General features: G+C 41.4%; 4 protein-coding genes across 13 annotated transcripts; 1 reads left to right on the plus strand and 3 right to left on the minus strand.

Moving 5' to 3' along the window:
• Window positions 1–9000: 9000 nt before the first annotated feature.
• On the minus strand, window positions 9001–69828 carry kdrl (kinase insert domain receptor like). The gene is made up of 30 exons (XM_033624231.2): window positions 69247–69828; window positions 61634–61724; window positions 59293–59510; window positions 57234–57361; window positions 53781–53940; window positions 53546–53682; window positions 53298–53469; window positions 52422–52545; window positions 52102–52271; window positions 49468–49624; window positions 47488–47602; window positions 44284–44392; window positions 42046–42330; window positions 41679–41825; window positions 40237–40365; window positions 37943–38049; window positions 36975–37104; window positions 35721–35825; window positions 33145–33258; window positions 32597–32685; window positions 32308–32461; window positions 31459–31556; window positions 29791–29913; window positions 29272–29383; window positions 25040–25139; window positions 21993–22098; window positions 19509–19633; window positions 17472–17550; window positions 16115–16218; window positions 9001–11982 (listed from the first exon to the last, which is right to left on the minus strand). Exons 1-30 carry the CDS (start codon window positions 69308–69310, stop codon window positions 11799–11801), a joined length of 3936 nt encoding a protein of 1311 aa, XP_033480122.2. The 5' UTR covers window positions 69311–69828; the 3' UTR covers window positions 9001–11798.
• Window positions 69829–75487: 5659 nt separating this feature from the next.
• On the plus strand, window positions 75488–94460 carry tex11 (testis expressed 11). The gene is made up of 29 exons (XM_033630201.2): window positions 75488–75515; window positions 77054–77166; window positions 77509–77593; window positions 77762–77841; window positions 77929–78009; window positions 78115–78234; window positions 78461–78541; window positions 78698–78783; window positions 78861–78918; window positions 79008–79103; window positions 79214–79295; window positions 80092–80170; window positions 80318–80469; window positions 80627–80712; window positions 80964–81101; window positions 81228–81330; window positions 81459–81583; window positions 83464–83549; window positions 84992–85045; window positions 85152–85192; window positions 85278–85355; window positions 85465–85535; window positions 86931–87044; window positions 87281–87353; window positions 89366–89515; window positions 89635–89743; window positions 89869–89989; window positions 90628–90795; window positions 90995–94460. The coding sequence occupies exons 1-29, from the start codon at window positions 75488–75490 to the stop codon at window positions 91064–91066; spliced, it is 2730 nt and encodes a 909-aa protein (XP_033486092.1). The 3' UTR covers window positions 91067–94460.
• On the minus strand, window positions 92187–196843 carry dlg3 (discs, large homolog 3 (Drosophila)). 7 transcript variants are annotated; one of them, XM_078169400.1, is made up of 24 exons: window positions 196537–196843; window positions 194821–194952; window positions 184530–184615; window positions 175987–176100; window positions 130353–130406; window positions 129804–129854; window positions 128434–128558; window positions 127838–128007; window positions 126822–126958; window positions 125184–125329; window positions 121703–121864; window positions 115124–115280; window positions 114398–114500; window positions 105083–105197; window positions 101396–101572; window positions 101227–101302; window positions 100546–100645; window positions 98976–99017; window positions 98726–98776; window positions 98527–98628; window positions 98263–98435; window positions 96578–96690; window positions 96394–96485; window positions 92187–95409 (listed from the first exon to the last, which is right to left on the minus strand). In XM_078169400.1, exons 1-24 carry the CDS (start codon window positions 196550–196552, stop codon window positions 95303–95305), a joined length of 2601 nt encoding a protein of 866 aa, XP_078025526.1. In that variant the 5' UTR covers window positions 196553–196843; the 3' UTR covers window positions 92187–95302. The 7 variants fall into 7 exon arrangements, with proteins under 7 accessions (XP_078025526.1, XP_078025527.1, XP_078025528.1 ...); XM_078169401.1 differs by having other exon boundaries at window positions 96578–96687; window positions 121703–121847; window positions 125185–125329; window positions 194821–194956; window positions 196537–196813; XM_078169402.1 differs by lacking the exon at window positions 100546–100645 and adding an exon at window positions 99819–99864 and having other exon boundaries at window positions 121703–121847; window positions 125185–125329; window positions 194821–194956; window positions 196537–196811.
• A 2409-nt stretch (window positions 196844–199252) lies between these two features.
• gdpd2 (glycerophosphodiester phosphodiesterase domain containing 2) lies at window positions 199253–216741 on the minus strand. 4 transcript variants are annotated; one of them, XM_078169405.1, is made up of 17 exons: window positions 216594–216709; window positions 214083–214219; window positions 213703–213945; window positions 211522–211625; window positions 211281–211374; window positions 210949–211008; window positions 210050–210148; window positions 209820–209913; window positions 209363–209508; window positions 206605–206687; window positions 204839–205001; window positions 204528–204731; window positions 204290–204438; window positions 201375–201561; window positions 200084–200166; window positions 199955–199983; window positions 199253–199713 (listed from the first exon to the last, which is right to left on the minus strand). In XM_078169405.1, the coding sequence occupies exons 3-17, from the start codon at window positions 213790–213792 to the stop codon at window positions 199652–199654; spliced, it is 1647 nt and encodes a 548-aa protein (XP_078025531.1). In that variant the 5' UTR covers window positions 213793–213945; window positions 214083–214219; window positions 216594–216709; the 3' UTR covers window positions 199253–199651. The 4 variants fall into 4 exon arrangements, with proteins under 4 accessions (XP_078025531.1, XP_033489476.1, XP_033489474.1 ...); XM_033633585.2 differs by lacking the exon at window positions 214083–214219 and having other exon boundaries at window positions 201375–201522; window positions 216594–216741; XM_033633583.2 differs by lacking the exon at window positions 214083–214219 and having other exon boundaries at window positions 216594–216741.
• Between the last annotated feature and the right edge of the window lie 3272 nt (window positions 216742–220013).

The following is a 220013-nucleotide window of genomic DNA, read 5'->3' on the forward strand; positions in this document are numbered from 1 at the left end:
TCGGGTGAAAGTCGGTGGTTGTTGGACCCTACCACCTTACTTGGACTTTTGCAGCCTTAACATTTGTTCTTGTCACACCACGTTTCCCTCGATGCTGCTGGGTGCCATTAAACTATAACAGTGACCAGCCGCACATCATGCTGAAGTGAAAGGATGTCATTTTTTTTTTTGGTCTCTGACACCAGAAGCCACTGATCAAGTAGTGGACTTTGACTACTTCAGAGTGAAACTGCATTGTTAGGTTCTGCACTAAGCTGGTTTAAATCTTATTTATCTGATCGTTTTCAGTTTGTTGACGTTCATAATGAATCATCCTTACGTACCAAAGTTTGTTTTGGAGTTCCGCAAGGTTCTGTACTCGGACCAATCCTATTTACTCTATATATGCTTCCTTTAGGTAACATCATTAGAAATCACTCTATAAATTTCCATTGTTATGCGGATGATACTCAGTTGTATTTATCGATGAAGCCAGAAGAAACTAATCAATTAACTAAACTTCATAACTGCCTTAAAGACATAAAAACTTGGATGAGCACCAATTTCCTGATGTTAAATTCAGACAAAACTGAAGTTATTGTTCTTGGCCCCAAACAACTCAGAGACTCTTTATCTGATGACATAGTTTCTCTAGATGGCATTGCTCTGGCCTCTAGCACTACCGTAAGAAACCTCGGAGTAATATTTGATCAAGATTTGTCTTTTAATTCTCATTTAAAACAAACCTCACGGACTGCATTTTTTCATCTGCGTAATATTGTGAAAATTAGGCCGATCCTGACCCGAAAAGATGCAGAAAAATTGGTCCACTCTTTTGTTACCTCTAGGCTGGATTACTGTAACTCTCTATTATCAGGTAGCTCTAGTAAGTCCTTAAAAACTCTCCAGCTAATTCAGAATGCAGCAGCACGTGTACTAACAGGAACTAAGAAACAAGATCATATTTCTCCTGTTTTAGCTTCTCTGCACTGGCTCCCTGTAAAATCCAGAATTGAATTTAAAATCCTACTGTTAACTTATAAAGCTCTAAATGGTCAAGCTCCATCATATCTTAGTGAGCTCATAGTGCCATATTATCCCACCAGAACACTGCGCTCTGAGAACGCAGGGTTACTCGTGGTCCCTAAAGTCTCCAAAAGTAGATCAGGAGCCAGAGCCTTCAGCTATCAGGCTCCTCTCCTGTGGAATCATCTTCCTGTTACGGTCCGGGAGGCAGACACCGTCTCCACATTTAAGACTAGACTTAAGACTTTCCTCTTTGATAAAGCTTATAGTTAGGGCCGGCTCAGGCTTGCCCTGTACCAGCCCCTAGTTAGGCTGACTTTGGCCTAGTCTGCCGGAGGACCCCCTATAATACACCGGGCACCTTCTCTCCTTCTCTCTCTCTCTCTCTCTCTCTCTCTCTCGTATTCTATTACTGCATCTTGCTAACTCGGCCATTCTGGATGTCACTAACTCGGCTTCTTCTCCGGAGCCTTTGTGCTCCACTGTCTCTCAGATTAACTCATATCACAGCAGTGCCTGGACAGCGTGACGTGTGTGGTTGTGCTGCTGCCGTGGTCCTGCCAGATGCCTCCTGCTGCTGCTGCCATCATTAGTCATTAGTCATACTTCTACTGTTATTATACACATATGAATATTGTCACGCATGTATACTGCCAGATATTAATACATACTTTCAACATATTGTACCACAGTAGCCAGAACTATAACTATAATATTATTACTTTCAATAATGTTGTTGTAACCTACTGTCATTACCTGCATCTCTCTCTCTGTCTCATTGTGTCATGCGGATTACTGTTAATTTATTATGCTGATCTGTTCTGTACGACATCTATTGCACGTCTGTCCGTCCTGGAAGAGGGATCCCTCCTCAGTTGCTCTTCCTGAGGTTTCTACCGTTTTTTTTCCCCGTTAAAGGGTTTTTTTTGGGGGAGTTTTTCCTTATCCGCTGCGAGGGTCATAAGGACAGAGGGATGTTGTATGCTGTAAAGCCCTGTGAGGCAAATTGTGATTTGTGATATTGGGCTTTATAAATAAAATTGATTGAATTGATTGATTGTTGAAACCAAACCTCCAGTGCTGTGTCCAGGTTTTTTAATACATCCATGCTTCTGGTTCCAAAAACCAAGATGGTGACGGCCATAATGCTGAATTTGAGGCTTCAAAACAGGGGTCCATAAACCAATGGGTGACATCTATGCAGTTACACAACATGCATTTTAACCACCTTAATATTTTACTCACTGCTGCTGTAAAAAATAAATGATTTGGTGACCAAATAAAAAACAGCTTACAGATACGCCTTGGTATTGACTTTATGCTACTGTTGTTTAGTCTTTTAGTTAAAATCCTTCAATCACATGTTTCCCAATACACCTTTAGACACTCACACAGCTTCTACACATGACAGTTTATTAACCAGCTGCTGATCTGTTTGTTTTTTCCCCTCCGCTCTTTGAACCACAAAGTGAAGCCCATTATAGAGGAGGCGTCTTTATTTAGCTGTACGTGTTGTTGGACTGGAGCTTGCTTGTTAAAGGTGGACTGATGTTGTGTATCTGAAGGGGGCAGTATCCGGCTCATTGTTGTGCATTTAGGTGAGAGGCCTACCCACCATTCACCTTCTTGGGCAGGGGTCTGGGAATAGCATCGTGCGACCGTTTATATATGGAAAGGGGGGGGGGGGGGGGGGGGGGGCAACCTTTGTACTGTTTGTTTGATGGCCCCAATCAGTGCATGATAGGATTTCAAGCTGCACTGATTCCCTTGGATCACTGATGTTTTTTGGTGTATTCCCAGACGTTCATTCATTAACACCTCTTTTTAAAGGAGCGTTTTGCAGATCTGTTTGCTTTGGGAAGTTTTCAAGGAGGGGAGAGGTCTTTTTAATGCATTCAATTGTTAAACGAAGGAATAAAAACAGGCCGCATAGTGGGTGTGGTGCTTGATACAAACAGAACCTCTCTGATTATTATACCAAATATGTTTGAACTGAATGTCCTGACTGACCCATCAGAATCCAAAGAGGGAATCCCTCCTCTCTGTTTCACCTTTTCTTTCCCAGTTAAAGTTTATTTTTATCCAAACTAAGTGTCTAAGGATTGAGCTGTTCATACTGTAAAGCCCCTCAAGGCAAATGTGTGATTTTTGACTTTGGTCCACATCATTAAAAACTTACTTCAGTAAAGTGTTGTAGGATTTTAGTCAGAGCCAAAACACTTCACAATATTTCTCCCACCTTGATTCATATCCTGCTCTGGTGACAGATTTATGCTCCCACTGGTTTTCTTAGTAATACTTCTGATCACAGGACAATGACGAGAAGGTATCCAGGTCATAGTATTGTCATGATGTTGTTGACTGGTGTCTGTTTCCCAACTGGTGACTTGTTTATCACACTGACACAATTAGAGGATAGGTCCACATTTTTTCAATAATACTCATGCCAATGTGTAGCCTATGTGCTTCAGCAGTCTGAGTTAGATAAGTGAAGTCTATATCTTTTGCAGTTGTGTTCTTTTTAGTGTGACATTCATTCTGTGAGTTACTGTCCACTGCAGCTCAGCAGGGAAAGAAAGATGAGATTGCATGCTATAAAGACTGTGACTTAAGTAGATATCCACGTGATTTGGCAACTCAGACTGTTATAACTTCATATTAACATTTACTAAACTTAAGGGAATACTTCACCTAAAAACTGACCATTAGTAAATTCATTCATCATGCTGTGTTACCTTGAATTCGTCATGTACTTATTGTCTGGGTAAACTTGTCGAAAACCAGCACTTGGTCAGTGAGTTCTGGCATCAGACACCGACAAGATAAGCTGTCCTTTCACGACGGCAGGATTTGCAGCCGGTTGCTGTAACTGTTTCATGGTGCCCAACCGCATCAGGGGGAAATGCGGTGGGTGGATGGGTCCAACAGCCACCAACTTTCACAGGTGAGACTGGTGGTGGCTTCCCATATGATTGTAAAAGCCAAACCCTTTACTTTATTCCTAAACTCAACCACGTGCTTTTGTTGACTAAACGTGACCAAGTGTGTGTGTTGCTGAAGGAAAAAAAAAAAGACAATTTGCGTTGTTGTACCAATGTTTATTTTGAAAGAGACTGTATGCAAACGGCGTCCCAGAACATTAACAACCAACGCACCCATGGTACCTTGCATGTCACATCTCAGCATGGTAACGAGGTCAAAGTGAGAATGTGTTGGACTGGGGACCGTTTGCACTAAAACCTTACTATTTAAAACTGAACTGAAAGTGAAACTTATCAATGCTCCTTTGAAAGCCAGGCTCCAATACTGTTTTTTTTTTAAATAAAAGTTGCATGTGTATGAGAAGCACTGAGCATACGACTGAGACTTGAGACTACTGCGCAAGTTGTGCAAAAGTTTAAACAGATGTTTTGACATAGTTTTGCTGTTGTTAAACATGGTCCTTAGTCAATCAATAAATCACTGTAGCCTTGTTTCCACCAAGCAGTCAGGTTCAGTTTAGTTCATTTTGGTGCGCATTAGAACGGTTATTATGAAAAGTTGTGGATGGTACCAATGGAACTGTTCCATGCCATCCCCATTTCTTATCACCCCACTGTTGGAGTACCTCACACACTGATCCAGTACTTAAAGGTGGAGCTGTGAATACTGCAGTCTGTTGATTGGTCAATAGAGGATAGTCACTCTGCTCAGGGCTGAGTTGTGGCTGGTTTTGAAGGTTACGTAACCACTGTTCATACTGCGGTAAGTTTTACATGCATCAGTAAACTACAACTATAAAATGAGAGGATGTTTTGCTGCCTCTTAATTTTTTCTAGTTAACAGTTAGCAGCTGTAGACCGAGAAAAAAAAGACTTAATTCACTGGGCTGACTGCTGGCAACTTTTAAGGTGAAATGTTTTCTTGCATGTTACTCAGTGCATGAGTTGATGAGATGAATCCATCAACACACCTTATGTTTCAATGTGACAACTTTGACCATTACATTTGTTTTTATTGTCTCTCATGGATGACATACGCTTTAGATATAATTGGATCCTTTTAAAAAATATACTAAATTTGACCTAATATTTTAACTACTTACTTTCTAATCCTCACTTGGAGAAAGAAAACATGGCGGAGCGTCATTCTGACAGCAGTAAATCCCTGCTTTTACCTGACAAGGAGTCAATACATGAACCCACTATTTTTAAATATCCCATTGAGAGAGACTGTCACTGCGGCCTGTTCTTTTTTTTGTTCTGAAAATATTGGCGTGCAACCCTGTTATGTGAACGATAAACCAGGTGCAGACTTCCGCATCATTGGTGAAGAGGCAAGTACAGTGAGAGCTGGACAGAGCTGTGAGTAACAATACTGCCGCCTACATTTAAGTGTACTGTCTGCAGTAGAAAGGGTTACTTAAGGTTCTAAAGGTACAATACCAAAAGCTGCATATGAGAAAAATGACGTTTTCTTCACAAATTTAAGGTGCCATGGCCTGACTGACTGATATCTTTCCCTTCCTTCGTAAATATCCGTCTGTGATAAATATGGTGAGGTTAATTATTTAGCGCACTGCTGCCAGAGCTTTACATCTGTCCCACGGACAATAGGCCTACACAAAAATAGCACATGGAGGAAGATCAGCTCTGCACTCAGGATTTCAGGTAAATATATTTGGATTACTTATACAAAATAATAAGACTAATTTTAATCTTTGGTTTTAATTAATACTTGAATGAGCCCACTGCCGTGCTGGTACAGGCACAGTGTGGCCTCATACTTGTGCCTGTATGGAAAACTACTGTGAAGGTGTAGATACACAAACCTGACAGTCATGAATGCCCCCCCCCCCCCCCCCCCGGCCTCTGACATCCTTCCCCTGTTTGTTTGTTTCTCATATTCTGGAAATAGTCGGAGGCTGCTGTTGATATGTGTTTGGGTGTAATACTGGGTGCTCACCTTACAGTAAACATAGTAAATCCTGTGAGGACAAGCGGAGACAGTCAAGAGCCCAACCTGTCCTGTGGCATGTGGTCCTCTTGGACACACCCAGTGCCGGTAACCAGGGGCACTGTGCTCCCATAGGAAGCCCTGTGTGTGGCGTCCTCCGGTCGTGACCAGGATGATGAAGCGTTCCTTCCTTTCCTGTTCGGAGGGGGGCATTGTCCCAGTGAGCAGACAGGCTGCCGACACCTTGTCCTGGAGGAGGAAGTGAGTCTCTCACAGTCCAAGGAGGACTGGAGTGTCCAATCCAAATGGACCATTTCATTAAGGTTTGAGAATTCAAATGGGAATAATTAAGGAGCGTTTTGATTCTGTGAATCAACTTGGTCAGAGTTAAGAATAGTCTGAAGCCTCCGGTCATACTTGTTCGTGCCAGAGGTTCCCAACATGAGGGCCAGGACCCTCTGAGGGGCGGCAGGATAAGTCTGAGGAGATGATTACAGGAAATAAAGGTGATTTTTTTTTCTTCCATTATAAACTACTTAAAGGGATAGTGCACCCAAAAATGAAAATTCAGCCATTATCTACTCACCCATATGCCGACAGAGGCCCTGGTGAAGTTTTAGAGTGCTCACATCCCTTGCGGAGATCAGCGGGTGGAGCGGCTAGCACACCTAATGGCAGACGGCGCCCCAGACTAACATCCAAGAACACAAAATTGAATCCACAGAGTACCTCCATACTGCTCATCCATAGTGATCCAAGTGTGCTGCAGCCGCGACATATAAAGTTGTTTGGAAAAACGTCATATGAACTCTGTTTTTAGCCTCACTGTAGCCTGTAGCTCTGACTGCTTCTCTGTGCTCTGCGCTCACGTGTGCGCGCCTGCGCGAGACCAGCGAAAGCATGAGCTTTGCTCACCTGTGTTTACATCACGTGACATGTGCACCGCAAGGGGAGACAACGTAACCACAGAACTAAAAGATAATTTGCACTACGGTCTTTTAGCAAAGGACAGCCCAACATGTCTGAAGACTTTGAAATTGAGGAGGAACAGCATTTCTTTGTTGAGCCGTATTTGTTTGAGCCCCAGTATACGGACGGAACTCAGGCTACTGGACGAAGCAGCCGCCGCAGCTCATGAGCCTGACCCTCAGCCAGCCGCAGAATACCGGAGTCGAGCACTGGAAACCTGGTGGTGTAGTTGTTTCAAATGCAAAGCAATGCCAACGGGTGAGGAAAGTCTTTGCTGCTCAGACTGGGAATTGGCGATGCCTGCACTTGAGAATCTGGACATCAGTACTGACGAGACTGCTGCTCTTCAGAGATCACCGATCACCCTGAGCGCGCGCACACGTGAGCGCAGAGCACAGAGAAGCAGTCAGAGCTACAGGCTACAGTGAGGCTAAAAACAGAGTTCAAATGACTTTTTCGAAACAACTTTTTATGCCGCGGCTGCAGCACACTTGGATCACTATGGATGAGCAGTATGGAGGTACTCTGTGGATTCAATTTTGTGTTCTTGGACGTTAGTCTGGGGCGCCGTCAGCCATTAGGTGTGCTAGCCACTCCACCCGCTGATCTCCGCAAGGGATGTGAGGACTCTAAAACTTCACCAGGGCCTCTGTCGGCATATGGGTGAGTAGGTAATGGCTGAATTTTCATTTTTGGGTGCACTATCCCTTTAAGTGCAGAAACCCTGTAAAACAAACATCACCCTTTGGTTGTACAGCTGACAGTGAAACCTGTGATAAGGGGTTGTAAGTAGATGTTGCTCACATTCACACCTACGGGCAATTTAGAGTCACCAATTAACCTGCATGTCTTTGGATTGTGGCAGGAAGCCAGAGTACCAGGAGAAAACCCACGCTGACATGGGGAGACGACAATGCTAAGCACTGCACCATCGTGCTGACTGAAGAATGAAATAATGAAAGAAATAATGTTTTGTCTTTTGAGTGACGCCATAAATCATATTGTTTTTCAGCAAAACTGATGCAGAGCACACAAAAAATAGACACACAGGCACAAGTCCCTTTTACATTGCCTGTTTAAGGCGAGAATATCGCGCTGTTATTCAGCTTCATTATTCTGTATAAAGGGTACAATTGCTGAATGGGGAAGTTATCTTTAAAAGACGGTAATGGAAGTAGCAAAAACTTGGCCAAAATGACGTCTGTGTTTAAAGTGTGAGCCACTGGGACAGGAATGGTTTCACATTTTGTGAGCACGAGAATTAAAAAACAGTAAATAGCAGTTAGTGGCTATCTCAAAGAAGAACAGCGACTGAAAATGTCAATGAGGTTCTGAAGCTCTTTACTCTCTGAGCAGAGGGTGAGATCAAATAACAGGGACAGTAAATGATTGATAACGCCATGTTATTGTTTATAAAGCGCTGCCTGATACGTACATTATATGCCATACTAGATGCTCATGCTGTTATATTAAACATCACTCCTATCTTGTGTCTTTTGATTTCAGAACACCAGTGCTGTGTCAAAGACTTTCTACCCGTCAGTATGTGTTTCCCAAGACCTAAGCTTGAGCCAAACTTTGATGGCACACATTTGTTACAGCTGTATGTGTATTGTAGTGCTGTCCCTTTTCCCTCCATTGTAGATCTGTGCAGGTGTGCTGCATTAGTTAGCGAGGTGCACTGCACCCGGCAAGGAGCTCCTGTGCCAGCAGCAAAGAAGAGAGGCCTCTGGTGTGTGGACTGCTGGTCCTGCTGCCTCTCAGCGTGGGATTTTTGTTGTCTTGTTTGTTTGTTTATGTTAATAAATTCCACGGATTTGAGGGTTAACATAAGATGACTTTTGTGGTTATTTTGGGTCAGTGAAGTTTTTTTTTCACCCCATAGGGCCTTAACAACTGCACTGCACCTCGTTAAGTAATGCGGCACACCTGGGCAGATCTCCAGCACAGAACACACACAGCCGTAACACACTGGACAAATTTAAATTCTGGTACTAAATGGAAAGTCAGGGAAACAACAAAGACCATGAATGAATGAGTTTGATATTAATAAATGTGTTTCCTCAAACAGTTATGAGTCGAGACTGCCAGTAAAGTATAAATATATAGATCTTTATTCATTTATTTTCTTCATATGCTCAGTTAACAGTGTTGGGGAACATTACTTTCATCAAAACTAACTTGTTACAATACATGAACAAAACAGAAAAAGCGAGGAGGTCTTATTACTCAAGGTTATGTGTGAAGAAATGCAATTAGATCCACTGAATGTTACTGTGATAGCAGTGATAAAAATGAAATATAAGACAGAATTACAAGATGTGAACAAACCTACATGACACAGATGATGTTAAGCTGGTGAGAAACACTACAACAAATACTGCCATTGTTAATTTCCTACTACAGTATGTACTAGAGTTAAATAAAAATAAATCAGAAATCTTTTAACATGTGACCCTCAACACTGTTTCATAATAATATACCTTTAGAATACAAACAATATACGTGATATAAAGTATCAGTGCATAATCACTTCCTCTCCACATGAACACAACAACTTGGTCACAATCAAACATCATCTGGGAATACACAATATCCACTTTATACTGCAGTTTACTCACTGACAAGCACAAGCTAGCTGCGTTTCTACAGGGGTGTGTGTGTACACTAAGTGTGGCCCACAGTACTTTCACTACATCTGGTATTACACACAAGGAGATTTTACATGGTTAGAAATAACAACAGTGAGTTTCTGTAGCCTGCCCTGCAAGCTTTACTAACACGTAGCACAAGACAAAGGACGGAGGAGAACATCCACATACATGTTTCCCTCAGCTTTACTATGAGTGAATACAGCAGCACAAACAGCATATACGTCTGGAGTGAAGTGTTGGGATGTTACATGTTGACATGAGGAAGACTGAGCTGGAAATCCTTTGGTTAATCTTTAATTCTGAATCTACATCAACAAACAGAACTGGTTACTACGTGACAGTGTTTACAGTCTAAATAAATACTTTATACTAGGGCTTCTTCTGCTCCTATCTTCCTATAAAAGTCTACTTCTAACTCAATTTGTACATTAAAAAACAAAACAAAATAAGACTCTCTTCACACTTTCCTTTTAGTTTGACCAAACAAAACCATCACAGGAGGAGGAATCTGCTTTTCCAGTAACTCTTCATTTAAATGCTGTAACATTAAATCTGACCCGTCTGGTCTCACTCTCAACTCTACCCTGTTTCCTCCATTAACCTCCATTAACCTGTGATTTTCCATAAACTGAAGAGCTTAAAAAAACATCCACCTCTGCCTGACAGAGTCACTCTGGGTCAACCTGAGTTAGTTGAGCTGATATTTTTATGGATTTAAAGGAGCAATAACAACTCGAATAAGAGACTTTTTTCATGATTAATAATAAATGTGATGTTGTTGTCCATCTGCCTTTTGCTTTGAACAAACTTTACTTGTGGTTACTTTACAAAAACATCTTCTTTTCAAGGTATACTATGCAGGATCCCCCTGTGTCATCACTTATGACCCTCTAGAAGTGTGTGGCAGTGTATTTTTTTGCAGAGACTCTGCCCTCTGCCTGTATTTTTATCAGCCTTAATAACATCACGACAGCTGGCATTGTTTTCACCTCCTGCCTCTGTGTGTGTGTGTGTGTGTGTGAGATAATGGCAAAATGTAGTACTGGTGGTAACTGTCACAGCTGGAACTAGCACAGAAGCCATTTTAAGTATTTTGGCAGGTGTTTATCTGTACGTCTGCAGACAGATTTTGTCACAACTGTTCAGGTTGCAGTCATGAAACTTTACAGGTGTGTAGCCAAGATCAAAAAGAAGGCTGAGTTTGAAGATGGGTGAGCTCAGAGCAAAAGGGCTGGAAGTAGGGAAGGGGCCACTGATCCCATCACAAGATGGCCTTTATTCTTATTTTGCTGTGTTTGGGATATTCCTAGGCATAGCGCATAGGTGAGGTCAGGACTTCTGTAAGCAGCACAAATCCAAGATGAAGCTATGATAATCATGAACACAGGGCCAAATAAACAGCAATAACAGCGAGGCAAAACGCCAAGTGAAATAGTCTCAAAATGAGAGTAAAATTAGGGCTGGCTTTTACGTTCACTTGCGAGCACTGAAGGAGAGGATGGGGATGAAGAGCTACGGGGAGTTGACCTGTTTTCTGTTGGACATGTACTGTAGATGCCAGCAGTTAGCTTAGTTAGCATGTTACAGGTCCTGCAACAGTAGCTTGCAGTGTATGTGCGAGCAGTGTAGAGGAGGGAGGAGGGTCAAGTGTTAATGTTGTGTTTATAAAACAGTAACCGACAATTCCTGCATAGCATACCTTTAAGTTTTTCACAAATTACATTCCAGTTTTCACTTTTTTAATAAAGTTAAATGTATAAAAAAAGTCTCAATAAAACCTTGAAAAGCTTTAATTTTCTTTTCTTTTTCTCTCTGGGCTCTATTCAATATAATCAAAGGTTGTAGTTGAATCCGATTTGTGGTAAAGTGGGAATCATTACGTCTAGTTTTCACAGTAGATGAAAGAAATACCTGAGCCTGTTTCCAGCTGTTTGACATCACAGTGAATGTGGAACGGACCAGCAGCATTAACGTCAGCCTGCGTCTGAAAGCTGGAAAGGAATCAACAGTCGGCAGGATTCCTTTTGTTGCTCAGCAGACACCTGGAAGTTGGAAGCTTCAGTCGAGCAGATTCATGATTTGTTTCAGAGCGTCTTTTCTAAAAACGTTAAGAGGGAATCTCATGTGTGTTCCTCTCAAACGTTGCTACAGTCCAGAGATAAGAGTCAAAACAGTGGAGAACAAAGCAAAGGCCTTGAGGCTGTCAGTCCCTTTCTCCAGGGCCGGAGCAGAAGGTTACACAGGTGGGGTGGAGTAGCGCACCACATAGTTGTAGTCAGGCGGCGGGCTGTGACACTCCAGACTGTCGTCCAGGGCAGAGTCGTCCAGACTGAAGTCCAGAGGGGGGACTGTGGGAGGATACTTCTCCTTCTCTGTGTCAGTCAGCACAGACTCTTTACTCTTGCTCACTGCCTTCATCCTGAAACACACAGAGATACGGCATAAATATAACAGGGAAATAACACCAGGGCTGCTGCTACATGATTCAGTTCAACTCAAAATACATGATTTCAAGCAGGTTTGTAAATATAAAAACACACAAACTGTTACACTACTGCCTCCAATGACCTCACTGACCGTGAACGAACACAACCAATCAGAGCCGAGAAATCTCTACCGCAGCTGTCAATCATGTCAATCACTGACAGATTCTGTTGTTGCATTTGACGTATCTTTTTATATTGTCTGGTTTCAGCTTCAGACACAAGAATTTGTTTTCTTTGCTCTGAGTTACTGTAACTTGAAAATTCTTTGGGCTGGTTGGACAAAGTATGACATTTGAATTTGTCACTTGGGAAATTTATAAAGTTTTTTGTTAATTAATGAAATAATTTGCGGCGTAGTTGGTGATGAAAATAACCATTAGATGGAGCTCCAATATCCCAGAGCTTCTCCTAATTTGTCTGTTTTCTGTCTGTTTGTCTGTTCATCGATGCAGTAATGGAGGTAATGTGGATAATGGATATGACCACATCATCAGCTGTGCACAATTAACACTCCTAATTGCAAAAACACTGACAAACAAACACAAGAGACACAACAAAGCAGGGACATCCTGAGTACTCAATGTATAGGGTGATCACATTGTTTTTTGCTTTTTAAAAGAAATCTACATTAGACAAAATTAACAAAATGAATATGCAGCACAAGCTAGGTAACATTAAATGTGTGTGTGTCATAGCTTATCTCTTCAGTCTGTGCGGATCTTTTCTTATGTAAGCTTTTTTTTTTGCGAATACTCAGTATTGAATATTAATTTAATATAACTGCTCGGATATGGAAATTACTTAAAGGCCCATCTCTGATCCTGACTGAAAAATGGCACAGGACCTAAATTCTCCGCAGGGCTTTTCTCAGTGTGTGCTTCACATAACATTCGAAGTCCCAATGCATATATTTCTTAATATTATTATACAATCTTTCAAATTATTTTTATGGCATAACTTTTTATTTGTGGAAAAACTAGACTGTCAGGGAGGAAATCAGAGCAGTCAGTGGGGATGTGCACTCTAACTCAATGTACAACGGAGGTCTGTTTTGCTGTTCTTCGATTTGTTTAAAAAAATGCCCCTTGTGTGAAGCTATCGAACAAACCTCTCTTTATTCATATATGATGTAATCAATCATCCTGAGCCTTTCTGCTTCATTTGATGCTCAGAATATGAGTAATTGCCTCTTATTGTCTTTGGAGGTTGCTAAGGGTTTCCAGAGCTCCTCTCTGGAGGCCAAAGGGTCACCACCCAGCGGGAGTAAAGTGACGCCGCTGTGCTGGAATGTTGTCCTGATGAATAACTACCTGATAAACCAGCCATCAAAAATACCTAACAATGGTACAGTGTTACCTTGCCAATGCCAAACACAAGGTGGGGGCACAACTGGCGAGTGAGCAACAAGGAAATGAGTCAGGGTGAAATTCCCTTTAACCCTCAGCTGAAACAATCAGTGGATGAATTGTTAAAGTTTTATAGGATAGTTACATGAACATATTTGGAGTTTAGACTGTTTTAGCTTTTTGTATTTTAATGTTTTCTTTAATATTGTTCAGTCAATCAAAATGTATGCTACTGTTTAAAAGAAGTTATGCAGGAAGAGTGGTGAAGGCCAAGAGAGCAACAGGTGGACTTCAGCTTAACAAAAGGAGCACAGCGCTACAGCTAACAGGGGGGCCCTTGTAAACCCTCCTAAGTTCAAAGGTGGCAGTGATTGAATGGTTGTCCAGCAAGGAAGTCCTCCCCTCAAAATGTACATCATTCTCTGCATGCCTCCCTGCGTTTATTCTCGCTGCCATGCTGAGGCCCTGATGACACAAGCAGGATGGTAACGAGTCCTGGTGGCTCCGACTTAAAAGTTTTGTGAAGTAAAAGACACTAGGTATGTTTACATGCACACTAATATTACACTATTATTCCGAATATTCTTAATTAGATACAGGTCACGTAAACAGCATATTCTGTTTAAGACATGGGTTATTTCAGTATTATTTGGGTTTCAATAGCATTCTTTAGACATGTATACAGTGCATTCAAAATATGCATCTTAATTTGTGGTTTGACCACTGTTTGCAACACACGGCATCTTGCTGGTTTGCGGTCAGCTCTGTCAGTTGTCATGGATACGCTGTACACAAATCAACAGTTTGCTGAGGTAGTGATGCATGCTCAAAAAAGATGTCCACATTTCTGGTTGGAAGAAGAAACACACCTACTTTTAAACATGAAGGTGTTTGGTGATGTGCAATATCGTAACGCTGACATTTTCAAAGAGGTGGCTGAAGGAATTAAAGTGGGAAGCTATATTTGCACGGTCGAAATATTCACTGGTAGGAAAATCCTGTTTTGATGCAAAGAAGCAAATGGCACAAGCGGCTCCTGCTGTTCCACTTTTGAATATGATGACGTGATAAATAACATGTTAAAGGTCCAGTGTGTAGGATTTAAGGGCATCTATTGCCAGATGTAATAAAATATTCATAAATATAAAATAGCTCTAAAAAACAACCATATTGATTCACTTCACATTTGCCTATCTACCCCTGTACCATATATACACACATACATACAGACACATGCACACTCTTAACCTCGTAACTACCCCCTCCTACTGCCAGTGACACAAACACCTACACATGCCTACATATACCTCAACTACAGAGTAACCAGCCCTAAACATCTGCCATCATTTGTTTAAAATCCACTGAAACTAAAATTAGAATGAGCTGTTTTAACCTACATGCGGAGCAAGTGCTCTTCCACAGTCCACCATGTTGCTCTACACTAACTCTCTACATGCTTGGCACATGAGGAGTTTAAGTTCTGCAACCGCACTAAATCCTACACACTAGACCTTTTTAATCAGAGTATCCACAGCTGTATGTAAACAGGAATATTAATGGAACATTAACTTTCATCAGCCATGTAAACAGCTCAGTAGGAATATTGTCTTTTTGGAATAAGGGCAAAACCCAGATTGTTTTTCTGCATGTAAACAGTTACTGTAAGTGGGTGTGGGTGTCTGTAGAAAGTTTGGTGAGCTGTTAATTAATTAAAGTGCTTTAGAGAGTGTCAGTAACTCTGCTAAGTGTGTCTCATAAGTTGTTTTTTTTTCCCCGGCAGTTATAAGAGCTTTTATGTTCGTTTTGACTCTTTCCTCTTCAGCTTACCAGAGATTTGGGAAACATATGAAGATTTGCTTTGGGACAATTAACTTTACTGCTGTTCATCCCTTAAATCTTTTAAGTGGAGGCCGCAGAGCTTTGAAGGAGTATTAATAGTTGCTCCTGTGCAGGGAACAGCAGAATAATACCACAAGGTTTAAAGTGTAATTACTGAGTTCAGAGGTTTGACCCTGTAAATTAACCCTGCCACTAAGCTGCTGTAAAGTTTATATGTAAGCCTTAAGACACCTTCAGAGACCCTCATAAGAAAAAGATTTAAGGAAATTTGACTCTGATTTGACTTTATCCCCAAATAACCCATAAAGTGAGAACACATTGTCTCAGTGTTTTTTCCCCCCTTCATGACAGTTTTATATACTTGTCCTGGCAGGATCCACATCTTAAAGTCATCAAATGATCCCCAGGATTTTGGAATATAGACTTTTAGCCAATGTCACTCCTTTGAGATAACAACATTTCATTACACCAAACAGCCATGACTCATAAGTTAAATCAGAGTGGGAGGTATCTCGTTCAGGACTCTTTTAGTGAAAACAAAGGGGTTTTAGTGTGCGCTCTTAAAACAGGCAAACCTCAAGTGACGCATCCACTCTGCTTTTGTGCTCGGTCCTTCAGTTTGTCACCTTCAAGCTTTTTCCCTCCCACTTCTCTTTTGTGCCACCGACCCTCCTGCATGGCTTCTCCAGACAAAAGGGAAAACTAGCTACAGACCTCTTTTAGAGCCAAAAGAAATGTGTGTGTGTGTGTGTGTGTGTGACAGTTACAGCGTCTACATTCCAGCACAGCGGGGAGGTTTCCAAGCAGGTATTTTGCAGTCTTGTGTGTGCTTATTTGTCACTTGTATCCTGAGGGGTGTTGTGTGGTGTTGTTTACGTACGCTAGAGCCATGATGCTCAGAGGTCGGCCTGCCAATGATTCGAGGCGCTTCAGAGTCTCCATGTTGTCAGACGACAAGCCCATCCCACTGTCTGAGTGACTGCCCTGATGATGACAAAGAGACAGACAGACAGAGAGAGAATAATTTAAACTCCTTCATTGTTATCTGAAATGAACAAATAATAAATATCTAAATGTTTATCTCTATAGAACCTTTAAAAACCAGACTTATAAGGTTACTCACAGGTGCACAAAAATACAAAACAATGAAATACAAAAAGACACTTAGGTAGGGCTGCCCCATGAAAGTCAATAATTCTAATCATCATATGGAGACCCCTCAGTCGACTGAGATTCTTCAAGTCAGGCAATCGTGTTTTTTTTGTCAGTCAGTGTATTTCTGGAGCCGTTTCGGTCCTAAGATGTAGCTGTAGATTGAACGCTCCTCACTTTCACGCTGCTCTCTTGTGAGAACAGGTTGACTCTTTACCTGGTCAGGCTCTGAAATACAGCATCTTCCAACATTTACTTAGAAATAGTGAATTTGCAGCCTACAGCAACTTCATACAATATAGTCTCTGGCTTTTGTTTTTTACTTAGTGTTGGCAACAAATGTTGTTGCACAATTCCAATCCTTCAATCATGTACTTAGCACGCATTAACTCGAAGGGCTTAGCTTATATTGTGTGAACGTCACTGTCACCCTGAGCGCGCCGCCGAATCCCGTTCTCTAACTCTATATGGAAAAAATCGAACGGATATTTGAATATTTGCATTAAATAGCCAAATCTGATTTTGAGTCCAGTACAGTAGTAAAATTAAATCAAGTATAATCAGCAACATCAAACAGAGTGAGCGAGACACTAAATTTGACAATTGAAGTAAAAGTATTCAAAAACAACTATATCTGTCTAAAAAGATATCTGTCAGTAATTTAGGTTGGGGTTGATTCTGTTTGAAATATGATCATGATTAATTACCACAACTTCAGTTTTATCAGTATTCAGTTGTAAAAGTCAGAGTCCTTAATGGCAGCAGTGCAGGAATCCAGATTGTTAAGCTTTTCATAACTGAATGAGACGTGTTACTGGCATAAACATATTAGGTCACAGTGTTTAAGTGACAAAAAAATGGCCAAATGGCTGCAGATAAACGAACTAAGACCGGGCCAATTAGAGAACCTTGTGGGACTCCATGTCATGACATGACAGGCAGTGAAGAAATAAAGGTATCACGATCCGTTAGGTACATAGAACTGATTTTAAATAAAAACATTTATGTGACAGAGTGAAGTTTCTGTTTAACTGTCAGAGCACAGATTGTCTGTTTCTGGTTTAGGTCCAGAATGAATAACTCACCTCATGGTTCTCATTAGTCCCGTCCTCCATGGTCACCTCATCGAAGGTTTTCACACTAGCAGGACGGATCTTGATGTTCCTGGCAAGAAAATATTCCAGGGTTAGTCTCCAAAATACCCCTTCAGTTTGAAGAATCCTTTGATTACACTGGACCCGAGAGGCAAAGTTCAGCAACAAAACCACAGGAACATAATCACTTAAATCAACAACATGTCGCATCAGTGACGTTGCACTTTGAAAACACGCCTTGTTTACTTTGCATTTCAACACTCAAGAGGCTAAAACGACTTAAACGACTGCTTAATTTAGCTTAAAGGCTAACTGTCATTACTGCTTTTCAACACCTCCTCAATAAACACACTTGGAGGAGCTGTGAAAACTCAAGAGCTCAACAAATATTATTTTAAGTGCACATAAATCTTGAGGCTGGCTGTATCGTTTTTGGGGAAATTCCTCACAGGAGCCACAATACCGAAAGCTCCCTGGCCATCAAGCTGCTGTGTGTACATTTCTTATCATGTGCTAATCAGGACTTTCATTGTCCTCAGGTCAGACTTAACTGTTCGCCTCATGGAGTTTAGTCTGAGTGCGACAAGAACAATAATTGTTTTAAATATTTTTCAGTGCAAAGTGAGGAAATGATTTCGGGCATTTCCTTTGCAAAACAGACTCGGGTTGCCTTTAACAGTCTGCGGATAGGTATACATGTCTTTATAGTGTGTTGATTTATTTCCTTTAACGAGTTCATAGAAGAATGTAACAGATTTGAGCCAACAAGGCTAACAGTCACAGTCACACAGTTCTGTGAGGCTGCACTTAGGCACAGTGGTGCTTTGAGTTTAATACTAACATCAGCCTGCTGGCATGCTAATGATGACAATGATAACATACAGCTGCATCCAAAATTCCATACTCACATGCTATTTAGTACATTAAAACAGCATGTGAGATTTTTTTAGAGTGTCCAAGACTTATGACACCGACAAAATATAAATTGCAAACTATTTCCGGGTACAAACATTAGACACTAAATATCCCACATTGCAATGTGGTAGTGATAAAAACAGACAATGGTGGAAACTGATCAAGACAACTCTGTAATGTCAACAATGCTTCAATATGAGTGAAAGTATAAGATTTCACTTTTTTATTTGAAGGAATACTTCACCCACACAATGAGCATTTGTAGATCAATTCATCATGTTGTTTCCTTGAATTTGTGATAAAAACTTTGTTATTCTCATATGCCTCCACGGAAAATGGCAACCATATTGATTTATTGATTGAGGATCATGTTAAAGAACCATATCAGAACACCTGTTGACAAACTCTCTCACAACTCATGCAGGATAATCCAAGTCTCATTTATCCAGTCATATTCTCAATACTTCCAAGAGTGTTGCAAGTGTTTTTATATAGTTTTGCTGTTTAAATGTGCCCCCCAAGTGATCAATAAACTATGAATTATGAATGTTTGCTGTTTTCCGTGAAGGCATGTGAGAAAAACAAAGTTATCTTTAGTCATTCAAGCCTACACAGAATGACTAATTGATTTACAGATAGTCATTTTGTGGGTGAAGTATTCTTTTAAATTAGTTCAGCCTATGTTTGGCATAGGTTACCATGGTTACATGTCACCAATCAGCAAGGAGGCTCTCAGGAAGTGACGTGGTAATTATAGCTCAGTGCATTTGAAATGATATATACTACTGTTTATTCATGTAAAGGTATGTTGAATGATTGTACACATTGTGTATATAGGGTATAGTATGTGATGTTGGACAGCAAAGGTTGATGGGAATGTCATTAGTCTGTCAATAAAAGTACTAGACAAATTAAAATTTGGGTCTGATGATGGTGCTAAATGAAAAGTTAAAGGAGCACAAAAGGTACTACAGTTTATCTTGAGAGCATCCAATAGTTTAAATACATCATTGAAGAAAAGATAAAATAGCAATATCTGTCCAAGTACATAAGGGTTTCAGGTGTCTGTTTTATGTAAAGAAGAAGAAGTGCATAAATGATCCATGTTCTCACCAGGTGCTCCCTGAGTCACGGTGGGAGACAGGTCGTGTGGGCGTCTCCTCTGAGGGCACTGTGGTCGACTGGTCTCCCACCTTTGCCAGCAGGGCTGTGTTGATAGGTATGTAGTGCTTCCCCTCCTAAAATCAACCAAACAGAGACACAAAATATAAGAGTGTAGCCTTATGCCTCCATGATGCAAATTATAAAAGAGACAAGAGGCTCATGGGCCAGTTCTGTGTGCAGGCCATACAAACACACGCTTCCATGGGTCGTGGCGAGCAGCCAAAGAAACTGAGGTCATGCCTAATAAATCCAGTACAATGTTCACGAGGCTGGTGGAGGCAGCAGAGTCTGTGACCAGCCTTCCTGCACTGTAACAATAGCTTTATTAATAAGAGTCGAACCCCTCCACTGTTTTCTCTGTGTCCAGTTTGAACTTTTTCTCATGCAGATAGTTTTCACAGACTCATTTGTAATATTACATGCTGTAGTTTTCATGTGATGTCATGTGTGGCCTTGTCTTTATCTCTTATTACTCCACTGTACAAGTTACAGTCCTGTGTAGTCTTTGCAGAAGAAGTGAAATATAATTCCTTCTCTTTGTGTGCCAATCTGTCTGTAGTGATGTACATTCTGGACGAGATGCCTGCTCTCCTTAGTTAGTGGAAGCAGAAACACGACTGTGGGCATCTTATAGATCCTGATGACTGAAAATAATCCCCCTCTTGTTGGGGCTCTCGCCAGTTTCCTGTCATCAGTGATAGTTATTACTAAGCGCTCCACTTTCTTCAGTTTCCATCCATCTTTTTTTTTTTTTTTTTAAAAACAACACTTTATTATTTTTTCACCACTTCTGTTTTTAAAATTTCAGTGAGTCATGGAGTTACAGTCTATTTCTGCTTTAGGGAGGTGATGGTGAGAGCTTCAAGTACATTGTTCATTTTCAATTTGAATTGAGACGAGGACTAGAGGTCTATAAGGACCCATCTGATCTGAAACAGACCTGTAGGAAACCTAACCAAACCTAATTTGTTTTCTCTTGAAAAGCATGGGTGTAATCAATCCAATTAATGGTGGCTAAACTCATCTAGCTGCTTCAGGCCACATGCACACCTATACAATTTCATTTTAAATCAGAGTTTTAAAACAAAATCGATCTCTGTACACACAAGTGTTTTAGCACCATTTCAGAATTATTTTCTGTCAATATTAACAAGCCTGACATCACATATCATTTAACCACTGGCATGCAAGTGTAACAGGAAGCAGCTCTTCTACTCTGCAGTTGGCTACAGAAAATACAACAGAGATTGCAAATAATAAGATCAGAGATTTCTTTGCTTGGACTGATGACGAGATGGAACTGTTAATGAAACTAACACGAGTATGGCAGTCAAGGCGGCAGAAAACAGATCATTCATTGAAAAGGAAGCCATGGCGATGGGAAATGAGCACCCACACAAGAGGGTATGTAGACCTAGCCATAATGTTTTGGCTTGACATGTTGTGACTAATAAGGCTCAATCAGGAAGCGGAAGTTGGCGTCTGCATCATCGTTTTCTAGACTTAAACACAACCCCATACTCTTCAAACTAAAATGTGGTCAGCAGCATTTCAAAAATAGCGTAAAATAGCAGTAGTTATGTGTTTTAAAACAAAAACCTATCAGTGTGGATGCAGCCTCAGTCTCTGGGTCCTCGTATTGTACATGCTGGCTAAATAAAACAGAGCCATCTTTAATGTTATTAGTAACACCTGTGCTTTTCCTACTAGGACAAAATGTCTGCAGTACAAAAGGCCTGTTGGTAAAGGTGTCATTTCCTTTCAGTGTAATATGTTTGCATAATAATCAAATGCAGATTCTTCCTGTGGAGCATATTTATTGAACTGATTAGAACAAACAGCTGTTAAACTTTCATACAGTCTCATAAAATTTACAAACTTCCAACAGGTTCTGACAATATACAGCATTTAAACCAGACAAAGTTATCCTGCGTCACACTAATAATGCCATTGTTTTCCATGTGTTTTGAAGTGTGGTTCCTCTTACAAGACTGATGTTGCCATTTCAAAGGGATCCAAGTATTTGTGTTGAGTGTTACTTCCCCTCTCAGTTACTCTAAGCACCCCCCTGGGTGAGATGCCGCTCTGAATCTTCTTTGGGCTGCAGGACTCTGATCAGCAACGCTGCTTCCTGAATATTTGCCGTGTTTGTGACTCATTTGGGTGACTAATAGTGTAAGTGTTTTGTGAAGCCACAGTATGGTCAGAATTCCCAAAGTATGTGGGGACTTGAACTTCAACTAAAAATTTAGTTCCTGTATTTGTCTTGCCGAGAAAACACATTCATAAATCTTTTAGTTTGGTATCATCATCAACGTTTAGTTTGAGTTCCCCACAGCTGCTGTTCATTAACTGCTCACTTCTGTTGAAACAAAACTATGACACATCATACGTAGTGTTCAATCAGTGCACACTCTTTCTTGTCTATCGTACCTGTTGCACACTGGCCTGAAGCAGATCACCCAGCCTTTCCACCAGCTCAGTGAAGGTCGGACGCTCCTGTGGCTCTCCCTGCCAGCAGTCCAACATGGTCTGATATCTAAAAGTGAAGAGAACAACACTTAACACAAACTGCAAGAAAGATACATGCAAGCCTTCAGTGCACTGGATGCCAAGAATCAACAGACATTATATTCGGGTTGATGTACTGTGACAAAGCACCTCTCAGAAGAAAACTTCTCTTTGGATATTCGACCATTCTCTGTTTTCTATTCACAGGTGATCCGGAGCCTCTGGGGCTGTATCTAATTCTCTTTTGGGTGCGAGAGTACAAAGCCTCGCTCAGGTCTCTGACAAGCTGTCAAAATCTCTACACACGTGGGAAGACTCTGAGCCTTAATGTGAGTTTCCATTGCAGTGTGCTGTCTCGGTTTGTGGAGGAATTTAGGAACAGAGCTCCACGGCTGCTGTTTAAATTACGTTCACAGCACGTTACTGATTGGGATTGATGGGTATGATGGATCCCTCCCCAGTTTCTGTTGCAGCAACCAATGCTTTCCCTACACATATCTTTGCAGGAGCAGTGTGTAGGAGTTAGGGGGAATTAGTGGCATCTAGCGGTGAGGATTGCAGATTGCAACCAGCTAAAATTGCTCCCGGTAAGAATTCCTTTGGACTTCTCTGTTGCGGAGGTGTTAATAACCGAATACCTAACTATCCATAAAGGTCTCTTCCTCTCCAAAACAAACAGACCAGGTGATTGAAACTAGTAAAACACCGAGTAAGGAAGTTTCACATAAAAGGAAGGTATTTCTAAGGACAGGCTGCTAACTACGCTGGCCCAAGCTAAAACGTGAATGGTCATATCTAGAGCCAGAGTTTGGTTTGTCCATTCTAAGCTGTAGAAACATGGTAGTGCAACATGGCGGACTCTGTGGAGGAGGACCTGCTCCCTATGTAGATACAAAGGCCTCATATTAAGGTAATGAAAACACAAGGATTACTATCTTCAGTTGATAATACACCAAAGAATACACACTTATATTATATTTTATTTCTGACAGTGTATTTCCCTAAACCCTACACATGACCCTTCAAGTGTTATGTAAATAAATCCATTAGTTAGTAATCAATCTGAAGTTTGAGGACTTGTAAAAGCAGATGGTCTGCTGCTTCCTTACTGACCCCCCCTCCTCTCCATCTGTGTTTGTGTGCAGGGCATCTAAACCTCTCTGCTCCTGGCTGAAAGAAACCTAGCGGCTGCTGTGATTCCCACGTTAATGAGCGTGGAGTATACTCGTCCAGGTGGGAGCCCTCCTTATGGTGACAGGATGTGGGGAGCATGATCACAGTCTTTAAGCATATCATTGAGGGGGGGTGGGGGGGTGTAAGTAGACACATTGTATGACTGCACAATTTAGACCACATTTCCTGCCTAGTACGCAATGAGAATAAATAGCCTTCCCCCGCATGTTTGGGGTCTTGAGGGAGTGTGGTGTTACTGAGGTGGTGGCGGCGGCGGCGGCGGGGGTGGAGATTATGTGGAACTTGTCCAGTTGGGCAAGTGTGTAAGGATGGGAAGTGAGCATCCTATTTATTGTCCTCCCACTGAGGAGCATGTTTTCTGAGCAGCATCCGCTAAATTCCTCTGCAATGCATCAGCACGTAGGATCTTATTAACAGGCGGAAGACAACATTCCTGATGAATCAGAGCTGCAGTGGTACAAATTATTTGCTCAACACTGCCTGCAACCTCATGTGCTTTTCATCATTCAGATATTATGAGTTTGAGGTGAGGGTCAAGGTGTCAAAACCTGGGCTTAGAGACACACGTGATCAACTGCAGACCTCTCCAGGGGAGTTCACCCCACTGACTCTGAGTGTATTGCTGTGCATCCCATTCACACTGATATCAGCAGCTTTATCTTTGCTTTAAATTAGTGGCAGGCCTCACATAAGCACGCAAAATATATAATCTGGCAGTTCCATTTTTCCGAGATGGAACATATGAGAGATTCTTGGCACCAGTGGGTCTAGATCTACAGATCTTCTGTTCTGACTGCACGCTGCAGTCTGGATTAGATTTTGTCTATCCCCTCCAATCACTGTGTCCTTTGCGAAGCTGATAAATTCATTCAGTTAGCTTTACTTGGCACGAGCTGCTTTAAAACTCTGGACCTTTTGATATCACATCATTATTAAGTAGAAGTGCAGCATTATGCTTTCAAAACAAATAAGATTTGTGGACTATATGAGTCATTTTAAATTAAAAGCAGACATGAGGTATGCACACATGTCGAAGTGAGCTGCAGAGCTCAGGCTGGGTCTGGATCGGCTGTACATCACACAAAAGAGTCAAAGTATTCTTATTACAACAAAAGTTTGTTTAGCTGCGTCACTGACTGACAGCACTGACACCAAAGAAGAGGACTCTCTGTTCTCCCACAGATATTTATGTCCAGCACCATCCACCAGCCCCTGCTCAAAATGAGCACCAGGTCTCTGGCCTTCCTCACTCAGGGGAACTTGGACTCCACATCATGCTCAGTTACATCTGTGCCACTGTCACTCAGAAAATGCTTCAGAGCTTCAGTAGCTAATGTGTCCTCCTGCAGCATTCAGAGCAGTATTACCCAGGATTCTTATCAGGCACCTCTGACCTGCTGGTGCAACTCTAAAGAGGAAGAAACATACAATGCCTCCTCTTTGCTATATATCGATATGAGTGGCTTTTACTTGCAGCCTTTATTTTCTTGGCCTCTGTGAGGAGCTCGTACAGCTGGGAACACGTAGCCGGCTGGCTGGGGTACACAAGACTACCCGGTTATATAGAGATGTCATAAAGATTTAAATAGTTCAAACAATAAAATGTTTGCAATCCTACATTTTCCAAAACGCAGCTTTTAAGGATAGGACGGAAAAATTAAGTTAATGCTCCCAAACAAAGTTCACTACAAAGTTCTCTGGAGGGGGACAGCATGCAGGTACGTATTTACTTTCATCTGCTGTTTACTGAAGAAATAGTTAAAAGGGATTCTCACATTTCAGAGGAAGAGTATTCTGGCGCTCTCATCCTGGTCCCCTCTTTAAGCCTGCAGCAAAATTCTTCGTCAATTTGGACGCCAGGATACGGGGAGGCACCTGGGAGAGGAAACAGGGGGAAAGGTTCATTACAAAGTTATTTGTTGGGCATAAAAAACACCATACACAGTATATTTGTATGACTTTACATGAGATGGGATGAGATGATGTGTGTTGCCTTTTTACATGATACTGACATTGTAAAATACAAATGTAAGATATTTATAAGAAAGTGTTAGCAGTCTGTGTTCGGCCACATAATAACGACAGCGTTAATATTTGGATAACAGCTGAGGTATTTTAAAGGCTCCAAAGTAAATCCTGAGGGTGCCATTATTCACAAAAATGTTCTCAATAATGTACGTTTTAAACTACTGACACATATTGCATGGAAAGGTTTCTGCAGAATGAAGCACAGTAAAAGAAGGAAGAAGCTTGTGAGAGGTAAAGTAATACATCACATTGATAATTTTGTAATGAAAATAAAATCAGTTGTTCGTATTTTAGTGCACCCTGTTTATATCAGAGAGGGTAGGCTAATAAGGCCCTGACACACAGAGCCAACGGTCGGCCGCCGACTAGAGACACCTTGCTGCATTATAAAATACAGTTCAACAGCACCACAAGCTACAGCCTCCAAAATGACCATAAAGTTGAATAAACACCTCCCTGAACATTATAGCTATCATGAAGTTCTGATTTATTGCAGGTTGCATTAGACAGCGTTAGTTTTAGTGAGGTGTACCTAATGAACTGACACATGAGTGTAGTTTATAGTGCACTGGAATACTTAGTGTGTCTGGATAAATGACTGAATGTAATATCAACACCAGTCTTGGGCCATGAGTAGAAAAGAAACAACTTCAAAAAACAGTTTTAAAGAATTATTATGCACAATGTGCAGAAATTACAAAGACAACACCTGCCCAGTCTCTGGTGCATTCCTGATCTCCTACTGGGAACATTAAACTCCCTTTACTGGTGAGTGAAACCACTGCTGCTTTCCAACACCTTGGAGAATTGTGTAACAGAAAAAAAAAAAAGAAATACATTGGATTTTTGATTAGATCTGGTTGGATGATGTAAGTGAGGACCACTCATGGTATACAGTGAATGTGTAATGTTGTTAAATTTGCTGAGTCATGAAACTGTCAAATATATCACCCGCCAACCATAACTATCTTATTTACATTTGAACTGTCATGTTGGTAATAAAATTTGAATTTAGAGAGCCAAAGGCTTCTTAATGCTTGGCCCCCTGTGAAAACATACAGTAATACGCTGAACCGGCTTCTATACAATATCGGATTTTGTTAGTTTTGGAATATAACGCCTCATTTTATATTATCAATACAATTTCCTAGGTCATAAAAAATATTTTTGCTTGCTTGAATCCCCAGACAAAATTAAAACACCATCTTTGTGGCAACACACATTTATAGGAAAACCACAGATTGAGCTTGGCAAAGTGTTCGAACAACTAAAGAAATAAAGCTTACTGCATAAGTCAAAGAGACAATCTTGGATTTGCAGAGAAAACATTTCAAATCCCAAGTCTTACTGTTCACATGGTCATATTTCTAGCTGCAGCCGAAGTGGACTCCATGTTCCACGATGTGACGGTTGGTGTGTAAACATGCTGTTCACATCATGTACGAACCTAAAAAAGGAATATTTTCCTCTACATTTTGGCCTCTGGACCACTTTAGGTCACAAAAATGGAGATTTTTTTTAAAGTGCCTGCGAAGGTGTAGAGCTCCTATATTCTTACATACTAACTGCAATAAACGGCGATGAAATCTCCAGTAGGTGTTTTCAAATAGGTAACGTTAGCTTGTACACTTTACTACCTGTGTGATGAGGGGAGACAGCTGAAGACACCAAATGTTGGCAAGCATTTGGAGTCGTGTTTTGGCTCTGGTGTGGACAGAGATATTTTGTAAAACAAAGGTTGTGTGGACAGAATCATGTTTTAAAAAAGAGGGCGAAAATATCGTTTTTTCAAAAGTATCTGTACACGTACAGACAGACTGTTAATGAGAATTTTACCTGCTTAAACCGTACCGTATTGTATCCTATTGTGTGTTATAATATCTTATTGTGATATAGAATATCTGCATAGTCCAAAGATCTTACCTATGTTTTATGACGTGACAGAATTTTCTCTAATAGCTTTCTCTATTTAAAAGTACTCTCTTGATACAGAGTATTTACAGTATGACTAACACCACACAGGCCTGGTTCACTTTTTGGCGTCAACACTATCCAAACAAGCTCTGGAAATTCAAACCCACAAAACGGAACTGACACACTTTTGGTCCGCAGAGCGATCTGAAAAACATACTTGGGTTACCCTAAAACTTTTGACCTCCAAACACGATCGGGTTGCAGAGCTCCACTTGTTTGCCATTTTTCTTGGTCATTTTGTATCCTTGTTTCCTGATTTATTTTTCAGAGGCCCCCACTAACACTACCCAGATGTGTAAGTGTTTCTTTAACGGAAAATGTGGTGAGAATGTGTCAAGAGTGAAGAAGAGGGAGAAAGAGACTAAAAGAAAGAGGGAAAGACAAAAGGGAGAGTGTAATAATGACGTCAGTGCTCTTTACATTTAAAAGAATATGCAATTTGATACACTTTTCTTTACACTGCAGCGGGCAACGACATCGCATGGCAGTGATTCAAAAGTACAGAATGGCAATACATCCAACTTTGGTTACACTTACTCTTATGTTTCCACTGACTCCCATGGTGACATTTAAACATACAATATTTCATGTTGAGTCCTGCTATAGAAACATGTGGTGAGCTCTGTGCCACGGTGCACAGGCAGTCATGGACTGACACACAATGCAGTCTTAAAGGCTGCAGTGGTTTCACAGCAGGGGCACACTTTTACACTGACCAGGCTGCTTGGTTACAGTGAGTTTGTGTTGCCAGCTGGGGAGAAACGGGTAATTTAAATAGGAGGTGTTCTCTCGTTTTAATGTCCCATGCCTGTTGTAAAAATCACAGCCTAACTTCACTAATGTTTGAGTGGCATGAAAATGGTTTTCTCAAGCTGAAAATGTGAGCTCAGGCCCTTTGTCCTAAAGGCACAATACACAGAAGAAGAAGACAGTTATTGCCCAGTGCATCTGGTGAGGCTGCATAGCCAGGGGCACCGAGTGAGTCCACCAAGCTGGAGCTCTCTTCTCACTTAACATCTCTGACACAAGAGCGCTATGTTCACAGTGCAAATAGACTTTAACTTTCATGATGAGGTAAATGTTGATTGCGCAATGTAACAGCTAAAAAATGATGACACCATCAGTTTCAAGACTGGTTTCCTAGAAGCCTCGCTTTCACCACGCAATTCTGTTGGGCAAAACAAAAAGAGCCCTGCTGCTTTCACTTTACCTGGAAATAACGGTATCCTTTAATTATAGACAGGGGCATTTTTTTATTTGTTAGTATGTCGGATGTAATATTGAGAACAATTCACGAGACAGGTTTCAACTTTGATGAAAATAAATCATGGTGAGCACCAGAACTTGATACTTTAACATGTAAGTGTTAGTATTGTATTTAGTTTATTTTTAGATTTTTAGATGCTTTTACAAATTGTTTATTTTATGTGCCATGTTTTTGCGCCCTCTAATACACTGTTGTCCATGTAGAAACACAGATGGCGCAGTCAAAGTTAGAGTGACGTTATTGCAACATGCAAATGCTCCCAAGTGCTTATTTTTTAGGGCATGGCGGCTGCGCCCTGAGAACTTTTGGAACCCAGCAATGCACACTGCATGTCATGTGACGAGGGACAACCAATCACAGCTGGCAGATATCTTTTCTTTCTTCCATAAATATCAGTGTTTTACTGATAAAGGGAAGAAGTTGATCATTTGAGTGCAGGGCTACCCAGAGCTTTACATCTGTAAGACGGACAACACGCACAAAAACAACACAAGATCCAAACTCGGGATTTCCCGTAAGTAAGCTGTGATATGGTGCTGGATATGGTCGCATAGCAACCTCAGATGCAACCTGGCTCCATGCCCTTGAAAGTTATCACAGAGAAGGCAGAAAAGCAGCACTCAGCTACCGCCGTGGCATGTGTCGCAGCCCTAGGTTTTCATGTGTGATTGTTGCAATAGCATTAGGGTTCTTTGTTCCCCTGTATGTTAGACAGTGCATGTGAGCCATGACACTTACCCAGAGAGAAGATCTCCCACATGAGAACACCAAAGGACCAAACATCACTCTGAGTCGTGTAGATCTTGTCAAAAATGGCCTCAGGTGCCATCCACTTCAGTGGCAGTCTGGCCTGTGCAGATATTAAGATAAAAGAAATCATTTACTCCCTTATCTCAGTGGTGTGGACATCTCACTAATTACACTGTCACATCTGTGAAGAGCAAGTTGGACACTGCCGTGTAGGTGATTCTTTTGATTTAACTATGACTTATTTAGTCTCTAAGCACGTCCCCTGTACTTAGTATTCAAAGAAAAACACTGATTTTAATTTCTTTTTTTTTTAGATTTCCAAGAACTGCTGCACTGACTCAGCTCTCCTTTTTTCTGCCAAGTCAGTGATAGCTTATAGTTTCGCATGTTATCTACTAATGAAAAAGCTGTGAGCAACTTTTCTGTAAACCAGTACCAGACAGACAAACCAGACAAACCAACACCAGACAGCTGGAAAAAGACACAACTAGATTTGAATGAACTTACATCTCCTTTGCGCACATAATCCGGGTCTTTGTAGATGTCTCTGGCAAGTCCGAAATCACAGATCTTCACCACGTTATTCTCAGAAAGCAGGATGTTCCGTGCAGCCAAGTCACGGTGGATGCACTGATGAAAAAAAGGAAGAAACAAAGTCTTATTCAATGCGACATTTACATACATAAGTTTAAAGTTTTCTGTGTGTAATTGACCTTACAGTGGTGCGCTGCATGCTTTAAGGCATGGAGGAGGAACACATGGTCAAGTCATCAGTGATATTACAATGGGAGATGATGTGTTCCATATCCAGGCTACGAAATGGTCTGTAACGGATTATTTACAACAATGGCTTCATTCTTTAATCAGTCCCGTCCGGTCTCCCCAAAATTATGAATGACTTTAAAATGGCCGAGTTCTAGACTGTTATTCTTTGGAAACACTGGGGTAATGGGGGAGAGACCATACAACGATTAAGTGCTTTACACTTAAATAAAATAAAAAATTCACATTGTTTAAGTCGTCGTCTGCTGTATATTTATTTATTTATCAACAAAAACACTTTCAGCATGAACTGCATGCACAACAACTTTAAAAGATTTGGCTACTCTATACTACACTCTAGACCACTGCTTCCTATCTGGTGGGTCGCGGTCCTGAAGTGGGTCGCAGGTCCAATCTGAATGGGCCGCAAGTGACTCGCAAACGTGCCAAGTTTATAAAAAAACACACTGTATTTGTAAGTACAGTAAATTTCCAGCACAGAGCTTTTATTTTGAAGTGTTGTTTCCTGCTGTAAAGTGAGTGACTAGCCGACAGCTTCTTGACAGAGACAGCAAACTAGCTCAACGACATGGCCAGATGTAAGTATGACGCTGAATGTATTAAACTGTGGGACCTCAAACTAATGACTAAGGAGAAATCTGGACCCTGAGGCTGGACCAGTTGGGAACCATTGCTCTGGACAACACTATACTGAGTAACGTGCCTGTTCGGAACAGGCTAATTTCTTGGCCTCGTGTTGCTGCTTACAGCTTTCTCAAGAATATTTCATCCAAACAACATCACACTTGGCACTGCGCTTCATTGGGTCTCGAGCAATACACCTGCCATGACAAAGATGTGTCCCCTAACAATGCCGGAGTATACGCCAGCTAGTTATTTGGGACTGGTCTTTTTCCTGTAACAAAAGCATTCATTCTGAAAGTTACATCGCTGATGCTTCAAATATTTGAGTTAGCTGCAATGCAACATTTACAGTCTTTCTCTCATCATCTGTTCATATACTGTAGTGAGTGACTGAGAGCGAGCTATGCCCAGCTTGCCATTTGGCGGTATAACAGTTATTTGGAGTCCCCTCTCATTACACTTTACAGTGTGTACATAACGCACTACTCATAAATATGTCCTGTGATCTCAAGAGCTTGCACTTGACGGTGTACTTCTTTGAGTCCTCAGCAATGTAACCGCAAAATGTGAAGTCGATAAACGGTTGTCGAGATTACTGAAGGAAATACATCTTCATACCGACAGACAGAGACTCCTTTCATTTTAGTTACATAACATAATTTTTTAAATAAAAACACAACTACTACAACATAGATTTAAAAAAAATGTATACACAGCTGTTTAGAATAAAATAGGTGTCTGGAGTGATTTGTGTGAAGAAGAAAATACCTTGCGTGAAGCCAAGAACTCCATGCCTTTTGCGACTTGGAAACTGTAGCAAATTAAATCTTCCAACGTCAGGACCCTCTTATATAAATCCTCAGATTCTGCAAAAGAAAAGAGCACAGAGTTTTCCCACTGCGATAGATTTAGATGTATATGGCCTTTAAATTTAGAGGAATCATCCTTCTCATCTGAGCGTGATTTTAAATGCAGTCTGTGTGATCGGGAGCTCTGTCAGATAAATCAAATAAGATGAAACAGCGATGATTCTCAAGGGGAAACTGCAAATGTAAAGTCCAGGACTTAAACATATCGTCTTCACAATGCATCCTGTCATGTACGTGTCTCCTCCTACACGCTGTTCTTTAAAACATCCTTTACAGATGAGAGATGAAAACAAATTACAATTCCTCCTCTTTTTCAAATGTCAGGTGAAACGTGTGGTTATGGGCCCAGCGTGCTGTGAGAGGAACTCACGAGGAGTCCTTCCACTGGCCCCACCTGAGTAAACAGCTAATCAAACCAGAAATAACACATCAGGAACAACATGGCGGACTTGCAGTGTCTGAGCTGGAGCCACAGAGTAGAGCAACACTCAGGTCAGGACAGGAAATAAACAGACGCCTCCCCAGACTCAGTGGGGTGACAGTGGCTCCTGCTGCAGTGATTGTACTGCTGAACAGGAGGAGGAAACGTCCCATCAGACTCGGCTAGAAAACAATCTGAGGGGAGCTTTCATTCCTGGGCAGGAGGGATGGAGCAGAGGTGAGGGGAGGGGAGAGACAGCAGGAGGGACAATTGGAGGGGGGGAGGGGTGCGGGGGTTGAAGGGAAGCAAGACGTGCTTTTCCTTTACCTTCTTCCTCTTCCTCTGAGTCGCAGTAGCTCTTATCTTCGATGAAGCCAGAGCTGGCCGAGCTTCCGGTGCTAGCCACGCTCTCCAGGCGGCGCTTCATCAGCTCGCTCAGCTCGCAGCGCGATCCTGATGACACCACCTTACCGTCCTGGCTCTGACCAGCACACACATATATCATGTTAAAGTGAGAGGAGGTTCAACGCTGCTGCTGACATGCACGGAGCTCGTGGCCAGAATGATGAGAAAGCAAGAGTGCCTGAAAGTCTAAATCATGCAGCTTGTGACTCACCTTGTAGACGAGAAAGTCATCTCTCTTGCCTCTCAAATAGTTGGACAAGTTGCCGTATTTGCAGAATTCCACTATCATCATCAATGGGCCTGTTAAGACAGAATATTTCTGTTTGTTCAAATGTTTTTACTGCGAAGCAGAATTTTCAAAGACAAGAAAACATGGTGTTACCATGCTTCTTCTCCATATAAATAAACATTATGTAAAAGACATCGCAAGAACACACTTTAAAATAAACACTGCGTGAAACCAAATGAACTTTGAGTCATTTTTAAGGTACGTCTTTGCCATATTTCTTTTCTGTAATGTGACAAAGCCCAACCATGTTTCTTTTCCTAAACCTAATCTACCTAACTTTATACTAACTCTTTAACTTTACATTAAGTATGTAACGTGATGACGCCATTTGTGGGACACTCATTCATTAGATATCATATGAACAGTTGTGTAAGCACACTGCAGTCTAGGAGTAATTTTATGTATTTCTCTTAAACACATATCAGAACAGTGGAATAATATTAAATAACATGGTCATTAATAAAGCTTACCTCCAGGCTTTGTGCAGGCTCCCAGCAGGTTGACAACGTTCAGGTGATGGCCGATGTGGATCAGGATCTTTAACTCTGACATCAGAGCTTTACGCTCATTTGATGTAGCGCCTCCTGTAATAATGTAAACACACAGAGAACTTGTTTAGCGTTGGTTGGTGTATCATTTAACACGCTGATATAAACTTGCAAAATACAATTAGATTTTCATTGAGTTTAAATATCCTCTTTGAACGACTGAGTTTTCACTGTTAAGAAGTTAGGATGGAAGATGAAAGAAAAAAATGAGCCCACCTCACAAAAAGATTCAGTTAAGATCGTGCACGATGGAATGATATTGGAGATAATGGAAATGAAGAAGATAATGGAGTGAAAAAGAAAGCAAGCCTACTCAGCTCTGTTCTTATGTTGAAAGATATTTTCATTCACAGGGAGGCACAAACTTTAAATAACACTCAAACACGCATCACAGAAAGTTTTATAAAATCCAGACGTGTTTGATTCCCAGTGAAATCTAACTTTAAAACTGACATTTGCACTGAAACCCCCAGTTATTTAACCATTATTTGTTTGTACTTTAAGAGATTCTGGTGCATAATTAACAGCTCGTTTGCATTTCCTTCCCACTTTTGTCTGACTTTTCCATTATGGCATATTCTGAGATATTGTTTAATGTAAACTGTGTCATCTTACAGCTGAAACGCAGCTTTAAGATGCATAGGGATTTACTGTATTAAACTATTGTTGTAAAAATAAGTAAAAACAAGGAAGCTAGTTTAAAATTTAAGTTACTATGTCTAGAATATCATATGTCTCATACAGAATGACAAAAATATACAAAATTATTACACCAAAATGTGTAGAGCTGCAACAATAGGTCAATTAATTAACTTCAGTTATTCGCTAGAAAATTAAGGTGCTATTATTTTGATTATCAATGAATTGTTCAATTAATTTTTCAAGCAAAAATGGCAAAAGTATGATATTTCTAGGTTCTTAAATGCTTTCTTTCCCCTTACATTATGGTAAAATGATTTTTTGGGGGTTTAGGAGTGTTGGTTGGACAAAACAAAACATTTGATGAAGTCACTTTAGGCTCGAGGATATTGTAAGAGGCTTTTCTCACTGTTCTCTAATGTCTTATAGTCCAAATGATTAATTAATTAATTGACTGAGAAACTAATCTACAGCAGCCCTAAAAATCTGAACATCCAGATAATACTGTTTTCTATTTTTCTTTGCATTTCAAGAATAAATTCCGTCTTAGCAGTTTGCCAGTATAGTGACAAAGTCGAAATAAGAACCTGAACCCTTGTAGCTGGATTACTGCGGAATTTAATTTTGAGAGTTCATTAAACATGACTAAAAAATAATAATATTGCTTTAGGCCCAGCGATATGAAGCGGCCTCTGATGGAGGACATCCTCAAAGATAAATGCCAAATAAATTAAAACGAGTGGTGCTCATATTACATATATGATTTTGATTTGGTAAAGCTTTAACCTTGAATTATGAAAATCGAGATTTAGAGGGCTGTTTTATGTTGCTTCGACCAACCGGATATTTATGAGCTAGAAGCTAAAGCAGCCAGGGAGTCTCCCGCTAAACCACGGTCAATTTGAGGAGACCTGCTGCTTTCCATTAAGTTTGACCTACGGCTAACAACAGCCAGAGTCTGTTCCTCTCACAGTGTGTGATTTATGCTGAGACATGATTAATGATATGACAGTGACCAATACATCTAACCAGCGGGCCCATTTTTCATGATGCATCATCATCATATCACCAGTCACTGATTGCTCTGCAGCTTGCTCATCTGGTAGCATAAAAAAGGTAGGTTTTTGGAGAATTAGGTTTTATTCACATACTGCATTAAGCTGGGGTGAATGAAATAAGTAAGCATCTGTCATCGACTGTTTTCAGCTTGTTGGTTTTCCTGTTTTCATGTTTGCTCAAACATTTATGGTTCATTGTGAATATTTGGAACGACATCGGAATGAGACTGTAAATGATTCCTCTTTAAAATCAAGACCGGAGATGGAGGATAGTTTCCAAATGTTGGAATTTCTAAAATGTGGCAAAAATAAACACGTTTAACGGCTTATTTTGCATCTTAAACTTTTGAACTCTTCTTCACCTGCAAATTTGGGACATTCTGATCCGAGCTGTCACATCTGCATGCGCTCAATCTCTTCATCAAGGACAGGGTTAGAGGTCTAAGCCTTTACCTCTAACTGCACTTTGCAGGAACAGACATTGTATGCTTTACTTTGAACCGATGCGCCATACAAACACTAACTACAGGCACATGTGGTGCTGTAGCTCATGAGTCTGTAATGTGCACAAGAAATAAATCCTCTGCAGAAATGACAGAAAGCTGTTATTCATCTGCTACTTATACAACAATAGATACTGTGACGTTAAAGCTGGCTCGTCTGTCATGAGCGCTGGTACCTCCAGGATGAAGAAAGAGGGGCCACAGGGGCAAACTACGATTATGTAGAAAGGAACAAGTGGTTTTCTCATTACAAATGGTTATTACTTTCCATCAGTGAATGGAGTTTTTGACATCCTACCTTTTAACATTTTGACGGCAACAGTCTTGCAGGTTGAGAGCTTGTCGATCCCAAAGGCAGAAGCCTCCACCACTTTTCCAAAAGCTCCGTGGCCAAGAGTTTTGCCTGGCAAAGGGAGAAGGTATTTGATAAGTGGGATGACATTAGAGTTTCCCGTCCCTCGGGCAGAACAATCAGACTGGATTATTCCCTGTCAGTCAGGCTATGGGGCTGTAATTAAAACAATATGCTGTCAGGCAGTTTCTCCAGAGAATTTATGGCTCACTTAAGACTGGATGACAGCGCAGGTCACTGATAAGTAATGACCCTACACAACAGCTGCAGAGAGGGGTCACACCTATTCCATGTACCTTAATGTGGCTGTGTGTATATTCTCACCATGAACCACTTTTAAAATGAACTTCTAACCTTTTGTTAAAGAAATCATGCAGCTTGACTTTGTGTCTGAGTGCTGATATTCAGTCTCACTGCTCTCGATAGTAGCAGAGATATCAGACACATTGATGTGAATGACAGTAAAATAAAAAATACTAAATGACTCCATTCATGACAAAAAGAAAGAAAAAAGAAAATATGAAAAATGGTGACCTGTAAAAACAAGCAGCAACCTCCAGGTCTGAAAAATAAAGTCAATGTGGAAGTGCCAAAAACTGCAGTTCCTCCAATGACCATTTGAGGCTGGCTCTGGAAGCAAGTCCCCATAGACCCCCATGTTAAAGTGCCCAACTTTACAGCAGAAATAAACATGTTTACAGCCTGGTACGAAAGACAGTTTTGTCTCTATAGCTAATTTCACCCTTCATGACAGCTGTACAGTGGGTACATTTTTATATAACTCACCCGTTTAAATTTTATTAAGGCTTATAGTTATGCAGAATTAAGGGTGGGGCTGCTTTGAGTGACAGGATGTGTGAGCTGTCATTACTAAGACTCAGATCCACCACTCACTCCTCCACAGCTCCACCCTCTCATCCACATATGCTCACTTCCTCTCCGCAAAAATCCAAGATGGCAAGGGCCAAAATGACGAACCTGAGGCTTCAAAACGGGAATTCACAAACTAATGGGTGATGTCATGGTAGCTATGTCTTTTATTTTGTACAGTCTATGTGTAAAACTGGCAACTGTGTTTAACTACATACTGAAAGTAATGAATTTAGCTTCTCGGTTAACCTATTTAAAATTTAGAGGAGGTAAAGAAACCACATGAATGCAATATCATTTGAAACTTTTCACCTCACAATGCATGCTCACCTAGTCGCAGGCGGTCACGGGGAAACTCCCATTTGTTGCTGTCGTACTGAAGAAGATCATTCTGCTCCTCCAGGGGACACTCATCAGGGTCAATGATGATCGACGGACCCATCTTATAGTGTGCTGGTTGCTGAGGGTGTTAGAAGACAAATGTGAATTTCATGATTATCCTCAAAAAGTTTTCGACAATTAGGGCAGTGCCTGTTTTGAATTTCAGCCTGCAACTTTTTTTGAGAACCACTCAACCAAAAAACTTTACACTCAACTTCCTTGGGAGTACACACGTCATTTGCTAACAGCTAGCTACTTGGGACTAGGCTATATCCGGGAACAAAAGCATTCATTATGAAAGCTATATTGCTCATTCTTCAAATGTTTGAGTTCCCTAAAATATCTTTCTATCTTGTCTCTCTTTATTCATCCGTTCCTGAATGTGCAAGTGGCGGAGACCGAGCTGTACCCAGCATGCCTTTGGTGGTATAACAGATCTATGGGACATATTTATTATCCATAGATCTCATGAGCTCGAATTTGACACTGCACTTCCTTGGGTCCTCAGCAATACACCTACTACGTGTCAAGTTGATTGAATGAACAGTTATCAAGAAAAAAGGACAGACAGATGGTGACTCTTAGTCACACAAATGTTACATTAGTGACTATTTTTTTAAATGAGTACATTATGTTCTCCTTTGACTGTACATATAAACATGAGCTTACCACTTCCCCATTTTCAGGATATGTTGAAATCATAAACACTGGCTAAATTTGTCCTTTCTCTTAACTGGATTTCGTAACAAGCGTGAGTCAGCCACTTCTATAATGTCATAGGAGCTAAATTAGTAGAAACAGGAACCGTAAAAAAAAAAAATAATAAAAAAAAATGCCATGACACACGAACTTTCCACATCTTGGCAAATGCTAATCTCATGTGATTTCAGAGATGAAGAAGCAAGGTAATGTCTTACCTTTCTTAGCTTGCGGATGAAGAGGATAAGCATGAGCCAGAGGAACGTGGCTGCAGCTCCCGTACACACCAGAATGATTACCTCAACATTTGGCTTCCCTTCATCCCCTGGAAAGAGAAGACCCGTCATCAACTACCAGACCTCTTTGGCAAATAATCACTGTGTACTTTTCATGATCTCTTAAATTGTCATATAATATTGACAGGGATTTGTGGTGAATTGTGATCAGAAGAAAACAGTCTGTTACAAATTTCCGAATAGAGGGTCTGAGTTTTGACTGGAGATGATTGGAAACTTCTATTTCACGTCATTCCTCTGTTTATTTGTTTCTTCCTAAATTTTCTCTGAGAGAATGTATACAAAAAGGAAGTGGAAACACACTTTGGTATTTATTTCGGGTTTGTTTGGGACATGCATACCACACTTTTTCCTATAATATTTTCTTCCAAACGCTGTTTTTCTAACCATCCATGTCACCACTCTAAAACCTCATATCCCTTAAATCTGCACAGAGTTTTTGTCCCGCTCTTATTTCATGCGATCTTTGACTAAACAGCCGAAGCAGAACATGAACACTGCTTGTTGCTGGAACGTCTTTGTGGTGCAGTTGGAATGGATAACAATAACTGTAGAATATGAACTGAAATTCTTCCTCCTCATCTGGGATCAGGTTTGGATATTTCTGGGTAAACTAAAAACTATGTCTGATTTCCCTGAACAATTTCTGCCAGTTTAGGATATTTAATCACGTAGTATGTAAATACAATTTAGCTGCTTAGATTCATTAATTTATTTTTCCTCTTTGTTATCCATGGAACTACTACAACAGGGGTCAGATTAGGAATATAATCTCTTCTCATGTCACTCAAAATGTTGTATTTACTATGTATTTACCTTGCAGATCGATACAGGCATGCATGCAGATACAAATATATATATGGATACATATAATGACATTGAATACGACTAAAGCGGCGCTCAGACTCTACAGGAGTATAACTGATTTGAAAATCACGTTGCATCCTGCATGTAAGGAGAAACTTCACAGACGTTCTTCTCTCTATTGAGATTATCGTGCCAGAGGGAGCATGAATGCACCACCTCACGTGATCTCATGGGGAGGCAGATGTAAACAAAATTGAGAGACTGGCAACTTGCTGTAATGTTAACAATGCTTCAGTGAGAAAAACAAAAGTAGAGGGCTAAAGAAGTCTGGATATGAAAATGGAAAAAACACATATTGTCTACTCCTCAGTGAGAACTGGAGTTGAGTTTTGTTATCGGTCAACAGTAGTATGCTCGCTAACTTTAGACTCAAGGCCTAGGATGTTTACTGGCTAGGCAACACCGTCAGCTGCTTAGATAATCTAAAACCAGATTTCTCCTCCAATTGTCAGGAGGGGTGATTTGAGGATAAATTGGCCAAAAACTCATGTAGTCTGGACCTGGCTTATTATCAATTAAATTGAATTACTTGTTGCTGTACAACAAACAGTACCCTCTGTCCTTGGATTCTCACACTGGATAAGGAGAAACTTCAAAAAGAAACCTCCTTTAACAGGGAATAAATGTGATGTTTTTTCCTCTTTGCTCTTGTAGCTGAGTGTACTCCATGTTTAGGCAGGTGAGATGGGGGAAGGACATGTTGTTTGTTGAATATGTATAAAAATATATATATTAATCTAAGTACACGCTTGTTAAGATATCCCAAATAAAATTATTTAAGACGAACTTCAAAAAAAATTCCAGTTCAGCTCAACGTGGACACAACTGGGTGCATGATATCTCTCCTGCACTGCCATCCCCACCTTCACATCTCAACAAGCAAGTCAGTTTACATGTAAAGGTACACATGCAAACACACGTTAAGAGACATGTCTTCCATCCCAGCTTTCTACTACTGTTTGTTTCCAGCCCCTTGACTGCTGCAGCAGTCATTAGTGGACCTCTTAACACTTCCCAGAGGTCATGTCCTCAAGGTAAGGACCCTCAGCCAAAGCCTTGATCATAAAACCCTAGAAGGAATTCACTTGGCATTCCTGGCTGCCACGAATTTTTTGTCAGGGGAAACTTTGCACACTAAAATCAAAGCAGAGCTGTTCGTGGTGGTGACAAGAAAACATGAGGCAGAGACGGCTTCTGATGACTCCACTGCTTAGGCAGGTGGTGATTAGCTTATTTGATCTGATCTGTAGCCAGATAGACAGCAGTGCAAAGACTTGACACTGTAGAACCAGTATTGTTTATGCAGCAGGTTAGAGTGTTGTTGATGGTTAGGTGTCTGAAAGACTTACCGAGCACAGTAACAACAGCACTTGTTTTCACAGTACCCTCGACGTTACTGGCTACACACTCATACAGGCCCTCGTCATCTTTCTTCACCCTCTCGATCATCAGAACGCCGTCCTCTTCCAAAGTGATACCTGCAACACCCAAACTCACAGTCAGCCTGATAAAGTTAAAAAAAACATCTGTGGCATTTAACACTTGTTTTTAGCTTATTTTGTGCAGGTGCAGGCTGGCAGTAGTGCAAAAGAAAATGAAATGTTGTTTTCTTGAGGCACATGAGCTGGTAAAATAGAGAATAATTTAATTTCTACAATGATTCAAACACTGATAGCCAGAAATTATACTTTCTGTGGGAGCTCAGGATATCAAAATTACATGAAAAGATTTAGCGCAATTTTTTTCTCACAGTATTTGGAGTAGTGGCATTATTGTGTGCAAGTAAAAGCAAATATGATTACCTGAATACAACTGAATGCAACTTCAGCTTAATCAGCAGTAGGGCTGCAACTAACGATTATTTTTTCATCATCGATTGATTTGTCAATTATTTTCATTTCATTTCATTTCATTATTTTCAATTTTATCAGTTGTTTGGTCTATAAAATATCAGAAAATAGTAAAAATATCGACCAGTGTTTCCAGAAGCTCAAGATGATGTCCTCAAATGTCTTGTTTTCTCCACAACCCAAAGATATTCAGTTTACTGTCACAGAAGAGTCAGAAAAATCACTCAACTCACTGGCCTGGCTGTAGGCCTATTGGAAAACTGTCAGCGGCTCTCAAAGATTATGACGGCTCCAGCTGCTGATTATGAAGTCCTACTAACAATAACGACAAACTACTAATAATAAATTGTATTCATTCTTCTCCAGCCCTTTATCCAGTTTGTGCATTGCTGTGCCAGGATTGTACTGGTGCCACTGATCATTGAAATTGAATCGGAATACTTGTTACACCCCGGTCCTGTGATTAAGGTTATATTTTCTGGTTTCCAGTTTGTCAGTGTTAATTTCCTGTTTCATTTTGGCACTCACCTTTGTGTCTTGTTTCATATACGTCACTCCCTGCCCTCGTGTTTCCCACCGTTGTGATTACCTACCCCACCCTTAATAGTTTTACCTGTCCTTAATTACCCTTCCTCCCTTGTGTGTTTAGTCTGTCTGATTTTCTCTGTCTGAGACAGTTTGTCGTTATTGTTTCAATAAGTGTTCCAGCTTTAGTTTCCTGAGTTTCTCCTGGTTATATTTGACCTTATTTCTGTTTTTAGGACTGTCATCCTGCCAGGCATTTTTGGATATGTTTGTCTGATTTTTTGGACTGTCACCTGTGTACCTAACTTTGTTTTTGTCCAATAAAGACTTTAACCTTTACTCTTTGTCTGTAAGTCAGCATTTAAAGTCCTTTTTTGATTTTGCACTGCACAATAATAATAATATTTTAAAGTTACCTGGGCCTTCTTCCACTGGTATGCCATTTTTGTACCACATGATGTATGGACGAGGAACTCCCAGAGCAAAGCAAGCCAGCGTCAGGGTGCTGCTACTGTTCACATCTTGATTAGTCAGATTCTGACGCAGCCAGGGGCGTTTTCTCACTGCATAAAACAAAACAAAACAAGGTTGAATAAGTTACTGTTGCTCTGTTACTGTTTTGTTAACACAGCGACTCATCAAGTATTGCAAGATTTTGTTCTTTGTTCCTGTGTGCTAACTTACAGTAACATGCCGGATTATCACATGCCCACAGAATGATGGAACAGTCAGGTAATGTACCTAGATTAGTCATTCAGCTTTTCATATCCTCCTTTAACTCACCGTCCACAATAACTGCAGCGGCCTTGAGTTCAACTCTCTTGTGGAGTTTGTGTGCTTGGCACTTGTAACCTGCAGTGCTGTTTCGGGACACATTGTGCAGATGGAGAGAAAGAGAAATGGAGTAGCGGCTGATTTGGAGGTTCGAGACGTTGGAAGTGATTGTTTGATTCCTGGAATCCAGCCACAGCAGATCAGTGTAGAGGTAGCGAGCTGCCCGGCAGGTCAGAGTGACGTCATCCCCCTCGATGGCTGACGGGGGTTCAATGGTCATTTCTTCAGGGCGATCTAGTGTGACAAGGTAGACAAACAAGATAAATCGACATTCCAATGATGTTGAATCATCCTCAGCTTCAAATATATTCATTGATGGTGATAATGGGGTCAACTGTGGTATGAATAAGATCATTTTACAGGTGTCCATGTTGTTGTTATACAAACATGAACAGATAGGTATCCTGCTGGCTAGATCTGATACTGGACAACAGTTTTGGACACAAAGCTGCTCGTTGAAACGCCAGGAATGTCAAATTTGCAGTTATTTCCTGTTTCATCACTGTTAATTGAAAGCACGTTGGCGGTGGACAGCATGGCTGATGGTGCCGCCGCACTCATCCAGTTGGAGAGAAGCTGAGTCCGGGCCCCAGGGGAACCAGACTGTGCTTGTTTATTCATTGCTGGAAAGCATTCGGTGTTCCGTAAGAGGAGACAGCTGTTATTACAATTGTGTCCTCTTTTTTTTTTAGCAGCATTCCATCTTTCTCCATCTCACTCACCTCTGGAAGAGAGCAGGAGTGCTCCTGGGAATTCTGCCACACCATGAGATACATTTTTGGTACTTGGCATCCCCTCAATTATGGGTTCACCTACATCCATCCCTCGCCAAAAGCAATCCTTCAACCCTTGGGAGATGTGATTCACTTGGCTCTTAAGGAAACGTGATTCACTTTGTTGCAAACTGAACTGTGCTTGTGTGCAGTGACACATCATCCCTGCTATCATTACATAACTGTCTCATTGGACATTAATTTGGGAACATTTGGAAATGCTCAGATGCACATAAAAAAGTAAATTCTCAGAAGGCCTACAGAGAAAGAGGAATGACCTGCTGGCACCGGAGCAGGAATGCAGTTATTCATAGCTGTTTTTAAACGCGTGCCGTTATAGCACTCCATATGGCTCAGACATGTTTGCCTCTCTTCCGCCCTCGAGCCGCTCAGCTACAGAGGAAGATGGTTTCAATTAATGCCCCCCTCTGGTTACTTTATTGCACAATACAATCTGCACATTCCTTCCCTGTTCTTGCAATTCATTACACCGTGTACTGTACGTGTAGATCATTTGAAAGAATCCAGCGCATGGTATAGTGCGCTTTGCAATTCTTGCAGTAAAACTCAGCATATTTCAGCGTGCACTTTCACCTGAGCATTTAAGGGACAGTTTGATTTTTTTAAGTGAGGCTGTTTATTTATAGTCAGTGTTACCTACAGTAAGTGGCAGTCAGCACGCCCCCAGTTTGGAATAGCAGACAGAGTACTGCCACGGACACTAAGCAATGTACTGCTGTAGACGGGGGCAGCAGGAAAACAATTTTTAGCCACAGAATAAAAGGTCCATCTAAAAGTCCATATGAATTTAAGTGTACATTATATTTAAAATATTTTCACCATGCCATCAGAGAGCCATCCCAATGACAATCTGCTTTCTTTGGAGCCACCAGACTCCTTTGACAAAATTTTAATTGTAATTGTAAATTGTAAATGTAATTTTACCTCACAGAACACAGGAGTTGCTGGTCTACTGCTGCCTCGATTGGTTAGTTTGTCTGTGTTATTTTGGGACTGTGGTGATTACGAGTCACACAATAATACAAACGGACAAACTGATCTAACCCGCAGGAGACCAGCAGCTCTCGTGTCCTACATGGTAAAACTTCTGTTTTTGTCAAAGGAGTCTGGTGGCCTTGAAGAGAGCACAGACAATGGCTTCAGTTCCTCGTCAGGATGGGCTGTCTGGGGGCAAGGTAAAGCGTAAAAAATATTCTAAATATAGCGTACACTTCAACTCATATTGTTGTTTTTTCGATGGCTAACATAAGTTTTGCTGCTGTCCCTGTCTACAGCAGTGCATTGCTTAGCTTCTGTGCTTGTACTCCTGTGTGGTTCTCTTAAATTGGAGCATGCCGACCGACATCTACTATATGTTGATGTTTCAGCTGTCTTATTCTGGTGACCCACTTACCATCAACGTAGAAAGGGATTGTCAGTGTGCTGGTGCCATCTTCATTCTGGGCCACACAGGAGTAGTTTCCTGACATGCTGGCCTCTCCGATCACCAGTGTGCTCACAGTCTAATTGGGATAAATAGGGCAACTATTACTAATTGTTCAAAGCAGAATAAAAAATGTTGACAAAAATCAAATGCTTAATATCACAGTGCAGAATTCCACTGAGACTTTTCCTTAGGATTTCAATCACCATCAGAGCTGTGAGTCATCGTGAACCAGTAGGTGAGAGGTCCAGAGCCTGGTCTGTTTTAGACTATCAAGTGTGTCACACTAATGGAAGGATACATCTGGAGTTTAAAACCCACTGAGTCTCCCTCAGACCTGCGCTATAGATCTACTGCGGGGCTCCATGTCCATTTCCTGCAACGCACTTCTAATGCCACACTCAATTTTGTCATCGCACCAGAGCAACGTTGTAATGGCTTAAATAGACAAAATAATAAGTGAAACTTGGGCGAGGGCCAGACTGTGAGGGGCTCTGTTCAATGTTCATAGTGACATCTGTTTTCTTGGGGGCAGTCAGCGACATCAAAGTGAGTGAATGATGTGGGTGTATTGTCTGGGTGAATGCTGGCCTATACTTCCTGGGCTTGTAGGAGCTATTGTGCCGACACACAGCTGTAGCCATGAAACAATTTCCCTGTGCTTACAATGCTCACCATACAAACACTCAGGCAGTAAAAGAATAAGTGTTTAAAAGTTATATCATATTGTCCAATTCATGCTGCTCTGACACTTGTCAAAACACTGATGGAGTGGCCTTATGGTATTATGTTACGGCTATTACTCACCATGATGTAACCCGAGCTGGAACGCAGTCATTTAAACAATTGTGCACAGTTCCTAAGAGGTGACCTGACCAGACGCACTGTGACCTCTCTGCCCATGTCTTCCCCCTGTGTTTTCCTTATATTATGACCCGGGCCAGTCTCCCTCTCTACTGGGCCTTCTGGGGAGCTGCTCAAAGGCCCAGCCCCAACTACGTTCTTATTCACGGGCCAGCACGATTTATGTGGGGTGACAGAGAGGAATTCACTTCCAACAAATCCCTCTTCTTTTAAACTGCTGCTTGTTATCATTGACCCTTAGTCCTAACCCTCATAAAGCACCGGCGTTTGGCCACGAGTACTTGTAAATAAGTGGTGCCTCCCTATTTATGTCAGAGACATATTAGAGCTGATGCCCTGTAAAAATGTACAATTACTTTTTGAGCGAATAATTGATATGATTGTGAGATTCATTCTGTGCTTCATCGGAGGAGTCAATAAATCATCTCGGTATGCATCAGAAACACAAGTGAAAAAACTAGAACAAGCAAAACTGTTTGGATTGAAAACGATCACTGACTCCATTTGAAAACCTTTATGCCAATGAATCTGTGCCCTAATTTGACCCGGGCTGCTGTAATGGGTTTCTTTAACCTAATCCCATCAACAGACTCTTGCAGCGGAGGCCTGCTCTTAATTATGTTTAGGGTGAACAGTTTTAGTAACAGGCTCCCACAGGACATTAGCAGAAGTGTCTACAGTTTCCCAATTTGTGGCATGTTTTCGGTTTGCATGGCAATGTGTGTTTGATGTTTCCTGAGAAAAGCTGATGGGCTGGTAGATCCCACGAGGGGTGGGAATCTCTAGGCACCTCATGATCTGGTTATGACTCAGAGACCTATGATCTTGATGCATCAAGATTTTTTATATGTATACATGAATATATTTTCTCTCTGTGTGTCTATGTGGTACTTTAAAAGCATAAATCCATAATTAAAATAAAGAGATGAATTTACTTCCATTATCTTTTATAATACAACAGGAGTAACAAAGGGAAGAGAAGCCTTATCAGCCAAGCTTAGAACGTAAACACAAAGCACATGTTTTCCACCTGTCACATTTCACCATCAAATTGGTTCAGCTGTAAGGAACATACAGCATGGTCTAAATTTCTGGTTAGTGACTCTTCTGCATCGAGACAATCTTTTAAGAGAGAATTGCGATGCATCTAAAAATCAATTTCCCCACCCCTCGATCCAACATTGATACCTTAACCTTTTGAGGTGTAAGGAAACTAAATGTGCTTAAATTCCAGACTATTTCTATTTGCGTAAATGAGCTGTTCTCATGATCACATCCTGCTTCTATAATTACCTCATGTACAATTAGAGCAGTATATAGCTAACAAAGCACAATTTTCTTTCCAGCTGTTTTTCAGTGTGTAGTGTGGCTTATTTTCACAGATAATGGTGTAGGGAAGAATCTATAAAAGTCAGTTCTCAGCTCTTGGCACACGCATGGCTTAAGCCATATAGCTTTTGTACTGTTTAAAAGGCTTAATTCCAAGAGCCTCAACAGCCGAAAAGATTAACTGATGTCAGAATAATAGATGTTTCTTTGGCAAGGCCTGGGATGAAGCCGCAGCTGGTTCATTTACAGGCCTTCTTCATCTGAAAAAACAGTGAAATGGAGGGTGTATTTCACTCCAGTACGGGGAAATGAACTGTGTCTGTCAGTTATGGGTGCACCATTTCAAAGTGCGGGAACAATCTGGCAGAGATCTTGCTCCTTATAGAAAAGCGTTTGTAGCACAGAAATACCAATGCAGTTATCCAAGTATGTTAGATTTATGACACAAATATACAGTATTTATCAATATACCATCTTCCCTTTTAGATGCAGCCCCTCATGTGCGTGAAATAAGTGATTTCCCATATTTTTCTGGTCATTTTTTCCGAGAATAAATCAAGCCTTTTAAAGAGCAGCAATGAAAAACAAGACTGATTTCTTCAAAAGGGACTGCTGAGGTCCTTTTCATGGGTTTTGGTCACAGTTACATAAGTCAAGGCTAATGCAGACAAAATGAATCATTTTCAGTGAAGAGAAGTACAGCATCTCTGCCAATAGCAGGAAAATTTGGAGGATTTATGGATCTCAGATGTTTCATCCAACTTTCAAGCCCCCGGTCAGAGGAGATTTCTACGAGAATCTGACCTATCCATTGGCCATTCTCTAGAGACAAGACACCTTCTTGAGCTATCCTTTGTATAAAACCTACTGTTGAGTTTGTCACTGCTATTTGTCAACCACATTTCATGGTACAGAAAGTATGTTACAAGTACATCTGTTGTTTAAAAAACATGTGGAAACACAGAGAGTGAAACCGCATACCTTGTTTTTCCCTTTAACCAGTTCAGGCTTGACGTTTATGCTCTTAATCCAGTTGTGGGAGTAATTTCCCCTGTCACCAGTGCTGACCAGGATTGGTTTGGTGTGAGCAATGCAACTGCAGGACAGAAAAAAATGTGATAAGACAATCTACTCATGCACAGACAGATGCAAACAATATAACAAAAGGAAAAAAAAAAGATTTTCATGTTGTTTAATTGGGAGCCTTGGTGTAACATTAAAACACATCCTGACTAGATCACACTATCTTCTTGCAAAAGCCCTCATTCTAAAAGGCTGATTTTAAAAGACCACTGAGACTGATCTGGGTAAAGTCCATGTCTAGACCAGCTTGTCTGGGTTTTAAAACCGAGAGAAAGCATTGATTTGACCCCCACCCCCAAACCCTTCACCGCCCGTGGCGGGGAACAATCAGCCTGATGAGAGGAGAGGCAGAGGAGGAAACAGCAACAGCGACAGGAAGGGCTGTGCTATGCGTCACCTCGTACAGGAAACCTCCCACCCCCCCGACACACATTCTGGCCAGAGGAGATAAGGTTGCTCCTAAGACCTTGGTGGTCAACAAGGGACAACTGATAACTTCTCAACCTGGTTATAAAGACACCCCCATATTTCTCCCCCACTTCACTATCAGCTTCATTCCACATCCAACATAGTAAGCTGCCTTCACCTCTAAATCCTCCCCACACTGCGTGTTCCCCCTCCTCTCCAAACTCCCAAAGATTTAGATGAGATATGATCTTGAAGGGCTTCATGGTGGATTTACAGTGACAGGTACTTTACAGGGTCAGGGCTGTATAAAACAAACATTTTGCACAATTGGCCTCCCACCAGGCTATAGCTGTTCCTTTGTCTCATTAGCTGCCTGCCACTGTTCCCAGTGCCAGCCCTGATTATCTTTAGGCCTGCAGAAAGAGTAGCTTTGACCCAACGAACCCTCTGCTATTATTTATCATAAACCTGGCAAATACAAGTGGGTTTTTAAGGTTATTAATCAATGAAATAACGGAGGCACTGGTGGATCAACACCATCAAAAAATATAACACAATTATGTCTCTTTCTTGTGCGGCAGTCCACAGTGTTGTTTTTGTGAATGGTGTTGAGGCCTGATAACCCAAGGGTAATGGCCCATTGTTTTCCTGATCTTACGACTCGCAGGTCTCCTGCTGTCATTGACGAGCCAGGATCTCAGGGAATGTTCATCTTGTTTGTGGGTTCACTACCAGGCCGGTATTCATGCACAGTCCCTCAGTACTGTTTGGCTGTGTAACAGCTCTGGGAAACTGAGATTAATTTATCTCCCCCATGTTTCCCGTTCATCCTACAGAACCACTGACCACAAACAAGAGGGCAGTTCTCGAGGGCTCTGTTTCTTTGATTAATGTGTCATTTTCTGGGCCACAGTCAATTCAGTCCATGTAGATCTGTTTTAAAGTGGGATCCCCGGGCTGGGCTGGTGGCTATGGACCCCACACCCTATCTACTGTTAAGTCTGTGAAGCTGTTTGTCTGTGCGTTTGTGAATACAACTCCAGTACCATGGTGGTCCTTAAGTTTTTGTCGTCCAACATTGTGGTGCAATTTGTACAAATGATGTGCAACCAAAAACCTAACCTAACCTAAACAGTTACTTTGTATTTGGAGGTTTAATGTTTTCTGGACAAAGAGAAACTTTAGTTGTTAGGAGCAACCTGAATCTTCTGTAAACTGGCTGCTAAATCTGGACATACAGAACACAGCAGGTAAAAGAGTGAAACACAACACTCAATCCAGGACCAATACACGGCAGAACGCTGATGCTGAATCAGGTTATGTTGGGTAATCATGACTGATGAAATATGTGCTTAAAATCAGGAAAACATCCCCTTTGATACGGCTCCAGTTCTTCAAGACTGGAGGAAGTTTACAGCAAATCTAGTTTAAATATTTCAACACTTGGAACATAGCAAAATGGTGACTCACTTTGTAAGTGTAGGGTCTGAGTGACACGGCTGCCAGAGCCAGGTGATGTTTGGCGAGGGCACCCCGTAAGCAGTGCAGGTTAGCTGATGCTGTTTACCAGCCATGTAGGGCTGCACGTCCACAATAGCGAGCTCTGCCTCTGAAATAGTCGGCTTCACTGTGAGAGAGAAGTGCACATAAACACACGTAAGTACATGGGCACACAAAAATACAGATAGACAGAGATAAAGAGAGAGTGACAACAGGTTAGATCAACCCTCGGTCAGTCCAGCCCACTGTGGAATCTCTTAATGTCTTTATAATGAGGGATGACAGTCATGATGGATAGCCATGAAAAAAAGGTGCCATTGACACCAGTTGTCCTTTAGATGTTGTTTAAAGACTGGCAGGATGATTAGCTAGCCTGGGGGTGTAGGTCAAGGAACGACCCCACTGTGGCCCATGCTCAGGTCAGTGATTCAACTCTCAACAACAGACAGAGATTCCTGAGGCACCTCAGGAGACAGTTCACTTCACTTAGCCATTCTCTACATTTTGAACAGCTGAAACAGTCAGACTAGGGCCACTCATATTCCCCAAGACACTTTAAGAACTTTCATCTTCCATATTGTTGGACCTCCCCTAATCAATATTCATTAAAACACAGAGGAATCACCTACCTCCATCACATCTAAAACATAATTTAATTACCAAAGATTTATAACACTTCATGAATTTCATTGTCGAGTCCAACTCGGACCAAAGATTCTCGACGAGAAGAATTGAAACTTGAAACTACTTGCAATGTGCCAGTCTACAATGTTCTAAAAACCTGCCAGTTTACACCAATGCAACTGGATGATGGTGTATTGTCTCCATAGCAACGACTCTCTACTGTTCTAACTTGAAGCTTTTCAGGTTTACTTTGTCGCTGAATGCAATTTGCGACTTCTTAAAATATGAAAACAAGAATGAGGATAGTGATAGTGAGATACTGGCTACAGCTGCATTTCTAGTTGCAATGAAATGGTGAAAGCATAAACAAAACGACCTGGGCCACAGGAGGGCTGTGTTCATAATAAAAATGACACAATATTTTAATATCCTGCACGACTAACACATATGTGAAATGCACACGTATAGCCAGCAGCGACCCACCATCAAAACCATCACACCATGAAGACAGAGACCAAAATACATGTCAACAGCCGTGGAGATGTAAACGAGACGGGCTCGGGCTGTTGGTGGACAGCATGTTTGCTTGCTTCGGCAATATGTAATGACTTTGTTGCAAGCTGATTGGCTGTTGAAATAGGTGACGTGCCTTACATTCTAAAACTAGCCACTGGCGGCTTAACAAGCTGAAATGGAGGCGACACCATCTGCCGCCCTGAGTCAAGCTGAGACGGGCCAGTTCACACTGCTGCCAATTTTTTTCTGCAATGCTCTAAGTCAGTTTCATCTCATCGCAAATGTTTGGTCTAAACTGGGCTTAATGCATCTCTAAACATAGACTTGTATGTAAATTGTATATTTCTAACATTTTTTTTTAGTTGCAGCTTAACCTTATATTAACCTTAATATAATGCAATCTTCATTTTGTATCTTTTTATCTTTTATACTACGACTTTTGATATTTAATAGGTATCTTCATAAGCCATTGTTGGCTTCTAACCTCTCCTGCACAATGTTCAAACCTTTCATTGAATTATTAATGTCTTTTTACATTTGTGTGTATGTGCAAATAAACTAAAACTAAAGCTACACATAGTAACATAGCTTGGCAAACCACTAAACCTGCACACTCTCTCTCTCTCTTGCTCTCTCACACACACACATTCATAATCTGAAGCACTCTGACAGCTCTAAACAACTGATGAACAAAGTCTGAAATAGTTCCATAATTGATGCCAGAAATCTCTCTTCCCTTTATTTGTCTCTGTGTGTTTTATTTTTTGTCATTCCAATAAATTAAAGTTTTGTGAAGCAGGACAGTCAAGGCCCATAAATAAAGCTTATACAAGCCAGAGGGGGGTTATTTTTTACACTTTTTGGCACGCTATAGGGATTCCTCGATAATGGTTAAGGAATGCAATGAAAATAGCTCTGGCCCCCCCATGACAAGCTTGAAGTAACTGACACACTTTTCTCTGTTCTCTATCACAAGCAGACTTCATCCAAGTCTCCACTGAACATGCTTAAACATTTATAACCTCCACTGCTCACAGTTATCAGTCATTTTCACAAAGTCATCAGAACAATGAATTGTATGCTCACTCTTTGTTTTTCTCAAGCTGTACACATATTGTACGGACTGTGTTGTTTATATGAGCTGTACTGTATATACACATGGTGAGGATGCAAATAAATGCTGGCGACTAGGGGGGGGTCTGAAGCGGCTGGAGTCTGCGTGCAGAATAGAGCCCAGGCCATTTACACACTGCGCCAAGCCCCTTCAAAAGAGCCCCAATAATCAACAACAGCTGCCCCTGCTACGTCAATCCAGCCCTGGAATCAACAAGCCCCCAAATTCCTCTCATACTAGAGCTGCTACCTGCCGTCCAGTGAACTGCAGCTACAATGCTGAGGCAGCCAAGGCACTGCTTCATTTCCTCAGGATCAGCAGTCATTATCAGGTTTATGGCAACAGCTTACCATCGACTGCCAGCGTGTAGCTCAGATTCTTGTACAAGCCCCTCTCTTGGTTGCCCAGGCTTATGGTGAAGACCCCAGCGTGCTTCTGCTGCACATCAGTGATGATCAAGTTATAATGAGATATCTTGTAACAGGTGGAACTCTTGTTGATAAGGACCCCATCCTTATACCTGAAAATTGGAGGCATGGAAAAGTTTTTTTTAATCAATGAAAAAAATAATAACAACCAATGAAAATAAGTGAATGGAAAACTGATGTTCAAAGTTATAATGCAGAACAATAATCAGCAGTTTTTATTGTGACTGTAATCCATTACTTACCATTCTACCGAGTCTGGTGATGGCAGCGCGTCGACCTTAGGCTCAAACACAAGCTTCTTTCTGCCTTCTTTGACAGTCACTGTACTAAGTCGCTCAAGCTTATAGGAGACATTGAGGAACGGATCTGAAACAAAAGATTAATGACAGACATTGGAATCCATCCATAAGTTAAGTTATCATCATATAGTTGTAGCATCTCCACAGTGACACAATTATTTTTATTTCTGTAATAATTCAGATGTATTTTTAGACTTTGTAACAAACTTTAGAGCTAATGGAAGACAAGTTTTGAATTAGTCACGTGCAGCCTGTTGTGCAGCAGCTGTGTGTGAGTTCACACCTAACAAGTTATAATGTAAATTATTGTGATTTATGCATTACTGAAATCAAAACGGCAACATAACTCGAACAAGTAATAGTTAAACATGCTCCTAGTGCTGGTGTAAATTGCAAAATGTCACAGAATTATACTCATTTATGGTATAACAGCAGTTTTTCTGCCACACATAATCATTGTGTTCATTAATTCTTATTATTTTGCAACACGGTAATCCAGTAAAGACCTAATTTATCGATGTGATATCTGAATATGGATCAAGCTTATTACAATGTGCTATGATGCCAAGTAGCTCATGAATTTGCTTTCCCGGGTTAGTGAAGGAATGGCCCGCTGTACTTTTCTTTACTCTGTCTTTGATGTGCTTACCCTGATATTCTTACCATAACCCTAACCATTCTTACTACGCTTGCCTAAACCTAACCAATCTAACCAACAAAAGCAACGAGTAGGGCTGGTCATTCATTCGCTGTCCTAGGGAAACACATACAGCTGGTGCAACCCAGTGCAGATTTTTAGTCCATCCAGAGCATACTTACGATAGACAAAGACTCTTTTTGAGACATCTTCGTAGTTTGTGGGCTCAAGTTCAGCTCTGCAGCGGTACACCCCTTTATCCTCCATAGTAATGTTTGGCAAAATCAAAGTCTTGCTCATCCATAAATCCTTAGCAGGGTGGACTTCGGCCTTGTTCGTATAATGACGATTTTCCTGAAGACAAAGGAAGTACCATAAACTCCACTGCTATAACCTATGACACTTGCTTTTACACACAGTTACAACTTACTCTCTTCTTTGGAAAATCCCATGTGAAGTTGATTCTTCCATTATAGGAGGTCACACCAGAACAGTTGAGTATGAGGGTGTCTCCAACCAACACTTTGGCACGCTCTGGGGTGATTTTCACATTTTCAAGACGATGAGCTTTAAAATGGAGGCAAAGATAAGAAGACTGTTTAAATGGTCAAGAAACAGAGAAATCAACACAAATCTAAGTCTGGCCTCAAAGACAACAGACTCACCCAGTTTTCTCGGGATGTACATTGACAGGAATGCACTACCGTTGACAACGGTGTTACAGGTGATGATACTATACTCAGTGCTGGAATCATAGGGCATCTTGAATCCAACCTTCGGATCCCATTCTATTTTCTTCATGTCCTTCTCTGAAAAAGGTCGAAGCTGTGATCAAAAGAGTAGAGCAGAGAAGGTTTGTCAGTACCATATACATATATTAGGGCGTCACACGTGACAGGTTGGTCAGTGGTGCTTCACTTCAAACTATGATGCTCTCAGTGGAGCAAAGGAGGAAGACAGATGATGTAGTATCAGAGCAATAAAGTCTACATGGGGAGGAGGTTGGGACAAACACAGGACTTTCATTCAGGACACCGCTGTTTGTGTCCTGTGTGAAACCAAAAGTCAGTGTTTATTTTTTAAGATTTTTTTTGGGCTTTTGCCTTTAATGAACAGGACAGATTGAAATGGGGTGAGAGAGAGAGCGGGGGGTGACACGCAGCAAATGGTTGCAAGCTGGAGTTGAACCTGTGACCGCTGCAGTGAGGCATCGCCTCTGTACATGGGGCGCTGGCACAATCCACTACGCTACTGACGCCCCACCAAAAGTCAGTGTTGACTCATTTTTAAATTACATTCGTAACGTAATGCACTTATGTATCAAACGTACTTATGCATACAGACACTGTATGCTTGTAACTACTAGAAACTCACACATGCAAAACTGACACTAGAGGGGAATCTAGAGCATCATGGTTTGTAGAAAAAGGCCACTGACCAGTTGCTTTACTTGATGAGTTGGGAGTGAGAGAATGTGTTGAGTACGTACATAGATACATAGACATTTGGTGATGTTCATTACAGATCACTGAGCCAGACAGACTGAAGAGTAATGCACTCAACTTCATTTAACATGTAACTCATGCTTTACTGGGCTCAGCTGGGGGACAGACATCTGTTAAAGCGAAGGTCTAATTAGTTTTTATTGTTTTGTGGAGTGTAACCTCTGCAATCATTTATGCAACGGAGCACAAAACATTGTTGACTCGGAAAAGGATGTACGTGCCTGCTGCTGTCTGTTCTCATGCCAGGAGTTGGGCTGGGAGAGGAGGCAAGGGAAGGGAAGGAAGGAAAGGGAGCAGGAAGGAGGAGTGCCATAGATTTACCAACAGCAGGAAGGTCACACAACCACTATCTGTGCCATCTGAGCATCTGAGTCACATGTGTTTGTCTATGGTAGACACTACGTCACATGGTCCTATGTCATTGATTCATTAACAAGAAGCATATACCTTTGTGGTTGGCGTGGTAACTTAATCAAGATGGCTTTCACAGTGTCTTCATTGACCTCAATCAGGTTCTTAGTTTTACATAAAGATGAAGAACACTGTGCAAACCACGTCACTGAGGGAGCTCTTCTCCACTGACATCTTTAGCTGCATTCTGGTATCACTCCTCATGATAAGTTACCTGTTGTTTCCTGTGACTGGACACAGTGTGTACTGTTTCTCTACTACATTTCCTGATGTTTGTAAGAGAAGGGGGGCTAAATTTAGTCTGAGAGTCTATTCCGAGAAAAACACTCTTGGACTACCTTCCTGCTCTTACAGGAAGCAGACAGAATGACTCCCAGCGCCGCCCCTGAGCTTCCCTCGGACAAGCCACTGTCCCTGGTCTGTTTCTGTGCGCTCGAGTGATTTAACACACAAAAGGGTGTGAGAACCAGTGAGACGCCTTAAACACAGAGTGGGAATGTTTTGTTTTTTTCCAAAGACGACAAGTAAGGATACCTCAATGTGGTATTGATAGCCATCTTGCTTTCTCAGATGATGAACTGTGGGATTTTCTTCAAAGTCCATGAACTATATATAGTACAATAAAACAACTTGGGCGGCATGGTGGTGTGGTGGCCTCACAGCAAGAGAGTTCCTGGTTCGATCCCAGGTGGGAGCCCTTCCGTGCGGAGTTTGCATGTTCTTCCCGTGTCAGCCTGGGTTTTCTCCAGGTACTGCGGCTTCCTCCCACAGTCCAAAGACATGCAGGTTAATTGGTGACTCTAAATTGTCCGTAGGTGTGAATGTGAGTGTGAATGGTTGTCTGTCTCTATGTGTCAGCTCTGTGATAGTCTGGTGACTTGTCCAGAGTGTACCCCGCCTCTCGCCCAGTGTCAGCTGGGTCAGGCTCCAGCCCCCCCACGACCCTCAAGAGGATATGCGGTTACGAAAATGGATGGATGGATAAAACAACTTAACCTACAAGTGGAGGTCATGAGCAGAAGGTGTGAATTGATTGGCTGTGTTCGAAATAAACACAGAGAACCTGATTCGCTGGTGTCAGGACAACAACCTACTCCTGAACATCAGCAAAACTAGGGAGATGAAAGTGGACCTGGGAAGAAGCAGAAAAGGAGCGACGCCCCCTTAAGTATAAGGCTGGACAGCTTTAAGTACACTGGTGTCCACATCACTGGGAGCCTGATCTGGGCGCTGCATACTGACTCAGTGGTGAGGAAGGCAAGGCAGAGACTGTTTCACCTCAGACACCTGAGGAAATTCTGGGTATCACCTCAAATACGGAGGAATTTCTACTCCTGCACCACTGAGAGCATCACAGCCTGGTACAGAAACAGCATCGAACAGGGCCACGAGGCCCCGCAAAGAGTGGTTTGTTCAGCTTAACACACGATAGGTGCTTCTCTACCCTGAAAAAAGGATGTTTAAACCAGGCCAGCACAGAAAGGCTCAGGAGGAGCTTCTACCCTAAGATGATACCCCAATGTTATAATCTTATGTTCACTACTGCAGTCCTTTGTTTTAAATGCACAAATTAATGGAAATAACAGCGTTACGTTTCACTGAAATTATGTTTTATATAATTTCATGTGACAAATAAATAAATTGACTGACTGATTGACGTACTACTCATACTAAGTGTGACGTTAAATTGAGTTTGTAGTGCATTAAAACTGTGTATTATGTGGATGTTGTGTACATGAGAAAGGCCCAGATGCTTTCTAAATAAGGAGCTTACTGGACATACTCAACTGCCACACTTCAGACTGCACAAGAGATTTTGTGCCAGGCTACAAGCTGTTAATGTCACTTTATGAAGTTTTAATATTTTTTCAGTTAAAAACTATTTGGATTCACAAAATGTGGCCAGTTTATCTAAATAACGCTTGTTTGAAAATTTGCTATATAAAAATGATGACATAATTTTTGCCGGCGTCTAGAACAAACAAACATCTTCCCTAACGTGTTGATTATGATCTGTAGGCTGGGGCATCTCTGTGCCACCATAATGCTTCATTTCAAGTGGTATGTTGTGACATTTGATTGATTGTACAGCCCCACTTAATCATTCAATTAGTAGGCAGTATGGTGTACATACAGATCATGTGGTAGGCAGAACATTAGTATGTGATTCTGAACACAGCCATTATCTTTGTGAGGCCTCACCGATGTGAGTGTTACAGCAAAATCAGGAGAGGTTGTCCGGCAGGGGACCACGAGGCTGGTATAATACTCGTACGTGAACAAGATGCCAGGTGATTTAAGATGGGGCTCCACAAATGGTTGCTTGGGATCTGAGGGACAAAAACAATAACGACAAAATTAGTGAAATCTCAAATACAGGTCAGTTAAAGAATTGCATTTCAAAGCAGATGTGGTTCCTTAACATGTTGTCTTTTGGAATGTCAATGTTTTGTAGCAAATTTACATTAAAAAAACAAACAAAAATGTTATGCGAGAGCTGAGTTTAGCAGTGCAATTGAATCAGGGCAATGTCAGGGTGTCCATCACAGAGATCACATCTTGGATCAGTTCATTTCAACTGGATAAAGCAGGACAACACCGATAGAGCAATCAGGCTAGTGTGGTGTCCCTACTGGGCAGTCAGGCATTACACAACCGCTGTGGGAACTTCACGGCTACATAAAAAGTCTGCGATTGGTGTGAGGTCAAGCAGCAGTGGTGTGATAAAGGAACTCTTATTTGAAAAAATAAGCATGGAAAATGATGTAATAAACAGCTGAGGGGCTTTGAATGAAAGCATTAGACTAAACACACAGCAGGCTGCCTGATAGCCGAGCGAACTGGGAATCACATTCACAAAGCAACGGGAGGGGAACAAAGTGCACCCAGCATTTAGTTTAGTCTGCACTGTCTGCAACTATTTCACATCCCTTAGACCACAGTAACAAAGTGCAGCCCGTGGGCCAATGGCAGCCCTAGGAAACATTGTGTGCGGCCCCCAAGTTCTTGGGTGAGGAGCGCAAATGTAATGTAGACCACTTTCAAGAAGACTTACCCAACCAACAGTCTTGTGAAAAGTAGTGAAGGTGTAACACGGGCAAGCTATGTGGTGGCTCACAATTTTTTTAAGCATGGTAAGCAGTTCAGTGATTTCACTGAGTTCACTGCTTGATGATATTTCCCATCATGTCCTGAACCTGTGCAGCCCTTGATAAGATTATGGCTTTCGAAACTGGGACTCAGTCATCAATACTTTGAGCACCCCTGCCTTAGACTTTACCTGTATTTCATGTCTTTACACCAAGTGTTTTAATGTTTAAAAAGCATACAAGTCTTGGGAAAATGAGGCTGACCTAACACTTACAGTTCACTCTCCTCATGCTGCACAACACAATCTCCATTTCAGTGATACTGTAACTGTAACTGGTGCCATGTGATGCTTTAGGGTAGACTTAAGAAAACAGTAGTAGTAGCAGCAGCAGGAAATCACAGTCAATGACCACAGCTTCCCGTGCAATCACGCTCACCCTTCCACCTCCGGAAGAAACCACAGCTCCAAAGAAACAACTTCCTCTCTCTGTATCTCTCTGAGAAGGAAAGCCGTGTCACTTGAATCTGAGTGCATGTAGATTAAAGTCCACTTCCTGCATGTAAGGAATGACTGTAGTCATACATAAAGAATTCAGTTTCTTTATTTCCTTCCTTCCCTCTTTCTTTCTTTTTTTTGAGACCTTCTTCCTTTTTTTTCAACTTTTCTCTTTCGCTATTTCTCCTGTTCTCGCTGACTAATTCAGTACAGTAAGTGGATATTTTCCAGCTCTCGTATCTTGCGGGAAATATCAGATTGCTCATTAACCATTTCATTCAGTGCGACTGTTTGTGGGCTCAGTTCCACACCAGAATCTTCCACTGGCGTCAGCAGATGACAATCACCCTGTGAAAACCTCTATTTTATCAGGAGTCTGTGCTTTCACAAAAATAAGCAGTTAAATCCTGGATGGAAGAAAAACAACTCAATTCAAAAAGAAATAACTCTTATCAGCCTTTTAGTTCATGGACAATTCTTTGTGTTTCTAAACAACATTACAGTCAGTGTTTCTCATGCTGCAAAGTTACTCACATTCTGGACTGGAGGGGAAAATGTCATAAATCTACCAGAGACCGCACAGGTTTCTGCTCTCTTATTCTCACTGGTTCACTGACTGTGTTTGATAAAAAGGACCTTTAATCTGAACTGATTGTAGCGCTCTACAGGTCTCACCTTTGACAAAGACGTAGGTCGAGGCCATGTGCTGTGAGCCATTTCTGGAGCAGTTACAGCTGTACTTTCCAGTGTCATTGGCTCTCAGGTTTGTGACCGTCAGTCTGCTGCAGTGTGATTGTGAGTGACGTCTGGATTCACACGGCTCCACCTTCACCTCGTCTGAATCGATCGATCGACTGGGATCAGCAAGTGTCCACTGCAGCAGGCCATGACCCCTGGCAGGAGATAGAAATGGACAACATTTGATGAACACAAAGAATATATTGCTTAGTCGACTTACAGTTTGAGGCTACTTTGTGTAGTATTTTGTAAACAATATGTAATATTAAATAAGCTTTTCTGATTTGACACATCATTATTATTGATCTGTTCTCCTTTAAGGAATACTCCAACCCCCAAATGAGCATTTGTATATCAATAACTCTCCTCATGTTACGTTTAAGTTGGGAAGAAAACTTCATTTTTCTTTCACGCCTTCATGTTGACTGAAAAATCTATAAACGGACAAAATTCTTGATAAGCTGAAGTCATTGGGGGCCACGTTTTACAGCAGCAAAACTGTATCAAAGCATCTGTTTCCAAACTCTTACACAACTTGTGCAGTATCATCCAAGTCTCATTTATCCAGTTGTATGCTCAGTACTTCCTTAACATGTACATTTTCACTAAACCTTTACTATTTAAAACGCAGATGTGTTTTAAATGGTAAGATTTTAGTAAAATTGCATGTGTTTGGGAAGTACTGAGCATACAACTGGATAAATGAGACTTAGATTTTACTGTATGAGTTGTGTGAGAGGTTGTAAATGAATATTTTGATATTGTTTTGGTGTTTAACGTAATCATCTGTGACTTTCATCAAAATTTTTCTCGGTTTTTGGGTTCCTTATTCACTGGAGGCATGTGAGAAAAACTATGTTGTCTTCGCAAATTCAACGTAACATAGGCGTGGAGGATTCCGAGTAAAACTTCTATTTAGAGTCTTTTTAGAGGAAATGTGTCACATGTGGCAATTCACAAGCTTTTTAGTTAAAGATGGCAGCGGTTGCTTCTCCCTTTGGGGCTTTTTGACTTGATGGTCATTTAAAGTTTATTTTAAGTTAATCTTGAGCCATTCAGTAACTTGAACTTTCACATGGGAACATGTTTCTCTCAAATGATGTGCTCAGCTAACACATTCTTTCCACATAGCATCCATTTTAAAACTCTCATTAAAGAGATCCCAGAGGAACATCAAACATGTCTTGCATACCACTGCCCTTGCCTGCAGAATTTTGGCTCAAGCAACCTCCAGCTCTCATCCAGTGACAGAAAACAAGACAGCACTGTATGGGCCAGACGTCTTAGCATATGGCCTTGTAGGGAAGCGTTACATTAGATAGACGTGAGTTCTTGAACATTCCTTGCAGGCTTTCAAAATGATGCAAGGCTCTCTAAATTCTTAACAAATGTGAAAGCAACACACTTGGGTCCCACCATCCCTGAAGGAAATGTGACGGACTGATAAATGTGGACCACCAGTGGGATTGTCCTGAGGCCCAGGCACGTCCCGTTTATTTCAACCTGACCTTTCCGTCATGTAATTAGACCAGGGTCTCAACTTTGAGGCTGCAGTGACAGTTCAGACCAAGAGCAAGAAAACTGGGGCCATAACCTTGTATAATTATCTAAAAATTGATGTTAAGGAATTCCTGCATGACATGATATTTACTTAATATATTCATCAATGCCTTAATTTGAAAATGTTAATAAAGCAAAAGTATTTCTTTGCTAAATGTAAATCAAGTGTCAAAGTACTTGATACAGAAAAATGCAGCTTGTGAGTGTTATACTATCATATATTATGCTATTGGATTTTTCTTACTGATACATAAACATGCATGGAACATTTTAAAGGGACAGTGAACCCCCTAATCAAAAATATATGTTTGTTTGTGGCAGGTGAAGTTTGGCAGAAAGAAAACAGTTCCTACACGAAACTGCTCACAACAAGGTCTGTGGATTATCTTGAGTAACTGTGTCATGATTTCTAGAAAAATACATTGCTGTTAAGTTAGAAAAAAAATTCTCTTTGATCAGCACAAGCCAGCTAGCTCCATTATATTCCAGAGACTAGAACAATCTAGATGTATAAATAGCATTAAAGGTAAGAGGAAAGATATGTATATGTAGTTTGATTTTGGGGGTGAACTGTCCCTTTAATGTAGCTGGTTGAAGTGGAGCCAGTTTTAATATCTTGTAGGTTATACTGCTACAGATTAAATTTAACACTGATCTAATGTTATTTAAACTTTGTTTTGGTTCACATGACATTTAAACAAATAGGTGTGTTGCATACTTGCATATGAGGGTTAATGAATCGTTCTTATGAAGAAGGTGTGGATTTTCAGCAGGCAGAATCCTGGGCGAGTGATCTCTCCCCACATGTCCTGTTGAACACACACAGAAACAGACACAGAAACATGAAGCACTGTGTGAGAAAGGCCAACAAACCTGCTAATTAACAGCATGTCATTCACTGTCATACTAAACAAAATGGAAAACATTCTAGGAAATTCCCATGAATCATTTCAGCACCGTGCATGTGGGTTCGTTTTTTGCTGATATGTTCTTTCCCTTTCATGCAAGTGATGGTCTGCTGTGAGAGCCCTGGGGGTGTTTCCGGTGCTTTGAGGGCAGGTTGTTGAATGAAAAGTGGTCAGGGATGAGCAGAAAGAAAGAGAGAAGGAGGAATAGAAGGAGGAAGAGAATGATATGGAGGGGAGCTGAGTCACGGCAAACCAAGGCGGACCATGATGAATGTCTCTGCGTGTGATTCCTCTAAATTAAATGCTCAGTGTCTTTTAGTGGGTGCTCCCTTCCTCTCTTTTAGGAACATTTTTTCAGTCGCGATTGACCTTGCACCTTAAGTGCTATTATTATATTATCACGGGGGGAAAATTCGAGGTTGAGATGTTTAATTCAAAGGTGGCTTCTAGCCAGCTGTATCTGTTGAGAGGCATGTATAACAGTGATCAACATAGGAAACACTGTGATTCTCACTGCTGTCCAGGAGGTGTCACAGTCCCATATGTGATTTCCTCCTTTTCACTGAGCTCCCCAAACAGCCTGTCATCATGGTCAGAAAACAAGTTTATTAAGTCGAGTCTCCAAATGTGACAGTCTTCAGGGAAACCATTATTCGCTGCACAGAATTGAGGAAGACAATGGAGTTGCACAACAGCCGGGCTGACATGTTGACACATGATGGATGCACGTGTATAAGCGCATGGAAAACCACACACATACACAAGTACACCTGCGTTTACGAATGCAAACACACACATACACGTTACTAGTATTTCTGTGTATCATTCAGAACAGCTGTTGTGCTAACAATGAGCTGACAGTGCCAGTGTTGGCAGTTGCACTCAATATTAACTTCCTCACAATATATTAGAACATCATTGTTTTATTTTCCAAGGTTATGCAGAGGGGAAGGGGTGTGGCTCATTCTCTTTCTTGCTGTGAAACCATGAGCTTTCAGCTGTGTATTAGATCAATAAAAATCATGGTTCCTGACCTCAATAAACAACCCCAGAGTCTACAATTCACAAGTTTATAACCAGCTTTTGTAAACTTCTCCTGAGATGTCACGGAAATTTTCTTGAGAATTTTCTAGCCCTACATTTGCAAACTGGCAGCAAGTCATGTAACTGAACTGCTGGACATTTGCAAATAATGAATCAAACTGAATTTGCCCCCCGGGGCCCATAAAATACAAATGGCAAAATAAAAAGCACAATACATCATGTGCTGTCTGCAGCACTAATTTCTGCATGTTCAACATGTCGGCTCTTTGACTTATGCTGTAATACAAAAGCAACACATGCAGGAAAGCTGGCATCTGCTCCCACACATAACAACAACAAACAAAAAAACATCTTCTTGGAAAACATCTTTTTGACCTTGAATCGCACTGGCAGGCAGCTCGTCTCTTAAAACTGGCCAATTTTTCCCCTATTCTTTTCAGTAACACACTACAGATGGATGCATCAGCAGGGGCCTCTAGCAACCCACTGAAAGAGAGAAAAAAAATATCCCGCGGTCGTCTCTCTACACCCACACCTTCAAAACTCCCACCTGCCCCAGTGTCTGCCCAACGCTGACCTCAGCAAGCGTCCCGACACCCCTAACCCCCCGTAACAGCTGTGTGCTGCATTCCTCCAGCAGAGTGCCTGAAAACTGCCAGAAATTGTGCTTATTGTGTTGGTTCAAAGAGCCCTGAAGCTGGTTCTCATTAGGAGCCATTAAGAAGAGGACAGCCATGGAACAAACACAGTGAGGGAGCGAGAGCGAAACGCTGAGTGACTTCTGGTTCAGTTTCAACTGATGATTGAGCCAGTCACACAGCATCAAACTTTTTATTGACACAGGGCCGCGTTAACTAAGACTACCCAGGATTACATTTGTACGTCCTTGTCCTGACTTGGCATAGATGGGGGGAAGTGCCACAGGACACAGTGTTTGGAAAACATTTGTGGTAGGTTCACGATCAGTCAGGAAATAAAAGACAAAAAATTCAAACAGTGTTGGATTCCAGGATCGACTCTACGCTACTCTGAAATGTTTGCAGCCCAGAAAATGACATTTAAATATTTAGTCTGAAAGAAAAGCCAAACATTGACAAAAACTGAAAGAGTTTTTCAATTAATCTAAACCAGAGGTTCAGCAGTGCAACTGAAACTGCTGACCCGTGACTAACCTAATTGCTTACCTTTCATTAAATATCTTTTGAGGATATGGGGTCAGTACAAATTAGTTTTTTTATTCATAATTTGAAAAATAGCATGAATTTGCTGTATTATAATGCAATGTGGTTGCAAGATATTTATTTTGAGCACAACTATGGTGAAATGAACTGAGAGTGAGGTGCTCTTGTTAGCTATTTTATTATTATACATCTTATTGGTATTAATTAAGCGGAATTCAGTACCACAAACAGAGTTGCCATCATATCACTCATTTAAGTTTAATGCCAAGAAATGGCTTGTTGACACCCAAAGTAACATGTGATAGTGGATTTTGTCTGTAACCGTATTATATGTGATGTGTTTTTGCTATAATGCAACATGTTTTGACCTGTTTTACATGCTGTGTTTTATTGTTTTTAATTCTTCTAGGACGCCTTTTTACAGCTGGCGAAGGGACTGCCGATGAAAACCAGCCTTTCAGCTAATCCGGGTGCATTTACATTTGTTAAAATGTTGATTAATGCACACTGTCCCTTTTCTTAAATGAATAAATAAAATAAAGTAGTAAAATAAAGTACCTGATTCCAATAACTGCATAAGAGATACTTCTTTGCAGAACTGAAGGTTGAGCATACATCTGAGTAATACGTGAACAACAATAAAGAAACTGGGGGGAAATGTCAGAGGAAAGGACATTTATGAGCTGGCATAACCACTGGCAAGATGTCAGCATCCTTACTGTTCATGTCTGATGTTGCGTAATAAAAACCACTGTTACAGTACGAGATGACTGTACCATCACAGAGTCAGACAGGAAACCCTAAGTCACAACCCTTCAAGTGCGGGGAATAATGTGCGGAATTCCCTTTTCTTTTGCAGAGAGTAGCCTTCATCTTCCCGTATTTCCTGTGCTTCACGAAACAACGCTACTGTCTTGAGATTTGATCTTTTTTGGTGTGTTCAAGGCAAAAGTAACAATATGATATAATGATGATTCCCTTGTTTAACCTTGCCAGTGGATTCCTTTTACTACTGTGACAACAAAAGCCATAGAAAGGGTGGAGAGTGAATTACACTTTAACAAAAGAGTGCAGGGTCACTCTGGGTGAGTCATCTTGGCTGTAATGTGTCCATGGCGACAGGAGCGAAACGGCGGCGAAAAGTCGCCAATCTGCGGCATGAGTTTCCTGTCCTTTAGTGCAAAGGGATAGCACGCAATGTATTACGCCTGGAGATCTCATAATTACACTTTTTGGAAACCAATGCAACAACCTACACATAAACGTAGTATAAAATTACATCTCAAGGATTCAAGTTATTATTTCAATGTGTCACTTGACTTAAAACTAGAAGAGCTGACAAACCCTAGCCAAGGTGTGATTAAAAAAATATCACTAGGTGTGGCAGCCTTTCCTGAGTTAGTTTAACAAATCCCCTGTGCCAGTACACTGAATAAAGCCTTTGTATACCCCCACCCCCCTCACCCCCCCACCCTTTATTATTATTATTGTATATTTTCTATTGTTATTATATATATTTATTTTATTTCATATTGTTCATTTTTTGCAATTTTTTTGTGTTGTTGTAATTGCTATTATTATTGATATTGCTATTAGTATCACTGACTTTTATTACTTACTTTAAAGATCAAGTGTGTGGGATTTACTGGCATCTAGCAGTGAGGTTGCAGAACTGAAACTTCTCCTGTGAGCCAAGTGCGTAGGAGAACTACAGGGGCTGACACAAAAATGCAAAATGCGAATGTCCCTATCTAGAGCCAGTGTCTTATTTGTCCATTCTGGGCTACTGTATCCACGACATGGTAAATGGACTTGCATTTGTATGGTGCCTTTCGTCTCCTGACCACAGCCACCAGGAGTAGTTTGGGGTTAAGTATCTTGCTCATGGACTTCGACATACAATGGAGGAGCCAGGGATTGAACAAATTAGTGAACAATCCACTCTACCTCCTGAGACATGGCGGCAACAGCCACAAACTGGCAGACTCAGTGGAAGAGGACTCTGTATGTGGATCTAAACCGCTCATTCTAGTGTGACCAAAAACAAGTCTTATATTCAGGCAATGATTAACTAATGAGAACATAGTTATGGATATTATATACAACTTCTGCCAATAGATGCCCCCAAATCCTACATACACATCTTTAATTGTTTGTATTTCCTTGATTCTCTGCATACTCATCATGTGCCTTGGTCTATCTGTTTGGTTTACACACCGTTCCTAGATTATTTTAACAAATTCCCCTGTGCCAGTCTGACTGAATACAACCTCTATACATCCAGCCTCTTCCCTCCCATTCCCCTTATCCTCTCCCTTTATTCTTATTATTATTACTGTCGATTTTGTATTATTAATATTTTTGTTTTCTTATTTTGTTATTGTTAATTTATTTTTTCAAAAATTTAATGTGTTGTTGCTGTTATTACCACTGATTTTTCTATTAGTATTATTGAATTTTAATACTTATTTTTCTTTATATCTCTGCATACTCATGTGCCTTGGTCTATTTGTTCAGTTTACATGCAAAATCATATTATAAACTGTTGAAATAGAGTTATGGGGATATGCTACTACTCTATCACCTGTTAAGAAAGTGGATGGTGTCTTGCACCAGTGATGGTAAACTGCCTTTAGGTTGAAATTTCAAGACAAACAAAGGAACTAAATTCACAAGAGGCTCAGCATACCAGTTGTGAAATTACAACACAAAGTTGAAACCTTGACAAGACTTAAGATCACCTGCCAAAATACAGAGTAGCTACCACTGCTCTGGCTGCGCTACATGGTCTGTATCCAGAAATATTCTCCCTCTCACACACATACACTCAGTCCTTCTGAAACCCATCCACTTTGCCAACTGCAAGGTTAAGACAACAGTTAGGGAGAGCGCCTTTTTTAAAAGCCGTATATTACCCAATGGAGATCTGGAGGCAAAAATGCCCCAGACTCCTCTTAAAAAAGGCAAAATAAAGGAACATCTGGCCATGATGGGTGGCCACTCTAGGTTATATAAAGTTGAGTAGAGCCAACAAACAGGAATCGCCCTGCATGAGAGTCCAAAATGGTAAACCCGGAGGATTCCTCTTCCATAACGTGTGATTAAGACTAGTAGGAAGACAGAAGCTCCTTGAAATTGAAATCTCATGAAGGATTCAAAGAAAATATACTGCTGGCTCAGGATGGATATGCCTCGTATGGGCCAGATGCTGCAATCATCCTATAAGAACAGCTCCACAAAGCAATTTGTTAAATTATATCCCTGTGTAAGGAAATGGCTTTTTCTGCTCTGCTGGTAAATCTCCCAATCCAGGTGAGTGTGTGCATGTGTGTGCGTGTGTGGATGTTTTTCTTGTGCTGCCTGCATGGACCCAGACACACTGCCAGTGAGCAATGAGCCCCCACTGCACTTGGTTGACCTCTCATCATTCCCATTTTCCACTTCATCTCAAGTGTCTAAGCAGGAAAGAATAAATGACTCCAAAACAAAATAGACACAACATCAACTCACTCTGCTCCAAAACTCTGTCCTTATTAAAACTCTGTCCATGAAGGGTTGAAAAAAAAGGAATTTATGACCAAAAAAATAACAAGGCAGAGTCCAGGTTCAAATTCAATCATCCCTTCAATCACTGTTTCAATCATCACTTTGCTGCACTTGTTTTTCCAGAATTTGGCTCGTGCCCTAAAACACCACTGACTGCAACTTTAAATCGACACATTGAACTTTTTACGTGGAGGAATTCACGGTCAATGCGAGCGTCTTGGTGCAGAGAGCTGCAGAAAGGGTTTCTCTTTCAGCCTGAGCCGTTATGCTTCATTTAAATTGGTGTCAAAGGGTCATGAAGCAACACACTTGACCTGTGTCCACTTTTCAATAGCTACAAGTGAAATATTGACAAAATCACAACTAGGTCAGACTATCTTTTAGATATAGTATTTACCAGTTTCCTCTTAATCCTTGATATAACTGCAGTAAAGGTGAAGTGAAAATGACAAAACCATCTCAATTTTGGTGGTCAAGCATGAGTTCATTGCTTCTGTACAGCTCTGTGCTTTATTTGCTGAGGTACATCTGTTACACACCTCAGCATGAGCAGAAAGAAGCTGATGCACCATCAGTAACTAATGGCTCTACCAGTCAGCAAGTCCTCTGCAGAAACAATACCCTCCTTTCCTCCCTGCCATTGTCTTGTGGACGTAGTTTGACATTGCTCAATACGAGCGCAAGAAGCTCCAGGAAGAAATCTTTGCTCAGGTAGCGTGTCACATTTCCGTGACCTTTACTAGCCAGAACAATTCCAGGCTGCCTCTTGTCCCTACGTCCGCTTCCTCCTTGTGTCTTTCCCACGCTTTGTGTGTGGACAGTGAAGGAAATCTATACTTAAAAACATCGTAGACAAAGCTTCATGGGGCTAAAAGTGTGTACGAATGTGTGTGTGTGTGTGACAGGGAGGAGGGGGTGAACGTGAACGGTATTTCCTTTGTTTGGATAGGCTGTTTATTTGGAAATGATGAGGAAGGCTTAGAGTGTATCTCTGTGGCACACTGGACCTGGCACAAGGTGGAGGGACATCCACCTTTTATCTATCCATCTTGTTTTTGTGGAGTGACACTCAGACAATGAAGCTGATAGCACTGCCAGAAGAAACATACATTCTCCTCCCCGAGATGTTTAATCCTGTTCACTCACTGATAAGAACTGCTGGGATAAACATTTTCGTAAAATATAACAAAAGGTTTGGTTTGCAAAATCTTCAGAATGTCTATTGAAAGAAATTAAATTCAAAATGTCTTAGATAAAATCAGTCTGATATTGAAATATAAAGCCTCCACATCTGTTACAATCACCCCTCAGAATCAACACATTGTATTAACTTGTTAAAATAATCACCAGTTACAACGGGGTAAGGCTACCTCTACTGGCTTAAGTGAGAACTGCACGTCTAATGACAGCCTTCATCTTTTGACATAATTTTTACAGATCAGTTAAATATAGTAAGAATAAGACAAATATATTGAGATTAACAAAAAGAAGCCACTGTATGCTTCTCTAACAATTGATTGCGTGAATTGTCTGCAAAAACAACAAAAATTCAGCCATCCATTGAAACGAAACAAACAAATTGTGCCATGTTAAAACTCTTTCATGCATAACGCGTAAATAACTGATCTGTATCAGCATGAGTGCATTCTTACCATTTGTGAGTGATGAACAGCACAAGAAGACAACGACCAATTTGAAGCAGTCGGATGAGACCATCCTGCCAGCTCTTCTCCGAAATCCAAACCGTGCGTTAGAAATAAAGTAATAAGAGTCCTTGGCAGAGAGGCTTATTATTCCGAGTGACTGACAAAAGTTTCTTCTGAGAGCGAGTAAATCAAAAAATCTTGTTTTTTTTTTTGTTTTGTTTTTTTTAAATAAACGTGTTGTAAATCCACACAAAGCTCAGGTGTACATGCAAAAAGCGGCAGTGATTGTGCCGTATCCCATGACGCGTTCCGCAGGGGAGCTCTCCTGCGCAGCTGGGGGAGTCCAACAACCGATCCGGCACTGAGAGGACGGATGTGCCGCTGTATCCTCGGGACAGGTGCCCTCGAACAAAAAAAAAAGTCAGATTAATTAAATTCAGTGGTGAGTGGAAAATAAAAAGTTGGATGAGTTGGGGTATCAGCCTCTGACTCTGCTGTCTGGTAAAGCGCTCAAAAGCCAATTCAATCAGCTCCTGCCTCTCATGCGCGCCTTGAACAATTTCCCCTCCCTCTCGCCTCTGTGCAACAAGCCAGTTCGTGCATGAGGAACGCTTTATGGAGACACAGAGGAAGGACGCAACGTCACAGGGTGGGAGTTTTGTGTGAATGCAGACTCCCTTCTGAAAAGGAGACCACTTCCAGAGAAATAATGATGGTACTAATGTGCAACTCATTTTGCGTCAGGGCAACATGATGGGTAACTAGACATGTTACAGGGATGTAACAAGAAAACATGCAATACCAACCATATTAATTATGCTAATTTCTAGTGGAAAACTCAACTTAGAGGCAACTGAAATGAACCTTAATGGGGTCTATCACAGCCTTCTTTTAATCATGATTAATGTCATTATCACCTTACTGATGTGTGGTCAGGATACATCTTTACATGACAGCTTGAATCTTGAATCTACTGGCCTTTGACAGCTTTCTGTGTCTTTTTAATGCTTGTCTAGTGTACAAAATGATTAATAATCTGTCTGCTCCTCAATTAAAAGAGTTCATACAACCGCACTCAGACAATGAGAGGACATCTAGGTCGACTAACAGAGGCGACTGTGTAGTACAACACAGATTTACTGTGTTTGGTAGATCAGTCTTTTCTGTTAGAGCTACAGACTATTGGAACTCAGTACCAAGTGAGATAAGACGGTGCAACAGCTTTGTTGCTTTTAAATTTAAGATGAAATCATGGCTAAAATCAACCCAATCATGCACCCATCACACTTGATCTAACACTGTGAAATCTTGTTATATCTTAATGTTATAGTTTCATTGTAGTTGTGTTGTCTTGCTGTTGTTATTGCTGAAGCTGTTGTGTCATGAATATGCTCTATTTTGTAATTGTGTTTTTTATACAAAAGTGTCTTTTAGCAGAGAAATTATCGTCTATTTCCTGCCCAGGGACTACAGATGAAAATTAGCTTATAGTTAACTGGTGCAGCTAAGTAGCTGTGCACTGCCCCTGTTCAATAAATAAATAAATCATTATCCTTTTTAATCTTACCTTTGTGTATAAAGCTGCCGTTGATAAAAGCAACCCACTGTGTAACTGAGGTTAAAGGTAACAGTAGTAATCTTGTCTCAAGAGGAAACAGAATAAAATGTAAACAGGCTTTGTGATAACAGATCGAATCTATCCGTTTGAGTGTTTAGAATAAATATTTGCTGGATTTATTTTTAACCGCAGAAACAGGACACACTGCTTTTTATATCAATGTAAATAATCCTCTTTTGTCGAGCAGAACCCTGCAGTGTGTGGATGTGCTGCAGACTGTTTTCTTTTATCACCGCAACAATCACTCTGCTTCTGTAGGTCACAGTAGCAGGCATTGTAAATAAGAACATCCTGCCCTCACCTTTCCAACCACGTCAGGACTGGACGGCCACCATTTCGGGGACTGGATCTCGGGCAGTGGCGTGGGTGAGGCACAGCACAAGTTGTGAAATATGATGAGCACCAGCCTTTCATATCTGTGGCAGGAAAAGATTGAAATGGCACATGAGAACATGGGAAACAATTCATAAAATCCCAGTTGTGGGAGTCCCTCTGCTTTGTGGGATCTGGAGACCAAGTAGTCGCAGGTCAAGAATTCAACTTGTTTTTTCATTAAATCACTTAAGGAAATCAAAAATTTCCATATTTGGGTGGCTGCAACAGGCGTACACAAAAAGTTAGAAATGTTCTACATGGTTAATTCCATAAACGGAGACATTATATACTTTTGTGTTGGATTACACTCACTATTACAATCTGATGGTGAAGCAACAGTAAATTCAGATATGAGAATTAAATCCACGTGGCATAACTTTCAAAAGACTGTAAAATAATAAGAGTGTAAAAAAATGACTATAAGACCTGGGCGTTCAAGTGTGAATGGTGACAAATTGGAAAAGATGATTTGCTGTAGACTTATACATTTGAAGAGAAAGACAGTAGCACACTAAATACACAAGGAAGAGGTGAGGTTTGCAAGAGACTGCCTTGTCCACTATAAGAATTTCCTTAGTGTGTGTTCACGTGTAAATCTTCAGTGAAGGAAACATTCCCACTGGGCCAAGTGAGCAGCAGATAAGTCTCTGGATGAACAATTACTGGAAGTCGCTGGCTGATAGGGGTGGGTTTAAAGTGTTTTATTTTAGAATCTGGTGTTCAAAACACTCTATAGGGGACTAAATGGTTCTACACACACACAGCATGCACTCTTCCTTTTGCCCCAAAAGCAAAGTCCTCTTGGGTAAATGAACCAGTAGAAATAAAGTCTTTCTTCAGCAGAGGGGTGGTGGGGGTCTGACTGCCTGCCCTGCTGATCAAATAACTGTAGTCAGTCTTGAGTGGAAACAATGCCACAGTCTCCAGACCCCACACACACTGCAGCTTTGGAAGCAAGGAATATAATTAACGAAATCATTTCTTGCATGACAACAATATTATAAATGGTCAATTTTCGAGCCAGGGTCATGGGCAAAAGCAATCACCCATCATATTTGACATGCAAGTGGCTGGCCAAGATCTGGTGCTCTCTGCAAATGATTATACAGCTATCTTATTTAAAAAATTCTTATTTAACATTTTGTGTGCAATATCCCCATCGCTGGATCAAGTACAAAAATACAACATATATCAACTCAAATTCAATCAAATGTAATAAAATGTACATAAGTAACATTAGTCGTCACCATATAGGTTCCTGTTTAAGAACAACAAAGCTCTCTTTTTGCCTTAATGCTTAATGTGCATGCCTGCTCTGATTACTCGGCCGTTTTAAAAGTGTAAAGGTCTCAAGTTTAGTCATGTTGACCAAAATATCTGGTTACTGTTGTTAAATGGGCCTGTTATGGTTGAATAAAAATAGAATATTGGTTTCCAAAAGTAGTGGAGTGCATGTAGTTCATGTTGTAAATGTAGACCTGCAATGCAGTGAGATGCACTTACAATGTATGCTGCATATATTCTTCTCCCAGAAATGCTGTATGTCTTAAGTTATTGTTTGTTTGGCACAGCATTAAAATGTTAAAGGTGAAATTAGCTCCACATTTTCAAGAGGAAACTTTATTATCTTGAAGACAATTAAATATCTCTGTGTTGATGTGTCATCGTCAGATAATATTTTGGCTCTTTTCATTTGTTCTAACTGAATAAAGCAAATGTGGACGCCAACATATTTTCATGGACAAAACTTTTCCATTACTTTTGAAGGACCCATACGGTGAGGCCGTGGTGGCTCAGTCCACAGGGACTTTGCTTGGGAACTGGTGGGTCACAGGCTCAAGTCCTCGTACGGCGCAAGTATGTAGCATGGACTGGTAGCTGAAGAGGTGCCAGTTTGCCTCATGGACACTGCCAAAGTGCCCTTGAGCAAGGCACTGAATCCCAAACTGCTCAAGGTGCCTGTCCAAAGCAGCCCCCGGCTCCAACATCTAGTGCATGTATAGGTCCTATTTGTGCATGTGTGTGTATTTTGGGCTTGTGTGTATTTGACAAGAGTCAAGAAGAGTAAAGAAAACTGAATTTCCCCATGGGGACCCTTCCCGTCGGGTAAATGACGGCGGCCTCGTAGGGACAAAAAGCCTTGCGCACAAGTTTTTCAGGAGTAGGTCTATCTAGCGATGAGGTGTATGTTTATTTAGAAATCTAAGCCATGTTACGATATTGTAATGAATCCCTCACGAGCAGGAGACCAGAGGAGCGTTCGGGAAAAAGGCCCGTTTATTTGAGCACTCCAGAAACTCCGGTAACACTCCACTCCGTCCCAAACTCTGACTCTTCTAGCGTAACACACACACACCATACACACATACTCGTTTACCATACCGAGTGGGGACCCCCCTCCCCTCTCTGCTCAATCTCCAGCCCGCACACTGACTGACAGCGTAGCCGGTAAACAGAGCTCAGCTGTTTATTTAGCCTAGCGATATCTCCGGACTATAGTAGCTGCAATGGACGACTTTGAACGTGATTTTGAAGAGTTTCTTGTAGCGGACACAGACCCAGAGCCATACCTGTTTGAGCCGGAGCACACAGATGAGGAACTCCATGTGTTTGATGCTGAGCGGGCGAGAAGAGAGGCTGAATGCACAGAATGGGATTCGGTGCTACTGCTACCATCGTTGGGGAGATATATCATCAGGAGGAAAAGCGCTGCAGAGAGTGCATCACAAGGAGTGAAGTTGCGTCTTCTTTTCCTCGCAGATGACGGTTCGGGTTCATTCTCTCCTGTTGCACGGTAAGTGTGGTCCATTCGCAAACTTTATAACTAAAAAAACTTTTCACTACTCTATCAACAAACTACTAACACTCTCTGCTGTTTCCTCCTCCTTCTTCCTTCCTTCCGCTGTCTTCGTTGGTTCATTTATACATGCGAAATGTGTTCTCTGGCTGGCTGGATTGTCCGCTCGGTCTGCCGTACATACATGGCGGCGCAAGATGGCGACCTCTCTAAAGCAAGGCCCTTGATATATATATATGTATAAAAGCATAACTATAAGGCTACAAAAACCAAACGAATTTTATTTTATAGCAATTATACACTTGTATAAACATATTAATGGGTAGAAGATTCAGATTCAGATTCAGATTGACAATAAACCATGCCAAATATTACACACTGGCCCTTTAAGTATTGTATGAAAGTTATCAGTCTGGCACTGGCTTTCTTTTTTTTTTAAAGATATTTTTTGGGCATTTTTGTCTTTAATGGATAGGACAGACAAGTGTGAGAGGGGGAGAGAGAGAGGGAGTGACATGCAGCAAAGGACCACAGGCTGGAGTTGAACCCGGGCCTTGTACATGGGGCGCCTGCTCTACCACTAAGCCACTGACACCCCGGCACTGGCTTTCAGGTATGAGGGAAAACAGAAGTGGTTACACTATCAGTGCATTCTTATTAAATTTGATTATAAACTCATTTCTGGATGCAAGTCTGAAAAACAGTGCTGCAACATAAGAATGTTGGCATATGCTTTTTAAGCCTTGGAACTGGACAAGGATGGTTATCTACAGATGAATACTGTAACAACTAATTTGATTACACTTTTTTTTTCAAAACTTAAAATGATTTTTACTAATTCAATGACTATTCCAGGCTTGGAAAATGAGATTGCAAAATTCAATGACTTTCCCAGGTTTTCCATGACTGTGGGGACCCTGTACAGCTGATTATGGTGGCACAGTTCCATTTACAGTTTATGGGTTCGCAACCATAATGTGGTGCAACTATGCTTACAAAGTCAAGGTGTTATGTGAAATAGGGCTATTTCTACAAAATGCCAATAGAAAACAAACAAACAAACAAACAAACAAACAATATACCATTGAGTTGTGCCTGACCACTTCCCTCTAACATAACCATCATGGTTGGGTGCCAGCGTTACATGTTAATATTACTAAATATTAGCCAACAGCTAACAGCTTTTTATATTGCCTATATCATAAACCAGTAACTGTAACGTACTTAAAACTGAGTATTAGCTAGCCTTAAATATTAAGGGCAATATAAACCAGTGTCAGCATAAAAGAAAGCTATGGAGGCATAAGAGTCTCACAATAAGATTTAGTTACTTTCAGGCTCTTCTTCTTTTTAACAAACCTAGCTTGCATTCGTGACAACTATCAAACAAGATGGCGCTGTGGTGAGGAGCTAACGTTCGCCTAAAATAAGTTATTTTTAGTGGTGAAACCTTAAAAATGGAGCTGTTTGTTTCAACTGTGAAAAGTAAGTAACTACCGCTACAGTTGGTCAAACAACAATTTGCTACACCAAGTATTGTTTAAGACAGTTTTAGCTAAATTACATTAACAGACTTCCAGGCTATCTGGGTCAGTAACCGTTAGCTAGTTAACCGGAAGAGTTCAACTGCCGTTAGCTTAGGCTAACTAGCTATGTTAGCTTATTTATGCTAACATCTGCATTGACTTCTTCTGATTGACGCCCTCTACTTAACTACCTTAGTCATGACCAAAATTAATAGAAGTAGATCTTATACTGGAATATAACAATATATAATATAAGGTATATTATTATGGCAAGCTAACATGCTTTTTTGACACAATTTTACTCCTGGATATTCAGAATAATTCTTAATTGACCCAGTTATGACGCAGTTATATGGCTGAACCTTAGTTAGCATTATGCTATAACATTACTTGGGATATAAATTAGTTAGTCAATGGGAATTCTAATAAACATTTGCTGAACAAAATGTTATTCATTAAGTAAAAATACCACATTTACTGGTTAAGGTTTTAACCTTTAAAGAGTTGTACACTTTTTTATATTTCATGTCCTTGAATACTTGGGGATTTGGATTTTTGTTATGCATTTGTGACTGATTTTAGACTGAATGACAAAGGAGTGTAAACTTAATTTGGTTCATGGGTTACATACAACCCAATTTGATCTTAAGTGGGCTGGGCCAGTAAAACCATAATTGCATAATAAGCAAGAAATAAGATCACCAAACTCTGTATTTTCCCCTTCTTTTTGTGTAAAGAAGTATGAAAACAGTCTGAAAACATTCATAACTAAGTAAGACTCCTTTTACAAAACAGATGAAGTACAGCCTAAGATGTCTAAATACAAAAAGGTGCAATTTTAGTCAACCTAGTACTTACTGTCATTACATGTTCATCTTCCCCATACATTTCCTCTCCTGTGTGGTAATGCTGGCATCACCACAACACCAGATGAAAGTGAAAGTTATTAAGGGAAGCAGGTTAAGTTATCCCCTGCCTTACAAATCATTTACAAGTTAAACATATTGGCAGTGCCTTATCAATACGGTTCAATCTGCATTGTTTTGCAATAGAAGTCTGACACAGATTCATTTGTACTGAAGCTGCAGATTGACATTTTTTGCATTATTTTCAATATCTTGAAATATGACCACAATAAGTATTGAATGCTCCCTCAGAAGATTTTCCACCCTGACCAGAAACATTTTACAGTACAGTACTTAATATTTAACCTGCACCTCTAACCTGGCACCTCTTAATCTTTACAAGTGCATCAATATTAGGTGTGCAAAGTCATCCAGGGGGCCAGTACGTGACTATAGACCATATGTTTGACACCCCTAGACTAAATAATCAAACAATCAATGGTCAACATTAACAGATGACTATAATATGTAATTTTAAAACATTTGTTAGCCCAACAATAAGCTACAACAAAATATCTTTTGACTTATTTAGGACAAAGGTTGAGTTTTGCGTCCTGTCAGCATGTAATGCTTTGTTCTTCTTTATACACAGGTCTCACAGAGAACCTGATGCAGAAACAGTCAACAGGTTATGATGAGGTGATAGAAAAACTATTCTCTGAAGTCTCTGGCCCAGAGGATTGCCCCAAAATACCAGACCCACAGGTAGATACAAGTGTGAGAGAGTTTTACTATAGTGTGAGTGTAATACGAAATAAAAAACAAAGCATACAAGTCATAAATGTAACATTTCATAGTGGTATTACACCTATAATGCAGGACTTACCATACAAATAAGCTTATTTCTACTTGGCAGTTTTTTTTCACTTGAAAAGTAATTTAATGGTTTAAAATCATCAGTCTTGTTCTACTACTACAGTAACCAAGTCATAGATACGATTATCTGGTGCAAGTCAAGGCTTGTTTGTTTTCCTAATATCATATTATGACCTTTATATGGCTGTAAGTTGGCAGAATTATTAAGTTGTATGCTTACTCATATTACAGCTTGAGGAGTGTGCCATCCAGCTGTGGAACTGGGCAGTTACCAAGAATGTGGGCACCACTATCAGTAAAAATCAGAAGGCCAAAGGTACACTTCTAGTTGCAGTATTTATTTACAAGATAATTCTAATGATCATCATGACACTTGAAAATATACAGACATGTCATCTGAAATGTTGGCACAGTGTAAGGGTTGCAAGCAGGGGTAGTCACGGTCGTGTCACGTCATATTCAAAAGTTCTCACCGTCCTCACAGTGCGTCATGTCGCATGCACTCTGCTGTACCGCTGTGAGCCTGAGAATCCAACAGAGGGCGTCATCCGCAAGCAGATCCTGGTAAGCAATACTGTAGGCACCCTCTGTGAGTGCTCATCGTTTCAGGAGGACAAGGTCTGTTTGTTTGTCAGTGTCTAATCTTTACAGATGGCCAGCAAAACAGGAAGAACCTGGCTGGAATGCAAAAATCCCCAGATGGCAGATAACTTCTTAAGGCTTGCTGTCAAGGTGAAAAAAAGGAACACTCAGACTGAGAGAGTTCCAATCTATTTAAGTTAAGAGCAAACAGAAATATGTTGTCTTTACAAATGATTCAACATTCAACATCCCTAGAGTCTGGAAACCCTCTATGGCCAACTGACGTCCAGAGGTGATGGAACCGCTGACATCACTTCATCAAAGGGGGATGTAGAGAAGGATTTGCTTCGAATTCTCTCATGCCAGGCAGAATCGGTGAGCTGTGGCGCATGTGATGTTCAACACCTTCAATGTGAATATTTGTTCTTGTGATATTTGGCAGCTGAGGAAGTGCTATTCTGACAGACTTGCAGTGTGAAGTGTGAGACAGCTAAAATGTGAACTGAGACACAATGAGAGGGGGAAATCTTATTCTGTGCTAGTAGAGAATGTTATATTGTTTGGTGACATTTAACAGGAGGTTAAAATCTCTTCTTTGCAGGCCATAAGTCAAGGGAATAACCATGAGGCTGTGGTCTATATGCAGCGCTGTAAAGACATGCTGCTGCGGCTACCAAAAGATGTAAAGAAGACCTCTGTTATCACTATAACAGCATATTGTTTCACATTTACAGTACATATTTCTGAAAGTGTAGAGGATGTTAACTCTGAACACATATATATATATATATATATATATATATATATATATATATATATATACATATATTTAATGCAGACTGCATACATCTCCCTCATGTGCTACAACTTTGGAGTGGACACTTACAATCTGGGAAGGTTGGAGGACAGTGCATTTTGGCTCAGGTAAATATTTTTAATTTCTGCAGAAATGCTCTAGGAAACAGTGCAGTTTGAAAGACATTTTTGTTCTTTTTTTTCAGCCAAAGCTATGACATCGGGAAAATGAATGTGAAATATGCCCCTGAATCTGAACTCCAGGTAAGACAATCCAATAAAAAACTTAGTACAAGTAACTGATACATGTTAAAATAGTATTTAACTGTATTTGTTTCACTTGTCTTTAACAGGCCAAGGTTTTGAGGCTCCTTGCCACTGTCTATTTAGAGTGGGACTGTCAGAGGTTTCAGGAGAAGGCGCTTAATGCTGTCAGCTTAGCCAATAAGGTGGGATATGCGAAATCATTTTCAAATTGTATTTTACATTATGCATTTTGAAGCATGCACCTACAAAATAGAAGATGCTCTGTTCCCAATTGCACTGTGCATTTTGACAGGAATGTGTGAGCGCCTCTGGGCTGTACTTAAAGATCAGAATACTCCTGAGATGTGGGGCCTCAGTCGATCATATCAGAGCAGGTTAGTTATTACCTGAACCACGCTGAATTATTTATACAGAGCTTCATTAACATAGGCAGCAGTGGGTGAAAGTTTAGACAGAAGCAGATTTAGGAAGGAAATATTGCTAGTGTGATTCTCTGAAGCAAAATTCTCTGACTCAAAAATGGCTACTGATGAGTTTAATTGCGCCAGAAATGTTCGAAGTATGTACTCCCTAGGCTTTTACCAGTCAGGTTAAGGTGTTCTAGTGGAGATGCTAGAAGATCGTGCTTGTACTGGAACCTTCCTAAGGGGCCATGTTTTGGGGCCAGCATATTTTTAGAATTATTTGCAATGGTAGCACCATGTATTTTCATGCAGTACTAAAAATGGCAGTGGTGTGACAAGGTGTTGAGCTTTTTTTTCTTGAGCACAGAGAGTTGAAAAATGTTCAACTTTGGGTAAAATGCTGCACACGTTAGTTTTTACCCAGCCGCCCAATCACAGATGAGGAGAAACAAATACCAGGAAGACAAACGTCACATCTTACATGTACAATACAACAGGGAAGAACAAATATATTAATATACTGCATATTTTAATATATGTTTTCTCTCATGAACCCTCCTCAAGAACAAGTACTCTACCTTGCGCCAACATTTTTACTACGGCAGGTATTTCATATCATAACAACCTGACGCAACCAAAGCATCTCAATTGAAAAAACATTGCGCCTCTAAAAGCACTCTCAAGCGCTCCGCCATGGCCCCTTAGTGTTCCTGTGTCTTTGGGTGTCTTGCATATTTAAAAGCACATCATAAAAATATGTTTTCAGGACTTAATGAGATGCTGGAATCTAAGGTGTCTCTTGAAGTGTGTCTGAGCACAGTGAAACTACTCATGTCTGAAGACAGGTAAAAACTAGTACTGTCACTTGGCTCCTTGTAGAAACACACACATAGCCTAACATGAACATGTGCACAACATGTACACATTGTCTTTTAAGGAATGCCCAGAGGCATGCTCGTCAACTCTGAATGATATCTGTTTTGATTTTCCAGAGAAGTGCTGGCATTTGAGTATTTGAAACGTGTGTGTCAGCACTTTGAGTCGTCGCCTGACTTGGGAACTGCTCTCGTCTTGCACATTGAGCTACTGCTGCAGAGAGGCAAGGAGCTGCTGGGCAAACAGAAGATAGAGGATATCATCACTGGTATTAAGTTTTGCATTCCAGTCCTAGAATAAGTCGAAAATTAATAAAAATATAACCATATATGCATAATGATATAACAACTTGGTTAATTTTATATTAAAGCAGGCACTGTAGATGTACCTCTGTATTAGTATTGCCATTTTTCACACCCACACAGGCCACTACACAGGAAAACAGCTGACACCACAGGCCCTCACAAGTCTACATGTCATGCTGTGGGACAAAGCGTCCCAACACTTTGAGGTATGTTAAACATAGCCTTGTTTTTCCTTAAGTCACAAGATATTTTTACAGTGTACATACACAGATGTATACTTATCAGCAGGGTGGCTTAGTTATCAGCACTGTTGCCTCGTAGGAAGAAAGCTAGTGGGCTGCTGTCAGCCCACACACTGCCCACTGCTCCTAAATAGTTAAGATAGGTCCAGTGCAGAGGTTTAATTTCCACACGGGGATAAATAAAGGATAACATGATGTTCTGTGTTTCTTCCCAGGCCAAGAACTATTCTGAGGCTCTTCAGTGGTATAACTACTCACTGAGTTTCTTCAAGGCAGGTCAAATGGAGCCCAACTCAGCCAAACTGCAGAGGAACAGAGCTTCCTGTTTCCTGCAACTGAAGCAACTGGAAAAGGTAGGAGAGCAGCAATCCATTTATTGTCCAGTGGTTGCAGTGGATGGTATGTCTCAGAACTCACCATATTTTCTACAGTTTATATGTGATGTATGTTTGCATGTTAACACTTGTTTTTTTTATCAGGCGAAAGAAGCAATTAAAGAAGCAGAGAGATGTGATCCTGACAACATTTTCACTCAGTTCAGTGTTTACAAGATTGCAGTGCAGGAGAACAATGTGGAGAAAGGTATCTACAAAATGTTAGCTGTGTGCTACATGTAGAATAAAAGCAGTTATGGTATCAATGTCGCAGTTTCATTGCAGCCACATTTTCAGCATATTCTCTGTGGTGATGAGGCTGTTGATTTATACCAGCTGCAGAGGCAGTGAATGCGATGGGACTTCTGTCCAAGAGTCCTGCTGCTAGTGAGGACGGACTGCTGGTATCTGAGAATGCTGCTTCCAGTCTCCTCAGTCTGGCTGCACAGATTGCTTTGGAGGTAGGACTCATTGCAGGACTCATTACTCAGCTCTGTACAGCCATCATAAAATATTGTGGATTTAATGAGAAAGGAATTTGTTTGGTCTGGTGGAATAATTGTCACATTCCACATTTTATGGTGTTGTTATGATGTTAAAGGCTTCAAAAACCTGGCATCAGTCCTCAACAGTGCAGCTTGGAGTTGTGGGCTGGTGAGGGATCATGTCTATGTCTCTGCATGTTAAACCCTCTAGGAACAGCACCTCAAATTGGTTAAACATAGACTGTATCAAAGATGCGGACATAGCCACAGTGACATCACCCATTGGTTTGTGGACTACTGTTTTGAAGCCTTGAGTCTGCCACTTCGACTATCACCATCTTGGTTTTTGGGAGCCAGAAATGACTGCATTTGGATAAGAGACTGATGCTTTGGAGGAGCAAGGGGTGAATCTGACTGAGAAGCTAGGACAGTATCAGCAGACAGGCTGTCACTCAGAGAGGCCTTGCCCTTAAATTTGTGTAACTTTAAGCTTTAATAAAATGTAAATGTTGTCATGGACTGTGTCATGACAGTCATGATTGTAAACATGTTTATTTCTGCTGTAAAGTTGGACATTTTAACATGGGGGTGTGTGGGTATTGATTGTCCTTTGGAGCCAGCCTCAAGTGGCCGTTCAAAGAACTACAGTTTTTGGCACTTGTTGGCTTCATTTTTCAGCCCCAGAGGTCGCCACTTGTTACCCTGGTTTGTAATGTGAAATTGCTGTATTCAGTGTTTTTGGTGGTTTACATCAACGGGTTTGTTTGTTTTGAAGAGGAAAAGACCTCTGCAGCTAATTCGGCTCCTGCTAAAAACCCTCTGAACATCTGGATCTTAAATTATGTGGGGAAAAAAAACAAAAAAATGTGAGCACAGATTAGCAGGTGGTGGACGAGCTGCCCACACCGACATGCTAGAGAAACACCAACTTGTAATGTGAAACTATTTTATGAAGAGTTTTTAACAGTTCAAATCACCGGTTCACTTTTGCTCAGAGAAGAGGCGACCTCAATGGTAGCTTGGCTCCCGGTAAATTCAAGCTGCAGAAAAAGACATAGCTGGTTGCTAGATGCCACCAAATCTCCATATAGCTTACACACTTTACCTTTAAGGCTTAAAATTACACATATTTAAAGGGGGCAACTCGAGTGACAAGTTGTCTGCAAGACGTCACTACAGTCTGTGAGACGGATCCACCCCTGACTCCACAGCTCCACCCTCTCATCTAAATATGGTCACTTCTTGTCACTTCTGACTCCAAATTAACAAGAAGGCAAAGCCAACATCAAGGCTTAAAAGTGGGAGTCCACAAACCATTGGGTGAAGTTAAGGTAGCTACTTCCATTATTTTATACAGTGTATGTTTGCAACCAGTGGAGTCGCCCCCTGCTGTCCATTAGCAATAATGCAGGTTTAAGGCACTTCTTCATTGGCTTCACTTTTCAGACCCAGAGGCAACTCCCACTTTTTTATACAGTCTATGTATAGAACATTCCTGTCTACCACCTCCTACAAATATATATAAGCACAGAGAAAATGTTGATGTTCAGCTTTTAGAGTTCATGCTTTTGTAAGAATAGATAAAATGACACTTAATTGTGATATTTTTAAGATATTAAAAAAAAAGAAAAAAAAAACTGCAACAGCTCGGTGGACATTCCCGTCCGGAAGCTACTATCAGGAAACAAACTGGAAAGCGATGAGCCAGTAGCAAGTTGGAAGGGTAAAGTCTAGAAAATGAATTTTATAAATAGAAAATGTGAGGCAACTCTATTTTTATATCACTGTATGATTGTGATGAGTATGAATGGTGGGTGGTGGTATTAATGAGGAGGATGTTTGTTCCCCTGTGACAGAATGAACAACAGGAAACTGCGATGAAGGCTCTGGAGAGGTTGTGTGACAACTCCAAAGATGAAGCTCAAGTGCTGACTGCTCTCAGGTCTGTGACTGCAGTGTACAAATTAAGTGTTTTAATACAGTGGAAACGGCTTATAGTGATCACGTCTGTCTGAGTCAAATTGGATCTTTATTTCTCATGCAGCTTTCTTTTGAATTGACATTTGTATATTTATTAATATATGGCAATGAAACAGACAGCTTTCTCATTTACTGATTTTTTTTCTATTTCAAAATAAAATTCAGCTGTGACATTATGAGGGCTTTACATGATTGGACATTATCAATCTGCCTGACAAGGGCTGCTTCAACCTCAGGTGCATTCAATCCCCGTCTCCATCACTAGTAGCCATGACTGTACCAATAAATTTAACTGCAATATCTTGTTGGCTTGTTTTTGGCAGCTTATCATAAGCTTGATGGAGACTATGTTTTTCATTGAGAGAAAATGACTTTCTTTAACTGTCATGATTTCATTGTGCATGTAGCACTGTCTGGTAACCAGTTGGAAGCAGATGGGTTACTACTTGACTACTATGAGCAAGTTATTTTAACAGCACTTGCATAGGAATGATTTTGTCCCAATTTTGTACATCAATTTAAGCGGTTGATCACCGTAACCATAATCACTATGAGCAGCTTCCACTGCACCAAAATATGTAATTTGCCTGTATGAAAATTACATATATTCTGATATCTCTTCACCTTTACATTTGCACTGATGATGATTTTATAAGGATGATTTTATACCTAATATTTATAATTATGATTTTTGTTGCCTAGTCATTTGATTAACTTTTATTGCATATTACGGAATTGTTGGATTTTATGATCTCTGGATATATTGCTGCTTGGTTTTTTCCCCCACTGTATCTTGTAAGGTGTCCTTGAGTGCTCTGAAAGGGGCCTATAAATAAAATGCATTAATATTATTAAGATTATAAAGGAGCAGGAAGCCAGACCCTCGCACACATATTTCAGAAAGCCCTATAGACATGGCTGTGAAAGACACATATGGACATTTTAATAATCAATGTGTTCCACCAAGGCAGCTTTTTCATTTATACATGTAGGTTGCTTTCCTTCTCCTTTTTTGCAGACATTTTTGCCTTACTTTTTGTTTTACGTGCTGCTGCCTTGAACTAAAACAACACTTTTTTTGGTGAAGTTTTCTTCCAGAACAGAAATACCAAATTTAAGATGCCAAATTTCTGTATTTCGCTCACTTTGAAGCACTTGGCGTTCATGTGTTGAGACTGAGTGAACAGAGCATGATGGTGAAGTTTCACACATAAAGTGACAACATTTAGGAGAGATGGCTCATGTGCTGGGAGATTGCAGTGAGTGTGTTAGTCTTCCATACACCTCTATGATCCACTGACCTATATTCCCTTGCTTCTCCACTGAAAGTGTGTCTCTGTATAATACAGTTAGTAGGTGAAAGAAAGGAGGTCAACACCAGTTTCTCCATTCATCTTTTTATAGGTGTTTGGTTCGACTTGTGCTCTCCACAATAGAAAAATCAAGTGATGAGACAAGGTGAGGGGGAAGGGAAACCACCTATTAAAATGTGATTATATAGTGTTATTGATGCTGCTGTTTATTTAATCAAAACAGATTTACTACTTTATATTTCTGCATGTAGGGATGTGAATCTGGATGTCCTGCTGCCATATCTAAAAATGGGTGAGTACATATGCAACAAGGGTTGAATTGCATTTTAACAAGAAATGCGTCATAACTCACAAATGTTTTGTTTGTATCTCTGCAGCTCTGCAGAAACTTTCACACCAAGCTCACATGACTGTGGAGCAACGCACAGAGGAAGCTAACTGGTTCAGGAAGATTGGTACTAAGACTCTCTCTCTCTTCAATCTGACATGGTATGCTATCGCTTAAAATCTTGCAGCACCTTCATTTTTTCCGTGTGTGTGTGCTTGTGTGTGTCCTTGTTACAGCGTGGAACTCGGCTCTGCAGTGCGAGAGCCGCCCTGACAGAATGAGGGATTTCTTTGTGCTCTCTTACCAGGCAAGTGCTCTTATTAGCTTTGTCAGGTGGATTAATCAATATCTACAGTGCGCGGGTGGAGATCAATAACACCTGAACAGGGATTTAACATTGCTTTAGACAGATAAAGATATCAGTTTAAGATAAAGAATCACAGTGACCCACGATGATCCCATCCTGTTGGTTCAGTGACAATTTGTGTATCAATTACTCACCTCGTGTTACGCTGTGAGAACATTTTGATTTAAAACACTTTCGAGCAGCGCGCCCTGAGCATGCTTGAGCATGTGTGTGCATATGACTTCCACCCAGGCACGCTACTCAGTCATGCATGAGACTGTTTTTACTGACATGTTATAAATTGTAATGTTTAGTGAAAACATGTGTGTTTGGGAAATTTCTAATAAAGGACTGAATAAAAGAGACTTTGGGAACTGATCAGTCGGTCAGCTATTTGTCACATGAAATTATGCCAGGTAAAACCCCAGTGAAATATGATCCCATCAGCTCCTTTAACTAGTGTGCTGTTGCATCTTCTTACATTGTTGGCTGCTACTTTACATTTGCCAATGTTTTAGATGGTTCTGGTGATCCATGGTTTCTGGTTGTTGAATGATTTAACTGTCCACACATCTTGACCTCAACAAGGTAGCCACATGGTTGCTCCTGAACATTGGCAGCGCCACTCTGCAGCCACCTCTAAACAGCATATAACACATCCACAACAGGAACGGGACAGCGCCTGACATTTCCACCATCACATCAGTCCTTATTCACTGTGAAGCACACGCCTCCTCTCCTTTTCTCACCGGAGTCCTCTGCTCTGTCAAACTGGCATATAGAAAAAGAGCCTCCTGGCGCTGTCCATGATTTAGCCAGTTTTCAAGGGGAATCAAAGAATGTTACAGCTCCTGATATCCTGTTGGAAACTGATGCAGCAGAGGTCCAGTTCATTGACTATTGAGACATGCTAGAAATTTTTGTTGTTTTTTTTTTTCCCCCACAAATTTAATATAACATGCAGTAAGTAATTGATACACAAGTGCTTATTTTGCAGGTGAAGTATTCCTGTAACTCTCGCTAATGATTTTCTGTCCTTACCTTTACCAGAATACCTCTAACTGCTCATTTTAACCTTTATATCTCAGTGAAATGTTGACTGTGTGCACATACATGATTTACGTGCATGCAGTCATGTCTGAAAACACCTCTTTACAATTAGAGGCTTCAGCCATTGGATGATGAGTAGATGTTTCAGAGAAAGAGGGATACTAGATCAGCAGAGAATGTTTTTCCACTTCTTTCGTACAACACATTTTCCACTGTAGCAGTGTCTTTCTCTTGTTCTGAACTAGCTGGCTTACTTTTTGTTCATTGCAATCAAAATGGAGATTTGACATCTGCATGACCCCGCAGCTCTCCCAGTTGTGCCCTCCTGATCGCACACTGCTCATGGGTCAGAAGACGTGTCTGCTAATGGCTGCTGCTGCATCTCTGGAGCTCTGCAGGAAGTCTCTTCACTCTGTCCAGGTGTGCCACCCACTCCCTCTGCCCATCTCCTACATTTAGCACGCTCTCCATCCACATGGATGGAAATTTACCAAGACCAGTGGAGAAGAGAGGTGACTAACCACATTATTGGTGCTGGCGTAGGCGTTTCATTTTAATCTCTCTCTCTCTCTCTCTCTGCCTTTGAAGAGGAAGTGAACACTAGATGGCAACGATGAATCCAGAATGCTTGTTTTGTGTTTCTGTTTGGTTCACAGACTGAGGAGCTCACTCAGGCTCTGGAGCACATTCAGATCTGCTGCGAGGTGTGGAAAACCCTGAAAGCATCAGGTACCTTAACTAGCTTCACTAGCCGAATAATAACAGGCATGTTCACTTACCTGCACGTCATTCATGAATGGAAATGGAGCTAAATGAGGTAGGGATGAACTATTCAACAATTTGATTGAAGGAGCCTGAATTGACCACCAGTCTCACAGTTGCAAATGAAAATGTGGTTATGAAACATGATCATTTGAGGGTGCTGAGTGTCTGATTTTACATAGAACTGCTTGTTTTCTTCCAATAAATCATGATGTATATGTGGTGCATTTCATCAAAGCTCTCACATAACAACATAGCGCTGTCAAAATCAGCAGGAAGAGGTGTGTAGAAACAGCTTCTTGTGGCTGTCTCTCTTTCTCTTAGAGGAAATCAAAACGTCTGTTTATAACCACAGATAGCAAGCAGGAACCAAACTACGTGATGTGTTCTCTGTCTGTCTTTCTATCTATAATCTCCACTACTTTCAGTACTGTGGACAGCGCCGTTGCCGCACTTACACATCCAACCCCAAACACACACACACACACCAAACAGTGCTGGATTGTATATGTCCTATTATAAAATAAGTTAATATGCCATGTGAAGAAGACAAATTGTTTAACTGGGTGTTTTAGGGTTTTTTTAACGTGGAAAAATGGAAACTAATGTTGCAATGAGAACATGGATCAATGACCAAAAAAAGGAAACAATAACATAGTTTGACTATCAGTCAACAATAGGCAAGACTTGATGAATCAGATCTAACTATTTAAATTCTGATACTAGTCTTAAAACAGACTCCAAGTGTTTTTCAGTGTTGTGGACAAATTTCCAAGTCTTAAAAAATCAAGAGAGTTTTACATCACTTGGTGAACTCTTCCGTGATCTCAATGGTTTGGTTAAAGGTGGTCATACAGCTCAGTCCGATCTGTTTTAAGTCAAGTCTTTTTCTCGTCTTGATGTTCCAACAAAATCAAACGTTTAATATTATCATAAGTATCTAGTCTTGCCTCATGCAAGTAGTGAAGAATAAGAGCATTCTCTCCAGCACCAGACAAGAGGCTGTTTGCTGTGTACACAGCACAGAAAACATGGATGAGACACTGGGGTGGCAAGAATGTGAACAAGTCCCAATTCTCTTGTACTGTGGTAAAGGAGGAGAAACTAGTGGAGCTGTGGAAGTGAGCAGGAGTTAGTGTTTAATTTGGCATGTATCTGATCTGTTATTTTGCTCATAAATCTTATTTTTGAGAAGCTTCACCTCTCATTCCTACCGTCTCCTCCTACTGAAATAGCACAGCTAACCAATGGTGGCTGGTAGAGAGTTGACAAAATCCACAATGTAAAGTTTGTGCGCAAATACAGTTTACCTTAAGGATAATATCGATGCCGAATAGACAAGAATATGGTCAGCATATGATGCCTTTTGTCTTTTACTTGCAGAGTTATGTGTTTTTGCGAACATGTTATCGTTAATATGTCATATTTCTTGAGGGGAGTTTGGTGTAGTATTTTCCACCAGGAGCAGGACGGCAAATAATCTTAGAAGTAAGCTAGTTGTAGCAAATAGTGACCCTGCAAGATCCCCAGTCTTTACAAAATCTAAGAGTCTTTGACTTAAAATTTACAGTGTCTTTAGATGTGAGAGGGTGTCAGACTGAAGTCTTTTAAAAATCTTGTCAAAGTCTTCTAGTGTAGTGGTTCCCAACAAGTCCAGCCACAGGATCCAGATTTCTCTGTAGTCATTGGTTTAAGGTCCACACAGTTGAATACAGCACGTCTCTGTCAAGTATCTGTCCATTATTCACTCATTCTTCAGCAGGAAACAGCACTTCAAAGTAAAAGTTTGGTGTGTGAAATTCATCATACTTCAAAATGTGTTTTTTACAAACCTGACACGTATGCATGTCACTTGCAGTCCATTCATAATGGACCTGCGATCCACTTTTTGGACCACGACCCGCCACATGAGAACCACTGTTCAAGTGTTTGGTAGGCAATAGTCAGGGACACCCCTAATTCTCATCGTGTACTTGCAGGAGGCTTCCCAACGGACCCAACAGACACGCTGCTGCTGTTGTATGAGTTTGAAGCTCGAGCGAAGCTGAATGACCCAAAGGTTGAGACGGTTCTGGAGTCTGTCTTGGAGCTTGAAAATGTTGAAACCAAGGTGCTAGAAACCATTGCAGGTAAAAAGAAAAACATTTGGTGTATTGTTTCTCTCGTCTCTGCTGACATGCCTAAAGAAACAGACACGTTCTAGTATTTGCAGTATGATGCTGGTGTCTTTTTTCTTTTCTATTTGTAGCCTTAGCCATGGAGCCTCCAGCCCACTTCCCTCTGCTGTGTAAAAAGGCCTTGAGGGTTGCTCTCTCCCTGCACAGGAAACAACCACAGGCCGACCTGGCCCGCTGCAGGCATGCCCGTCACTACTCTGCATGAAAACACCCTTGACATTTCATTAACGATCCGTCCTCGCAGAGCGCTTATTGGGGATGAAAGGGTTTGTGATTGTGTGCCTGTTTTTGTGTCGCCGTCTCAGCAAGTGTGTTCACAGCCTGATCAAGCTGTCCCTCCCAAGCGGTGTGTCAGAGGTGGAGGCCCATGTGCTGGAGGAGGTGTGGGACTACTACGAGGAGGCCCTGTCCATCATCGCAGCCGCAGTGAGTCAGCACCAATCACACATCGCCATCCCTTGGCACCCACCTCCTGTTCCCTCCAACAGAACAGCTCCCTGCTATATAATTAACCCCCTCTCTTCCACTCCATGCCTGCCTGCTGTTCTAGAAGCCTCTTTTTTTTCTTCTTTTTTTTTATCAATGGGCTTTCAGCCGCACTTCAATTAGCAGATGCTTCCATTCACCACCCCCTTCCTGCCAATTTGAATGTTAATGTGCAGTACAAGCCATCATACTGCCGGTGAGCTGCAGCTCTGAAAGAGGCATCAAATTATTGAGACATTACACTGCTTTAGAGGCAGCGCATATTTCCCCTCTCATACTGAGTTATTACTCGAAAGCTGTAGAAATCTTTGGATCAAAGTGAAAGCCCAAGATTAAAGTGGTGTGAAAAACCAATGAAACTTTAGAAATGATAGACCTCGGAGTTTGTTTACGGTCTGTTTAAGGCTCCAAAGCATTAGTAAAGGTTAACATACAGTAGAACAGGATTGGATAAAAGTTACTCACAGGCTTCACCCACTAAACTAAACAGATTTCCTCCCATACACTTGGCTCAAGTGAGTCACCCAGGTGGCCTTCGTTAAATGGCCTTTTGAACATCTTCCTGTTCTCCTCCGCAGCCGGACGACTTCCCAGAGATGGAGACCCTGTGGCTGCTGACTCGGGCTTGGAACACGGGGATACTGCTGTACAGCCTGGCGCAGTACCCCGAGGCTGAGAAGTGGTGTGGCCTCGCCATGAGCTTCATCCGCCACCTTGGATCACTGCAGGAGAGCTACGAGACACAGGTACAGGACTGGTGGAGGGGAAGAAGCAGAATGGGGTGGTTGTAGCAGTGGAGCATGACAGAGAATGATTCACCCTGCTGGTTAGGCAAATGTGACAACGGCTTTGGCCCCAGAAACACACAGGTCTTATGCAGAGTTAATGAATATAACCATCACTGTAGAGCTCTGAGAGTTATACAGTTGCTTCTTGTGCCCACAGATGTCTGGTCTGTACAGTGAGATCCTGGACAGGCTGGACAAAGCCAAGAAGAACCTCATCATGGAGGAGTAACTGAACAGGGACATGTCAGCCCGTTTACCAGAGGTGTGAACTTGAGTCACAAAGTTGATGACTTCAGACTCGACAAAATCACAAGACTTGCAACTTGACCTAGACTTTAACACCAATGACTCACTTGGACTTGAGCCTTTTGACTTGAAAACAATTGATACCTTCCTCCAAGCCCAAAGATTAATAATTGTGTCACTTGTCAATTTATTTCCCTTCATTTTAACTTATTCCCAGCAAGTCGACACCAGATCCACTTGGTCTGGACCAATCTGACAGCATCCAGTCAAGCTGCAGGAGAGAACCACATGAACTAATGTGACATTACTGAGTGCCAGCTGGAAAAAAATTATCCCAAAGATAATTTTGTTTGTGTACTAGAACGCAGTGGTCTGTTAAAAGTGAAAGTCGCAACTTACAGCTTTGTTTGACACTTGAAGTTGGACAACGAGCCGTAAGATGACTAATATTAAGAGTTAGCCAGCTAATGCTAAAATAATATTAACTAAGCACAGCTAAGTAACTTTTAAACAGTTATTTAAAAAAATAAATACAAATAATAAGAAAAATATATGGACAAAAAATATTATTTTGAAGTTAAAATGGCATTACATTTGGCGAGGAGCGCTTTATGATTTGACTCAAAACTCAAAGTTAGGGACTTCAGACTTGTTTTTTTAAACATTTTTTTAAAACCGGTTTTGCAAAACATGGAAAAAAAAAAAAAAAAGACGACTTGGGACTTGAGTGTTAAGACCTGAGACTTAATTGTGACTTTCAAAACTATGATTTGGTCCCACCTCTGCTGTTTGCCGCCTGTTCTGCAGTTGAACATGTTTGACTTTGTTCCAACAGTTTGTTGCGGCTAAATGTTATAAATGCTGTGGTTCAACATTCATCAGATATTACAGTTCGATAAATGATGCTGTAAATCTGTTAACTGTGGAGCATCCTGGGAGGAGAGTGTGTCAGACACATACATTCATTCCTATTTTGATTTTGGTGTCTCCTGTCAATAAAGCTAACATGCTAACAATCTAGGGGAAAAAAAGTCTAATTGTATTAATTAAATACCTTTCAACGCCACTGATTTTTGAAGTGCAAAAACAAGCAGGTCAAATCATAACTGAGTCACATATTTTATTTTCAAACAAATAAACTCTTGTCAAGTCCCAAAATAAAACCCAAAACAAAAGTTGCAGGACTGTGTTCCCTCATGACTAGGACAGGGAAGACCATGAGGCCAAGTGTCCTGATAGGCTGTACCACCTGCAGTGACAGGAAGGAAACTACTGTACAATCAAAGGGTTCATGTTTGCAAGCACTTACTGCACAGATGTGCTATAACATAAACATCATCACCCAAAAGTACAAACAAGAACCCTGACCCCCCCAACCCCAAAAAATAAAAGCATATATGTCATCATTTCTCTCATCAGAACAAAGACCCTCATCAATTATACACACACAGAGGCATTCAGGTTCCATCTTGTTATATACCACAACCTCAATGGAAAGAGTAAAATGAAATCAAGTTCTTTGGGCTTTGACATGGCTGACTGAGGTATGAATACCACACACATTGTTAACAGTCAGCTGTATTTCAACTAAACACCAGAGAGGACCAATTCTAAACTTCTAATGATGTATTGATCAATGCTCCTGGTTTCTGTGATACCGTGTAGGTTTCTGCCTGCATCTCTTTAATTATTTTACAATATATTTTTTAAAATCTATACACCCAGACACGTTCCACAAGAAATCACATGTAGACAGGCCCTACGTGAGGGAACCGAATTCCCAAACTGACTAGTTAAGTTTTCCAATAGGCATTTGAAGAGAAATAACCAACAATACAGCACATTTGTATGGAAATTATATCTCAAGAGTAGCTCAAACTTTACTTACCTGACATTTGTGGTCTATAAAACATGTTTGTCCCAGTTTGATTCACACATGCATGAAGCACAGGTGAGGGGGATCTGCTGGGGGCTTATTTACATTGTACAGCTACCACACCCTTTGAAACAGTCTGCAAGCAGTTTATAAATGGCTCTGTTCCCTTCGGTTATTCCCTGAACTCTGGTTTTGACACAGGTAATGACAGCTGGTTTAGCAGTGGTGCCTGGCAGGTGGGCACACCTGTTCAGAAAATGCCTGCAGGTACAGGTGCTCTGTGGGTGGGAGAGAGCAGAGGGGGGAGGGGGGGACCCAGAGGTCTAGGTTACCACTTCCTGTCGGGTCTGGCTCTCTTGAGAGGAAAACAAAAAAAAACAAAACAACTCCTTTGCACTCTTCAAAAAGCTGAGGAGGGAAAAGCGTTTTCACAGCATCAGGCGCCACGGACAGTATTCCTTCTTCGGACGTGCTCTCTCGCATGCACACATTAACATACAGTGCCAAGATCTGCATGGGAGGGCGGAGCAGGTCATTTCAATCCTGGTGATGCCGACTCAAAGGTTACCGTGCCGACAGCCTTGAAGACACACAATACAGCCTGATTACACTGTTAGGTTGAAAACGCTTTTAACGAAGCACTTTTAGTACTTGCTCGTTCACATTTGACAGCTACGAACTCTCGGTGTCATCGCCCAAACGTGGCCTTTCGGTCGAAGGGGAAATGGTATCTGTACGTTAAAGATTCCTGAGCTGGTCTAGCTCACCCCAGACACACTAAGAGCTCAACACAGTGGTTCAGCACCTGCCAACAACAGATTAGGAATTCATTATAGATACACAAAGCATGTAGGTTTTAATCAAACCCAACTTTAGTGTTATTTTTGGTAGGGGGACAGGGGGACAATCCAAAACAGGTTATATTGACTTTTAATTGTTAGGACATCCAATACAATTATTGTCTTGTTCTACCCGTTTTAAGGCCGCCGTCATGGCGGCAGATAGGACAGTACCATGTGACCATTCAATCAGAAGAGAATCCTCTTGGAAGGCAGAGAGTGTAATAGGGTGGTCTGCTGCTCAACATGAGTTAGGAGGCTCTGGCTGTCCAAATTGTAATCCAATGGCCAAATTATTTAATTATGCAGGAAGGAAGGTTGAAATACGGGGGGAAGGGAGAAAAGGCGCCCACAGAGGTGAGACTTTAGTTTTATCTATTGCACTCGAGTCAGGCCTCCTGGCAGCTGGAGGACACAAAAAAACGTGAGAAAAAGATGAGAGCGTTCCCTCTCTTTTCCTCGTTAAATTGTGTGCAGCCTCCCTCACAGACAACAGGTAGTCACAAAACAGAATTTGTATTTGATGTAAGGCAGTTTGGTGTTTTGCAGAGAGCCCAGTTACACTTCTCTACCCCCGTCCTTTACACAGAGCAGCTAAAAACCACAAGCAAAAAATCCCACAAAGAAAGAAAACAAAAAAGAAAGAAAAAACAAAAATGAAATCTAACAGCCCTCCAAATTGACAATTCTAGTGAAGTGTAAAATGTGTAGTTTTTAATATGTAGTAAAATCTCAGTGGGATTTTATCATTTATCTTGTGATTTCATAATATAAATGTAGAGATTCACAACGCACTTCTTCCTCTTGATCTGCCTCCCGAGATGTCTTTATCAGCTGCAGCACAGACAACTGGCAGACGACCAAACAGCAAGCTGGTTTGTGATAAATAGATCACCAGTTTGTAGGCTCCACTAATTTCCTCAGTCATTATAAACAAGAGAGATGACTCCTTGAACAGTACCATCAGCAGGGCTCGATTTTATCCAGTCTTTTTAGAAAAAGAAAAAAAAAAAACAACCCTTAATTGGTCTTCACTTCTCATCTTGCGCGTCTTTTTAAATGTGATTTGATGAACATTTACAAAGTGTTCCAACTTGGTATGATTTGTCTCTGTTTCCCTGCAACTTCTTTTTGAATCCCAACTCCTCTATCTCTCCAGATTTCTGTAAAACATTCTGATCTTCAGTCAGTCCCAGTTCACAAAAGGATTTATTCCTCTTCCCTTTTGTTTTTCATTTGACAAATTCCTTTGGAATGGCATTTCCAGTCTTGAATGGATTTGTTGAGAAACTCATGCAGGGGTGTGCACAGTCACAGTAATGGTGATAAGACTTCTTTTTCATTTAGAGAGTAACATAATGATGACACTAAAACTTGATATGAAACATATCTGCAAAAAGGAGGTGAGGAGGGGGGAGGGGGGGGGGGGCTATTTGGACTTGGGTGGGGTCTCTGGGAGGCAGGAGGGGAGCTCTGCACCGACGCAGAGGGGACGGCAGGGAGCTCAGAGCTTCTCTGAGGAGGGGATCCAGATGTAGGGACCAGACTGCTCCTCGATGATTAGCTTGATTTTGTTGTAGATCTCCTCTAGTGAGTCACCCTGTACAATAGCTGGAGACACAGACACAGAGGCAGATATACGTTGGCTGCATCAGACGTAGAGAGGAAACAATGGGTTGACTCACCAGATAATTAACACACAACAATTCTGATCATCTAAATAAAGCAAAAGTGACAAACATTTGCTTCTCAGATGTGAGAATTTGCTGATTTTCTGTGTTTTTGTGTTACAAATTTAATATACGAGTGCAGCGCCTGTTCAAAATGTGCTCATCCACACAACTTCACACTTGACAGTACGCTTCCTTGAGTCCTGAGCAATACACCTGCCATGACATAGTCCCTTGTAATACTTAAACATATGCCTCATGTGGGGTACAGAAGCTCACATGAACATTTTCCATTTTCCCTCAGTTTAAGTAAAGCCTTCATCCTTTCCTCATCTGCTCTTGAATGTACTGTCAGGAGCGACGGCGAGTGAGCAGTATCCAGCCCGCTGTTTGCATGTATCCTCAGTTGTAGCTGACAACTACAGAATTATCTTAATCAGATCTAACAACCAAAATATTTTCACATGGAGGTCCCTGAGCCAGATCTTATCACATGGGGGTCTGTGTCCACCCTCTGGACTTGCACATTGAGCCCTCGCTGACTTCAGTCGTACGTACTGTGACGAGTTCACTGTCATCTCGTAAAATCTGCGAGGGCAGAGACCGCAAGCTGCTGATAGACAGGCCTCAAGTCTGTTTGACTCATTGCCATGGAAACGTTCTAGGGACGATTACAATCATTTGCATGCTGATCGCTACTGTCATATTCTGTCAGCTCATCTGTCCCTGCACATAACAAGATATGAATCCTGTCTAGAGTTGTTTTGTGAATATATCTAAAGGTTTTTCTTCAGTTTTCTTTTATTAACCAATTAATCGAGAAAATAATTGACAGATCAAATATAAATCTTGATAAATCATCAGCTACAGCTCAAATCAGAACTACATATATTGATCAGTAAAGTTAAAGGGCAGTGAGACCAACCTGTGAAATACTCTCCAAAGTCTTGCTCCAGCTTAACTGCCTTGTCAAAGACTTTATTGGCCTGCTCGTACGTCTGCCTCTTATTCATTTCCCTGAAAAACACAGGAAGTTACCGTTAGTATCACAGAAACACTTAAATTCACTTACACATCAACTACAGTATCTATAAAAAGCTCAAACTTACATTAGGGCTTCAATGGATTTTGGTTTAATAAAGATGGCGATCGGATAAAGTTGTGCTTGCTGCAGTCGTTTTATGGCATTGCCGGACACGTCCAGGATGCAGTGCTTCCCCTGCTGGGACACAAAGAGACATATGTTTGGTTAAGAGCATGTATCATGTAAGTAGGTCACATATTCATGAAGGATTGATTGTGGTTTTTAGCCTGGCAAATAGGCAAATCTGCAAACTCATGTTTTATTTGCTCTGGCAGCGTCTACATCCTCTTCCGGTTTGCACAGATTACCAGGTGACCCGGCCCTGCTTAGGCCAATCACAACCATTTATCTAAAATGAGTTGGGTTTCAGAGGATGGCTAACAACTTGCTCAGCCTTCGAGCTTTGCACAAAATACGTGATGATGTGATTTTTGGCTTGTGCACCCTTGTGTGAAGAACACTGCAGTGAGCATAAACCTGACTTAAGAAAACGAGTGCTGTCAATGCATTTTTGACAACAATCAAGATGTCTTCAGCTGATGTGGAACTATCTCTTGAAGCACTATTTCATAGCAAACACTTGTTCACAGATATATTGATGCTACACCATCACGGCTCATCTCTGCATGCTGGGGTCTGTTTACATTAGTTCATCACTCAGCACTACATCGAGCGTTTTATTGCTGAGACGTTCCGAACTTTGCATTTGTAGTTTGGTCTGATTACGTCAGGCTATGTGGGTCTTGTAATGTTACAAAAATGAAGACTGCATATTAACATTTGCAAGTTGGTGGTGGAACATTTACCACAAATGTGGTTTTCTGATTTAGCAGGACACCTGTCGAGGTGGGGGAAAAATTGATTCTTAGATATGTTGTGATTTTGTCTTGAAAGACTATGTCTCAAAGCAGAAAAGTAAATAAATGGAAATTTGAAACTCAATTCTGGGGCTTTTTTTTTTTGCCTTTAACTGACAGGACAGTTTATTGGCGTGAAAGGGGAAGAGAGAGAGAGAGAGAGAGAGAGAGAGAGAGAGAGAGAGAGAGAGAGAGAGAGAGAGAGAGGAAATGGTGTGCAGCAAAGGGCTGTGGGTTGGAATTGAACCACTGCAGCAAGGACACAGCCTTTTCTACATGGGGTGCCCGTGCTACCAGATGAGCTAATAGATGCCACAGCCACAAACTAATTTGATAATCGATTTTATAATATAATAATAAGCGGTTTAAATATCTTGTAAAAAAAAAAAAAAGAAAGTCAAAATTCTCTGATTCCAGCTACTTCAATGTGAATATTTTCTGGTTTAATAAACTGAATATCTTTGGGTTGTGGATAAAACAAGATATTTGAGGACATCATCTTGGGCTTTGGGAAACACTGACGTTTTTCATCATTTTCTGACATTTTATAGACCAAACAACTAATTGATTAATCAACAAAATAATCAACAGTGATAATAATCGTTAGTTGCTGCCATATTATAAGTACGCAATGTTTTAGATGTAGCAAGTAGCCACACAATGAGAAAACATATAATGTATAGCAATCACAAATTTATGCATTGCATTGTAGCCCTCTCAGTCTGAATCAAATCACGAGGTGCTTAGAGATTCTCAGTCCTAGAAACCAAACATGCCTCTGGTTAAATCCCATAAACACCAAACCCAATCTGGTAACCACATCATACAGAGAAACACCAGCTTTGATGCTTACCCTCTCAGCCACAGTTCTGACAGACAAGATGCTCGTCCCATAGAGGTTCTCATTGAACTGGCCAGCCTCAATGAATTTATTATCCTGAATGTCTTTCTCCATTTGCTCTCGCGAGCCCACAAAGTGGTAGTCTTGGCCGTCCATCTCGTTCTCTCGCCTTGGACGAGTCGTATCTGCAGAGGGGGAACGGAACCAGTTCAGTTTTATCGCTGGTGTTATTTTTAGTTGTGCTGTGTCTGGATGCGTTTGCTGCTGTAAACTCACGGGGTACACAGGAGCCAAACTTGTGGGGGAACTCAGAGATGAGGTCATCATTTACTCTGTCCTTCATTGGACCCAGTATGATCACAGGCCTTGTGTAGTGAACTGAAGTGGAGATGAAGAGGACAGGTGAGGACAAATGTAGATACAGCTTAGTTAATGCTGTGAGTTCTGATAAATTGTGTTGCGGTGATTCACTCACTTTCCTGTCGAATGACTGGCTCATAGGAAAGAATCGTGTCCTCCTGGCCCTCTGCAATGACACAGAACAAAATCATCAGACAGTCTGCATCTGATTTCAAGACATATAATAAAGTTGTCATGGCTTATGAAACACTGAGAGGAATATTAATTTACAGATGTCATTTCACAGGTAAATTTCAGGACATCGACCATATTATTCATCTATGTGGGCAGTGTAAAAGAAACCATGAGAAATTAAGGTGACTCACTCGAACTGCTTTCACTGTCACTTGTGTTGGATGTCAGGCATTCTGCAAAAGCACAAGAGAGCAAGTTGCAGATCATTTAAAAAAACAGCCACAGTTAAATTCATATATATTCTTTTATGGGTGAAAATTATTTTCACCTGTCTCAAACAGCCATAGGGGGGGAAAAAGCACCCTGTTTCTCAACATCTAGGCCATTTAAAAAAATGGGATAAAGAAAGCAGAAGTCTTGCTTGGCACGGAAGCCATGCTCTCACAATATTAGGGAAGTGGTTTTTAGGTGCAAGCAATAGGAAATTAAGTGTTTCCTGTGACAGTATCCCAAATGACCCGCAATTCCCTGGCCAATGTTTCCTATTGCTAGATCTGTGCCTGTGGCGGCGGATCTCATATCAAGGAAAAGACAAAGAAAACATACAGGCGTTAGGCCGTCCACAGGAGGGAGGCAGGAGCTGGCTGACTCGGGGGAACTGGAGGGAAAAAGTGTTTGCAACCAGGCATAGCGACACTCTGCTCTGGTGACAGATATATTCCAGCTCTGTGTGACCTTATCTGACAAAACTGTGCTAAACATTTATCGTAAAGACCCCATGAGATGTTCAGAATAAGTGTAACGCTCACTCACCCTCCCTTGGGAATGCATATTTTATATGTGAATCTGAGGAGGTGTGTGTGTGTGTGTGTGTGTGTGTGTGTGTGTGTGTGTGTGTGTGTGTCACATACTGTAGGCCTGTGTGTGACTCTAAATGTGTGTGGTTTAGCATTCCCAGCTGGGTCTGCAGTGACAAAGCATTTTTCTCTGAGCTCAGGGGACAGCTGCTTGACACAGTACAACCACACACTTACTCAAACTCTTTGATCCATAAAAGTCATCGCTTAACCCTGGGAAGTCCTAGGTGTCCCGACAGGTGAGAGCAGAAACCAAGAGAAGAGAGCAGACAGGAAGAAGAAGAGGTTAGTGAGAGTCGGGGCAGAGAGGGAGAGGAGTGCTGCATCGTGCTCGCCAGGCCCACTGACACATGGCGCCGTGCTGTACTCATTAAGCCTGAGCCCCACTTTGTTCATAGTAAGCCACGGCCTTTCAATTACACAAGCCCAATCCCATTAAAATGGGATTTTGACCTGTTAAGTGTTAAAGCTTCAGTCCAGTTAATGAGATTCTTCTTGTTGTGGGTCAGTGACTGACTGGAATTGATCAGGACTTATACAAGGAGTAGCATCACGGTGTTAGAAGTGCCCGTGTGTGTTAATGCAGCCGAGCACATACACACACACACACGCAGCTGGCGGCACGCACTCCTCTGGAGCCCGTAGACAGATGCACAGACACACCAGAGAGAACCCCACATCTCCAGCCTGATGCCGGCTCTGCGTGTGGGGCGTCTCTCCGGGACAGTGAGAAAGGGATGAGAGTAGTGCCGTCACACAAACCATCCCTGGAGGTGAGCGGAAAGATGAAAGTTTGAGAGACAGAACTGAAGCATGAAGGGGGGAGAGGACGAAAAAACACCACCACCACCACCACCACCACCACCACCACCCCCGCCGCCTCGATCACACAGCTGGTACTCACGTTCAGACTCCACCAACTCCTGCACAATATTCTCCTTGCTCTTGTAAAACGGGAACTTGCGTGAGAGGTTGAAGCTTTTTTTGCGCTTTACTTTGACTGGCTGCTTGTCGATGTGTGGGTGAGAAGGGTGGGGAGGAAGGGAGGGGGGGCAACGAGAGGGTGAAAACAAAAACAGAATGGGTTTCAATGAGGGTACTCAACACCCATGCAAAAAAAAAACAAATGAAATGCAAACAATACACATCAAATAATGGAAATGAGAAGCAGGTAATGGGTGGAGATGAATGGCATATCAATGTGAAGGAAACAGGCTCCTGTTTACCAACTTAAACATGTACCATTTGCATTATAGATGATACAGACAAAACATTACAGCTGATTTATACTTGTGCAAATTACATCTGACAGATCAGCCTCTGACAAACGTTTTTACAAGTGCACATTTCTTAATATCACTGCAGTGCACGAGCTGTGGAGGTTACGGGGACCTCTCATCTCCAGGGAGCTTCTGTGTAATCTATACAGTAATACGAGCGCTTTTTGTGCTCGCTTCAGTGAGCAGGTGCTGGTCTCTTTCCCACACTCAGGGGGAAGTAGGCCATCTCCCTGGGAGCCCAGCAGCAGCTCTGAAGACAGCCTCTCTGGCACCAGGGCAGGGAGCAGCTGGCCCTCTACACTTACCCTGTTGGAGTCAATCATGCCTGTCCTGGCGTGGAACTTGACTGTTTTTAACCTGGCCCGCTCTTTCTTCTCCACTCTGAGGGGTGGGAAAAAAGAGGACTAAGTTTAAGCTGGGCACGAATGCTTGACGTCACATTAGCTTTGTCTGGCATCGGCGGAGTGAGCGTACCTTTTCTTGCTGGGAATGACCCCGATCTGCTCGCTCTCTCCATGTGGTGTGACCAGCCTCGCCTGCCACCACTCGTCGTCAGAAGCATTTATGACATGGAGGATGTCCCCATAAGAGAAGCTCAGTCCTTGGCTGGGCAGGCAGCTGTCCCTCGTTCGATCGTAGTCAAACAAAGCTCTGCGAAAACAAAAGGCTTTGGTTACACACCTTACTTCCTTTTATCTTGAATATGTGTGCAGAGATTACACACACAGCAAGATCAAATTACTCTGTCCGCACTTGGCACAAAATGGCAGCTATGAATTTCCTGCATTACATTATTGGCTACTTTTTCCTATTATTTCACAGTCCTCATGTGGGCAGTGACTTGACATACTGACAACATGTTAATACGTCTAATGTCTAAGTTGCATTGTGATTCATTATGATTCAGAGCCATCTCACTGCAGTTGTACCTTGTATGATTTCATGTGACAAATAAATTGACTGATATTAAATGTTTCAATTTTTGTGCCCTCAGTTCCGGATGTGAGTGGGTCTGTTTGCTCAAAAGATGCTTTGTCTCATAATGGTGCTTCACAGTGCCGCTCTTAATAACTGCCATAGTCTCTGAAACATATGATGAGATGTACTGGTTTTGAAGGGCCTGGCAGCCCATGGGAAGAGTGACCATGTCAGAGTCTGTCCATTCTTGATTAAAAGCTGTTTTCACTGTCTACTTTCTGTGTTCTCTTTATACAACACACCGTGTGAAATTACTTTTCTTTGACTCACTTGTTTCTCTGACTGTTGTCTCTCGTCTTGTCTCTCTTGTGTGTGTGTATCTCACCCACTCAGTCATAATGCTTATCAGAATGCACAGATCTGATAGGCTGAGCAGGATAATGTGAGATCATTTAATGCATGTAATTAGTCTATGTGTGTCCTGGTTGCTTGATCACCTCACTGTCACCTCATTAGCCCTTTCAACACTAAGGGGACTTTCACACCTGCCCTGTTTGGTTTGGTTCAATCGAACTCAAGTTGATTTGCTCCCTAAGTGTGGTTTGTTTGGGACCCTAATCCGAACCAACTGCAGTCACATGACACACTGTTTGGGTTAAACATGAGCATGTTACAGTCCTGGAGGATTATTAATGTGCACCTCCTCCTGTACTGCCTTCAACACATTGTTTTCTAGTTGGAGCTGCGCCTCGTTTTCAAACTGTATGGTTTGACTAAAGTGAACAATGACAGCAATATAGTCCACGATGACCAGCACTAAAATCAACCTGTTTAGTTGTCCCTCCATTGTGACATTAGAAAGTGTCACATTTATCTTGCAAGTGTACTCTTCTTCAACGTTTTGTTTATTTCCTGGATTTTTCCTGCATGGAAATTCTGACCAATCAAGAGCAGCTTTCTCACACCAGGCATTTGATCTGGTCTGCTTGTAAATGCTGCCGTGAGTACACGAACCAAGTCTCGGCAACTATGCAACTTTGTAACACCATTAATCCCTGATTTTGACCCCAGTGTGTGATTTTAGATAGCATGCTGGTGTTTCGGAAGCAAAGAGGCATGACGGATGTGATATGTAACACAACCCCATCTGCCTCTAGTGTGACATATAACATGTACTGTGTGTCAGGCAGCACTTTCTAAACATTAACAAAAGCATAACACAGCAATATCAATCATTTACCCTCCCTGTTAAAAGACAATAAGGAATCTCGTCCTCTGCTCAGAGGGTAAGGAGCTCCACGACCGTATTGGTTTGCTTGCGGACATTTTTGGTTGCCGTTCTTTTTCTGCGTTTTAAATCTTCTGGCAGTGGGTCGCACACAAACCATGTCTTTAAAACATCACACCTGTCCTGTTTAGCTGGCTGTCCGTTTTATACAGTCAATTTTGAGCAGTTACTACCTTCACTGCCAGCCACACATTCTGTGATCCGTGACCTTTTATACAGAACGATGAGGCAGAATATCGGCGCAACATTGCTGCTTTGAACAGGCAGCGTTAAAGGGGATACAGAAATGCTCTGTCAAATTTTTTATTATATTTATTGGGTATAGGTCTGGGTCGAAAAAGGACGATGTGTGGATCCAGACCCTGGGAATGGAGAGGGATGGCAGGGTAACGAGGGGGATGCATTCTGCTCATTTTGCTCAGGGACATGGCGCCCTGCCTAAAATTGCTGTTGTATGTAACCATATGAAAATAAGGTGGAAAGCAATGCCACATCCTCTTCTGAAGGACCTGTATATTACAGCCTTCCATTCATAAGTTTCCACTTGGCATTTTAAACCGCTGTTGCCACATAGTTTCCACTACAGACAAATACTGTTTATTGTCTGTCTGAGGGTGTCACTTTCTTGTCCAACAGGTAGACCCACAGTAATTTCTGAAATACCTGCTTTACAGGTTTTAACTTCCCTTGACCTACAAGCCTATATCTACAGGTCATATCTACAGGTCATGTACACCATGGTCCAGTGGACAGATACGATGAGGCCAAAAATACATTTTCACTCCCCGGATAAGATTTTGGCTGAGGTATTCCTGCTGAGTGAAACTGCAGCAATAAGTAAACAGTGCTGCAGAAACTGTCATGATGCAATCTAGTGGGAGCTTATCTGCCTGTGTGCTTAACGAGGAAACAAGTGCAGCATTAAAACAAGGAAACTGGTGCACTTATAATACAGGTGATAATCAAATTCCTAGCCTTATAGCGCCTTGACACACTTACAGAGAGTTTGGGAGAGAGTGTGAGTACATGTGACACTGTTTTTTTTTTTTTGAAAACACCTTAGAGGTTTAACGCCTCCACATTCCTGAGGCTGGGCTGGGAGGACATGGCGGCTCCTGCATCAGCCGGCTAGCTAGACAGCTTTTCCTACATAACTGTGGGCTTAGTCACCCGCACAGGAGCAGGCTAGGCTCTACATGCCTCATAGGAGCCTGTCTATAAGAGAGGCATGAGTCAGACTGGTTAACACTCCTCTCTGTATAGCGGGCGTCCAATGAGATAACACCTGTATACTTTTGATATATCCGAGTAAGGTCCATTGCTGTTGAACTTAAGCTAAATCAATCTAGTAATGTAGCTATTAGGCTTAGGTTAAGTGAAGCGCATTAGTGCTTTAGCAGAAATATGGCGAAGCACTTGGACTATGGAGTTACATCACACAGTCCTTTCACCTTGAACCCATGTGAATCCTTTGTGACTCGCCTGCTTTTATGTGAGCAGAAGGATGCCACCTGTTTTAATTCCTAAATGAGCCTCCATCCAGTTTGGCGACTGGCCCAAAGTGTCATAACGCAGGTCACTTCGACAAGCCCCACTGTCAATTGACATTACACAAAGCAGAGTCAATGTCATACGTGGTAGCACAACAACAACAGCGAATGTCTGTCCATCAACTTTATGATGATGATGAACTGTATCAGCCCAATGCCCTAAATTAAATGTTACCCTGTGTGAAGCATCATGTTTTATCCTACGATCTATGAGATACACGTCACGCTGCTGTGCTCTGACATCGTGGCTGCTCGTTGACGACACGTGCTTCCAGGCTTAATTTTCCCCCACAGGCAGGTAGAGGTTTATTATGCAAGAGAGGCTATTTTGACAACATATCTTAGAATCTGATGTTGTGAGTGTAAGCATTACTGTGTGTGTGTGTGTGTGTGTTCCAGCTTTACCTGACATAGAGGGAGCGTTTCTCACTGGTGCGAAGGGAGCCTGATCCAGAGCTCATGCTGCTATTCATCATCTGCTCCCTCAGGTCGTGGATCTTGGACTCGAAGCGACTATACTCTGCGGGGAGCAAACACAACAAACTGTGTCAAAAATAGGTCCTGGAGCATATGTTACCACTTTGGGCTTTAAAGTTTGTACACCCAAAGTTAAGGTGATGTTATTTAATAGTAGTGTTGGGTACCAAACTTGGTACTTTTAAGGGTCCAGATGGAATTAGGTCGGTACTACTGAGTACAGGTTCAGTTAAATCAATCAGAGCCAAATTTCGGTACCTCAGAGTGCACCTGGGTGAGAGCGCCAGGTTCAGAAAGGAGGCTGAAGCACCACAAAGTGCCCTGAAGCTGAGAGGCTGGCCACGGACCTCTGCTGGCTTCCCAGCGAGCTGAAACTAACACTGAAGTACTGTTTTGATCTATGTGGTCTGTCTTATTTTCTATTTTATTTTAGAAATAGCCTAGCATCACTGCTGCTCCTGACTGTGTTTAAATATCGTACTCATTCCGCATATTTGTAAGTCAAGTCTAAACAGAGCGAGAAACAGGAAAAGAAAAATTGCTTGTTGAGTGATGCTTGTTTTAATATTACAATTTCTTTATTAGCCTACACAAATAGTTAAGTACAGAAAAAAGGTACGGCTGGGTATCTGCCAAATTTGAGGTACTGCTATTGGTTAAAACATGAAGAGTAGCCCATCCTATCTAACAGGGGCCAAAAGTCTGTTAGACCCTGCTCTCTTGTTCCACTGGAGATCTGCTGGAGATCTGTGTGCCTCAGTTGACGCTGCAGTGAGCCGGAGTGAACAGAGGAAAGGGTTCAGCGAATCCTTAGGCTTAGATTAATGACCCCAGGAACAGATGGTTTATCACAGATCTGCCTTACACATCCAGTAATGTCTCATGTCAGGTAATTAATTACACAGATTAATTAAGTTCAACATGGGCTCTTTAGTGTGGTTAAAAAAAGGGAAGGCCTCCAACAATTTCAAATGCATGACCATTTGTCATAGGTGTGTAAATCCAGTTGCTGCTCAGGAGCACAGGGATGATATATGAATCCACCTGGACGTCCTCATTAAGAATGCTCTCATTAGCCCGCTGTGCGCAGCGAGCTCTGTGCCCAGGCTGCTGGAACAAGCTAGGCCACCGCACCACACAGCACACGGCTAGATAAACAGAGCGGCAGATGCAGCTAGAAAAACAAGTAGGCTAGGTAGCTCATGTGATCACACAAAGGAGGCGTTGGGACCACATAAAGAAGCAGCGTGAGCAACCAAATTTGACATATGGCATGTTTTTACAATTTGAAAGGAAAGTAACCACAGTAGAATTAAGTGTTAATGTTTCAATATTGTACTCAGGATTTCAGCTTCACATCATTAATGGCATGTGATAACAAATGCTTTTGCTCTAGTGACATATCTATGTCTTAATCATAATTAGCGAGAGAATATTGTCCACCTTTATTCCCCTTATCTCTTTTACTGCTTGCCCTTAGAGGTTGACTCCTACCTTACGGTTTAATCATCCAGAGCTGGCAACACTTCCTGTAATGTGAACGACAAGAGATCAAAGTCCAGACTCTATTGAGCAAACCTACAACAAGTAGCCTTGAAAAACAAACACCCATGCCTACAAAGATGATTTAGCCGAAGTTAGTCCGAGCTCCCGGAAAATTCTGGGCAGGTGCAAAAACAAGCCTCAGGTCGCTGAACTCAAACCCCCCGCCGAAACCTAAAGGGGATTCAAAGCAAACACACATCCTGCCCGAGGCCTCGTGCCAGCTCTCCACCCTGCTCTCTGCTCAAAGGGTTAAAAATACAACAGGGTGACGCTGCAAGGTGAGGTAACCAGACACCGCCTGACTGCCTGTAACCAAGAGCAACGTCCCAGCACTCCTAGAACGGGGACAGCACATGCGGAAACAGCCATTCAGACGAGTCCACTTGGCTCTCAGAGACAGGAGACATAAAAGAATGGCGGCCTGGGAGAGGAGGGGTTTGAGGGACAAGACAAAGAGTAGCTGAGGAGAGGGAGCAGTCTTAATGCCCTGCTTCACAATAACACCGACCCGAAGGGCCAGCTGAGAGCTGCGTCAGTAAGATAGTACTATGAGTAGCACAGGTGGAAGAGCTAAACGCTTTGCTTGTTCACATTCCTGACGTCCAAGTGACTCATCTGAACACTGTGGACATTCAGGAGGAGCAGGAGGAGCACTGATCTGCAACCAGCATTAAGCCTGTGTTGGGAGTTAGGGTGGGAATCATAAGCTAAACCATAAATTGCTGCCGCGCCTCGTTGTTAATGACGTCATCAGAATACAGGCAATTCTGCAACACAATCATCCTCTTACAGCACAGTACAGTGCATTACAGTATCTGTGTAACAGGGCAGGGAAACACGCTGTCATCTCTCATCAATCTGCCGCATGTACTTCCTTTAAGAGCTTTCAGTTGCCAGTAAACTGGATATGAAACAGTAAAGGAAGTGTACACCTGTTACACAGAAAAGGAAGGATACAGAAAGCACTGTGGTACTGGAGAGAGAGTATCACAACAGTGCCACAAGACAACTATACATTACACTGAAACCTGAGTACTGTATCGACTGTTAGTCCGACCTCAAATATCAAGCACATGGACGAACAGCGATGGGAATAAATCTCTCAAGTGTGCCAGCATTGTGAGGAAAGTAGATATAAACTAACATAAATCCAAGTCACAGCTGTAACAGCAGCATTCAGCCCTCAGATCGCTCACAAGTAAGGACACAAACGTAAGCAGTTTCTTTAACCAACTGCTGGCCACATGAATGATTAGACTGATTAATGATTAAAAGCCCAGTAGAAACGGGTGTCCTCGTGACATAGGGATTTAAGTGCTGACCATGAACTGAATTATCCTCAGGCTTCATCCGGCCTGGGACCTTTAATGCATGTCATTCCTCCTTTCGTTCTTGCTTCATTTCCTTTCAGCTAAAATGCAGTAAACATGTTTCCTTCATGGAAATTTTGAAGTTGACATGGGTCCATTTTTGCAGTAGAAGGGTAACGCCATCAATCCAAATTGCTGCTCACTCTGCCGGCCATTATTTAACACACAGCCGAACAAAACTGAAAAGATAAAATATAACTTGCCATTTGTATAGGATAGAACAACCATCTTTATTCATTACCGACAGTTATGGCTGTAGCCTACAGCAGCACATGCTTATATAACATAGAAACAGGCTAAATTATCTGATGACACTTAAGGCACAGACACGCCAAACTGACACCGAAGAACAACGTGGAGACTGTCACCTCACTTCACCTGTGTCTTTGATCTCACTCCCTCTTGACTTTAGTCATTTGATCGCTGTCCTCACTTCTGTTTCTCTTCTCGTGCATGGAGCAGAACTACCAGTCAGAGTGATTTCATTCACGGACGGGCTCTGGCGTCTCCGACAATTATTCAACAGGCTGAATCAGCTGACTGGTGCCAACAAGACGTTCATGAATGGCCAACGTCAGCTTGGTGTTTCAGGGCCCTTACAGCAAGTGTTACTGGTTCTAGATCAATATATCGATTCAGTGATCACCAATCCAATATCATTGATGCAAAGTAAAAATATCGATACATATTGTCATCTTAAGATTTATCTTTTTGACTCGTCTTTGTCACCATTTCCATCTAAGCACACCTCTTTCCGAAACATTCACACAGTGCTAGTGGCCTTGCAGATAATGGGAAGCAGCCAAGAAAAAGACGAGGATATTTAATCTATCACAGGCCCCTGAATTAAACTGAATCATATCATGTAAGTCTTTGGGATATCAGCAAATATCATACTGTTATCAAAAGAACTGATCTACTGTATCATGATGAAACTTGTCATTTTCACCCCCAATAATCACATTCACCTGGTTAAAACTGAGTCATAATAGAAAAATAAGACCTCCTTGCCTACTCCAACTCTATACAGTCATCAATCCAAAATCACTTATTCATTAACATCACTACTCACAAGAGCGCCACTGAAATGCTGGGAAACGGGAGTCCACAATTATTAACTTTAAAACTCTGTCCCTTAAAGCACAATACACAAGAGCTAGCCTATATTTTTAGGAGTGACCCACAGGAAGAAAAGACAGCTAATAGAAACTGGGACTATTCTGTATCTCTCACTCCCACTGCGTGTCCTCATTAGTTGTACAGCTTTTTATTTTGGGGGGACGGTCGCTTCTCTTTTGATCCAGTTATGCAACACAGCAGGCATGTACTTGTAATGTGAGAGTGTGTTATGTTCTCGAGTCAGTGCAGACACACCCCCCCTCCCCAATAATATACTACAGGAGGGACATTAAGACCACGGCTTAACTATTTCTGCAAACCTCTGTTATGCACACTGGTGGGCTGAGGGGCCATTGAGTTTAACATTTCCTCTACAGCCCTCCTCCCATTTCCTACATGCAAAGCTTTTTGTGTAATTACACTCCTTGATGGTGGGGCAAGGCAGCGCGTGGCTATACACCCCTTACTTCCATTCCTCCCAGCTGAATGTGAGTTAAAGACTTGGTGATGCTCCAGTAAGTCACTGAGAGTCACAAGAGAGGGGGGAGGGCTCCTGCTGCAGCTCCGTTGTGGCTTTTTGTAGTCTTCAGTGCTGGCCTTCCATCAGAGATCTGTGGACGCCCGGGCCCCGGCCCCCGAGAATACTCTCCAGGCAGTTTGCCCTGCATAAACCAGCATTCACCCTCCACTTCCTCCCCCTGACTGACTGTCCTTGTACATCTCACTGGGGGTTCCTCCTTCTCCATACTCAAACTCAACGACATGTCACACACCACTTTAGGATGCCAGCAGAATTAGTGGCGACAGATCTCAGGTCTCCAGTGGGGATGCAGGAAGTCAATCATTTGCCAGCACTCGGCTCGTGCGTTTTGAGTAGTTAAGCATTGTACACAAACAGATAAGTGTCCTCCACTGGGTTACAAAGGGGGCGCAGAGCTGAAAGCAGGATTTGGTATGGAAGACAAAGGTTCCCTTCAATGAACCACATCGTTATTCAAGATGCTGCCTGATTGGTCTGGCATGCGAGACAACATGAACTCACATGGACAAGAATGAAGCATTATAATCGGTATTTGGTAGCAGATGAAAAAACTACACTGCCATTCTGTCAGTTTTTATCTCAGCCTGTGTCTGTCTTTAGTCTACCCCCGTGCCCATTCACTGATCCCGTTCCATCTTAATTTCAATGATCTTGGAGAGTTATTGGACATTTGAGGCTTGGCTTTTATTCAAAGAGAAAGGAATATGGAGTGAAAGCATGCTACAACTCATGCCCCTTCACATTCCTGTCATAGTCCAACCTGAGAACTCAGCCTGCATCTAAAGCTCACAATATCCTTCCCATTGTTGTTACAGCATTACTGCAGCATGCTCAAGTACACATGCAAAGAATTACCAAAACACCGGGAAGAATGCGGCTGCCAAAGTAGCCTGCGATGCACGGCCAACCTACAATTTACTATTACAAAGAAAGCGCGGTGCCATTTTGTGAACTGGAGTCTGTGTAAATTAGAAAATAGCTCACAGGGCAGCCAACACATAAATTCTGCTCAAGTCAGCATGAACATGGACTTGTGGTCAGAGAGTCCAAAGAGTGGTGTGGCTCACAGATGTGATGTAAAGGTAAAGATGTGAGTTCACAGGTGAGGTCAGTGTCTGAAACCACCACCACTGAGCTGACAAACACCTGTCTGACCACACCTCTGTGTCCCCACCTAAGGGTTTGGGTTACATAAGAACAGTAAAGCAACTGTTTGAAGTACCTGAATGGATCCTGCTGCATATCAGTTACAGCATAAATCTACTTCAACTTGCTTTAAGCAGGAACTCTGAATAAGAAATGACAAACAAGAAGTCATTAAACCAAATAAACGCGGTTTCCAGGTAATGGAGTGGTTAAGTACAGTAGGGGTGAGGCTATCACATGTCTCCCACGGTGACTTATTAATGTCAAGCCTGATTAGAAGACTCTTCAACTCTTTCTGTGTAGTGTCTCAACCATTAAGGGGAGCATACAGTCTGTATGTAGTGTAAGGTTAACGTGACTACAGGAGTAAAACAACAGGTTACAGCTAGGAAGAGCAACACACACCACCTCGGTACAGTTACAGTAGCAGTCAAAATAAACATGTTACCTCGCTCCGCTTGTTCCTGTTTCAATGTGTCAATATATTCCGCGACGGTCCTTCCTCTTCCCACCTCAACCAAACCAAACTGTGGCTATTATTTCGCCGGTTTCTTCATCCACTCACTAGGGAGTTCATGCGGCTTCTGCTCTGCTGCTGCTGCTGTTGTAGTCGAGCCCATCCCCCATCCACACAGGCTGGTAGACAGATAAAAGTTGGAAGTTTTTCCGTTTTCCACCTTCTGTCTAAAGTCTCCTTTTCTAAACTTTCCTCTGGTGTCTCAGCTCGCACTTTCCGCTCAGTGTCCTATTTCCTTCGCTGTCCGGGGTTTGTGCGCACGAACAGCGGGGCTCGGGGGTTTGAACAGGGAAGGACAACAGCGGCTCAGTTTGCCCGCCTTGTAGTTGGCTCACTTCAGCCTGCTGCTAACACAAGTGCCGCCCCTAAACCTGAATACTTCCTGCAGCCTTTCAGGAAGAGCGCTGGCCTCATTAGCAGACTGAGATATCACGCATCCACCGCCAAACGAGGTGGACCTGATGTTTCTTTGCAACCTTAAAGGAGCATTCCTGCGATTTAGTGCTGCATGTTCTTGAAGTCAGGGGGATTTTTACAAGTGGGTTGAAAAATGGCTTAAATAAAAGCAACAGAAGCGGAGATATCCTAACTGTTTCCCTAGTATGTTCCAACTAGGTTTCAAAATCATTGCATCCTACATTTCCCACAATGCAACTTACTACCTTTCACTACCTGGTGAATGCCCACAGCTTTTAAAGGGGAAGTGCGCATATTTGCTTTATGGCCCGAGAGTTGTGGTGCTTTCAATTTGCCCCGGGAAGTTGGAATTGTCGAATTCCTAGCTGGGAATTTTGGCTGAAACGCCCCCAGAAGTTGTATTTCCTGTTAAGAACATCAGAGAAACTTCACAAACCCTAACCTCAAAATCCAATATGGCTGCTCCGCACATCACCAGTAGTGAAAGATGCTGTAATGTACTGTTTATTAGCACGTCTTTCTTAATAGTGTCTCATTAAAACAGTTGTACACAACATAGTCCAACGTCTGAGGACATATGCAGTGTCTGTATGCGCAAAAATGCAGTGTAATATGTTGTTATCAACTGGTATTGCTAACAATGAACTGGTACTGCTAACCACATCTTGGTTTTCCAACTTGTTCTACTGGAGCAAGATCAACTCAGGTGTGACATAATTTCCAGCTCCAACCTCCAACTTCCAAGGTAGATGGAGCGCAGCATCATCAGTCCAAGCCTCCAAGAACAGTGCCAGACGGAACTGAATTTTACACAGTGGCAAAAAGCAAAATTACACTGTCTGGGGCCCAAAAATACATTTCCCCTTAGACTTATATTGTGAAAGAGATGTCGGTAAATCAGTGGATATATTTTTTGAGTGCATAACTCCCACAAAGTGACGTGTTTTACCACCAGTATTTGATCCATTTGGTCAAGTAACATTTCAAAAGTCTAGAAGAGCTGCAAGATTTAATAATTTTATCACCATTCAAGTTAGCGGAGCGCTAAAGCAGAAGTTAGCTGTTCGTCTGGCAGAAGTAAGCCACCAGTGCGCCTACTCTGTGGGCCTCATAATGTGGAAGATCTGGGTAATTTCAAACTGCAGAAAAAGAGCATTTCTGGCTTCATGAGCAGCTTTCATTGGAATGAAGGGGGGCCTGCCTCCGACACTGTATCCAGGTCTCTTAATACATCCATGCATCACTCCTGACTTCAAAATCCAATATGGCTGCTCCACACAACAAAAGTAATGAATGCTGCAGTTATATACTGTTAATTAGCACTTCTGTCTTATTTGTGTCTCATTAAAAAATACTGCGTTTTTATCAATTGGTATTGCTAGCAATGGCTAACCTGGCTAAAACTGGTATTATTAACATCTTGGTTTTCCATATCGTTGTATTGGAACATGGTCAACTCAGGTGTGACATCACTACCAGCTCTGACCTCTTACTTCCGAAGTAAATGGAACACAGCTTTAGATGAGATACCACTCTCTATGATGAATAAAGCTACCATCAGCAGACGGTTAGCTTTGCTTAGCACAACGACTGGGAACAGAGGGGAACAGCTGTACTGGCTCCGGTCAATGGGGAAAAACAAGCCAAATGGCACCTTGGAATGTAACACATGGTGTCTTGTGTGTTAAATCTGTACAAAAAATGAAGTGTAAAAACCAACATGTGTGATTTTGCAGGGGGTTATGTGCCAGACTAATTCCTGGAGTGTGGTCATCAATGTGAGTTTGCCAGGCAACCAGTGGAGACGCCAAAGTGACTCAATGTTTTTACACTGTGGTTTTTGTCTGAATTAAACAAACAATAAACAACCTTTGAATAAAGCCAGGCCTTCTGTTTCCTGTCTTTGTACTAAGCTAAGCTAACCTGCTGTTGGCGTTGCCTTTGTGTTTACTGTACAGACATAAGAGTGCCACTGATGTACTCAAAACCTGTATTTTCTCCAAATATCAAACTATTCCTTTAAAGTTGTTGCCTCTAGTTTATTGTGTAGGTGTTCTGTTATATATTTATAGACAAGTGAGATAATCTTGATGACATTAACAAGATAATTTCCTCAGACTTCAGAGAGCTACCTCCAGAGATACAAAATACATTCTAGAAACTTTTTTGAACTGATTATGATGTGTAAAATCAGTGCAGTGTCCCTTTAATTGTAAATTTAATAGAAAATTTGCATTCCTAAAATACAATGTCAACTAATAATATTTTAGCTGATATTGTGCTCATATTCTAATAAAATTGTGTTTAATCAAATTTCCACAAACTTAAAATAAATTAAGCATGACTCAAGCGTATCAGTACAGGTTGGAATTTGGAGGCAACATTGCGCAGACATTGATTCATGGGGGTCAGCAGGGGCTGGACAATAAACAATCAATACTTATCAGCCTTATCTGGCTCAAAATACTTTTGGTTGTTTGATCATAAATCTTTCCAACACAGCCCATCAATACTGTGAGCAAAAGAAGCCCTGGTTTGGCACAATATCGTGAAGTATTCATGTGTGATGTGAGACAGTATGGCCTCACCTTCAGGCCTGTACTGAGCTATGATGGTAACAGTCTGACCAGCTCTCTTCAGTGCTGCAGCCGCCTGCTCATGTGTGGCGTTTCTTAGGTTCACTCCATTCACCTGCAACAACCCAGGCAAACAAAAGAAATCTTTTAGCAAGAAAACCCAGAACAGATCCTACAGGTGTGCCGCTCGTCTAATTGTGAGGATGTGTAGAGGAAACAAGTCTAGCTGGATGGATCAGAGCTTAGATAAAATAAGATCTGCTCCCATCATGTAAAGGCTTGACCTTGAGTATGTTTCAAAATTATATGACTTTTACTGATTATAAATGACCTTGGCAATCACAAAAGGCATTACAATAAAGATGTTATTCACCATTAGATTGAATATTTTCAGGCTAAAGCAGCGCTGAAATAACACGGGTGTATATCAAGAGCAACACTGGATTCTGAAAAGGTTAAGAGTTATGAAATATAAGTCAAGGGGTTTAAATATGTAATTTATTGAATACTTTATTGATTCTCAAAATTCTCGTCTGGCAAAGCACAGCCAAGCTCCCTCGAAGTTACTGTGGATTTTATGTCTTGCTCAAGGACATTTCAGCAGGGCAGATGTTTGCAGGCTGTCTAAACACTGGGCCAACTCAATTCTATCATCATTATTCTGACAACGGGAGTTGGCTCAAACTTTTTGTTGATGTGGGCGAACAGAAACCATGAGATACTGCTTGAGATACTGACCGATAGAATCCGGTCGCCCCTCCTCAGCTCGCCACTCAGGTCAGCTGGCCCTCCCGCCAGGATAAAGGAGACGAAGATGCCTTCTCCATCTTCTCCGCCGACGATGTTGAAGCCCAGGCCTGTGGAGCCCTTGTGCAGCAACACCTTCCTCGGCTCCCTGCCAAACAGAGTAACAGGGTCAGGGTGAAGGGCAGGACAGATAGCATAGAGGAGATGGGCTTAGAGAGAGATATGACCATAACTAAAATAGAAACAGCATAAACAGAGGGGTACACAGAGGCTGTTTCAAACAACAGCCATCTTCTAGTGCATGATCCCAAAATGTTGAGTGCTGCAAGCCATAGGCCTGCAGATCTTTCTGTAGATCCACTCTGTATATACAGTTTTTGAAAGTTAGTGCCATGAATGATTTATCCACAGGACCGCTCACCAGTAGAACACAATGATTAACCATGTAGTAATCATGTACTAATCACACTGCTGATGATGTGGATTACACTGATAACACTGCAAACAGTTTTGCAATAGTATCTATTGCAATAAAACAAGCAGCAACACGTTTGACTCTGAATGCATATTATCTCCTGGCTATAAGACTTTCTGCTTTGCATGGCAATCTCATGGAAATGTACACACGTGTACACATTTAAACACCCACTCACTTTAACGTACGCAGACACAACGAGCCACCTCCTGCTCGACAGGCCCCGCTCTGCTTTAGCTTTAGCCACTATGACTCATCCTCCAGCAGGCTATTCAGACTGCCTCAGTTTTAAGATGCGATAGAGGCCAAACCGCTGCTATGGTCCAGCAAAAGCCCTCTGAGAACACACTTCACACAAGTGCAAACACACACACTCTAGGAAGCCCAGCGTTGGCCTCACACACACACACACGCATATTTTATACACAAATGCACACACAGACATACACGCATGCACGTACACACACACACACACACAGACGCACAGAGTTTCCTCTCTTAACAGAAAACACTGCATGGTTCCCATTAGTGGTCTTCTCTTGCAGTACTCAGCCTGCGGTCTACAGGAACAATTCCTACTCAATCCCTAATGGCTGCGCTCTAACTTGCTGTTAAGGCCATTTTCCCATCGATGGCAGCCGAGGCAGCATTCCAGACTTTCAGAATCATACCCATGACTGGAAAAAGCGTTGATTACTCCACTAAAAGAAATTAGGAGCATCGGAAAGTCCTAGACTATAAAACAGTGCCTACAGACAGACTTAACCAGACTGTTAAAGTGTAGTTGTTTGAAATGAACTGAACTCAGATGCAGATGATATTTTGTAAGGCCACTGAATAAGATCAATAGCAACATAGTGAGTCTGGGTCTGCAGGATTCCTTACAAGCAGTGTCTCTACAAGGCAGAATCAGGGACAGATTTAATTTACGTGTGCTGACAAAGCTTAAAACATTCTTGCTTTTTAGATCTTTTTAGTACCAGAGATAAAAAGTAAAATAAAAAACGAAATGTAACAAATGCCTTTGAATGTGCTAAAACAACTGACTTTCCTTCAAACAAGTCAAGCTTAAAATAACCTCACTTTCCATCTTGAGCTTTTCATCCCAGCTCGATGAGGCACACAGATCTCCATGGTTACCTTAGGATCCGGAAACGGTGCTTGCTTCTGAAAGAGCATTTCCTAACCGTGCGTTCAGGCAGGCTCCTCACCAGTGACATGGAGGATGAGATGTTGACTGTGAACATGGTGGCTACAGCACATCGGCCTCACTCCTCGACCCCTCTTCCTGTCTGGCCCTCCGCTGAGAGAGGGGCTGCACTTGTAGAAGCTCCTGCGTGTTCCCTATCTCATCCTTGTGTGCTGTGATGGGAAGCAGCTCCTCTTTGTGCTGTCACAAACGCTCTCTCCCCATCATCACCAGCAAGGCAAGACTTAACACTTAACCCTAGCGCTCCCACGCAAATCATCTTCGAGCAGTTCTGCAAGAGGAGGCCAAAGTCCCCCCTCACTGACATCTGGACTGACCAGGACTGCATTACATCACTAGCATCAGGGCTCGGCGGATGTGTCGAATTGGAGGTTATCCAAGTTTGATATCCTTTCACACCCTGCTGTCCCCGCGTCTCTACTCTGATGCTGCTTTGGGTCCAGCCCCCATCTCCAATGCAGCACACCAGCATTCCTGTCTGTCAGCCCAGGCCCTCTGGAGAATAGGCAGACAGATTCCCAGAAGCTCCTTGCTAATTTGTCAGAGTGTAAACAAACTGAGGAGCTCATGAACTGACTTTCATGACTTTCGGGCCTTTCATTCGCCCCCGTATTCTGTGACCTGGCTGCACGCTGGAAGCTAGACTTCCTCACAGGAAAATAATGTGCAGACTACTGTGGAACATTTGGACAACAAGGCCAGCGTCTCTTTATTATGTTACAGTCACTGGAGTATGCATGTGTGTGTCCGCATGTACTGTTTGCCCGTAGGATGTGCACCGGCTGGACATTGTCACAGAAAATGGGAGTGAATTCCTACAGTTTTACATACAGGGATCATGTCCTCCCCTCCTATCACAAGACCTGCCTACCCTCCCTTCCCCCCTTTGCCTTTTCATCCATGCCAGGAATGTAAACAGTTACAGAGCGGTAAAAACCCTTTCTCTCTGCCCAGCCATTTCTCCTGCGACTTCTTTTCTCTAAATCAGAACCCCCCCGCCTCACCCTGCCACCGCTGTATTCTCCCTGTCTGCTTCAGTGTTTTGGCTGAGGCAGTCGCAGCTCAGTCCTAAAGCTGTGAATGGATATCTGGGCTGCAGGGTTCAGCGGGTCATGCTGCCCTGGACTCAGCCCAGTAATTGGCTCTGCTTGGCTGATTAATGGTGGACGCTGCAGATGGACGCCATTTTCCACAGACAGACACTACCTCTTGCAGCACTTTTATCTCCCCCCCCGTTCCCCCGCATGGATCAGCTTATGTATAGAGGCGTGTACTGATAAAATTAAAATGCTGCTTTGTCTCTGTCTTCCTTTTCACTGCTTAAATTTCACCCTCACATTTTCTGCCTCTTCTTCATGGCCTGCTATTTTCTTCTCATTTGACATAGGGAAAAATTTATTCACTGCTAAGGTGATAGACAGTTTAAGATATTCCATGCCTCTGACTGTGACTAAGAATAAAATTGGAGCGATGAATGATTAACACCTAAGACAAGTGCTCAGCTGAATCTGCTGTCTTTCATTTCAAACTCCCCTTTGTGATTCTGCAGCTCTAAAAAGCACTTCATAAAAGTAAAAGCATTCCTCGTTATTGATGACTGAATTCTTGCGCTGACCAGTCAAAGGTTTTGTTTGTGTGTGTGCATGAGACACATAAGGTTACTGATTAGCTCACCTGCTGCAGTCCACAGGCTTCTGTATTTACATAAGCTGTGCCTGAACAAAGCAGCCTCACTGGAAGCATTGTCGTGTATATCTAACAACTGCAGCCCTGATAGGACCAGCAGACGGGAGCTGCTTGTTTAGTGATTCTGCACACTGTCACTACTGTACACAAGTATGTTTACACCAAACATGCATATTTAAACACAAAGGTTTTTATCTCTGATCGAGCCCAACGTGGACAGAGACAAGGATGCATGCCACTGACATATCTCCAGAAGAAGGGGGTAATATCAGATGACATATCTCCAGAAGAAGGGGGTAATATCAGATGGAGAAGGGGGAGGATGTGTCTGCGATGACACCACTGAGGGGGATGTGCAGATGGGCAGAGGGCCGATACAAGCTCTGACTCATTCCTCACAACCAGCCTGCTCCACTTCTGCGGAAGCCTGCGCTTACTACAGCATCCATCTAAAATAACCACTCCCGGATCAAGCCAATGGGGAAGCTGCTGGTGCTGGAGGGAGGTGTCTGCTATGTGTCTGTCAGTGTGATGGAGCTGGATGCTCATCTGCTGTGATTGGGATCAAGTCGGTTGTCTGCCATGACGTCCTCCGAGACACTCTTTTCTGATTATGCGGCGGACATGACACATAAACCCACTAGGGGCGAACAGGTGCACGTATGGTCACAGTATGTAGGCCGTTCTCATTTGCACCGCTGATTTACGAGTTGTCTGGCATGCGGGATGTATACCCACAGGTATGTGCCCGTGTGGTAATTGTGCACTGCACAATTTAAAGCGTGTGTATCTGTGCGTGTATGTGTCAGCACATTATGAGGAAATATTGCAGCGTACAGTATGTGTGTGTGTGATTGGTGCTGGCAGCATGGGTGATGAGAGGGGTAAGACCTGAGTGCATGGCCTGGTTTTCCCAATGTGCAGATGAATCATGACAGCTGCAGGACTGTCTACTGCTACTGGTCCGCTGGCCTGCACCGGATCAGGCTCTTACTCCCCCGTTACATTTATGGTAACAGCAAGGCTCAGTGTTTATATTTACATACATAGAGCAGCAGGCAAAACATTCCAATGCTGCAAAGCAGAATATTTGAGTTGGGCGGCTCCAGTTAGCCCTTTCATCCTCCTGTACTGTCCACAGCAACCTGCCTTGAGTTACAGCCACACCACAATCTGTTCTTTCCCCTTTCAAACACACACACTCACACGGTAAAACACATATTGGCAACAATACATGGCATATATGGCAGACAATGTAAGCTACGTTCAGCACAAGCACATTCCATAAAAGCAATGGTTCACACACACACAGAGACACCAGGGCATTCATCCATGAGGTGAAGCACGATGGGCAAGACTGTGGATGTTAATGTAATAAATAAGAGCAAATAAGTGAAACTAAATCAACAAACAAGAGGCCTTCTGCACATTTGGTGATGCCAAACACATTGCCATAAATATCATGTATATAATTGTCCTCACTCAGCAGTAGCCACCAGTGAAAGTAGCTTGGCCCGAGATGGAGGCTTAGTTTTGTCGATGCCTCCTGACAGATGGAATTGAGCAGCTTGTGGGAGCGTGAAGCCCTTTCGGCTGCACTCCCGTGGAGATGTGTTTGTGAAGAGCAGGTACGACTCCATTTTAAACTGTGATAAACAGGGCCCTATTGTTTTAGATTCAAAGATGCGAGCAGATTAGTAGAAAATTGATGGACAAATAATGACTGTGGGGTAGACCTTTGAAATGATGAAAAGTAGAGCAAAAAAAACAAAACAAACACACAAAGGGCAAGAAATAATAAGCTAATTTCCGATAAAACATTTCAGCTCTGCAGTCAATTTGCTTTGATAGTGTTTCGTTTTGCAGCACAGTTTGTGTGAAATCATGAAAGATTAAGTAGCCGCATATGAGTCAAACACTGAGTGTGTCACACAAACATAAAAAGCAGCAACATACAGCATACAAAGCAGTAGACATAAAATGGGGAAACACTTACATGCAAAGCTAGAGACAGAAAGTGCAAAGAGGTCGCCATATTTCTCCTCTCAATCTTTTTCTTCTACTTGTGTAATTTGTGTAAAAATGTGTCGCAACATACTCCTGCTGAGGCAGTAGTCGCCCACTGGCCCTTCCCTGTCTGACGCCAGATCCACATGCTAAGCTATACAGAGGAGGGTTAGCTAAGCAAGGCGTGATGGACTAGGTTAGTACCTGCCAGAGAAGGGGAGTGGACCTTGGCACAAGGGAGCAGGGGAAGGACAGAAGCCTCTGTAGAGGGCCTGGGGCACCTTCATGTCCCCAGGTTTGTGGATGACACTGTAAATAGGTTCAGCCCTGCTGTGGGGTACAGGAATCACAGTGAACGGGACAAGTGTAGGACACAAATAAAGCACACACACCAACAAGGATGCGACAAATGCACATACAAGTCATGTAGACAGCTTGTACAAGGACATTACAGGGCCACATAACGAACACTCATCCAGTAACACATTCGCTCCACGACACACGGACACGCATACAACGCCTGCATGCAGTCACGCACACACAGGGGGAATACAGCCCCCCCCCCCCCCCCCCCCCCCCCCCCCAAGCTGTGGGTTAAGATGACTCAAGGCCTTGTGGGGCACTCCAATCAAGCCTCTATGAATGCTACTTCTGATCCAGTACTTGGATAGGAGGTCAAAGGTTAAAACACAGTCATAACAAGTACAAGAAGTGACAAGAGGCCTCTCTGCAAAGTATTTGGTCAGCACACAGCCACCACACACTGTCAAGCTATAATACAGTCTGCACCACCCAGGTCCTGATGAGCTAAGATTGTAGACAAAGCATTGTTTTTGCTTCATGAAACACTTCATAAGGGCAATTTAAATTTCTGTACGTACAGGTGTTATTAAAATAAACCACACCACCTTATAGAACACCTAAAACAGCAACAAAATGGAGGCAAAGAGAAACCCATGCAAAACTAAAAAATAATATTCAAAGACTGTAATTTAATCCTATGCAATTTAGCTCCACACCCATTCGCCTTTACTTACAACTACAACAGCAAAAACACAATACGGCCTTTGGCTGATATCCACAAGCAGTCTACTGTATGTGCTACGATCATTCAAGTCTACACTCATAGAGCCTGTATGAGTGTAATGTATGAGAGCAGAGTCATTCATGGAGGAACCGGTCTGTAACCTACCTCGTGAAGTCTTCCTCCCCCAGCATATGACGGGGAACTGGCGAGTACCTGGACGGGGTGACCTGGGGTGGCGGGTACACTGGCTTGGGCTCCATCGCCCCCATGTAGTTGTGGCTGACGTGGTTGTCCGCCATGGTGGGGAAGGCTGGAGGGAGGGCCAGGCCAGTAGGGGGAAAGAAAGAATGATTACAACACAGGCACAACAGGAACGCTGCATAAGACGCAGGCAAACTGTGAATGAGGCAACAGTTTAGCCAGGTTATCTAAACCACTTTGGACAGAAGAAAGCTATAAATGAGTGCACCTGATGTCAGTAACAGTCCCTTTCAGTGCATGGAAATCTATACACACACAACTATGGCAAGTACAGCAGGTCAGAGTTGAACCAGGGAAGTCAGTGTGTGAGTTGTAAATGTTTAGACCTGACAGTCTGGGTAATAATTGTAACATTCGCCTTCTTCTTCTCTTCCAAAAAATTTTTAATAAGATCACTGCAGTTAACTTGAACAATTAATATTATTAGCAATATAAATGGTGGCCAAAACTACAAAATTAGGACCCAGGTTGTATGAAACCAAAATCTCCCAAAATGGCATTTAGGAAATTGGCTTCTTATACACACAAGATCATCTGTTGTATGTATGAACAAAGATGTTTCAGTGATCTGGACCTGATGTTGTTTTGAATCTGTCTATCTTCTTATCACCTCTTCTAAAAAGTTGGTTTAGTCTTTGTGCATGCACGCAAAAGACACAATTGCAAGCATGAAAAACACTCTTTCCCTCTGAATTTACATTCTTGATGGAGGCCGCGATTTGAAACAAGCGTTTCAAATCCAGATCATCTGACCATGGGGTTATACTGTCAGAGCGGGGTTAAGTCTGTATTAAGGGTTCACTTAAAACCCTTACGACTGCAAACATTCAGAACATACAAAAAAGCCCTCAGTAGCCCCCCTCTAATACTAAATCACTGTTCTGTGGAAATTTGAGAAGCTGCAGCTCAAGATCGTGGGCTCTCATGAGCAGGTGGGATGTGAGAAACCATCCACACTCAGTGGGAGGCAGAGAACTGCGCTTGTTGTTGCTGTGGGTAGGATTTGTGTGTGTGTGTGTGTGTGTGTGTGTGTGTGTGTGCAAGCATTCACTACATTCAGTATGTGGGTGTCTGGGCATAGCAGTTTTGGGGAGAGAACAGTGATCCAACACTAACATTCAACATCTCTGATAAAGATGAAAAGATTATTCCCAGTGCAAAACGCTCTAACATGGACACCGGCTTATAAATCACCCTTTACCTTACGTCAAACATTTCATATAAATAAACCTGATCTAGTTTGGAAGCTGGCTGCTATGTGGGAAAGCGCAGTGATTCCCTACCTAGGGGTTACTTCTGCAGTTGCCTGGGGGTACGTGGAAAGATTGTAACTCAACTAATTTGATAAGATATAAATTATGATTTGATTAAAATAATATTTCAACATATTAAGTCAGCTATAACACAGACACACTACATATTACAGTTGTGTAAGAGTGCATTAAAACTAGTTAGCAAGCACATAAGTTTAAACAGGTAGCTTAAAGTAATAAATAACAAATAGACTAAACAGTTCAAATGATGAGATAAAAGTACAGTCCCTCCAAGATTTTGCAGGCTGTTTTGCAACCTGAAATGCCTGATTTCATGGCAGCTTTTCTCAAATATTGCCATGCAATGAATGTTGCGATGTTTATAGGTGTTTTTTCTTTTTCTGCAATGAAATTGTTGGGGAAAGTGAAAAATGCAAAACTGGTTATGATGCTGTCCAGGATTAGGAGCATATTATTATAAGCATTCAGTGTTAACCATAGAATTAGAGGGGTTGGGGGGGTGTAAGGCAGCAACAGTGGATTGCTGCTGATCAGCTGTTAATGCTGATCAATGCAGTGCTGAAGGACCATTCCCGTGAAAAGCTCTCCTCCTGCTCTCTCTGCCCGGTTAGCATGATCTAACAAAGCACAATGTGATCTCATCACTACATGTCATATTTTGCCAATTGGGCAGAAGCCCCACAGCAGAGGTTAACATCTGACACCAAGCTGTTAATCACACACCGACACTGAAACGGCTTGACTCTGTTGCTAAACCTGTTAACAACTGTTGAGTAATGTTAGCTTTGTTAGCTTTCTGTGCTAACAGCTAGCCCTGTCACTGTGTGTGATTGATTCTGTCTCGGCAAAGAGCTCTGTTCCCACGACAGAAATAGCTAAAAGTAATGGATAAATGGTTGAAATAGCTAGAAGTAATGAAGAGACAGTTGATTTGGCTAAAAGTAATGTTGAAAGGTTGACGGCTAACTGTTAAGTCATGGATAAATGGTTTAAATAGTTAACTTAAAGTAATCGATAGAGGGTTGAAGTTAGCTAAAAGTGACGCCTAAGGGTTAAGTCATTAATAAAGAGTTGAAACAGTTAGCTAACGGTAACAGCTAACGGTTAAGTCATGAATAAAGGGTTGAAACAGTGAGCTAAAAGTGACGCTAACGGTTAAGTCATGGATAAAGAGTTGAAACAGTTAGCTAATGGTAACAGCTAACGGTTAAGTCATGAATAAAGTGTTGAAAGAGTTAGCTTAAAGTGACGGCTAACAGGTAAGTCATGGAAAAAGGGTTGAAACAGTTAGCTTAAAGTAACGGCTAACGGTTAAGTCATGGAAAAAGGGTGAAAACAGTTAGCTAAAAGTGACGGCTAATAGTTGAGTCATGGATAAAGGGTTGAAACAGTTAGCTAAAAGTAACGGCTAATGGTTAAGTCATGGATAAAGGGTTAAAACAGTTAGCTTAAAGTAACGGCTAATAGTTGAGTCATGGATAAAGGGTTTAAACAGTTGGCTAAAAGTTACGGCTAACGGTTAAGTCATGGATACAGGGTTCAAACAGTTAGCTTAAAGCCATGGATAACTATTAGGTCATGGATAAAGGGTCGAAACAGTTAGCTAAAAGTGACGGCTAATAGTTGAGTCATGGATAAAGGGTTGAAACAGTTAGATAAAAGTAACATCTCCTGGTTAAGTCATGAATAAATGGTTGAAATAGTTAGCTAAAAGTAATGAACAAATGGTTGACACAGTTATCTTAAAACAATGGACAACTGTTAGGCCATGGATAAAGGGTTGAAACAGTTAGCTTAAAGTAATGGATAAATGGTTTAAACTCCAAGTAGTAGTTGTGTTAGCAGCCGACCAACCAAACTAAATATTGTCTGTTAAATTGATTTTTTTCAACAGTATCCCCTATTTTATATTGAATAGTGTTCTACATTTGGAACATACATTGGTAATCTGGGAAGGGGTATGTGATTTCATCTGACAGGGCTGTGGGGGTACCTGGGTGGGAACCAATGGATCAGTGAATATAAATTGTAGTTTCTGACTTAGGCAGTGTGTGAACAGTGTTTGCATCACGACCAGGATGAATGGAACAACAAGAAGAGGTAGATACGTACTGCTGGAGTAGTCTGGAGGGGCGTACATGTCATTGAGATGCACAGGCCCAGGCTTGGCCACCTTGAGGTAAACCATATCAGAGGTGTTCTTCAGCGCAGCCACTGCCTCCTCATGACGCACATCCTGTAGCACGATGTTGTTCACCTGAATGTGATGATTGTCGAGAAAAGATAGGAGGAAAGAAAAAAAAAAACCTTGTATCAACACTTGAACACCTCGTGTCTTTGCTGCACTGTGACAACATCACGCATCACAGCAGCCATCACACCAGCCAACACAATAATGAATCATAGCTTGAAGGTATTATGAGATTTCAGTACATTTCAACAGCAGAGTGAAAGGTTGGTGTGCTGCGCAGCGTTAACAGAGGTCAAAAGCAGTAGGTAGAGGTTCTAAAGATGCTCTGAATTTCTGCAGTTTCTCTTTTAAGATCCAATTCCCTGGAAATATACTGTCAGTCAAAAGTTTTTAAACACCTCATATATTATATCAGCATTTAGTTAAATCTGAAGCAACGTCCTCTTTGTAAATAACTCACAGTGCAGTGAGAATTGGTTGAGATTTTAGATAACTGCAAATATCCTGGATCTTGATCACTCTAATTAGACACCTGGTGTACATTAAAGTTGAAGCTATACTGTAGATTTGTGACTGTCAATTGTCTCTCTGTGGTCTTTTCAGCATCTAGATGCCTTTTTGTAATGTAAGGTACAACAAATATCTCAGGCAGCTTTTCATTTCTCAGAGGAGCAACAGCTTGCCTTTTCTGTTGTAAACTGATTCTTAACTGCCAAAACGATGCCTGAGATTGTATTTTATCAGCTGTCACTTGTCTAATGGGATATTTTAGTGCTTTTTAAAAATTATTTTCAATTAACTCTTAGCAGTTTGTGATAAGGATCTTGTGCAGCTGCAGAAATAAAACTTAAAAAAGCCATTAGAGGAAAGTCATTGAAAAACAAAGAAAAGGTAAAGAAATAATGAGGGTGGCTTCCATTATTATTTATGTTTTGTATTCTAATTTGTGCTTTACTATGAGCTGCTGCACTGGAGAGGTCAAGCCGATACACAGGGTGTTAAAAACATGTTGTACGCTGGTTAAAACTACTTAATTTAAGATGCAGTGTTTGCCCAACCAGCTGGAAGTCGTTTCCAATAAAATGAAAAGTCACATATATGTGTCTCAAAGATTTATTTAAAGTTAAAAGTGATTAAAAACTTTTGACTGGTGTTGTATTTGTATTTTAGGTGTAAAATATTCAGTAAAGCAACGTGTCTGTTTATGTATTCTGTAATAATGAGAGCTAAGTGATGCAGCCTTAAACTAATATAATTTCTTACTTGTATGTCTAACTAATGGGCCATTTTATTGTCTCACCTCATGACCCAAATGGCAAATGATCAATCACGCACAGTGTCATAAATGTTGATGTGTGTTGTCTGTCTTGCTAAGCTCAATATGACGGGATGGGGCAACCAACCACATAATGTACTGCAGTGTACCTAACATGTCCCATAAACGTGTTTGTAATTACTTCTAACAACTTAATTTGCCAGTGAACTACATGACCACCTAAAATGAGTTTATTTTGGTTTGAACACTGAATATGTGAGTGAGTCACAGGGAGGCTCGTACAGCTAGCAGGCGGTCTCCAGTCTGCAGCCGTCCATCTTTCTGGGCAGCTCCTCCCTCTATGATCTTGGTAATATAGATGCTGTTGTCTCCTGGGATATGTTGGTTGCCGATCCCTCCGGCGATACTGAATCCAAGCCCTGGTTGAGTAACACACACAGTCAGACAGTCAATACGTGCACTTAAGAATTGCCTCTGATTTTACACATTTTTAGACACATATTCCATGTCTGGAGCTGCTTCCTCTCTGCTGCATACTTCACTACTGAGTAAATGTTGCTCTCAAAGTGCAGTCTTTGTCTATGTTTCCAAATTTAATGCTCATTTATTCTGAGAAAGCAAGTTAAACCCTCACCTGTATTAACAAATGTGTCTTTAATGATTCTAGACAATGTATAACTTCATCTTCAAGCAGCTCGCATGACAATGGACTAATATATTTCCATCTTAGTAAGGATGCACCGATACTGATATCAGATATCTGGCCGATACTGACTCAAACAGCTGTGTTGGATATTGGTGACAATTTGCACTGCACTCATACGTTGAAACGCTTCACCTACTGTCTGTTCCCCCCTGGTTAAGATCATTAGCTCTGTCAGCACTGTTGCAGTTATCTAGCAACATAGAGTGAGCACAGTTAGCTGCTAGCTGTCGTCTCAGCCACCTCCATGTTGAGAACCCTGTTCAGACGGCTCATATGCTCTGACTTTTGCACAGAGCTCTTTAATAATGAATAACAGTTAAGTAAATTTAAATCAGTGTATTTATTTGTCACATTTTGTTTTACAAAATTAGGAGAGCGGTGTTTTGAGTTAAGCCTGATGTTGCCTTACACATAAAAAAAAAAAGATCCCAGTCACTTCCACACACTGAGGCATACAGCTTATTAATCAAACACTGGTATCAGACTGGTACTCGGTATCAGCAGACACCCAAAGCCCAGGTATCGAGACTCAAAAAGTCAGATTGGTGCATTCCTTCATCTACGTGTGTGATAAGTGGGATGTGTCCCTGACCTTTGGGTCCTTTCAGCAGGTTGACCTCCAGAATCGTCTCGGGTGGTGCCTGCCTCCGTCGGACCAGCAGCCTCACCACGGGCCCTGCCTCCTTCAGGGCTTCCACTGCCCGACTGTGAACCACCTCAGACACGTCCACATCGTTCACCCGCAGCACACAGTCATTCACCCTGTGGAAGGGGGAAAAAAAGCTTTAATATATATATCACACACACCACCCTGTCAGTCAACAGATAAGAGCGCTGCACAAAGGCAGGGAGAGACCCAAGCATGGCCAATGTAATCAGAAACCTCCAAAGCACATAAAAAAGCACTCCACATCATAATTTTTGCATGTTTCAGGCTTTGGTTTTTCCAGTGAATCATAACTTTGAGGAAACACACAGAGCCTGGGGGCAGAGGGCTGTAGAAACTCTGCCTCCCACACAGCACTGCCTGGCGGGACATGGCGGTGCTGAGCTTTAAAGAAAGAGTAGGGAGGTTAGAGTAGAGAGAGGACAGAGGGTGCACAGGAGCTTGAAAGGAGTGGAAGGAAAGAGCGAGGTGAGGAGGAGGAGGAGGAGGAGAGGGAGGGTGACATGGTGAGGGGAACTTACCCCAGCCTTCCATCCATAGCAGCTGCTCCTCCTGGGATGATCTTGGTGATGAAGATCCCCGGATCATCAGGAATGTGGGGATTGTCTATTCCTCCAGCAATGCTAAAGCCCAGGCCAGAGTTCCCCTGCACACAGGTTATGATTGGCATTTTCAGTTGGGTACAATAAACAGCACGTACACTTAGATGTAAGTGATAGACCCAATGAGGGCTCAGGATCAGAGCAATGTAGCTCTTAAGTGTATTAGTATCTCAGTGGAACACGTGATCGATGCAAACTGCTGCGGGGATTTCTCCACACGCTTCTGATGTCCATTTTCATGAATATCTGTGTGTGTGTGTCCTTGCATGTGACAAAAAATAATGCCATGTATTTCATTAGAAGAGGGCACTTCATTCAAAATGTCACGCTTATTCCATCAACCCACACAGAAGCGTCAGTGTTAGAACTGTCAACAGAGAAGTGGATTTATGATCTAAAGTAAAGATGTGTCGAGAAGCGTCATTTCCATCGCATGATACAGAGCTTCTTGCTCTCTGCGGGAGACAGACACTACCACCTCCCGTCTCTCCTGTCCGTGAAATGACAGAGGACCCATTTGGATCCAGTGGGTCAAGGCCGCACTGCTGCATCTGACAGCCGTGGCCACAGAGACAGGCAGCAAACAAGACAGCTGAGAAAGACTTCACTTTATTATTTTCTATAATTAATGAGCAACAGTCGCAACAAATTAGGACAGAGGGAGGCTGAGGCCTCCCAGTGTGCTGCTCTGGAGCCGAGAGGAGTACACTGGGCCTTACCACCAAATGTTACACACCCACAGACCTTTTAAAGTGTGACTTCGCATAGCTTATTTAAGCTTTCCGCATGCAGAAATGCCACTTAGAGCGGAAGGGCCAGAGAGGTAGTGTGCATCTATCATGGGATCGGAGGTGCATCTATATGTGGGTGGAATAATGAGAGCAGAAGCATATAGCTCTACCACTACAAGCTGAACCGCCACTGACAAGTGCAGCGGTGCCTGCTGAACAATTGAACAGGAGAGCACTTTACATTTCTGGCGTCTGCTGATGACATGTGCATTAGGATTATGTAAAAAGCGGTGCCTCGCTGGCGTTATTCTGCGCTCATACTCACATGAGGCATTCTTACTGCAGTGATGTAACAGCTGCAACTTCTCTTACACACATCATATCGCATTTGATTCTCAGAAATGTACAGAAATTAAGATTTTTGTTTGGTTTTCATGTTCTTTGAGCTCAATGAGTGAAGACTGAGTGGCTTACTACCACCTAGTGGGGAGAAATCCATCCATCATCCTAAATATAAAGAGGAATGTGTAAACTGTGGAAATAAATGGTGCAACTCACCCTCTCTAGAATGATCTCTTCATATTTATACATCCCATCACTGCCATTTACCTGTCAAAATAAAGAGCACAATGGTTAGTTTCATCGCTGAGCCTAAAAATATAGTAAGAGACAAGGGAGGCATGCAAATGTTTCAGCTAAATCCTTCGCCATATGATACAGAGTGGACATATGTACAGATTGGATACAGAGAGCCATGGAGAATGGGATTACTGACAAAATACACAGAATATACGTTCAACTAAATTAAAATAACACCATGAATTTCTGATTTGTTGCAATTAAAAGTGTCTTTCTTTTCTTAGAATGCGCATGCACTGTGAAACTAAATGTGCAACTGCAGAATGCACATTCACTACAAACAGGCAGGGTCAATAGGATAATGGATGTCGGTCCACATGGCAAACAGCATGTTGCTACCAGGAGGAGGCCTTTTCATCCACACACACACACGCGCGCGCGCACACACACACACGCTCATGCGCTGACACAGAGGGAGTGTGAATGAGGGAGATATATACTGTACAGAGAGAGAGAACAGATACTTACATAAGGGCCTGCATCTAGTGAGTCTGCGTTGACGATGATGGGGGGAGGGTTGGCCTGTGAATATGAAAAGATACACATTATCTCAGTGTGTGAGGCTGGCAGCACGCAGACGTAATGCGGTACACACACTATCACTTGGGAGCAAAGTGAACGGATGCCATGGGAACAGTGGGTGAATCTCCTTGGGGATGAGGCTGTGTGTTTGCGTGTGTAGGTGGGCATGTTGGCAAAGGTGTGAGGACTGAGAATGAGGACTGGGGCAGAGAGACCACTGCTTATTAACCGTCACAGCCGGACGTCCTGCGGTCACCTCATAACAGAAGCCGCTGTGTGGTTCTGGCTGTTGGGACAATACGTTTATCCCACACATCCTTTTCACTTTCATTTCACACGCAGAAATAACACCATGTAGTATCACATACAAAATAACCATTCAGGAACATGACGAGAATTCAAGACCAAATATTTTATTCTATAATTCAGGGTGTCAGGTTTAATTTATATGTGTAATGCTGAAATGATTTGTTGATTAATTGGTTTGACAACTAACAGAGAAGTATTTTAAATTGTCAGTAATTGTTTAAGCAAGAATACCAAACATTTACTGTCTCCAGTGTCTCAAATATAAGCTTTTTTCTGATTAATATCTTTGTGAAATGAATCCTGTCTCTGTTTGGATTCTTGGTTGAATAAAACAAACAATTTAAAGATATCACCTTGTGCTCTGGGAAATTTTCGCTGGGCTATTTTTTTTTTACTATATTCTGATATCTTTTAGGCTAAAAGTGCTCATTAGTTACAGCCCTAGATATGCGCTAAATATCTGTTTAATGTAGAATTAATGTGTTATTTTAGCAAATAGAGCTGAAAAAAAAGTCAATTAATCATTAAATTAATCGAAAGAAAATCAGTTGTGAATCATTCTGATGATCGATTCATCGTTGAAGTAATTTCTCAAGGAAAAAAAAGGTGTCTTCAGCTTCTTGAAACGTGAGCACTTGCTGCTTCTCTTGATTTTATACCATTGCAAACTGAAAATCTTTGATTTCTGTTCAAACAGAACAAGACATATGAAGGTGTCATATTGGGTTCTGGAAAATTGTGTTGAATTGTGTCACTGATTTCTTAAAAAAGAATCAATTAATTGTCAAAAATAATCACTAGATAAATCAATAATGATTGCAAATAATTCTGAATGTCTAAGCTAATTTATCCTGCTCTTTCTCCTGCCATTTAATAGCTTAGTAGACAACTTAACAATGTAATTAATATGGACCCTAAATGCTATGTTAGATGCACCCCTCTGTAGCATGAACACTGCTTCACTGAAAACACTGATTACTCTTGAAAAGGGTCAAATAGATATTGGTAATATTGATGCACAGTATCAGTGTCTCCCTTTAAAACCCAGTTAGACCTAACTACAGGTGCTACAAATTAAGTTTCACAGTTCAATTAACTTCCCAGCTCAGCTCTATTGTGCCACCTGGTGTTTCTTTTTCCATCTGAGGCCTGCAGAGCGACGAAGACGCTGAGAGGAAAAGCTGCCTGAGTGGAAACAGAGAAGCAGAGGAGTGAAGGAGGAGACGCTGGTTGGTTTAGGAGCAGCTTGATGGCCGTCCTCTAGTTCAGCACACCGGCTGTCTACCTTTTATTGATTTGATTGAGCTGTGTGGGTGAGGGGATGCTGACGGCGCTGCTCGGGGACCTTGCATTTCCTGAGGTCCGACGCTGAGGAGAAAATCACTAGCTGCCTATCTTAGCCCTCCTCTCAACCACCTCCCCCTCCTCCACCCTCTCAGCTCTGTCTTAATATATGCAGATACTGGCTGTGTCCAAGCAGCTGATTTTGATCTTCCTCCTGATTCATCATGTGCCATTTGCTTGTGTATTGTGAAACTGCCCGCAGTGATATCTGTGAAAGATTGACAGTCTGTGGCTCTCATACAATATTAGATGTACACTAATCTCTGTGAAGAGATATCTGCATATGTGTCCAGAGTTTGTAGGCAATGGTACAAGATTTTGGAATCAAAGGCATTCTGGTTTCAATTTGTAGTCCGTTTGTAGTCCAGGTAGTATTGACCAATCACGTTTGAGCAGCAGATATACAGTCCATGTGGAGAAGCAGAACGCATGGGCCGAAATGCAATCTGGTACCCTTCGATTTAGCTTTATATTTTTTATTTACTTATCTGCATCCATATGCAGATATATGTTTACAGAGATAAGACAAAATGACTAGCACTGGAACACTCGAATGGATGGATGTATATTGAGTTAGAGTAGGTAAAAAAACAATGAGATTTAAATGTAATTTGGGATTTGGTTATGGTAACATCACAATATATCTTATTTTTTAAGGGCTTAAAGTCTGCTTTATAGTTTACTGATTGAATATTTTTTATTATTTATTATTTGAGTGTTTTATCTTATTAAAATGCAGAGAATAATTATACTTGATACATTCACATTACAAACTATTCTGTAGGTGTTTCAAAAGCTCCCGTGGTGAGTCCCACATTATATTATCAAATGTTGATATTTGTTTTATGATATCACTGTAACTGTCGATATCACTCTGCACACAATCCCATCTGGTTCTTTTTTCATAGGTGTAAAATTCTCATCTGAATTTCCAGAAAATGTTCTATATCACAATAGAATATAAATATATACACTACACTCTATAGTGAGCACTATAAACCCAGTCAGCTATCATGGTGTCTATAGTTTTTTATTGTGCCGCTGACACATATTAAAAAAAAAACAAAGATTCAGAGACAATTTTCAGTTAAAATAAAAAGACTGGGACGTCTGGCAAGTCAGGTTATTTCATCATATTGATCACATAAACATCCAAAAGCCAGGTCTTATCAGTGAATTACAAAATTTATCATGATGTCATAATAAATCCAGAGATATTAATGATATAGTATGCAGGATTTTCCTATTACACTCATATACACTCGTACAAAATAATTACTCTCAACCATCACTTATGACCCAGTGGAAGTGTGTGGCGGTTTTTCTGCCTATATTTTCTTGTTTTGTTTCAGATGTTCCTAGACACAGTGCGCAGGTGTGATTGGGACTTTATAAAAAGGTGCCAGACTGTAAGCATCAGGTATCCAAGAGGAAGCTACGAAAATTGTGGACACAATGTAGAAAAAAACAACCAAAAAGATAAAAATTCCATTAAAAGCCTAGTCCAAATTAAATGCCCAGTCCATTTAATTACCCTGGTGTGGCTACACATTTTGACAAATAAAGGTCTGTCTCAATTAGACACCTGGTCTGGTTGCCAAGCAATTCTTTTTAATAGAATTTCTTTGGATGCATAAAACCGGGTTGTTGGCTACCCACTTGAGCTAATGTTACTTAGCTGCTTAGATCGCACATACAAGGGCATGCCCAGTGCTGTAACCCTAGGGTGTCGTAAAACAAGTGTTGTAACTAACTCTCCCTCTCTGATGCGCTATCTGTCTGCAGCCTAAGTTTTATACAAGTATTGTTCATACTGGTTCAAATAAACAATTTGATTGTATTCCCTCATCTTTGGTGAGCAACAGCTTTGTGTGAAAGGAATTAAAGGCCTGTCCCCTACAGACGCCTGTTCTAAATATAGGCCCACTGAGTTCAGTTATTTAAGCAAATAATAGCCCAAGCTACTAATTGAAGTTTTACAGTATACATATAGCAAGGTGAATAGTATATATCATCATATGACCCAATCCTAACTACCTAATGATCATATTGCCAACCTCTATTTGTTCCATGAACTATTTATTTTCAGCCCTTTAAATATGAACTCTATGAAAACCATCTAAGATTACACTACTTGAGCAGTATTTAAAAAGCACTGAAGGGTTTTCAAGTTGCATGAGGCTGCAACACGAGACAGAGGCTTGAAAACACGCCCTTAAAAGGATCTGATCCTTTGATCAACATCATCCATCACGTCACAAGCTGTGTGCAGGTGTCATTTCATTTCTCCGATTCTTCACACGTCTCATCAAGTGAGTTCCCTGGTAATGAAGGTTGCTCTCCAGATAAACAGGAGCTGTAGATTTGACCCGCTCTGCTTGGCGGTGATGCGCTATGACTCTGGACAGCTGTGGCTGCAACCCCCCTCTCCCTCCCTCCCAGTCAGCACAATCAGGCCTCCGTTGTAATCTGCATATGGACTAACAGATGCTCGCGTCTGTGCTTGTGTTTGCACATTTCTCATGAATGCGCTGCGCTTTTTCCCTCCCTTTATCGCAGACCCCTACTCATGACACACATGCCCTAAATCCAGCAGAAGGTTTGATAGTAAAAACATCTGTATTATGGGTGCAGAGTCCACAGCAGCCATGTTAGTGACAGGCTATTGTGAATGAAACCAAAGCACACACAGCAAAAAGTGATGAAACACAGCCTGAAGGCAACACTGGGGAATACACTGGCTACCATTGTCCCTCGGTGACTGACAGACTTAGCTAGTGAATCCACTACTGAGACCGCATGTGACGAAACACACCTGTTACAGTATAATGCCTGCAGTGCTTATCGTAAGTATCACAGAGGACCAACGCTGCCCAATGGGATCACTGAACCTACAAGTCCATCTGAAAGACAATAAACCCATCAGTGGTAGAAAACAGCAGTATTATCCCGGCCTGGGATTGCTGCGTAATCCCGCTATCTGAATCTCACATAACAAGCAAACAAAAAGGAATAATGGAAGATAATCTCAACATGAGTAATCTCAACATGAGTTTGTTTAACATTTAGCAATTTACCCAGGTAACTCGGATTAGGCTGGATTACCCCTCCCTCTTTGGGACTCTTGGTAACCTGCTGTTACCTGTGAGCTAACCTGCTGCCCACAAGAGGGGGGCGGCTGATTAAAACCGCAAGATTTGACCATGACTATGACACACACTGGAGGTACAGTATGTGGATTTTTTGAACCATGGGAGGCAGGGTGAAGATCATAGAGGTGAAGACAAGAGCAGCCTCATACAGACTGATGTCAGCCCAGGAGGGGATGGGAATATCTGTCAGTGTGTTACAGCCAGGTGAATGTGGGTCAGATAACTTGAAGAGATTCAATAGGGGAGGTGGTTAAAAAAAAGGTAGCAGATGTGGTACAGTGCCAGAGCTGGAGACTTGAGCCTGGAGTCAGACTTAAGTTTCAAAAATGAGGATTTGACCTGGTATAATCCCGGAACAACCAAAAATAAATGTGTGTGTGGAAAAAGTGTGAAATTGAATCATTATGCCCAGCACAGCCGACAAAAGAAAATGTTGGCATTGCATGTTTCTGCAAACCACAGATACATAACATTTGTACGTTTCATACATATCACAGCGACATTTCGAAAGTGACCCAGTTCTGATTACATGTATATGAGCTGACTTTGTCACTGGAAGGTGGAAAGATGGTAGATGGTGTGTCACCTTGGCAAGACAGCTGTTTGAGCACCGTTCAAGACCAACAAAAACCAAAACTGGCTGTTTTGTAGCAAGACATCAGCAGCATTTCCAGCAATAATTATGCCACCAAAACTGTGAATTTAAAGCTAAAACATGATCTTTTCTTAACCATAACCAAGTGGTTTTTGTGCCTAAAAATAACCTCACATTATCCACAGTGTTGCAGAAACATAAAGTTTCATCATATCCGCTAAATAATAATGTAAAAATGTCACATATCTGCGACTTGAAGAAACATTTGAAATGAAAATGTTCAAATGCAACAATGATCAGAAATCAACCTAAAAGGTTTGGATATTTGCCCATGAAGACGTCTCCCTTGACTTCAAGGACTGAGAATTTCACAGGACAGCTTCATTTACACCTGGTAATAACATGTGATCTACCTCTCTCTGGATAATGGCATCCAATCCACAGGGCTTATCATTCACACCTGCTAATAAGCATTTATGTTATCTCGAATCTGCATGTGTGTGATTGGATCTCAATACACATACAAGTTAGGCAAAGCAATGCCATGGAGAGGCATCGTTCACTTTCATCACTTTCTGCAAGGGCAGACTTGCTAGCTGTTGCTAATACTTGTAGCTTTTGCCTGGTTTTGGAGCTAGCAGGAAGAGGAGGAGTAAAGTAACATCTCAGCTTGCTGGGTGGGTTTTTTTCTACATAATGTGGTAATGCTATATAGTTGGTATTTACACCTGGCTAGCGGAAATGTGATCCAATCCCACAATGCTCCCTCTGTGAGCATTTACACCTGGCATTGACAAGTATTTGTCCTTGGCTGGACATAGATCGGATGTTAATACCAGGTGTAAATGGGGTCCTCTTGAGCATTGCCCCTGAAAACAGCTGTTTCACTACAAGTGTGAGATTGACATATGTGGTATCAAAATTACTCTTGTCAAACAATATCTGTATTTGATCCTTTATGTACCCAGATCTAAAAAGATTCTTCGATCTAATGCGACACGTGATTGGCCCACTACTGCAGCACCTACACACCATATAGTCTGTGGTGTGGTGAAGTCGAGCTCAGTGTATTTGACAGCTCGCAGTTAAGCATGGCAAGATGCCACCAAAACGTCCGAAAGTATCGCTATACTGCACTTTCAAAATGTATTGGTGTAAAATTTATTTGGACAGGGAGGAGTGGTGATGACATTTTACACAACTAAAAGTTTCCATTTATATGATGGGTACTGAATAAAGTAAAAAAAAAGGTATCGAATGAAATACAATATTGGTATAGGTATCACTTTAAGGGTACCAGTATAGTCATTTTTCAAACAATTCCCAGCTCTTGCAGGAATGAACCAAATCTTGACATGATTGCCATAACATCCCCTTATTATTTCCTTTTAATTCAATCACTGAAGGCTGTTTTCAGACACAGTTGTTCTTTACTTCTCTCCACCTGCAATGCAGCGCTCAGGGTTACAGTAGCTTTCACACTATGGACACCCGTACACGTAGGCTGAGACATGGAGGCAAGTGAGCATACTGGACACAAAGACCTCACGTACCCGCCATGACAATGAGTCCAGACTGCTCCCCCAGCATGAGATCATTACAACGAGTCCCAACTGACCGCCAGGAGTGAAGAAAATCCACTCGCTAAAGTGCTTTCTTCCTCTCACTCCCTCGTCTCATCCACCCATCTGTTCATAATAGCTTCTTATTCATCAATCTATCATCTTGCTCTTCTGTCAGTTGCGATTGTATGTGTCTGTCTCTTGTCTCTCGGCATCACGGTGGATGCGTATCATGTCCCCGTGGCATTGCACCACACAACACTCACTTGGCTGCAGACCCTCGGGACAGTAAAGCCACAAAGACTCCCACTGAACCTTGGCAAGCGCAGGGTGCAGGCTTCGTCCAAATTGTTAAATAATCAATGTGTTCCCATGGTAACCGGTGCTTGTACGGTATTGGCCGGCGAGCCTGCTTAGCCACCTCCCCCCTGCTTCACCTCTCAGGGCTCTCACTGCAGGTTTATGCGGCTCTGTGCGCACACATGCCTGGCAATGGGCTGGATGTGCCTGACTACCTTCACTGCTGCCTGTGCACATAACACACACACACACACACACACACACACACACACACACAAACACAAACACTCAAATGCTCCTTCTCAAATCCATATGTCATGATTTTAAAAAATGACGTTATGACTGCAACAGAGTCAGGAGGAGAGATTTGAATGAATATCAAACAGCTATATTATGTATCTGACACACAGATGCATCAGCTGACAGCTGTCATTTTTTATTACACTGTGTTTAATAACACAAAGCTTGGTTTGGTTTGTCAGGCAGATATATACTGTGCATCATCTAGGTTAAAGGAAAAGGTCTGACATGTTGGGAAATATGCTTAATTGCTTTCTTGGCAGCAACACTTTTACGTCTGTACAGTAAATATGAAGCTACCACCAGCAGTCTGCTAACTTAGCTTAGCATAATAACTGGAAGCACTAGTATCTTGATAGATCCACACAAAAACCAAAGCATGAAAACAACAATCTGCTTTTTTATGGGATGATTTTTTTTTTTTTTTTTTTTTTTTTACATTTGTACAGAGCCAGGCTAGCCTTTTCCCTTTGTTCCTAGTCCTCATGCTAAGCTAGGTTACCTGGCTGCTACAGGGTAGCTTCCTATTTACTGTACAGACCTGTGAATGGTATCAATAATCATAACTAACTCTCAGCAACAAGGTAAATAAGCATATTTCCCAAAATGTGAAACTTTCTTTTCGTTAAAGAGGTAATGCATACTTACACGTTTTTTGTAAACTAAATATGACTGTTTTGTGACAGAACACGTCAATGCTGGTGTTAATACTGACATTTCTTGCCAAATTTATAAAAAATAGCATTTCATGGGTTGTAAAAATGGCTCAATACATCATTTAATTTTTTTTAAATCAGCCCTGAACCTTGCAAGGCCAATGCTGACTGAGTTGACCAGTTGGGACCTCTCTACGCCATGAAATTTTTATAAAAAAAAATAGGAGTGCACGTAACATCAGCACGTCATCATCACGGTTTCGGCTGATAGTGGCTTTAAAATTAAATATCGGAATCAGCAGACATGCATTTCACGATTTACACAAATATTACATAAATCGAAAAGCGTTGTATTTCATTTCTCCATCTGCTAGTGGGCCATCAGGATAAAAGTATGCATGCATAATATGCATAACACTGCAGAAGAGACTTAATGATCACTTAAACTAAAGGTAGGGAAAAGAGTGGATGTATCGATATCAGTATCAGTTATCAGTCAAATGAGTTGGTATCCGACATTAGCATATTGGATATCTGCAAAAAACATCCAATGTTATGCATCCCTTTTAAAAAAATATGTTAACACACTTAAATCACTTTTGCTCTTGCCCGCTTTTAAGCGTTTTTCAAGATTACGCAGTAGAGGGAGTTATGTTTAGATTCAGGGTTTAAGTTAAACTTTAACTGCATTATTAAATTTTCGTAATGCAACATATAGGTCTAAATATGGCTGCACATAGTCTCTCTTTCATGTATGCTTACCACTGATTTAATGCAGTAAACACGTGGCAAAAAAACAACATACTGTTTGGTCATCACAACCAAACAAGCACTGGCCATCACAACATCATAATCAAACATCTCATTGTAAATGCATGATGTGTACAACACGAGCTGCTGATGACAATAATGTCACACCTCAGAAAACCCTGGCATTCTTCTTCACCTGTCAGCATCACTTATTTCTAAAACCCTCCCCTTCATCACAGGTAGAGTGCAGAGGAAGAAAAAGAGCATGTGCACAGTGACGGCATGCTGACAGGGCAATAACCCCTTCCTCCTTAGCAGACATTTCCACATTAGTTCCTCTCTTGCCAGGCACACCGACATGGCAGCTCAGTCTCCAGTGGTGACATCGCAGTGAAATATGACAGTCAGCTCCGCTCAGTCAGTCAAACGATACAGCCAATGCTGAAGGAGGCTCTTCCCGGGCCTGAAGCCAGAGCTAACAGCAGATTGGAGAACAGGGATGTTATCTAAAATGTAATGTTCCTTCGTTTTCTGATGCCTCTAGTGGTACTGCGTTTATGTTTTCCTGCAGAATGTGGGATGAGAGACGCAGTCAGCGTTGCTGCTCTGATCCCCTGGCTCTCATTGGCCTCTCGTAGGCCACGCTGCAGTCCAATCAATACCTACTCAATTACCATGCACCCAACATCTCATTCACGCTGTGGCCCCTGTGCCGGAGGGAAGAGGGAAGGAGAGAAGCAAGGTGAGAGAAGAACTGACAGATGGATGCTGCTTGAGAAGGATGAACACATGACAGCGAGGGATGTCTTACTCGCCTTTGAAACTCAATGTTGCATTCTTTGTCGAGGACAACGAGACGTAATAAAGAAAATCCCATGGCGGTAAAGGTCAACTGCTCCTTCTCTCCAGCTGCAACGCCAGCTTGAATCCAGGCATTCATTTTCAATAAGGCAGCCACAAGGATATTAATTAGTTCACCCATAAAATGGCCCCATTAAAGCTCAAAGTTTTCTGATGTGATGGCTATGATTGAGCATTGTGACTGTGTTGCCCACCTCTCCCAAACCCTCCCGGCACACACACACACACACCGCAGACGCACATTCATGAAACCATAATTAATAGCCCGTCACAGCTGTCAGCAGCGCTCCCTCCTCATCTTTATGTAATATTACAAAAGCATGCTCTGGCTTACCTCTCTGTCATGCTGAGCAGCTCCAAATGAGAGCTGGCTAGTTTGACCTTCACAAGTGCAGCCACAGAGGGAAAAGTACTTAGTGTAACGAATATTCATAACAGTGTTGTGCTAGAGAAGGCCTTCTACAAGTCTGCTGACAATTGATCAGGCTTGAACATGACAGTGTGTGTGTGTGTGTGTGTGTGTGTGTGTCCTACTGACTCGATCAAAACTGCTGCAGATTTATCCTTTAATCAGTTTCTAAAAGATGTAATAACTACCCAGTTTACCGTTATTCTTTGCTATGAAGTACTGTACATGTAGGCAAAGCAACATTGTAATTGAGTCATCGCTGCCTTTCTCAAATGTTGCAGCTAATAAGCGAGCGACAGAACTACAGGTGCCCCCCCCACACACACCCATCAATCATTTTTTTACTGTGCTGCTAATTTTAATCAGTTGCTGGTCTCACAATCACACAGCCAAAACCAAAGTTACAGCCATGGCTGGAGTTACCGATTGTGCTGTGGCGAGGCTCCACGATGAAGGAAAGCCTGTCATGTGTAAGTGTCATCAGTATGCTTCACATAATCCTGCCCCCACTGCTTCCTCTACATCAGAGGTCACTGCAGCATGTTACCTCACAGCTCTTGACTAGTTGCTACCCCTTGTTGCTAAGCTGAGAGAGCTGCTAAGCTTGTTCCTCTCTGGTGTTTTGGATCCTGTGCTGAGTACTGGTGACAGCGCACAACCGCACACAACTGTGAGTGCTGCCATTTTGATGCTTTTCACCACTGTCACGTTGCCTCTCTGTCAACAAGGGTGTATTATTCAGCCGCTGGGGAGTCGTTATAGAGAAAGTGGGTCCTTTGGATTGATGTGTTTGTATTTATTTTGGTTTGTGTTTGAGCGTGTATGCTGAGTGACGCTGTGAAGATGATGATGGTGTTGCTGAGGTAACAGTCATATTTTGACATTACCAGCCAGGTGAGACATTTCACTGTACAAACAGACACTAACACATTAGAAATACATCTACACATTGCACTGCATCGGTGAATTTTACATGAAACTATTCTGCAATGCTGGTTTTCTTTAGTGTGGTCACAAAGCAAGTTTGACATTATGGAAAAACGGCTATGGAATCACGGCCAACAGCCAGTTAGCTTAGCTTTGCTCAGTGGAAACAAGTGGAAACAGCTAGTTTAGCTAGATAGCATAAATCCGCCTACCAGCACCTCTAAAGCTCACCAATCAAAATATTACATCTTGTTTGTTTTGTCAGTGTAAAAACCGAAGTTTGAATACAACAATTTGTCATTTTACTGTACCAGAGGTCATGTTGGGGTTCTTAGCTGAGAGCAGTTGCCAGGCAACCAGCAGAGATTCCAGGAAGTTAGTGCTCCCAGACACGAAACACTACAGCACATGAGCCCTTGTTGCCACTAATTAGAATTTTTACACCATCGGATTTAAAAGAATCAAACAAGATGTAATGTTATAATTAATGAACTTTACAGACACTGGTATAGATGAACACAGCAAACGCTTTGTGTGTTCATCGCCGCCAACACTAGGAAGTGAAGGTGACTCAGTGTCAGGTCAAGTCATTTTTATTTATGTAGCACATACAAAAAGAACAGGAGTTGAAGCAAAGTGCTTTCCAGTCGAGGCAGATGGGTAAAGAACTGCCTCAATATAGGTATACGTCGTTAAAGAAATAAAAGGTACATAAAAGGTGTTACTACTTAATGTAACACAACGTGTGCAGCTGCCTGCTGACAACGAGCGTGGCAACTGGTGACTTTCAGCTGAACGTGTCCATGGTTGCTCGTAGTAACTTACATATGTGTCTGGAGTAGATAATAAACACAGATATATATATGTATTTAAAACTGATTAAAGTAAAATTACACCTACATGTTCTGTTGGTGTTTTCAACAGCTGCCGTCACTGCGAGCAACCACGATGCATTCGGCTGAGTTGCTACTTAACACAGTCACTCATTACACTGAAACACCTGGCACTACTGTTGTGTGCTCTATTTGTGATGCTGACCAAATGATTTTCAATTTGTTGTCATGAGGTTGCAACAATTAGAGCAACTAATGTTATACTTCACACTAAGACCACTGTAAGTTGATTGAGGGACCACCACAGCCCATAGATGTATTATAAAAAATACCAGACCCCAAGATGGGGCCTTCTCAGTCCAATGAAATTGCTCACCTGGCGCAAACACCAAAAAAGGTTCTAGCTCCCAGGTTTACTTCCAAGGTATGCAGGCCACTGAATATGCCCAGTAGTGTTTTGCCCGCTGGCCCCACCTGCGAGATCCAGCTCAGCCCATAGACTTTACATACTAATGGCATCACTGATTTTTCAGGATTAACAAATATAAAACTTTCAAGGAACGAAAATGTCATAGAAAAGAGAGTCATAATTCACATTGTTTGCAGTTTGAGGTGCCCTGTCAACAGTTTTACAGAGGTCTCTTTTATAATGGTGTTCTATGGGAATCGTTTTTTGGGCAGTGAATCTGCATTTCCTAGGACAGAGAAGGCATGACCTGCACTACTCTGCCTTATTCTGCCACTGACTGGCTTACTCTGACATTCATACCCTAACCCTAACCCTAACCAATCCCACTCCTCTTGCCTAAAACCTAAACCTGAAAAAGCAAATTCTCTTTTGGACCACAGGGGAATTTTTGCTGCAATACCAGGAGTGGCCACTAGGCAAAATTGGAAGCAAGGCTGAGCAGTGGCGCAGTGTCCAGTTCTCTAATACATCCATGCTACAGCCCCTAGACAGTGTCAAAGCCCACTAACCTTAGCTCAGCTAGCTTTTTTTGTAAAGTTAAAGTTTGCCAGTACTGTTGGAGCAGCTGGGAACTGCACAGGTTCGTCTCAAACTCACACATCATTGTCAAAAGTTAAAATACAACATTTTCAAGGCAGCCTACATTCCAACGCACGCATATTGCAGTGAGAAGCCACCGCACTAATGGTGAATTGTTCACTTCCGGTCCTACCATGGATTCGTGAACAGGTGGCTTTTGCTCGTGGACAGATGCTAGCTTAATTCGGGTCTTTGTGCTGAGTTAAGCTAACAGACTGCCGGCTGTAGCTTCATATACACCGAACACTCGTGAGAGTGGTATCAATCGTCTCATCTACCGCTCTGCCAGAAAGCGAATTTCCCAAAATGTCAGACTACTCCTTTAAAAATGTGTTAAGCTGCCTCCATCAGTCTTATCTCTCCCCTATTATTCTGAACTTATTGACTACAGGAGCTCTCAGAAAAGTATCTCGCTGCAGCCGAAAGGGATCCACATAAAAATTAACAATCTGAAACAATTTACCAGCAGAAAACACACCTGATGGTCCACAATGCTCCGTGCGTTCACAATGAGAGCTCTCTGCTCTGTTTCACTCTGCTCTGATTCACTTTTGTCACCTTCATTTCTCTCATTCCTCTCCTGAGCACCCCAGAACACAATCTTCTGAGCTGCCATTAGTCCCTTCCAATTTTAGACTTTTTCGTTTCTTTTAATTGGGAACATTGGACTGTGATTCTGCTTCATGAACCCAGCGATGTAACAAACACTCTCCCCCGAGGCCACAATGGTCCTTAAACCCATCAGATGCATTTCAGTGCAAAAAAACACGAGAAGATTTTGCTCTCATTTCATTTTACGGCCTTTTACACCAAAAGCCTTCACTCACTCCCTCATGGTTCTCCTTTCTTCTTTAAGTGTGACTAATATTTTGGACCAGAATAAATGGAAACTACGGCTCTTTAAGTGGTGCTGGTTAACAAATCAAAATCATTTGACAGCGATAAAACTACAGCAAATAGAGCACTTAGAGCTCAGCTGTAAAAATACTACAGTGTAAATAACAAAGCTAACTTTGATCCAAAGCCCAATGGAAACCATTCGTCCCCTCCTCCCAGGGGGCTCAGCCTGTCTCTACATACAGCAGCAGAGATCCTCCTGTCATGGTTGAGGTTTCATGCTGTTCTATAAGCTGCACTCGGGAACGCCCACACATTCACATATCTCCATTCACTACCCTTGCCTGAGTTTTGGCTCACAATAAGTGTAGGTGTTGAAAGTGATGAAGAATTACAGTAAGTAGGACAACAGGCGAGGCAACAGAAACAAGAGCCGTGCCTCTAGTTTCCCTGTGATAGTTATGAATACATGAGCACGTTTATCCATATGCTGATGTATTTAGCGCCAAACAGCAGAGGGGACAAAAAAAACCAACCCCAAAAAAACAGGGCATTGTTTTAAACGTTTGTAGCACTTTGGTGATTGCCAAATCAATCTGCCTCCTGTCGAGGGTCCAGATTTGCCCTTCTTCTCTGCTCACCTCGGGTGGTGTTCAGGCACGGCGCAACGTCCCCTAAAGAATGCGCCTCAGCTGAGATTAGAGTGGCCGCCTTATTTGACTGGAGAGATGACACAAAAACGCTGATCTAAAAAACACTCAAACCATTAACATTCCTGTGATTAAACACTGTATCCCCACTGGCTTTAAAAACACAACAAACCAGCTCTGCTGGACAAAATAGATGGCCACAGCTTAAATGCCAAACCAAGGCTTTAAAACAGGACTCCATGAACCAGTGGGTGACGTCACAGTGGATATGTCCACTTCTTTGATACTGTCTATGGTTTTATCATAGTCAATTTAACATCTGAAGGTTTCCTTCAATTTTTCCTTACAATTTATTGATTAATCATACAAAATAATCAACATATTAATCTATAATGGCAACAACTAGGGCTGCAACTAATAGTTACGTTCATTATGGGCTAATCTGGTGATTATTTCCTGACGAATCCATTAATTGCTTGACAACAGTCGAAAATGTGCATCACAGTTTCCTGAAGCCCAGGTTATTTGACCAACAGTCCAAAACTAGGGATAGACCAATATGGATTTTTTAGGGCCGATGCCGATACCGATTTTTTTCCATCACCCTTAGCCGATGACCGATTATGGACTGCCGATTTTCTTGAGCCGATATTTGGGGCCGATACTGCTTTTGCTCCCTCAATTTACATAAAAAAAATGACACAATGATAACAAATATTTCAGGTCTCAAGTTTAAAATAACAAACATTTATTGAACAGTAAAAAATACTAAAACAAGATGGAAAGTTGAGGTAGAACAGGTAGAATATTATTATTATTATTATACATTCAAATAAAAAAAAGAGTTCAGTGCTCTTAAATCTTCCAGTAATGTCTTTATAAAATAAACAAATATTTAAGCTGAAGCATAAATAAAACAACAACTACTGTACACAGTAGGATTCAACAGCTTTGTTCAACTTAACCACATACTTTCAAATGAAAAAAAGTGCCAGGGAAAAATAAATCCGCGAACCCACACGCGTATCGGCCGATGCCGATACAAGTAAAAAAACTCAAATATCGGCCCGATATATCGGTCTATCCTTATCCAAAACACAAATAGTTTACTGTGCTGGAAGACAAAACAAATGCATATATTCACATATGAGGAGTTGAAACCAGAGGATATTTTGTATTTTTGTATATATTAAAACAAGACTCAAACTTATCCAGTTACCAGAATTGTGAATGAATGTATTAATCATTTCAGATCTAAATCAAATCCGTAGTTGCAGCACTCATTCAGTAGCTGTGAATGAGAGCAGTTCTGTAACAAAACATAAACTACCAAATCAATTTTATTAAGTTGTAATATGTCAAACCGTTCTTCACTCTCAATCCTTCTTTCAATTCATTCTCGGAGCCCACTGGCTATCAGTCTGATGACAATTTAGCTTCTGGGGTCAACAACCGATATTTTGGGGGTTCCGGTGTAGCCAGTGGATATTCGGGCCAAGACTTTCTCTTCCTTGCGCCAGTCATTGTTTACAGTTCGATTAGAAACTTGAAATGCAAGAATGGAACTGGAGTTGAGAGACGACGTCTACAACTGGATTGTTTCACAAGTAGCCAGCTAGTAAAGCTAATAAAAAGCTAAACTGTCTTCAGACGATAACCAATTGCATTTCGGCTAATGTGCTCCGCCTGGCCTGCTCAAGCATGATTTATCAATACTACATGGAATACAAACAAACTACAAGCAGAAACCAGAATGCTTCCAAAACCAAAATCTTGTCCTGTTGCCTACACATTCTGCATACATATGCTGATTATAGAAATTACTTTTAAGGTCCAGTGTGTAAGATTTGGTGGCATCTAGCAGTGAGGCTGCAGACTGTAACAAAATTAAACTTATTACATGTGCCAAGCGTGTGAAGGAACTACAGTGGCTGTAGCAAAAACACAAAAACGCCCATGCACCTGTCTAGAACCAGTGTTTGGTTTGTCTGTTTTGGGCTACTGCGGAACAACATGGTCGACTCTAAGAAGAAGGGCCCGCTCCATATGTAGATATAAACAGCTCATTCGAAGGTAATGAAAACACAATTCTTATTTTCAGGTGATTGCACACAAATAAAAACATAGTTAGGAATACTGTATTTCATTTCTGCCAATATATCCTACTAAATCCTATACACTGGACCTTTAAACTTAACAAATCAGAATTTTATGAATAAAACCAGTCCGATTTATTTGTTAGCAGAGCAGCTCCTTGAGAATGAAATCAACAAGCTTATAAGTATTGTGTTGAGATTAGTTTTAAACAAACAACATCATGAGATTAAAATAGGATTTAAGTTTCAAGGAGGATTTGTCTGTAATGTTAACAACCAAAACTGTTCATCACTTAGCCAGATTGTTCCTCAGGATCAAAAAGGGAACATGTTCTTACTTAATATTTTATCACATAATCAAATGCAGTGGGTGCTTTCACAAGGCAGACAGTCTGTCAGTGTTTGTAGAAAAAATAAAGACACAGCTCACTTCTGAATTTCAGAGGGGTCAAAATGAAACAGCTACCTTTGGCTTTTCATTTGAACCTGGTTACACTGAACCTTATTACGGTAAGAACAACAGGCCTAGTTTCTTCAACCCCTTAAGATCTTTGTTCAAACAAAAACACTCATTTCCTTGACTTCTAGGTGCATGGGCTGATGTTGCATCATTCCTCTAATTCAGACCTCCCCCTCCCCTCCCTCATTCCTGCCTGCTGAGATATTCTAGTGAGCAAATGCAGGGCTTGGATTTGGCTGATTACATAATTGGAAATTTTAATGGTGAATATTAATCCACAATGGCCCATATTGGGTTTTATAAGCAGGCTGATCAGGATCTGCAGGCTCTCAGTAAGCAGCAGCGCTCTACGGACAATGAAGCTCTGAGCTGGAAGAGCTCTTTATATTACACAAGTGGCATGGCTGACACAGCAGAGCACCACTACAGCGTTCAATAACGCTGCTCAACACATACCTACAGCACAATTTTTGCACGCATGTCGTCATTTTAGATACATTTCCCTACAGTTTGTTCCTTTACTTGTGCTCTTGTGTCAGTGCAGCAATCGAAAAAAAGCTCTTGGAAAATCCAGAAGGCTTCGGCCGCCTGCGTATCAACATTGCAGTCTGTGGGTAATTAGCTAGCTGAGCACCAAAGCTATTGTGCAGCTCTGACTGAGCCTGCACCATGGCAACACACAGGGCTGTGTCTGAGCACACACCCCCTCCCTCTTCCTCTTCCTCTTCCCTACTGGCTTCTACCCCTCTTGTCCCCTTCTTTACGCCACACCTCTCGTTTCTTCACCTCTTTCTCCCCCTTCCCATCTCTCCCTCTCCGCCTTTCTCCTCTCCTAATCTCTCCCCCCACATCCCCTCCTCTCTTGCATCATCACAGCCCAAACTGACAACTAAGAAGACACTCACTGCTTCACATTCAGGGAGGGCTCAGCATCGCTGCTCTCCTGAACACAGGATTGATCTTTTTTTATGACATATGGCAATTGATATCAACTTGTATTTAGGAAACAGAATGCTAGCTGGATTACATTTTTCCTGTCTAAGAATTAGGGGCCGGAAATGCAGGAGCCACTTAGGCGTATATTTATATTTCGTAAAGATGTCTCTGTTTGTATGACATATCATATAGAGTATAGTATAGTATAGAGTATAGTGGTGGACTATGCTAGGTTATGTTTATATTTACTATTATTTCTACATTAGAATACAAGTATGAGTTGTTTACAACAGGTATGGTAGTGTAAGGCTGTCATGCATATGACAGTGAGAGACTGGTACGACATTACCCTTGGAAGACGACGTCAACTCTCCATAGATTAGGATTTTAATACATTTTTGACCACATTAGGCAGTGTTATTGTGTGTAATAACATGTAATATGTGAGAATATACAGGAATATGAATCAACTTGGTAGTGGACCAGGGCGAGATGTAATTTAGAGGGACTTTACCTGTCATTTTTGTAATCTTAAATCAAAACTGGGATATCTTGCAGACTAAGTGGCCTAGGAAGTTAGGCATGTAAAAAAAAGTGTATTTAATGTAGGCTATCTGCAAGTTCTTCACTGCTAATGCAAAATGTTCTGAACGAACAACTGCAAAACCCGTCACTGGCAACTAAAGCCCGATTAAAGAAATTGTTTGAAATTTTGGGAAACACACTTTTGCCAAGAGTTAGACAAGAAGATTGATACCACTCTCACGTTTGTATGCTAAACATGAAGCTAAATGCAGGAGAAGGTTATCTTAAAGACTTGAAACGGCTAGCCTAGCACAGCCCACCAGCACGGATTAAACAAGCTTAATATATATGGGTGTTAATTAGTGAGCTTAACTGGTAGGTTTATTTTTAACCTCTAGACAGGGATCAGGCTAGCTTTTTCCTACTTCTTCCAGTCTTTATGCTAAGCTAAGCTAAGCTAAGATAAGCTAAGCTAACTGTCTGCTGACTGTAGCTTCGTATTTAACGTACAGATATGAGGGTGGTATCAAAGTTCTCATCAACTCTTCATCAAGAAAACAGATTTATGTATTTCCCAAAATGTCAGACTATTCCTTTGACAGTATTAGAGTTATGTTTAAGGTTGAGGTCGAGAAAAGACATTTAACCAAAATGACAATATTTTCCTGACCTTGTGTTTAAGTTGCCTAAACGTTACAACAAGCAGGATACAGGATGCATATTCTGGGCAAAGTCATGTGTTTTGTACACTCAACGCTCATCCATCATCCTCTCTATGACCTTTGTACAACATAAGAAGATTACAGTTCCTGGATTGAAACTAAAACAAAAGGGAAATCATGCTTTACTCAAAAGGTTTCTGCAAAATGCAAAGCAAATCTGAAACTGAATCTAAAAAGTTGCTGTATTAATGATCATGCCTTCACCATTGACTCATCCTTGGTATCAGATTTTAAGTTCTCAACATCATGAAACGGTACAATACAACTAAGCTTGTATTTTCCATCTTCAAAATATCCATATACTTTTGTCATACCAGGTCATTCAACAGTTGTCATATATTGGTTAAGTGCAACGGTATTAACGTCTCAAGTATATGATCATGAAGAAACATTAAGGTACACTTGAAGAGCACAGTGTGGGGAAAAGGGCATCTTGCAGCTTTAAAAGTCTTTACGAGAGCAAGTTGTCCTCAAATATCCTGTGGCTGACATAATACTGATGCTAACAATGCAGTGACTTCCTCATCTGTGATGTATTCTTCCTGTTTATCACTGTAATCGTGTAGGCCTGTTTCATCCTTGTCAACCTCCCAGTTACCTTGTAAATCTTCCTAACTGGTTCTGACGTATATAACAAAGAAAATGACAGACCAGCAAAAATCTTTTTTTTTTTTTTTTTTTTACAAATATTTGCTTCATTTAAGCCAATGTTGATGTTGAAGATGCAGCCAATATCACGATTTGCAGCCTATGTAATTGTATTTTTCTAGCCCGTTTGGACTGTGTTCGGTTGTTTGAGCTGGAAAGAGCAGTTGGATCTAAATTAGATCTCAATATGGACGCTGGAGACACATGTCCAGGTGCAAATGTAATCAGGTTGAATCATATCTAGATTACATCACAGACACATTTAAATGCGAGGTGTAAAGGGGGCCTGTCATTTTACAGTAATGTGTCCTGATGTATTTCCAGCTGCTATGTAAAACACATCAAAACACAAATGTCTGCTTTGTTCTTCCATCATACGTCTCAGCGTGCAGGCCTTCAGCTTACAGGCAACTCTATCTGTCATTGTCTAATGGCAGCAGTTGACCTTTAACGCCACTGTTTATGATAACGGAAAATAATCCCATATTGTGTCTGAAATAGTTATGGTATCTTACAGCATCTGTATCAGGACTTAGAAGTAAAACTTTGACAGCATCGGAAGAGAAGTGAGAGCGGTTTACCTGTAAATATAACAGTATAATTTGGAATATATACTGCAGAATCAGGAATTGGAAAGACAACGGCCAAAATCCTATCTGAACCCTTTTCTTTTTCAAGAGTATCGACACAAACATTTTTCAAATGCCTCGCTAGCATCTACAGACATCACAGTCTCCACATATCATGGTGATTCCTGAGATAATAAAAGAAAAAAAGGTTTGCATTTATAAAAGAATACAGACTTTGCTTTAGCTGCAAATAATTCTTATCAGTGCAGAGCTGGTAACAGATTTCCTAATGGCATGATATTGTAGTTTTAGCAGAGACTGATATAATAGCTTGTGTCATACTGTACTTAATGGGTGTGAGTGTGATGAAGTGTGAATTTTGCTGAAACTTTACTAAAAAATCCATCTGGCCTTGGCTTGACATCTGCCCATTGGAAGAATAACTTGTGCTATAAGGCAGATTTAAGCAGATTAAAGTCTTTTTAACCAACTAAGTGATTCCCCCCACCATCAGAACTGTTATATAGTTTTTATCTGTACATTTCATAGGATATTCACGTCATACATTAAAAGAATCTAAAAACAGACATGCGATTTGAAATCTTACTTTGATTTCTAATTATACATTTTCCACAGAAACATGTACCATAAGCATCCGTGTGATGTGAATGATGGGCTGAGGATTACTTTGTAGTATCAGCCTTAACTGAGCGATCAAACAAACTCAATTATGCAAAACATCTTTGACTGCGAGCCTAGACAATCACCAAAGCCAACACATAAAGCTGATACACTAAAACATAAAGATAATCGGCCATGAATTAAGTTGTTGTTACTGTACAGACATAAGAATTTGGCTGCCAACTCAGAGGCTGGACCACCGCCCGCTACATGCGTGATATACGTTGAAACTTTCAGCATGACATGGTTATCCAGCAGACTACATGTGCTGTGACCCTCACTACTGCAGACATGGGTATTTATCGTTTACATTGCTCTGACTGTAGGTAAGAATCAGGTTTGATCACACAACCCGGCTGCTTGCTCAGATAAAAGTTGAGTATCATGGAAATGAGGTGTTGTGAGAAGACTTGTATCCATAGACTGTACAAAAGAAATGGACGTAGCCACCATGACATCACTCATTGGTTTCTGGACCATAGATTTAAAGTGACAAGGCATTTTGGCCGTCACCACATTGGTTTCTGGAGCCTGAGGTGACCATATTGGGATGAAAGGGTGAACTGTAGAGAAGCGAGGGGTGGATCTGACTGAGAACCCTAGGACACCATTGTGGTAGTGATTTCTCGATCACAAGGTAGCCACGCCCTAAAGTAGGGCTGTACCAAATACCAGATTCTGGGCATTGAAGCTTCAGTGACAACTATTTGCGATTAATCAAAGTTTTGCCAGGGGGTTTGGGGGTAACAAAGGTCAGACTTCTTTGAATCTCCAGTTTTCAGTCAATGCACCTAAATAACGTGAGACTTAGCCACTTTGTTAGCATGCAGGCGCACATTAGCCATAACAGCTAGAAAAGAAAATGCTTGGCAAGACAGCTAAGCTAGTCGTTGAAGATCTGCAGTATGCCAGTTTCCTTTGGCATATCTGGCACATGACTTTTTGGAGGTCATCTTTGCAAATTTTGAAACTATTTTAGACACTTGACTTTTTTGATATCTTGCTGGCATATCTGTAAGCTTGTCACATGTGGTCAAACTGTCCAAGTAAGTTTCAGTAGTGCTGGACTGCTGCTGGCGTTAGATGAGAACGAGTAAGAGTCACAAATCTACCACAAATTTTAAATGTCCTCGTCTGGGAATAGCTAAAAATTATCAATGCTGATGCAAAATGAATTATGAAAGCAAAAGCTGAAGTGTTCAAATACTGATTTGGATTACCATGGTACCAGGTGAGCAGGAGGGCTCTGAATAAGCAAACAGAAATATAAGTTACATACATTTAATCTCTGTTTAAACCAGTATGGAGATTCCTCTAATGGCTGCATGAAGATCTATTAAAAAAAAAGGAAAACTCAGCTTGTATTCAACTGATGGGGATATTTCCGGTTTAGTATTTCAAATTAGGGTCTAAAAAGCTTTTCCGACATAACGGGCATTGGTATATGTGTGCTGCTGGTGATTTTGAGAATTACTGTTCCATTACAGGCTGTTCTTAGGAATGGTTTGTACATTTTCCAATGAAAAGTAATGCACCAAAATTCGGACATATACCACATAATTATGAGTCTGCAATCTGAGTATATCCCACAAAGCTGGGAAGGCTGTGATCACATGACCAATACACTGACAAGAGTAAAGAAGTAAGTGGTCCCGTAAGGAGGTAGGCTGAGGTGGTGAACTGGTCACAAAACACAGGACTTTCCTAAGGAGACAAGGTGTTTAGAACCATGTGAGCTTTGACTCATTTTAAGGTACGTCGTTACCTTGTTTCTTTTCCTAAACCTAACCTCTGTAACTGTGCACTAAGTACGCAGCATCATTCCTGTGGTGCTAAATCGTAGGATATTACACAAACCGTTGAGGACACCTTGTCTCATTAAGAGGCTGCATGTTCATATCACTGGCAAGATGACAGCAAACCATAAATCCAAAAACATCTATCTGCAAAGCTAAAGGTGAAATCACACTCAATATATAAATGTAATCTACACAAGTAAAGGTGATGATACAAGGAAAAATTTGGATTTATCTTGTGTTGTGAAAGTTTGTGTTACATTGTGAGGAAATATTAACAAAAAATGCACAGACACACAGAAGGAAACAGAAAGTAATAAATCCATAAAAGCAATTTCAAGGCAGAGATGTACTATCAACAGTGTAATAAGATGTATGATATTAAGCTGGGATTGCTTGTATTGTTTATATCTGTGACAGGGTGAGGGCATGATCTCTCTTTATCGCTCTCTCTGTCTCTCTCTCTGAGATGTGCGCGTCTGTTTTTCCCAAAGTCAGCGGGTAGATGGAGTCGATTCTCACTGATAGAAAATAATGCCTGATAATAAACACAAGGACATGCTAAAGGATCATCTGTGGTTCTGTGAAAATACAACAGACATATGTCTGGAAAATGTATGCTGTTCTCTCATCTTGTCAGCTCAGTGGGGGGAAAACAGGAAGTCTATGTGAGCCAAACATATGTTGTCACAATATACTGTATGTCTATACTGTTCACATAACGAGAAGCTGCAGAAGAAGTATAACGAGAAGTATAAAACACCCCCTGTAGGTCCCAGTTGGGGAAGATTATTAATATTTTACACTAAAAAACACCACAATTTTTAAAAATTGTAGAAACGGAGTTTAAAATATTGTTTACCTAATATTTATTGTTACATGTCCTAATCGAGGACTGCAACCACGATGCAAAGAAACACATGCTAACAGTTTAACAGTCTTTTGCCCACATTTTAACTGTAATAAAAGAGAGGTTTAATATGATTACATCAAGATAATCAACAACTATTTTTTTTCTTGAGCACATCTTAAAACAAGCCACCATGAAGGTCATCAATCCAGTTTATGTATGCACAGATCAGCCCATATACAACTACATTCATCGCGATTTTATATAAATGACAACATGGATCATCAATCAAAACAAGAATCTGATGTTTAGCCATCTTAGTGTGCAATTAGACCTGCATTACATTAAAAAGAATAAAAATATGGCATCAAAGAAAGCATGACAAATTTATGAGTCATGAGAGGATTTTTTTTTACAACCTGGATTTGGCCATCTTTCCTGTTAAAGAGACAGCTCACGCCAAAATCAAAAATACAATGTTTTTCCTCTTACCTGTGGTGCTATTTAGCAATCTAGACTGTTTTGGTGTGAGTGCCGTAGAGATGCCTGCCTTCTCTCAAATATAATGGAACTAGATGGTACTCGACTGGTGGTGCTCAAATCGCAGAAAAAATCATGACCCGGTCATTCAAGATCATCCACAGACTTTGTTGTGAGCAGTTTCACGAAGGAATTCCACTCGCCAACCCTATCACTGAGCAGAAGGAGGCGTACATCTACTCATGGACTAGAGGTTTGTGATGTGACAGCGCAAAATGTAAACATTAATAGCGTGACACTCAGCAAAGCTGTAACGTTAGCGAGCTTAGAGGTTGTAGCCGTGCCAGCAGTAGATGCACACTTCCTTCTGCACAGTCATACAGTTGGAAGGGCGAAATTTGGTAAAAGGAATATAGTTCCTCGGTAAAAGGAAAAACATGTAACATATCACTTAGAAACACATTTGAGTCAAGATGTAAGACTGTGCCTGTGTTTTTAGAAAATATTAAAAAACTTGACTGGATAATCTGGGTAAAAGAATACTGTGGGATTGCTCATGCTCGTTTTACACTGTAAACTCCACTGTAATGCATGGTTTATACTCCCCTTGGTATCCCTGGTGCAAGCTTTGTGTCCCAGAAAATGAAGTAATAACTGCTTTTGCATCAGGTGCAAAGGCTCTCAAAGTTGTCGTGGTGCTTGGTTGTGCACCTCTGAATTTCTGTAACTAAATGCCAACTGCATGTGCTCCACTTTTCTGTTCAACAGGGACGCCTTCGAGGAAGGACTGGCTGGGAAGATTTGCCTGTACAGACATCTCTAATGATCTCTAATAGCAACTCCTCATTGGGAAACCACCGGGACAGTCAAATGACCCTAAATTATTGGAAAGAAACAGCCACCACAGTGGGGAAAGAAAGACTTTTTTCTGCTGGGGGAGGAATTAGAGATCGATGTGAACGCAAAAAAACAGTCATGTAAAGAGTAGCGACCCGGGGTGAAAAAAAAAAAATTCAAAAAAATTAGACTTTCCAGGCAGCCTACTTTCCAGCAACGTTCTTCCGGTATCACTTGCTCATCCAAAAAATATTCTGTTTCTATACTGCCTGGCATTTTGGAGCATATTGCAACAAACAGCGTGTTGAGGATGAACGCCTCTGTGCATGCTCTAAGCTCGCGTGCCATACGGAGGCCCGCACCACATTGTCTCACATTAATATAAACAAAGCTTAAAGATACTGTGTTAAATGTCCAGCAAAACCTCAACAATCCATGGCATATCTGAGTGAGTACACACAATGTTAACCAGATGATGGTAATAACTAGATTTAGATTGCAAAAAACATTTAGGTGAGAAGATTGAGCTAAAATATCAATGTCATATGAGCTGTTAAAGGTTGCCTCCTCAAGAATTACACCAGATTTTTGGCATGTTTTCAAGATCTCCATTATATAAAACCTGACATTATGTTTAACTCAGATATGCACCAGAGATCCTTTTGTTCTGTTACGACATAACTCTTACCAAGCTCAGTCAGTTTTAAACGAGTGAAAAGGCTCAGATGTGGTGCTCCTGTACATATTAAACAACACTTATTATACTGAAGCAGCGCAGCAAACAACTACAGACCTCTGTAGTTGTTTGCTGCTGCAGCGTCCTCTCTGAATACTGCTCTATACCCGAAAATGAAGCCTTTGATTCGTACTATGTATGAAAAAAGAAAGAGCGGAGGAGGAGAAGGGCAGTGGAAGACAGGAGGGGGATGATAGAAATGAAGAACACTGAAAAACAACACACACACACACACACACACACACACACATCACACACACACACACACACACACAAAAATGAGAGGCCAGACCAAATGGCTGAAGGGCTGCTTGGATAATGCATTAGACAGAGATGGCACTCAGAGCAGCTACACATGGTAAGAAATGCACTGCTTCACCAAATGTCCTCCACACACACACACACACACACACACACACACACACACACACACACACACACGTTCCCAGAAAATGGAAGAAAGAACAACAAACATAAAAATTTTAACGCTTGTTCCCTAATTAGAGCTCAAACAAATTTCCCGTACACCTTGATGTATGGCAGGGTTTAAACTACCTGTGTTCTTACTGCTGGTGCTTCAGTGAATGATGAATGAGACCGTTTACTGTGAACACCAGAATCCTGTAGGGCTTCCTTTATGTTATACATACATGCAAATTAAGAGAGCACAACGGCAAATATAATGGTTACAATTTAAAATGGGGTGCAACAGTTCCTGAGTGGTTACCAATGAATGAGTGAGGGGCAAATCAGTTATCTGTAATCAAGGAAAGTGAACAGGTAGTTCCTGATAACTGGATAAAATACTGTAGGGAAAACTATAGGAAAACTTTAGAAATTTATGGTCATGTTTACTTACTGAAATTCTTTGAGAAAGACAGTTCCTGACTCAGATAATAATTTGACTACTTTTACACTGTATCTGATTGAGGCAACCTTCTTGTATGCCTACTGGGTTTACCCAACATTTAACATTTGAAAAACTGGGCTTTTTTCGTTTGTAAAAAAAAATTAAAACATCATTATTTCTCAAAGCAATGTACTGAAAAAGTGTCCTTTGGTATTAGTACTTAAACCCAGGTATCATGTTGGAAATAGTATCAGTAAATTCCAATGATGACCACATCAATGATTTCACATCAGACACTTTGATTTATCCCAGCAGGAAAAGCACAAGTGTTACTAATAACACTGATGATGGCTAGGTTTTATCTGAGTGTCCTAATAGACAGTGAGCCAGCATGTACAACACCAGGACCCTAAAACTGATCCAGCTAAATGAAATTCTGACATCAATCATTTGATTATTTACACCCATAGACTGTATAAGAAGTAGACATACTGTAGACAACGTCACATCACCTATTGGTGCATGGACAACCATTTCAAAGCCTTAGGCATTTTGGGCACCGCCATATTGGATTTTTGGAGCCAGAAGTGACCATATTTAGACAAGAGGTAATAAAGGTGGAGCTGTGAAGGAGTGAGCGATAGATCTGACCTAAGGACACTGCTGTGACAGCGTTTTTCCAATCACGAGGTAGCCACACCCTAGAGCATACCCCGCTTTATCGTCTATTTTTACTGTAAACAGGGACTAAATTTACAAAATGAACATTATGTTGTATTGAAGAAGACTTGAAACTAGCAACTGAGACCATGAACTCATTAGGAAAATGTTTAATGAAGTAATAAATCAAATGAGAAGTAGGCATATACAGTCAGACGTATTTTTGCAACCAGTGGAGTCGCCCCCTGCCAGCCAATAGAGGGAATGCAGGTTTTAAGGCACTTCCACATTGGCCTCACCTTTCAGAGAGATAAAACTTTGGTCCCAGTAAACCGTGACAGCAGACGGCGAGCCAGCGCGCACAAAACCAGGACCTTGAAATCGAAGCGGCTAAATGGAATTCAGCCAACATTTTATTATTAACACCTGTGCTATTCTTCGTGTGATATGTCTAAATGTCTGTGAAAAAAACTGCGTATAAGTAAGCAATTAGCTTACAATATGAAACATAGAAAAAAATTAATGAATGTAAACATGCTCTAAATATACTGCTAATTCTTAAATAAAAGCCGTAGTTAAACAATAGACAAGCCTGAAGTAATAGCTGTCCAACAGTAGTAGAGGGTGGACGAAAAACACAGAGGAGTGGTGAAATGACTCTGATAGCTGACATGGTAAGTTCTGCATAATTTACATTTCCACGTCTTCTCTCTAACAGAATCCTCTTTTCAGTCATTCATTAATTCCAATCATTTCTCCTCTGTCATCTCGTATCAACCCGTGATAAGTTGCTGCAAATGAAATGCAACACTTCCTGCAGATGTTTCAAATTAAAAGCCTGCCTAGAATGGGAGAGATTATGCCCATTGAGCCCAAAGGAACACTCTTAATGTGAAACATCTGAGCAGGAAGTGTTGGGGCTGACAGCATCTTGAAAGCAGTGTAAAAACTACAAAATGGAAGCGACTGGAAGTAATTAGTGAATGAAAACAGTATTTCTGTTGGAGAAGAGGGCTGAGTGTGACATGATTATATCGCTGTGCGGATGGAATTAGAGCTGTGGAGATGTATGTTATGCGGAGTTTATCGAGACAACTGGAAAACATGGAGGAAGCTTCAGTTTCCTCAAAAGAAAATGAAAACAGGAAGGATTCTGACGAAAATATGACACGATTTACTTATAAAACAGGGAATAATACGAAATAAAGACCTGTTGGAGAATTTATGGTAAGAAAATCATATGTGGCCAGTATGCAGATTTACAAAAATTCAATAGACAATGCTCATTTCTCAGATATATACATATATATATATATATATATATATATATATCTTCTATATAAATATGTAATACTATATATATCATATATTTGGAACCTAATTACTAGTCATGTGTAGTCATTATTATGCAATTAGCTCCTGTTTCTATGGCACTGTCTCTACTCAGGAGTTTGTGTACCTTATTGTAAAGTGTTACCAAAATAACAGCTGATATGATGGTTAAATAAAAGAAATAAAAGCACAAGCGCTGTCGAAAGCACCCACACACCCCCACAAAAATGAAGAGGAGTCAGAAGGCTTAGGGACGAGCTCTTCTCTGGTATTGATTGGATATACACATATTCCACGGCAGCATGTGGGTGATGGAGCTGCTGCACCTTGCTGAGAATGCTAGCACACTCCTGCTAAAACGAGTCTAGCATAGCAGGGGGAGAGAGGAAAAAGCGTTCATATCTGCACATAGAATCTATCACACACTGACGTCTGATTCTTTTAATTAACAGCAACAGTGGTATAGCGTTTAGCGCTGCCACCTCATCCCATCAAAGGCCCCATGTCCCTCGCTTCTCTTCTCTCTAAAGGAAAATCTGATGCTTCCATCGCTGAATCAGGAGTCCACTCTGCCCTGCGCAGCACAGTCACATTTCTAGGCCAGTCGCTACTGTGATCAGCAAAAGCCCCTAAATAAAACAAAGCAGGCAAGCAAACAAACAAACAGCATTCCCCTCCCTTCTCCTTTCTTCTCTCCCCTCCTCCCCTGGCTGGCAGCGAGAGCCAGAGAGGGGAGCAGGCGAGCTGATATGGGGCTGAGCCCTGGCAGGGCCTCTGACAATGACCATATGGATCACAGGGGCACGGTAGTCTCGGCTTCCAGCAGGACACACACGATCTGCAGCTTCAGGCAACTGCACCTGTAAACTGTACAAAAGCCTATATATGTATCACCTTGCTGTGGCCAAACTGCAGTAATGAGGACACCACTTGATGAGTGTTTAATCTGCGTTGGCAGAGGACACAATGCGTTCCAGTGAATCCTGCGTTTCACAGAGGACCTCCATGTTGAAACAATAAGAGCAGATTCAGTCTGTGAACGCGACGCAAAGGTAAAGAACAACAGAGCTACTGAGTGAAGGCTTTTAAGAGAAGTGTAGGAGGTGGTAGTCAACGCAGCTGAGGTCTTGGGTCACAGCTACAGCAGCTCCCCATCACAGATCAAGCGCTTCAGCTCCCATAATGGTGGCTCGCTTGTCTCCCTTGCACGCTCACGTCAGCGTCTGACTGGCCTTTTCTCTGGCGCTCTGTCCCTGCCCCCTCTTACAGCATATAAAAAGCAAACTTTTGTCAAAGTGCACATAAATATTGCAGTGCACCTTGTCTCCCTTGTTTCGTAGTGCATTTCCCATGATTCACCATCCTCTCTTAACCCTCAAATTTTCATTGGTAAGGAACACTTTGTTTTTGGGTAAAGGTCTGTGTCGGGCATGGGTGTGTGTGCTCATACTGTGTGCGTGTGTGTGTGTGTGTGTGTGTGCGTGTGTGGGAGAGAGACAGGCAAGCGCAGAAGGTAGATATGATGTAGGAGGTTTGCTAGCAGACAACTAAAATTAAATTATCTGCTATGAATTTGTATGAGATCAGTAAAATGGACTGTTGGCATTTCAATCATGATTTCATTTTTCTAGCAGTTTTGAAAAGCTCAAAGACATTTTTTTCCCCAAAAATCAGTTTCAGTGTAATTAAAAAATGATACAAATTCAGTGTTTTCTGCAGCACTAATGTGCAAATACCGAAGCACTGAGTGCAAAGAGATAAAATGATGTTCTCAGCTGGACCAAACATTGCAACAAATTTATTTTTCTTTCACGTTTATCTTAACATTCTGAGTTAACCAACAAGTGTATTTTTTCTCCTTTTGCTACATTAACATAGTGACAAGTGAACAGACTAGCGTGACACTGATATTAACCGGTAGCTGCTGCTCCATGATGTCCTTGAACCCAAATGTGGCACCGAAGTAAAAGCTTTGTGCAACAAATTGAGGATTTGGAATTCAAAATCGGCAAATGTGTAACAGCCATTTTGAAACTACTTTCAGTTAAACTGTATTGGCTAATACTGTGGGTTCCTTGCACAAAGCCTGGGAGCTCTTCAGTGTGCTTGAAAACTGTCAAAGCTCATTAATAATACGGAGAAACTACACTGTACTGGATCTTATTGCCTGAATCTTTTCTTTGCAGGAAATACAGGTCACACAGGAGTAAAGGATGTTTTCACAAAATCCACTTACACTGACGACTGAGGCTGTTCTACATTCTGACTGGAACAACTGTTCATAAAACTACAGGAGATGGCAAAACTCTGTCATAATATGCTTTGGTTGGTTTTAAGTTTGTACAATTTCTAATGTAAAAATACACCAAAGCTGTAGATGAGAAGAGTCTCCTGAAGTCCAGTTCAGACCAAAGATTCGTGACGAGACCTGTTAAAATTTGCAACGCACTGGTCAGCGACGTTTTAAAAACCTGCCAGTTTACCCTCATGTAGCTAGACGAGACGGTGTATCGTCTCCATAGTAACGACTCAGTGTACTTCCATTCTAACTTCTGGCTTGTCAGGTACAAGTAACGACTTAGGCCCCGATCAAACAGAAAAGATTTTGCAGGTTGCTAGTTAAAAAAAAAAAAAAAAAAAAAAAAAAAAAAGCTTGCTGCGGTTGCCAGGCAACCACCCCATCACGTCTTTACACTAACCTTCCCAAGTAAACAATCTAGCGATTTTTTTGTCTAGCGAGGCAGAGGGTACTTGCTGTAGCTCTGGTTGAGGGTGAGAGGCTGTCAGCAATTAGTTTGTTGGACACAGGGAAGCCGATCTGTGTGGGTACATGAGACCCTAAAAAAGAGGGTGGATCACGGGGAGTACCGCCAGTTGATCCAGGAGCTCCGCCTCCACGACGGCCATTTCCAGGCATATTTTACGATAACTCGTCAGCAGTTTGACCTCCTGCTGTCTATGGTAGTGCTGTATAGTTCTGGGTATCCAGCAACCACTACCACCAGTTTCTCCTCTAATGTTAACCAACTGTAAACTGGTTGTTGTGACCACCACAAAAGATGAGGAAAAGAGATGATGTGGAGCACTTTTCTGCTATGTGTCAAAGTTTTTTAAACTCAAGGAGTTCAGAGCACTGCGGCGCAGTGCTAGGTGCCTAGAGTGCAGAAACGTGAGGTGCGTTGTGAGCAAAAAGCTTAATTCTTACTTAAAACAATTACAATGTGATCAGGGCCTAAGAATACTGTTTTTTCAATTGCTGCTGTCTCTGTGACATGTGCACACACAGCCAGCAGCAGCAGTGATCCACTGTTCGACACAATACACTTTTAGGAACAGAGGCCGACACGTGTCAGCAGCAGTGAGGATGTAAATGAAACGGGCTCTGCGGGGACCGAGGGCTGTTGTCAGAGAATGCCACAGCAGGTGAACGGCTGACTTGACCAGCTCCGCTCCACTACAAGCTGATTGGCTGTTGAAACAGGTGACGTGCCAATATAAAACCAGCTGCTGGCGACTTGACAAGCTGGATTGCAGGCCACACTATCAGCCGGCTTGTGTCGAGTTGAGGTGGGCCAGTACATATCGCTGCAATGTTATAAAATGGTTTCATCTCATCGTGAATCTTTGGTCTGAACAGCAAAGTGCATACTGTGAAAGTTGGAGGCACAGACACCAGATCTTTTGCATCTCGTGTTTTAGTATTCTGTGGTTTGAAGCAATCAGTGTGTGGCTAGACGGCTAAACATGCTGAGTGTAGGTTACCGATCTTACATCATATGTTATTGATGTGTAATGTCATTATGTAAGTTTGTGGCAGATGCGATAATACACGACAAAATCACAAGACATTTCAATTATTTGTCTGTAAGAGGTTAAAAACATTTCACATTGTTTAGCTGAGGGTTTGAGCTGCAGTACAGACACATTTCACAGAGTAATTACACTGCATGAGCCTGTTTTTGCCTCCTACTGAATTTAGCAAACATGCTTTCTGGGGTTCAGTGCGACAGAGAGACAGGGACAGCATGGGGGAGAAGGGTCCGCAGATGAAATGCAATCTGATGTTAGCATATTGCTGAAGCTTTAAGGTGTCAGAGGTATTATGACATCTGACACATGAGTGGAATCATACAAGCTGATAAAATAGGCTGTTTTTTTTATCATTTTTGGTGCTGTATTTTAGGTGTGATAGTCTTTCAGAATTGTTATAATGATCAGCGTTGAATATAATGTTTAATTATGCAGAAGGTGACGAAATGACGTGCATGATTTTAAATTTAATTGAAAATTTTAAATCTAATTTTAAATGATCAAATATAAAAAAGAAAAAAGGGCATACACATATACAAAAAAGAAAATTTGAACCCTGAAGTCTTGGATTGCTGCAAGAGAAAGAGAGAACCACATCAAGGACTCGCAGAGGGGTCACACCTAAAAACACCAGCAAGTGTCACTGCTATATTAAAGAGGTAAAAAAAATCTGGGGTTGAAGAGGCCAACCAACTCCCCCATACCTGGGGTGTTGTCCTTATCTGCCAGGCAATAACAGAAGTCATTGTGTTGACACTTCTGGCAAAACATAAAAATATGACACACCGCTATACATCATGGCCACCTGTGTTGTGAAAGAGCTCCACAGCCAAAATTATGAAGGTAAACACACAAATATTGCGAGTCTATTAATAAGAACTCACAACAAAGCTTTCAAAATGTCCTTATTTCTCAAGGTCAAGGTTGCCTGACCTTATGAGGAGCCTCCTTTCATGAGTACTAGGAGTCAGAGAAGATGACGGAATGATTCAGAAAAATATCATGAGGCTTTTTCACTGTCACATTTGGCCACAGCAAATCAGATCATGCTGCATGGATTTGTGCTTCCATTACCAGTTTAAGTGCTGAGTTGTGTCGAGTTGCACTTGAGATGGACCATCTCCAGAAAGGCCAAAAGACACACGACTGCTTTCAATCAGGTTGCAGTGACGTCAGATTTACTGAGTATTTTGAGTTTTAATATGAGTATCAGTGACGATTCAACAACATCCTACACCTGGACCTTTAAATAGTCTCTACTGCTATTGCCGCACACAGCAGATATGTCATCAGTCTCAACAGCGTCTCTGTGGGAAAAAAAAAAACAAGCCCTGCTTCCTGTTTGGAGCAAGAAGACCATGCAGGAGATGGGCATCCAGCGCACATTTGTTTAGTGCTGAAAGTTTAGAAAATTTAAAAACTCTGACAGCAATACAAGAAAATTTCTGACACCAACGCGGCGTACAGATAATTGTTCAGCTGGTTCACAAGCACATGGGTATCATCAGTTAAAGACACACCTTCAAGCTGGAAGCGCTGCTGAATGGAGATGCAAATCCCTGCTGCGCTGGGCTGACGCACCAAGTCAAGTTGAGTTGTGCAAAGCCGGCACGTGCTTGGAAATGGGCTATTATTGGGTCGTGTTTTGGGTTGGGCCATCCTCACGGCTGTAACCCCTCTAGCTAAGCATCATCCATAACATCTATTACGTCTTGTGTCTTTTCTATATTCTTAATTTTCCCTTTTAATGCAGTGTTCACCTGTAACAATGAGGTTTAAAAGGTATTTATCCTGTTATTGGACCAAATGTCTCTTTTAGCAATGCTCTCCCCGCTATAGTAGGGAATCCACTGTCTTTCTGGCTTATCTATCAGAAAAGAAATACCGATGTGTAATGTTAGACACAATATGTTTTTAAGTCTCTTACTTGAGACTTGAAAACCACCCTGCAGTAACTGTGCGTCACACTGGACTGTACCTGCAGGTGGAATGAAAACGTCCACTTCAGTGTTATCATTCACACTAGAATTCCAAAAACAACGCATGGATACGCTGAGTGCACTTCCATTCAGATCACATATTTCTTGCCTCTTTATTCCAAGACAAGCTCATAGATAAATCTCTCTTGATCTGATGAGAATATTCCAGGTTTTAGATGGAGCCTTTCAAGATCACAGTAGGGGATCCAGCTCAAGACATTTGGACATGGAGCACATGTAAATCCCATCCGTTAATACTCTCTGGGTTGCTGTTACACGAATGGTGAACAAAATCCGGCCCCCAAAAAAATCTCATCGGACAGATGTACGGACCAATGACACTGATAAATCAATGTGACTGTAAGAGACACACACACACACATATACACACACGTGCAGAAACCTTTCTTATCAAGGCCTGAAGCCTTTTGGAGTCGTAATCACCTATGGGAGTGTTCGACATGGAACGCCCACCGTGCCTGTGCATTCATTTAAAACACCGCTGCCACTACAGAGGCCTGTTACAAACAATGGCAAAGCATTTTGGACTGAATCTAGATGCTAATAAATAAAGTAAAATCCAATTAATATTTTAAGCTAATCATAGCCACAGAGCTGGAGAACACACAAAGACATATTGGAGCCCGCGGGGGGAAGAGACAGCTTTCTGACTGAAGCTCCCAGCAGACCGAGGTCTCTACTTTTCCTCAGATTTAAATTCAAAAGCTCTTGTTTTAAAGAATGTTCTTATAATCCCAACTGGAGTCATCCATAATTAACCTAGCAAGCTCTCGACAAAAGCAGCACAATCATTTAGTAAATAGATGACAGAAGGGGGGGGGGGGGGGGGTGAAAAAAATTAATATGGCATCATTACGCGCTGGGGTCGTGTAATGATTCCCTCACACATACATGAAATGTTCATGGCTGCAGAAGCCATTTAAAAATGTCAATGATCCAGCTATAAAAAGCCGGCTCGGGTAATTCTGAATGACTGTGCAAGGTTATTGCTTGTCATCATGCTGGCATCCAAAAACACGAGTTGTTATGAAAGCTATAAGATAATAGGCATGTGTGGTTGGGCGTGTGTGATTACTGCCCTGCTCTCTGGCTGTGTATAGGTAGTGGGGGAGGGGTAGCATTCACATTTCCCACCCAAAGGATGAGCAATGGTGACTGAGGAGAGCTGAGGAAGGTGGGGGGCTGGGGCGGGGGGTGGGGTTGCATCTCCATCCATGCCGTGCGCTATACAGCCCGCTCGTTCATAGGAAAGGGGAGCACATACTGGGCCTGTTTTAAGAGATGGAGGGACAGATGCTTGTCCACAGTGTCAGGGCCTCGCTCGCTCTCTCTCTCTCTGACAGCACCACCAACTGCCTCCTCTTACATAACCCCCTCCCCCTCTCCAGGCCTGCCTTTATTGGCTTATTTCTCTCTTTTTCAACCTTAGCATTTTCACCCCACTGACTGCTGGTTTTCCCCCCACCATCATCCATCGCACATTCGTTCTCTGTAATTCCAGCTCTTTTTATTCCAACGCAGACCCTCCTGGACTGGATCCCTGAACGCCAGGTTGGAGTTTTTGTGTGGTGGTGCACATTCGCATGATACAGCAAGGCAGCAAGGATCCTTCGAAAGGATAGGAGCTGTCCAGATAGAATTCTGCATGGTGGTTTATCCATTAACAGTGCTGTTTTGACAACATGTGATCTACATGAATCAAGATGCAACATACTAATCACTGTCAGTTCAATGTGGAATACACATGCTGGAAAGGAGCAGGGGAAAATATAGGTGGAAATACTGATGGAGAGTAAAAATCTCCATGTAAGCAATAAATGCTTACATAATCACATCTGCTGTGAGCGTTCAAATGTGTGAAATAAGCTTGATTGGTCCGGAAGAAAAAGGCTTGCAACAGATTTTACACGAACAAGGGGAAAGTGTGAATCTCTTTTTGCCTCCTCAAACCTCTCCTTGGTTGTAGTAATCTGCTAATATCAGCCAGGTTGCGTCTCATATGTTGGGCTCAGCTCAGGGGGATCTCTTCCACTCTGCCACTGAAATTTCAGCCTCCATTTTACCCCCGTGCATCTTCTCACCTTCTCTTCCTCCTACTGCCTCACATTTGTTGGCCAAAGCGCGATCAGACATAAAACGGAGGGGCTACAAACAATGCAGCGGCTTCGCTTGCCGCAAATACGAGTTCTACATAGACACATACTCATGCACAGCGAGAACCATTCCTTGAATCTCATGCTCACCAAGCTACCCTTCCCCCACCCCGAGCTCACTCGCATGCTCGCATACATGCACCTTCCTTAATTAAAGACTGTGCTTCTGAAGCCGTTCTGACCTTTCATCAACTGTGATTTATAAATACACGTACATAAATGGGGATAATAGAAACAAAATGGAGCACATGTAAAGAAGCAGTTTCATTCACAGTGTGCGGCATGTATGACAGGCAGCTTTTAGACACAGATTACTGCTGATTCTTTATTTTTTCTGACAACATAATCATTATAGTGTGATCCCTTTGAGCAAAATGGCTTGCTTAAAAAACCAAGGCCGAATAAGAAACGGAGCTGGTATCAGGGATCGATTTCATCATCTCTTCATCGACTCTGAGCTAATGAGACACAACCCTGCAATTAGTTGATCTCTGTGAAATCTATTTCTTACATCTAATGTGCAAACTCAGTATGTGATGATGGAGCTACCGGCTCGACAGATTACTTAAAATAATTGCAAACTGCATCTCAGTGCTGCTTCAATGAATGAAAATGCACCATTTTTTTTGGCCTATGTTAACTGCATCAGCGTAAGCCTTTGACGACATACACTAGGTGTGTTAAATGTATAAGCATTAGTCATCTGCATGAAATCCAAACATGAAGATGATGTCCATGTGTGTGTGCAGTGGAACTGGATCAGTCTTGTTCTGTTCTCCTTACTCTGCTTCCAATAGAGGAACCACAGTCAACAAATGGGAAACTGAGGGCTTGAGATGAATACTAAATATGAATTCTCTTTCATAAAGCGACAGCTCATACATGTTGGTCTCTGTTTTACTACAGCAGCAGCTCATCTGATCCCAGTCCTCCCCTGCCAGGCCTCACAGGCCCCAGCTATCTAACAGAGTAAGGAAGATGAGTTACCTGGTCATACCACTCCCGGTTGGTACAGGTGCACTCGGGCCACCATCCTCCTTGTCCACTGGAGTTGTTGCCGTTTACTTTGGGGCCACCCTTGGATTGGCCCTTTGGGTTGGGGCCTCCAGGGCCCCCACCAGACATAATCTTGCCCTTACTTCTCCCCAAAGTGCCCCCTCCTCCTCCCATGCTTCCACCTCCCCCTGAGGCCGGAGGGGGTAAGGTCTGGCCTCCCCCGTACCCAGGCGGGTATCCATAGGGCTCGGCCTGCCAGTCTCCTCCATACGACGGGGCGTCCATCCTACGCAGGGCAGCCATACGGGTCACCTCATAACATTCTGGGCACTTGCAGCAGTGGTGGTGTTTGTGCATGCTGGCTGTGCTGGCTGGGGCTGATGCTGAGCTGAGCGGCGTGGCACTCTGTCTCTGCTGCCTCCTCAGATCTCACACAGCACGCTGTGATCGGCTCACAGAGCGCTAATGCCGACGGAAATAACACTAATCACAGGAATTTCTACAGATTTTCCCTTTTTCGTCAAATCCTGTCACTCTCCGCTTTATTCCTCTTGGACGTAGAAAAAAAAAAAGATCAGGAGGGACGGGAAGCAGCAACAGGAAAACAAAAATACAAAATGGGCACGTAGTCTTTGTCCTCTTGACGTAGAAGATCAAAGGAAATATTCAAAATATTGTATACGACCACACAATCAGAGACCAGCCCCGATGATAGAAATTTCCTCTTGCTTCTCTTGGTTCACAGTGATACGCATATAAATTCATAGATATATATATATTCTTTTGTTTATATATCATATATATTTACACACACAAATACATATAAAAATATTAATATAAACAGACAAGCACAAATACAGTTATGTACAGGGATAAATGTATATATATATAAATATCTATATGCGTGTGTACAAATATATATATAGATATATAAACAATATGTATAAATAAATGATATCCGCAGATGAAAATCTTCCTCTGTTAATTCTTGGTATCTTCCCGCTCTGTCAAAATCTCACGTTTTTCCTCCTGCGTTGAAAAGCGTTGTCTTTCTCTCTCTGTCTCTTTTCTCAGCCTGCAGAGAGGAGCTGAGCACTGGATCGCCTCTCAGCCAGCTTGCCCTAGATGTGGATTATTCAGAGGGATGCGAGCAAGCAAGAGGGAGATGGAGAGCGAGAGACAGAGAGAGAGAGGGACGGAGAGAGAGAGAAGCAGGGAGGGAGGGGGAGAGAGCGATACGTAGCAGCATCCCTCCAGCACCTCAGCCCTGACAGCCACAGCCAATCAACTGGCAGCGCTGCCATCAGCAGCAGCAGCAGCAGCACCAACAGGACTGAGCGCTTCACTAGCTGCTCTTAAAGGGGCTGCGGCGGCTCAACCTCACTGCTGCCTGCCTTGGGTGAAAAGGTGCTGCTTCACAAATCAAAGCACAATGAAAGCGTTGCATTTGCCTATTTCCTCAATACAAAGGTCAGGAAGTCGTAGTCTGCAGCCTGCCAGCGTCGACCCTCGACCCCGATCCACCGATTGAGAGTCTGATCCATGTTTTTCATCAGACCAATGCAGCCAAAATCCAACTTACAGTGAGCACCCCTGTCCCTCCGACTGGTCACTGGTCACCTCCTCAGTCATCTCTAGTTCAGCTTCACAGCTTACTTGTGCATGTCTTTCGCGAACCTCGGGCTCTGTGTCACAGCACACATCTGTACATAATCTCACAATGGAAGCAGGTGCAGCAGATGAAAATCCTTTTTTCCTCCTGGGTATCACTAGACCTGCCCCTCAACAGTGATGCCTTTGAATCACGCTGCATTACTTTACATCACTCTCTACCCCTCTTCCTTTTTTTTAGTATTACTACTAGCAAAGCAGCACTGCTGCCACTGAATTAATTTTATTGTTAAGTCCTCCACATGTGCAGGATCGGGTCAAAATAAGCATAGCGAGAGGAAAAGCTGCACTCCCCGAGCCTTGTTTAAGAACCATAGGGGAAATATTTTATGTTCACAATGATGACATCAACACATGTGTACAAAACCAACAAGATTACACGCTTGGGCTTTCGAGTGGGTGGAGGAAGAGATTGAGAGTGAGAATGTGTGTGTGGGGGGGGGGGGGGGACGACTATATAGCTTTCATGTATCTGTGGCAGTTATAGTTTCAGTAATGCAATTGGACTGCCCGTGAACCGTTGTGCAGGCTTATGAATGTGTGGATTGATCACAGCTAGATATAAAGCATCCTGACACTGAGGGTGTAGGTTTATTTTTTTTAGAGAACTAAAGGGAATGTTACAGTGTCGCCATTAAAGCCCTGCATATATGCATTATTAATGAAATGTGACGGGGAACAGAGCTGGGTGTGTCTGCATGGGGGAGAGAGTGTATTTGTACATAATCTGCATGTTACAGTGCTCATACATGAATGCTAGTGCCTGTTTTTGCTTTGACTAACATATAAGACACAGTGACTTTAAATCATGTGTATATTAATGTGCATCTGTGCAACATTTATGTTACACTGAGCAGGATTTCAGGGCGAGGGCAGACTGCATTGTGTTGCAGCCCTACCAGGAGGCACACACAGCAGGCTCACTGAAAATTACATGCAACAGTAACTCACTTCATTATGATGATATTCTTTCACTGTAACCGACAGAGATTTGCCAAGCAGAGAGCAAAAAAAAAAAAAAAAAAAGAGGAGCAACTTGGGCATCTTTAAACAGAGGCTAGAAACCACTGAATGCCTCAAGTTAGATTGTCGGATGCAGCCACAAACCCTGCTGAAGCCAATCAGAACGGCGAGGCGGGGCTTCCACGCAGCGGCTTGAAAGGACGATGTAAGCATATCGATCACAGCACACATGACCGAGCACATGTTGCAACCATCCTTCTCAAGCCTCGCTCCGTCTCTCTTATAAACTGTCCTCATCGCATTCACCACACAGAGGGTTTGCAGTGTAAAAAAAAACATACTGTACGGCACAAAATGAAGGAATGAAGCAGGATACACATGATAGAGGCAGGGGAAACAGACAGAGAAAGATCCCCTGTGCTGAATGGACACAGATATGTCATCTGTATGGGTGGGCGTGCACATACGCACACACATCTCCCTGATATGAACTAGACGTATTTTGTCCCTCAAGGGGAAAGAAACCTCTCCCTTTAAATATTACATAATATAAAATATATAAAGAATTTGGTAGGTCTTTTTTAGAGCCAATCAATCGCTGGTTTTCTGTATCACAAGGAGAGCAGGAAGAGGAATACAGGAAGTTAATATGCACTAATCACATCCGAGCTATTACAGGAAAGAAAAGGTCTTGAATGTTAATGTAGTGTTGGTGCACATGTCGTGGAAGACAGCTCCATTTTCAAGGTAATTTTGTGGAGAAAGACAACTAGACATTCTGTTTTAATTCCTCTTAACCTCAGCTTCTTTAAAAGTGAACATTTCAGTAGAGAGCTGATTATGTGGAATCAAGGCAACTGCAACCTTACACAGATGGCATTAAACCCACATTAGTACAATGTAGTGTAATCAAACACCACAGCCCTGCAGTAAACACAACCTTTGTGCAGATTATGTCAAATTTTTGTCGCGACTGCACAGCCTAAGTTTTGGTTCGACTCAATTACACTATTATTTTTCAGGTTTGTCGTTTGCAGCGTCCTTGTATTAGATTACACAATATTGTCAAATTTAATCTGCAGTTTATAACATCATAAAGCTGTCACCTATATAAGATTAGCTTTTTCATTTGTGACACAGTGCCAAGCCGAAAAAGCAATATTCAGTTACCGGCACTTCTTTAGTGGCTGGACATAAATACCAGAGATGGAGAGAATGTAAAACTATCAAAGAAATGTGGTTTAGTTTACCTCCTAACATGTGGACACAGGCGTTCTGCTCTCAAAGAGGCGAGAAAAACATTTTTGTCATAATTACTGAAACAGTGAATTGTCACAAACACAGAAACAACACTTCACAGCAGGGTGTGATTGAACTGTTAGCTTGTAATTACACTCTGACTCTTACCAAATTTAATAACTATCCTGGAGGAAATACAACAAGAACAACTCTGCTTTGGTAAACCCAGATGAATAGCTATGTTGTCGGCCTCATGGCAGTATAAAAAAGAGACACTGCTCTAGCATGTATCGATGCACAAGTAGTATATGTGTGTATACATTCATGCATGAGTGAGATGTGTTTGCGTATGTGGTCCTTGATAAATATTGCGCCCAATTAAACTGCTCGGACTGGAGAGGCTCAACAGCATTAGGTGATTTATCTTGTGAAATGAAAGCGGTAACCTCTGACCTCCTGTTGACAAATGAAAAAGATGGACCTGTGATTTATGGCATGAACGAGGAAATTATCCTGCGCTTTTCAACAGAGATGCTTCTACCGCATCCCACCTTGCAGCTCCCCCAACACTATCAGCTCAGCATCAGCCTGCACGGCCCTTATTACATAAACCCACCTGGACACCCTGTAACACACACACACACACAGACTCACACACGCACACATGCTATCGTAATGAGCATTACAACCCCCCCAACCACAGCACACACCATGTATTGAGCTTTTCAGTCATTTCTAGGCATTTCTCAGAGAAGCTGTGCGACTACTCCTTTGTCACCTGACCGGATGCAGCACCATAAAAGGACAGTCGGTAGTGAGGCAGTCTTAAAGAGGCAGCTCCATATCAGTACGTACTAAGCTGCTCTACTGTAGCCTTAACTAACTGCAAGAGGGGGGTGAGGAAGCAAGTCTTAAAAGTCTCTCTCAGGCATTGATGCATCTTAGCAGAATCCACTTGTTTCCTCCACGTATTGAAAGGATTAAATCTTTAGGTGAATCTTAACAGTGATGGCTTCCACTGCTCAGTGAATCATAGCTTTGTGAAGTGTGAATGTGCAAGAGGAGTGGGGGAGGTTTGTGCATGGCAAAGGGACAGAGACCCCAAGACAGAAAACTGAAAAGACACTTATCAGTCCTGTACTAAAAGCCAATGTAATCTGCTGAGGAGCCTCCACGATGCTCTCCCAGCGATACAGACGCAGAAAACAAAGGCTAAACGGCTAAGACTCCTATTAATAGGCCTCAGTGGCAGAGAACAGCTGCTGCTTCACCACACACACCAAACACAGTACCTCCAACTGATGGAGTAATGAGAGAGAGAAGCATACACACGGAGCAAAATGAGGAATACAAGATGGCAAGAGTGGGAGATTGTATCAGAGCTGCGTGGCTAAGGAACAGCATTTTAGATTTTGTACATGCAGAAGCAGAAAGAAAGAGAGCTATGAAACGGAGTGCAAGCAGGAGATTAAGAGACGAGCCGGAAACTGACAGGAAGGCGAAGGCAGTTGATAGAATATAATGAAGGTGTTGCAGGTTCACGACAGACGCCACAACCGTAGAGAAACGAAGCTAAGGTGCCCTATGTGTGGGCAGAAATGCGATGACTAGAGGGGGCATTACTGAAGCATGGTGCTGAACAGAAGGGGGGAATAAAAATAGATAGAAGAAAATAGAGAGATGGCGAGGAAAACGGCAAAGTGCTCATGTGTCCGCGAGTGTATGGGAATGCAAAATAAACTCTGTGTAATTACCCGTTCACCTTGTCACAGAGAGCAACGCATGTGAAATCAGTGTGCTTGCTGAGTGTGCATCATCACGATTGTGCTCGATGCGTGCACAGTGTAAAAAAGCAGAGCAGAAAGAGAGAGATGGAGAGGGAGAAAGAAAAAAACAACAACAAAACAAAGACACGAATTAAAAGAGGAATGAAAAAGACAGGATGAAAAACAGAGAAGCGAGGAGAGAGATAGATAGAGAGAGTCAGAGCAGTCTGTAGGGATGCAGGCGGGGGAGGAATGTGGTTTCCATGGCAACCCGAGGAAGGCTGAGCTCTGGGTGTCCGTTCCAGCTCTGCACTGCACCGGCCCTCGCCTCTCAGCCGCCTTGCTCTCTCTCTCTCTCTCTCTCTCCAGCCTCCCCCACTATATCTTTCGTCTCTACACCCCCCCTTTCACTCCCTCCCTCCTGTTCCCTGCGCCTCCTCTGCTCCCTCACCTCCCTCCTTCATGTGATAGAGGGAGTCACACACACACACACATACACACACACACACACACACACACGCACACAGCCAGCTTCATATTATCCAGAGTCAACCTGTACTGTCACCGTATCCTCATGCAGACATTATCATACGAGCACATTGAATCCATGTGCTTACAGCCTGCATCTCCCTCTCTTTTACCCCCTCCAAACCCCCCCTGATCCTCACACCTCCACCCGCCACCCCCCCCACCCACTGCACTAGTTCTGGGCTCAGCTGAAAAGCCAACGCCTGCGGCCACTGTGCTGCCATGTGCCACTGGCCGTGTTGTAATGGGGAAGGCATGTGAACACAAGGGCTTTTAACCGTACTGAGGAACACGGTTAGCCTATGAGACATGTCTCTGTCATGACTGCTGCTCATGTAAGCAGCAGGTTGACCACCACTCTTGAAGAAAATTGTTTTATATTTTGGGAAATATGCTTATTCCCTTTCATGGCAAGAGTTGGGTGAAAAGATCAATAGCGCTCTCATGTCTCTGCGCTAAATATAAAGCTAGAGCCGGCAGGTGGTTAGCTTAGCTTAGCTTGACATAAAGACTGGAAACAGAGGGACACAGTTAGCCTAAAGCAACAAAGGCTACGCTCAAATTACAAGCAAATGTGGCCCAAATCTGATTTTTTTTTTGCTCCCATGTAACACAGATCTGATTTTTTGCAGTGTGGTGTGGACAATCAGATCTGATCCACTTTATTATTTGGTCCTAAATTCGATAGATATCCAATTACTGCCCATGTGACTGCGAGAGAATGGTCATATATGCATTGACGCATGGATTTCCCATATATCCATGTTTTTTCCACATCATACTTCACTGTGCAGGTGCAGATCAGTCACTATACAGTATTGAAGCCATCTGTTCAAAGTACAGAGGGCCGCTGTATCCAAACCATTGGCTGCCCTAGTCACAAGCCAATAGAGCCCAACTCTTTCTTGCGGGATAGTTTACTCAGATGCCGTGACAGCCTTGTCATGAGGGCCCAACAGAAACATTGAAATGTAGCCCTTGGCATTGAAAGATTTGGAAAAACTGCTATGTCATGCATTTTTCCAACAATGGAAAAATACCTGTTCTACTACACAGATACGACAGTGGTATAAATCCCAAAATGTTGAATTATTCCTTTAAATCTCTGATCTTAGACGCAGAGCAGCAGCAAGAGCCTCGACATGGTAAACCATAAACCAGTACATTAGGGTTTAAGTGATTTACAGCTGCAGGTAAAGACAGATATGACAAAATATTTATAAAGTATCACATAATTAATGTCCAGGTATGATTAAAAGCCTAAATACTATTAATTACTATGATCTTTCTGAGCATAATAGATGCAAATTATCATGTAGGTGTTGACAGGCTGACGAAAAACTTAATCACATATGTTTATTTTTAGCATCAAATATTAACATCACAACAATCAACACGGATAATTAGCACCTTCAATCTATTTAAACTGATCAAACAAATCTCTAGAAATCAATTACTGGATTCCGAGGACTGCTTTGTGCTTAAGCAGTCATGTGTCAACAACAATAAAATGTTCCACAGGTTATCAACCTTTAAGAACAGGAACACATGTTTGTTTGTTTGTTTGTTTCTTTCTTTCTTTATGATGCCGGGGCACTTCTGTGATTTCTCTTAATATCATCAGGTTCATTTATATCTGCCTCTGTTAGTAGCAGCTGCCTTTTCTGGTGCTTGTATAGACTCTGAGGAGACAATGTGTTCAGGAGACTCCTGGGAAACTAATTTTTGCTTTGCTTTACTCACCTTTGGCATGTCGACATGAGACACAGTCACCAAGCCAGAAACTCGCTCTACTTTGTGAGGGCTCCTCCTGCTGGTCACTCGCACCCGAGACACACCCTCCTCCTCCTCCTGGTCCTGTGGGACATGGGGGAATACAATCTTAAAAAAATAATAATAATAATAAACCCTCCTCAGAGCATACTTGTGGATAACAAAGATGACAATTACTACCAACATCCTTAACGGAGTAGTTCAACATTTGGGGGAAATTTGTTTTCTTGTTTACAGATGGATAAGAAAATTGATACTGATCGAGTCACACCTTGAGAATTAATTTAAAAAACTTCATTCAGCAAACAGAATATTTTTACACAGAAGGGAACACCTTCATAAAGGCAATAAGTATTACGCAATAAAAATAATATAAAATCCAGGGCTTAGCTTTGTGATTTGGACATAATGGTACTACATGAGAAGGTAGTCTGTACATTTAATATAAAGCTAGAACCAACAGGTTTCTTTTTATTCTTTAATGCTAATCAGTGCTAATTTTTAGGAGTCATTCTCTACACCACTCTGTAGGGAGTTACATGCTGGAGTTATCTCTTGGTCTGTCACAGAGACTTTCTGGAGCTTAACAAGTATATAGTTTCCTTGGAGCTTTACCAAGACTCTTGGAAGTCACTGAACATCGCCAGGCAAGCTGTTTCCAGTCTTTATGCTAAGCTAAGCTAAGCTAACCAGCTGCTGGCTCCATCTTTGTATATAAAGCCCACAAATTTGCAGAAGTCAGCTAGCCTAACCTAGCATAAATACTGGAAACAGGGGGAAACAGTTAGTGTGGCTCTGTCCAAAGGAGTCAAAACCCACCTACCAACAGGTCTAAAGCTCATTAATTAGTATGATATATCTTGTTGGTTTAATTGTACACAGTGGGCTAACTCCAGAAGGCTAAGAAATAGCGTGGCACATAACCCCTTGTAAAACCGCAATGTGTATATTTTACATCAAACCAACTAGATATAACATGTGAATTAGTGGGTTTTAGTGGTGCTGGTAGGCAGTTTGTTAACTCTGGACAGAGCCAGGCTAGCTGTTAGCCTCTGTTTTGATTGTTTTTGCTACGCTAAGCTAACTGGCAGCAACTCCATATTTAATAGACAAATGAGAGCGATATCAATCTTCTCGTAACTGTTGGCAAGAAAGCATGTATGCTTATTTCCTTAAGTGTTGTTAACAATCAGCTCTTTTTAGTGGGGCTGCACAATTAATAACAATATCACAATCGCAATATTGCAGGAGCTGCAATTTCTGACAAAAGTAAGATATGTCGCAATATTCTATTATAAACAAACATTTTGGTGCGGCCTACATATCATATACCAGAAATAAGAGAACATACGTGTTTGGTACAGACCCCAGGAAAAAAATCACATCATCATCACCATCATTTTTATTTTTTTTTCCTAGTGAAAATTATGCAAGAATTACCATTCCCCCTAAAATCGCTTCCAAAATAATCATATTATTGCTTTTGCATGTTGAGCAGCCTTACATTTGAGCACTACAAATAAAGACGAGCTAGTCCAAACATATAAATGAGCATGGCTAAGGAAACTGTACTGTAGTGAAAGGAGAGTAATTTGCACAATCAAAAGTTTAAAAATATCAGTGCTGAATAGCACACACCAACACAGTGCTAATTGTTGTGGAAACAGTCACCTACCAAAGCAACACAGAACTGGACTGAGTGGTTCACTCCACCCACATCTATGACAAATGCCAATTAAATATTAGCAGCAAACCTGTACCTAATCAAACAGAAGTGAACACAGCCTCACTGTGAACAGGGATATACAGTAGCGGCAGCCTACCTGACATTCTCTGAGTTTATTCCCACAGTTTAAACCACACAGAGCCTTAACTGACAGCAGAGGGCAGCCTTCAGAGCACGCCATCACTGCTGCAAAGTTTGACTAAAAAAAAAAAAAAAGTTTCAGGAGAAAAGGCCCAAAGATTTTCCAAACACGTGGTGCCTTCTCGGTCATCTGATACCTCCAAATTAAGATGAGAGCTTCTCGAAGACACAAGTGTTAATTTAAATACACACAGCCCAAAGCATGCAGGCAGCTGTTCATGCCCTCACTGTAACTAACAGGAGCAGAGTTGCAAAAACACACAGCACTGTATTTGTCTTGGTTGCTGCACTGGTATGGATCACATATACCATGCCTTACTTCAGTGAGTTTCTTTTTGACGGCTCCGTTCCCACATGGCAGCGCTGACAGGCAGGTCAGCTGACACTGCCAGAGCCAGAGATGCTCCCCCCCCAGCTGCCCGCTCTGTCTTATAGTGGCAGCTAAGAATATGCCCTTTGCACCATGCACACACATACACTTACAAAACTGTGCAGACATAATTGAAATGAGTCCATCAATTAATAATTTCAAGTCATACAATATTTAAAATGTATGAAATGTTTCTTCTTGGCCATTACTTTTATACTTGTTCCTGGATTTTTACACAGTAAAAAGGTTCTTGCAATCAAAACAGTAATTATTTTCTAATTATGAAATCAACTAGACTTCTAAAACCGGCTTCTTCTCTCAGGGCTTCTTTCATTTCTTTTCAAAAGGGAGCTATTCTCCGCTCTCACCTGCTACTCTGCACCAAATCAGGGAATTTGCAGACTCATTTAGTTTCCCTCCCATCCTCCACTCAGGTGACAACATGACTGGAATACCGATGAGCACCTCACTGGGTGTCCATTAAGCAGCTCTCTCCCTCTCAAACTTCCTTGTCTCCCTCTCCAGGACTGTGCCTGGGCCCCACGAGCAGCTGGGATCCAGATAGGGAAGGATGTGGGCAAGGATCAGGAGCCATGCTGCACTGAATTAGAAGCTCCACAGGGTGGATCACAGAATGCACCGAGAAGAGCTTAGGATGGCCAATAAAGTTCAAACCACAGTCACAGTTTGTGGCTTTTCTCCACGGCAGTGACAGATTATAAAGACATGGCACTGCAATTGACCTCATGCGTTTCTGCATCAAGGAAGTGCAACAACTACGTTATTTTGTCTTTTAACATCCTGTCTACACCACTTGTGATCACCTTTACCTGCATTTTATCTAATCTTGTGACACCAAGATGCCTGCTACGCTGCAGACCACTGTTTGAGACCAGCGAACAACAAAACTGGAAATTATTTCACAAGTCATTTCTGTGTTTCCAGCAGCTTTTTAGGCAACAAACATTGGTGTTTTTCCGGCAAAGATAGTGCCACAAAAAGCAGATATTCTTTATCAAGACATCGCTGCTTTTCTAGCAGGAAGATTGTGCCCCCAAAACCAGATATTTTAAGTGTTATTTTTTGTGCCTAAACCTGACCACACGTTAATTACAGCAATGTTGAAATAAAAAGTTCTGCTACATAATAACGTGCAAACGTAACATATCCGAATGAACATACATACATACACAAATGTACAGTGTCAACATTTTTCTAGTAATTGGGATGCAAACCGGTTCTGTAAAATAAAGTTAAGCATGAAAGACTGACAAAGTTGACGGACCATGACAGATAGCCTCTTATTACAGTTGTGCAGTTCCCGTGCACAGCGTTGGGATCAGATCATCATGGTTCAATAGTTAGCTAAAGAGATTGTTAAAATATAGCTACAAGTAAGTGATAACTGGTTGAATTAGACAGCTTAAAGTAATTATATGGTAAGTAGCATTAGCTAACTAAAAGACTCAGCTCCTGCCACTCCAAGTAGTAGTGCAAGGCAAACTTGATTAAACTGACCTAATCATTAACTACTATTCAATTATATAAAAATACAGTAATATTACTGGAGCCTTAGAATTTCTACCCTTAGAATAACAGCATTGAACCTGAATAATCCACAAATATTGACTTTTATATAACTAACAGCGTTAAATAACATCCTAGTTAAAATCATCTGATATGAACACATCTGGAGCATGACGGGTGCTGCTGATGAAAGGGTGCTTGATCTGATAGGGCTGTGGTTTGAACCTTGCGTAATCAGAAAAACAGATGTTCCCTTCTGTGTCCTTAACACAGTGTTACAAATGCATAAGAATCCTAATTTCCTGCTGAAAATCATGTCACTCGCTGGAGCTTTATGTGTTAAGGAGCAGTCATAAATTGCACAACTCAGTCTTCTGCTCTTTAAAGGCCATTTAATACAGTCCAGTAAATGACAAGTTTATTGTGGTTCCCCTGTTCAACTGGCCGCACATAATCCAGTTCAGACTTAGCACATGAATTTCAAAAACATATTGCCATTAAGTGATTGACTGGAGGGAGGGGCTGTTAAGCATGAAGGAATAATGTTAGATTAAAGTTTTGATCTCATGTGAGGATGGAATTGTGTAATTTCACTTTCACTTTTATATTATGAGGCTACAAAACTGAAAATGGTTTGCACTATATTTAACTTATAAACATGATCATATATGCAAGAGGTGCTTTATTGGGATCTGTATGAAATTTAGTAAACACCATCAACCAAATATGCAGGTGGCTCAGTCAAATCCACATTCTCTGTTCACAGGAAAGCAGATCAGAAAGGTGAGGCCCCTCCTGACAGTAACCTAATGGCTGACAGACATCACATTTACTGTGCCAAGTAGTGGCCAATCAGAAGGTCACAAATGATCAAATAGAAAATGGACGAGGGGGTACAGTGGTCAGCTGCCCTCCCAGCGGCCAATGGTCAAATGCAGGTTACTGTATGATACATATAATGCATTATTATGTAGCTTACAGCCTTTTTAGTGCAAAATGTGTCATTTTGTTTTCTATCGCACAGATAGTAACCCCTCAGTGTTGCCACATGAAACTGCCGTGACATAATTTTCAGCGTGACTCTCGCTGAATCCTTTCATCAACAACAAAGTCTGCACTTTTGTGGGCTTACATTTTTGCAAATGTGAGTCGAATGAATTTAAAAAATTGCGGTCGCTGTTAACGTTAGCTTGGCTTTTTAGAAATAGCAGGTTCGCGCTGAATGTTCCTTGTCACCCAAGTTACAATCCGAGTGACAATTCTCTCTGATCAGCTGTCTGCAGTGTTTAAATCCACCTTCTTGTATCAGCTCAGCTCATGTAAACCTTCATCAAGGTGGTACCAAAACAAATACCAGGTGCTATCAACAACTTTTGCTAATAGAATACCAAAAAAGAGAAACTTGATCAGCATGCTGCACGGTTTTCAATATACTGAAGAACTCTTGTGACGCATTAAAACTGAGAAAAGCTTTAAAACAAATTTCTAGTGGGCTCTTTTCACCTCTGAAGTATTTTGGAGTTGGCAGTGAATGGTTGTCTTCCAACACTACCAAGTATCAAATTCTCTAAAGGCGAGGTAAGTGCACATTCCCATTTCTGTGGTGTGACAGTATGTTTGAAAAGAACTGCTAATATTGCATCAGTAAACTGTTGCACACTTGCAGGCCTCTAAATAAGCAGAATACAGACCGATACACTCTGTTTTATTAAGTACATGAAGCGGTCGCATTATATTTGGTTGCTTGTGGTTAATAAATGAACAGTAATGATGAACAGCGTATTGCAGGCCCACATGATTTGATTAAATGAGTCTGATGTTCAAGTGGAAAAATCCAGTTTGTTGGTTCAAAGGGATCAAAGCTGGCCTTAAATCCAATTTAAAAATTATATCTTTATTATCTTTGGACTAAGATTAGAATTTAGGGTTTCTTTGTTTTGGGCATTACAATGTACATTACAACTTTGTACCCTCACGTACCACATGTAGATTAATGCTGTGTGTGAGGGCAGACAAATAACCAGACACACACACACACACACACACACACACACACACATTAAGCAGAAGCTATAGTGTCTTTCTAATCTCTGCTCAAAAACAGGCCAGAGATCATTCGGTTAATGGGCTACAGAAGTCAGCCAAAGATCAATTTCATTAACATTTTGGCATAGCTGAAGGAAAGTTATGAGGCAATATTAAATCATGCAAGTGATATGAAGTCAGGGGTTCCTACCATCCAAAGACCATTAGCAGATCAGTGACATGAAACCACAAACAACATCATCCATATTTTTAACCGCTGCATGTGGACTCTTCAGTACACTTCTGAGAAAGGTTAAAAGGGACAGTTCACCCCAAAATCAAAAACAGATATTTTTCCTCTCACCTGTAGTGCTGTTTATCAGTCTAGATTGTTTGGGTGTGAGTTGCCAAGTGTCGGAGATATTGGCCATAGAGATGTCTGCCTTCGATCCAATATAATGGAACTAGATGGCACTCGGCCTGCTGTCACTGCCCAGAGGAAAGCCTGCATTTATTCAGGGACAAGAGACTCACGCTCGTAAAAGTGCAATCCAAACAATAATGGCGTCCTCCTCAGCTGAGCTGTAACATTAAGGCCCAGACACACCAAACTTATATCTAAGAACTAGCAATAACGAAAGCCAACTGTTGGGTCACCTTACGTCACCTGTATCTCAACCAAAAAGTTGCACTTGAACAACCCCCAGAAACTACAGCCGACAGACAACCAGCACTGTTCTGTGCCATCGTGAGAGGAAATAACTCCGGGAGACCGACAGGACGGATTCAAGATGCTAGTTAGCCACTTAGCACATTAACAACACTACTCAATAGGCCCGTTTCCACTGAAGAAGTTCCTGGTACTATTTGGGGGGCAGGAACTACTACAGGAACGTCCTCTCGCTCGGCCCTTTCAACCGCCGTGTCTCCACTGAGAGAGAAGAGTACGAAGGTTCCTGTAAAGTTACAGGCTGCCTCTGGATGTGACGTAATCGTTGCGCGACCATTTTGGCCGGGGCGACGTAGGGACGCCGTTAGCCGTTAGCGGTGTCTGTAATAACTCACTAAATGGCCCGTGAAGAAAATATTTTTTCCAGTGGATGTCTTAGTTACAACATGATTGAGCTAACTGGAGTAGTTTCATGTCGTATCCGACAACGGGAGGCTTTTAACAGATGACGTCCTGATGTAGCTGATGCTTTCTAGACATCGTGACTTCCCATAACTGAATAAATACCACACATATCAACACAAAACTGCTTTGCTAGCTCAATCATGTTGTAACTAAGATATCCTCTGGAAAAAATATTTTTTTCACAGGCCATTTAGTGAGTTTTTTTTAGATGGCGGCGGAAGCTATATGAACAAGCTAACCCTCGTCTGCTGAGTTTTAAAAATGCAGGCTATTTTGTTGCTTTCTGTTGTCGTCACATCCCTCCTTGAGTATATCCAATCAGCACCAAGTAATCCCCAAGCCCCAGCCAGGAGTCTTTTGGGGCCGTTCTGAGTACCTACCCCGAGGCAGGGACTTGTTTAGCCCCTGTAAAAGTTCCGGAACTCTGTCCTTCGGGGGTGGTTCCTGCGGTGGAGACACGCACCAATGGCCCCGGCCCCGTAAAATTACCCCGAAGTTCCTGCGGTGGAAACGGGCCTAATGTTAAAGGAACAAAGGATATTTACTGTGTGCTAGCAGACAATGACGCAAACGGTTACTAACCATTTCTGCTTAAGAGTTCAATGGCTAAAAATACGACCTTACCCTTTCTAACAAGTTTGTTTTTATCTCACTCCCTCTTGACTTTAGCCTTTTGTTTATGTTCCTCAGTTCCATTTCTCCTCTCATGCACTGAGCTGAACTGCCGATCAGAGTGATGACGATGATTCAACATGCTGAATCAGCTGAATAAAAGCCAACAAGGGCCAACATGGCCTGACAAGGACCAGTGGTGCAGAACATCACAAAAACTAGAGTGACAGATGCTCACCAAAGGCATCTGCTTAATGTGTCTGGGCCTTAAGCTAGCTCTAAGGTGCTAGGTGAGCTAGCAGTAGATGCATGCTTTCTTCTGCACGGTAATACAGTGGGCGGTTGAAGTTCGGTAGAAAGAAAACAGTTCCTATACAAAACGGCTCACAACAAGGTCTGTGGATTATCTTGCGTAACCAGATTATGATTTCTGGAAAGAGACGTTGCTGTGCCATTTAGTTCCATCATAGTGAAGAGAAGGCAAACACCTCTACAGCTGGTATCTCCAACACTCGGCAACTCACACCAAAACAATCTAGACTGATAATTAGCACTACAGGTAAGAGGGAAATTTTTATTTTGGGGTGAACTGTCTCTTTAAAGCTAAACAAAATGCAGCTTTTCTCCCTTTGAGTCATTTGTATTTTGTGTCCTACATTAAAAATATTCTAAATAACCTGTGACAGCAAACACATTTCCTCTGCTCCCCTCTACCCGTGTGTCACCTCGCTCAAACTTTTATCCCCACCTGACACTCACTCACCAGGTTGAAGTCATAGCCGCCATGACTCATGCTAACATTTTCTCTATGTAGGAGTGCGAGGGACACAGGTAGTGACACCTCATGTTTGGATGCCGGGTAACCTTTTTGCGCAGCCGAGGAGGCAAAGCATGACACACAGCATGTGTGACACCAGATACAACGTAAACATTAAGAATATCTTTTTCCGATCTATAATGTGAAGAAGCAAAATTACCTCCCACGCATTCTGCCTGCTGTCCTCTTTAACAACAGTTTGTTCTGTGTTCAGTTGCAAGGTCACCTCGTAACACTCTTGAATATCTGTGAGAAAAAAAAACAATAATGAGCCTTTTCTTTCTTTACTTGGATCATTATAAAGAGATGTTAGTACTTTCTCTTTTACCCTGTATCCTTTATTTGTTGTTGGTAACTTCTCAGCCTTCTCAAGAACACTGCTTTGGTTGTGTAAAAGGATCCAGCGATCTATCATGGGCACACTGGGAGATGCTTTCCTCAGTGGTGCACTGGGTGAAAACGTGGGGGTGGAAGTCGTCTGTTTACATGGAAGTTATGTCTCCACATTTGCAAATGTTCTTCTTATCTTGTTGCTGAACTAGATGACTCAGGTACCAACTGACTAAATCATCAGCTCAGTGTCTCAGAGGCCCAGAATATGATATTTCATACTACCTGAACAACATGTATCATTTCTCTACTTTGTTTAGTTCAATGCCATTTTAGATTAATTACACTGTAGGTCATTTCCAAACTTGCTGCTTTGAAGCTTCATTTTAGGGTGAGGGTACATGAGCTCCTATATATGTTGAACAAATGAAGACACTGCCCCCTAGTTGAGTAGTGGCCAATTCATACCCCGTTTCATGCTTTGATTTGAGTGCTGTAGAGAGAGAAGTTGGTTTTATGAAAGCTATTTCCTGTACATTTGTGTATTTGTGTTGTGTATATGTATTTTGTATTTTGAGGTGAACTGTCCCTTTAAGGCAGACATCTGTAAAAGACCGAAAAAGGAAAAAAAGGCAAATTTTGAAAATACAGCCCTCTCCTGCAGCTCTCCCCTCTCTCTGTTCTAAGACCCTCCCAACAGATGACCACAGGCACATGCACATACTTCATATAGTAAACCAGTGTTTCCTATACACTGATTGATTGATTTAATCCTATTCCATTGTGTTCACTCAGCCCCCCCTTACTCCTCTGTTTTTGTTTACCAGACCACAAATGAGACTAGAATTAGCTAACTAGCCACAGTCTCTCCGCCTCACTCCCCACCACTGTGGACTGATAAGCCAGGAGGAGAGTAGGCAGCAGCTCGGCAGACGGATCTTTAGTTGGTAGCTGTAGCTACTCAGATCTGGCCAGTGCAAACCCCCTTGCTATGTCACAGCAAGCTGGTGGCCAACAGCAGTGCCAGGTTTAACTTGTGTAACAGCAGCAACAGAAAGTTTGTGGAACTGGCTGCTAGTTGGGGCTGTTAGGTCCCCCGGAGCTGGGGTTTGCACTGGCTGGATTCAGGTTGTTGCAGCTGCTGACTAAGGGTCCATCCCTGGAGCTGCAGCCCACTCTCCTACCTGTGAGACTGTCCATAGCGGCAGGAAGTGAGGCAGAGGACACACTGTGATTAGCTACATAAAAAAGAACATGAAGCCACAGTAGGTGGTTAGCAGAAGGCTAAACTATTAGCAACATTTTCTCTCCATCTCTGAAACGCTTCGCCAATATTGACACAAGTTTGATTTTGTTTATTGTCAGACTCTCTCTCAGACTCCGTTTTCGATAAGTCTGTCTTCCCTGTTTGAGTTGCTCTGCAGTGTAGGCAGTTGTTGTTAATGCTGGAATAGTAACTTTCTGTGCCGGATTCTCCGCTACTGAATCAGGCTTTCACTGCAAGCACATCTGCACTTGCTGAAATGACCTATGATTGGCCAACGTCTCAAGCAGGAGCTGGATTTTCTAAAGCCCCAAAACAGAGCTAAGAGGAAGTGCAGAAGTCTGGTTTTCTGTCAGACCACTTGAGTTGATGAAACTGCCTACCCCAGCTTTAATGTGAGGAACGTGACAACCATATACATAATTAATAATATGCTATATGTTTAATTTAGGGGCATAAAAGCGGAAAAAATATCAACAGGAAAATATAAGAGTCTCCAGTCAAGCAGCTCTGTGAGGCTGTACTTAGGCACAGAGGTGCTATGAGCTAAATCCTAACATCAGCATGGTAACACACTCACAGAGATTATGCTAACATGCTGGTGTTTATTTAGTAGGTGTAATGTTTACCATGGTTACCATCTTAGTTTAGCGTGTTAACATGCTAACTCTCAAGCACCACAAAACACTACGAGAGTAACATTATTAGCATTGACATCTCAGCATGTTCCTCAAGTTTTCCTTTTCTTTTCACACTCAACTCCTCTGCTCTCCCTCCTTTCTCGTCTCGTCTCCACTCATCACCTCTTGGCTCATTACACGCCCCATGTCCTGTGGTCACCTATTGAGTGGCAGCCATTTGATGAGAATGCACTGGGACAATTCTGCTGATGTCACACGCAGGCCTGGTTCCTGCACTGTTGACATAAAGAGGTTGCTGGAGAGTTCATCAACTTCCCAAAGTTCAATGTCAGGACAAGACGTTCTATGAGACACACTGGAGTGGGACGTCTAAGGAAACTTGATACACTTAAAATATGTCTTTATCTCTTAACAATGTCAATCTTTTGTTGAAGCAGACTCAAAGAAGAAAGTTCTCCACTCCATGTGTGTGTTAGTGTGTGTGTATATGTGTGTGTGTGTGTGTGTGTGTGTGTGTGAGACACAGAGAGATAAGAGTCAGTATATCCCTATGTAAGATACTGTGAGAACAAAAGTGTAAGAATGGAGCATGTGACTCATCACTGTGTCTGAATGTGGAGGAGTGAAGCCATGTGTGGGCAGAGTTTGTTGCCGAGCTGACTAAAGAGCAATCTCACTTACACAAACTCTTATATACATGCACACACACTCTGTGGAGCCTACCTGCATATACACATCTACATACTGCCACAGACACACACACAAGTACACACAATAACACCAGAACATGCTTTAGATGCAGTGTAAGAGTTTAAATTGCTATACATCTACACATGAGTATGCTGCCTTTCTACAAACCCAGCATTAAGTGTTGGTTGCAACGTTTGTCCTTAAACCTGCATAAATAGTTTTGTTTTTGCCAATTTAACAAGACAATTAGAAAGCTGATATCAGCCATATCAACATTAGCATTCATTTGTGTTTCTGGCCACCTGAAAAATGTTAGTCTCATATTCACTCTTCTTTTAGGTCTGGTTTGAGAAAGTATTCGGCTCTCTTGCTGCTAAATGCTCCACTATGTTCACCAGGTTGTCGCAAACTTTGTCTGTCTGTAATTTGGTGCTGGGAAGGTAGTTCATAGTGTGTTTATCACAGCTAGCTAGCTGCCATAGCTGGAAACGAGGTTAATTAGAGCATTAGCTGCAGTTACATGTACAGTATTCCTTTAATCTGATTGAAACATATTAGTTAGAGACTCCAGCTGAATTGTTCACATGCGCGATCTGATATTACATGCCCTGAAGCATTTAATCAGAACATTTTGGCTTGCACAAAGTGGTTTCGCCCACTGTGAAGCATCTAATCTGCAGGAAATATAACAGAAGAAGATTCAGTTTTTTTCCCAACCTTATTGACAAACTTGTATTCATTCAATATTTAAAAGTATAAAAGAGGAAGAAGTGGCTCCGTCTGTTAATACAATTTCATGCTGAGAAATGTAAGTGTAACCCAGGTTATTTTCTGCAGCTACTAATTACAGATGTCACCTAAGCAGCTCGCATGCAGATTTATCAGCAGAGGTTCCAATTTACCAGTATTACCTAAACGTCTCATAGACAGGCTACTGCTACTGGTAGCGATAGATGATTATGTCCAGCAACTCCACATTGCAGCATGTAACAATGCTACATAAAGCTACTGTTTCACAATCAAACTCACATAAGAACGTAGCACTAGCAGAGCGCTATGTGTGTTTTAAATGTATTAACAATTCTCTTTTAAAATCAGTAGGGGAAGGCACATAGAAACAGCTGTTGTAGCCTGTCCTGTGCAGTGTACACACTGCACAACGTCACCTACTGTTACCCCAACATGGGGCAAATATGCACAGAAAGAAATTATTTATTGCAACTAGATATAAACAATTGGATGAGGCGTTTACATGGATATTAGGTGCTGGTATTTTCCTATTAAAAGGATTTTGAAATGTTAATACGACCACTCTAAACTTGATTGAAAATTAATTTCAATCAGGCCGGATCGCGCCAGTCTTTTCTGATTAATGTGGTTTCTCATACATTTAGTTTTTTGACCCACTGTTTACATTAAACGCTGGTTAGTTCAGCTTTACATAAATCTGGAAAATGTTGCATCTGTTATGTCTTGCAGGATTTGCTCTTCAGCTGGATCTCAGACACCTGGCTTGCTTTCACACAACTAACACTTCTAATTGCATCGTTTGCATCTATTCCTGGCTAGGTAACAAAAACACAGAAACGTGCTCAATCAGGTCTTGACATGTTTGAGATCAAGATTCGCAGTCACACAAAGTACAGAGAGTTTTTGTTTTACAACAGTGACTTTCCAAAAAAAATCTGCTAACTGTTCCAACCCTCACAGACCACATAAATTCCTGGCCATGGAACAAAATACATAATCCAAGCCAGAAGTCTCTTTCACAGGACTTATTCCCAGATCTCGTTTTGATGCTGGGACTATTTTAGGACGGCCTGGTCGGAGCTCTGAGCCTTTTTGTCACAGTCATAGGGGGTTTCCTGCACCTTCTCCCTGTCCTACAAAGACTGCGTGCACGGTCAGCATGTTTATGTGTGTTATAGGCCGCCCCTATTTGTCATGTACCTATTCAATTGGACTGAAGTCATCTCTGTATTGCCTGCCTGGGTGAATCACACAAAAAAAAGAATGTGCCCCTGGTTCTTTACATGATGAGCAAGTCGCGGCTCACTAGAATAACACATTCACAGAAAACTAGGTCACAATTTCAAGGCAGGGCAAACAATTCACCCCCTTGTCACTGCCTTGATAAAATACTCCCCAGGCATTTAGGGTCTTCTGCAATTTAACGTGTGACTGTCTGTATTTGTGCCCCAACTCCCCGCAGCCCCCCATGCCTCCCACTGCATGTTTGTATGTTGGAACAAAAGGGTGGACGCACAGTTAAGGCAACCTTTGTTCGTGACTGTGCAACCATGCAGACATCCAATCAAGTGGCCAGGACTGAACCCAACTTCCCACACTGCATCAAACACCTCTTTACTTCCCACAGTGTATCAAAGCTAGAGAGATCTCTTAAAGACAAATACTGTAATGCTGGCAGATTGCTGTCTTCAGATTGTAAAAACGGCAGCAAAACTTTTCTTGTTTTGCACAAAAAAAGTTTACAACATCGTCAGCTCTACACACAAAGCTCTCCACAAAAATGGAAATGGTTCACATGGCCCTGAGCATGTGAAGGCAAACACAACAGGACAGGATAAGAGGATGAGTAATGTTTATACAGCACTGTATTCCTATTAGTGCTGTGAACCGGCTGCTCCTCCACTCTGCCTTTCCTGATGAGAACCACGTGTTGAACCAAGCCGTGCACCTGAGACACGGCCACCACAGTCCTCTTCTTCCTCGACCCTCACACTCTGATACACAGAGCCAGGAGAGTTGCAGCAGAGACTTGGCATGACGGCCAAGAGCAGTTTATTTTCCTGTCTGCCTCGGGCTCGGTCCTGATTGAACATTCTTTGTGAGGAATGTTTGGAATTCTGATTTGGAAAGCGACTCTCTGAGTCTCCCTCACTTAGATAAACAACAAGGTACATTACATGTGATATCAATAGTTATTGAACTATAATTGTGCCTGGCACCATGCTATTTAAACCATTCATATATTCTACAGAGGTACATGAGTAATGTCTAATAAAAATGTTTTATCAACATATTATGTGACACTGTGCCAATACTAAGAGACTTCATTTGCACCCAAAGAAGACACAAGTTAAAGCTGCAGTTGGTAACTTTCATAAAAATTACTTGTGCCATATTTGCTGAAACTGTCAGTATATCCACACGGCAAAAAATCATATTCCTTTGCCTCTCTTAGTGAGATAATGGCATTGCTGCACGTGAATGAAAACAATCAATCAGAGCTGAATCTCTAATGCAGCTGTCAATCATGTCAATCACTGCTCGTGAACTCAGATGTTTTCAGATACATATTTTAGTGTACTGTTTAGCTGTAAAATGAGAGACTTGGCTCTGGCCTGTCGGCAATGCTTCATTTCAGCTCGACTGTTTTTCTCATGGTGACCAGGTCAGAAGACTTCAACTTTTTTTTTTTTTTTTTTTTTTTTTATTAAGATATTTTTGGGGCGTTTTTGCCTTTAATGGACAGGACAGGACACCCGGACCGCTGCGGCAACAGCCTTATACATGGGGCACCTGCTCTAGCCACCGACGCCCCAAACTTCAACATTTTACAGCTAAACAGTACACTAAAATATGTTTCTGACGTTTTAAGCAAGAAATAGGTAATACAGTGACAGAGTCTTGATTGATCAATGCTGCCAAGTAGATTCAAACAAATGCCATTAGAGGCAGTGGGAGGAAGAGGAACGTGATCCGTCTCATGTCATACTGTGGTGGATGTAGCGATAGTTTCAGCAACTATGACAAAAAAGTATTCTCATAAAAGTTACCAACTGCACCTGATGTAGAAAGTAACCACTGCCCTGCTCAAGGACACTTCAGCATGGTTTATTCATATCTCAGTGGGGATGACACCTAGAAGGTGGCGATAATACTGATTAAACTGGTACAAATGGTGAGCATAAAGGTCTTGTGTTGATGCAAAAAGACACTCCTTTGTTAAACTGCTACATTTAGCTGACTAATAGGAAGTTTGACCAGCCAGTATATAACTGACCTATAACAAGACTGAAGGTCCCTCAAGAAAGGATTCTTAAATGGCAGCATTTCAAGGATGCTACGTAACTGAATCCTGTCGAAGAACTGTTCCGACTTCTAGGATTCAATGAATTCTACCAGGGGCTGACTTCTTCATTCAGAGAAATTTCAAGGATGCCTGTGTGTATCATCAGTGCTCTTAAAGCAACCACAATCCTATGCGCATGATGCATTGGTCGTGGCCCCTGACTTGGATACAAGGAAAATAGGCTATTTAACTTTTAGTTATTTCACCTACAGTCCACCAAAAAATGTTTCTGAACAAATCTGAGGTGAGACATGGACAATCCAGCTGCTAAATCCTCAGTTATACTAGATCTTCAATGCCAAATTTAAAGTTTGTTATGATTTTAATAAGAAAGGGGCACTAATGCACTGCTCGTATGCTGCAGTGCTTGTTTTTTAAAAATGGCACAGATCTAGAGCAAAGTGATGGCCTTGCCGATGGTGCAATATGCATTTTAGCGTATGCATCTTCAGTGTCCTTGTAAACTGGTTATCATGGTAAATGTGTTCCAGCAAAGTAAAACAAGTTGCCATTATAAATTCCTCCTGAAATAGACCCAACTAAAGCTGTCATTGCACAGGCTAAGTTTGGTAGCTGTCTTAATGTTACTGCCCTCAAACAAAACATTTCTTCCACTGATTTAGAAAATGTAGTGCAGAATTGAAGGTGGGACCTTTCCCATGACGCACACCTGCACACTTGCTAGACTTTTCCATTTTGTGTTCTCCAAATCCTAGGAAGGAGTCTTGTCTAGCCTCTGTAGGACCTGACTTGGAAGGACCCTTCCTACCAAGGAAGCATCCTTGACTTTGAGAGTCTACAGCCATGCTAGCTGCTTTGTGAGGTTGTACTAAGGCACAGCTGTACTTTGAGCTAAACGCTAACATCACTGTGCTAATATTCTCACAACGACATGCTAATGTCTTTTAGCAGTGTTTAGCAGGTCCATGTATAGTGTCTATCATGTTCACCATCTTAGTTTTGCATGCTAACATATGCTAATTAGCATTTAACACAAAGTACAGCTAAGGCTGATGGGATTGTCATAGTTTACTAGAGTACTGGACAAATTTGAAGCTTGACATGATGGTGGTGTGAAAAGTCAGAGAATCAACCATGTTTTTCCCATTTATCCTCAAAGTGACTGTTAATGTCTGTGCTGAATTTCATGGAAATCCATCACATTATTGATAAGACATTTCGCAAAAAAACAAAACTGTCAAACTGCTGGTGGTGCCGGAGTTAAAATCAAAGGATCACTACAGTTGGTAGTCTTCCACTAGGGACCATTTATGTCTTAAAGTTTTGTGCCAATCACTTCAATAGTTGTTAAGATATTTCAGTCTGGGCCAAAGTAGTGGAACAACCAACCTTGCCGTCCCTAGAGCAAAACTGCAAGCATGGCTAAAAAAAATCCTTGGACACTTAAAAGGAGGAATAGAAATAAATGTAAGAGCTACACTTACTTTGCGGACCCCTGAGCCCTTGGGCCCTTGGGCCCCTGGGCCTGGTAGGCCCGTTTGTAATCCACCCATACAAATATGGTTTATCTACGATGACATTTAGTATACGAGAAACAATCACCAATTTAAACCCAAAACAATTATATCTACAAATGTTCTTGATTTGGGGTATCAGCATGGGACACAATGAGTAGGAAGACCCACCTTCAGATTTAAGACTGTGATCACAACCATCTGTCCTGCATTAGTGTTTTTGATCAACACAATAGCTACAGTACGTCCTAAACCTCTCCTTCAACGGACAAGGGCCTACATTTACCAGTAACAGATTGACCACCTCTTGGCTACTTAAAGGGTTGAAGGCAATGATGCACTGGGCAGTTGCAAATCATAAATTCCCCAAAGTTGCATGCAAAAAGTCACAAAAATTATAAATATTAGTCATAAACTGGTTCAATCATACCTAAGTTTGGAGCCCTCTGGGAGGGTGGATGGACAAGGGGTTGTCAGTGACACAAATTAAAAGTATATATATCCATTTTTTATATTTATCTGTAACATTAATGGATTAACGTGTCCAGGCTTCTAACAAGAACACGAGATGGTATTTTGGTCTGGCTTCAGTTATTTTAGAGGCTTTTTTGGACCATTTCATTCAACCTATTTAGCCAATGACCACCTGCAGCGCAACACCATTCATTATTATTTACAAGTTGATGAAGAGGGTCTTAACACTGGATACCAAAAGCCATAAAAGCTGCACCAGTTGTGTCCTAGTGGGCTGCATATCTCTGCTGCATTTGAAGAAGCCTTTGAATGGGACTTGTTAAGACATACATGTGGTTATGAATTATGGACTGTGAATGATGGAATACACCGCTGACATCACTGTGTTGGAGAAAAGCAGAAACAGTAACAAATCCTTTCTTCATGCATGAAAGCTGCTCTATATCATTCAGATTTATTATCTGGTGTGTTGCTGAGCGTATCAGACATAGAAAAAGATATATGATAAAAGTGCGTTCACTATTGCTTCAGACGCATCACTGGCAAAACCATGATACTGTATTTCTTCAATTGCTGCCTGAGCATCCCCTCCCCCGCAGCTACCCAGCAGTGGGTTAGCAGTAGCAAAAGCAGACCCAAGGGCAAGCATCATTATAACATGGCTGTGGTAATTAGAAGGATCACTCAACTGTTGATTAAACTGAAGTAATTTGCTTTATCTGCTGGAAAAGGAACTGAGATTCATATTGGCTTCCTTGAGCTCTTTTCAAAAACATCATACTTGCCATGAAGGTGTACCTCATTATTAATAGTGACTCTTCAGATGAGTTTCAGTCAGAGCTACGCACACTTCAGGATGCTTTCAGGAGCAGAGATATCAGTTTAGTCAGCAGCAGTTTTAGTAGAGTACTATCACTTGCTGGTAATGGTGAATCAACTGTTTCCATGTTGACATAAGTTCATGAAGTACATGGTACAAAAGAGGCCATTTTGGCAAAGTCAAGGGAAGAATCGTGCTTTCACAGTGTGACAAGTCTGACCTTATAATAACTGAGTCTATAGATAGACTGTGTTGTGGCTGGCTTTATTGGGATTTCTTTACAATGTGTATATGTTACGGGGGGGGGGCATACAGCAACCTCTGTGAGGCAAGCTGAAAGGCCTCTTTCATAAAACTTAATTGGAAGACATTTAGACCCAGTTAACTTGCCATACAAATTAATACAACCTGACCAAGTCTACATCCTGCGTCGGCAGCAAACCACATGACAGCATAAATCAAAGGCGGCACTTAATGACTGAGACAACTGATTGCAGCAAACCATGAAATATCAAGCTTCAAACTGTCTCCTTTACTCGTAAAGAAGGGGGTGTGAACAGGAAGTCCACCCTGAGAAAACTATGGTGTAATTCAAGCTATAGTGGAGAGTTTTGAAAGACGCTCTTCTGCAAAACGAGCAGGTTTACTGTGTTTTTCTTACCCAGAAGGGCATGGAACAGCTGGCTGCCTAAGATGGAGGAGACTTTGCCCACGCTGGTCTTCAGGGCCTGCTCCTCTGGGCTGGTTAGGTTGGCCTGGTAGCGCCTTAGCAGCCCCACCGCTCGCTCTGTGTCTGCCTCACAAAGGAAATACATGTCTCAGGACAACTGCAGCAAAGGAAATACATACATACTACTACGCTCCTATTTTGCAGAACAGCTTTCTCCTATTTGCACCCTGGTAATGGAATAACCCTCAGAACACACTACAGCTTCATGATTCTGTCTCCCTGGGAGAGTTCAAAGCTCTGATTTAAAGAAAATATGAAACCAAAGAGTGCAATTGCTTTTCTGAACTCGATTTTTTGCTCTGTTTTGATTGTCTGTTGTCTGTTTTTGACATGCTGTATTTTATAATTTCTGTAACCTTGTAATGGCACGCAGTCTTGGCCAGGTCTCCCTCCAAAATCAGATTTTAATCTCAAGGGACTTCCTGGTTAAACAGGTTAAAGAAAAATTAATAAAGCATATCTTGGCAGTCATTGCTGACAGGGTTAATAATATTCTTATGAACTTGGGTTACAATTAATATTTATTGCATTGCTCTTGAAAGGCAGTTGATCCATGGGAAGGATGTGAAAATGAAAACAAAAGGAAAAGGTTGAAGCCTTGAGCTTCGGTTACTGACTGTGAGAACATTTATGTGAAATAATCTTTGTTTCTCAGGATGTATGTAACCGAAATAAAAATGATTCATCCGATATATGACGAGATACCCTTTCAAATGTGTTAGGGCTGCAACTATCTTATTATCAATTACTCTATAATTTCCCTGATTAATGGTTTGCTTCATAAAATGTCAGCAAATAGTGAAAAATTACAGTAACAAGTTCCCACAGGCCTTGGTGCCATTGTTAAATATATAGTTTGGTCCAGCCAACAATCCAAAACCAAAGAATGTTCAGTTTCATGACTAAGAAAATTACATTTAAGGAGATGTAGTCTGAGAATGAGTGCCATTTTTGCTTCAAAAAATAGACCATTAATCTATTTTCTGTCAGCTTTAAAATCTAAAGCGAATAACTAAACAATAATCTGATGCAGAACTCCTACAGACTTGTCACTGAAGATAAAGTACCATCATGCATGAAGCTATAACTTCATGTGTGACTATCACAGATACACGGTTAAGTGCACATATATGATTTTAAAGCATATATGATATAATGAGGATGATTTCTATGTGACTTATAGGCAAATGCAACACTGCTGTTTGTTACATTCCCCTGCAGAGCACATTAAAGGTATTTTTCTCTTTGCAACACGACTGTACAGCTGGTTGTTGAACCCGGTGGGTGGTGAGGAACACAGCACAGAGATGATCACCAAGGTAAATCTACAACTTCACAGTTTCCTACCTGATCCTGAACATTTTGATCGAGAAAAGCCTCAAAACAGTCAACTGCTGCCCGGAAGTTGCACAATTTCCAGTTACTGTATTTTCTTTTTTACCTTTTTTTTTTCCATTCCTTAAGGGCAAAAAAAGAAACTTGTTTCTCTTGGGATTAAAGCTGAGGTTAATGGGCCAGTGGAAAGTCGTGCGGAAACTTTCCTCAACTACAAAGCTGGCATTAACCTAAAACTTCAACTTTAACCGAGATTTACTACAAAAACTCTGACACGTGAAGGAGACGTTACCTTACGCTAACGGTACTTACCATATTTATGCACCATGGTGTTGCCAACTCCATAAAAGTCGTTTAAAATACACTTTTGTGTTTTTTCTCTCTGAAGAAAATAATTGCAGTAATAGACCCGGGTAATTATACAACCAAAAGTGTCGCTCCTCCTTCACAAACAAGCAACATGTAGAGTTTTAAATCCAGTCGCTGGACACTCCCCGTCTGTCTGAGTGTTACTGCAGTGCTCCACACCCACACACAGGGGTTAAGATGTGACAGGAGGAGACTGTTTACTTCATGTCAACTTTCCAGAAGTTTTGGGGCAAAACGGCACCACGGAGCGTGACATGTTTCTCCTCCCCTCACAAACATGCCTCGCCTCCATGAAAAACGGCCCCGTGGCTCTCAGCCTCACCGGGACACTGTAACATCTATATTATCACACTCAAACGATGCTAGCTGCTGTTAGCTTACATTATCTGTTGCATGACATCATCATTGGTGATCAATCAGTTGATGAAACCTCTTTTACTGTGTTTGATTTTTCTCTGATCTCCCGTCAGTCGCCTCTTTTCCAAATGTTTGCATCGTGTGCCACCTAGTGGTTGCTAACGGCTAAAGGACAGCTAGCTCGCAATGTATGGGAAAATTAAAGTTGCATGGAGCTATCTGTGGCTTCACAGGGAGCCTGAGCGAAGTCTGATAAAATGCCTCAAGTGAATCAGCGCTGGTTGGAGACTGAAGGCATCCATGGCTGAAGACGACAGGTCTGAAAATTAAAAATAATAATAGTGTTGAGTTAGAAAGAAGTGAGCTTACCGAACCTCGGCACCGCCTTATCTCTGCTTTCCATACGAGGCTACATTAGCTGCTGCTAGCTTAACCGAACCGAATCTCCGACCCAACTGTCGGCGGTCGAGTTGCATCATGGGTAATGTAGGACTCAGGTTTTTACCAGCTTGACCAAACAAAATATAAAATACATGGATGTAAAATAAATATATAAATGTGATATTTCCCTTGATTTTGACAAGGGAGAAGAATGTGTTGAATTTCTTGTCTGTCTATTGTGAGTCTGACAATGATAAAAGAGTGAAATGCAAAGTCAGTACACTTTAATGTAATTTAACGTGTCAGTGGTGGGAAAAGCACTTTTTTTTCAAATGCAGGACTTTTACTTGTAAAAGTCCTGCATTTGAAAAAAAGTGCAAGTTTTACTCATGAAGTGTGCTAAAATAAAAAAAGTAAAACGTAGTAGTACTCAGGCAAGATGGGCTCTGTCACTGTTACATTAGTTATTATTATAGGACTGGATCAATGATAAAAGCTACAACTGTACACAGTGCAAGTTAAAAGGTACAAACAACTGACATCCCATAAAAACCCAGAAAAATATCTCAGTGACATCAGCAACGAACATATGATCTGTATTTAACATATTTAATACAGATCATATGAGCACTATGTTTTTGTAGTCGTACATATAACCCCTTTATGCAATTTCCTACTGTGCAATATTTTACCACTTACTGTACAGTAGTATTTATATATTGTCCAGTGTGTATTATAATTATCATGTGCAGCCACAAGTCATTGACATCCGAATTTCTATCAGTGACGAGTGATCTTTTTTAATTGTAACATCAACAAATAAAGACAACCTGTTACTGATTACACCCAACTGGTTAACCCAGTAACTTAACTTATTTAGTTAGATGGATAAAACTAACATGCATAAAAGTGCCAGTGGTTCTGTGGCAGCAAATGAGCAATATGGTCAGATGCCAGTCCCATTTGATGTCTTATTCTCAGTGTTAAATAAGCTCTATGACAACATTTCAAATGTATATACTGGTATATATTTTTGGAATTAAATTTTTCGTAGATATATGACCCTAGTGTATATAGATTAGACATTATTTTTATTTTATCTAATCTGTATTTTTGTCATATTTCTATCCTTATTTATCACTCAAATATTTTTTTTATACCTTTTTTCTCTTGCTTCTGACTATTGAGGTGCTTTAACATGTGAGTTTCCCCTGTATGGAATTACTATAGTCTTATCTTATCTTAATTTTACATTTGTTGTGTCAAGAATTTCTTATAAAAGCAGAGTGCCAAAAATTTGAGGCCTATTGTTTTGCAAACAAAATCAACAACAGCAACTAGCAAATGAAAACTGGGGTGCAAAAGATATATTGGAAAGATACCTAATTATTACATAAACAAACAAGAAACCACGGATGTTATAATGCCTTTCTGAGGTTTATGCTGCTTGTTTTCACCTACATATATATATTTTTTATATTTTTTTATTATATTAAATCAGGGGTACAATTTAAAAACTCATGTAGCGGTCATATGACACAGATCACATGATATATTGGTGTAACCCACTAGGGGAAAAAACACATTTAAAGAAATTGCAAATGAAAATATGAATCTATTTTTTATATAAATATTTGTACTTAATGCGTGCTATGAAGTTGTACCATTGTATATATTGTTTCATGGCTTTGTCATATTTTTCTTACATTTTATTGCATATGTTTCATTTTCTGACACTTAATGAGCAGGTTTGTCACAGTATATAATAATTCTTATTCTATTTCACTGTTGTTTTCTTTGTTTTTACTGGAATTGAACTTCTTTTTTTTCTTGTTACTAGATGTGTGAATCACTCATAGTATATATAGCTGGCCAGTCATATTTTTTTCTTTAGTTGAGGATTAAATACACAGACACAAGACAGTGTAGAAAATAGTTGTAATGCTTTTGGCTCAGGTTACAGTAGATACACATCTTAACTGCAGTGATGACACCATGAATAAAAAAAAATGTAATAAATTGAAAAAACAACAACAGAATAAAACAACATAAAATGACACAGTGCCAAAAGGAAATCCAGTGCAGATCTACACATAGATACAATCAGAGAAAAGCTTCATACTTTCAGTAGCAACAGAAGAACGATTAAAACCCAGTTAACCAGTTAGACTTATACAAAAAATAAAAAAGTTAAACTGCCATCCAGTGGCACAGTGCCTCTTGAAAAAAAAAAAACATTTTCATTTTTTCATGGCTTTGAAAACACAGTGTATGGTTATTCACATTAACTTGCTCTCTTCCTGATTTAGGTCCAAACCATTCAGTCAGTGCTGACAAGGCGGTAGGTCGGGGCAGAAAATCTGCTGGAGTCTGGTGAGCTACCTGATGGGTAAGAAGGGAAACAGTTCTTTTTCATTCCAGGCTGAAATATTCTCTGTCCCTGTGTAAAGGCACGACAAAGTTATTAAAACACATGAATTAATACATTTGTAAATGCTAACACATCCATTTCAGTAACAGAGTTAGCATCATCAAACCCAAATAATAATTTAGTAGATTAATCAACAATGAAAACAATCATTGTCTGCAGACCTCACGTAAAGATATTCAAATCCAAACGTACCTCTGCTGCGATTCCTGTGATGTGTTTTCCTGGTGGAAACAGTGAGGTGGAGATGAATGAGTCAATCTGTTTACTTTCATAGACATTTATATACAACATGTATGCACAGCAAACATCTGCTCCGCTTACCACTGGCAGATGTAGAGTCCAGCCATTATCAGAATAGATGTAATGTCCACTGCAATCCATATTATTGTGTATGTAAGACGTGACTGTAACACACAAACATGTCCAAAGGGTCAATCACATATTTTGAAAAACACTCATACAAGTTTTTCAGCTCTAAAAGGAGCACTTTAACCATGAGTGGATTACTGAATGGCCTACCGGGCGCAGGCCCAGGGGCCAAAAGTGTTAGAGGGTCCCCCTGGTCTTCACTTAAAACAGTCACTCAATTTAACATGTGCCAGTTAGGAAGAGACACAAAAAGAACACAAAGAGATGCAACAAGTAGACACAAAAATGACTACAGAATAACCGAGACAACACAAAATTACCTTAACTAGACCCAAATGACTACAAAAAGACACAAAACAACCACAAGGAGACACAAAGTGACTACAAAATGACTATAAAGACACCAAATTATCCTAAAGAGACCCAAATGACGACAAAAAGACACAAAACAACCACAAGGACACACAACACAACTAAAAAGGAACTCAAAAGAACCACAAGAAGACACAAAATGACCATAAAGAGATGCAAAGAACAGCCAAAAAGACACAAAATTATCTTAGAGATAACTAGACAACTACAAAAAGACACAAAACAACCACAAAGAGACACAAAACAATTACACAGAGACAGACAACAACAAAAAGACACAACATTACCAAAAAGAAACTCAAAACAACCACAAGAAGACACAAAATGACTACAAAATTACCAAAAAGACACAAAATTACTTTAAAGAGACCGAAATGACTACAAAAAGACACATAACAACCACAAAGAGACACAAAACTATTACAAAGAGACACAAAATGACAAAAAAGACACAAAATTACACAAAAGAAACTAAAAAAAACAACACAAGGAGACACAAAATGACCAAAAAGACACAAAATTACTTTAACAAGACCCAAATGACCAAAAGACACAAAACAACTACAAGGAGACACAAAACAACCACCATGAGACACAAAATGACCACATAAAGACACAAAACAACTTCAAGGAGACACAAAATGACCACCATGAGACACAAAACCACTAAAAAATGCATAACAATGACCAAGAGATGCAAAAACTATGTGTGTTGCTCCTGTGTAGGAGAGGTGATGGGGGCCCTTTTGGATATCTGTGCCCAGGGGCCCACTGTCTCATAATCCACCCATGTCTTCAACTGATGGTGTTTGATGCCGGATAGTGAAATGAACAGAGAGGGAGGTAAAGCATGTGCTACTGTATCGCTCACCATGACCCAGTCAGGCTGCTCCATCTTTTTTAGGAGGTGGCAGGAGTTGGTGGTAACAGAGCTGGCCCCCGCACACCACAGCAGAGAGAACAGCCAACGTTCATTAACCACCCACAGGTTCACTGTAACGTTCCTGCTCCGATGATCCCTGGCAGATACAAACACAGGGTTTGAAATGTAGATCTTTCTATAGATAAATAAAGAGAGATGTAGCATATTGAAAGACATGAATCTGCGGAAAGCAGGACAGTAAATATGGTGTGTATCTGCATACACTATGTTTTTATCTATATGTAAGAGGGTGGATGTAAGTATGCACCTATATGTGCATGTGAATGTTTGTATTATGCTCCTGTGGGTATGTGGATGTTGTCTTCTCCACCTTTTTTGTCAGTATTACATGATTTACTTATTACAGTTCTGGTTCCCAACCTGTGGGTGCTGACCCCCGCTAGGGGTCGCCAAAGTTTTATGGAAGGATGTTAGGCCTTCTTGATTTAAGAGTGTAAGATGGACAGTAACAGTAGGCCTGTATCTCAGCATTTCATTCATGTCTATGAAGAAAACAAAATGAAATTGTTATTTTTAAAGTGTGGATTATTGTTTTAGATTTTAAACTCTCACAGGATCAGGGCACAGTGAGGGCCTGAACACAAACAATCAAAGAGCCAAAAGAACTATGGTCAAGCGTCAGAGAAGAGACAACACTGATCTTTTTTAAAGAATGCATAATTATTTAAAAAAAATGTAAGAAGAAAAACAGATAATTGTATTAAAAGTTTCTAAAAATATCATTTATGATCCATTCATGAATTAATTGATATTTTTCTATGTCAAAATGTCCTATGATTTAGTTTTAGTACATCCTCTCTGTATATATTTAAGGAATAGTGTCCTTATATTTCATTTATTTAATTTTTTTGCTTTGTGTGGGTGTGTTTTTGGGTCTGGTTTGTTTTTGGTTAAGTATATTTGTCCTTTTACTTTTTCTTTTTACTGCTCCTGCACCATAATTTTAAGATCTGTCAATAAAAAGATTAAAAAAAAGTTTCTAAAAATATTGGGAAAACTCAACTTCAATATAACATTCACGGAAAATTATCTGCTCAAAATTAATACACTTGTTCCGTACTGTTATTGTTATGCATTGACTATAATCTGAAATACCCATAAAATATGTCACTTAGTCAGATGTCATCAGTTTACCCAATGATAGAAAAGCGGTCCCTACAGGATAAAGGCCAGAAACCATTGTATTAGATCATTTTTGCATTTGTTTGAATACCATAATGAATGAAATATAAAAATCATATAACGTAGTTCATCTGACAGGGATAAAAAACACATACATACAGTGCACCCACCCTGCCATCACAAGCAACATGATCCCAGCCACACATGTATCGCACACACCATTTCATTTTGAGCAAACTAATGTGATCAAAAGGTGTGAGATTACATGTGTTTATGTGTGAACAGTGCTGCTAACCTGTGCTGCCCAGTGAGTAGTTTCATGGGGAAGAAGCCTGTGTCATAAGGCAAGGACAGCAGTCCAGGTGCAATGTGTTGATTTAACTCTGAATACAGCACTTCAGCACTTTCTCCAAACATGTCGGTACACTGCATGTATTTCTTTGGTAATTTACAAAGGTGTGTTCGCTTATCCATTGAACAACACTCTTGGGTTGGGACATTATTTTAATCTCTTTCCCTGGAGGCCGAGTCTACACCTCTATATTCAGCACCAGCACTGTGTCTCAGCATGCTACGCACACACACACACACACACACACACACACACGCACACACACACACACACACACACATTTTAATTAACACACTACTGTGCATGCCTCCTGGCACTGCCACAATGGCTCCCTCCTTTTTCCCTAAAGGACCGCTTGCTTTTCTATCATTAGGCAGACTGAGAACCCCTGCTAAGTGACATATTTTATGGATATTTCAGCTCAGTACAGTACGACAGATAAACTGTACAATTAACCCAAATAATGAACACACTAAAATCAGCAATTTGAATAAATTTTGAGCAGATTGTTTACTGTGAATATTACATTAGAGATGAGGTTTCTCTCTGATGCTTGGCCATTGCTGTATTAGCTTTTTGGTGGTTTTACTAACTGCACACTTTTCTTATGCAGGACAAGGCTGTTCCGTAGAGAGTAAAGGCTCTGTCAATGTAGCTTGTATTCAGCTCTTCACTGTGCCCTTATCCTGTGAGATTTTTTTGCTTGACTCTAGGGGGTCCTCAGAGTTACTGCAGGACGGGCACCATTTCTTTGTATTTTTAATTTTTAATTCAAGTTTCAATTAAAGTTTTGTTGTTGTTGTTTTGTTCCAAAAACTATAAAACATTAACATAAATCCAACATTTATCCAATCCAACTTCTAGTTAGTAGAAAGGATAAATCTGCTTTTTCATATATATATAAAAATTTACAGTAGACAGCATTAATGATCAATGATCAATGCTAACTGTTACCCATAAATCCTTGTGCAATCATGTGAGCTGGCTGCTAAATCACTGTGCAGCACTTATCTATAACAGGAAACCTAACTCATTAACTAAGTTAGGTTATTAATTAACTTATCATTCAGGAAATAAACTTCAGGATCATTCAGATTTGAATTTTGTACACTATATGTATTCAGCTAAGGGGTCCTTGGCCTGAAAAACATTGAAGAACCCTGTCTTAAATTATAATTTAAACTCTAAAAATTGCAACTTAGTTTTCTTCATAGAAATGAATGAAAATATGAGATTACAGCTTTAAAAAGTCGTCTTACAAACCTTAAAATCAAGACGGCATTACGACCCCCACCCCAAGAAGCTTTGGCAACCCCTTGTTGGGAACCAGGCATTATGATCATATTTTGATTTATATTTATTTCTTTACCTGATTTCTTCTGTACTTAATTTGCTGTATTTCACATTCAAGTGGCCCCCTCCTTCGATAGGCAAATCACTTTCGTTGTTATAGACCTGGGTGAAGCCTGGAGCAGTCTTATGTACATATTCTCTTTCTGCTGAAGGAAGCCAGAGGATCTATAAAAAGAAATAAACAACACCTTAACAAAATACGCCTTATCGTGAGATATCATAAATTCCATCAGAGGGATTGGAAATAGATTTACCAGGCCTGGGTCGATGCCAGAACTCAGAATAGTGTTGACTGTGTCCACTGTGTCATTCTCCTCAGGACTATATAGGTCAAATATCACTGAGATGTTGTGCTGCTTGGCGAGGTCGAGGAGCTCGAGTAAGGACGGTATGGTCTGGTTCCTGGCTGTTTCCCTCTCCTCTTCGGAGAGCATGGACACTGTGTGGAAAGGATCTGTCTGGAGAGGCAAATAATAGTAACTGTAACTGTAGTGAGCTGAATGATAATGCTTAAATTTTAGTGAGTGAGTGTGTGGACAAGCATGTGTCAAAGCACAGCCCTCACCTTTAGGAACCATTCGCCTGCATTCAGACTCTGTAGTTCTTCCCAGGTCAGGTTGCTGCTGTAGCTGAAGTCTGCGTCAGGGAACTTCTCTTTAACGTCTGTCGTTCTTAGCAAGAACCCGGAAAAGTTATGATCATGCATCAAGAAGGGAACTCTGTCTTTACTAGGGGAGAAAACAATGAAAATAGCATCTGTGAGGCCAAAACCATCCCAATCTAAAGGTGCATTAAGTAATTTTTGACCCTTATTGTCCTCTGCTGAGACAAGTCATTGGGATTCATTAACAACCAGATAAAAGTAAGTGATCATTTGCTAACACCCTTTCCCCGAACAGTGATTGTCCAATCATAGCTTACTGTAGCAATCCTAACTAGACATGACGGATGTGTCAAGCTTTGGATTTCTCGACATGTGCACTGGGCTGTTGTAAAAACGCTGCCTGATATCCAAGGAGTTAAGAGTATGGCACCTTTTTTTGACCTCCCAAAACCAAAAACATAAGCCCCCTTCAGGACTGGGATATCCACTGTTGAGTATTAACCCACCGTGAAGGAGGTGGTTCTGGATGCTTCTATATCGGTCAATCCAATGTTAGCAGATCTGTGCTAATGTCGGGAAGTTGGCATTCAAGCTAATACTTTACATTCATGTCTTGCACATGGATTATTAGCTGAACAGACTTTTGCCTGGGACTTGTAGCTTTAGCATAAAGTCTTTTAGCATTATATCACGTGCACAGCCATTAATATTTAGGGCTCTTATTTCAAAATAAGTCAGCCATGAAGCTAACGATAATTAGCTAGCTTTCTACAATAGAATAAGCTAATGTCAGACAGTTGTCGATTGAAAAACTTGGTGTTACAATTAGAGAAACTTGCTTTTGTCTACCTCTGTTTAAAATCAAGGACCCATTGTTAAAAAAAAAAAGAGCGGTAACTTGCCACCGTTACCATTTTAAACTATATATGTGCTATAGACCAGATTGGCATCGCATCAATGCCAAGGCCACGCCCTCTTTTGGGAGAAAGAAGTGTACTGTCACAAGAAAAACAGGAAAACGCAAAAAGGCTATCGTGTAATGAATTAACCGAGGCTTTCATACTGAGATTTGAGGCACAAGATGGGTAAATATTTACTGTCAGCATGGAACATCGCTACATGATGCTGGTGACAGTTGCTACTGATGGCTAGCTAACGTTAGCTTGACTCGAAGGCTGCTGTGTTACAGTCATACTGTTATAGCAGCATCAGACTGTCAACCAAATCTCAGCTCAGCCAACGGTTGGCTACTAATAGGCTGGTTATTTACAGGCAACACTTATCCAAACGATCAAATATGTATCAGTGTCCAGAAGGGCAATATCCACCCACTGTGTTGGGTCATTGATCCACTTGGAGGACTGACGGGGCATGACGGCAATCAAACTTGATTTATTAAGGTTCCTTGAGGAGGGCTCGAGTTCAGGCAAGGTTGCAAACCAATTATTTGACATGTCTATAAAACAAAGGTTTGTTTAACAAGAAATAATGCATACAAACTTGTCAAAATTATACTTCAAACACATCAAATTGCATTGACATCTATAGGATCTTTGCTTTTCAGTCCCCCAAAAAGGGGCGTAGCCTAAGACATTCCACAAAGTACCTGTCTGTGCCAATGTGGTCTATGCAGGAACGGATAATTTGAGAGGCAAGCAACATTTAACTATCATCAGTTAGTTCTCTGGGTCTGTAGAAATCACTGTAATCCATGAAATTCACCGTACCTGACCTGTACGTCTGTCTCGAAGGCTGTCACGCCACACGCGATGCTCCTGTTGAATGACATCATGGTGTTCTCAGGGGCCAGCTGAACACAGTGAGGACAGATGGGTGAGACACACTCACAAACTACCCTAAAGCTGTGTGAACACACACAACTCCATGTACTCAGGGTTAAATTGAGCTTATTGAGCACAGCAAACTAACAAGGACAGAGTAGCATATGGGGCTCTTACATGACTGGACATTTTGTTCACACCTGAGCTAGGCATGCTGTAATGTCAACACATGGAAATGCATGGTCATTTAACAAATTACAACAGTAAACACAATGTAATATGTTGTAAACTTAGTCTTATGTATTGTATGACATGCTCTGAATGACGGGATTTGCATGGATTATAGCAGTGCCTTTTTCTTTTTACAAAATAAAGGAATAATTTGACATTTTGGGAAATACACTTGTTTACGGTTAATTTTTCTTGCCAACAGCTAGACAAGAAGATTGACACCTGTCCGTTAAATATAAAGCTACAGCCAGCAGAGGATTAGTTTAGCTTTGCAAGACTGAGGGAAGAGGAAACAGCCAGTCTGGTTCAGTCTGAAACACATTTGCCTGCACCTGTAAGGCTTATCATGTTGAATCTTGTTTGTCTGTTCAAACTATGAGTTTAAAAACAACAAATTGTGATTCTATGGGGGTTATGTACCAGACTGTTATTAACTGGGACCACAGCCATCATCACCACAATAAAATGTTGGCATTGTACCTTTCTGCAAACCATGGATAGGTTACATTTCATACGCACAGTATAATGTAGTTCAGATTACAGGTATATGAGTTTGTCATTAGGAACAGGAAGGGACGATGGATGGTGTGACACCTAGGCAACACAGCTGCCAGCAGCAGACCATTGTTCAAGACCAGGCATGTCTTTTTTAATGACAGTTTGGGACATGTTCAGATGTGATTGTAGCAACAAAACCAGGTCTTGTTTAACAAGAATTCAGGACAGTTCCAGTTGTAGTGAATAAAGCAGGTGGTTTTAACAAGAGCTTGGGCCTTGTTTAACCAGAAGACATTTCCCAACATATTTGTAGGACAAAAGTGAATGTTTTTTGACAGAGTTTGAGGTATTTTCATCAATGTGTGTAGTGACAAAAGCTGGTCTTTTTTAACAAGAGTTTGGGACATTTCCAGCTTTGTTGGTAGTGACAAAAGCGGGTGTTTTTAATGAGAGTTTGAGCATTTCCAGCCTTGTTGGTGGCGACAAAAGTGAGTGTTTTTTAATGAGAGGTTGGGAAATTTTCAGCTGTGTTTGTAGTGACAAAAGCAGGTCTTTTTTAACAAGAGTTTGGGACATTTCCAGCTTTGTTGGTAGTGACAAAAGTGGGTGTTTTTAATGAGAGTTTGGGACATTTCCAGCCTTGTTTGTAGTGATAAAAGTGGGTGTTTTTAATGAGAGTTTGGGACATTTTCAGCCTTGCTGGTGGCGACAAAAGTAAGTGTTTTTTTAACAAGAGTTTGGGACATTTCCAGCCTTGTTGGTGGCGACAAAAGTGGGTATTTTTTAATGAGAGGTTAGGAAATTTTCAGCTGTGTTTGTAGGGACAAAAGTGGGTGTTTTTTGATGAGAGTTTGGGACATTTTCAGCTGTGTTTATATTGACAAATGCATGTGTTATTTAATAAGAGTTTGGGATTTTTTTGCCATGTTTGTAGCAACAAAAGTGAGCCTTGTTTAATGGAGGTTTGGGACATTTCCAGCCATGTTTGTAGCGACAAAAGCGAGTGTTTTTAATGAGAGGTTGGGAAATTTTCAGCTGTGTTTGTAGTAACAAAAGCATGTGTTTTTTAATGAGTTTGAGGTATTTCAGTCATGTTTGTAGCGACAAAAGCAGGTCTTGTTTAGCAAGCGTTTGGGACATTTTCAGCCATATTCAGTGAGTGTTTTTTGACGAGAGTTTGGGACATTTCCAGACTTGTTTGTAGTGACAAAAGCGAGTCTTGTTTAACGAGAGTTTTGGACATTTACCGTTGTATTCTGTATTTTAAACCAAAACAATACTTTCCTAAGCCCAACCACATGTTAACCACAGTGTTATGACAACATTACATTGAAAATTGAAACATAAAGACATGTTAAGTTTCTGTTTGAGTTGGGGAGCAGTAATTTCCCTTCAGAGTTGCGTTGATCTTCTTATCTAAACAAAGCAAATAGTAGATTTCTCCAAATGTCAAACTGTCCCTTTAAATGATCATTAAACTTTCCTCCTTTGTCTACATGCACTACTAGCCTCTATTATAAATGCTGTGTGTCAACCCTGACAGCTCTTTTAAAAGGTGTACTGTAAGGTCATTCATGTTAAACTGCCTGATCTGTCTCACATTTTCCATAAGGAAGTAATTTCAAAGGCTAAAGGTTTGGACTACCAAAGAGGTCAAACAGGGTGAATCATTCTTTTATTCCTCAGGCCATCAAATTGCGAAATACTCTTGATGACTCAGCAAATCATTAGTTTCACGGCTAATACTCTGGGTGTCTTGTGGTGACTTGATGTGTTAATGTTTCATGTATTTTATTGTGTTTTATGTACCTTAGTCTGTGTGCCTAAGTCTCTGTGTGTTCTGTTTTACCTGGCAGCGAGACAAAAGTCAAAGTTGAAAAGAAAGTTGAAAAAAGAAGTTGAAAAGATTTGCAACACAATGCGAGGTGGACCATGTGTACCTTTAGGGTGTTGTCAAGTAAAACAGGATGCTCACCATCGGTGTGCCTCTGTGACCAATGAGCTTTGGTTTTTCAGGTAACTTGCTCCACTCTATCAAACAAGGAGACTGGATGATCAGGGGACACAGGAAGATGGCGGTGGACACAGCTACAAACATCACTGCGATCAGGAACTTAGACCCTGGTGAGAACAAGAATCGAACAATAAAATAACACTCTTCAGCTGTTTACACTGCTGTGAGTCTAAACAGAGGACCTGTACACAAGTCCCTTTAGAAGTGTGAGTAAATAAAGAACATCGTTTGTTCTCTGGGAGTATCACGAATAGCATTTGTGCGTTTCAAGTCCTTGGATCCTTTTTTCTTTGCAGGTATTGACACGTGAAAATTTCTGTGCAACATGCAAATTACAGAACTTTTGTTCAAATACATTTTTTCTGTGTTACATGTGACTCATGCCAGTGTGTGCTCTTAAATGACGTCTGCGACATACATTTTCCCTTGGCCACACGGAAGCCCTGGAAGACGAACAAGCTCAGCAGAGTCAACGCCCCAACAGCACCAAACTGCAAGAAAGGAGCTGTGGCCTGACGAGAGGCCGACACATGTGTCAGAAACACATGATGTACATAGATATACATGTATAAAAAAACAACCCAGACATTTACACTCAGTATCATTCCTACAAACCCTCTGATCCTTGACACGAGACCTTCATCGTACCTGGAGTGAGAGATAAACCGTTGGCCATTCTTGTCGCCACTGGAGACTAATTCCTGTGATCCCGAGAGCAATGAATAACGCACCAAAAAATAAGAAGATCTATGCAGAGAAAAAATAAATGTGAGCAACAATCCAACAATTTGAACAACCCCAGATGATGCATATTTGCAAAAAATATATGTGGGACAGTTAAAGGTACAGTCAGTGATTCTAGTAATCCCATACACAGTGTGTCAAATTTAGCGAATATACCCTTGCATCCTGCTAGCTGTCCAATCTGTGTGTGTGCCCTGAATGTGTAAATGGGTAGTGAGTAAAGTGGCTCAATCTGAGCTACACAACACCATTCCAGCCAATCAACAAAGGGGGCATTTGTGCTCGTACAAGAAGCACCACCTGTCATCTGACCATGATACGATGATGACGGAGCAAAATCCAAAACAAGAGGCAGCTTCTAGGAACAATCCCTGACCAAATCTGGCCACACTTTTTAGACTGTAAAAGACAACAGTTACATGACAAAGTGCTGGCTCTGCTTTTCAAGAAGTACAGATCTCTGCTTTTTAAAACTCCTCTTCAAACCTCTGCTAGCACTCTGAAGTAAGTTTAATACTGTGTCACAGTTTAGCCAAACTAAAAGTTGGGGATAGTTTATCTTTCAGCAGTGAATACTCCAATCATTAGACAGGCTCCTGTGACTTCTGTGACGTGACTGCAGAAAATATAAGTATACCAGCAAGCTGCACTTGGCTGCTGCTTGGAGTGAGTTCACTGTAAAGAGAAAGCTTGGAAGTTTCTGAAGGAACACTGACGGGAGGGGTGTCTTTGTTGGGTGTTGAGTTCAAATATCAACAATCTATCTCAGGAGTCACTGACTCCACCTTTAATGTACACAATACCTTGTGCAGCCAGTGTAAGTTGAGCGGTTCCCTTAAGGCAACTTGGAAGAGTGCAAAGAGCTGTAATGAAACATGTTAGATTATAGAACATGAAATTATAATGTTGAGTTCTTACTGTATGGCTGAAGAATACTTCATTAAAAACAAACATCTTTTTGAAGTTTCCATAATATCTGGTGCTGCAAGGCTAAACAACAGCTTTTTATGCTTCTTTTTTAAACATTCAGTCTTGTCCCAGTAATTAACCACTCCCGTGACATTCAGGTACAATCTTCTACAATCACTCCATCGTCACTTCAACGAACACCATAGTAACAACACTATGTTCTCACCAGCAGCAGGACGCAGTAGCTGGTTATCACTGCCGAAATGACGACGAGCACCATGAACCAGTTCACCCATCGCTTCAGTTTTGCGAAGCCCTTCCTGATAATGGAACAAAGGAGGGCAGCACAGGGTTAGCAGAATAAAGGTCACCAATAAAGGAGGAGAAGACAAGGAAAGAAAAGAGAGGATTCTCTTTTGTGTCAGATTCAATGTGGGTGGTTTGTCAGTGTGTTTGTGATCACTCACCAGTTAACTTCCTCTTGGTCATTAAAAGTAACCAGACAGATGTAGAGCCAGCACAGGGAGAGCAGGGACACCAGAGTGACCACTGAGAACCAGCAGCATGCACACTAAAAAGCAAACAATATGTAAGATAATATTCTTTTTTTTTTTAAGTTTTCGACACTAGTAATAATTAGTAGTAGTAAAGATCAGTGAAAGTGTGTGTGTGCATGAATTCCAAAGGGGATTTGATCTGAAAAGATGATGGAACCATTCCAAAATTTTTCATACTTGGTTTTGCGCCCCGCAGTGTGTGTTGTGACAACTCACCACAAACAGGCTCTTCATGGTCTTGCACCATCAACAGCACACCTCCACCCTCTCACACTTGTTCAGAATTATAGCCCGCCCCCCCCCCCCCCTCCCCCCCCCCCTTTTTTTTTTATAATCCTGTTCCAGATAGATCCAAAACAAACCTGTTAAGGCTTGTTGTGAGTTTACTTATTGTTCTTGGCACACACATTTCATCATCATCATCTCATTTGCACACCTCATCTCTTCTGAAAGTGTGTGAACGCTTTAATTTAAGATGCATTTAAGGCACGGGAGTTTCATAACAGCACTGTTCATCATCAATATTTTAGATTTCTGAATCCAGTCTGATGGAATGTTAATCCCTCTTTACAGGGATTTGTAAAGGTTATGATCCGTTGAAGTGGAAGGAACCTGAAATAGATTAAGTCAGTTAGAGCAGTTATTTCATAAACGTCACACACTACTGTGCGGTACAGAGCAGCACTGAGGGAAACTAACATCTAAAACTTATCTTAACTCCCTGATGGCAGTGGTGGGAAGTAACTAAGTACATTGTTCTTCAGTGTTTCATACTACTTTTACTCCACTTTAGTCAAAAAGAAATGTATTATACTTTTTACTCTGCTACATTTATTTGACAGCTTTAGTTACTAGTTACTTTGCAGATTAAAGGGATAGTTCAGATTTTCTGAAGTGGGTATGTATGAGATACTTATCCATAGACAGTATATTACAAACAGTAGATGTCTGTCTGTGCGCTGCCAGTTTGGAGAAACAGGCTGCAGTCCAACATGGAAGCTACATGTATCAATGTACTGCTGTGGAGGGTTCAGCAACAAAACCTCTTTTAGCCACCTAAGAAAATCAGTTGAAGTTTGAGTGTGCTATATTGAGAGGCTGATGAAGCTGCTTTGTCGTTCTCTTCAAAGTCAGATTCCACTGAGAAAAACAGGAATTTAACACAGCTGAACACAGGAGCTGCTGGTCTACCACTGCCTTCTACAGTCAGTTAGTTAGTGTTATTGTGTGACTTCGGCGCTTAAAAGTGTTAGTTCAGATTCACCAAAGTCACAATTTAACACAAACTAACTTACTGATCAAGGCAATGGTGGAACAGCAGCTCCCCTCTTCAGGAAGCTAAAATTACTGTTTTTCTCTATGGAGTCTGGTGGCTTTGATGAGCGTATAGATGGGGAACTGAAACCGTAAATCACTTCACCATAGTGTCAGGCTCTCTGATGGAAAGGTAAAGTAGTGCAGATAAAGCTTACACTTTAAATATGATATTGCCTTGTTTATGTGGGACTTTTTTTAGGTGGCTAAAATATGTTTTGTTGCTGCCTCCATCCACAGCAGTACATTGCTTAGCTTCAGCGTCAAACTCCAGCCTGCTTCTCCAAACTGGGGGGCGTGCTGACTGACATCTACTGTATGCACAACACATTCTCACGCCGACCTCGTCACATATCGATGTTTGGTCATGGTCATGGTCATGTGAGAGGTTCCCTAGGTGCATTGGTTGTTGTCGTTCTGGAGCATTGTGTCAAGTTCTGTCTGTTGCATGCATTGTCTTCTTTCAAAATACACTTCCGTTTTCACAGGAAATTTACCGTTTACATACAGTCTCTTCCAAAATAAACGCACTGTGTCAGTACAACAACGTGAATTGAGGCTTTTTTTTCCTCCAACAACACACACACACACACTCACACACACACACGGTTGGGTTTAGGCAACAAAAGCGTGTGGTTTGGTTTAGGAAAAAAAGTACAGGGTTTGGCTTTAGAATCTTACGGGACGTGAACAGGATACACACACATATATATATATATATATATATATATATATATATATATATATATATATATAATGTGGCCAAAAAACACTCACTTTTCTCCTATTATTAGTTTCACTTCGGTGCTTCCAGTTGCAGCTATATAAGCCCCTGCTGCAAAATCTGCAACAGCTATCTTGAGGCATCACTTCTCCTCATTCACAGTGTAGGACGTGTAGATCCTGTTGAATGCAGTCTGGACACGTGATACAGGACGGCCCGCAGGAGGAAGAAGGAAGCCCAGATAGCTCTTTCTCAGAACACTGAGGGGATGCCTGACCTCGTTCACCTCTCTAAACCTGTAGGAGAGAATTAAAAAAAAGACGACTGTGGCAGAAAGCAAATGAGGGAGGGGGTATTAGGGCAATCCCTGCTCAATAACCCTCTCAATGGAGCCTGTGTGCAAAAGGGGGGTACAGCCACTGGCAGCACTTACAATGGCTCACACCACAGGGTATTGAGAAGAGTGAACAGAGCGGCCTGAGAGTGAAGTCACTCTATTGGTGCATTTGCAGCACAAACAGCCTCAGTGACAGGCACATCCATGCACAGAGAGGGGGTGGAGGAAACAAGCTGTGTGTAAGTAAAGAATAAACAGTTTACATACTGATGGAGTTAAAGACACTATTTTGACATGCATAAGGACTTAATAGTTTAAAGAGGTTTGGATTGCTCACAATTTGTTGTTGCAGTAGCCTGAGAATGGGGCACACAGGGCCTTTAGTAAACATGCTGGGGCATATAAATTTGCAGCTGCGCCAGGTTTCAATACAGACTTCCAGATGGGACGTGGGAATTTACCCACGTTATTTGTCCCCCACCAAAGAGGCACATTGAGCAATAAAGGTGACTGTTGTCAAAGGACTTTTCTCCAACCACCAGTTTCTTGTCAAACTTGATTTGACTTGGGGGTTTTGCCAGCTAAACTTCTCACCTGGATTGTTCATTTTGTTTCCACAGTCAAAGCCTTCAGGGCATTTAGCAAGTTCAAGGTTAGGGCACAAGTTTTGCATAGCTCAAGCAGCTAAAACTACGACTAACACTCTTAAACTCACTCTTGGAATAAAATCACACCCGAGCATTAAGTAATATATTTCTGAAAAAGAATTAGGAGATTATCATCTGACGTGTGCAAGTTTGGACAGGTGTTAATGTCGCCAGCGTGAAACGCAGACGCCTTGTTTCACTGAGCAAACTGAGCCTTGACGAGGAAGTTTTAAACCTGAGACGAATGTTGGGTAATAACAATGTGAGAGCAACCGCACTGTCAACATGTGACAAGATGACAAAAGAAAGTAAACTAAAAATGGCCCACTTGCAATCAGAGAATAATTAAATACCTTTTCACAGTTGAGTGCCTTACAACAGAGGCTTTTTTATGTCTCTGTCTAGCTGGAGGACATCACTGTTTATTTATCTAACAATGTCAGTCTCATTTGCCAACTCACACACAAGCGCACCTAATAGCCTACATGCAGCATGTATTAGGGTATACTTTAATGCAGTGGATAAGGTAACATAAATAAAGGCACAGCACACAGTGGTACCTGCATTGTTGGGCAGATTAAACGATAACACGGAGACACACCTCGCCAATCTGCTCACACACTTTTCAGTTATCTATTTATGCTGCTTTGGTAATGTAAACTGTAATTAGGTGCAAAAATGTAGCGGGTGCACTGTTGCAATAAAACTGATGAGAGATAAAATACCCAGTCAAGGTTTCTTAAATGATTGATGCTTATGAAATGATAAACACATGAAGGGGATAGTAAAAACTATCATAGCACACTCTCTCTCTCCCTGATGCGTACCCTCATGCGTGTAGTCGATACTCTGCTTCTTCTTGGAATGAGGATCGTGCTGCTCTGCTGTGACTTTCCTGATTTACAGAAATTGCTTTGCCGTCAAGTTTTGCTTTCAACCTTACTTTTGACTTCCCTCTTCTGTTCATCATCAGTCTCATTTGAATCTAATATGAAAAAACACTGTTAATGTATTAGTTATGCTCATGTGTTATGTGCATGTGTCTATTATACTCTCATGTTTAGGAGAGAAATATTATTTGTAATAGGATAGATTTGAAATTCTGGAGGGTAAGTTTTCATCATAAGCCCCTTTGAGTTTCTTACCTCTCCTGCACAATCCCTGCCATGTTTATTTTATATTCTTGTTTTCATCACATCTTATATTTTTATATTTATGTATATATTTTGTTTTATATTGTAGCATAATGTATTTTATTGCAAACTTCTTATTTAATTTCTTATTATTTTCACTTATACACTGTATAAAAGCAACTGTAAAATGTCCCAGTTTCACATAATAAACTGCTCCTGATTTACACCCACATCTTGTGTATTATGTGCTTTTTTCCCCCCACTTGTCCTGTAGTGTTATCCTAATTACTGGCACAACAATAACAGTGGTGTCACTGTTGATTAGAATGACTCTCAGTATTTAAACATAATTTCATATGGCCTGGTCCTGTTTTCCCCCAGACTTTTTCCTGTAAATCTCTACAGGATTTGAAATGGCATTGGTTGGGTATTCAGGTTGATTTTTAAATTTTATTTTCCTTTATTTTTTTTTTATTTTTTTTTATCATCCTGAAATAGCAAAGCCTGCATGATGCCACAGCTGTAACCTTGAGCACCTGATGCTAAGAGATGTTGAAGTGAGAGCTCTAGTGTGATTCCCATGTGACCAGATGGATACCAGACCATTTAACATCAACCTGTCAGCTTAAAGCCAAAATGTCAAAGCAGATAATGTATTTAATTGTCATTTCTTCATAAATCTTTTAACTCTTTGCATCGACAGCACAAAACTAGGAATTTACGGTAAGAAGGTGGGTTGCTTATCATTTTTTAAAACATTCCTGAAAAGAGTCTATCTATCTATCTATCTATCTATGTATCTATCTAATCAACCAAAACACACTCACCATAAATCACACTGTGTCGTTTCCCTCCGTATTCACACCGAGCCACGCTGTGTTTGCCTCTGCTCTCTGCTCTGCTTCCCTCTCATCCTCTAAACTTTGTGTGAGACCGTGAACTGAATGAGAATGGTTTCAACTAAATGGGTGCCGGGTTGGAGGGGTGTAGCCCGACCAGAGAGGGAGGATCCACACCGTTGTAGCCTACTCAGCTCAGGTATGTTTCAAAGTGAGACTGCAGCTCTCGGGAAGAAAAGTGAACCTGCTCACTGACAGGTACTCTGCAACAGATAGCATGGAGAGACCAAATATACTTCCGCTCCTCAGGGTTTGACACAGCTCGTGCACATGGTATTTTATTGTAGGATGTAGCTGCAATGTCCAAAGTGACCCACTTTCTAAATGGTGCTTATTAATTAATGATTATTCCTCTCACCTCATGCATGGAGCAAACGGCTTCATATATGTCTAATTCATTCATTGAATGATCTCAGTGAGCCCATGAATTAATTAAAACGATATAAATTCATATCCAGCTTTGAAATGTGTCAAAATAAAGACCTGGTATTTGTCTCGTGCGCACTTAAACCCTTCATTCCTCTGATGTGGTGCACGCGAGGCTTTCTCCTGCTGCAGCTTGCGAGCTCTGTTGCTGGCACGTGAGTCTATTTACTCAAGTTAACACTGTTTGACGTCCATACTTTATATTTCCACTCCACTGTGACTAGTATCCTAAAACATGCAAAGAATAAACAATAAACAATCTGAAGATGTTGTTATAGGTTAAGATAAGACTTGATCCCAGGGTGGAGAGTCACAAGCTACCCAGCAAGTATGTAAAGTAACTGAAATTAGCCACACCCAGTGCTGGCCCTAACACATTTGGTGCTGAAAGCAGGATTAGGGCGAGTCCCATACCCCCTGCAGCCCAACAGTATTGCATACTATTTAACAAAATGCACATAAACTACCTACCTAATAAAAAACAAGATAATAATACGTGCTAATTTGCTTTCATTAACATGTTGTGCATGTGTTATAAATCAATAATCAATAAAAAAAAAGTTGTTCAGAAGAATAATATACAACATTGTAAAAATAATAATAAAAATGTATAAATTAAGTTTCTAATTGAACTAGGGATGCACTGATTTTAAAATTCTGGGCCAATACCGATGCCAATGTTTAAAATCACAATTTCGCCAATAGTTTTTTTGTAGTTATTCATTCTTCTTTTGTAGCAGGAAACACAAAAGTCTACGCTGCAAAAAAAAAAAGAAGGGGGTCATAACTCAATAAGTCATTCAATACAATACCTTTGAATGAGCACAAATTCAATAATACACATTCATAAAACAACCTTTAATGTAACCTTCCTTTACATGAAAAACATCTTTAAAAAAATAAGCAAAAAGCCTTTTTACTGTATATATGATACATCATTATTCCCTCTCTAAGATCCGTTTTATAGTGCTGTGAAAACATCAAAAAATATCCTTCCAACAGCTTGACTCATTCAAGTTTCTCGTCAAAAGCTACATTTTACATGATTACATCGAACACCTCATGAGAATGTTACGATTCACCTCCACACAATACTCATTTTTACTTAATAGAGCGTGAACGCTTCATAATGTAAATCAATGCAACCGCGGCGAGCAGTTGGTTGCGGCCAACGGCTGCTTATAGAGGTAACGATAGCTAGCTGCTAACAGCTAACAGCTAACTTAATGAGCTCTCCTTCCGCTGATTTCACGTCTTTCTCTCCACGCCCACTCTTCTCAGTAGTATCGTGGTAGTTGCGTGGACACCGGAAAGCTTTTGTTGTTTTGACATGATAACGAAACAGCGAGTTTCGGGGTTCACGTGACATCAGATAACTTGACAGCCAGACAGCAGGTAAGTGTAAGAAGCTAACGTTAGGTGGGTGGGCGGTAGGAACCTAGAAGGCTACTTTTGAGGTACTTCCCTTTAGTGTTTCCGTTTTATGCTCTTTATTCTTCTACTCCACTACATTTATTTGACAACATTAGTTACAAGTTACTTTAAAGATTCACAATACTATGGTTTAAAGGTCCAGTGTGTTATGATAGGGTGATATACTGGCAGGAATGGAATAGACTATAATAAGAATATTTTCTTATTACATCACCTATATTGTTTTACCTGAAAATAATAATTGTTGTGTGTTTGTTACCTTAGAATGAATTGTTTATATCTACACAGGAAGTGGGCCGTCATCCACAGAGTCTGCCATGTTGCACCACCATGTTTCTACAGTAGCCATCACTGTTGTACATGTTTAATTTAAAAACTTTTAAATTTTAGCCTATCTTAATCACATTATTTTAAAAAGCTCATTATTCAGCAGTGGACACATTGGAAAGTGTAAATTAGGAAGTTTCTGTTAGTTTTTTTTACATGCTTGTATGATAAAACTCCTTGAGATATTAATCCAAATTAATGACGTATTTATCTAAATCCTGCCGAGCTCCACTGACGCTGATTTTATTGAAGAGGCCCTGTCTTCACTTCAAACAAATCGTGTGCAAAGAATTGTGGGTACACACATGCATCCTTGAAATTTCCCTGACAGAAGGACTCAGTCCTCCATAGAATCTGAAAGATCCTTGACATTGGCATAGTGCAGGACTTGTAACAGAGTCTTTTTCATTATGGTATTTTTACTTTACGTAAGTGGAAGACCCGAGTACTTCTTCTACTGCAGAGTCAAAATGAAAGTCCTACATAATATAAAATAGTCATATTATATTTAGTAATAGATAGATTCCTGTAGCACCACTTTGCAGCTGGAACTCCTGGAAGTTGTTTAAGGAGAGGGACAATAAATGCATTTGGTTCATTTAATATGCATGATTTACATTTCTGCTTATTTCCCCATAGTTTTCCATACTGTCTTAGATTTGTGAATGTGTCAGGTATGCACTTTACATACCTGCAAGTCAGTAGTGTTTTTCTTTGTTGAACCACGGTCTTAAAACGTGCAGAGACATGAAACCTCCTCGTCAAAGCACCATTACAGAGAACATCACCTCTGATTTACTTTGTATTGCTTTGTGTTGAAGCAGTGCACACTCCTCACATCAATCAGTCTGGTAATATAACTGAATTACATGAACCGACAGTTAAATGAAGCTAACGATTACTGCAGACATGCGAGGCTTTAATGTGATTGTGCACATATCAGGTTACTGCAAAATCATTTGCATGGTGTAATGAAATGAGCTATAACCAAATGGGCACATGGGGCTTCAGGTGAATTTGGAAAAATATGTAAATGAGAGACTGTAGCAGATATGAACCTGAGATGAAAGTCGGGAAGGTCATATTTAGAAGATGCATTACGTCTCAGTTTCTGCTATTTTAGTCTTATGAGCAGTTATGAGTTAAATTATGAGCAAAATT

The sequence above is a fragment of the Epinephelus lanceolatus genome, chromosome 7 (assembly GCF_041903045.1).
Source record: "Epinephelus lanceolatus isolate andai-2023 chromosome 7, ASM4190304v1, whole genome shotgun sequence".
NCBI classification, from domain to species: Eukaryota; Metazoa; Chordata; class Actinopteri; order Perciformes; family Serranidae; genus Epinephelus; species Epinephelus lanceolatus.

Bases quoted from the DNA above. Each gene is read 5' to 3' on its own strand.
- kdrl (XM_033624231.2), bottom strand. From the start codon at position 69,310: ATGGTCTCATCCGACTGCTTCAAATTGGTCGTTGTCTTCTTGTGCTGT. The intron at 61,725-69,246 runs GTAAGAATGCAC...TGTGTTCAACAG, and splicing joins CTGTTCATCACTCACAAATG to GACATGTGGGGAGAGATCAC. The intron at 32,686-33,144 runs GTAAGCTTTATT...CTGTCTTAACAG, and splicing joins AGCCTGCACAAAGCCTGGAG to GCCCATTGATGATGATAGTG.
- tex11 (XM_033630201.2), top strand. From the start codon at position 75,488: ATGGAGCTGTTTGTTTCAACTGTGAAAA. The intron at 77,167-77,508 runs GTAGATACAAGT...CTCATATTACAG, and splicing joins CCAAAATACCAGACCCACAG to CTTGAGGAGTGTGCCATCCA. The intron at 78,784-78,860 runs GTAAATATTTTT...CTTTTTTTTCAG, and splicing joins GACAGTGCATTTTGGCTCAG to CCAAAGCTATGACATCGGGA.
- dlg3 (XM_078169398.1), bottom strand. From the start codon at position 196,569: ATGGAGTTGGCAACACCATGGTGCATAAATATG. The intron at 98,629-98,725 runs GTGAGTGAATCA...TCTCCACTTCAG, and splicing joins GCCAGTCATTCGACAGGAAA to TTCACTACACAAGGCCTGTG. The intron at 96,691-98,262 runs GTAAGCATCAAA...TTTGTGTCCCAG, and splicing joins TCAGAACTGTGGCTGAGAGG to CAGGGGAAGCACTGCATCCT.
- gdpd2 (XM_033633583.2), bottom strand. From the start codon at position 213,792: ATGCCTCAAGATAGCTGTTGCAGATTTTGCAGCAGGGGCTTATATAGC. The intron at 211,375-211,521 runs GTGAGTGATCAC...TTCCATTATCAG, and splicing joins GACCAAGAGGAAGTTAACTG to GAAGGGCTTCGCAAAACTGA. The intron at 205,002-206,604 runs GTACGGTGAATT...TTTCTCCCCTAG, and splicing joins GAGACAGACGTACAGGTCAG to TAAAGACAGAGTTCCCTTCT.